The sequence below is a fragment of the Triturus cristatus genome, chromosome 9, assembly GCF_964204655.1.
Source record: "Triturus cristatus chromosome 9, aTriCri1.1, whole genome shotgun sequence".
NCBI lineage: Eukaryota > Metazoa > Chordata > Amphibia > Caudata > Salamandridae > Triturus > Triturus cristatus.
In genome coordinates, this window is record NC_140592.1 from 762,708,769 (window position 1) to 762,997,126 (window position 288,358).

The following is a 288,358-nucleotide window of genomic DNA, read 5'->3' on the forward strand; positions in this document are numbered from 1 at the left end:
ACACTGGTACAGGGGCTGACAGGGTGATCCACTTCCAATTGGTTATGCACCTAGGGTGCATAGTTTTAATTTAGTAGAGAGAACAGCAGGCTGGGGGTCTGATTGGCAGGCCCACAGCCTCAATATGTCAAAAACCAGTGAAGCAAAAAGCAAAAATTTGGGGTGACCATAGGATAGCAGACCCTACTCTCCTACACAACCCCCCCCCCCCCAAACGCTGGGACATTAAACTAGCCTTGACCAGTCTCGTCTTCATGTCCTAAGTGGAAGTACCTGGAGAGACCATCTGCATTCCCATGGTCAGTACCTGGCCGGTGCTCCACTGTAAAGTCCATCCCCTGTAGGGAAATGGACCACCTAAGCAGTTTGGGGTTTTCACCCTTCATCTGATTTAGCCACAAGAGGGGCTTATGGTCGGTCTGAATCTTGAAGTGAGTGCCAAACAAGTATGGCCTCAGCTTCTTCAGGGCCCACACCACAGCAAAGGCCTCCCTCTCAATAGCTGACCAATTCTTCTCTCTGGGGGTCAACCTTCTGCTAATAAAAGCAATGGGTTGGTCTTGACCATCTACATTAAGTTGTGACAGCACAGCTCCCACACCCAACTCAGAAGCATCTGTTTGGACAATAAACTCTTTGGAGTAGTCAGGACTTTTCAGGATAGGTGCAGAGCACATGGCCTCCTTCAGGTCATCAAATGCCTTTTGACAGCTTACTGTCCACTGAACCTTTTTGGGCATCTTCTTGGATGTCAGATCATTAAGAGGAGTCACAATGGACCCATAGTTCTTAACAAACTTCCTGTAGTACCCAGTCAAGCCCAAGAAAGCTCGAACTTGAGTCTGGGTGGTTGGAGGGGACCAGTCCTTGATGGATTGTATCTTACTCTCCAGTGGTTGAACTTGGCCTCCACCCACAAGGTGGCCCAAATATACAACCTTACTCTGCCCTATCTGGCACTTAGTAGCCTTGATAGTGAGGCCTGCCCTTTGCAGAGCCTCAAGAGCCTTCTTCAGGTGGATCAGGTGATCCTCCCAGGTGGAGCTAAAGACAGCAATGTCATCCAGATATGCTGCGCAAAAGTCATCCAACCCAGTAAGGACTTGGTTCACCAGCCTTTGGAAGGTGGCAGGTGCATTCTTCAGACCAAAGGGCATCACCACAAACTGGTAGTGCCCACCTGGGGTTGAGAATGCTGTTTTGGCCTTAGACTCCTCAGCTAATCTGATTTGCCAATAGCCAGCTGTTAAGTCAAATGTGCTCAAAAACTTTGCAGAAGCTAGTTTGTCTATGAGCTCATCTGCCCTTGGAATAGGGTGTGCATCTGTCCTGGTGACAGCATTGAGACCCCCGTAGTCCACACAGAACCTCATCTCTCTCTTGCCATCTTTGGTGTGAGGTTTGGGGACCAGAACCACTGGGCTAGCCCAGGGGCTCTCTGAGGGTTCAATGACACCTAATTCCAGCATTTTATGTACCTCAGCCTTTATACAGTCCCTGACGTGGTCAGGTTGTCTGTAAAGCTTGTTCTTTACAGGCAGACTGTCACCAGTGTCCACCACATGGGTACACCAGTCAGTTTGACTAGGTATCAAGGAAAACATATGTGAAAATGATTGTAGAACCTGTCTACATTCAGTCTGCTGATGGGCAGTGAGGTTGCCTCCAAGGGTCACTCCTTCAACTGAGCCATCTTCAGGGTTCTGAGACAACAGGTCTGGGAGAGGGTCACTCTCTTCCTCCTGTCCCTCATCTGTAGCCATGAGCAAGCCCATGTCTGCCCTGTCAACATATGCTTTAAGCCTGTTAACATGGAGTACCCTGTGGGGACTCCTGGGAGTTCCTAGGTCTACCAAGTAGGTGACCTCTCCCTTCTTTTCCAGGATTGTATGGGGTCCAGGCCATTTGTCTTGGAGTGCTGCTGGGGCCACTGGCTCCAACACCCATACCTTCTGTCCTGGCTGAAACTCAACCAAGACAGCCTTTTGGTCATGCCAAGCTTTCTGTAAGGCCTGGCTTGCCTCAAGGTTTTTGGATGCCTTCTCCATATACTCAGCCATCCTGGAGCGGAGACCAAGTACATAGTCCACTATGTCTAGCTTAGGCTTTTTGAGAGGTAACTCCCATCCTTCCTTCACCAAACACAGTGGGCCTCTCACAGGGTGCCCAAACAACAATTCAAAGGGGCTGTAGCCAACTCCTTTTTGTGGGACCTCTCTGTAAGCAAACAGAAGGCAGGGTAGAAGGATGTCCCATCTTCGCCTGAGCTTTTCAGGTAATCCTTTGATCATACCTTTTAGGGTCTTGTTGAATCTCTCAACAAGCCCATTGCATTGTGGGTGATAAGGGGTGGTGAACTTGTAGTTGACACCACATTCCTTCCACATAGCTGTCAAGTATCCTGACATAAAGTTGGTACCTCTGTCAGATACTACCTCCTTAGGAAACCCCACTCTGGAGAATACTCCCAGCAGGGCCCTGGCCACAACAGGAGCTGTAGTGGTCCTAAGGGGAATTGCCTCTGGATACCTGGTGGCATGATCCACTACCACCAGTATAAATCTGTGCCCAGATGCAGTGGGAGGATCCATGGGACCCACTATGTCTATTCCCACTCTTTCAAAGGGGACCCCCACCACAGGTAGTGGTATTAGGGGGGCCTTTGTTGTGCCACCTGATTTGCCACTGGCTTGGCAGGTCACACAGGAGCGACAAAACTCCTTTGTATCTTCATTCATATGAGGCCAGTGAAAGTGAGGGACAAGCCTGTCCCAAGTCTTGTTCTGGCCTAAGTGTCCTGCTAAAGGAATATCATGGGCCAAGGTAAGAAGGAAGCCCCTAAATTGCAGAGGTATGACCAACCTCCTGGTGGCACCAGGCTTGGGGTCTCTAGCCTCTGAATAAAGGAGCCCTTCATCCCAATACACTTTATGGGTACCTTGAGCATTCCCAGCAGCCTCAGCAGCAGCCAGCTGTCTGAGGGGTTCAAGAGAGGGACAGGATAACTGAGCCTGCCTCAAGTCAGCCCTTGAAGGTCCCCCTGTCCCCAGAAACTCAACCTGATCAGGTTCAAGCTCTTCAGGGACAGTTCCTTCAGGGTCCTCTAGATCAGCTTCCTGGGAAGGCTGATCATCACTCTGAGGCAGGGGGGAAGGCACAGCCTTGACCCTCCTGTTCTTCTTCTTGGTAGGTGCTTGGTCCATTGTTCCAGGATCCAAGACCTGAGGTTCAGTGAGGCACTTTTTGGCCTGTGACCTGGTCACAGCAAGGACATGTGATGATATACCTAACATCTCTGCATGAGTCCTGTACTCCACTTCTGACCATAGAGAACTCTCTAGGTCATTGCCCAACAAACATTCTACTGGGAGGTCTGCACTAACCACAACCCTTTTGAGGCCAGTTACCCCTCCCCATGAGAAGTTAACAACTGCCACACTATGTGAGGTAGTGGCATTGCTGGCATTGGTCACCAGGTAGTTCTCACCTGGTATGTACTGTCCAGGGTCCACAAAGCCTGGTGTCACCATAGTGACACTGGCACATGTGTCCCTGTAGGCTTGAGCCACTTTGTCATTAATTAAAGGAGTCTGTCTGTACTTGCCCAGGTTACTGGGGCTCACAGTCAGGGACAAATCAATGTCCCCATCACAGATCAAGACTGCCTGTGTCAGGGTTCTGTCTAAGTCAGAATCTCCTTCAGTTCCCATAGTGATTCCCACTACACCCTTTGTCTGGGGACCAACACTGCTAACAGTAGTATTGGGAGCAGGTGCCTTAGGGGCAACAGTGTTGGGGGCTCCACCCTTTTTGCAATCACTAGTCCAGTGAGTTGTATTTTTGCAATGATTGCACCAGGGTTTCTTTTGACCTTCTTTCTTCTTTTTGGACTGTTGTTGGGACCCACCCTCCTTAGCAGTAGTTTGGGGCCCTGTTGAAGACTTCTGGTCTTTAGATTTCTGATCTCCACCCTTTTGGTCTGTTTTCTTCTGATCACCCCCTTGGCCCTGGTTCTGGTTCTTTTGCTTAACCCTGGTTCTGACCCATTTGTCTGCCTTCTTTCCCAATTCTTGGGGAGAGGTCAGATCAGAGTCAACCAAGTGTTGATGCAGTTGCTGGTTTTGACAGTTATTTAAAATCTGTTCTCTCATCATCAAATTATACAATCCTGTAAAATCAGATACCTTACTTCCCAGCAACCAACCCTCCAAAGCCTTAGTGGCACATTCAACATATTCAGACCAGTCCTGAGTCTGGGTCTTTTGGGTGTCTCTGAACATTAACCTGTACTGTTCAGTGGTTAAGCCTAACCCATCTACCAGAACACTCTTTAGGACTCTGTAGTTTCTGACATCCTCTTCTCTAACAGTGAGGAGTCTGTCTCTGCCTCTTCCTTCAAAGGAGAGCCAGAGGATTGCTGCCCACTGGTCTTCAGGAACCTGCTGTACTTTGTAGGCTCTCTCAAGAGCAGTTATCCACTTGTGGATGTCATCCCCACTTTTGTAGGGGGGCACAACCTTAGACAGGTTCCTATTATCAAAGACCCTATCTTTGTCCTTAGGGACAATGCTGCCACCAGTGGGTATAGACCCACTCTCTCTAGGTTGCCTAGCCTTGTTCAGTTTTTCTTCCATCAGGGCTACTTCTAGCTCCTGCTTCCTGATCCTCAGCTGGGCTTCCTGCATTCTGGCCTCATGTTCCCTCCTCTGAGGGGTGGTCAGTCTCCTTCTGGAGTGACCTTGAGAGCCTCTAGAGCCATGGGAAGCATTGGAGTCACCTGAGCGATTCCTTTGCCTTCCAAGCCCTGTGTTAAGTCCACTGGGGAGATCCAATGGGGTGTACCCACTGTCAGTCCCCAATAGCCTTAGTTTAGCTGGGCCAAGTATAACACTTGGCACTGGGCTAGTTCTCCCTTCATCCCCACTCACATCTGTATCCCCATCACTTTCTTCCTCTGTGGTAGGCATCCCATCTAAGGGGTGACTATTGGAAGGGGGTACCTCTGTGGCATCTTCAGAAGGGGGGCCTCCTGTTCCTGTCCCTAAGGGGGCTAACTGGGAAGCTTTCTCGAGTTCTCTCTGATTTTCATCATTCTGTAAGAGTTCTCTGAGCTCAGCAGAGGTAGGGTTCTTGGGCTGTTTAAGGCCTCTAAGAGTTGCCAAATGCCTGAGCTCATTCTGATTTAGGGTAGCAAAGATGGATGGTGCCCTCTGGGGGTCACTCTCAACAGAGATGGGTACCTTGGACCCCTCTGCCCCAGCCATTGCTCTTAAGTGTGGGTGGATGTGTTGCAATCTACCTACACTTGGGTTTTCCTACTAAACCTATCTAGTAGTTGTAGTCAGGGTGTGCTACTCCCTTTGCTCTACAACAACTAAGTTCAGTAGAACTTATGTATATCTAATCTTGTTTTATATGTACCTACAGGTACCTATGTGATCTTTCAATTGGTAACCAAGAGATTACAATGGTAAAACACAGCAAGCTCAAATCCAACCGCTGCTCACCAATGTGAGAAGTTGGCCTGGTATATGATGCTCACTAGTTAAAGTGATCACCTTGTACCATGCCAAGCAACCCTTATGGTGTGGTTGTAAGTCAACCTTTTCGGACTAGCTGCCCTAGTGGTAGCGTAGGCTAAGCAGTCTTTGAGGCTAAACTCTTGAAACGTGTTAAGCCAGCTGTTTTACCAAATGCAACCCCCTTTTATACCAATGAAAGGACACCACACAGATATATATTCAAAATATATATGTATTTATTTCTCAAACTAACCCCTAGTCTCTTTATGAGCACAGGAGCACAAATCGTCAAACAAGATTACAGTAGAATACACAGAAGTTGCACTTTATATGGATAGGCCCTGGTGGCCACTCGAACCATATACTAAAATAGTGGTATAAGTACCACGAACAGAAAAGGGAAAAGGCCTAGGGCCTCTAGAATCGCTGGGCCTACAAGGAGCTAACTTCAGTTAGTGACCAGGAGGTCCACGGGTTGCGTGTGCAGAGCAAATAGTCACACGCGTGCTCCCATAGGTTTCAATGGGTGCGTAAAAAGTACAAAGTTACTGCAAAAGGAATCTTCCGGATGACCTAGGAACTTAAGATTGGAAACACAGACACTAGAGATGATTCTCTACACTTGGGCACCGGAGTGCCAGCTTTACCTCACCCACAGGAAGCGGGTGCATAGGCCTCGAAGTGCGTCGGGTTTCTTCTATCTGTGCCGTGGAGCCTGTGGATAAAGATGCTGCAGGCGGTCGGTCTGGAAGAGATGCGGTGGATCCAAGAGTGGATCGGAGATGTTGAAGACCTGTAAGCAGAGGGGACAGTGTTCACAGTCACTAGCCAGTGACCGGCGTGGCACCAGGTGGGTACCAGGCGATGTCGGGTGCAAACAGGAAGAAAGGTGTAGCTTGTCTCTGCAGCCACGTGGTCCCTGAAGGTCGACGACGTCCAGGAGTCGGTTCACGAGCTGTCCCACGCAGGCTCTCGCTGTCGGCGGTGTCGGCGACTTGATCGAAGCAAACAAGCCTTGGCAAAAGCAATTGTTGTAGGAAAGGAAATAAGCTGATGGTTCTGACCAGCAAGGTCAGAGGGACTGCTCCTTTGGAGGGGAGCAAGGGCCAGTCTGGAGCAACCAGACCAGCGGTGTATTTCGTGAAGTTCGTCGCCAAGATGGCCACTAGCCAGCGGGCCAGCAACCGGTTAGGCGCGTCGAGTGGCAAAATGCAGAAGGGCCCCACGCAGATCGTGGAGATGCTGGAGGGCTCACCTTTGGTGCAAATGCTGCTCGGGTGTTGGGCTTCTCAGATCCCAAAGCACAACTTGGAGGGAGCCTCGGTTGTTGCACTTGTCAGCTTGTCGTAGTCGTTCCAAGATGGCTGGCTCCACGTGTCTCGGTGCCTCCACGGGTCTCCTCTTTTCAGGGACTGTGGATCGGGCGGCGAGAGGTCTGGAGGTCCAGGTCTTGTCAGTCTCTGGGCTCGGGCTCCGGCGGGAGGCGGCGGCAAAGCAGACGTTGATTCGCTGGATGGTGCTTGCGTTAGCAAGGTGGTCACTCCCTGACCACAGGGGAGATTTGCTTTAGTCCTCTGTGCAGCAGAGCGTCGAAGTTCCCGTCTTCTTCTTAGTGTTAAGTTGATTCCAGGATGTCTGAAGTCTTAGGACACAGCTCCTACCTTTAAGCGGATTCTAGGGGCCGGACTACCTGCTAGGTCCCTCCCTATGGGTGGGACCAGGAAGGGGGGTGGTTACACCCCCAATCCTTTGTCCAGCTCGCCCCAGGCCCGGGACTGGTGTGCCCCAGGACCGGTTTGAACTGGCATATGCACCGAGGCTCCTTGTGAGCCACAGGCATGTCTGGTTTCTTTCAAGCCCTACCTGACCAATACACAAAACCCTGTCTGGGGTGGTGCACGCACCTCCCCTGGCAGGAAACCCTTTGTCCACACCTCCCAAGCTGGAAGGACTCCCAGCAGCAGGAGGGCAGACTTGTGTCTGTGGTGGCAGCATCCATTTTGTGGAGCTGAGGCTATGTCTGATTTTACCCGGGTTTCAGGTACTGTACATGTCGTGTCCCTCTGGAAGGGTGGAATGCTAACCCCGTCGCCAGAATTGGCGAGGGGTTAGTATTCCAATTCGTATGACACCTTACTCGACATGTTTTGATAAAGCCAAACCAAAGATAGCATTTAACCGCGAGGTTCATAATGCACTTAAGAGTATATGGTATGACGATATCTGGAAACAGTAGAAGGAAGTTGTTCCGACCACTGCAGACAGGCTCAGCTCATGCCAGAGCACCATCTCACATGGAACCAAGCACTCTGCCTTCAGGATTGTTAAGGCCTGCCATAGGAGTGACTTATAGGTTACCATGTGTCCCATTTAAGGTTAGGTATAGGTATACTACACCTAAGTAAGAGGTGATTACACCAACTTACCCCAGCTGAGTGATCAGCCAGTTGTGTCAGATTGTTAGGCCAAGCCTGGGGTGGCATAATACATGCTTCAGCCCCTGGCAGGCCTTGGGTACACCAATGCCCTGGGTACCTAGTGTACACTGGTACAGGGGCTGACAGGGTGATCCACTTCCAATTGGTTATGCACCTAGGGTGCATAGTTTTAATTTAGTAGAGAGAACAGCAGGCTGGGGGTCTGATTGGCAGGCCCACAGCCTCAATATGTCAAAAACCAGTGAAGCAAAAAGCAAAAATTTGGGGTGACCATAGGATAGCAGACCCTACTCTCCTACACAACCCCCCCCCAAACGCTGGGACATTAAACTAGCCTTGACCAGTCTCGTCTTCATGTCCTAAGTGGAAGTACCTGGAGAGACCATCTGCATTCCCATGGTCAGTACCTGGCCGGTGCTCCACTGTAAAGTCCATCCCCTGTAGGGAAATGGACCACCTAAGCAGTTTGGGGTTTTCACCCTTCATCTGATTTAGCCACAAGAGGGGCTTATGGTCGGTCTGAATCTTGAAGTGAGTGCCAAACAAGTATGGCCTCAGCTTCTTCAGGGCCCACACCACAGCAAAGGCCTCCCTCTCAATAGCTGACCAATTCTTCTCTCTGGGGGTCAACCTTCTGCTAATAAAAGCAATGGGTTGGTCTTGACCATCTACATTAAGTTGTGACAGCACAGCTCCCACACCCAACTCAGAAGCATCTGTTTGGACAATAAACTCTTTGGAGTAGTCAGGACTTTTCAGGATAGGTGCAGAGCACATGGCCTCCTTCAGGTCATCAAATGCCTTTTGACAGCTTACTGTCCACTGAACCTTTTTGGGCATCTTCTTGGATGTCAGATCATTAAGAGGAGTCACAATGGACCCATAGTTCTTAACAAACTTCCTGTAGTACCCAGTCAAGCCCAAGAAAGCTCGAACTTGAGTCTGGGTGGTTGGAGGGGACCAGTCCTTGATGGATTGTATCTTACTCTCCAGTGGTTGAACTTGGCCTCCACCCACAAGGTGGCCCAAATATACAACCTTACTCTGCCCTATCTGGCACTTAGTAGCCTTGATAGTGAGGCCTGCCCTTTGCAGAGCCTCAAGAGCCTTCTTCAGGTGGATCAGGTGATCCTCCCAGGTGGAGCTAAAGACAGCAATGTCATCCAGATATGCTGCGCAAAAGTCATCCAACCCAGTAAGGACTTGGTTCACCAGCCTTTGGAAGGTGGCAGGTGCATTCTTCAGACCAAAGGGCATCACCACAAACTGGTAGTGCCCACCTGGGGTTGAGAATGCTGTTTTGGCCTTAGACTCCTCAGCTAATCTGATTTGCCAATAGCCAGCTGTTAAGTCAAATGTGCTCAAAAACTTTGCAGAAGCTAGTTTGTCTATGAGCTCATCTGCCCTTGGAATAGGGTGTGCATCTGTCCTGGTGACAGCATTGAGACCCCCGTAGTCCACACAGAACCTCATCTCTCTCTTGCCATCTTTGGTGTGAGGTTTGGGGACCAGAACCACTGGGCTAGCCCAGGGGCTCTCTGAGGGTTCAATGACACCTAATTCCAGCATTTTATGTACCTCAGCCTTTATACAGTCCCTGACGTGGTCAGGTTGTCTGTAAAGCTTGTTCTTTACAGGCAGACTGTCACCAGTGTCCACCACATGGGTACACCAGTCAGTTTGACTAGGTATCAAGGAAAACATATGTGAAAATGATTGTAGAACCTGTCTACATTCAGTCTGCTGATGGGCAGTGAGGTTGCCTCCAAGGGTCACTCCTTCAACTGAGCCATCTTCAGGGTTCTGAGACAACAGGTCTGGGAGAGGGTCACTCTCTTCCTCCTGTCCCTCATCTGTAGCCATGAGCAAGCCCATGTCTGCCCTGTCAACATATGCTTTAAGCCTGTTAACATGGAGTACCCTGTGGGGACTCCTGGGAGTTCCTAGGTCTACCAAGTAGGTGACCTCTCCCTTCTTTTCCAGGATTGTATGGGGTCCAGACCATTTGTCTTGGAGTGCTGCTGGGGCCACTGGCTCCAACACCCATACCTTCTGTCCTGGCTGAAACTCAACCAAGACAGCCTTTTGGTCATGCCCAGCTTTCTGTAAGGCCTGGCTTGCCTCAAGGTTTTTGGATGCCTTCTCCATATACTCAGCCATCCTGGAGCGGAGACCAAGTACATAGTCCACTATGTCTAGCTTAGGCTTTTTGAGAGGTAACTCCCATCCTTCCTTCACCAAACACAGTGGGCCTCTCACAGGGTGCCCAAACAACAATTCAAAGGGGCTGTAGCCAACTCCTTTTTGTGGGACCTCTCTGTAAGCAAACAGAAGGCAGGGTAGAAGGATGTCCCATCTTCGCCTGAGCTTTTCAGGTAATCCTTTGATCATACCCTTTAGGGTCTTGTTGAATCTCTCAACAAGCCCATTGCATTGTGGGTGATAAGGGGTGGTGAACTTGTAGTTGACACCACATTCCTTCCACATAGCTGTCAAGTATCCTGACATAAAGTTGGTACCTCTGTCAGATACTACCTCCTTAGGAAACCCCACTCTGGAGAATACTCCCAGCAGGGCCCTGGCCACAACAGGAGCTGTAGTGGTCCTAAGGGGAATTGCCTCTGGATACCTGGTGGCATGATCCACTACCACCAGTATAAATCTGTGCCCAGATGCAGTGGGAGGATCCATGGGACCCACTATGTCTATTCCCACTCTTTCAAAGGGGACCCCCACCACAGGTAGTAGTATTAGGGGGGCCTTTGTTGTGCCACCTGATTTGCCACTGGCTTGGCAGGTCACACAGGAGCGACAAAACTCCTTTGTATCTTCATTCATATGAGGCCAGTGAAAGTGAGGGACAAGCCTGTCCCAAGTCTTGTTCTGGCCTAAGTGTCCTGCTAAAGGAATATCATGGGCCAAGGTAAGAAGGAAGCCCCTAAATTGCAGAGGTATGACCAACCTCCTGGTGGCACCAGGCTTGGGGTCTCTAGCCTCTGAATAAAGGAGCCCTTCATCCCAATACACTTTATGGGTACCTTGAGCATTCCCAGCAGCCTCAGCAGCAGCCAGCTGTCTGAGGGGTTCAAGAGAGGGACAGGATAACTGAGCCTGCCTCAAGTCAGCCCTTGAAGGTCCCCCTGTCCCCAGAAACTCAACCTGATCAGGTTCAAGCTCTTCAGGGACAGTTCCTTCAGGGTCCTCTAGATCAGCTTCCTGGGAAGGCTGATCATCACTCTGAGGCAGGGGGGAAGGCACAGCCTTGACCCTCCTGTTCTTCTTCTTGGTAGGTGCTTGGTCCATTGTTCCAGGATCCAAGACCTGAGGTTCAGTGAGGCACTTTTTGGCCTGTGACCTGGTCACAGCAAGGACATGTGATGATATACCTAACATCTCTGCATGAGTCCTGTACTCCACTTCTGACCATAGAGAACTCTCTAGGTCATTGCCCAACAAACATTCTACTGGGAGGTCTGCACTAACCACAACCCTTTTGAGGCCAGTTACCCCTCCCCATGAGAAGTTAACAACTGCCACACTATGTGAGGTAGTGGCATTGCTGGCATTGGTCACCAGGTAGTTCTCACCTGGTATGTACTGTCCAGGGTCCACAAAGCCTGGTGTCACCATAGTGACACTGGCACATGTGTCCCTGTAGGCTTGAGCCACTTTGTCATTAATTAAAGGAGTCTGTCTGTACTTGCCCAGGTTACTGGGGCTCACAGTCAGGGACAAATCAATGTCCCCATCACAGATCAAGACTGCCTGTGTCAGGGTTCTGTCTAAGTCAGAATCTCCTTCAGTTCCCATAGTGATTCCCACTACACCCTTTGTCTGGGGACCAACACTGCTAACAGTAGTATTGGGAGCAGGTGCCTTAGGGGCAACAGTGTTGGGGGCTCCACCCTTTTTGCAATCACTAGTCCAGTGAGTTGTATTTTTGCAATGATTGCACCAGGGTTTCTTTTGACCTTCTTTCTTCTTTTTGGACTGTTGTTGGGACCCACCCTCCTTAGCAGTAGTTTGGGGCCCTGTTGAAGACTTCTGGTCTTTAGATTTCTGATCTCCACCCTTTTGGTCTGTTTTCTTCTGATCACCCCCTTGGCCCTGGTTCTGGTTCTTTTGCTTAACCCTGGTTCTGACCCATTTGTCTGCCTTCTTTCCCAATTCTTGGGGAGAGGTCAGATCAGAGTCAACCAAGTGTTGATGCAGTTGCTGGTTTTGACAGTTATTTAAAATCTGTTCTCTCATCATCAAATTATACAATCCTGTAAAATCAGATACCTTACTTCCCAGCAACCAACCCTCCAAAGCCTTAGTGGCACATTCAACATATTCAGACCAGTCCTGAGTCTGGGTCTTTTGGGTGTCTCTGAACATTAACCTGTACTGTTCAGTGGTTAAGCCTAACCCATCTACCAGAACACTCTTCAGGACTCTGTAGTTTCTGACATCCTCTTCTCTAACAGTGAGGAGTCTGTCTCTGCCTCTTCCTTCAAAGGAGAGCCAGAGGATTGCTGCCCACTGGTCTTCAGGAACCTGCTGTACTTTGTAGGCTCTCTCAAGAGCAGTTATCCACTTGTGGATGTCATCCCCACTTTTGTAGGGGGGCACAACCTTAGACAGGTTCCTATTATCAAAGACCCTATCTTTGTCCTTAGGGACAATGCTGCCACCAGTGGGTATAGACCCACTCTCTCTAGGTTGCCTAGCCTTGTTCAGTTTTTCTTCCATCAGGGCTACTTCTAGCTCCTGCTTCCTGATCCTCAGCTGGGCTTCCTGCATTCTGGCCTCATGTTCCCTCCTCTGAGGGGTGGTCAGTCTCCTTCTGGAGTGACCTTGAGAGCCTCTAGAGCCATGGGAAGCATTGGAGTCACCTGAGCGATTCCTTTGCCTTCCAAGCCCTGTGTTAAGTCCACTGGGGAGATCCAATGGGGTGTACCCACTGTCAGTCCCCAATAGCCTTAGTTTAGCTGGGCCAAGTATAACACTTGGCACTGGGCTAGTTCTCCCTTCATCCCCACTCACATCTGTATCCCCATCACTTTCTTCCTCTGTGGTAGGCATCCCATCTAAGGGGTGACTATTGGAAGGGGGTACCTCTGTGGCATCTTCAGAAGGGGGGCCTCCTGTTCCTGTCCCTAAGGGGGCTAACTGGGAAGCTTTCTCGAGTTCTCTCTGATTTTCATCATTCTGTAAGAGTTCTCTGAGCTCAGCAGAGGTAGGGTTCTTGGGCTGTTTAAGGCCTCTAAGAGTTGCCAAATGCCTGAGCTCATTCTGATTTAGGGTAGCAAAGATGGATGGTGCCCTCTGGGGGTCACTCTCAACAGAGATGGGTACCTTGGACCCCTCTGCCCCAGCCATTGCTCTTAAGTGTGGGTGGATGTGTTGCAATCTACCTACACTTGGGTTTTCCTACTAAACCTATCTAGTAGTTGTAGTCAGGGTGTGCTACTCCCTTTGCTCTACAACAACTAAGTTCAGTAGAACTTATGTATATCTAATCTTGTTTTATATGTACCTACAGGTACCTATGTGATCTTTCAATTGGTAACCAAGAGATTACAATGGTAAAACACAGCAAGCTCAAATCCAACCGCTGCTCACCAATGTGAGAAGTTGGCCTGGTATATGATGCTCACTAGTTAAAGTGATCACCTTGTACCATGCCAAGCAACCCTTATGGTGTGGTTGTAAGTCAACCTTTTCGGACTAGCTGCCCTAGTGGTAGCGTAGGCTAAGCAGTCTTTGAGGCTAAACTCTTGAAACGTGTTAAGCCAGCTGTTTTACCAAATGCAACCCCCTTTTATACCAATGAAAGGACACCACACAGATATATATTCAAAATATATATGTATTTATTTCTCAAACTAACCCCTAGTCTCTTTATGAGCACAGGAGCACAAATCGTCAAACAAGATTACAGTAGAATACACAGAAGTTGCACTTTATATGGATAGGCCCTGGTGGCCACTCGAACCATATACTAAAATAGTGGTATAAGTACCACGAACAGAAAAGGGAAAAGGCCTAGGGCCTCTAGAATCGCTGGGCCTACAAGGAGCTAACTTCAGTTAGTGACCAGGAGGTCCACGGGTTGCGTGTGCAGAGCAAATAGTCACACGCGGGCTCCCATAGGTTTCAATGGGTGCGTAAAAAGTACAAAGTTACTGCAAAAGGAATCTTCCGGATGACCTAGGAACTTAAGATTGGAAACACAGACACTAGAGATGATTCTCTACACTTGGGCACCGGAGTGCCAGCTTTACCTCACCCACAGGAAGCGGGTGCATAGGCCTCGAAGTGCGTCGGGTTTCTTCTATCTGTGCCGTGGAGCCTGTGGATAAAGATGCTGCAGGCGGTCGGTCTGGAAGAGATGCGGTGGATCCAAGAGTGGATCGGAGATGTTGAAGACCTGTAAGCAGAGGGGACAGTGTTCACAGTCACTAGCCAGTGACCGGCGTGGCACCAGGTGGGTACCAGGCGATGTCGGGTGCAAACAGGAAGAAAGGTGTAGCTTGTCTCTGCAGCCACGTGGTCCCTGAAGGTCGACGACGTCCAGGAGTCGGTTCACGAGCTGTCCCACGCAGGCTCTCGCTGTCGGCGGTGTCAGCGACTTGATCGAAGCAAACAAGCCTTGGCAAAAGCAATTGTTGTAGGAAAGGAAATAAGCTGATGGTTCTGACCAGCAAGGTCAGAGGGACTGCTCCTTTGGAGGGGAGCAAGGGCCAGTCTGGAGCAACCAGACCAGCGGTGTATTTCGTGAAGTTCGTCGCCAAGATGGCCACTAGCCAGCGGGCCAGCAACCGGTTAGGCGCGTCGAGTGGCAAAATGCAGAAGGGCCCCACACAGATCGTGGAGATGCTGGAGGGCTCACCTTTGGTGCAAATGCTGCTCGGGTGTTGGGCTTCTCAGATCCCAAAGCACAACTTGGAGGGAGCCTCGGTTGTTGCACTTGTCAGCTTGTCGTAGTCGTTCCAAGATGGCTGGCTCCACGTGTCTCGGTGCCTCCACGGGTCTCCTCTTTTCAGGGACTGTGGATCGGGCGGCGAGAGGTCTGGAGGTCCAGGTCTGGTCAGTCTCTGGGCTCGGGCTCCGGCGGGAGGCGGCGGCAAAGCAGACGTTGATTCGCTGGATGGTGCTTGCGTTAGCAAGGTGGTCACTCCCTGACCACAGGGGAGATTTGCTTCAGTCCTCTGTGCAGCAGAGCGTCGAAGTTCCCGTCTTCTTCTTAGTGTTAAGTTGATTCCAGGATGTCTGAAGTCTTAGGACACAGCTCCTACCTTTAAGCGGATTCTAGGGGCCGGACTACCTGCTAGGTCCCTCCCTATGGGTGGGACCAGGAAGGGGGGTGGTTACACCCCCAATCCTTTGTCCAGCTCGCCCCAGGCCCGGGACTGGTGTGCCCCAGGACCGGTTTGAACTGGCATATGCACCGAGGCTCCTTGTGAGCCACAGGCATGTCTGGTTTCTTTCAAGCCCTACCTGACCAATACACAAAACCCTGTCTGGGGTGGTGCACGCACCTCCCCTGGCAGGAAACCCTTTGTCCACACCTCCCAAGCTGGAAGGACTCCCAGCAGCAGGAGGGCAGACTTGTGTCTGTGGTGGCAGCATCCATTTTGTGGAGCTGAGGCTATGTCTGATTTTACCCGGGTTTCAGGTACTGTACATGTCGTGTCCCTCTGGAAGGGTGGAATGCTAACCCCGTCGCCAGAATTGGCGAGGGGTTAGTATTCCAATTCGTATGACACCTTACTCGACATGTTTTGATAAAGCCAAACCAAAGATAGCATTTAACCGCGAGGTTCATAATGCACTTAAGAGTATATGGTATGACGATATCTGGAAACAGTAGAAGGAAGTTGTTCCGACCACTGCAGACAGGCTCAGCTCATGCCAGAGCACCATCTCACATGGAACCAAGCACTCTGCCTTCAGGATTGTTAAGGCCTGCCATAGGAGTGACTTATAGGTTACCATGTGTCCCATTTAAGGTTAGGTATAGGTATACTACACCTAAGTAAGAGGTGATTACACCAACTTACCCCAGCTGAGTGATCAGCCAGTTGTGTCAGATTGTTAGGCCAAGCCTGGGGTGGCATAATACATGCTTCAGCCCCTGGCAGGCCTTGGGTACACCAATGCCCTGGGTACCTAGTGTACACTGGTACAGGGGCTGACAGGGTGATCCACTTCCAATTGGTTATGCACCTAGGGTGCATAGTTTTAATTTAGTAGAGAGAACAGCAGGCTGGGGGTCTGATTGGCAGGCCCACAGCCTCAATATGTCAAAAACCAGTGAAGCAAAAAGCAAAAATTTGGGGTGACCATAGGATAGCAGACCCTACTCTCCTACAGTTATGATACAAGTTGTTTTCTGTGATGTACTGTAACTCATCATACAAGGTCTTGACAATGGTTCCTCAAACACACATGTTTCTTGGGTGGCGGGTCCAATATCTATCACTATCTATGCTGACATATTTCGCTATCCATCTTTTTCATATTGTTCTTCCTTTGATCAACTTTCAGTGACTCTTCAATGGTATATCTATAACCTTTCCATTATCCACTGCCTATTTGCTTGGCAATTCATTATTCCCATCATACACATGGTTTCGTTTTTTGCACTTCTCATTGTATTCACACACCCTTATATTTTTTATATTTTTTGTGTCTGCCACAGGGTCTTCTGCATTATTTGGAGACTCTGATCCATTTAACGTTTCAGCTTCCACTTCCATTCCCTTTTTTTATCACACATTTTGTGGTTCAATGATTATCTATTCATGCATTTATCAATATGGACTTCTTTCTATTATATGGCACACTAGTCCAACATGTCTGACTCTCTACGTCTCGTTCGAGTCCTCTTTCTATATCCATTTACGCCATGCTTTATCTGTACCGCCCCGTAACTCTGGTTGCAGTAATGGCGTAGCGTTTGGTCTCTTTTCCAGCATTTTTCAGGTAAGCGGCTCTATTGCATGTCGCCGCAGTACATTTTTTATACATTTTATACCTTCATTCTTCGAACGCGGTGTTTATCTTGGCTCCACAATTAGCGGTGATTCTTTATGTCTTACTTTTCAGAATATTTCATACCCGGTAGCAGTTGCTTTCCATCGGTGAGAACAAATCGTGTTGACATGTGAGAGTTCAATAATGTTTCTGGATATTTTTATAATCGCTCACTATTATTTCCACAGCCTCCATCTCACGAAGGTTGCTCATATTTTTATTCTTATGATCGGTGAGCGTTTGATTCCGTGTTTTTTCCCCCCTCAACCCAATAGTGGTACCATTCCACGTTAACTTTATTGAACCCGGCCAAACACACATTTTTCAGCTCATTCTTCGTGTTTACTATCCCTTTAACACTATTTGTTCCCATCACTGTTTCACCATCACCGTGAACACCAGTAAACTGGGCACCGTCTTTCATTTCGGTCTCACCATTTTTTGTTCACACTCACAATGGTTTTTCCCTTTGGCATTACACATGCTGCATCGTTGAAGATTGAATATTCATGCTATTCTAACTCATGAACCACTATTACAGTGCACTTTTGACTTCTTTACACACCATGGTGATCTCTTGGTGTCTGTTACCCACCTACACATACCATTTTATTAATGTAAGTTTTTTACTTTATAGGTTTCCCCTGAAGAAGGGACGTGCTAGTCCTGAAATGCATCGGGCATGATCCTAAAAATTTCACTTGTAAAATGCAAAATTGTGTTTTGACGCTACAATTATGTTGTTATCCCATGTTATGATTCCATTACTGACATTTGTATAAATTTCATGTACATTTTCTTGTGATTGTTTCATATGCAAGAATATGATTACAGCACTAAACAGATATGTTTGAACTATAATTGCGTGCTTTAATCCTTCAAAAAAGATTTTGACTGTCTATGTATATTTTAAAAGGGTAGTCACCTTTCAGGAACAGTGCGCAGTGTTCATGACCCCGTTGGTTGTGTAACTTCTTGTCTTATTGTTTACGCTTGATTGGACAGCAAGCGCTACACTGCAGCACCCTTGTTTCTCATAAGCACAGTCTGCTAATAGGTTTACTTAGGTGTGCGCTTCCTCATATACTCATCTTGCAGGTGAGAGGCACGTTGGTGGGCAGCATCCAAAAGGATCGAGGGGTCAGTGTTCGCTCATGCTAATGGGAGCAAGGTCACAGCGTTCCAGCTGCCAGCCATGCTGAGGAAAGCACTGAAGGAACTAGGAATCGATGGTGCTGATTTTAGGACACACTCATTCAGAATCGGTGCGGCATCTGAGGTGAACAACAGGGGGTGGGGGCAGAGGGACATCATGCGGCTGGGAAGGTGGTCATCAGATTTTTACAAGCGTTATCTGTGCAGCAATGTCGGGGGTATTAGCTTGGTTGCTCACAATGCATGAGTTCATGCAGTTTTTCTCATTTCAGGTTCGGTGTCCAGCCCCCTTCCATGAAAATGACAATTTGGGTAGTGGGGCATTCCTTCACGAAGTGGGCTCAGATCCAAGCCCGCAAGAGTTATTTCGGAGAGAACTTGGGATTTAATTAAAGGCTTTTCAAAGTGTAGTGGAAGGGTAAAGGGGGCATGCTATGGAAAGATTTGATTCCTTGCCTGAATGGAGTGTTGGTAGCAGACAGCTGTCCGGGCATTTTAGGTTTTCACCTAGGTGAAAATGAGAAGGGTATAGTTCTGAGGAGGAGTATGAAGAGGGACTTGGCCCTGATCGAAAAGCAATGGTCAGGCTGCTTAGTTGTTTGGACGGAGTTTGTTCCCCGTAGGGTCTGGCGTGGGGCAATCAATCCAAGGGCGGTAGACAGGACCCGGAGGAAGCTCAACATGGAGATGGTTCGTTTTTGTAGAAAGCTAGATTTTGGCAGGATTGCTCACAGTGAAATCTGTTTTGACACGGTTGAGTTTTTCAGAGGGAATGGCGTTCACCTTTCATGGATGGGCATGGATCTTTAACTCTTGGAAATAAGGGAGGTGTTGGCTAGGACACTCCATGTTCAAAGCCACTCAGGAAGGTAGAGCCTAAGAAGAAGGGGGTCAGAAAAAGGGTAGGCGGAGTAGCCGGCCAACCTTTTTTCCTGGGTGGCAGGGTTTTAAAAAGTTGGTCTCGGTTTGGCTTGCCCCCCTCCCTCCCAAGGGGGGTTGGGGGGCAGCCAAACACAGTGAGGTCTGCCCCCGGGCAGATTGGGAGGGGCTGGGCTGGCCGAATAACAGCCATTTTGTCAATCTGGGCAGGTTGCAGCCCAAGTAGAGCCCAATTTACATAAGGGCTTTCGCGGGGTGCTCCCAGGCACCATTTTAGGTTTGGTGACCTGGTGGCTGGGAGCAGGGTAGTGTAGTTAGTAAATCCTTTCTGCCCACATCCCTCTTTTTAAGAATTTGGCCATCAGGTGGGTCATTGGGGTCTTTATGGTTCCTTAGGCTAGGTTTGTTGAGGACAGGTGTTTTTTGTATATTGTCGCTTGGAACAGGTGCTGGCGGGGTTTTAAAAAGTTGGCCAGGGTTGGAAGAAGTTTTAGGATAAGTGTTGGAAGTTTGTGAGCAGGGGCAGGGAAAGGGTAGGCAGGTAGGCTAAGTTTCAGGGTAGACATTTGTTAGTTGCAGTTGCAGAAAGGCAGTTAGGGAATTTCGGTTTTATTGGAGGGCATACGTTTTAACTGCAATACTGTGTAATGTTGTTATGTTAAAGGCAGGGTGGGGAAACGCCTGAGGGGATCGTAGGGGCGGGGGGGGGGGGTCAGTTATTCGATGTATAGTGAGGTTTTAGTTTTGTAAGGCAGTTGCCACTGTTATTAACTGTAATATGCACATGTTTCAATAAAGCGGCCTTTTGCTCACACAAATTGGTCTTGGTTTGGCTTGCCCCCCCTCCTCCCAACCTGTATTTATGTATAAACCATGCCCTTATTGTGCCCAATAAAAACACACTTTTTTAAATCCCAGTAATTTGTACTAGAAGAATCGCTCTGCAACACCAGCTCAGTCCCTCTTCAGTAGGAAATCTCTGCACCATCATGGTGTCAAATATAAAGCTCCAATTGAGTGTTTTGTTCTACTCTTCTCTCAGCAATTGACAATGGCTTGTTTTTATTATCGCGCGAATTGCTGCAGTTTGCTTTTTCTTAGTGTTAAGAAGTAAATTGGTTTTCTTCTCCCCAATTTAACAGTTTCCAGTTTGTTGGCATTGGAAAGGCGTGAAAAGCGGAAAAAGCATTATTTGCCTTGCCCACCTCTAAACCTTTGTGCACCAGGGACATTGTTGACAAGACAGGAGACTTGAACGTTTTTACATAAATGTTTAAAAACAATCACTTCTAGTAAATGCCTCACACCACAGTGATATATTCAGATTCCAAAGGTGGCAGTCTTCCACATGGCAGAGAAATGTAGTTGTTTGAATTCTGAAGAGATTTCATAATATTTTTACATTAAGTTTGTTGCATGATTTGAATGGCAAATATTTTCAGGGTTTGGCTCGTTCACGATCTCTTTGAGCCCAGATATAACCTTGGATCGACTCGTCGTGTTAGGAATATGCTACTTACCAGTATGCATCTGTTCTTGGCATGTAGAGCTGCAGAGCCACACACTTAGGATAGTAGATCGCCATCTGGTGTTGGGCTCGGATGCTTGCAGGTTGTTGTTGTCTTCGGAAGAAGTCTTTGGTCACGAGATAGGTGACTCCTCCCTTGGACTACAGTGCGCATGGGCATCCACTCCATCCTCAGATTGTTTTTCGCCATGATGGGAAATGATGGAGTTTGTAAAAAGAGAGAGAGATGTTCATGTGTAATGTCTAAGTAAGACTATGCTGGAACAGATACAGGTCCCGGGGAGGTGGGTGGGCGTGTGTGGCTCTGCAGCTCTACATGCCAAGAACAGATTTATACTGGTAAGCAGCATATTCCGTTCGAGGCATATGAGCTGCAGATCATACACTTAGGATAGACTATATAGCAGTGTCTCCCCTAGCGGTGGTCACCTGTATCAGTTGCAGCAGTTTGGAATAAAGTTTTAAGGACAGCCTGACCTACAGAAGCTTGTTGTTTTGCCTGCACGTCAACACAGTAATGTTTAGAGAAGGTGTGTGTTGTAGACCATGTGGCTGCCTTACAAATATCTTCTAAGGGACTGTTTCCTAAGAATGCCATGGAAGCCCCTATTTTGCGTGTGGAATGCGCTCTAGGGGGAACTGTTAGTGTGCGTTTAGCCTTGTGGTAGCATATTTGGATACATTTAACTATCCACCTGGCTATCCCGTATTTGGAAATGGGGTTGCCTTTATGTGGTGGAGAGAAAGCAACAAACAATTGCTTGGTTTTGCGGAATGCTTTGGTTCTGTCAATGTAGTAAAGTAGGGCTCTTTTAACGTCTAAGGTATGAAGAGCTCTTTCAGCTACCGAGTCCGGATTTGGGAAGAACACTGGTAGCTCTACTGATTGGTTAAGATGGAACGGAGATATGACTTTTGGCAGGAATTTCGGATTTGTTCTAAGAACCACTTTGTTGCGGTGTAATTGTAGGAATGGTTCTTGTATGGTTAAAGCCTGGATCTCACTTACCCGTCTAAGGGATGTGATAGCAATAAGAAAAGCCACTTTCCATGTGAGGAACTGTAGTTCGCATTTATGCAGAGGTTCAAAAGGGGGTCCCATGAGCCTTGTAAGAACAATGTTTAGATTCCACACTGGAGAGGGTGGTAATCTGGGAGGAATAATCCTCTTAAGGCCTTCCATGAAGGCTTTGATCGCAGGTACTCTAAATAGTGACAAGTGTTGACGATTTTGCAAGTAGGCTGCTAATGCTGCTAGGTGGAGACGTATGGATGAGTACACTGAATTACATCTTTGTAAGTGTAGTAAGTAGCAAATGATGTTCTGTATGGGTGCATCCAGTGGGCGTATATCATTGTTATTGCAGTAAATGGCAAGTCTTTTCCATTTTGCAGCGTAGCAGGCTCTAGTGGTAGGTCGTCTGGCCTCTTTTATAATATTCATACAGTCTGGTGGTAGGTTGAAGTAACCGAAATCTAGGACTTCAGGAGCCAGATCGCTAGATTCAGTTGACCTGGATCTGGGTGTCTTATTTCTCCATGTTTCTGGGTTAGTAAGGACGGGGAGAGATGCAGTTTTTGGTGTGGAAGTAGAGAGAGTTCCAGCAGTGTTCTGAACCAGGGCTGGCGTGCCCATGTGGGGGCTACTAGGATCAGTTTGAGAGACTGTTGCCTGAGCTTGCGTACCACGAATGGAATGAGTGGGAGAGGCGGAAAAGCGTACGAAAATCTGCCTGACCAGTTTATCCATATCGCATTGCCCTTGGACTGTGGGTGGGGAAACCTGGCGGCGAAGGTTGGGCATTTTGCGTTTTCGTGTGTGGCGAACAGATCTATGTCTGGTTGGCCCCATTTTTGGAAAAAGGGGAGTAGGACTTGTGGATGTAATTCCCCTTTCGTGGATCTGTTGAGTCTGTCGACTTAACAGGTCGGCAATCTGATTGTGAACCCCTGGAAGGTGTTCTGCAAGCAGGTATATGTTCTGGGGAATGGCCCATCTCCAAATGTTCTGTGCTAGCTGGGACAGCTGGAGAGAATGTGTGCCTCCTTGTTTTTTTATATAATACATGGCTGTCATGTTGTCCGTCCGGATGAGGACAGTTTTGTTTTGGAGATGTATTTGGAATGATTTCAGTGCTAGGAATACTGCCAGTAGTTCCAGGTAATTGATATGGAGCACTTTTTGTTGAGTGGTCCATTTGCCCTGAGTGGTGTGTCCTAGGAGATGGGCTCCCCACCCCGTGAGTGATGCGTCCGTTGTTAACAATATTTGTGGAAGAGGCTCGAGGAACGGCCGCCCTTTGGACAGGTTTATTGTGTTCCACCATTTCAGAGAGCGATGTGTGCGGCTGTCCACCAACGCCAGATCTGTTAGTTGTCCGTGAGCCTGATTCCACTGACATGCTAGACACTCTTGCAAGGGCACAATGAAGATGCATGACGCCATCATGCCTATCAGTTGCATGAACACTCTTGCTGGAAGAGAGTGATGGGTTTGAAATTTTACGATGAGAGCTTGTATATTGGCTATCCTGGCTGGGCTGGGATATGCTAGGGCTTTGGAGGTATTTATGGTGGCTTCCAGATATTGATGTATGTGGGAGGGTTGGAGATGAGATTTGGGGTAGTTTATTGTGAACCCCAAGTTGTGTAAGATTTGAATAGTTCGGCGAGTGTGTAGAACGCATTTGTTGAATGAGTTGGCTTTTATTAGCCAGTCGTCTAGATACGGGAAGACATGAATTTGTTGTCTTCTGAGATGCGCTGCTACTACTGCTAGACATTTGGTGAATACTCTGGGCGCAGTTGTTACCCCGAATGGAAGGACTGTAAACTGATAGTGTTGTTCGTCCACCACACACCTTAGGTACTTCCTGTGAGCAGGATGTATGGGAATGTGGAAATAAGCATCCTTGAGATCTAGTGTGGCAAGGAAATCGCCTTGTTGTAGTAGTGGGAGCACTTGTTGAAGAGTGATCATATGGAAATGATCGGAGTATATGTACAGATTTAAGAGTCTGAGGTCGAGTATTGGTCTTAAAGTCTTGTCCTTTTTGGGGATTAGGAAGTACAATGAGTATACCCCTGTACCCTGATGTTGTAAGGGATCTGGTTCTCTTGCCTGTTTTTGAAGCAATGAGAGAACTTCTTGTTTGAGGAGCGTAAGATGGTCTGGTGACATGGAACGCTGCTTGGGTAGTATGTGTGGAGGGGTAGTGGTGAGTTCCAGGCAGTAACCATACTGGATAATTTGTCTTACCCACTTGTCTGTTGTGATGGAGTTCCAGACAGGTAGGAACTGATTGATTCTTCCCCTAACTGGAGTGGAATGGTCTGGGGGGAGTGGAGGAAAGTCACTGTTTTGTGGTGGGGGAGGTACGAGTGTTGGTATTGCCTCGACCTTGTCCCTTGCTGTTGTTTCCTCTATATCCTCCTCTAAAATATCCTCTACTAGGAGATGTTTGTGTAGAGGTTTTGAACGTAGAGGAGGTGTCTGCTCTGATATTCTTAGAGGCTCCTCTGTAGAAGGAGCGTCGAAAGGAGCCGCGTGGTTGTGGAGACTGCAATGCTCCCATGGACTTAGCAGTCTCTGTGTCTTTTTTCATTTTTTCGAGTGCAGTGTCAACTGCTGGCCCAAACAGCTGTTCTTGGTTAAAAGGTTGGCTAAGTATGGTACTTTGTGCTTCTGGCTTAAAGCCTGAAATTCGTAGCCAGGCGTGGCGTCTAAGGAGTACACTTGTGTTTAGTGCTCGAGAGGCGGTGTCTGCGGCGTCAAGTGCACATTTAATTGACGCATTTGAGATAAGTTTTCCCTCTTGTATAAGGTCATTTGCCTGGGTCTTGTATTGGTCTGGCAGGTGTTGTAGCAGATTCTCCAACTGATCGTAGTGAGCCCTATCGTAGCGTGCTAATAGGGTTTGGGTGTTGGCAATACGCCAATGATTAGCAACTTGTGCTGCTACCCGTTTGCCCGAGGCTTCTAATAGTTTGGATTCTTTGTCCGGGGGTGGTGTATCTCCCGTGGTTTGGGAGTTGGCACGTTTCCTTGCGTTGGAAACAACCAAAGAATCCAGAGGGAGCTGCCCTTTGATGTAACAAGGATCCTCTGGGGCTGGTCTATATTTTTTCTCAATTCTTGGGTTAAGCACCCTGGCACAGACGGGGTCTTTAAATACTTCTGTGGTGTGTTTTATCACCCCTTTAAGCATAGATAAAATTTGTACCAACTTCTGAGACTGTTCAAAAGTGTCTAAGAGGAAGTCTTCCTCGGGTGCATCAGAGTGCATGGTGACGCCATGGTAAAGTGCTGCTCTGTTTACTAGTTGTCCAAACCCCAGGTGGTCATCTGGAGGTGATGTTTTGGAGGGATATGGTGTAGGGTCAGGTATATCTGGTAGAGGGTATGCCCAATCATCCAATGGTACGGTATCTGGATCAGTGAACGGATCATTAGTATTAGAAGGATCACCCCCTCCCCCTAGGTCATCGTCATCATCCTGTGGAGGTGGTGTATGTAATGGAAATGGTAGAGGTAAGGGTGGTGTAGGCAGAGGGGGTGGGGTAGAAGGTTGTATGGGAGAGGAAGGAGGAATAGGTGATATTGCCGAGTCCTTCTTTTTTATAGGAACTGGGGCAGGTGTTGTGTCCAGTTTCCGTTTCTTACATGGCACTGCAGTGACATGTCCAGTCTTTGGATTAATATAGATCCTTTTTTGTGTTGGATGTGGATGGAAAAGTTCTTGTTCTTCCGGAACAGATTTTGGCGCCGATTTTTTCGGTTCCGATCAAGGTTTTGGTTGATCGGTAGAGTCTTTGGCTTTAGGAGGTGTATTATAGTCCTTAGCCTGTGGTTTCGGTGCCGATGAAGGTTTCGGTGCCGAAGTTGAGTCTTTCGGTGCCGGTTTATCTATGGGCCTCAATGTTTTCGGTGCCGAGGGGTCTTTTGTCTTCGGTGCCGGGGGTACAATGACATGCGGCTTACTCGGGCCCAAGCCACCAGAAGGCTTATGTTTCTTCGGAGCCGAGCCCGGAGGAGGGGCTTCTGAAGCATGTTTTCGGTCTCGACTGAGGCCAGCTGGCGAAGTCTTGACCAATGCCTTAGGTTTTGGGGCAGGGGATGTGGTACTCACGCGTTGCCCCGGAGTAATGGGGTAGTCTGAGTCGTCTGCTTCTGCGATGATTTGAAGTTCCTCGGAATTGTGCTCCACAGTGGGGGCATTTTTTAAACGGCGTCCTTTCCATGAGCCGTAGGCCTCACGGCGTGGATAGGCCCAGCAGCCTGCGTCGACGTCTGGGATCCAGCCGATGCATTCGATGTCGAGTGAAGGTGCTTTGATGCAGTTGTAGAAGTTTTTTCGCTTCGAAAAGCTTGTTTTTGAGATTTTCAACCGGAGTTGGAAAAGTTACATCCGAACCCAAAGGCGGAAAAAAACAATCTGAGGATGGAGTGGATGCCCATGCGCACTGTAGTCCAAGGGAGGAGTCACCTATCTTGTGACCTAAGACTTATTCCGAAGACAACAACAACCTGCAAGCATCCGAGCCCAACACCAGATGGCGATCTACTATCCTAAGTGTGTGATCTGCAGCTCATATGCCTCGAACATTTCTTTTCACTCTTCCACCTCTTAGAAGTATGTTCTTCTCAAACTGTACACATGGATATGCCTACGAACATTAAAATAGGAACAATTACAGCATGAATGGCAGTGGTGAGAAAGCACCGGTCAGCATCTCCGTACTGTTTACCAAAAATCCAAGTGTAACAATCTGTAAATGGGCGTGCTCCATGTACAGCACTGTGCAACTCACCCAGTGTTTTCGTGTATGGAAAACCTTTTCCCATACACGTAACAACAATTAATTAATTACAGAGCACAGCCACTATCAAGTTTCACTACTGACCTTGTTGTCAGTTGTTTTAATAATAAACATAGCACCATTCTGTGTATCTAGTCAAGGACTTCTCCGGTTGAAGCAAGACGCGCTTCAATATGCCCTGCTTTGTATAGCAGGAACTTGATGCTGTACCACTATATTTACTAATGAAGTTTTGTGGCTCGTTGCACTGTTATACAAGCGTTTCCGTCGTTCAGACCTTCTACACACTATAAGTCCTACTCTGCAACTGAAAAATCAAAGTATCTGGCTCATCGCTATTCCTGTGGCATATCCCATACTATTGAGGGTTCCCGAGGATTTGTGTTACGATGATCTCTCTACTGTTTTTCGAGCCTTAAAGAAGTCGTTTATACGGCGAAACACAGGTCGGCTGTCTGCATCAACAACATTCACTACGTGTCAACATAATCAAGATTATCTTTGTCGTCCTGCTCTTTTTTGTACTTGGATGACTACTGTTTTGACTAGATACACAGACTGGTGCTATGTTTATTATTAAAACAACTGACAACAAGGTAGTGAAACTTGATAGTGGCTGCGCTCTGTAATAATTAATTATTAAAATAAGAACTTCGATTTGCGAAGTGTTGAAAAGGGGTGGCCTCACAGGTATATGTGGAAGTGCTTGGGCCTGGTTGGCATAAGTGATGATTCTGCCTTTCCTTGCTAGATCTTTTTTGAGCAGGGAGGGTTCCAGTCGTTTGGGCTCTTGTCTGATAAGTCAATGAGGTGACAGAGGTTGAGGTATGCCATTATAATGTTGTCTAGCTGTACATTCTTGGTGGTCTGCACTCTGGTTGGCTTCTTCATGTTGGCTGTCCATACTACTGTGTTTCTTAACAACATCTCAGAGAGGCTCAGACATCATGACAGAGTAGCAGATGAGTTGCCCATAACATTTGGCAATGCATTGGAATCTACTTGAGGGGGGGAATACTGGTTTGATGCCTTGCCACTTTTGTGGGTCTGCATTTATCCCAGTGGCTGAAATACGCATATCCTAAGCATTCTAGTTTATTTTTTCAAGAAATCTACATTCCTTTATGTATGGTAAGTCATTAGTTATTTAGGTGTTAAAGGGTTACAAAGAGATGCTGACGATGTTCCTGTTAGGTACTGGGATGATGAGGATGCCATCAGTGACATTGATCAACCCTGGTTGACCAGCCGTTCTTTTTGATGGTGTGATGTGATAGATGCATGTCCACACATATTCTCAGGTTTTCAGATTACTAGGCCTTTCATGTCACTACAGTGGGTGAGATCAGGGAGTGTGGAGCCATTCTAAGTGACTCCTATCTTCTTTTGGTTTATTCTGCTCGTTGTTCTTTTGCCATCACATGTACAAAGTAATTCTATGGTGTGGTTTGGCAATTGGCTATAGCATAGAGTCAGGTACTAGATGATGTTTTGTTTTCAGACGATTCCCTGGCTCAGTGAACAGCAACGTAAATTTCTCCAGTATACTGACTAATTCACATTGGCTAACAGTGAGTGTGAACTGTATCATTGTCAGTTCCAGAGGATTCCTGTTCTTGTAGTAGTAATGAGCATATGGACATGTGCTATATAATGGACCATTTGGTGCTTTCAAAGCAGTCTTTCAACGGGATGTCTGCATCATCTCTATGCACAAAAAACATGCCTTTTAGCAGTCTTGGACATAGTCAATAGTGTTTTTCATATTATATTTTCTAACCGCAGCTAGCAGAGCTTAGCCAAAGGCCACACAGACCTTACCTCCCTGACATTAGAGATCAATCACTAAGGTTCAAGCGATCTTACTGGTTCAGGTCACAGTCATTCCACAAGTTGTAGTACATACACGTTTGAGTTTAAAGCAACATAGCTATCTTTTGGGTTTCAGAAATATTTCAAGATAAGGCTGCAGATAACAGAGTTGTTCTTCCGGTAAGAAATTGCACAGCCTGTGTACAGCAGATCAATCCACCTGGCTTTAGAGATCTCACATGTTTAGTGAGTCCCACTATGTCTAGTTAGAAAATATATAAACTATATATATATATATATATATAAAAGTAGATTGACAGAACACATCACAGGCAGTATTAGAAAAACAGATTACGGACAGTTTTATAATAAGGATGTGCTCACGGAATATAAATGGGATATGTAAAAAACTAAAAGATGCCCAAATAGACGCATTATCAAATTCCAGTCATATTATACTATTGCAGGAAACATGGGCAATGGACCCATTTATGCTACAACGATATAAAGGATACTTTGAACCTGCAATCAAAAACCACAAATTTGGTCGTCCATGTGGGAGGCTAGCAATATTCATATTGATTGATCTGAAAGTTAATCACGACCAGCTAGTCACGAATAATTTGAATCTCCTTGCAGTAAAGTTGCGATACATATCTGGCAAAGGTAAGATTCCAAAAACCTTAATTTTAATTAACATATATATTCCCCCAAACCAGACCTGTAGGAAAGATATGTGTGCTGCTCTTAATAGTTTTTTACTGGAGCAAATTTTGGAAGAGTCTTTGGCAGATTATATTGTAACAGGTGATTTTAATATGAACTTGTTAATATCCTTCTTACGGGACAACTATATTTAGTCCCAAAACCATCAATGGACAATCCCTGAACAAACAACATAACCTAGAATAAATATCAAACAAAATAGAACGGGGAGAAACTTTTTGATGCATATGGAAGCATTGGGACTAAGAATATTGAATGGTAGATTTCCAATGGACATACCACCGGCTTGGACATTCCACTCACAAAATTGTAATTCACGAATCGATTATACAATGGTGTCATTATATACCTTCAACAAAGTAATTTCCGATCATCTGAACAAAGTGCCTGATAGTGACCACAGCCAATAAATAATGAATATAAAACTGGCCTGTCCAAAACCACAAAAGTATTTGACAACACAAGGTCAGACATGTACCATCAATTATAGGAAACTTATATGGAAATCAAATAATGCGGATGATATAAAGGAAAAAGCACAAAACTTAAGTTATAGAGTGTTTTAAAGATATAACCAGGAGGACTGTAATCGAGCAATGGGAAAACTTTACACAAAAATAGTGAAGTCTCATGAAATTACTTCATGTGTACATAAAAAACAAACGACCCAGACTGAAACAACATCAACCAACATCAACCTCCCGTATACGGTGAGAAAAATTAGACAAACCCGTAACAGACTTAGGAAACAGCTAACAAAGTCTCCTTATAATGAAGATATATTGGTAAAACTAAAAAATACTAACTATAATCTGAGGAAATTAATTTGGAATGAAAAAAACAAAGCTAGTCAAGATTTGTGGACAAAAATCTTTCACGCGAGCACTCAAACGAACTCAAGGGAGTTTTGGAGATTGATTAATGGTCTAGCTAGACCTAATAAATCTGCGGTAGGATCTGCCCTAACTGAAGACGAATGGATTACATTTCTTATAAAACATCTAAATCCAGAGACTACAGTTAATATTCAAGATAACACACAGAAAAAGATGGTTAAATCAGATCTAGAATGTGATTATGAAATCTATATAACTAAATCACAAGTTACCAAGTTGATAAAGAAACAAAAAGATGGGGCACCAGGTCCCAACGGTATCTCGATTGCATTCTACAAAGAAGAACCAGATTTTTGGTCCGCATACCTAACTGATGTTTTTAATGACGTGGTTCAGAGTGGATTAATTCCGAAATCTTGGAGAGGTTCATTAATATCTCCTATTTTTAAGAAAGGAAAGTGGCAATCGCCGGAGAATTACAGTTTAATTACCCTTCAAGATACTGATGCAAAACTGTTTGCTGGGATTCTTTTAGTAATTCTAACAGATTGGGTAAAGGAAAAGCAAGTGTTGCCCCCGAATCAAACAGGCTTTATCAAAGGTCTTGGAACCTCTACAAATATATTAATATTATCTGTACTAATGGATAAGGCAATTTTAGCTAAACAAAAATTATATTTGTGTTTTGTGGATTTCAAATTGGCGTTCGAATGTGTTGATAGACAACTTTTGAGGACAAAACTTAAAAAACAAGGGATTCCTGACACATTGCTAAACATGATTAAGCTTTTGCACTCTGATACTTGGATCAGGGTGAGGATTGGTGACGGACGAACACTAACAAAAGAAATCCCCACGTCTAGTGGAGTAAAACAAGGGTGCGTCTTGGCCCCCCTGCTTTTTAATTTATTTTTAGCTGATCTATGGTTTTGAATGAAGCTAATGCACATCCTCCAAAGTTAGCAGATAAACAAATATCCAACTTGTTGTATGCAGACAATGCTATACTCTTAAGTCAAACCAAAGTTGGATTGCAACGACTAATCGATTGTATCTCAAAGTATGCAAAGGAAAATGGTATGGTAATAAATTAAGCAAAGACCAAAGTAATGGTTATTACAAAAAACATGCGACTTAAATACAAATACAAATGGTATTTGGAAGAGAATGAATTAGAACAAGTTGTTTCCTATAAATATCTTGGTGTTATTTTTAAAATGACAATGGAAATTTCCTACCACAAAAAAAACGATATCACAAGGAAAGCAAATATCCTGGTTGCGGCATTTAGGACACTACAGATATCCATATGTGACTTGTCTTATCGCCCCTTTTTAAAAGTGATCGCTGCAAAACTATTACCAACTCACGGTAGTGAGGCACTAAATGGGAAGGATGCGGAGATCATTAATAGTGTGGTTGCAAAAACTTATAAAATGTTATTCTCCCTGCCTAAGAATGCATCACAAGCGCAGGTGAGGCTGGAATTTGGGTTAAAAAACCAGCTATATGCAAGGAAAGGGCAAGCGCTTAAAGTGTGGAATAGAATAAAAAATGATCAAGATAACGAAATGTATCGGCTGCTGTGGCAAGAAGTAAAAGACAATAGGAAATCACATGTTTGGTCCTATCTAAATACAGCGATAGAAGAATTCGGTGTAACACCGATTTGGAACAATGCACATGAAAGCTTCAAAAAAACAATTAATAAACTTACTAACCATCTTTCCTTGATGAAGGATAACGATATACTTGTAAAAAGAAAGCATGTATGGCCAATTATAAATGGATTCAAGGGAAAAAAGGTTCAAGAATATCTTGAAACATCGTGGTCAAAGAAGAACAAACATATCTTTATCAATGCTCGATTTGGTTGTTTGCCAGGATTATGTCACTTACCCCCATGGAAGAAAACAGAAGAGGATAATCCATGCCGGTTATATAAATCAGGACAAGAGTATATTACACACTTATTGTGACTTTGCCCGGAACTAGAATGCGAAAGAAAAACCATTCTTAAGAGATTATTCAATAACCGTGGAGTAAGGACATGTAGGCAAGCCTTGATAGCATGTTTAAACTCTGAAGATTTATTAATGAACTCTGCATTTGTAAAATGTTTATGTGCTGTTGGAAAAAAGCTGGAGGCTTTTATCTGAATTTACTAATGGCTGGTGTTAAAATATATTATATACACTTAATATCTGGATATAAAACTTTATATGATTAATTGTTTTATACTTTTTAATCTTGGTGATATTTTAGCTACTTTTGTAAGATTTTAATTAATCAAACAAAAAAATAAATTAACTTGAAACTAGTTAGAAAATATGGCAATGGAGATGTCCTTCACAGTGTCTCCGCAGTGCTCAGATTGCTGACTGCTCATAACTAGGTTAGGTCAAGGACTTGTAGTTGAACATAGGCTATTCAGGGAGGTGCTTTCTTTTCTAACAAAATTGTTATCTTCCTTTTCTCCCATTCGACTAATCGTTTCCTGTTGGAAATGTCCAGACACCGGAAGTTAACATTGAGAGCCACTCCTTTTCAATTCAGGCACCTTCTGTTCTATTGTTTCACTGAATCTGAGATGTGAAGCCAAGCACCCCTGTTTTTGTAAGGGCATAAAAGTATAGCTTTGTGATCAAGCCTGCTAAATGATATCTGTCCTAGACCTGTCCAGATTCTTGGTCTTCATTTTAAAAGACATAATTTGATCTCCCAAAACCAGGTGATAATGTGCTATCTCAAATTATAAAATAGAAAAAGAGGAATGCTCTGCACTGCAGTTTGACCTGAAAATCACTGCAGAAAATGCATATCCACCCTTCATTTATACAAGAGAGAAAAATACCCTGCGGGTTCCAGACTTGAAGTGCAGTCAAAATAGTGTAAGAGTTCTACTCCATCCTGCAGCTACTTTGAGGAACTGTCTTCCTGAGGAAAAGTGGAATATTTTGTCTTCTCGGACCTCCGTAAATAAGCCAAAAATATGGCTAGTCTCGTCCACTCTGCACATCGGCCAAGTGAGGCACAGGTGTCCCTAGACTCTTGTGGTTCTATAAAGACAGCAGGAGAATGGGATTCAAAATGGCCTTTTTTTGCACGCCATGACTACGTTCTGAATTCAACTTCAGTAGAAAGGTCAGTGCTTATATTGCAACCCTACGGCGAGGATATAATGTGGTGTGTAAGCAGTGCTTAATTTGAGCTGGTGGTTTCCGGTGCTCAGCACCGGCACTTAGTTCTCAACACTGGCTCTTATGACAGTCTGCCACATGGTGGCGCTGTTTGTCTGATTTTGGGATGAACACAACAACAGATGTTTAATCATTTAATGTACATTAAAATGAATAAAACCAGCCACCCACACCATTCTTATACCTCTGGTTGGCCTTGAATAGTCTGAATCGTCGCACTTGTTGGTGTGTGGTGGTTAATACTCTCATTGGCAGCGCTTGTAGCGGCAATGGGTGGAACAAGTTGCAGTGGTCTCCTGAGAAGGACTGTGGCACTTACCTTTTTCGAAATTAAGCCAAGTGCAAGACTTACCCTAGGGAAATTGCAGAAGAAAAAATACAGTGTAACTAGCACACAAATATAAAGACACTGGGAGAAATACTTACTAAAGAGGTCTATTAAAACCAATGATATCCTATGGCAAATGATGAAAACGTAAGAGCCATGTATAATAGTTGCTATGGATCTTCCTACTGAATGGGCAAAAACGAGGCAGACTCCTGGGTGCATGTGGTTGAGCAGATTTTGCATTTCTCACAGAGAACAAAGTTACCTTTAAACGTAAATGTTCTTATGGACCTCACTCCTCCCTACTGGTGCTCCAGCACAACCAAAGTGTAACAAATCAATTTTGGGGATGTGTCATGTAGTTTATGTTTTGTATCTACTCACTGATCATCTCTCAATAATCAGTATCTATGTACAACTGCTTTAAACAATTTCTCCGGTTTATGTTCTTTGCCATAACTGCAGTTTACATTATGTACCGCTCATGCCTACATGTACGGCATTTATGGTTGAAATCTCAACATGCAAAATAAATAAACCTGTTATTTCGTCCACACATGGGAGCTTATGGTAGAGAACTGCAGAAATTAAAAGCTTACCCTGGGTTGGAGCATCTCAAAGGCCACTGATGTTGCGTCTTTTCTGCAGTCGCTGGAGCTTTGTTCTAGTCCTCCAATGGATCTCTCAATTTTCTTGAGCGACAACACTTCACTGCTGACTATGTCTGGCAGACTACATCCCATTCATAGTAGTCCTGAAGGGGACTTTCAATCCAGCAAATCTTGAAGGGCTTTCCTGAGTATATGTCAAGATGATTAACATTCAGATTTCCTTTTCATAATTATTGTTAGCCAAGAGGATATGGGTTGACCCGGCTGGTTTAGTTCCTTGAGGTAACACATTTTAGCCTTCGATAAAAGCATAATGTAGCAACTAAACCAATTTTAGATTACGTTGTTTCATACAAAATGAAAAATATTTGCATTGTTTTATTTCGCCCTTGCCACTAGGTAATATAGCAATATACATGTAGCAGAATTCAGAGGTTACCAGACACACTGGCCTGGAAAGAGAAGAGAAAAAAAACAAGTGTAATAGAGAGAAGGGGGAAGGGGGATAGGTAGGTAGGTGTGCATGTATCCATATACTTAACAGGGTTAGCAAAATAGCACAAGGGGTAACGTGGGAAAAAATAAACACGTCTGGACAAGCTACTTTAAAAGTAGACCCAAGATTGGAACTGCTCTAGAACATTGCCAAGGGTGAGATTAAAAAAAATATATACATCCTTTGGTACAGAAAACGGGACTTGGCTAATGTCGGGCCATTATTCTTATTACCAGTGTTGTTATTGTACTGGGGTGAAACATTTTGTCAATTTAAACGGATGCACATCAGATCTGAGGCAAAAAATACAAGCCACAGTCATCATGGCTGACAAGATGGTAGATGCAGCCGGACTGCAGTGAGCTCCACCAGTAAATACAGAATCCTGTACTAATACTGCATTCCACAGCACCATCAACATATATCCTGTGCCGTGAGATGATGCAGCATTCTTTCCCGTCCTTAGTGGCACTATCTTTGCCATGAAAACCACATCCTGAGAAGCCAGAGTAATGGCTGCCATGGTGACATCTTGCCTAGCCTGAGATGTAGACACCGGTGGCATTCTAGGCCCTGCGTTACTGATGCTAAATCACAGGGGAGTCTTGTGGGCTCTCTTGTACGGAGTCCGAGACGCCAGGAGTGGAGCTTTTGCAGAGGCTGTGGAGAGAGAGGTTCTCATTTGGCCACTGTTGGACTGAAGCTCCTGCCTTGAGGCTGTTCGAGAACTAATGGAGTGCCTCGCTGGGGTGCCGAACACAAAAGCTGGACACACCTAGAAGAGCCCTCTAGAGTGGGGGCACACAGGTTTCCCACACCACCACTGCCACCAGAGACTGCGCCAAGACTTACAATGGATACAAACCAGGGAAGAAAGGCCACGCTGTTGTCAAGAACAGTAAGGTGATGATATTTCCAGGCTATGCAATGGTTGTGCAAAATCTGCACCCACACTTTTTGGCGGTGAAACATAGACTGGAAATGGAATGCTTTCTATGCTGCTCTTTCTGGCAAGACTAAAGGCGTGCAGGCGGGTTGGAAAGCACTCCTTTTCACTGGCCCCAAAAGTAGTCTAGGTCTCAATGAAGCAGCAAAGAGATGGCTCGAGCAGCATGGAGATGGCCAATCTGGCCCACAAAAGGAGCAGTCCCAAGAGTCACCGTTATGGAAATGAATATCTTTCCATAGCATAATAAATCAGCCAGTGACCATCACATCGTAGTTAAACATTTTGGATAGTGTCCTAGCAATGTGAAACCAAAAAGTGAACAAGCATGGGCAATTAATAAACATGTCAATTGTCCACTGGTTCTACTGTACAACTTGGGCATCTGCTGTGTGCTAAAATTTTACATTGAATAATTTATCCGCAGTATAATGCAATAAATCACTTTCAACTGTCGCAATCTTAAATTAACACATTTAAATGTTATATGTCCATGCTGAATGTCTTTAACATATCCTGTTCACTTATTGAATTACCGAAGTTCTCTGACCATTTTCAGGCAATCTTATTTAGCCCATCAAATAATTGACTGTACGTACAATAAAATCTCCTTGTACCCATCACCTTATTGTGCTCCTGTAATAATTCCAATAAAGGTATTGCCTATATTAGAAATTCCAGTTTTATTAAATGAGTCCCTTATTTGCATTTACATATAGAAATTGTGCTTAGTTAGTGAATACCCCTCCGATAAATCAAGAAACTGGCAGAATATCCCTTCTTTTATAAGTTGTACTGTACTAATTACACCACACACTGCCGAGATACAGCAATCAGAATCATCAAAAGTGTCAGGGAACGAAGAGTGTAGGAGTTTAGACTTTGATTCTGGAAATTTGAAAGGTATGGCATAACGCTTTCCAGAACGCTTATGCAAATCTAACTAGTTTGAATTGTAACCTTTTTGTAATAGCTAGCATCAAAATATTTGAGAAACGTTCTACCTACAGAAAGTCCTAAACCCATCTGGTACATTTTCAAGTAGATCAAATTTGAATGGTCAAATATTAAATAGTACTTTTTTTGTAACATTGATGCCCAGAAGTAGGACTTGAAAGCTGGCAATGCCCACCCCCCTTTTAACACATGGAATTTAAGAAATCTAATCACCTTTTATGGTCTTTAATGAATCCATAAAAACTGGCCAATTGCGGATTCAAATAAAAAAAAATTGGTACAAGCAGTGGGGTTGATTAAAATAGAGATTTCAGTAGTATAACTTAATTATGTTACACCTACTGACCAGTGTTATAGAGTAATTTATGTCCATTTCAAGATTTAAGAATATATTCCTTCAAGAGAGATTCATAATTGAGATGTATAATTTGATCAAATTGACTAGTAACCTTAACATCCAAATAACTAGCTACTTTACTTAAATGATGATCGGGCTTGAAATGAACACAATTTATAATAATTTGTGTTTAATCTGAGTTGAGTTTATACCCTGAAACACTACCAAATTGTTCAACTGTCATCTTAATTATGTACATGGTCTAAATATTTTGGGAAAATAAACTGCCACATCATTTGCAGAGGAGGGAACCTTGATCTTTACACCATTTATGTCATCTGGCCCTATACTTGGATTCGGAGCAGGTGTCTAAAATATGGCTCTAAAACAATTGTAAAGTAGGTATAGGACATCTTTTTGAGTACCCCAGTGATATTCAACTAATCTGAAATCTGGCCCAGACTACTATTCTAGCTCTAGAAGTTGTATAAATTACCTGTATTTGCTCATAATTGTTTTTTGATTCATAATAACCCATTCAAATCTCCTTGAACCTCGATCAAATGCCTTTTCTGCCTCAAGTAAAATTATACCGGCCTGGAATCCCATAGTATTGGTGGCATCAAACATAGCAGTGGCGTTAATTTCTTCAGAGATATTGCAGACTGCATCAAACCCTGTTGGTCAGAGCCAATCAGTCTGCTTATCACTCAGGATAATCTACCAGCCAACACTTTGGAGTATATTTTGGCATCTGCTTTAATCAAAGATATGGGTCGATATGAACTGCACTTATTCGCTGTTTTTTTAAAGAACAGTGTGATAGTGATCGAATTCCATGAAGCTGGAACCCCTGCCCATAGTCCACACCTTCAATAGATTAATATGGGGGCTAAGATAGATGAGAAAGTATTGCCAGTAGAATTTCCTCTTTTGCTACCCCTACTTCTAGTTTAGTCTTCATAGCATCATCTACATCACGTAAGTTACTATTTTGTACATATACGTTGACCGCATTTTTTATTACTAACACTTTCTTCTGTGTAAAATTTCCTTTATCACTTCTTCAATTGTGCCAGTATATGTTCTGCAACTCTGATCAAACTATCTGATTCATCCCTAATTTCTGTTATCTCTAATTCAATATTATTAATTTATTATAATAACAAAAACATACATCTAGTCACTGTTTGATCTTATTTTTTTTTTAATCGTAACTATTCACTTGTGAATCATGAGTCTTGTCTAACCTCTCTAACTTACCGGATTGTGACATCTCTATAGTCAAATCCGAATCCTTTTCTAATTCTAATTTCCACTCTTTCTCCACTACTATGATGTCCTGAACAGTTCAATACAGCACCTCTTTGCAGTTCCCTTATTTTAGAGTTAATCCTGCTAGCATCAATCTACAAAATATTAAACACACCCTTTCATCATGTTCACGCACCTTTCACCGAAACATCAGGAGATCATCTTGATAACAATGAACAGCTGTGATTCCATTCAATAATTTGTTAATCACTCTATGTAAAGAGGCTGCCGGTATTAGCCTAATTAGCATCCTCTTGAACTTAAACACTCAATGGTAGTGATGAAAGTGGTCAACTTGTGTAAGCTAACATCCAAATCTATCTGATGTAAGGCTGAAATTAAATGAAGCATTGTAAAATACTTGGTCCCAACAGGTGTGCTGACTATTTTGTAAATGTTGTGAGGAAGGTATGTATCTACAATCAACTCTCGATTCAAAGCTCTGCGATCTACACGGAGACAAATTTCATCATTTGAGACCTTGGTGACGACTATCGGCACCAACCAAGCAGTGCCCTCTATGGGTTCTATTATCCACACAGTAGTCAGCCGCAGGAAATCACTGCTTACAATCTCTTGCATGCTCACTGGAGCACGCCTCACTTTCGCAAACAGGCACAACATATTTTTACTTTATCTTGTGTTTGTAAACAGTAAGTCACCCAAACTCTGTTCCAAAAATCAGTATTATGGTACTCAACTTCTTGAACCTGCACTTGAGGATTGGCATCTGGATTTAAATAGTTTCTGATGAAGCCATCCTATCAAATCATCACCTTAGTATGGCACATGCACTTTACCAATCACATATCTATCGCCAAGATCGAAACAGGCATTAAAATATCCCAACATTTTTTATGGAATTCCGCCATACATACCTGGTTAAACATCTGTCTAACATAACGTAACAGGAATAAAACCTCATGAGAACTTCAACAACTTCAGCCCTCACAGTATCACATGGGTGGTCTCTAGCCACTCCATCAATCTGAAAAACTATTTCATGTAAAACTTCTTTCACATTGTAGTGTTGTTCCCTCTTGGATTTGTTTCTACGATATTTGTAAAAAGAGGCATTTTTCCTGCACAAATTACAATATACTCGCAAAGCAGGACAATCTTTTGCATTGGCTTTATGGCCCTGCCTCCACAACGAGAACGCTCTCCTGTGAAATTACTTTTGTTTTCTCTAGCATAAGACTTCTTTTTCATCTCACATACTGCTTATTCTACTTTGTTGGATAGAGGATTTGCTTACTAGTATCACTATTTAACTCATTCTCACACTTAACCATTTATTCTACTTTTTTGGTTACTGCAATGACTTACTTTAGAGGTGGTTGATCTTTCATCCTTTGTTCCTCCCTTTTCTTGTCACTAACAGACTTGAGGCACAAATTGGTCCCTTATCCCTTTCTCAGTAGAGCCTCTGAATTTCCTTTAGCTAGTTATATATTCCTCAACAGATTTGTCCATTCCTAAAGTGATAACTTTTTTTTATATTTCTAACTTGTGGAAGATAATATTTATCCAGTTTGACTATGGAAGTCCCATAGTCATTTCAGGTTCCCTTTTCTTCTGGATTTCAAAAAAGTAATGTTTCTAAGACTCTTGACCCGTTTAGACAATGCAGTAGTATTTACGTTCCGCACTTAGGTTGGTTCCATAAACCCTAGTGTAATTGATAAATATTTTTTCCATTTGCTCCATCTTATTATGGGTTTACCAGGGCTGGTTAAAAAATGGTGGAGATGTCAAATTCTGCATTCTGAATTTGTGTGAGAAAAGTGGATTATTAGTTGGGGTGGTTGTGAGACCTCACAATGTAATAATGTTGCTAATCAGTATCAGATCCAGTTAGATTTCGTTAATTCAAACCTTAACTCAGCGTTGGGTAGCTGTAGCACAGAGAAGCCAGGCTTCACTCAAAGGACTAATGGTACAGCATTTATCAGTACCAAAACAGTCAAAAGGTAAGAAACACAACACAATAAAAACCCCACTCCTATTTATGAAAATAGAATAGATTTTTATCTTTAAATAGACAGAAAAACCATAACAATCAGATGAACGGAACCAAAGTTATGATTTTGTAGGCTTTTCATAAATCACTGCTTTTCACTCCGAAAAGTTTGGAAAAGTTTTAAAAAGATGGCAAATCACATCTTTTCACTCTTAGCAGTAGTCTATGAGTCTCGAATGCAAGCATCTGGGGCAAAGTCAACGTTTCAGACCAACTGCATTTATGGTTGGATGCGGGCGCCAGGTTGTTCTCGATCAAGATTATATCTTCCAATTTTTCTGGTACTTTCTGTTGCCTGCCTGTGCTAGCGGGATTCCTGCAGCTGGAGTCCTGCCTTAGGTTCCACATCAATGGATCGGCGAACTCAAGGGGTCCAGTGAAAGCCTGGTTTCAAGATGGCGTGTGAGGCTACCCAAACACCAGCATGTAGCATTAAACTCAGAGTCTCACACTGTGTGTTCAAAAAACGTTATCTTTGGCTTTGGCTTACAAGTTGCAGTCCTGTGGTGAGTACACACTAGCACTAGCCGAGGGACCAGGACCTGAGAGGGATCTCTTCAGGGCTAGTACTCGATTTCTTAGCTATACCAGTGGAGTAGGACAAAATGGTGACCTGGGAACTGTGCAGGTGCAGGGCTTCTTTACCTTTTGTGTCCCTGAAGCTTAACAGTAGACTAGCTAACTAGCCCTTGGAGTCCACTCACTGGTCTATGACATGAGTGGGAGCAGGTCCATCCCTTGCGGTCTCTCTTCATGGGTTCAACAACAGGAGCAGCCTTTCTCTTTCTGAAGACCTGTCTTGCTTCAGTAGGTGCAGTCTTCTTTGGTTCCGCCTTTCTTTCTGGGGTCTAAAGTCTCAACAGGTGCAATTCTTCTATTCTTCGCAAATGAAACAGTGCTCTGAGGCTGGAGGCCAGGGGTGCCACTTTTTTGCCAATTTCGAGTTTGGGGGGGGGGGGGGGGGGGAAGGGAGGAGGACTCACTAGCCAATAGGGCTACAATTTGCACCGGGAAACTCTACCTAATTTTTCATCATTTTGTATCGGGTTAGCAATAAACAATCCCACAGTGCATCTCTCTAGCCCAAACCCAAGATAGTGTGACCTTTATTCGCTGGGACAGAGTCATGAGCACACCTCTGAGATTTGTCCAGTACAATGAGCCACCCTCCTGGTTTTCCCCCTTCTGCAGGAGATACCAGCTCGACTACCTAAACAAATGAACAGGCAGGCTAACGTGTGACTGACATTTGCCTGTCAAGAGGCTTTAACCCCTTTGAAACTGGGCCATCAATGGCAACTGGCCTTGGGTGATACTGGCAAAAGGAGGTCATACCTCCTCCCTCGAGCAGATCTTTTATTCCCCTTCCTGGGAGTACTTTACACCTCTTAATAGGAGGGCAGCAGGCTGACTCGGATGACAGCTAGTCCAGTTAATCAGACATAGCTGCAAGAAGTTTGGGGCAAGAAATTGGCGACTTTCTAAAGTCACCTTTGTATTAAAAATTACATTAAATCTGAACTCAGCACTAAGTTGGCTGTAATGTAACGACTAATTTGATACCTTAGAGTACTAGGTTTGGTGGTCCAAAAGTCAGCATAGTGCGTGGGCTAGTGAAACTCTATATTAGCCAATCGGGCCACAGCTGTCATTGTCAGGACATACAAAGTTTAATATTTAGTAACCTGCCTCGTGGGATACTAAGGCCTTCCCTAGAGGTGGCTGATAAATATTAAAAAAGACGGTTTTACATTGGCCAAAGAGTTGATTTTGCCTTGCTGGGTTGGTGGTTTGAAAGCTGCCCGACTAGGTTGGAGTGGCAGATCTAGAACCGCTTTTTCACTTTGTCACTGCAGTGGTGACACAATTAGGTGATACATTCCACTAGTGACTTTTAACTTACTATCCACAGGTACACTTTGTACCATATACCAAGGACTTACAGGTAAGTTAAATATGGTTGTCTAGTATTAGCCAATTGCCTGTATGCTTTGAGGGATCAGAGCAGACGCATTGGGGCCTGGCCAGCGGGGCCCACTGCATGTCAGAGTTGAAAAACCAGAAGTATCAGCATAAACATTTGGGGGTGATCAGAGGGCTTAAGTAAAAAAAAGAAAATGTAGTTCCCTAAAAGTAAGCTGTGGAAGGATTGATGCCAGCCAGTCACAAGGATGGTAAAGTACCTATGCTTCAGGGGAGGGACAAACACAAGATAGACAAGCTGAGACACGGAAGGCATTGAATAAGAAGCAAGAAAATGAGTGAGAATACCGCAGAGCAATTGCAAATTGTAAGGAGTTTACAGAACTGTACTTAGATATCAGATTGCCACACTTTCAAAATGTGTTTAAAGATACTGTAGTCGTATTATTAAGAAGCTGGAAAAGCAGTTATTACTGCCATAGCATTTGTTCTCATCATGAACAGGAATTAACAACATGCAGCAATGTGGCCGTTCTGTGACCAGAGAAAAAGGAGTCAACAGATGAAGGCAGGTTTCATTTGCATTGAAAAAAAGAGGAAAGGAGTAGATTTACAGAAACTGGCTGAACCTATTCAACATGACCTCAGAACAAATTCTGGCTGTCTATCAACTGGAGGAGCAATGTGTCCTTTTTTTAAAAAAAACAGATTTTATTATGAGCAATGTGTCCTTAACATGCTTGTTTGGACATGATGAAATTGGAACACTTAAGTCATCCTCACCTAGATAAATGACTATCTGCAACATGTGTGTGCTACAGATTCCTTCCAAGGGGTTCCCGCAAAGGTACGTCCCAACCAAAGACTGCCTTAATTTGCAGGAAGTGACTGGAAGCCCACACATTTTCTAATAATTAACAGAGAACTGAGTATGGTAAAAACAGCGTTTTATGGAGTGGCATCTTCCCTAAAATTCCTTGGGGGCTAGAATAGCATTTATGTACACATTGTTCCCCCCACAAGCCCATGACCATATCTTCCACAACTAGAATATGGCTAAATTCTTAAAAATTCAGATGATCTGCAATGGTGATTGCGCGCTGTTAAGCCTGCTACCCTGAGTCTGCTACATTAAGCAGAACAGCAATATCCCTCGCATCAAGGCAACACGAAATAAGCTAGATTTTAGGTTATACTAAGTTAACTGTCACTTATTTGCTATGTACTAAAGTGCACAGATAAAGCTATTAAGGTCACCAACGTTACGTCGGCTGACGGTGCTTGCCAAGTGAAACTGTGGTTGTTCAACCTGCATCCCTAGATTGGGTAGACACAAGATTCAGCAATGGGAACGTAGAGACAAAAAGAAAATCGAGAGGGAATTCAGACTGCAGAATAGCAGAATTTTCGCCTATAGATATTAGGACCCATGATGTACAAGTCAGGAAAAGCTTGTCATGCTATGGTCATGTATTATATGGAATAAAGACCTTCTGTCTGTTAGAGAGTTCTCAGAGAAGTAAAAAGAGAAAATATTTCTTTTTTATGAAACCCCTCACTCACCAACCTGGTTGGTGACATGCTTCATCATCGGGGTCCACCCGAGCAGTCGAATACCACTCGGGTGTGCTTCCACGCCTGATTACAGCGGAGCAGGTTTGTTATTATATCAGTACGTGTAAGTGACGTGTGTGAGTGAGTGAAATAAAGTTAAAAGTAATCCTACTGTACTCCCTAACAAATTTAATATGGAGCAGCAGGGTCACGATTAAAAAAGTGGTGAAGTGTAATACTAATGTAGGTTTAATTTGACCTAAAGTATTATCCAAATATTGACGGTCTACATGTTTCAACCTTAGAGTATAATCACAGGTTTTCGTCAGGACCTATCGACACACCGGGCGGTCTACACGCACTAAGGTGCATCCAACCCTGGAGCGTCTGTGTGCCACCTACATATACTTGCGAAGGTGGTAAAAAGGGTTCAAGGAGTCCTCTGTGTACAGATGAACCTGAAAAAAGCACATACAGTTCTGGGCAATCAGAAAATGATCCATTTAAAATTAGAATGAACAGTGCCCATTTCCGTGTGAACTCTCATTTGTGCGCATATAATCACCTCATTCTGAGTTATGCGCCCCATGTAATTACCATTGGTTGTTGGAACCGAGCATTCGTTCCATATTATGCGAGATTAGCATCAACCCACTAAATCATTGTGGAAATCGTGGGTGTTTTACGGCTACACAGCAATTGTGAGTATACATGATGTGTGATTCTATAGAGCGGACAAAGACGCACGTGAAAAAAACTCTATTTGTGACATGCGTGCGCTAAGGAAATTATTTAAAAACAGAACACGGTGGAAAAAGGAAACGACTCAAGACTCACTCGCGATTCTTACTCGAATCGTGTCATGGGCTCATAAGGGAGACAGACGGTGCTGCATTACTGTTGGACAAGAAACACAAAACACGGGCGGCAATGGTCAGAACACTTAACTCTAAGTGCCTCACGTGTGCGTGGCCACCAGCTCTTCCCTACATACTCTTACCTCAGCTCACCGACTGCCTGCCACAAACCTGCTGTGCTTCCCCCAGGCGCCCGGATGTTACTGAATGGGCAGCAAGGCTTCAACTAAATACTCCTCACTTCCTGGTCACATGACTAGTGGGCGTGGCCTGGAGTGAGGAGACAATTTTTAAAGCGACAGGTCGATTTCTGCCGGTGAATGGCTAGTCATAGGTGAGAAAATAAAGGGAGTCAAGAGTGATTATTAAACATATATTTACATGGAATAGGACCTTCCACACGTAGGAGGAATGCTACAGAGAGGAAAACAGTAATTCAGTTAAAATTACAAGGCACAATGAGGTTATTTGTTCAGCACAGAGTTCCAAGGTATGCAATCGTTCATACCATGTTTGTGGGTGGACAATCTGTGTATCCAGCGTTGTTCTTTTTCATACAGAAATTTCTGTGTGTTAGTACCAGTCACAGTTTCAATTATCGTCCAACGCATATCGTTGGGTGTGTGATTGTGTTGAAGAAAGTGTTCTGTTAGACGCGTGGTTTGTTTTTTGCATCTAATAGTGCTCCTGTGCTCACAGATCCTCTGCTTCACTTTCCTTGTTGTCATCCCTATGTAACGAAGTTCACACGGGCAGGTAATTAAATATACTGCATTAGTGGTGTTACAGTTTGTATGTTTTCTTTGTGACCATTCTCTGCCAGGTTCTAGGGATAGTGTTTTTGTGGCTGTGGTGAGATGGCACACGCTACAGTCACCGCATGGAAAATGACCTGTAATGTTAGGTAGTCCCCATTTATTAAGGACAGTACATCTTGTTGGTGTTTCTGGTTGTTTTGGTCTGGTGTGTACCAATGCATCTTTAATACTCCTTGCTCTCTTGAAAGAGAACAAGGGTTTTTCCCATTTTAGATTGCCTGTATTCAGGATGTTCCAGTGTTTGTTGATTGTCCTTGTGACCTGGTTCGAGATAGTACTGTATGTGGTGACGCACGTAAGAGGCGTGTCCGTCACTTGTTTCAGATTGGGTTCCAACAGTGCCTCACGGTTCTGATTAGCAGCCCGTTTTTTGCAAGTTGCCAATATCTTTTCGGGATATCCTCTGTCTGACAATTTGAGTGACAGGTCATTAGCTTGGGAGCGGAAGTCAGAGCTCTTGCTACAGTTTCTCCTAATTCTGAGGTATTGTCCGAAAGGGAGGTTTTCCCTGAGGGGCCTAGGGTGGAAGCTATCAAACCTAAGTAAATTGTTTTTCGCAGTCGGTTTGTAGTGTGTGCGGGTTTCAAGGGCCCCGTTCTCTATAGTGATCACAACGTCCAGAAAGACTAAGGACTGGGTGTCACTACAGTGAGTAAATCTGAGATGGTCATCGCAGGTATTTATCCATAAGAAAAATTCATTGAGAACATTCTGGGGTCCATTCCATACTAGGAGTACATCGTCGATGTACCTGCGCCATAGTGTTATGTTTCTAGAGAAGGGGTTGGATGTGGTCAGGATGAACTTCTTCTCAAAGTCGTAGACATAGAGTCCTGCCACACTAGGAGCGAAGGTACTACCCATAGAAGTACCGCCTGTTTGTAAATACAGGGTACCCTCGAACTCAAAAAAATTCAGTTTCAGGGCTAGAGTGGCGCAGTCGATGATAAACCCCTTGGGGGTTCTATGGGACCATTCTGAGTTCTCGAGTGACTGCTCAAGCACGTTTAGGGTCGCATCCTGAGGGATGCTGGTGTAGAGACTTTCAATATCCAGGCTGACGAGGATGGTGTGTTCGTCAACCTGGATTGTTTTAAGTAATGACAGAAGACTTTTGGTATCCTGGAGATATGTTTCCGATTGTTGGACCATAGTCTTGAAAAAGAAGTCACAAAATCGTGATAGTGGCTCCAGGAGTGAACCAATCCCAGAGACAATGGGCCTCCCTGGTGGTGGGAACTTATCTTTGTGCATTTTGGGGAGGATGTAAAAGTAAGGAATTTTGCCTTCCCTGGTTGTCAAGTAATCTGCCTCCATTTTGGAGATCTCATTGTTACAGGCTGCTGAGTTAACCAATGAACTGATGTCACATTTTAGGTCATTAGATGGATCAGAGGGGAGTGGGAGGTAATTTCTCCTGTCAGATAACAGTCTCAAACATTCTGCTTGATACATTGCTTTATCCAGTATGACCACCCCTCCACCCTTGTCAGCTTGTTTTATTACGATGTCCTCACAGTTCTTAAGACCCTCTAAAGCAATCTTGCAATCTTTGTTGAGATTGAAAAACGGCTTCTTGTCTGGTAATCTCTCGATTTCGTTGAAGACCGCTTGTTCAAAGGTGCTTATTTCACCAGGGACCATGTGTGGTGGTGGTGTAAAACTAGATTTGAGTCGTAGGCCCGTCTCATTAGTGTCAACAATTGGTATGTCGTTACTTTTAGTAGCAAAGAACGCTTTTAGTCTTAGTTTACGGAAGAAAGTGGCAAGTTCACAGTGTAGATTGAACTTATCTAGTTTGGGTGTCGGGACAAAGCCCAGTCCCTTTTCCAAAACTTGTTTTTCTGCCGATGTGAGCTCTTTTTTCGACAGGTTTGTGACTAGGCTCTGTTGCTGCTCGTCCCTGCCTGGGGTTCCTTGGTCCTGCTCCTCGTGTTGTGTCCCACTGCCCCCTCGTCTTCTTCCCAATGAACCTGTTGATTTTGCGGCTTCCTTCGTCCTCTTCCCCTCCTGCCTCTCCCTAAAAAAGGCGGCCTAAACATATTTTGTGGGAAAGAGGGTTGCATGAAAGGTGGTTGCCAACCGTACATGGGATATTGCTGATGTGGATTGAAAAGGACGGGTGGTCCCCCCATCATTGGTGGATTTACGGTGGGCCAACCACTGAATGGTCTTGATCTGCCCTTGTTTCTGTACCTACCACTGTTCGTGCTGGAGGTACTACTATCGGATGAGTCATTACTCGACTGATCTGAATTCCTGTCAGTCCTAGGGGGGGGAATGAAGTCTGGGTCTGAGTACGGATAAGTTTTTACAAATGAAAACTGTTTAAGATCTTTTTGGAATTTCTGGATCTTTTGTTATGTCAGGTTTTCTTTGTATTCGTTGAGTTCTTTGTTAATTTCTTCTAGTTTTTTCTTATAACCCATGATGGTGGTTTTAATGTGTGTCTCAGTGAGCTGTATTTCGATAAGCATAGCGTCTGATAGTCTTTTGGCGGTTTTAACTATCAGCACTATCCAGTCTCGTGTACAGTGCCACGCTATCTGGGCCCAATCCCTTCTAAAAACTGGGTCATCTAGAAAAATTCGTGGGGCATTAGTAACTAGGAGACCTTTGGGTGCCATATTCGTCCTTAGATATTCTGTCAGAATTGTGCCATGTAAAATAGTTCTGATTCTGTTCCTCTTGTTTTCTGAGAGTGAATCCCAGTCAGTGGTCTGGGAGATTGTCTGCGAGATGTTGGTATCAGCGAACAAAGAAGATTCTGCCAGAATGGCATCAACATCCTCTGTGGAGTAAGTGAGTCCTGGGTTTTCCCCCATCCTGAGCCGTGTCTGAATAAATAATGGGTAATCTCTCACAGCTGTGCGCTGCCTGAATACAATATAACAAAAGAGAGAGAAAGGGATTTCACAACTAAGTTGTAAGGGGTACTCCCAGTCCCCTGAGGTACACAAAATAAACAAAGAAGGGGGTATCCTTAAATGAGAGAAGGTAAAGACCTTCTGTCTGTTAGAGAGTTCTCAGAGAAGTAAAAAGAGAAAATATTTCTTTTTTATGAAACCCCTCACTCACCAACCTGGTTGGTGACATGCTTCATCATCGGGGTCCACCCGAGCAGTCGAATACCACTCGGGTGTGCTTCCACGCCTGATTACAGCGGAGCAGGTTTGTTATTATATCAGTACGTGTAAGTGACGTGTGTGAGTGAGTGAAATAAAGTTAAAAGTAATCCTACTGTACTCCCTAACAAATTTAATATGGAGCAGCAGGGTCACGATTAAAAAAGTGGTGAAGTGTAATACTAATGTAGGTTTAATTTGACCTAAAGTATTATCCAAATATTGACGGTCTACATGTTTCAACCTTAGAGTATAATCACAGGTTTTCGTCAGGACCTATCGACACACCGGGCGGTCTACACGCACTAAGGTGCATCCAACCCTGGAGCGTCTGTGTGCCACCTACATATACTTGCGAAGGTGGTAAAAAGGGTTCAAGGAGTCCTCTGTGTACAGATGAACCTGAAAAAAGCACATACAGTTTTATGACTAGCCATTCACCGGCAGAAATCGACCTGTCGCTTTAAAAATTGTCTCCTCACTCCAGGCCACGCCCACTAGTCATGTGACCAGGAAGTGAGGAGTATTTAGTTGAAGCCTTGCTGCCCATTCAGTAACATCCGGGCGCCTGGGGGAAGCACAGCAGGTTTGTGGCAGGCAGTCGGTGAGCTGAGGTAAGAGTATGTAGGGAAGAGCTGGTGGCCACGCACACGTGAGGCACTTAGAGTTAAGTGTTCTGACCATTGCCGCCCGTGTTTTGTGTTTCTTGTCCAACAGTAATGCAGCACCGTCTGTCTCCCTTATGAGCCCATGACACGATTCGAGTAAGAATCGCGAGTGAGTCTTGAGTCGTTTCCTTTTTCCACCGTGTTCTGTTTTTAAATAATTTCCTTAGCGCACGCATGTCACAAATAGAGTTTTTTTCACGTGCGTCTTTGTCCGCTCTATAGAATCACACATCATGTATACTCACAATTGCTGTGTAGCCGTAAAACACCCACGATTTCCACAATGATTTAGTGGGTTGATGCTAATCTCGCATAATATGGAACGAATGCTCGGTTCCAACAACCAATGGTAATTACATGGGGCGCATAACTCAGAATGAGGTGATTATATGCGCACAAATGAGAGTTCACACGGAAATGGGCACTGTTCATTCTAATTTTAAATGGATCATTTTCTGATTGCCCAGAACTGTATGTGCTTTTTTCAGGTTCATCTGTACACAGAACCCTTTTTACCACCTTCGCAAGTATATGTAGGTGGCACACAGACGCTCCAGGGTTGGATGCACCTTAGTGCGTGTAGACCGCCCGGTGTGTCGATAGGTCCTGACGAAAACCTGTGATTATACTCTAAGGTTGAAACATGTAGACCGTCAATATTTGGATAATACTTTAGGTCAAATTAAACCTACATTAGTATTACACTTCACCACTTTTTTAATCGTGACCCTGCTGCTCCATATTAAATTTGTTAGGGAGTACAGTAGGATTACTTTTAACTTTATTTCACTCACTCACACACGTCACTTACACGTACTGATATAATAACAAACCTGCTCCGCTGTAATCAGGCGTGGAAGCACACCCGAGTGGTATTCGACTGCTCGGGTGGACCCCGATGATGAAGCATGTCACCAACCAGGTTGGTGAGTGAGGGGTTTCATAAAAAAGAAATATTTTCTCTTTTTACTTCTCTGAGAACTCTCTAACAGACAGAAGGTCTTTACCTTCTCTCATTTAAGGATACCCCCTTCTTTGTTTATTTTGTGTACCTCAGGGGACTGGGAGTACCCCTTACAACTTAGTTGTGAAATCCCTTTCTCTCTCTTTTGTTATATTGCATGTATTATATGGTCCATAACATGGCTATGATGTACAAACCAGGAAACGTTTGCAGCATCCTGGTCATGCATTGCATGTTCCGTAATGTGGCTATCCTATGACATATATCAATACCTAGAGTTACTGTACAAAATATAGGGATTGATGGTGACAATTACAACACAGGAAGTACAAAAAGATGTTTTGCTCATTAACAAAAGAAGAGAAATCCATTGTGATTTTGTGGAACAATTTGTTTATCTACATGTTGTAATGAATACAAATGTTCTTTATGTTTCTTACCACTGCTACATCACTGTTTGAAGGGTAGAAAACAATAAGACATCATTTTGTTGGCAAAGCAAGGTTTCATAGATATACATATGTTACCTTTCTGCTTTTAAATGTGTGCATGCAATACATTATTTAAAAAAAATACAAATTAAGAAGGCTTGTCAAGTGACAACATCCTGCCAACCAACTTAGGAATTACTAGGATATTTTTTTCTGTTTTCACTGAAAGCCTCATTGAGTTGTGGTTGTTGGCTATGGCCTTGGCGTGGCTGAGAAATGGAGAATGGAGGCACATTCAATGCAACTCCGCTAGAAGAAGGCACATAGTCAGCAACCTCTTCTAGTCCATACTGATTTTTGGCCTTTATTATTTCAATGATCCCACCAATAGCTTGGGCATTACTTCTGCAGGCCTCAAGTAAAGTATTATGCAGGGCATCTGTTTTCACAGAGTGTTTTTCCACTGCAGCTGCCATGGCCCCTACAGCATTTGAAAGACGACGGACTTCAAGACATAATGCAGCGTTACTTCTCCGCGTCATGACACTATGTCTACTGATTCTGTGATTTAAAGACTCCATCAAATCACACTGTCTTTGAGTCATTGTGAGCAACTGTACCTCGGTGTCCAAGGGAGGGTAAAGTTCATGTCTTGGTGCAGTAGGGCACGCTAAAGGAACTTCATCAAAGACATTTGTGTCCGTCTCTGCCACGTTTGGCACTGTGCTTTGTTCCTCGGTCTCTTCATCTTCCAAAAAATCACCATCCGATTGTTGTTCATCTGAAAAATGAAGAAGTGCATGTATGTCAAAAAACATGTATCCATGCATGTCCATCATAGGCAACACTACTGAATGGAAAGACACATGTACATAACTCACCTCTAGTTTCAGCTGTGGTGTCTAATCCATCAGTGCCTTCATTAGCACCTACTTCCATTGTGGCTAAGACCTTTTCTTGGATAGCACTGAATTCCAGTCCTTGGGGTGAAATACCACATGCGCCTCTGCTATGGTCTGTGGCCTGTGTAATTTTGTCCTTTATTCTTCTTTTTAAATCATACCATTTCTTCTTACAGTCTTCTTTATTCCTTCTCACTGCTGCAACCGAATTTACTTGTGCTAGTATTCTGCTCCATATTTTATTTTTCACAGATATTGGTGTTCGGTGCGACTGGATACCAAAGAGCTGGGACTCATTTGGGATGATGGCATCTACCAGCACTTCCAGCTCTCGTCCAGTGAACTTAGCCTTCCTTTTCCGATCTGCCATGTTGACCCCTGAATGGGAGATAATAAAATACAGCATTTTGAATACATTTGGGATTTATAGATTCACATACCCCAAAATATGTTGCTTACGCATAAACACAATTGTCATACAGATATCATTAGCAATACTCTAGATACAATTATGTAAAAGGGCTTCCCCAATCGCTTTATTAACATTAATCTTAATTACCTATCATATATTTAAATGGCATATCATCTGACTCTGGAACCAGTGGTGCTGGCACAGTTTTTAGAGTGGGGGTTCTCAACAATAATGCCACCTCACCGAAGGCTTGGGGATACTCGACAGAGCGTCTTTGAAGATACATCAAATTCAAACATTTGAAGGTCCCTTTATTGTGCATTGTTTTTCTACACTCTTTGAAGTTTTCTGGGGGTGCAGAGGCATTTCCCATACACCTACTTTCAGCACCACTGGCTGCACAAGATTCCAGTGGGTAACATTGGATCTAAATTATCACGCACTTAAAAGAAGTACACTGTGCAAAGAGTCCAGTGAGTCCACAATTGGCTTACAGAGGCAAAAGTAGATAATACTAACGCTCTATTTGTGGTAGTGTAGGCGAGCACTTAGGCTACTCAGAGGGTAGTGCTAAGCTTTTGTTAAACTCATAGAGGCAATAATGAGACACACACTCAAAGAATAAATCCAAGACCAAGTTAGAAAAATAATTTGTTTTATATAAATTTTCGAACCAGGAGATACATTCAGAGGTATTCTTATGAATTCTCAAAGTTAAGCAAAAAGTTAAACATTGTACGCAATTATGCATCATACAGTTCTATGGGAAGAAAAAGCAGGTAGGTAAAGCGCACAGCAAAGACAGTTGTAGGGATTCACCTTCTGGGTTAAGGGTTGCAGGAAGCCAAGGTTCAATGTTCAATGTCCTACCAACAGGTCGACGGGGTGGTCCCAAATTCTGCCGGGAGCAGATAGCAGGTGGAGTTGGTAGCTGGTGCGCTGCGGGGAAGGCGGGCCCTCTAAAAACAGGCTCCACAAGGGGACTTGCAAACAAGTCTGAGAGCTCCCAAACAGGGGCTATGGTCACGTGGGACTTAGGGACAAGGGAGCGCAGCCGGTTTGTTGTTACTCAGGCTAGGCTGGCAGGGTGCAGAGCAGTTAGGTTGTCCAGCCCCGGTGTGTAAAGGTGCTCCTCGCGGTCAGTGGCCACCAGCTGGCAGGGGCAAATTCAGGACTGCTGGGCTACTCTTGAAGTGGGTCTCAGGGGTTCTGATGACTCTCTGCGGCTGCTGGGCTCTGGTACAATTGGAGTCCTGACTGGACTCCTCGTTGTCAGTCTTGGTTGCAGAGTGTCCGGTACCCCAGGGCTTGGTACTGCACGGCTCCGGTCGGTCCTGGTGCCTCCACACTCGAGGGGGAGACAGATCTGACCTTCCAGAACAGGAGTACTTCTTCCTGGTAGGTTGCTACGCCGGTCGGTCCAAGGAGCGGCAAGTCTGTGGACTGGACTTGGCTCTTTGGGTGCCTGCAGTCTGCAGGCGAGTAGCTCTTCTACTCTGTGGGAGATCCTGGGCAGTTTGCAAAGGCTGGCAGTCCTTACAGGCCAAACAGTAGCAGGTCGAGACAGTTCACCTTGATTGTCAAGCCTTGAAGTGGCAGGAAGGGGTTTGCACCAACACTTTCCAGCAGGCACTCAGTTCTCAGGTTCAGCAGCCCTTCTTTGTCCTCTTCTTCTTTAATTCAGTCAAATCTGAAGTTCTGGATCAGGGGGTGCCACCTAAATACTCAATTTAGGGGCGTTAAGGGGAATACCAGGTAGTTGCCAATGGGCTACAAACCTTACTGTGAATACATACTCTATATGACCATAACTCCGATTCTAATAAGCTAATTCTCTCCAATACAAGATGGAGAATTCTAAAAAGTGGGGTCCACATCAACTGCCCTACCTTAGGGGTGGTGCTGGCTAGGTGTAGGCACACCTTCTAATCTAACGAATTTTCCCACCTGTCCTTCCGCCAAAAAGTGGGGTTAGGACAGGGGGATTGGCATCTTCCACTAGTTGGAGAGGCCCTGGGTTGAATTTCAAATGCGGCCTGGCCTTTGAAGCTTCCTGCCTTAGAAAGCAGTTCCTGCTTGGACGAGGTGTGAATACCTCCACCCACAGCAGGCTTTTTTCCCAGACTCTGTGAGTGAAGGCACTCAACCAAGGAGGCCAGAAACATGTCTAGTGGTGACAGGCTGGCTCAGACCAGTCAGTAACCACACTAGGAGTTGGCAGGGTTTCAGGGGGGCACCTCCAAGGTGCTCTCTGGGTGCATTTATTAATAAATCCAACACTGGCATCAGTGCGGGTTTATTAGGACGAGATGTTTGGTACCAAACATCTTGGGGTACAGTGAAGGCATCATGGAACTGGGAAACTCATAATGACGAGTGTCCAGTCCATGCACTCGTTATAGCTTCCCTGTTTACTTGTCTAAGAATGGACGTAGACGGATCAATGACATTATATCAACTACACAAATATCGTGGTACATAAATATTGGGACATAAATATTGTTGTCAAAAATATCGACATCCTATCTTTATAATGGTAAGTACTAAAATATCATTTTTTTTAAATGTATAAAAAAATAATGTAAAATAAATTAAATACACATAATAAAAAAACATTTACAATTATTAGAAAATGGTAAAAATTATAAGTAATAGATATAGGTGCCGATTCCGATCCGTTAAAACAGATCCCGTACAAACGGCGAAGTACGATTCGTACGTGAAAAATACATACCAATCGCCTCGGGAAAAGTCTACGAGACGTCCCCGGATAGTTTTACATACAAATCGTAAAACTGAAGTCCGAGCGCGGAAGTACGATCCGTACCGCCCGTCCGAAAACACAAGCGCATGGAAAAGGCCCCGTACGGAGCAAACTTTGTAAGACCCCTACCCCGAGTACACTTGTGCCCGGGGTACGAGTAGTACGGCCCCCCCAGCCTCCCATCCCTCCCGCGTAAATCTGCACCGTACCCCCCACCCCCGTACATCCACACCGTACCCCCCACCCCCGTATGTACGGACCATACCCCCCCACCCCCCTGTACGTCCGCACCGTACCCCAACCCTCGCGTATGTACGGACAGTGGGGGGGTACGCCTGGGGTACGGTGCGGACATACACGGGTGGGGGGGTACGGTCCGTACATATGCAATGTTGGGGTATGCACCATACATGATGACACGTACGATGTGGGTGATGGCGTGTACGTCGCGTAGCGGGCCCCCTTTTCGTCATGCATCGCAGCGTACTTAGCTTTTCCGGCACTTTTTGGCTCCCGTAAAAATATAGCCGTGCGGAGTGCTGTAGGTACGAATCGTACTTGCTGGTCCGTAAAACGCTGCCTGACTCCGTGCGGAGCGTTACAACAAACAAATGATGGACGGAATGCTGACAATGCAGACATTCTCCCCCAGTCAAGAGATCTGGGTTAAATCCATCGTTCTTTTGCCCACTACGCCACCCCAGTTCAGACATGGCCATATGCAAATCAGTCTTGACCCTGTGCCTCATGGGAACAGTCCAGCCCGAACTGCCAAGCCATGTCTTCCCTGGACCGGAATCAAGCATCCTAGGACCGGTTTCTGGCTATCAGCCGTCATCAGCCAGGATAGCTTGACTCCAGTGGCGTAGTGAGCACGAGTTCCACGTCTGGGAATACCCATCCCACTCAGGGCGAAAAGCGTTACAACAAACAAATGATGGACGGAATGCTGACAATGCAGACATTCTCCCCCAGTCAAGAGATCTGGGTTAAATCCATCGTTCTTTTGCCCACTACGCCACCCCAGTACGCGCTGTCCAGGATCAGAATTGTATGTATTTTTTAGCCGTACGTGTTTTTTTACGATTCGTACGGAAATGGTATTTCTGTACGAATCGTACTTGCTGGTTTGTAAGGTGGAATTCCTGGGTACGAGTCGTACGGAGAAAACGCTCCGTACGACCATTCGTGCCCGGGTTTTACAGGATCAGAATCGGCACCATAATGTAAAAAAAAACATACATATAAAATATATATATATATATATATATATATATATATATATATATATATATATATATATATATATATATATATATATATATATATTCACCAAAAAATGACCTTGTTTCCTGGAATCCGTGTCCCATGGGCAGGTGGCGAGTAAAAACCGAGCAGGTCTCCCGGTAGTTTAATGAACACACAGCGTCTTCTTCACAGAAGGACTCGCACTCGGGAAGGAGAATAGACTGTTTATTTAGTCACTCGTTACGCGTTTCGTCAGTGAAACCAACTTAACATCTTATATAAAAGACACGGGGGATTTTTTAAGAATCCTAAGTGATCTTGGCTGGCACAAAGGATACTATCTCGTAACAATCGACGTAGTATCATTGTATACTTCCATCAAACATAGCGTTGGATTACAAGCTGTTGAGTATTTTTTGAAACAACGTAGCATACGACAATTCAAACATACAACAATGCTCATGGAAATGATCGAGCTTTGTCTCTACAACAATATCTTCATTTTTGATGGCCAAATATACTCCCAGCAGTGTGGCACTGCTATGGGAGTTTCATTTTCTCCTAGCTACGCCAATCTCACAATGGGGTGGTGGGAGAAGCTGATAGCCTGGGATGAGAGAAATGAAACATATACTTCCAAAACAGAACTATGGTTACGTTACATCGACGACCTTTTCCTCATTTGGAGTGGCAGTCTGAGTGAATTTGAAGAATACATGAACATTCTGAACACAAATGAAATTGGTCTACAATTCACCCATAACATCAGCGATCAAGAAATTCAGTTCTTAGATGTAACGGTTTACATAGAAAATGAAGAAATAAAGACGAGACTATACAGAAAACCAACAGCAACCAACAGCATTCTACACGGTGAAAGTTTTCATCCTCCACAACTAAAGAAGAGTATTCCGTACGGAGAATTCTTGCGTATGAGACGCAACTGCTCAGATGACTTGGTAATGGAAAGAACTTTCGAAGAAACAGCAATGAGATTCCAACAAAGAGGATACAACGAGAAAGACATAAGACTGGGTCAAGCAAGAGCAAGAGCAATTCCCAGAGCACAGACTTTGAAAAATACAAAAGAACTACAAGAAGAGAATGCCGCGATTAGAGTAATCCTTACATACAGCAAAGAAAACTACCAAATAATAGACATCCTAAAAAGACACTGGGATGTCCTGAGGAAGGATCCAGACATTGGTCAAAAAATTGGGAACTATCCAAATGTCTCATATCGGAAAGCACCCTCCTTAAAAGACAAACTAGTCAAGAGCCATATGATGACTACCAGCAAATCCAAAAACTGGCTGGAGACCAAACAAACAGGCTTTGTACGTTGTAATACGTGCAAAGCATGCAAACACGGCATAAATATGAAGGAAACAGTGGATTTCATGGGTAATAAATTTAACATCTCTGAAAGGATCACCTGTGAATCCACATACGTAGTGTATGTCATTGTCTGTGGATGCGGACTATGGTACATAGGCAGTACTATCTGCCCTCTGAAGAAAAGAATCTTGGAACATCTGAGGGCAGTACAAAATGATGATACAAACTATGCTATTGTGAAACATCTCAAGATTCACAAAGAGAACATGAAACAGACCATAAAATATTTCGGATTAACAACAGTTCCGAAAAACGAACGTGGAGGAAACAGAACACTGAAACTAAGAAGATTGGAAAGCAAGATGATCATACGCTTTAAGACGAAGGCCCCTTTTGGCCTCAACGGCGATGAAGAATTACACAGCCATCTATAGCCTACTGCACGACATGATCTGACATTGGACTAATGATGAAGGGGCAATAACTTGAACCACCCACATCTGCAAGTATCTAAACATAACATGGCCACATGGGCACTAAGCCTAAACTCGGCGGATAAAAAGGCACTTAGCGATCATTTTGGCATCAAATATTTGAACCAAGGAATAAAATAAACGACATGCCAATGTAACATAAAACATTATATGTGGACTCACCATTTACATGGACACAATGTAAATATTCAGATGATGCAGATGTAATCAAATCCCCAAAATGAGATATTGGCATAACATCAACATATCGCAAACATGTTAAAGGATATATGTGAATAGAAACTACAACTCCCATAATTCCTCCTAATGGCTAATATGGGTATCACTATAAATAAAGAACATTGAAAAAGGACTCACATACCGTGAGCAAGACCGATTGTGGTTGAAACGCGTTGGTGGTGGAGTTGGTGATAACTTGCACAAAAGAATAAAATCCGAAAGCATATAACTTCCTTGGTGTGCAGTGTTTCCTTCTTTGAGGAAATTGGTGAAAAATTGAATCGAGGACTGGCCCGTCCTCGACACTGGCACCCGCTATGCGATAGCGCGCTCTCCCTTGGGGCCGTTTGACGAATATATATATATATATATATATATATATATATATATATATATATATATATATATATATATATATATATATATATATATATATATATATATATATATATATATATATATATATATATATATATCTTTCCAAACGACCAAGTTTCCAAAGTCTGTGGCCCGTAGACAGGTGGCGAGTCAAACCGGGCAGGTCTCCCTCGCACTCGCACTCAGGGAAAACCAAGATTTATTCACCACGGTAACGCGTTTCGACAGACAAGCTGTCTTGCTCACACAAAGTCGTGTACATTTCAAAGGAATCTTTATAGGTACAAACATGAAAGAAGGACTACTGTTTGTCAAATGGTCTCGACCTACAAATGTGGCGGCCATGTCTGAATGTCCAAAAACGAATAATACGTTATGTGTTATACTCAATAGATCAGTTGGAATAGACAAAACAGGCATACATTGAATGTAAAATATGTACAATGGTATTTCGTTATTGTAGACCCATAATCCTCTAACTGTAATCATATTCTGTCAAAAAGTGAGTCTGATCGAATCAGTATAATTACTTAAGACGGCCAATAGTGCTCGACAAAATTAAGATAAACACACAGATCACATATAGTCAGGTGATCAAACTTATATCTAGAGCGGGGATAAATCAGACTTAATACCTTTGTTTTTGCATCAATATACTGGCGGCTGGAGTAGATGAAATTGATCGCACCCAGACATTAAATCCCCAGACACAAATTAGCACTGACAAAAATGACAACATCCAAGAAACAGGTAGAGTAATTCTTACCTACAACACTAACTCCAACCAAATACACAAAATACTGGTTGACAAATGGGATATTTTGACCAGCGACTCAATCATAGGGAAAACAATGGAGCGTAGACCTAGAATTACCTACAGAAAAGTCCGTAACATCAGAGATATCTTAATACACAACGACATTACATCTAGGAAACCCTCAAGTGAACATAATCTTAAAGGTTTTTTCCCTTGCGGGCACTGCAAAGCCTGTCGTAACAGTAGCATGAAGAAAACTATACAAATTCCAGGTCACAGGTCCCCCAAGAGTATCAAACAATTTCTAACGTGTAGCTCTACATACTGTGTTTATGTCTTGGTCTGTCCATGTCAAAAGTGGTATGTGGGAAGCACTACATTGATGGCTAAAAAACGTGTGCTAGAACACATGCGGGCTATAAACAAAAAAGATACCCACTATCCCATTGCCAGACACTTTGAATTGTTCCACCTATCTAATAGCTCATTACTCAGCTACTTTGTGATCGACCAAGTACATACTGGTCCCAGGGGAGGCAACAGAACATTATTGTTACGGAAAAGAGAATCTAGATGGATCATTGAACTGGAAACTAAGTATCCTAAGGGGCATAATCTTGATGAAGAATTAAACACCCACTTACGGGATAATTAGACCTATATTACACTTTAGCTGTCTGTGTATAAAGCTGCTAGCATTCATTCTGTTGTTGCTTTTATATTGAAGTACTTACTATGATGTAATAGTATGTGCCGATATATTTTAATATGTGATTTTACATATTTTTCTTTCATGTTTGATATTTTTACACAGGAAGAAAGGAAGGGTTATTCCAGTTGTGGATTGTTTCTTCCGTTCCTGCTACCCTACCCTTTTCTTCCGCAATCCATGGGTCTTTCCCAGATAAGATTACTATATATATTACTTTTTCCTTATCCTGAATCGTTGTGTTGTGCACTATATCAATTGTTTCTTCCTTGCATTTCTTGAATCTTTAAAACGGTTAGAACTGTGTACTACTCATGTTTGCTGACAACCATAGTCAAGTTGTCAATATTGATCAGTCCTCTGTAATATATTATGAAGTCAGGCACAATTCTATTTAGTGGGTAATCAGCCTAATACATTAGGGGCACTAAGCCGCCAGTATATTGATGCAAAAACAAAGGTATTAAGTCTGATTTATCCCCGCTCTAGATATAAGTTTGATCACCTGACTATATGTGATCTGTGTGTTTATCTTAATTTTGTCGAGCACTATTGGCCGTCTTAAGTAATTATACTGATTCGATCAGACTCACTTTTTGACAGAATATGATTACAGTTAGAGGATTATGGGTCTACAATAACGAAATACCATTGTACATATTTTACATTCAATGTATGCCTGTTTTGTCTATTCCAACTGATCTATTGAGTATAACACATAACGTATTATTCGTTTTTGGACATTCAGACATGGCCGCCACATTTGTAGGTCGAGACCATTTGACAAACAGTAGTCCTTCTTTCATGTTTGTACCTATAAAGATTCCTTTGAAATGTACACGACTTTGTGTGAGCAAGACAGCTTGTCTGTCGAAACGCGTTACCGTGGTGAATAAATCTTGGTTTTCCCTGAGTGCGAGTCCTTCTTTGAAGAAGTTTGCAGCGTGTGATATATATATATATATATATATATCTTTACATAAAATTAATAAATAATTATTTTAATACATTATAAAATGTTAAAAACATATTAAAAATTATAAATAAACACACATATAATATGTATAATTACACCTGTAACATAATATATATAATAAATTAAAATAACAAAATATTCATTTTCATTTAAAACAACATTTTGCAATACATTAACTGCAATAGTAGGGATAATGTTGGATAGCGGAGGGGATAAAATTACTTTCCCACCCCAGGGAATGCAAGGGGGAAAGTGTTGGATAGCAGAGGGGATTAATTTACTATTCACTCTACAACGTGTGCAACAGTAAGGAAAGTGTTGGATAGGGAAGGGGAATAAATTACTATTCACACTCCAGCAAGTACAACAGTAGGGAAAGTGTTGGGTAGCAGAGGGGAAAAATTTACTATTCCCACTCCAGGGAGTGCAACAGTAGGGAAAGTGTTGGATAGCGTAGGGGTACAAATAACTATTCCCACTCCAGAGATAGCAACAGTAGGGAAAGTGTTGGATAGCGTAGGGGTAATAATTACTATTCCCAATCAGCAAGAGCAACAGTAGGGAAAGTGTTGGATAGTGGAAGAGAATAATTTACTATTCCCACTCCAATGAATGCAACAGTAGGGAAAGTGTTGGATAGCGGAAGGGAATAATTTACTATTCTCACTCCTATGAATGCAACAGTAGGGAAAGTGTTGGATAGCGGAGGGGAATAATTTACTATTCCCACTCCAGGGAGTGTAACAGTAGGGAAAGTGTTGGATAGCGTAGGGGTACAAATCACTATTCCCACTCCAGAGATAGCAACAGTAGGGAAAGTGTTGGATAGCGTAGGGGTAATAATTACTATTCCCACTCCAGCAAGAGCAACAGTAGGGAAAGTGTTGGATAGTGGAAGAGAATAATTTACTATTCCCACTCCAATGAATGCAACAGTAGGGAAAGTGTTGGATAGCGGAAGGGAATAATTTACTATTCTCACTCCTATGAATGCAACAGTAGGGAAAGTGTTGGATAGCGGAGGGGAATAATTTACTATTCCCACTCCAGGGAGTGTAACAGTAGGGAAAGTGTTGGAGAAGGGAATAATTTACTATTCCCACTCCAGCAAGTGCAACAGTAGTGAAAGTGTTGGATAGCAGAGGGGAATAATTTACTATTCCCACTCCAGGGAGTGCAAAAGTAGGGAAAGTGTTGGATAGCGTAGGGGTAAAAATTACTATTCCAACTACAGGGAGTGCAACAGTAGGGAAAGTGTTGGATAGCGGAGGGGAATAATTTACTATTCCCACTCCAGCAAGTGCAACAGTAGGGAAAGTGTTGGATAGGGGAGGGGAATAATTTACTATTCCCACTCCAGCAAGTGCAACATTAGGGAAAATGTTGGATAGCAGAGGGGATAAAATTTACTATTCCCACTCCAAAGAGTCCAACAGTAGGGAAAGTGTTGGATAGCGGAGGAGATAAAATTACTATTCCCACTCAAGCTAGTGCAACAGTAGAGAAAGTGTTGGATAGCAGAGGGGAATAATTTACTATTCCCAATCCAATGAGTGCAACAGTAGGGAAAGTGTTGGATAGGGGAGGGGAATAATTTACTATTCCCACTCCAGCAAGTGCAACAGTAAGGAAAGTGTTGGATAGAAGAGGGGAATAATTTACTATTCCCACTCCAGGGAGTGCAAAAGTAGGGAAAGTGTTGGATAGCGTAGGGGTAAAAATTACTATTCCCACTCCAGGGATAGCAACACTAAGGAAAGTGTTGGATAGCGTAGGGGTCAAAATTACTTTTGCCACTCCAGCAAATTAATTAACATTAAATAACAAATAATTAATTAAGATAATGTACCTCCCATCATATTCCACTATAAATGACACCACCTATGTCGTAAAACATGACACAATTAACATAAATAATGAACAATTAATTAATTACTAAATAACAATTAACAAGCAAATTAAAAACAATTAATACATTATTTCACACAATTTACACTATAAAATAACTTTAAATAAATATTATACAAAACATATATTCAAATTAAATTACTTTCCACCCTACTCCCCATCAATCCACAACCCGCTACTAAGAAAATGACACAATTAACATAATTAACAATTAATTAATAATTATTAATCACCAATTAATAAATAAATAATAAATTAATTTCCACAATTAATATAAAATATTACATACACAATTATTTAATAAAAATATGAATTCATTAAAATTAAATTACTTCCCACCCTACTCCCCTATAAACCCACAACCCGCTCCTAAAAAAGATGACAATTAACATAATCAATTAATTAATTTTAATAACCAATCAATAAATAATAATATAAAATATTAAATACATAAATCATTAATAAAAAATATAAATCAATTAAAATTTAAATTACTTCCCCCTCTACTCCCCCTATAAACCCACAACCCGCTCCTAAAACAATTACACAATTAACATAATTTCCAAATAATTATTAATAATTAACCAATTAACAACCTAAAATATTAAATACATAAATTGTAATTAATAAAAAATATGAATTAATTAATTATAATTAAATTACTTCCCACCCTATTCCCCTATAAACCCACAACCCGCTACAGAACTAAGACGCAAAAAGTAATTAATGTACTTTGAAAACATTTCGTAACTTCTAAAAATTTAACACATATATAAAAAAACTTATGCAAGACTTAGACAAAAAAATAGAACACATACATTCAAAATACATACTAAAATACATAACACTAACTAAAACAACGAAATTTTTAACAACAATATTTTTGCAAATGATATTAATGACTTCGATATTTAAAAAAATGATATTACTTACCTTAAACTCGATATTCTTGACCACGATATTCTGACAGTCGATATTTTTGTATCACAATATTTTGGACTCGATATTAATGCAAGTCGACATTAACAACTCAATATTATGTCTGTTTACTGACATAGACATAGCTGGGTCATATCTGCTCATACAGATAGGTCTACACATGGGATATAGTGCACACAGCCTTCGGGCTGTCAGGCCTGCTGTAGGGGTGGCTTACCTTTATCTCATGCAATGTCTGTTGGCATGGCACATGCTGCAGCCCTAGTGGACCCTCTTTAGTCCCAATGAACTAGGTACCAGGGGTACCATTTACTAGGGACTTACAGGGGGGTAATGTTGTGCCAACTGTGGAACAATGGTACAAGTTTAGGGAAAACACTGGTGCTGGGGTGCTAGTTAGCAGGAACCCTGCACACCTTCAGTCAAAGTTGCACCAGATTCCAGGTAAAACGTTGGTGGGGTACTGCAACAAAAACTCAGCTTTCTACAACTCAGATCTTGGTTACTCTGCATCAGACATCAATTTGACATCAGTTTGTAAGCAATACATGCATCTTATGTGGCACACAAGAACATCATTCACTTAGTTCACAGATTGTTCCCCTCTCGTGTACGTGCAGACTGTTCGAGCACTTACAAGAAGAGACTTGTCCCAGCATGTCCCAACAAAGTTTCAAAAAGTTCAGACAGTTAAAAAAACACACAATACAAATTTAAAGTCTTTATTCCCCCAAAAATAAAAATTGCCAAAGATGCTCCTTCAACAGCTTTGGCCCTAACCCTCAATTAATTAAACACATACTATTTTAGCAGTTTGTATTCCAGCTGGAGGTACTAGAGTGGTGGAGGCTCCTCCTCCAACGACCAAAAAGAGGTCAGTCCACCCTAGACTTTGTTGTGTCAGGGGAGATTTGCTACTGAAAGTGTTTCAGCTGACTTAGGTGAAAATGCACAATTTCGACCAGCCCGTCCTATGGTAACATGGCAGGCTGTCCCTCGCCCACTGCCATGCTGGTGGTTCCTCGCAGTTACACAAAACTAGCAGAAGCACCAACCTAAATAGGGCGGGTAATCTAGTCTCACCGTCCAAGTAGTACTGTGGTGGCTGGACTGCTGCAAATCTGAAGAGATCGCTGAGCCTCCTCCTAATTGAATGGTTAAAACCAAAAGTAGGTAACTGGTTGGGATAATGTAATGAAAGAGCCACTCTTGTGGTTTGGCACCCTATGATGACCTTCAACTACCACCATTTTAACTGACTTTAGTGTGTTATTTTACCCTAGCCTGGATATATGAGACGGTCCCGCATATGCCTGCTTCTCTTCTTTCTTGTAATCTTGCTCTCTTTCAGTGGGAGCTGTCACGGAGTAGAATGGTCTTGCCAAGAATAGAAGGTGTGGGATCTGCATTTGAAAGCGTGAGAGGGAGAGAGGTGTGGAATGTACTCTTTGATTTCGAAGTGCAATGTTGTGAGCAACGGTGCACACATGTGCTCGGTGTTGCTTAATGATGAGTTCTTACTATTGGCCTTGACATGGCCTCATGTCATTTTGTTTTCTGACTTTGACTATTGGCTTTGACATGGCCTCATGTCTGACTGTGCCTTATTTCTCTGCGTGCACAGCAGTGCTTGCAAGTTGTTTGGGTTATTCACATTCAAGGTCTTTCTGTTTGTCTAGCGATTGTTTTGTTTAATGTACTCTATAAGGCCTTGTGGGAGCTTCGTTAAGATAGAGGCTGGAAGATGTGAGAATGGAGGAAGGGACGTGAGAGCTCCTTACTACCATGGGGATGCTTGCTTGGAACTTGGCCAGTTCTGGTAAAATTCCTCTGGTGCTGTGAGGAGGTATTTCGTGAATCTTCTAGTGTGTTTAAAGCTGAGGGTTGCAGACTGAGAAACTGGGAGTTTGGAATTCGAGCGAGGGCGGACGCGTCTATCTCGAAGTGTAGACCCTGGTTGCTGAGCTATGAGCCCCGGCTGTGCATTTAGATTATAGTTTGCTACATATATTTAAATCTTGTGCATTTGGCATCTGAGACAGCCTTTGTTTAGAGAGCATTGTGTAATAAACCCCAAGCCTTATTCTAAAAGAGAGAGAGTCCCTGCATTTTATTTTACTTGTTCAATTAAAAGTGTTTGATACCTGAGAATCTGCATTTGCTGATATATTTGGCCTGCTGTTCATTAATAAACTTGTGTGTGTTATTTCAAAGCGCCTGCATTTGTCTTTTGCCTCCAGAGTGGGAGTGCTGTGCAAACGTGTATTATTTTAAAGGTGCAGTGGTAAATTAGCTTGCCAGAGTGGGAGTGCAGGGTTTGGGTGTGTCCTTTTTGTGAAAAGCAGATTTATTACAGATGGGTAGGGCATGGGGAATATGCTGATCTATGTCAATTGCCCCAGTACTCCACAACACTAAGCAAGGGGCATACACAAAGTATCTCAGAAGAAACAAATTATGGCTTAGTCAAACATTACACTTAACTAAACCTAACTGAGAGCCTCAGATCCATAACCCGAACTTAAGGATAATGAAATATTCAAATGTCTTCACAACTGAATATTTTCTGACATCAAATTCACACCCAGTATTAAAGCATGCCTCTAAAGCACTTTCTGGTCCTGTTTTACGCAAACTGGTCTAAGAAGGCATCTGTATGTCTACTCATGCCTATATAGCTACTTTTTACCTAAAAAAGTCTAAATGTCCTAGATTCATTAAGTGCCTTGGAATTCCTAACTCTACTACCTTCATTCTAATGGCCAGCCTGCCTTTTTCTGTTGTGTTTCATAGCCGAAGTTGAGGAAAACAAGTGTGTGTTCACTCCCCATATATTCTGCCTTTTAAGGCTTGTTCTCAATCATTTGGATTTCTCAGTGTCGCTGTGACTGTGCATCCATTTTGTTTACTCTCTCAGGACCTCACTTTGGTTTCTTAAGAAAATCTTGATGTCTGCTGAAACAGAGCAGAGAGGAGAGGGAAGGGAACCTATCCATCAGCAAACAAGCAAATATTGTCTTCAAGGTGGACATCAGGTCTCCCTATCTAGGAGTAGTCATACCACAGACTACATACATTTTCAAGATTCTCCACTGTGGATTCTTGGGTTTACAGCACATTCCAAAATTAGTTTGGATTGTTTCCTAGCTCTTCCTCTCTATCCAAATGAGATTTTCCACAGCAGTTTCCAAAGTGGCCTCATTCATTGTAAACAGTCGGTGGTACACCTTCAACCTACTCTACTGGTGTGATTTTGACCTAAATCATATCTTCCTTCGTCTGGTGAATTTTATCAATTGTGTCAGAGACATTTCCACATTGGTGAGTTTAATGGAGCCAATTTAGCTTTCCTTTTGGCATCCTACCGTTGTGTGCACTGCAAAGTTGAATTCTGGTTGAAAATATGTAAAGATCTCCATTTTGTGAGTGACGTTTCTGAGACATTATGTCGCATGAATTTTCAATTTTCTATGCACCGTGGCTCACTCACAATAGTTCCCCGCTCCTCCATGTTGACCAGTCACATACATTTTCAGCTAGTCTCTGATTGAAGAGTGTAGGTAATGGCTGCAAAGATTCCTGCCTCATTGCTGGGCTGTGAGATCGCCATTTCTTACTTATCACAGTAGAAGCAGAGAAGCCAAGAGACCTACCTAGGTGCTTAGAGCTCCTTACTTCCTGGCCCATAATTTAAATCAGTCCTGGCAGTGATGAGCTCGATCACATTGTTTCCAGCCTCTTCCCCTAATAGATAGTTTGTAAACCCACCATTGTATTCCAATTGTGCTACTTTAGCGCAGAAGGGGAAGTGAAGAGAGGAAGTGAGCAGTTCTAGGGCTCGCAGCTCCCTACCCCCCAGTGCCTAGTTAATTGGTGCTGGCATTGCTGCTGGACTGTTTAACTGTCAGCAATGGGCACTGCCAGATTCACACACATCTCCTTAGGCAAGAGTGTCTCTATCAAGCGGATCTAAGAAAACAGCTACAGCAACTGCAGACATAACATTGCTGATTAGATCGGGCAGAGCCCATAAAACACTGACTGCCCCACCTTGGAAAATTGTCAATACTTAATTTTAATTCCTACAAAACCAGTTTCTGTTACTATTAATACCGATAGAGCTCAGTCACCTGCATTGCGGAGGAGTCCGAATGCACCACATAAACGGGGTTACTGATGAAGGCCAAGGAAAAGAATGATTTTAGGACTTCTCGATTTTATGAAGCATACCCTTATTTGTCAAAGGATTTAACATTATTCTCTAAATTATTTTCCAGTGGCATGCACCGAAGGCCTTAATGGAGCTCGTAGACCGGTTTGTCTTCCTCCTAAATTGACTTTGGCTCTGAAAGTAAAATCTTTGACTGCTGCTGGGTCTAGCACTACATCACCGACTGGTAGAGGCTATAGCTGAACCTTTAAGAGAGTACTGCTGGTATTATTTTTAACTGGGAATGACTCCATGCAAGAATTGCAACCAAATGAACTACAGAACGATGCTAATAAATCTCAGGATGAAGCTACTATTATTCCCTATGCCTCATTGACGCACAATGTCCACAAGGTTACTCTCTGGCACGTCCCAATTTTTTAAAGTGAAAAATAAAGGACCTCATAACGATGTAATGTTGTAGCAAGATGCAGGCATGACATCTCATAAGATCCGTGCACAGTTTTTATGTAATAAGCTGGAGTCTCCAGATGCTCCGACTCATTTTATAATTGCCATTGCACAATACAAGATATTGAGCTCCTGGCTGCAATTCCAATTATTTCCACCTAAGAATGTTGATTCTACAGTCATGCCAACCAAGGTGCAGTGTGAAGTTAAACAACAAATCCCTCTGCTAATGTATCACATAGTAAACAAAGAAGTGTGCAGGAAAATCTGATCTTTTCTCTCACAACACATTTCAAAACTAGATGAGCAGAAAACTAGGAACCTAGAACAGGAACTAAAATGATAAAAAAAACAAATATAAATATTTGTTTCTAGATGGATTTTAATATTGGATACTTTGAAGTTAAACAATCTGAAGAACTTCTGGCTTTTGAAAGGTGTGATACACACAAATTCAGATTTAGATTTTTTGGCACTTAATCAGTATCTATGAGTGGTAAATTTCGAACGATTGCTTACCGAGGCCTTAAGGTTTGACGTTTCGGTGGGAGGAATACGGTCTCATTACACATGGCTAATAACGAAGAATTTAGAAGAATTGACACATTTTATGAAAATATCTCATGTCAGGACTGGATGGCTAAACTAAAGCTTATGCAAAGTGTTGGCTGGCAGGTTTGGAAACTATCTGCAAGGTTGCCCTATTGAAAAGACCCTTGCAGCTGAAGGTCATTCTTAAAGTTCAGCCCTGCAGCAAAATATTTTTTAAGATCTCTATCACACCTGTCAAATTGATTTTCTGAACAAAATGTGTTACCAGTACCACACACATGCTTTAGAAAGCTTCATTCCACATCACATGATGTCAACCAGAGCAGCTATGGGGAAGAACTCACTACTCTTCATGAATTAGACACCAGTTTTGAAGAGGGTTGACAGGCAGATATTGTGAAACAAACTGAAGAACTTCAATCTGATATATAAGCTCACATCCAAACAATGTCCAAGAAACATTGAGTGGCTGTCAGACTAAAAGAAAATGTCCTCTATAATAGTTAGTACTACTGGCTGTACTGGCACCATTGTTGTTTAACCTGCGCCTGGAATACATTGATGCCCAGTTATGCAAGGTAAATAGATATTTGCTTTGTATTGGAGCCTACTCTTTACCATACTTGTATTGTGCTCATTACATAGTTTAATTCTCACATATCCAGGTTGGCATCAAGCACAGTTTAGATTTGCCTTCCAGTCATTGTATTTCCAAAAGAATGATAACAAATATTGCTTGGACAAAGTGTATTACATTTGCCCCGCCCCCCTCAAGGCTCCTCCCCTTCCCCACCGGGAAATATTCAGCTTTCAAAAGATTTAAGTCTTATGTTGGCCTTAAATGGAAGATCCATTACAATGCCAGGAAAGCAATTTAGTTTCAAAAGACCATAGAGTGCAGTGGCATACAGTAGTGGAGTAGAGTTTACTGGCATAGAGTGGAGTGGCCTAGACTGGAATGGTGTAGAGTGTAGTGGCGAAGAGTACAGTGGTGAATAAATTAAAACGCTTTGGCATATAACAGAGTGGTGCAGAGTACAGAAGCGTTAAGTGCAGTGACAGACTGCAGTGGCGCACAGTAGATTAGAGTGGCATAGAGTGGGGTGGTGAAGAGTGCAGAGGTGCATAGTAGATCAGTGAGGTAGAGTGCATTGGTGTAGTGATGCAGAGTAGAGAGGCATAGAGTGATGTGGCGTAGAGTTAATGTTGCAGAGTAGAATGCGCAAGATGGCCACCGTGTCGGACCCTCCCGAGGACCTCCCGGTTTTGGGATTACCAATTTGGTAGTTTATCCCTGAAAAACCACCACACCGGCCCTCCCTCACCTGCGCCAGGACAGGACTACGCACCACTACTGAAAATTACTGCTGCAGTGGTTCCTAGCATCTATCTTACTGCTGGATCGACCACCGCGGCTGCTCCCGTCCTACACTGCCCACACTTCGACACCGCTCGGCTGATCGCCTGCTCTGTGGCCAATCTGCTGCTGGATGGCAGATATCCACTGCGACAAGCCGTGTGATCCAAGACTGTGGGATCCTCCGATCCGTTGCCTGCCAACCTCCTGATGTTCGAAAATTGTGGTCTCCTGGCGCCAGTGGGGACCCCGTATGGAGGCGCCATTTGTATGGTCTCTCCCGCTGGCCAGAGGAGTTCGGCGATGAGACCCTGCCCGCTATTATCGATCCGCATCCCGGAGGACCCGACCGTAGCCCCGGCGACCTGCTCCTGAAGGGTGGGTCTTGTCCTCCTCCCCCGGAGGATCATCGTCTCGTCCGACTTCAGCAAGGGGGCAATTTTTACCAGGCCCATTTGCTCCCTGGCGCTATTTTGCTGCCCCTGGCACGGATGCCTGCTGCTGTCGTTCCTCATCCCGGAGGACCCGACCGGAGCCCAGGCAGCCAGCACCTGAACGGTGGGTCTTTCCCCTCCACCCCTCGAGAACCGACGTCTCACCCGTTCTCAACAGGGGGGCAATACTCTACGGCACCACTTGTTCTCCGGTGTCATTCTGCAGTCTCTGGCACTGCATCCGGAGCCCGGCTGTCCGGCAGTGGTAGTCAGCGCCATTGGAGTTCCGGCGCCACACAGTGCAGCCCTTCTCGCAGCCTCTCTCGCTGCTACTCCTAGACCCGGCCCGTTAGCTGGCAACCCGACGTGGGCTTGTTAGGCATTTCTTCGCCTTATTTCCCGGAGGATCAACGTCTCGTCCGATCTCAGCAAGGGGGCAATTCCCTGCTGCCGTCGTTCCACATCCTGGAGGACCCGACCGGAGCCCTGGCGGCCAGCACCGGAACGGTGGACCTTTGAGGATACCTCAGTGACTGTTGAAGCGTGACTAAGCCGGAGACCGCCATGCCGCTGAGTCGGGGTACGTGGGATCTACCCATGTCAGGCGCCGTCCATTGTCCACGATCCCCCATACACTACAGTAGCACTCGACATCCCCTATGAGGGCCCTGACTCTGTCTCCATCCACTGCAAGCTCCAACAGCCACCACATCTGATCCAAGGTGGGCACGAGCTGGGCTTCGCTAGGCCCCACACAGGGTTCCACAGAGGCATGGACATGATGTGCCTGACTTTAATATGGCAGCCGCCTCTGCCTTCGTTCCCTCGGCAGCCTAAAGGCAGCCCCAGCTCCTTCTCTGGATTACTCCCCCTCCCTTGTTCCTTTTTACCTCTGCCCCCTAGTGGGGACATGTTCTTCCGCTACCTGACTATACAACTGTAGCCCATGATTCGATTCTAAACTGCTTTTTCTGAACACTGAGACCTGAGCAACATGGCTGATGCCCAGTGGAGCTGCTAGACAGCTATAGAGGAGTTTGGCTCGGGTTTCCCCCTCGACCATCAGCTACCCAGCTGGACATTGGGCACAGTTTCCTCTTCGTCTCCCTGCTGTGGCTCCTTCCTCCCCTTTCCATTGTCTCTCCACCCTATCTCCCTCCTACCCTTCTTCCTTATCCTCCTTATCCTCCTTACCCTTCTACTCTCCACTTCTCTGGTCTTCTATGCTCTTTAAATGTTTCTAACAACTGATATAACTTGTAACTGATGTAACTTTGTAACAATGTGGAACCTCATGTAAAGTTCTCTGATACCTCCGGGTCTAGCCAGCGCTATATAAATGTAAAATGTTAATAAATGTAGAATGCAGTGACGCAGTGTGGAGGCATGTAGTGTTTAGTGGAGCAGAGTAGTGTGCAGTGGTGGAGTGTGGACTAGTGCTGAGTACAGTGCAGTGGGGTAAAGTGGAGTGAGCATGGTGTGGTAGCACCCTGCCATTCCAGACAACACGTCTTCAATTGAAATGGGCATTACATTTGCACAACAAACACAAGGAGACAATGACGGAGCGCTGAAACTTTTCAGACACTCACCCCAGTCACTATTAGATCTGGGTTGACTCCATCATCATTGTTTAGAATACTTCGCCGTCCCAGTTTAGACCCAGCCACATGCAAATCAGTCTTGACCCTGTTCCTCATGGGAATCGTCCAGTCCGAACTGCCAAGCCAGCAGAAAAAAGCGATGCCAAAGGAGAGTTGACTGACCTCCTGTTCACAGCACAGGACCACAACAGCTGAAGAAGCCTGCTGGGGCAAGTTGGTAGCCCAGAATCTTTACACTGCCACCAACCTCTACTGTGCAGAGACCAGGACCCAACGCTCAAAGCTGCACCTGCGTCCGCTGGACCAGGGAGAGTCGTCAAAGTGCAGCTTTGTTGCCCAGAAGACGAGTTATCACCATAGAACGCTTTGGCTGTGACCGCAATACCGAGAGACTGGTAGCCCAGTGGTGACTGGACTTCGAGGGAAGTCGATCCCATGGGGAGGACTGCCTCACTACCTCCATTGACCGAGGGGTAGCTGCAGGAAGACGCCATTGACTGCATCGCATCTACAGCATCCTTAAGGATCTTCAGCATCCTGTATCACTTGCATCAGGACCATTTCCACAGGAACCCATAGCAAAGGAATAAAAGTGCCTGGAACTTACTGAAGACTGCTTCTTAGACCAAGGTAATTGTTTCTGAGGACCTGGCTGGTCCCCCTGCCAGAGTTGGCTGACAAATTAACTCTAACCGACTGCAATACAAATAGTCAAAGTTTTTGCTCAAAACGTTTGTGTCAAATTTGTTACATTTGCCAATGCTTCTTGGCAGTTGCGTAAAGTGTGCATATTTACTCTACTTTGTAAAATCTATATCTCTGGAAGCCCTTGGTGGATCTTTTACGTTGTGGTGTAAAAAATACACAAAAATACAGTCTATTTTTATAAATTGTTGTTGGATTTCTTTAGTATTTCAGTCATTTTATCTTCAATTTTTTTGGTGCCATTTAATGATTTACACGTGTTCCTTTGTGTAAGCTTTGCTGCTCAGTCACCTCTACCCAGGGTTGAGTACAGGAGTTAGCAAAAAAACCCTACTGGTCCTAAAGTGGTTTGTAAGTGTATTACACAGTGCGGTTGCACAACCACACCAAATAATACACCCCATTTCCTCATTTCCCCCCCAAAAAAATTATTAATAAAAAGTAATGTGATGTGTCACAATTCTGTGTGTGTACAATACTGAAATGAATGATTCAGTGGGAGTGAGTGGGAAAAAAAATCAAACACTAGGGGTTAGAAATAGGTATAGTGATATGCCAGTCACTGGAATAAAAGGCCAAACCACATTTTATATCGCTGCAGAATGAACCACAGGACAATATAATACAGGAGATTCTGCATTCCTGTATAAAACCCTCTCTATATTTTCTTTATATTAGGCCACTTGTGACTCACACAGTCGCCTATTTAAAGAAATGATGTAGCCGTTCAGCTGTAATAACTTATTACAGTTGAGTTCTGATGCCACCAGATGAGGGGAAAGGCAGGTCACTTCAATAATTAAAGCAGCTGTTTAAAGAAGGAAAATGAAACATTGCTTTCTTTCTTTTGTTTTTTCTAGCTTTTAAGCTGTACAGTGACAAGCAGAAAGCACTTTAAGGGTAATTATCAAAAGGTTATAATCTTTTTGCATGTTTCTCTACATCCTGTGCTTCGGCACCTTTAAAACATTTTTATTTGTATTAAACTGATTCTGATATCTTTTTGCAACCAATATATGCTTAATTTAGCACTGAAGATTCGATTTTTATTCTTCAAGTTTGGAAACATGCTCTCACATTCAAATGAAAGAGCTATGCACCAAGGAGTTAAGTGCTTTGTGGGAAAGGTGCTAGTGCGATCATATTTTATAAGCAACAATGTACCCGGCCATACATGATAAGGATATTGCAAGTCACCACAGAGTTCTATAAGCTTATAAAGCAACACAGCCTCATTCCTAAACATGGTCATGAAACTCCACAGAGACTTGCAATATCCTTAAAATATCAATTTGGGGTACTTTAACCCATATATTCTGTTAATTCACAGCTAAGTAACTTATTAACAAAAATGAGAAGTTCTATACCAAGAGCAGAACATTCCTTGCCACTCTTCAAGAACTTCACAACAACCAGGTTTCTAAACCAGATGGTACTCACAGATCAGTACTTGTTTGCATTTACCTCATTAGTCATACCAGAACACATGCAGTCCAAAATGTGCAGAGCACTGATCACATGACAAATCTAGTCCACGCAAAATATGAACCACATACAATCTTGAAATGCCTAATTGTTTTTTATGGTCTAAATCTTTTCATTGATTTTCAAAGATGTATTCATGAACATTAGCCTCCACCAACATCCAACGGCCGGTGGGGTGCAATAAGAATTGAACAATTCAGAAAAGGAGGGGAAAAGACCGAGATGAGAGTATAGATACGGAACAATAGAGATTATTGGGCTCAAAGAGAGTCTTTTGTTTCGTGCGGCTAGCCCGTGGACACATGGGGGGGGGGGGGGGGGAGTTATTTCCGTACTTTGGGGTGGACTTCTGTGAGGGATTGTGTGGTGGGGAGTCGGAGTACTCGGAGATATATGAGGCAGGTGAGTTCCCTAAATTCTGAGGAGAGGAACTCGACAGTGGTGGCCCATGTTTTATCAAATCTGGGTATGGCGAGAGACAGGGCCCGCTGTGATTTTCTCCATGCCCTGTATCTCCCAGACCTTGTACAGTCAATCTAGTTTGGTTGGGACCTCGTCCATTCCCCAGTGGGACAGCAGCGCTTGTTCAGTGGCGTCTAACATGGGTGACTACCCGCCCCCTACATGATTTAAGAGGATAGGAAGAGAGTTCGGAAGTCCTAACAGGATAAAGCTGGGAAGTCTGGGTATTTCTGTGTGGTGGATGGAGTAGATGTCTTGCATGATTGCGTCCCAGTATGATTGTATTTTCGGACACTCCCAAAGAATATGAGTAAGTGCGTCCGGTTGCCCACAGTTGCGCCAACACAATTCGCTTCCACCAGGTTTCCATCTCGCAGTTCTGATTTGGGTATAGTACCAGTAATGAGCTATCTTTAAGAACATTTCATTACCCGCTGTACTGCAGGAGGAGGCTCTGGCCCTGTGGATTACATCCTGCCACTCCATAGGGGAAAATTCATAGTTTATCTCCAATTCCCACCTATGCTGCGCTGGGGTCTTAGCTGTGTACTTCGGCTTATTCAGGAAAGAGTAAATGTCTGACAGCAGGCGCTTGTTGGAAGTGCATGTTATGTACCAAAGCTCAAATTTAGTAAGGGGGCAGCTAGCGTGGGGTTGCACCTGAGGTTGTGTCACCCAGTGGCGGATCGCCAAGTACTGCCAATATGCATCTGTAGGGGTTCCAAAGCCTGACACCAGCCCGGTGAAGTCCATAATCCCTGTCTCATCAAATAAGTCACCAATTCTTTTACAATTAGCTTCTTGCCACTTCAAGTACCTGGTCCCTTCCATCGCTGGGGGGAAATCTGGGTTGCCAATAAAAGGGGTCAGTGGAGATACGGGGGTCGAGAGACAACAGGCCTCCTGGACTCTATCCCATACTCCAATGGTCGCTCAGAGTATTGGCGAGATATACACTCCAGCAAGTCTGTGCTGTCTAGGAAGCCAGGTAACCTTCCATATGTGCATCCCTGAGATTGCACGGTCGATGAAGCACCAATGTTTCTAATTTCCACCACTCAATCATGTATCTTAATTGTGCTCCTTGAAAATATCTCTCCAGGTTTGGGACCGGCAGACCCCCATCAGCCTGTTTCAGGTATGTTTGGTGCTGCACCATACGGGCTCTCTTTCCTTCCTAAATAAAGTTCCCAATAAGGTGTTGCAACTGCGCTAAAATTCGACATGGGGGTATAGTGGGAGAGTCTGCATCACATATAAGATGCGAGGCAGAAGGGTCATTTTGATGGCCGCTAGCCTGCCGAGCCATGACATTGCATGTTTCTTCCAGGTGAGGAGCTCACGACGAGTATCATCTAGTAAGGTTGCATAGTTCACCTTGGCTGTCTTTTCCATCGTTTGATATAGCTCCAGTCCCAAATAAGAAATGCCCCCCTGATCCCAAGCGAATGGGAATTTCTGCCTCAGTTGTTCTTGCTCTACCCCAGGGAAGGTCAGACTAAGAGCCAGTGTCTTCTACGGGTTGATTTTAAATCCCAAGATCTCGCTGAATGTTGTGACTTCTTTAAAAAATGGGGGCAGGTAAAGCAATGGTTGCATAAGGAAGAGCACCACGTCGTCCGCGTACAGAGATGTTTTGTGTTCCCTGTCTCACATCCGGATCCCAGAGATCGTCTGGAGGTTTCTGACTCTTTCGGCAAGCTGCTCCATATAGAGCGCAAAGAGCAAGGGTGCAAGCGGGCAACCCTAGGGTGTGGCCCTCCCTATCACAACAGGGCGAGAAACTACACCGTTTACTCTAATGCGCGCTTCCAGGGCCTTGTATATACAGTTTACCCAATTCGGGTATCGCTCTCCAATCCCAAATCTACGCAGGGCGTGTCTCAGATATGGCCAGTGTACCCCGTCAAATGCCTTCTCGGCATCGACCGATAGAAGTAGCGTAGGCTGCTGAGTGCGCTGAGTTTTATCTATTAGGTGACAGAGCCGCCTCGTCCCGTCACTGCAATTGCGTTCGGGAATAAAGCCGGATTGGTCCGGGTCCACTAGACCCTGCAAATGTGGAGCGAGGCAGGCCACCAGGATGCTAGTAAAAAAAATGAAACCAACATTCAGTAAGGATATCAGGCGGTAAGAGGCGCATTCCAGCGGGTCTTTACCGGGTTTCAGAAGAACTACCACCTCCCTATAGACATTGTGGGGGTTAAGGTTCCTGTTTCGCCGAACGCATTAAAAAGTCGCACAAGAAGCGGAGTAAGCTCAGGTTCAAAAGCTATGTAGAAATCTACTGGGGAAACCGTCTCCCACTGGCACTTTCCCTGCTGTGAGTCTCTGGATAGCACGCAGAACCTATTCTGGGCGAATGTCCGCATCCATAGCTTCCGCATCAGTGGGGGGAAGGGATGTCACTGGTGCCTGGCGTACATGGTCCTCACTCACTGCCAAGTCCAGTTGTTCTGCCGTGTATAGAGTAGTGTAGAAAGCTTCAAATTCTGCTGCAAATAGCGGCATAGCTCTGGAGGATTTCTCCTCTGGGTGTTCTTATACTCGCAGTGCAGCGCAAATTCATCTGGGCCCTCAATAGATGTGCTAAAAGTTTCCCGGCTTTGTTTCCCCCCTCATAGTGGCGCTGCTTAGTGCGCAGGAGGGCATACTCCGCACGGTCACCGTCCAGCTCCCTAAACTGCTTCCAAACAGTATTAAGTTGTCTTCTAGTCTGAACTGCGCCCGTGTGTCGGTGTGCCCCCTCCACTTCCCTGACCTGGTTCCCAAGCAACCTCCTTTTGTCCTTCCTTTCTTTGTTCAATTCCACCACAATGGACAAGAACTGACCCCTAATGACTGCCTTCAAAGCGGGATCGAGCCATTATCATTGATTGTCAAGTAATCTTGTGTAGCTGCCCGTATGTCAGGAATATTGGAATCGTAAGTGAGCAGTTTGAGGTTGAGTCTCCACGCCCTCTGGCGAGGAGGCCCTCTGGGTAAGTGTAACACCAGCGTTATCGGAGAGTGGCCTGACAATTCAGCCGTTCCTATTGTGGCCTCTTTGGTATATCCCGTGACCCAGTATATTCTTGGGCGGTAGGGTAACGGTTTCTCCAAACATCAATCAGCCCCACTTCCCCCAGCCTCTGGAGCATAGGATCAGAAAGAGATCCCAAGTGGCTAATTCATACCACAGACCTATCTAGCTGAGAATCTGGCACTATGTTAAAGTCTCCCCAATATTAAATCCTTGTCCTGGGAGTCTAAAATGGCGTTCAGTGCGTCTCGGAGGAAGTCCTCATGGTGTTCATTAGGACTGTAAATGGGAGCTATGGTGTATGTGTGGGGGCCAGTAAAATGCACAGCACCAGCGTTCTGCCTGGTGTTTCGGCATGTACCCCCAATATTGTTCCTGGTAATTGCATAGATATGAGAATAGCCACCCCAGCTCTTTTCCCCATGGTTGAGGAGAAGTATTGTCTGTCGTACCACTTGGACCAGAGACGTTTCCAATCGGCACGTAGCAAGTATTCTCTTGCAATAAGCATATGTCGCAGTGGGTCTCTGTAAGCATGGCAATAAGCACGTGTCGCTTGACGGGCGTATTAAGTCCTCGAACGTTAAGGCTTATTACCTTGACCTTAGGAGTCGACATGTGGGCAGCCATGAGGATGCGCACTGCTTCTTGTCTCGGGTTGTGTAGGCTACAGAGCCAGTCCCCTCCACTCACAACTAAGCCAGTACCCATATGGCAGCAGGCCAACGAGCCTGGGGTGCCCTTTTCTCCCCATCCCCAGGGAAGCCCAGCTCATTGATTGTTGTCACTTTTGTCCCCGCCCCATTCGGTGAATGAAAGGACATGCAAAGTATGGTATCATGACCCATGAATGTGGACATCGAACTTCTCCAAGTAGGGATGCCTCCCCCTCCCCTGGGTCCAATCGCCCTTCGTTCTTATTTCAGCTCCCTCCCTATTTCCATGTAACCCCAACCATCTGAGTGTTGTGGCCCCCGTTTGCTGTAACCACCACCATAAGCACTAAATATAGAGAAGGAGGAAGAAGGAGAGAGAAAATAGAGGGAAGACAGATAACTTAGCAAACATATGGAGAGCACCATCACCTTGCTGTAGAGAGCACTGTTGTGCATGGGTCCATGTGTTCTATCGTTGGTCAGCTCGACGATAGGAATGAGCCCTCTCCACCAAGACCGATTCCTTTTTTCCTAGATGCCTCTTGTTGGGTTCTGTGGTCCGAGGGCAGAAGCAACTGCTGCATATGTGCTCATTCAGTCAAAGTTTCTACAGCTTCGTATTGGTTTTGTAACTGGCGGAGAAGCGCCTCTCTTTCTTTCTTCCTCTCTGTCGCAAAGTGTTTAGAAGGTTTTCCTCGTATGGTCCCCCGTCTTCTTCCTGCCTGAAGCGGTCCACTTGCGGAGGCATCCTCCGTTGACAGCTCGGCAGGGTCATTCCCATCCATGTCAAGGCCTAGCACCACCTGTGCTTCTTTTAGTGACCTGACTGACTGAAGCTCTTTGTTCCAGATGAAGGAGACCCGGAAAGGATGTCCTCAGCGGTAGCGATTTCCCTTATCGCGAAGGAAGGTTGTGGCTGGCCTCAGAGCTTTACGTCTTTGGAGAGTGAGTGGCAACAGGTCCTGGTAGATTCCAACTTGGAGTCCCTCGAAGGCAATGGTCGCTTTGTCCCTAGTTGCAGCCATAAAGATCTCCTTCTGCTGAAATGAGTAGAGATATGTGAGGATATCTTGTTGTTGGCCTAGGTCTTTGACTGGTTGTCCAGCGCAGTGCGTTCGATCCAGGATGATGTCTTTGTCCCCTAACTCCGGTGTGACATGTCGAAAGAAGAAAGTCACCCAGTCCTCCAGCTTCCCCTTTCCACACAAAGAGGAACAAACGCCTTTGATGCGGATGTTAGATCTCCTTAAACGGTTTTCAAGGTCCTCGAGGCGGAGGAAGAGCTCCTCGTTTCGCTCTCTGAGCTCCAACTACTCCCGGGTCTGTTCAGTGATCTCTTCCTCCCTGCGGTCTCCATTTTTTTCCAGAGTCAACTCGTTCCCCAATTTCCTGGGTCTCTACCCGGAGCTGCTTGATATCGGAGTAGATCTCCTGCCTCAAACCTGCGAAGTGTTCTCTGAGAGTCCCAACAAGTTGCTCCAGGAATCAGCGGGTAATTTGTTCCTCTGAATGTTCCTTAGTTGGTTCCATATCTTTCTCCTGGGACTGGGTTCTTTGCTGCTCAGGCCCGCATCCCTCCGTCTTTTTGGCACCCGGATTCTGGAGGAGATCCTTGATCGTCTGATCCTTTCTTGCCTGGGGTGTAGTCATCTCTACCCAACGACTTCGGTAGGTAGCCAGCCAGCTGGTCCATTGGACCGGCCTGATCAAGACTCTCACATCACCGGGTGGATCCGCAGACAACTTCTTTATTTGTCGTCGCTTCTGGTGGCTAATTCACCTTCAGGCCCGAAGGGAGTCTAGTGAGTGTCGCAGTGTCCCTTTAGCACTAGGTGGTAGCCTTTCTATACCGGTTATCTGAAGATCGCTTGCCGAATAGTGGAAGGAATCATGCCCCAGTCCCAGGATTTGACCTCTCGCCATCAGCCCCGGGCTGCAGTGTCTGGTAAGCCCGTTCCTGGTCTCAGTGCAGAGCTGGAGCTCCGCAAATGTATCCAGAGCATCTCCGCACCAGGGGTGGCTGGGCTAGTCTCTCTCCCCCAGCTTAGCGCTCATTCAACCACAAAAGCTGACAATCAATGGGGGGCTTACACTTCCCCTAATCCCAGTCCGGGTTGCTTCTTAGCCCCTTTGTTTATTCTGCCACTAAGAAAGGGCTTGGGCCTACCGCTGCGCCGAATTGACCGGTTCCGGTCCGTCTTATTCCCAGGGGAGCACCTCAGGGTGACCCCTGTGTCGGCTCGCTTTCCCCGCTCTACTCGGAATGCGGCCACCTCCAACGCCCCGGGCCTGGCTGGCGCTCGTATCGGTTCGCACCCAGTCCAGAGGTTCTCACCTGTAGAAGCAGCTCCCGAGCCCTCCTTCAGACAGTGACGGGGCGAGCCAGTCAGCCATCTCTCCATGTCGCTGCTCCCCAGCTGGAACAGGTGGCGTCCCGGGCCCTCACCTAGGCCGCACGCCGAGTCAGTGTGTCCGGGCAGAGCCCGTCACGGTAGGCTGCTCCCTCAGACACTCGGTCCGGACGCCTCAGAGGCTTCTTGCCAGCAGACGCCCCCGATTCTGTACTCTGTGGGGCGCTGTAGCTCACTTTCTGTCTTCACCTGCTCCGTGTCTGAGAGAGGCCCGCCGACCAGCCCCCTTCCTCACTTTAGCTCCTTCACCAGGTCGGTGATATAGGGCGTCGCCGTCACGGACCTGACTCCGCCGCTGCCCACAACTCACTCTGACCCCTCAGTATGTTCCCTCTAGGGCACGAAAAACTTTCTGCTGTGTTTGGGGTCCAGGGATGGCTAATGGATGGTAATTTTCGGCCTTGGCGAGCGGAGCTCCAAAGAAACGTAGCTACTCCGCTGTCATCTTGGCCACGACCCCTTAATTTTTTTTTAGCTAACGTGTAGCTCCATAATCTCAAAATTTTATGGCATGGTTATTTGAGGGCTCACAATTGGTGTTCACTCGCTTAGAAATAGTTGATGTATGTTTAAATCCGGAACTATGGTGGTCTTACAAGATGATTCATCATATGTCGATGATCTATATAGCACACAAATGGAGACATACAGAAACATCTTTGAACGGTAGATTAAATAATCAAAACTTAAGCTAAGAAAGACACAACTTTCAAAAACTGAAAATAGCACACCTAAATGTCATCTTTTTGGGCTACAAATTATCCAGAAAGGGGAAATGGTTGGTGCCTGACCTGCTAGAAAAACGTGCAATGGTAAAACCTTCAAACACACTTCACAAACTTCAAGTCCTAATGGGATTTTTGAGTTTTGGGTGCATGTCCATGAAATATTAAGTGCACAGAACCTGCTAACGCCCACCTTCTCAGATAGGGCATGAACAGAGGAATGCACAACATTTTTAAAGGAATTTCAGGTTGGCATGCTAGAAGCAAAATATTTGCAAACTGAGAATAACTAACTCACTGTGGTTAAACGGGTATTTACCTGTATATTTAGTCTCACACACATCCTTTACAGTGAGGAACAGCAGCCACTGTCTGCGATTCACTATTCTTCTCAACCCCTTGAGTGCCCCGCCCTTTCGCCCTGTGCCGGGCGTTTCATTAGCGGGCGGGGCTCATGACGAGATAGTCTCGTCATGGGCACAGCGCAACCGCGGCCCATGACGAGACCATCTCGTCATGGGCACTCAAGAGGTTAAAAGACCTGCTGTGTACTGTACTAATATTTAGAGTGGGCTTTGGGTCAGCTCATTGCTTATCACTGGTTGGCTTCCTTTGTCAATCTCATTTGCTTGCTTATTCGATGGCTTTCTCTCTCTCTTGTGCTTGCCCCTCCCCCAGAGCACAGCTACTTATGATCCTTTTAACTGGATGAGTTGTATCCTTCCATGGCTGTTAACAGGTAACTGCTTTTTTTTCCTTTATCTCTATGTGCCCAGTATGCTTCTTCACCACTCACATCCCCTTCTCCGCTTTCCATGTTGATTCCCTCAGCTTGTCTGTCGCTTTCCAAGCCCCTGCCCCATCCTGCACAGTTTCTTTTGTTCTGCCCCAAGCTAGTCAATTTCTCCCCTCCTTCCCCCAACCCGCTAACCATGCATTGCATTTCTCTTTTTTTTTGGAGGGCCCGGCAGCTGCAATTCACAACTGGACCACACCTTTCTATACCATGTGATTTAATGCACTTTTTATATATATTTTTTATTTACTGCTCCAAGATGGGAGTCCCCCATACTGGAACTGAAAATTAAAAGTTAATAAGAATAATAAAATGGCTGCTGCAGTGTGATGACGCATACACAGTGATGCTTGCATGCATATACATCATCACGCTGGGAACGTCTACTTTGTCTTTTTTTATGTTTTCGGTTGCTCTTCTGCATCAGCAACAAGCAGCGGCAAAGCTAAAGGCCAGCTAAAACTTTGTCAATGATGGTTTATTTTTATTTTTGGTTTTCTTACCTTGCATGCGATTGGCATTTAACTTGTGGGTCTTTTGGCCTTATGCCAAAGGCAATTGGTACAGAAAACTGATAGGATATCAGGGCCTCATACTAAAGATGAGACACCAACAATCTCATTGTGGTCAAATAAAGCACCATGATCAATAAGCATGTCCATCTGCAAGCCACGTGTCACTAAATTACAAACACTGGCATCTGTCTAGGTGATGCAAAGATGGAAGAACAAACAAGAAATTCAGAAAATGATAAGATGTAAAAGATTTGCTTAGGCCGCTTCCCCCATTCTTCATTCACTGGTGTACTGTTCTTTACAGGAGACTGTAAATAACCTAGAGGCTGTTACAAGCTGAGCACAACCCAATGGATTAGCTTAAATACATTTAAACTTTATCTTAGGACAATGGCAATTACTAACCTGTGTGTCTCTTCTTGCGCCAAGGCTCAGCCAGGAAATTGGTATATTCTTCATGCCTACCATTTAGCGAAAACATAGATCTGATAACAGGATCACCTGATATAAAACAATAATGAGAAGCCATAAACTGATGAAAATACACTACTAAAGAAATAAAAAGATAAATGAATGTTCAAGTGACATATGTTAGCTCAATTGACAAGATATTTCCAATTGTATTTAACTTTTGTCTGACCTAGTTGTTTGTTCATTATTATTGTTCATTATATATTTAAAGAAAGACCGTGTGCAACCGCTCCATCAATAACTTGAATTAACATGTAAAATGATGACTGGCCCAGTGAAGACATATCTGGTTTTTGCGTATTTAAAATGTTTAGTTATGCATCTACTTAGAGGGTTACATGGTTCTGGTAAGTTAGAAGTTTGGACAGAGTCAGGGTTCGAAATGCATCAAAGGGGAAAACATATCCATGATACAGATGACTATACAGAAAGTAATTATATAAATACTTTCAAAACGTAGGCATCTGCAAATTTGCCCTTAAATTATCTGCAACCTCTCATGCTTATTCACAGTGAGGTTTCCCATACCACGTTTGAAACATGTCTTTGAACTTCAGGCACTTCACGTATCACTTTCCATATAAATCAAACTACAACACCCTGTCAAGCATGCACTCAGATTCATGTCCAGGAATCTGATGCAAAAAGAAGTGCTTTGTGACCTCGTCAGTGGTATGGAGCACTAGACATACTCAACAAATTACAACAGATGATAATCTAGATACAATCTGCATCAGATTCTGATTAGCACTCACTATACCTCCAGAGCTACAATGGGAGGGACTTGAAATGTATTACAAAATGTTATAAATCCTGCAGAAAGTAAGTGGCAATACGTTAAAATGTACTAGGGCCTAGGGGTATGAAGAACTGTTGATACCTGTAGGATATTCACCAGTCCAGATCCAGACATTTTGGACTTGCATTATACGTATCAATTATCAGCTGGAACTCTGGTCTCTATGAATGAATAGATAATTATCGCCTATGTCATAAAACTTTGATATAAGGCGCAAAACATGGACAAGCACAGTTCAACACACCTGATTAACTGATCTCTGCCTGTAAGTGGTATGAGCTTGCAACTGCACTTTGAAATTGTTTGGAGTGGGGGATGACCTACTCAAGAACACTGCCATTCTTATTGGACATACCGTAAGTCAATGTCGGTCATTAAATTTTGAATACTTTTTTGGGGACAGTGCCTGGGATTATGGGCATCATGTAATTGTTTTTCTCAGCCTGGTTTGTTTGCTGCCCTTCTCAGCACTATTATAATGTTTTGGAAAAAAAGGAATGGAGATTGTAGAAAACCCAAAACTGGGTAGTAGAGAATCCCTATTGGAGGATGACACAGTGTTAGTTTTTAGCACGAAAGACTTTTGCGGAGCCTTACCAGGGATGGCACACTGCAGGACTCCTTTAATGAGGACACTGGGTTCACTTGCCTACAACTGGATAGTTCCATGTGAAGCTCGAGGCAGTGTCATGTCACAAAGATTTGGGCTAGGTGAACAAGATTTTATTGGAGGTTAACACCACTGTCTGGTTGTGGCACACACTGAACGCCCTTACTGGGGACAACACATTGAAACCAGATGCTTGGTTTACTTGCTTACCTCTGGGCATGCAGATGAATACAAATACAGTAATGCTAGCATACTACAATGCAAATGCATGACATTTGATTAATTTTGGATGAGAGAAGAGCTGTTTCTGTGATTACCACAGCTGTCCCTGGACACAGGTACAAAGTCAATTCCAAATTCCATCATCACCCCCTCCCTCCAAAACATAGCCTTCAGGGACTAAAAAGCATGGTCTTTGAGCTCATTAATCTCAATTGCTCTGTTAGAAGAAAGGTGTTTGAGAGGCAAGACTGCTACTTTTTTCTGGTCTGGTCTTTATGTCTAAGCACCTGACCTAATCTGTCCAATCAACCGCACATCCGCCTGGAGTATCACTGGAAAATGCAAATTCTTACTTGGCAATTGGTAACCTTTTAAGGCCAGGGCACTATCCATTGCATTCTATCCAGCATCCATGCAAAAGCCTTAGGAGAAGATAGACATTTCACTATCACTGGAGCAATGTGAAAGGTGTGAAGGTGACCTTGTCCCGAAACCACTTCCTAATGACCTTTTCACAAGCTGATATTTAGCAACTCAGAACCTACCACTAAGAGGATTGCTTATGCAGATACAATGAGGGAGAAGAGCGGATGTGTTCCGAAGAACTGTCTGGGCTCGTTAGGACAGGCAAACTGTCTGAGAAAGCCGTTGATGGCCACGTTGAGCCATCTTTAGCCTGGGAGAGCAACGCATGTCACATATGTCACTGTGCGAGCAAAGTAGCGGTAGTCCAGAGCAGAAGGAATTGAAGATGGCTGAGAAGTGGAATTTGCAAGATAGTGGGACTGCCCCTTCCATAAATACTGTACCATACAGAGAACCAGTTCTAGTGATGATGAACGGAAGTTGGAAGGCCACATGTAGCAGATCAGAGAGATGGATGGCTTCTGTTTAAAAGATGGAGAGAAGCCCTTATTCAACATTATAAAACTGTATAAAAAAGCCCCAGAGTGCATCTGCATTTTGCATTGCGAGAAGGTTAAGGTACTGGCAGGTTTGCAGAAAAGGAGGAGGAAACAAGAGCGCATATTTAGAATTTGGATTACTATGTTTGTTCAAAAAAAGGAGGAAATCTTTGAGAAGTACAGATTAAGTAGTGCCCTTATCTAATATTTAATTGCTGAAATGAATCCTCGGCTAGAGAGAAACACTTGCTCAACAATTTCTATCCCAACCCTTGTGCAGGTATTATGTTCCCTGCACCTCATGCACCTCATGAAGCTACCAGGCTGTAGCTGGGTGGGTTTCCCAAAGTGCACTTTCATGTTTTTTTCAAGCATTTCTGGATGCATTGCTCATTATGATTAATGATAACATTACATTTCCCAATACGGCACAGAAATGTCAGCTTACAAAATTAACTCTTTATCAGATAGCTCAATTCCCATGTCATGGGCTGTATTTATGGACACGTTCCAAAAAGTCCTTCATTAGAGAAGGGGTGCATCTTTACAAATCATAAGCATACTCATTCATTAAACATCCAAGTGGTGTGCAGTGTCTCTAATTTGATTACGGATATTGTGGCCAGATTCCCAGAAAGCACATGCAATTCTTTCACTGTTCACAATATTGGACTTTACGCATGCCTGCTTAGAGTAGAATTTGGTGAAGGATATTTACTTGGCAAATATTTATCTATTTGTCTTAGTATAAAGTGGAGATGTAGTTCTAATTTGTCACTACACTTATTGTAACATTTTAATTGTAGGTGACAGAACTTATGCTTTGCGATCCTTTATTTTAACACCTTATATGAATTCTACTTCTGCAAGTGAGAGCCACTACGATGCTGCATTTAAATTAACAAGAAATGTGACAGAGAGCACTTTTGGACTACTGAAAATTTGCTTTAGATATCTTCACAAGGATGGTGAAGTACTCCAATACAGACCAGACATCTGCTGCAAAATTGTAGCAACATGGCTATACGCCGCAGCATTGCCACATCTAGGGGAATACTCCTTATTCCTTCTGATCCGGGTTGGATGAAAAGGAGCAACCAATCCAACCTCATCACCCTAGAGATGACTCAAGGGCAGAAGATGGCAGAGAACAACGTTAAGAGACTACACAAATAATTTTTAAAGTTAGTAAATAATGACAGTTAGGCTTGTAAATTATAATTATCTTCTATACTACAGGTAAATTGTGTTAAATTGTCAACAAACATGCAGTGCCAAAGCGACATTGTCATCTTTGACATTACAAATGTATTATAGCACTAGTGGCTTGTACTAAACCACATGCTACTGCAATGTGCCATCTCAGCCTGTATGGTGACTGTGCGGCAAGATAAGGTTTCTATAGCACTTGTCAGCCAAGGCACAGATCTTGTGAAATCATCCAATCTGCCTATGGGTTGATGATGGTCGTTGGTGTGTTGGTTTATCATGTTGCATTACTGTATTTACCAGCATTTGTAATTTCCTTATAGTTTTCAGCAGCAGCTTTTTGCCCCTAAACACTAGTGTTTAGCTTCTTTTGCCATCCTTAATTTCTGAAATGTTTTTATTCATCAACACTGTATTTACTGACTTAAACTTTTACATCACAGGCACTCCACCAATAAAAACGGACACTTTCAAACAAAGCAGTATTTTCTACTTCCTTAGAAGCCCTTATAACACCAACGTTATGCCTTCTGATGGCATTATGTCAGCTTGGAAGAAAGGACGGATGCCTTTGTTTAGATCTTGTGGCATAATGAGTTGTAGGCATGTCTGTTGTTACGCACTCATTTTCGTCCTCTAAATCAGGGAGTGGAGACGCTGTTGCTCTGCGTCTGGGTGGTGCAGGTGGTGTGGGTGTGGGAGTTGGGATGTTATCATCCTGCATACCTGGCTGATAGTCCTGAATTTCTTCCTGTTCACTTTCATCAGTAATTGTAGGTAAATCTGTGAGATATATGATAATTATTTTAGTTCACTTAATTTTTTTTCATACATATACTTCAAGTATTTATTAACTGAAATTTTACATCTATTATCAAGTACTTTGATGTCATTTTGTATCTCCTTTAGATAAGATTACAAAATGTTTCATTTTAATACTCTGGCTATATTGTTAGACCTACAACTATAACTCCCATAATGCATCAGTAAGGTAATATTAATTTGTGAACTGGCATGGTTTTAAGTTTCGAAGTAAATATACATTTCTAAGAGTACAAAATACCTAAAACATGATTATATATTAAAAATTAAAAGTCTTACCTTTGGAGGTACTGGGTGTGGCAGAGGTATCAATGTCGGAGACCCAAACAACACTTTCTGGCTGAAACGTAGCCTCAATCATGTCTTCGAGAGGGGTAGATGGTGGCTGTGTGGATTTTTCTCCGTCTGTTCCCCGTGGCTCGGCAAGTCTGCTAGCCACCTTTTCTTTGGTACGTGAGCGCAGATCGTACCAGCGCTTGCGAATTTCTTCGAAAGTGCGCTGTGTCACACCAACGGCACTGATCTTGGCCTGGATGTCCGTCCAAATTTTTCTCTTCTCATTTTCTGGAACTTGCAGTGAGCTCTTTCCAAAAAGCTCACTATGGTGTGCAACACACTCTTCAATGAGCACCTCAAGTTCTTTATCACTGAATTTCAGCTTCCTCTTGCGCCCTTCTGCATCCTTAGCATTGCCATCTGTGGACATGTTGACCAGATTGTACAAAAACAGCCTCCAAACAAGGTCACAGTTGCTCTGTTGAGACAGCCTGCCTTCCTATGTGAACCTGGGTTCTGAAAACAGCAAATGAAGACTCACTTCCTCATTGTAAGGTCATCATGCTGCTCCAGAAAGCGGCATTTGCTGATCTGTGATTAATTATTTAGAGAGTTGCTCTTTAGTAATCACAAATTTGCAAATGTGAATTCTAAGGAATTTCAACATCAAATGCTAACTCTGATATATTAGGGACTGTAATTTTCAAAGTGCTATTCGATACAAATAGCAATGTTTTGGAAATAGCAATTACTAATCTTGATCGATATGACCCTAAATTCCCCAAATACGCATCTTAAAATATGATGGGTACTTTTGCTGGATTCATGGATCATGATATGACATACTGAGCTTATGGCCCACAGATTGCATCAAACCCAGTCCTCTGCAACTTCTAAACAAGAGGAATAAAGGATGTGATTTATCAAGACCCAGCTTTTCAGATAGAAGAAATAATAAAAAATATAGAGTCCAGGTATGTGATACTAATAAACAAACTAAAAGGCAGAGAGTTAACCTAATGTTCTCAATTGATTCGAATTCTAGTCAAGAGAGTCCTATTCTCTCTTATAAAGATTATAAGATGGAAAGTAATGGGGAAGCAGCGTGGATGGGGGATTTTAACACTGCACAACCATTCATTCTCATAAGTTCCCAACAGCTAAGTATCTATGAGAAGGACTGTCACATTCACTAGGCTAAGCATTCTCCTGAATGGGGCTAAGCATTCTCCCGGATGAGTCTTCTTAATTTTGGAGAAATAGTCACCATAATGACAAAGAATATATTTTCTTTTCAAGCGTCTATAAATCATACTCTAGATAAGATATTATTTGGAGCTCGAATGCTCTACTGAAGGTGTCAGATAGGGTAGATGCAGAGATCATTGTGATTGCAAACCACGCTTCAGTTATATGACTTATTACTTAAGGAAAGGTGAGAGAGAGTCCTTTTTAACAATGCCTCCACAAAAAGGAGAACTCTTAGATATTAGATTGAGGCTACCCAAGGAGAGAACACAGATACCAAATATGGCATACTCGAAGGGTTCACTAATTATTTCAAGGAAAGAAGTGGGAGTTCAATGCTTTTCCAGAAGTTATACTAAGGGAGTAAACAACCACAATAATGTATCATCCTTTCTAGAAGATTTAGAACTATAAGTTCTGGTACAATAAGAATGAGAAAGCCTTGAGCAGGCTATTATGGAAGAGGAAGTGGTGGATGTTATTATAAAACGTATCCACCCAATAAGGCCTCAGGCTTGCATGTGTCGAATGACAATTTATTAAAGATGCATAACTCATTTAAGGAGATGGGATCAATGACACACTTTGGGTTTGACACAGACATATTATGCTTATCTTGAGATGTTCCTCTTGTTTGCTAACACTCTCCTCCTGTAAACAACAGTACTCCAAAGAGTAAAGGACTGAGGGTAGGCTATCTTTACATATAACAAGTTTCTAAATTCCTAGTTTGTTTCCCCACAAAACACATCTGTTTGTGGATGATATTTTGACGCTAGGGAATCCGGAAAAATCTATTTCAAAATTACTAGAGATTCTGAGTATATTACTCTTTGGTGATTCAAATATTTTCTTGAGAACTCTGAGATGGTGAGTATCTGGCTCAGATTGGTTCAGCCAAGATCATGAATATCCCCCCTTAAATGGGCAAGAGAGAAAATATCTGGGGGGAGATATATATATATATATATAATGGCTACATCACAGGGGTGATATAAAGCAAGTTCTCTATCACTACTAGCTGACAGCAAAGGCGACTTAAGATGTGCTGTCCGTTACTAAGCTGTTGATTTGGCAGACGGCAGCAGTAAAATTAACATCCTTCCCAGATAATATATTATTTCAAGCCCACTATTCCAAAGCACATTTATAAAAGGGATTTATTTATATGAGGTGATAAGAAACACAAAATCTCAAGAAACGTGTTGTAAAAGAGGAGAGGAAGGACTCAGTCTACCCAGTACAGAAAACTATTGTAGACCAGTCAAACTACATTCTGCATTTGAATGTTTAATAACCGACTCATAGAAACATTGGTGCCATATGAAACAGACACCACTTAGCCACAGGATCAGGGACCTCTTAAATCTACCAAAGAAGCAGTGGCTTATGCATCAGATTTTCTAGTGGCCATTTGGTAAGGACTATCAAAACACCAGGGGATCACCTCCTTCCCGTCTCCTTTTACACCTATGCATATTAACAGGTTAAGTACTGATTTGCGGGAAAAGACCTTAAATAGACTACCTCTAGAATGTGAGAGCAATACAAAAACAATAAAGGTCTGTTCTCCTAATAGAAAGCAGCAAAATAAAGGGAATCCGAAATGTTTCACCAGAATTGCGATAAAAGTGCTGGGTTATACACATTCAAATCAACCCTACTTACCAATGTGGCTACTGATCCTTCTTCTTTTCTCCAAGTGTTGTTGGTCTGCAAAATTTGTTTTCTTTTCTTTTATACTGTATGCAATACCTGTGGAGGGGCTGATGTTTTGAAAGTCCTCAGAGCCTTGATCGGTCTTGAAACAGGGTTCTTCCTCTTTTTTAATGCTGAGTGTAGTATCTGTGGGCCAACTGTTGTCTTTTTTCACCATATCCAGATTGGCCATTAAATATTCCTCTTCTTCTTTTATTATAATTTGAATGTCTGTCATGAAATCCAGGTTTTCTGTTGTTGGAAAAATACAAAATATATACACATAAAATAAATGTTTATATCGCTCATACAGATCATTTTCTTTAATGCACTAATGCTCGCTTTTGGCAACATTAGGCATGTGAACTTAGACCCTCCTGCACTAAATTTGTAACTTAGGGCCTCATTACCACAGAAAATGTAATTGCCATTCCATAGATTTAAAAGGTAGATAAACCACAAATGTAACTGCCTAAGCTCTATACAAAGAAAAGTGTTCTTCAAAAATAACTTAACATGCCAATTCAAAAGATTAAGTATAGACCTAAGTGGTCTATAGGATGACAAATATTGTAAAACAGTAAGGTATTTATGAACAAAACCTTTGACAGACACAGATAAGAAAATCCCATACCTTCATCATTGTAGGATCAAATTCTTATTCTGTGAAATCCTTTTAGATGTTACCAAAGTAAAGGAAAAAGGAGGCCCTTTTATGTGTAGTTCTCTTACTGTTTCCTAAAAATAAATGATACTTTGAACTGAGGTACCTGACCTAAAGTGGATGGAGAAAATACCATGAGTCTAGATTGCCCAATGTGGTTGCCTAAGAAACACTATTATTTCAGATCTTTCTGGTAATGCAATTTTCAGCACGCTTTTTTAAGCAGTTTTAAGATCTTCAGTTCCCCCAAAACTAAGCTTTATATTGTATCACCTGTCTGACGCATTGTAATGAGTGGTTCCTGGATAGCATGTATCAACTTTAGCAATTGCACTGGAATATATGCATGCAGGAAGGGATTCTTGTTTGTATTCTGTTTATTCAGAAACCGGTCCATTAAAACAATAAAGAATACGAAGTGAATAAGAAACTGCAATATAAAAAAATTCTAATTAGCCAAAGTATCATACATACAAACCAAGGCACTTCATAAGTACACCAAATGTTATTAGAAAATCATTCTCAAGAATCTCTGCCTCCCTTCCATTATTCACCAAGTTTTAACAATCTACTCCTATGACTCTATGTCTTCCAAATGTAATTCACCGCACAATATTGAACGAATATAATGCTAGTCTCCAGATACGTAAAGTTCCTGAGAACAGTTATTTAGGCTAACACCTCCTAAAACGAGATACTCAGCAATTGATGAAACTTATAATCCTAAAGTTTCTTAATCCTGCTATACATCTTTTGCCCTTGTTCATTTTTAGCACGTACAACACAAACAAAAACCTACACCTAGACTGGATAATCAGGTCTGATGTTCCTATTTCATGATTAACACGGCATTAAAATATTTATCATGGCAATATTCTTGGTAAAACTCATGTATGGGTGTGTTTTTGTAACTGTGCACCAAATAAAATCTACTAAATGTGAGATACTAGCATTATTTGAACATTTCTCCTTTGATGGTTGAGAGGAACCTCTTTTTTTTTTTACCTCATCACACACTCTTCTTCCCTCAGAATGTACCATTCAGAAGTTGATGGTTGAGCGCCCTGTACATTCCATGTTAACACTAATTATCCATTTGACAAACCTGCATTGTAACAATGTACGTGCATTGCTGACTTACCCGAAGAGGGACCAATGCTAACTTCTCCGTTTGAAGGACGATGATCCATTACATTTAAACTTGTGAAATGTCACAAATGCATATCCTACAGAAAAAAACATCAAGTTCCAATAGAGATGTTAGAATTTGTATTCTTGGACTTTGAGAAATCAAACTTAAGCTTATCCATGTTGTTGGAAATATTTGCAAAAGAGCTATTTTTTCACATTCTAATTATCAATATTGAAAGGTACGAGTGCTGTGTCCGAGAGCATTTCTGTCTCCACAACCACCTATGATTGTAAGCTGCTTTTACATTTATGGATACTATGAAAGCAAGAATTAGCAAAGCCATTAAGTCTGGGTTTGATTTGCTTAAGCATGCAGCATCAACACTTGAGAGAGAGAGGCAGTGTTGATCTATCAGAAAGGATAGAGAGGGTTATAGTTGTGAACTAGCCCCCCATGCAGTTCAATGCAAGCACTCTACTTGAGACTGAAGTATACTTTCAAATATCCACTAGCATTAGGTAAGAGATGAATACTGTGAGTCAAGACATGATTGACCAATGCTCAAGCCAAGTGCTGAATAATGTTGGTTGAAGAAAGGCAATAGATTAAAGGGGCTGAATCACAGCACACTCTATTGTTAGCAATAAGTCTCTTTGACAGCTATGCTGCAAAAATTAAGACCTAACCTAAAAATGTAGATGATACCAAAACATACAAGTGTATAGTATAGGTATAGTGAAAAGTAATATCAATCTTGGAAAAAGTTTGAAAAAGGATTTTTAAGTTAAAAATTAATGTAAATTAATTTTATATATGTATTTTAAATGTAGAACGAAAGAAAAATGCTATAGCAAGACTAACTTAATGTTTAAATAAATCTTTAATTAATGTAAATATAGTAAATACAAATTGTATTTCTCAAGGTTAAATTAAAAAATAAAATTCCACTCAAAGTAAAATAAATACTATGCATTAATTATTGAAAGTGATTTCATTTGTAGAATTAATTCAAAGCAATTTGTTACATTTAATAAAATGTATTGTTATATTACTGTTAAATTAAAAAAAGGTTATTAAAATGGTTTACAATTAAATTATAAACATGCACTATTTTAAATCTTTTTGAACAATAACTTATACTTATTTATATTTTTTTACAATTTTAAATAAATGTAATTGAATGAAAACTATTTTCTATGGGGTTTTATTTTAAATGCTTACCTTAATAAATTTCCATGGGGCTAGGGGTGGGGGGTGTTGCAGTGGTTGGCTATGCATGGTGCTGGACTTACTACTGTTTTTTTTCAGTACTCACACTTGTAAGTTTGGCTCCACCCTTTTTTCCAGGGGTGAAAACATGACATTTTACACTCATGAATAACTTAACAGTAAAGTTATTCAACAAAAAGGTCCATGGCTTGCCCCTCCGCTCGGTCGGGAACCACCAAAATGCGAACAATATTTCGTCGGGCACACCCCTCGTAGTTCGCCAGCCTAGCCTTGCGTTCCAGAGTTTGCACCTGAAGCCGATTGATTGTTTTTTCAAGCACTTTCGTGGAATTTTGGAGCGTCGAGACTTAAACCTCCGGTTGCTTTGACCCGGTCTCCCAGGTAACGTAGTTCAGTGTGCATAAGGGGGACCTCGGCCGTCACTGTGTCAATTTTGTGCTCCAATGCTGATCGGAACCCCCATATGGCTTTCGTGACATCCATCAGGGTTGGGGCCTCATCATCCACTTGCTGCTTGGTTTCAGGCACAGCATTTTTGTCCTCAGTGGAATCAGCCTTAAAGTGAGTGAATTTCGCCAGTGTCAGCAGGTGGGTGTGCTTGGACCCTTTCGCAGTGGCCATGGCGGCAGTGGCGTGGTTTGAAGGTCACACCCGCGGCCTGTTGGGACCAAAGTCTGCAATCAAGGGTGTCAGGGGAGGCCGAAGGGCAGAAGGAGGTATTGATGCCCACAGACAAGCTTCGCTACACAAAGGATGCGTTTGTTCCCAGAGCACCCCAGGAGACAATGGCAGAGTTTTGTTTTTTGGGCCCCCACTTCACTCCAGACTGAGTTAGCACTGCGCCACAAGGACTTCCATGCCGCCAGCCCGAGGCCGCTTGTAGTGACTGTTTTGCCCAAAATAGTCCCTAGCAGCCATGGTCGCTTCGTCTAAACGACTCTCACAGTAACCCCAGTGGTATTAGAAAGGCCCTCGTGTTGCTGACCACTCTTGACAAATCTGTGGAGTCTCCTACGCCAATCGGGCTGTTAGTGATGGTATGGTGCCAATTGTGAGAGAGGGGAAGCCAATGACGTTTCAATTACAGGCACCAGGGTGTAGATGTAGGCTGTGGGCACCAGCAGCTAGACGCGGCGTTCAAAAGAGGCAGAAGGGGGGGGGGGGGGGGGGGACGTTGCTCACCCCCTGCCGTGAAGTCTGGTGAAGACGATGCTGCGTAGAAGGCCCCCTGCAACCCACAGCATGAGCAAATTGCACCCGGTGGCGCAGGTTTACCCGCAGACCTCAGCGTCGCCCCCGGGGCTGGCACAGGAGAATCACAGTGGCCGTGGAAGGGGCAGCGGTTATAAGGGCGGCGGAAGCAGGGGAGCCACACCTCTAGGATACACACCGGCGCCAGCAGGCTCCTCGCCCAGCGTTCAATGCAGCGCGATGTGGTGCCCAGCACCAGCTCTGCCAGGGGCCTCCCTGGGAGAATCTTCGTGCCTGCGCTGGAGGAACAATGGCCGTAGGCACGTCGAAGGTAAGCGGGGCCACACCCCTCTGGGACACACTCCGGTGCCAGCAGGTCACTCTATCAGCGGTAGGGGTGATACGAGGTAGCGCCCAGTTCCAGCGTCATCGGGCCCTCCTCTTCTCTCTGTGCGGTGCAGTGCCAGCTGCGAGAACACCGTTCGTGGTTGACGAAAGTCATCAGTTTCAGGGTAAGCGGTGCAGTAGGTGTTCCGGAGCACGGGGCCAACTAAATTACAGGGCAGGAACGGATATTTGTGGGGGAAACTAATAAGCTGGTGAGCGGAGCTCTACTCTTCTGTGGCCATTTTGAGTGCTGGTTGGCCACGCCCCCCCTGTAAAGTTATTCAAAAGTGTAAAAGTTAAACATGTAAAGTACTCACAAGTGTAAGTTAGCATTATGTGTAGCCTGGTTAGTATTTATCAGGTAGAGTTCTTTTGTCTCCAAGACAAAACAGAAGGAGGCCTGGATCCTATGAGTGATTGCGGTTTAGCTCATATTCGACTTTTGTAATTGAACATAACCCATCAGGTGTGGGAAAATGTATGTAGCGTGTTGTGCACTGCTTAATAGCTATAATGTTATATGATGTTATAAAGTTCCATCTTTTCCAAATCTGCCTACAGAATTTTGCTGTTAGATTGGCTTTTCCAAAGGCCCAAAAGTTGTCGTCGGGTTACACAATTATGTCTTCAACACTAGCAACTCTATCAGAGTGTCTAGCAAAGTGCCCATATTTATATGATTTTGCATGTGTGGACTTTCATTACCATCTCCAATCCCTGGGGCTGTCAATTGCCAGTGCAACTTACAGAAGAATGGGTGAGCAATATGCTACTTAACGTTTTCCAGTGAATAAAGTACATGCTGAAACCTTAGGCAGAAAAGCACAGAAGACAACACTGTAGACCATTCTCAAAAATATACCATGAGTGCATGATTTAAGTGTACGCTGCCTTGTCAAGGGATTACATCTACACCATGGATCAGCCAGACAATTATCAGCAAGAACACCTTCATCATTTCCACATATCTGAAGTCGGCCAAGATTGGTGAGCCTTGCAGTTAAAATGGGTCAAGAATCAGGTTGCACTTTTCTCCTGGACGGGCAAGGAAGTTGCCTACTTGCAGTAGACACCAATTTTCTTGTAACCTCAAAGCATCTGTAGAGTTAAAAGTTCTGTGAGCAGAGCACAGGACTAGTTTCTTGACACCAGTGTGCGGGCTGATCATACTCATGCTCCCCTTTTGGTGTTACTAACTTTTGCAGGTCCTAAAAATAAGGTGGCTTATCAATTAAACTAGCAAAGCTTGATTTTTTCCTATAACTTTAACTGCTGTGGTCAATTTTGCTCAACCAATGAATTCTTTTTATATATTGTAAGTTTCTTCGGCAATCATACTTGTTTGTTCAAGAGGAACCATGTGAGGCTGACTTAAAATAACGTTCATGCTTTGGGTTTTATCAATTGGTTCATGCCACAAACACTCATAAACCTAGTTCTACAGACAAAAATGTTTATTTCATATATGTATGTGTAGCTGTGAGGTTCTAGTATTTCATGTTTTTGTAATGAGATATTATGGCAATGCTAACTATTATTTGACGAATGTGTATTCTGCAGGGATATCAATATAGTGTGCCTCTTTACCTCTGCATGTTCCTTCTAAAACTGTGGCTAAAACAAAACACAAAAGGAAGAGAAAGCCAGCTGTACTGGGTCCACTCGCAAGTTCATTGTGCTTGCAGAGATCTCAATTGCAAGGCTCACTAATGGAGACTGACAGATGTTTTACATGGTCCTGGGATATGAATGTCTTTTCCTGATCACTTTCCCCAGCCCTGGTCTCTAAACTATATGTATTTGCTAAGGTAGCAGAAGAAATTTGGACAGCTAGGTAGGGTAAATGGTATGTATATATTTTGTAAGAATGACTGTGCTATGATGAAGGTTTCCGTAGCTTGCAGTATGTTTGGTAAACTTGGAAAAGTAACTGCTAGTCTTTTGAGGCTAGGCATTGACAGTGGCAAATGAACTCTCCTTCCAATGGTGCGTACTCCGAGGACAAACACTATGGCTAGAAAACTTCACCAGGGACCTAGAAAGGAGTCTTGTAATTCTCTGTTTCCCTCCAGATCTTCTTGCAATGGGGCCTCTGTTCGGAAATTGCATTAGCTTCTGCTAGTTAACTCTTCTCCTTCTTTTTGCGACATTATTTTAGTTATTTTCATGATGGATACTGCATGGAAACTTGGTGGTTTTAGGCTTAGATTTGTAATTAATTTGCTAACAACAGTACACTTAACCGTTGAACGTCTGTCCACTCTTCCAAGTCACTTTCAAATGACTGTAGCTGCATACTTTGTACTACTCCTTATTGTTTATTGCTAGTTGAGAGTGTGAAGGTACTCCCTTCACCCAAGTGTTATATGTGTAATGTGCATGATGGAGACAAATAAGGAATATTAATAGTATAGGGGATTTATCTTTTTATTTAACAGGATCCTATTAGCCCAAAGGGATTCAATGATCACTGCACGATGGTTACTATGAGATGCCTTTCAACAGTCCTAAATAGAGAACATACTTGGGATTTACGTCTCTGTTCGAGTTTTTATTTGATGCCTTTGAATGTCGACACATCACAGCCATTTGCCCCACTTTTGCATACCTTGTTCCCACTGATCGAGAACATTGCAGGTGGGGTTCTTTTCCTCATTGCACCACTCAAGCAGTTAATTGCCTGCTGGTTGCTCTTTTACAACTGTCCAGTCCCTGCGCCCTAAAAATCACGTCTTGAATTAACCTGTCCACTCTAGTCCCACCAACAGGCTGTCACACACTGGAAGTGTCCCATTCGTAACCAGTAGCTTGCCTCCAATTTGAGGCATCAGGTAGGCTATAGTCGAATGCTCTAAATGAAAGAGGGGTGCAGATGGAAAAGGTAACCTCATCTCTCCACTCCTTGCAACCACACTGTATCAAAAAGTCTCATTGTTTATGATCCCCTATCGATACCCCATCCATAGTCACCCCGATAATCAAACTGTTTGTCAAATTCAATTTTCACATTGTTGTGAAGAAGTGTAAGGTGACAGAGTTTAGGAGTCAATGGGTTGTGAATGAAACTGCGGTTGCAAACTATTAAACAGAAACTCCATCGAAACGTGTCAGTGTTTAATGGTACAGAGAATTGTGATGTAGATGGTAAAACACAAACATAACAACCAGATGTCATATAGAAAAGATTAAACAATATTAAAGGTATGTTTGAACACCCTTGTTTGTAATTGTTTTTTAATGGGGTTAAATTATAATCAGGCAAGGGAATTACAGATTTTGTCTGGGGCCACAGAAATAGTTCTTTGATACCAAGTGGACGTTCTAACATTGGGGATCTCGTCTCGGAAGGTGCGGTGAGAGCGTAAGAAACATGTGGGGGGAGTAGAAATGGAATTTATCAGCAAATATGAAGAGGGAACCTGGTTGCGTACAGGCCTGTATGTAATAGCAGGAAGAAAAAAAAATCACATTTAGGGATTTGGTAGGAATTTCTAGAGGGGACAGATCTGAGTTACGACCACTCACTTCCTCTGCATCTGCCCTTTGTCAATATGTCCTTATGTTGCTGGTTAATGAGTTAAGTTTTATAATGGTGTGTAATGGAATACCATCTTTGAGGCTAATGATTTAGACAAGCTTAGAGAAGACAGTATTATAATTTGTTGCACATGTGAAAAAGATATCACTATTGATAAGTGTATCAGAATTTAATGCAGAGCAGCAGAAGGTTAGTGCAAGGCTTGCAGAACCAGTGTATGGCTAAGATGTACATATATAACAACAGACAGATTTTACGTTTGCTGGTAAGGAGTGGTATTTATACACAATAAAACGGTAATTTACTTAGAATTAGGCTTTTAAATTCATATTAAACTTTCTGGTCAAAAGCAGATTGCACATGTATTCGGGGCTTGTTTATTTTCACTTTTGTTATGTATAACTTGATTGAAGCTAGACAACATCAATTGCCCTGTCACCAAAACATAACTAAAAGTTGTGCAAGATTTGCTATGAATAGGCAAACGTAAACAAAAGAGCTCTGGAAAACTAAAATAGAACACTAGTCTTTATAGCTTGCTTAATAGTTCGTGACTTATGGGTTTTTTCAGTGTAGGTTAGAAAATTGATGCCTTTTTTATGATAAGAATTCCTGTATAAATTGAGTTTCTCACAGCATGCAGTTTTGTTTTAAATACACATGAACATGAATTAAAGAATACTTCCTCAGGAGTTGCAAGAAGAGTACCAGATGTAACAAAGATTGAATCAGAGGTAGCAGCTTGTGCTTTTGGCAACCACTAAATTACCTCCATGTCTAAGAAGTGTGCCCGTTACTATACAGGCCAGTACCAACCAGACCCACACACAGAGAAGTGTTATTTGACGGGATATTGTAGAGAACCAGAGGAAAAATCGGGGCTACATCTGCAAAGAATGTCTTGCGGAAAGAACAGAACTTGGAGTATTGACGTTTACTGGTAAGTGATGCAAGCACATGCACTTTCTCCTCTGAAATTTGTGGAGAACTGGAACTTGTGTGTAACTGGGCTAATACTCATAGATATATCTAAGTCAGTGAAATTTGGGGGAGTGGTCCTGAAATATTCTGACCATGACAGCAGCGTATTCAATTAAAATATAGGGTCTGTCAAGAGGACATGGGTGAGGTTGACTGGCAGAGTAGAGGCTTTGGTTTGTCACTGGTGAAAAATACGTAAATTCTTGAAGTCCTTCATATGAATGCTATGATTGTATGTTGTATGGTAAGAGCTTAATAGCTGGTAAAAGTTGGCTAAGTTGAGAACATGCTATGCAAATTTATCTATAGGAAATTATGTGTCCTAGAGGCAAGAGGTTCCAAACTCAGTGTGATATATCAGAAGTTTGAGTGGTTGTTGCAGTGATCTATGTGTAACAACTTTCAGGTCACAGGTTCCTATTCCAGTAATATAACTGGGTGCCATGGTCCGACGCCAATTGGAACATTCCAACCCAAACTGCCAAGCCTGGTTCCCTCTAGATGAGAACACAAGCAACCCCAGATACGATTTGGCCTTATTGGTCCTTTTCTATCTAAGCGAATCTCATTTTGTGTTACCGGTAAGCCAAGACATGGGTCCTGTACTCACAGTGCCACAAGGATAAAATGTGCATCTCTTGATGAGGCTCAACAAAATCGAAACCGGTAGAAAGGACCTGGCATGGCATAGAAGTTCAGGCTAGACTGTTTCTATTGGTGAAGTATCAAGGTCAACTTGCATATGATTGGGTCCTTTTCATTTCCTGCATCTTATGTATATCGTTTTCATTTATTGTCAATAGCTTTGCAATTTTTTTTTGCATGCATATACTGAGCAGAAACAGATTGTATTGCGTGTCTCACCGTCTTTGTGAAGAACATTGATTTATACCTGCTTTGTACAGATGACAACTGTAGCATGGCAAAAGGTGTTCCAAAAAGTATCTCTGTGTAACACTGAGGACCATTTGTACAATAGCATTTTTGCTGTAGGTAACAGCCCGATTTGCAGAATCGGGCCGTTTCAATCTGCAAAAATGCTTTTTCATATGTACAAAACACAAATTGTGATTCGGAAACTTTTTACCTAATCTCAATTTGTGTTTTGTGATTCGGTATTTGGAATGGGCGTGTTTAGGTGCCTCTTCCAAATACTGAATAACAGTGCCCTGTATGAATGTTTTGTGACCGAATTATGGTCGCAAATCATTCATTTTTTACTGACACCTCAAGGGTGGTGGTAACCATTTGCGAATGGGAAAGGATCCCCACGGGATCCCTCCCCCTTTATGAATGTTGAAACAAATATTTTTTAAGAGCAGGCAGTGGTCCTACTCCTAACAAAATTAAACTTCATAGTTTCATTTTATTTTTTGAAACGCATCCCATTGTCCTTTAACAAAATCGGCCTGCATTAAGATAATATATACATATTACTTTATTAAACAGCAATCACAGCCAAGATGGCCTGTTGACCCCTGCAGGACACCATCCCTGTGATGCCTGCAATTCCTATTGGTTTGCAAACTGCTACCTACCTCATTAATATTCATGACGTAGTTCTATTTGCGACCTCATTAGGATTAGCTAAATGAAACGCAACGTGTTTCATACATTAAGAATAGAAATTTCCTTATTGCGATTCGCAGAAAATCACAATAAGGTAATCGCTATTCCTAAAATGAGTACATATGGCTCTAAGACACAGAAAATATCACCTGCCCTTCTTTCTCAAATACTTCACTGTACACCCTTGTGAAAGGGTTGTCTTTGCTGCTGCATGTTGGCCTTCCAATGTAACTGAGGAGCCATTACCCCATATAACTGTCATTGTTTCAGGTAACTGAAAAACACAGCAGTGTTCTTCATCCAAACAGGGTTTAAGGGAGCAAAACAGCACAGGTGGGAATTTGCCTCGGAGTTATAGTGTAAGAACATCATATGACATGTCGGGCTTTCAGGAAAAAGTAACATTTGTCACACACTGAAATTTGGGGCATTGCAAAAGGAGGCAAGCATCGGCAGACACGATGACAATAAGAGTAACGTATCTGAAGCCCGCTACATCATTATTTCCTTAGGCATATTACAACTACATTTAGAGAACTATGACGTGGTCTTCCAAATTGAATTAAAGTTTGCAGTGGCTTTGGTATGCACAGGAGAGGGAAACAGAAAGAGAGACAATGAGGTGGAAAGAAAGTCGGTTTGGCTTCAAGAGATGCGCACACAAATACACAGGAGCAACGCCAAAGCGGCAGGGCAGAAATCATGGGCTGTGAGGGACGTGAAGATTACGTCAGGGGGCTGGAGAAGACCACGAGAGGTTAAAGATAACGCAAGGGAAATACTGTTGTGTAGTGTAGGAGAGAGAAGGAGAATACAATAAATGATGAGTTATCTCATGGGATGAAGAAAAGATTGTCTACCCGTGAAGGGATGGAGAAGAAGGTATAGTAGGAAAGAAAGAGGAGGGAGATAGAGTGGATACACGATCGGCATGAAGAAAGAAAGGTAACTAACAGGGATGGAAGAGAGATAACACAGGATTTCTGTGAGAATATGTGGTCTGGAATGCAAGCGGTGCATTGTTAAACATTGCGAAAACAGCAAGCATCACGTCAAAACATTTTACCAAAACCCTAAAGAACAAAGCGTGTCACTCATCTCACAAAAAATGTCACACATACAGCAAAGAAATGTCACACATTGAGGTACTACAAACAAATGAATGCTGCAAATGCCCCTCACCTTCCAATTATTACAAGATCAGACAAACATCTGCCCCAGCCATTGGTAAGGGGGACGGAGAAAGAGGGTCTTAAGGAGTGCGTAAAATGCTCATTTGTTCACTTATCCCTTCAGCCCCCCTCCCGCCCCCACACTTTACTCTATCTATCTCACTCAGTCCGCCACTAACAAGAAAGAAAGTAAAACCTCTTCCTCCCAGGCGAGGACTTCCTCCAATTTTGCACAAGTCAAAGAAAGGAAACAAGTACATCACTAGAGGCGTGCAAAATGAGCAGGAGACCACTTTTCAATGAAATGCACATACTTCAGCAAAACAATGAAATAATTAAAAATACATTGCACTCACAGCCATCAATGTGCCTTCAAGTACCTAGCGTTACTTCATGCATACATAAGAAAGAGCGTATATTCTGTTAGACGAACTTCAAATTAGGATTAAGTTCTTTACAAATTCACCAAACGTTTTAGACATTAACTGTGGCGAGCAAGGACTATTGTGTAAACTGGTATCTTAGATTTCTTTTTTTTTTAAAAAATCTTAAAAATACCACAGGTACCTTTTGGTGCAAAGCTTGAATGATTGTTCTTTCGTTGCGCGCGAGTCGCCGATTACCGGTGCATGCTCAAGGAGCGAACCTTAGCCAAGTCATAGCCATGCTTAGAATAGCGACACTGGTCTCGTGCAGTAAAACGGGGTCTTTCACTGAATCCCAGCTCCCCGGAAGTAAAAGACAAATCATATTATATTGCGCCGGTGACTTTGACTGTCCCAGAGCAGGTGCTGCTTTCCGCCGGATCTTACGTTTTAAAGTGTCTCTACTGCTAAGCATGTCCCGATCAATGAGATACATGTCCTTTTTGCGTTGTCTCTATAGCGGGACTCTCGTACAGTGTGACTGGTGAGTAGTGTCTCTGACGTTGCGCCTGCGCAGACAGACAGGCTAATGATAACTTGAACAGCCTTTACATTACTCTGGTCCCTAGACCTGTAGGCCAGTAGTCACAACATCTAAGATACCTCCTCTGTGTACAGTCACTTCAGTGTCTAATCTTTGACCTGGAAACGATAGTCAGCGCAGCATGTTTCAGCAGGAGCCTGATACGGTGAGTACTTGGTTCTTAACTTTTTATAGCGCTTGCAGGGTGTTTTTTTCATAGAGAAACTCGGAAATTGTGCCACTGCCTTTCATGGTGGTCAAAGTGCCGCTATAAATAAATGCGAAACTATGGAGCACGTAATACCACGATGTAGTGGTTTTCCATTAAAGTTTTCATGTGTGATATAACAAAAGAGATCATACCGCAAGTTGTCTTTGACTCACAGGGACCCCAACGGTGGAACGTTATTAGTGAATGGTGAAGAAAACATATGTACTTTATTTTTGGGAGTATATAACCATCTTTCCTGGCTCCAAAAACTGCTCCCAGGTCCTTGCATCTCGGGTGTGAGTAACTCAGCCTTTACAATCTGTTATTTTGGACTTTCATTTACAATGGGGAGCTCAAACATGCACGTACGGTACAAGTGTAGAGAAGAAACCAAGATTGAATATGCTCACGCCTGGACCTCGATGTTTCACCCGACTCCTGTTCCCTTTACATTCCGTATCTATGGTATTTATCAAGCACACCTCTGCTTGTCTTTTGCATTATGCTTTATATAAAACATGTATTGCTTTGTTAAGAGTAGAGGAGAAGCTAGGTTTGTGGCATTTGTTGTGCAATATAAATTAATTAAAAACAAATTCAAATACCCCTGAACTTTCTCAATAGAGCATTCCTCTTTTAATCAGATGGGAGGTTTTTATAAAGTAGAGTGGAGTTTTTAGACTGCTTCGTTTGTGTAAAGGGTGGTTGTTTACATTAGTTCTATTATAGGCGCAAGACCCCACCCACACCACAGCAGAATAGGTATGCATGAATAAATACATAACACAACTTTTTGTTTGGAAAAAATATTGCTGCAGGTTTATTCCATACAAAAGTATGCAAATACGTGGGTTATCTTACGGACGATCCAAGGGCAGGCAGCTGTACCAACCTATGCTGCCCTGCCCACCTGATGAGCAAAGCACTGTGGAAAAGCCAATCAGCGCTACCCTTATAGGGGTGATCCCTTTACTGGATCATGTGACACATTGGTCCCTTATTACTCACGCCCCTTTCAGGGCGGAGCATAGCAAGGTAAGCCCCTGGTTGTTCAGGCCCACAACCGCCCGAAGGACTACCAGGGCGCCAATGTCATTGTTCCAGGACCCTCCCATGAGGCTCCTGAGATTTGGCTCTGACACCCCTATTGTGCTCTTGCAGAGGTATCCTTCTGTACCCAAACTGCTTCCAGATTGCCCTGTAACTCCGCCACAGCTCTGGAGGCGGCCCCCATCGCCTAAAGAGCCCCCCACCAACACAGCTGTATTCTCACTTGCCACCTGCAATTTCCTGGGCCTCATTCGTGTCCAGTAAGAACGGATTCAAGCCCAACTGAGCCAGGTGCACCCCAACTTACAAAATAACCTTTGGTGTTCGCCCGGCATAGCCCATGCCTGCTGAAGCCAAAGCCCCTGCTCTGCGAACTTGCGCATGGAGCGGGTTATCCTTCTCTGGGAATGTACCAGTGCCTCACACGACCTGCAAGGAGGTGATGGCTTCCCAGGAGGGAGCTCTCTTAAGCATCGCTATATTACCCTGCAAGCTGATGTGACTCCCCCTCCTGCAACCTGTAGTTGCAGCCCTACTATCATTTTGTGCTCCCTAACGCCTGTTTCCCCAATTTATGGAACAGCAGCACGCAAGCTAAGAAGACCGCTTCCACAACCAGCCTATATACTCTGGCTATGCGGACGGGGCATTTTATGCATCACTGAGCAACCCGTAACCTGCCCTGGGAGCAGAGTGCACCTACCTTGTTGAAGTTGACCAGACATGTGCAAAGACCTTTACGATTAATAAACCATGGCAAACAAGACTGCTTGCATAGCGCACACTATTGCAGTCACAGCCACCATATGGAGTGACAAATTACACCAACTACCAGGCTTGCTTAACTAAAGCTCGATCACAGATACCCACATACCTGCCAACCAGCTGTGACCCTTGATGCTCTATAGGTCTTGCCCCCACTCGATTTATGCAGATTCCTGCAATGTACCATTCTGCCCCTGTATGGGCGGGAAAATACCTGTAATATAGCACATCCCACTGCACTCACATTCTCTGGCAGTCCAGTGGGGAAGAGGGGTCCTTAGCATTGGTTCTGCTACATTGCCTGGCCTCCTAGCCCACAAGCACCCTCGTCTGACAGCAGGCTATCTGCTGTGTTGCCCGTGCAATGACCACACCCTGGTGCAAGACGCCCCATTAACGGTTGTATGTTGTGCATCTGACCCTAAGAGCTTTTAGTTTGCTTTGGCAGGGATCAAATTGTTGCACCTGTCACACTCAAATTAGTGCAACGTGCAGTTCTTTTGCATTCTATACTTCAGAGTGGGACTACATACCCAACGAGACCACGGAGTCGTGTGTATATTACCAATGATACTATTAGAATCAAAGGTTCCCAGTGTCAATTGGTGACTATCCCGCCATGGAATATGTGACATTAAGCAATAGAGTCTTCGTGTACTTGCCATTATCCCTCCTGTCATACAGTAATTTTGCCTTTACAGTTTACTCTGTGGTATTCGCCCCCAGACTTCCCAGGCTGCGTACTGCTGGCCATGTGCACAACTGCTGGCGTAATAAGGGAATCTCCCGTTGCAACTTGCAATAAAACAACGCCCGCTTGTATGTGCTACATTGTAAGCGATTAAGTGCCTAATGTATCGCTTCCCCTTGAAAAGATACCACAAACCGCACTGGTCATCAGAACCTTAAGTAGCACACAATTTTCACCTGGGCATACCCCTAACTGAGAATGGATCTACACCGCCGTAAGGCCAGAAACACCCATATCTAAAACAATTTTCTGGGTTTGCCACTTGGCACCCTTCTGGTTGGTGATACAGAACCTCCTACCCAGCATGAGCTGACATCCTCCTGTGCAATAGTCATACAGCTAAATGGGCAATTAATTCAACATCCCTTCTTTCCTGCCAAGCTGTTGCCTGTTCAGTTTAATCTTTGGTGACTGCACCCAGACCCCCCCAGGCCGCTTTGTTGCTGACAATGTGACCATTTGCTGAAATTGAGGGAATCTCACGCTTACCACTTGCAACTAAAGCGATTATTTCAATTAATAAGATATGGTGTATCTGCGAGAACTATGCACAGATAACTGACACTCCCCCACGAGCAGTTGCGTGGCTTCTCCAGACGCAAGCTCATCTCTGGTGAGGCTATTGCTTAGATTACAGCGACGCCCCCGCAAACACAAAGCATTCATTCTCCCGCACGATGCTGACCGCAGCCTCCACCCCAGGACACTGCGTCCATGACACAAATGGGGACCCGTGCACCGACAGGGCTGTGGAACACCCAATACACCGCTCTGTTCCGTCTGCCAAAACGACTCCATTGCTCAACTGCACAGGAGATCGGGACAGCAGGCTGGGACTCACACGCCTGCCCCTGTAGCTATGGCAGAGAACCTTGACCCAAGGGCACCACAAAAGCCGTGCAAAACAGGGCCGCTGGCCTGCGGCCCATGCCGCTCCCCCTCATGTAACCCAAGGCATCGGGGACGACGGGAGGAGCCTGATAATGCCCCTTCACTCACCACACAACCAACACCAGACCAGGGACATGACGGCTTAAAACCGCAGCAGCTCCTCGGCACGACCACCTACGCCTGTAAGACGACGAGGACGATGACCTACGACCCCTCGAGACGGCGTGACAGGCAACAAAGAGGATCTAAAATGGATGGGGGAGGCCTAATTACCCTCCCCATCCCCCGGTGCGCCGGACATGACGTGTCTGGTGTAACCTGTAAGGGGACTCCTCCTGGAGTCCCGTAGTAGAGAGTGGGGGTGGAGAAACACCCAAATGGAACTAAGGGGGGCCACCCTCTGAGGTGGCCCCCTGCGGGGGCCGTGGGTAGCCGCAGTCCTGTTTTTCTTGATTCACATATATCCAGGGATTTAAGTGGGGTGAAAAAATTGGGGGGTCTCTCAAAGGGGCGTAGCCATTGTAATTGAGGGCGTGGCTTAAAAACACGTTAGCTAAAAATCTGTTCTTAGCTTAGTGTGCCGCCCGACTTGTATTTTGCTGTTTGTCATTGCATCCAGATATATGTTACAACAAGTAACATCATACCTACAACAAGTCCCGACTATTGGCTTTGTCATTAGTGGTTGTTAGTTGCATAAGATAAATAGGTAGCAACTATGGCTTGTATATAATATTGAAAAAGCTTCGACTTAAAGCCCTTGTGCACCACAACAATGTTGCTGCTCCTAAGTTTAAAAAAAGAGAAGGTAAATCCAGAGAGAAAATGACTCTTTAAAGGATTTCCTTTCCCCTTCAAGGCTCTCCTGGCATGACGTCATGCCGTAACTTCTCCACGAGTGTAAAGTGAGCAGTGTAAGCATGCGCACATCCATGTGCCTGCAGTTACTGCAGTTTGGAAAAAAACGGACCGCCTGTGCCAGGGCACAAAGCAGAGCCCGATAGAGACCCGTTTCGAGGCCCCCTTTAACAAACTGCCGGTGCTCAGCACCGGTGAGACCCGGCCCACTTAAAGCTCTGCATATATCTATTTGTGGGTATAAGCGCTCATACAAGAAACCTGAGCGACATCCTAACATGGGTAGTACCTCAGGATTCAACAAAACTGTACTAATTAAGATTACTACTTTCCTCATGCAGGCAGTTTGGAAAAATATTGAGGCAAGGAGAATACCAAGAAAACTATAGAGAAATCCTAAGACGAGTACTGCTACTGGAAAACTCCTGAAAAGAACAACTAAGAAAAAAGAAAATAAACTGGTGTGTCTGGCAACATTCTGACCACTAATTTATGAGTTAAGAAGATAATTCCAAAGAATTGGCATAAGCAGAGTACAGTAGAATACCTCCTCAAAAAAACACTCTTTGCATTGAAAAAAAAAAATCTTAAAGAAGAAACAGTGAGAGCACATCCACCAAAAACAATACTATTGCCTTACTAACCTCTTCCACACATTTGGAAACTTGCACCCTTAAAAGGACCTCAGCAATTGTACATTTTGAGATCAAACACTGGCAGAAAAATAATTTGTGTTCCATGGCCAAAACTAATCATGCACAGAAACCTAAATAGTTGTAGCATAAAACATAGCTAATGCAATTGTTTGCCATTGCATCCTAGTCTATAAAGGAAAGGCCTCTCAAGAAACTAGAGAGGGAATAACGAAACATAAATAAAAAATGTGATGTGACATGGTAAATGCGCTGTTGACGAAGCATATCCAAGACCATCAACATAATGAAAGACTCAGGTGGATAATTCTATAAACAATAAAAGTCCTGGCTTGGCAGTTCGGGCTGGACTGTTCCCATGAGGCACAGGGTCAAGACTGATTTGGATATGGCTGGGTCTGAACTGGGGTAACAAAGTGATGATGGATTAAACCCAGATCTGTGACCTTGGGGTGAGTGTCTGAAAAGTTTCAGCGCTCCGTCCATCATCTCCTTGTGTTTGCTATAAACAATGAAATAACATCGGAAGAGTTAGCAAAGACAAAAAACGAATGAAAAACGGATGCTTATCGACACTGCAATTTAAAGCATCTGAGACAGCGGGGAAACAACCTTTACAATGCAGTCATTACATCACAACATCCTTTACAACGCATGTCACTACAACGCAGCCATTACATTGCATGTCACTACAACGCATGACACTACAACGCATGTCACTACAACGCAGGCATTACATAGCATGTCATTACAACGCATACCATTACAATGCATAGTACCCCTACACTATCCAACTGTCGCAGCCTTGGATCCTCAGGGTCGTATGTTGCTCTTTATGGTCCACCTCTTGATAACACCACGGTCTGGTTTAGTATTACAGACTCAATGGAGTGATCAAGCGGGGGAAGGGAAGGATGGGAACAGCGGGGAGGGAGACCTGCAAAGAATAACAACCAGGTAAGGCACAGTGAATACACACAACCAGGAACCTACGATAAGACTACAGATACATATTACTCTGTTTATGTACCTGTAAAGAAAAATTCCTCCGTATTCTAGTCAGCATATAGTAGTTATCAAGGCTCCATACACATCAATGAATGAAACAACACGTTCACACCAAGTGCGCACTGACTCACCAACCTCTCTCTTTTCTCATTTGCCAACACCTACTCAAGGATATGCAGTGCGTGGCTTAACAGGGGTGCAGTGCTGACTTGAGTGAATTCAGGTTCCCCTGTAGTGAAATAACACAAAGAAGGCCCAATGCATAGGCACATAGACATATGGTGAAAAAATACGAAGATACTTCAAATCAGGAATGGGTAATAACAAAACTCCTCAGTAGTCAAGTTTTAGGTAGGGGAATATGTACCCAAAGTGTCTGATACGTCTCAGAACATAAATATAAAGAACAGATTGTTTGTCATCAATTTCTATAAATGGGATAGTTTTAGTTCACGACAGTAGGATGTAATAACGCACTCTCAATGTCCTCCTTGCATGGGAATTCAAAGGAAGATACACAATAGTGCGCTCATCAATGATTGACCAGGGAAAAACAAGCCTTTCAGAAACGCGGCTTGTGCCTTTACATCCACGCGTTCTCGCTGCAAAAGTATTAGACTCGCCAAACAGTAGAGAACGCCTCAAGAGTTAAGGAAGGCAGCCGCCTCCCTACTCTATCACAAGAATAAGTTCAGGAAACCCAACACCCAGCTTATTTACTATAATGAAGCAAGCGGGGCTCGTTCTGCTCTCCCGCAAGAACCCGGTACTAGGTTCAGCCAACGGGGCAGCAGAAGATTACCATCGGATCGTCAAGAGTTGCCGCATCCGCTGAGCAACAAGGAATTAGAACAAGGAAATGCGGTGCAAGTTGCACCCTTACCAGACCTCTACGGACTTCGGCGTCTCCGCGGCAAGAGTAACCAGCACCCGCTGATTCCGCGGAGGAGATGAAATAACTTCCTTCCGGGTACGCGATGATGTCATCAACGCGGTCCCCGCATAGGATCATGGGTATTGTAGTCCGAATCACTTCCGAGGCCTTTTTGCAGTACTTTATGCCTCTTCAGTGTTTTCTCTGGTGAAACCTGACAACAACACTTAACCTACTGTTGCACCCCCTGGAGTTAGAATAGTAATTTTTACCCCTACACTATCCAACACTTACCGTACTGTTGCACCTCCTGGAGTTAGGATAGTATTTTTTACCCCTACACTATCCAACACTTACCCTACTGTTGCACCAACTGGAGTTAGAATAGTAATTTTTACCCCTACACTATCCAACACTTACCTTAAATGCAATGTAATGGTATGAGTTGTAATGGTTTGCGTTGTAAAGGTATAATGCGATGTAATGGAATGCGTTAAAAATGCAGTTTAAAAACATTTGTTGTAATGACATGCAATGTAAATGTATGCGTTGTAAAGGATGTTGCGATGTAAAAACTGCGTTGTAAAGGCATGCGTTGTAAATGTATGCGTTGTAATGTCATACATTCGAGACAGCGTTATATGAACCACATGGTTGCAGAATATTCAACTTACTGTGCGTTCTTTTTATAAACTACTCCTGTCTGTCTTTCCCTCTATATCTCTGTTTTTGTTGCTTTGTCTGCTACACCTTTGGGAATAGAATATATGCACAAACAGCCACAACGTTAAGAGGGGCATTTTAAAGACAATTGCATTCAATGACCATTCCATGTTAAACATTTTGTTCTGTTGATCTAAGCTCTTGAGTATGTAATGTGTAACTTTGTATTCCAGGTTCCATTTACATTACATGACGTCTCCACCTATTTCTCTATGGAGGAGTGGAAGCTTTTACACGTATGGCAGAAAGAACTTTACAAGAGTGTTATGAGCGAAATTCACCAAGCCTTGATCTCACTTGGTAAGTTTACAATGTTTTTGTGGGTTTTAAATGTGTCAAACGCATTTCTGACATCAGTTCAAAGTTGAACTGTTTGTATATTATTCATCTATTTTTGCACTTCTTTCTATTTTTCATTACCATTTTCTGGTGTGCATACAATGTGACTGTAGGTGAGTTTTCGCATACGAATATTAAAACACATTGATTGGATCAGTCACCAGGCTGTGACTTCTGGTTTTATATGGCTACTGTATCTTTTATGATACTGAAAGTGTTACAGATTATGCAACATGCTAAGAATAGATACTTTTAAATAGGTTTAAGAGTCAGTCACTTATTTGTAGTGGGACAGATACATTTTTTTATACACCAGGGCCATATCATGATTATGCAAGCAAGTGTATATACTCAAGCATTTGTTCAAAGAGGACCCATTCTTGGATACATATTTTGTTATTTAGTAGGTAATAGGGCTTTTCCCAAAACTCAGTAAATGTAAACAACAGACCACTAGCCCTTCTTTAGCCAGTGATGGTTTTAAGTCAATACAAATAAATAATTTCATAAGTTTTGGCAGAGGTAGACATCTCATCTCATTATATCAATCAGTGTGAAGTACTCACTTGTGATCACCCCTTGCAAAGGTGAAGAAAGATTGATGTAGTGTGTATGTACAACAACAAATGACCGTGAATCTTCAGTGAGTAGTCAGCAACAAAACTTTTCTATATTACTATCACTTAGAGTTGATCTAATTTTTGGCTGTCTCAGGTCTGTTCCTTAGGGTTTCAAAGTTGTTGCAACCTTAAGCCTTAAATTATTAAGTCATCATCAGGACTAATAATGTAAACACATTCCAATTTGTGGAAAAGATAATACCGTTTTGGAAGAATTATAGGACCAGGAAGTGTTTGCTATAGAATTCTCTTGTCTCTTCACACTATGTGAGAAGGTGGGCACTAACACAAAAGAGAAATGTGCACCAGCTTCTATAAGAAATCAAATGCCCTGATTATGAATGGGCCGGTAAATTCTGACCTGTGCCTAACCTCTGTTCACGCACAAGTCGGAATTACGAGTTTGCCTGTATTTAACGCATCCAATAATTATTGGATGCATTATATACTTCAGCTGCCATTACATTTCGGCAGGTAAAACCTGACAAAATTTAACAGGGGAAATTGTACGGTATTTATGGTACCAAGCGGATTTTGGTGAATTAAACAACGCATGTTATTCCCTACTAACTTGTGATAGGTGTTATTTATTGTACACGATAAATAATGTACCCCGTGGTATTGTTATTTATCTTATTCGATAAATAACACCTCACTCGTAATCTGGGTCTTGGTGTATGCAGCACTAAATTTATAAGTAATCCCATGCTTTGCATGTAGTGTGGTTTGGAAACAGAATAGTGGTGCTTTTTTGATTCTGAGTTGCGCTTTCTGCACTGCTAACATTTAGAATTTGTTGCACACATGGCTGCACAGCTTCCTACAGCATGTATGCACGCTACACTGCAGTCTTTGTACCGGCTGTTGTACACACCCTTTCAATAATATAGCTAAGTTCAGAATTTATTGCACAGCTAATAAATACCACTGTAGTAAGTAAACTAATTATACATACTAAAACCATACAGTTAAAATCCATAAGTATTGTATACATCGAATGATAAAGGTAAACATAGCCTGAACACAGAAGCAAAAATGTAATTCGTTAATTAATTGAGTCTTAAGGTCTATAACTGAATAACTGACAGAATTAAAAAGCAGTTAACATGTATCGAAATATGCAACAATTCTGCTTAGAAATTCTTAAAAATAAAACAAACCCCTTCCAATTTCCTAATGAGTAACATTAAAATTGTACTATACCTTCTTTATACAGTAGCAGGTTTCAACATTCTTACATGTCCCAAACCAGAGTTTAATGTTAATACTTCTGTAGGAAAGTAGGATCTGCTTCTCATGGTTTCCCCCACTTTTTGCTTGATGTTACACCGTTTTTGACTAGTCTGACTGGGACCCTGCTAATCAGGACCCCAGTCTTTCTGCTTTCTCCCTAAAATATATTGACATGTTCTTAGGTACACTCCAGATTGGATACTGGGGTACCCATATAAGTCCCTAGTATATGGTACACATGTACCCAGGGCATAGGTACCTCAGAGGCCTCCCATGGGCTGAAGCATGTATTATGACACCCATGAGAGGCCATTCAAAATGGAACTACAGGTCAGCCATTGCAGCCTGTGTAAGCTGGTGCGTGCACCACTTACGATAGATATAGATTTACTATATCTATAGGTCACTACACTTAAAACCTATAAGTCACTCCTATAGCAGACCTAAACAATCCTAAAGGCAGGGTGCTGGGTTTTATGTGAGAGGGTGCCCTGCACGAGCAGAGCCCCTCTGCAGCCTTCGGAGACCATTCTCCCAGGTTGTCTGTGATTCAGCCAGACATATAGGTAGAGGTGCATTATAACCTTGCGGTAAATGCTATCTCGAAAACGGCTGAAACAAAACATGTCGTGTTTGGTATCAAACACCTTGGAATCCTACCTCCACAGCGGTAGGTGTGAAAGGTATGATTCCACCCCTCAGAAGCAAGCTTCGTGGGTCCCTGGTCTTCCCAGTACCAGACTTCTCAACCTGGACAGCACAAAATGGATGCGGCCGACTAGAGACACATTTCTGCGCTCCTGCTGCTGAGCCAAGCTCGAGCAGGGGAAGGCAGCACAATAGGCATCCTGTCACAGAGAGGTGTGACCACTTCCCAGACAGTATTTAGTGTATTGGAACTGGGTGGGTGCAATTCCAAAGTGCCTGAAAGTCTGCACGAGGGGCAAATATGGTGTCCCTGTGCATAGTCCAGTTCAAACCAGTTCTGGGAGCCGTTGACTCCTGCTCTAGTGCAAAACTGGACAAAGGATATGGGTGTAACCACCCCCCTGTCCTGACCCTCTCCTAGGAGTGTCCCCTGAATCTGTCCAACCCTCTCCCATGGGTACATAAGGGCTCTCCTGGCTGTAGGACCTTAGATTTGACATGGACAAGATTCTGAACAAGAAACCACTGAACTTTGACCGTCTGGACACTCTGGACCTCGCTGGACTTCGACTGGGCCTGACTTCTTCTCCCTCTCCGCCCAAAGCTTTGTCTGTGCCCGTGCACCATACAGGCTCCGTGCAGGACCTGTGGAGCATCATGGACATCTGAAGAATCTCCCTTGGGGTGAAAGAGTCACTCCCCTGCATTTGCAGGCACCGTAACGCAACTGACCGGTCTGCTGATCCTGGGCTCCTGCGCACTCCGAAGTCTTCAGCAACACAGGAAGTGGGGTCCAACGTTCCTTGAGGTTGAGCTGCCCTCTCACCGAGTTTGAGGCCAGTACTTTTGCAAGTGCATATGCTTGTTGGTGATTCCCAAGCTTGTGCATTGGACTCCGTTTAGTCCTGACCCTGAGCAGTATTTCCACCAAAGAACTCTGGCCTCCTCGCACTGAGTGCTCCGTGGGCTGGTACTCTGTGATCTTGCTCGAGGTCCCCTCGCAACTCCTGGTCATTCGGCCTGTGGGTCCTCCTGAGGGTCATCTTGAATTCTGTTGGACTTCCCTAGTTGCTCGAGATGTGCCTTGACTCCCCATTGCTTGGTGAGTCCCCTGGACCTTGTTGGTCAACACCGTAACCTGCTTGACCTTCCTGCGTGGGTTGCTGTTGCCAAGGCTTGTTGATGCTGCAGCCGGACACCGACCCCTCAGCACTTGACATCCTTCGTGGGACAGCTCGCATCCGGCTCCTGGTTGTCCTCGACGTCTCCAGATCCTTATGGCTGCAGAGTCAAGCATCTGATCTTTGCACCTAAAGCACCCGGCATCGGTGGGCATTCGTCTACTGAGCCCCTGGTCACCCAGAAGTGACCCAGTCTCTGTCCCCTCTGCTTTCAAGTTCCTTCCATCACGAATCCACCCTTGGATTCCAACGGACACTTTCTTCCTTCCTGGCAGCAGCTCTTCTTTGAATTCCTCCATTGAAAACTACGGCGGTTTCCGACACAATTTCAGACCTATGCACCCACCTCTCCTGGGATAGGTAACTCGGGTACTCCGGTATCCACGGGTGGGGTGGCTCTCCAACCTCCTAAGTTCCAAAGGGTTTCCTCGAAGTCCACCGAGAAGGGTCCTTAAACCTTAAAACTTTAACCGCGACATTTATTGCTAAATCAGACACATATTCAACTACTTTGAGCAAAATAGACTTTTTTCATTGACCACATTCTAGACCAATCTGTGGCAGACAAAACAAATATCTAAAACATTTGATTGGGTATCTAACTAATGACATAATTTGCTTAAGAAAGTGTTATTACCATAAATAAGGGCCAACATAATTAACTAAACATTATTCACTAGTCACAAGCCTTAGAGTTAGCCCCATTTTAAGAGTGGCATATCAGCATTGTTTTTTCTTTTTTAATTTTCTAGTGACTGAATAAGAATTGGCTCAATTGTGTTGTGATCCCTGAAACTATTGGGATTACTACTGGTATATTTTAAAAGCCCCCCAAAAAACTAAAAAGGAAAACTGGTAGGTTGTACACACACATGTACACACACACACACTTTATTATGTGATATGCTCCTACAAATGATATGTGTAGCATTCAGGATCAAAATTAGTAGTAAGTCAGTAAACAAAATGGATCATGGGTGAACATTAGACACCCTTCAGTTATATTTCACGCACCTTTAATCACTTAGGGCCTGATTTAGATCTTGGCGTAACTGGTTCTGCCGTCGCTTTCTTGGCGGTCTTCCCGCCATCCGATGTGGCGGTCCACCTGCCTGACTGAGATGTTGGCTGGTCATTGGAGGGAAGACCGCCGCTGTCCCACCCACTCCGCCAGGATCTGTCTCCCACATCAACCGCATCAGAGGCTGAAGTGGCTGTTGGAGGGAGTCCCGCCGAGATTCCCGCTGTCAAGATTATGAAGTGCCTTTCCGTCAAGGCAATTGTGGTGGTGAAACCTCCAAGTCCGGGTTGGCAGTAATAAAGAAAAAGAGGTGAAAGATTACCTTTATTCGGGGTCGCTCTACCAATTCCGTCTTCAACGCCATTTTCCAGGTCCTCACTATGCTGCTGCTCCTTGACCACAATGCTCAGCCACCCTGTTGTCGCCGGATTCTAAGGTAGACTTTTGTGATGAGGGTGCGTGTGCAGTCAATGATGTGTGTATGTTGTTGATGTGCAATGCTATATGTAAAAACAATGGCCAGTACACATTACTTACATGTGTGTATTGAGATGTAAATGAGTGGTACTGTCTCCGTGCCACCATTGCCCCACTACGTCACGACTCTGCCGCCAGGACACCGCCAGTACAACAGGAACATCAAAATGTTCTCGGCGCACTCCCGAGGTCCTGATGGAGTTCAACTAGCCAGCAGAAAAGACCAACACCATGGCAGTCACCTGTCTATTGCCGCTGCATCTAATACGGCGAGCGGGCCACCGTCAATTTGACGGAGTACTTGGGACCGCCGCGGTGGCAGGCCAAGACCTCCAAGATCTAAATCACGCACTTAGACTAAACTCTATCTAAATTATAATTAGCTACTTTATAGTTTATTTACATCAGAATATTGTATGCTGAGTCTTGTACAGCTCCCCACAAACTTTTGTGGTATTAGATCTGAAGTTGGAGACCCCTCGTACAGCATTTCTGTAGCAACCGGTCTGTGCTTTGCTCCGCCTCAGTCACTTTTATCTTTTATACCGTTTTCATACATGGGTGTCGATGGAGCGAGGAATTTGGTAATGCTTCATTGATTACACAGGACACCAAACATTGCTTCCGTGCAGATTTTAGGAAGCACACAGAAGCTGGTGCTGTATTATTTTTCCAGTAGCTCTGATACTGAACCATGCAAGGTTCTTTGCACTTTTAAAACAGCTCACCAGCTACCCTGAAAATACAAAACATCGTAAAAATCCCTTCTTCAGTTTGTTAATCTGAGCGTAAGACAAATATATGAAAGGTGTGTGACAAAGGTAAGCCTGCATAAAGACAACCACATTAGTATTGAATAAACCTGTCTTCGAGAATTCCTGCACCCAATACATTCAATGCACACCGATTATGTTTGCATAAAAGCAAGGCCTGTGTTGCATGTAACATTATCGAAACACAAAATGAAAGGCATATCGTGCCTGCTTAACATGGAAATTCAGGTTCTCTTATTTTATTTTTAAATCATCTGTTTAATCACAGTTGGGCACCGACCAATTGGTAACTGCATGAGACCTAGTACTGAGGCTGGATGTATAGTTTTGGGGCTGGATCAAAACTTACATATGGTTGTTCTTCTTCTGTTGTATTCCATTCTAAAATACAATTGAAGAGAATTTTACCAGGAGCATTTCCCAGTGGCTAAGGAGTCTTGGCACAAAGGTTGAATCTATCATGTTTTTGAACCATCACAAGTAGGCAAGGGCCACCTTTATTCAAATCCCTAACCACTAGTTGGACATCCTATTCCATGACAGAGGATGCTAGAGCTTCCCTTTGGGGGTGGAATTACTTTGGGAAACTAAATTCTTTGAAGTAATGCAGCCTGTGTTTCGAATATTCGCATCCATCTAATAGAAGTCCCCAAAGAGTTTCCCCCTTTCCACACAACATTCTATATATAACAGCTCTACTCCTAGAGCCATTATAGTTCAGACATAGCCCCTGTTGATAGTGGTCTCCTTGCTAACAGGCTTTACAAAGAACCTCTGGTTTGACAAAAGTAGTGTATTTTGTGATTTGTTGTTCAAGAGCATCTTCAGTTGTCCCTCAGCCCTCATAATGTATCTACTAGCTGTTACTAGAGCCAGATACCTTAAAGCTGTTTCTACTTTCGCAAGATCCCTTTGTAGTAGGAACCTTTCTCTTTTGGCGTTAGCTGCACAGAAATCACCTCAGCACAGATTTCATGACACTCCATTATATTGCCTTCAAGATATCCTCAGGTACGTTGTGCTCCAGATGTTTCCCAACAGTCTGTCTTATTTATGCCTTTTTAGCAATATGTTGTAGCAAATACCATCCCATTCTCCAGTTATGATCTCTAGAGACCCCCTTTAAAGCCTTGAGTGAAATGCTGCCCTAGGTATGAATTGATTAATTTATAGATCATATAAAGATTTCAGCCCTTTTCCCTACTTGGCAAGTCAAAAAGAGAGTATGGGTAAATCTTGAGAATGAACTGGCCATCTGCTACTTATCCACCATTTCCAAGTTCACTCTTCTTTGGATTCAGCACTTATCACTCTTGTTCGCCTCCTGAACCAATTTGGATCAAGTTTAAATCTTGGTTGCAATCCTCCGTTACAACTATCTTGCCTTCCACAGACCCTGCAACCATAGCCAAAACCCACAGTAGTAACTTCTTGGGGGCCTATAGTTGTACTAAAGTCAGCATTGATATCACATTCATGCCCTTGAGCAGATTGTATCCACCCTTTTTGTCAAACAATGTTTCTGTTGCTACTTCACTAGTCTGCTACTCCACTAGTCTTAGTTCTGGTAGTAAAATGGACATGTTCTGATGTATATTTTCCCTCCTCATTTGTCATCGTGTGTGTTTCTTCGGATGCTACCATCTCTGCTCCCTCCTTTAAAATGTGTGTACCATAGATCTTTTGGTTGGAACAATATGCACCTTTACATTAAACATCAAGACCTCGACATAACACTGTACACTATTTTGCCCATCCATAAACAAATCTCCTATGATGCTTCTCTTGAAGCCAAGTTCCCACCCACAAACGTGTCGCCAACCAAACTGTAAACCACAAACTGAGAAATAACCACAAATTGAAAAATGCTGCTATAAGACCATCAACATACCCCTCCGGGTATTTTCTCCACAGTTCCCTCCTGCTGAATTTTCCCAACTCCTAGAAACCGCTCTTCCCCTGGAAAAGAAACAAATTCACAGTAATTGTAGCTTGCATCTCACCAGACCACCAACCCTTGCTCCTGACCAATCTTGTGTCCTTGCACACAACTGGCACATAGGTTCAGGTGGTATGTAGGCCCCTGCCATCTTTCTCAACTAAAGTCTGGCAGTACACTAAGAACAACTCAGGGTGACTCTCGACTTGCAGTCCGCACCCTTCTCCTACTATGCCTCCCGATCCTCAGACAGTGTTGAACCTGGCCCTTTTCACAGGATCACCCCCAGATTTTTACCTTCTGTTGCTGAACCTGTTTTTGTTGACATTAAGACTCTGCACTTTTCCACTGCTAACCAGTGGTAAAATGCTCGTGCTCTAATCCTAAAACATGGTACCTATTGTCATATACCTGATTGGTACATCTAATTTACCTTTAAGTCCCTAGTAAATGGTAATACCTGTACACAGGGCCTGCAAATAAAATGCTACCCATAGGCAGCAGCACTCAGTGTGCCACCCAGTAAAGTAGCCTTTTAAAACATGGCTCAGGCTTGCCACTGAAGCCTGTAGTGCAGTTTTAAACTACCATTTCGACCTGGCAAAATAAACCTTTTACCAGGCCTAAACCTTCCTTTTTAATACTTAAAAGTCCCCCCTAAGGCTGGGCCTAAAGGCTCTTCGAGCATGCATTGTATTTAAAACTTAAGACGTGTGTGAGTTGTACATGCCCTGGCAGTGAAAACCCCCTAAAGTCTTGTTACATTTAATAAGTGCTAACTTTAGATTGGGAGCAGATGCAGATAGAGATATGCTGTTTACACTCAACTGAATTATAATTTAACATCCTCTTTAATGGTGAGGTTGGACTTTAAGTTATAAAAGTATAATTTTTTTGTCCTAAGCATCTGTGCCTTCTCCCTCTGTTCTGTGTCCCATGATTGTGAATGGCTCTGCTGTTGGGGTTTGTGTATTGCTTCCCCCAGTGAGACAGAGAAGTCTAAGTGTAAACAGGAGAGTTCATCCTGACGGAATGAGTGGGGAGGAGCTGTACCCAGCCTCACTTGCACTTCAAAGGGCCTGCCTATAGCACTCACAATGGAACCAGACACCAGGCCTGCCTTGCCTTTTGTCACTCCATACAGTTTGAAGCCTTGAGCAGGGGAAGAACTTTCCAGACATAGCTGTAGGGGTAGGACAGGAAGTCCTCGACGCTAAGGATGGCACCGGCTATAAATAATGTACATCCAGAGCCACTTGGGCCTAGGGAATATTCAGAAGAAGGACTTCTCAGCTGCCAGTAAGACTGCCCTGCTGCTTGAAGACCCAGTTCGCCTTGCTTCCAGGCTACCCATAGTGCCTCCAAGGGTCCGTTGGCTGACCTCCTGTTTGAGCTACAGGGACACAGCAAGCTTCCAGGGGCCTCCTTGCAACTGCCCAGCGCACCTGCTGCAACTGGACATGCCTAAGCCCTGCCACTGGCCTTTGCCTCTGCTGCTGCCGGAGTGAGTACTGATCCATAAGAGGTGTCCCTGAGTTCCTGCACCCTTGGCTGGAGTCAGGCTTTACTCCTCCCAGCTCAGCTGAAGATTAAATCAGAACCGAAGCATCATGACGAAGGACTTTGCATCGCAGCTTCTGATTGGCAGCTACATCAAGACCAATGTAGTGCAACACAGCCTGACCCAAGTGCTTGCGGTGCAAAGACAGAATACCAAGTCATAAATATCGAGTTGCCGAAATATCGAGGCATAAATATTGTGGGTCAGAAATACCGATAGCAAGAATATTGAGGTCAAGAATATCGATTTAAGGTAAGTAATATCAATTTTAAAAATATCGAAGTGTTTCATATCGTTTGCAAAAATATAGGGCCCGATTCACAAAAGTAATCCGACACAAAATCCTAAACTTGCTACTTTTGGTATTCACAGAATGCATTTAGTAGTACTAAAGTTAGGATTCCTAACTTTACTACTGCTAAACTGAGACAAAATCCTAACTTTACGACTTTCGGTATCCGCAAAAGACTTTCATTAGTAGTAAAGTTAGGAATCGTAACTTTACTACTACGAAAGTCATAAAGTTAGGATTTTGTCTCAGTTTAGTAATAGTAAAGTTAGCAATCCTAACTTTACTACTACTAAATGCCTTCTGTGAATACCAAAAGTAGTAACTTTAGGACTTAGGATTTTGTCTCAGATTAGTTCTGTGAATCAACCCCATAGTTGGTAAAAATATCGTTTTAATTATTGTTATGTATTTTAGTATATATTTTATATGTATGTGATGTGTTTTTTTGTATAAGAATTGTTTGTATTTTTAATATATGTGTTACATTTTTAGTAGTTATTTTAATTTTATTCTGCGCTTTCAGTTCCGTAGCAGTTTGTGCGTTTATAGGAGAGTAGGGTGGGAAGTAATTTAATTATATTACATTTATTAATTTATTTTTATTTGAATTTTGCGTTTTTAGTTCCGTAGCGGGTTGTGGGTTTATAGGGGAATAGGGTGGGAAGTAATTTAATTATATTAAATGTATTGATTGCTTTTTATTTATTAATATTTATTAATTGACTTTATTAATATTTGTTTAAGTGAGATGTTATAGTGTTAAACGTGTAACATACATTATTTGTAATTAATTAATAATTGGTTGTTAATTTTAACTAATTAATTTGTAATTCATTTTGTTAATTGTGTAATTAAATTTAGGTGTGTGTTGTGGTGTTTATAGGAGTAGAGGATGGGAAGTAATTTGTGTTTAATTAATTTATAGTTGTTAATGTTAATTATTTGATATTTATTTGGGTAATTGTTTATTTTTGTGTGTGTTGTTTCTATTTTTAAAGGGGTAAAGGGTGGGTAATAAATACATGTTAATTATGTAATTATTTGTTCTTAATAGTAATAGTTTTTAATTTTAAAATAAGTTTTAATTGTGTTTTATTATTTTATAGTTTAATTTAGGTGTGTGTTGGGGATATTATAGTGTTGAAGTTTGTGTAGTCAATTAATATTTTTTAATTGATTATTAATGATGTTAATTATGTAAATACATGTAATTAAAAGTGTTTTGTTATTGGTGTGGTGTTACAGGGTAGGAAATAAAATAAATACATTTATGTTTTAATTAATTTTTGTTGTAAATATTTTCTAGTTTAAAATTATTTGCTTGAAAATGTATTTATTATTTTATTTTATGCAATATTTGTAGGTTTTTGTTATATGCAATTAATATTATGTGTTCTTTTTATATGTTTAATATTTTTTATTTAAATTTTTTAAATATTGTTTGTTTTTTAAAAATAAATAAATAATTAATTAATTAATAATATTTTTTTAAGTGTTTGAGTGTGAATAGTACTTTTTTCTCCGGTATTCAACACTTTCCCTACTGTTGCATTCACTGGAGTGAGAATACTAATTTTTACCCCTCCGCTATCCAGCACTTTCCCTACTGTTGCACTCACTGGAGTGAGAATAGTAATTTTTATCTCTCCGCTATCCTGCACTTTCCCTACTGTTGCACTCACTGGAGTTGGAATAGTATTTTTCACCTCTCCGCTATCCAACACTTTCTCTACTGTTGGAATAGTAATTTTTACCCCTCCGCTATCCAGCACTTTCCCTACTGTTGCACTCTCTGGAGTGGTAATAGTAAATTTTACCGATCCGCTATCCAACACTTTCCCTACTGTTGCACTCTCTGGAGTGGGAATAGTAATTGTTTCCCCTCCGCTGTCCAACACTTTCCCTACTGTTGCTCTCACTGAAGTGGGAATAGTAATTTTTACCCCTTTGCTATCCAACACTTTCCCTACTGTTGCACTCTTTGGAGCGGGAATAGTAATTTTTACCCCTCCGCTATCAAACATTTTCCCTACTGTTGCACTCACTGGAGTTGGAATAGTAAATTTAATTATTTTGCTATCCAACACTTTCCCTACTGTTGCATTGATTGTATTGGGCATTTTAAGTTTAATTATTTTTTCATTGTGTAATGTTTTAATTTATTCTAGAATGTTTTTTTTATATTTTAAATGATGTATATATATTTTTTTATTTTATATAATTTTAAAGTTTTAAAATAAATTAAAGATAATAGTTTATTAATTATTGTATGTATAATTTATTATGTTTGTGTTTATTTTTTTCAAATTAAGTTTATATGTTATATTTTGTAGAAATGTATATTAAACTTAATTTATTTTGTTAAAATTAATTTTTAATATATATTATTTTATTTTATATATATATATTTAAATCGGTATTTTTTACATCTTTATTTTTTAAATCTATATTTTTGATTCAAGATTTTTGTACTTACCTGTTTAGGTATTGGAGCCAATATTGTTGTAGACTATGGTGCAGATGCATCAAGCTAATTACCAGTCGTAAACGGGCCGATTCGCAGAATTAGCCCCTTTGCGACCGGTAATTAGCCTTTGGGATGCATCAAGCCCAAAGCCATACGCAAAATTGGTAATCGCAAAATTTGCGATTACCTATTTTGCGAATGCAGTTAGGGAATAGCAATTTGTGGTTCACTGAATGCATTGCAAGAAGCATTTTCAGAAGGCGACTTTGCATTAAGGAATCATAAATTACCATCAATTTCAAGTTGATGGTAATTTGCAATTCCTTAGAAAAATGCACAAAATTGCATTTTTCAGCTATCCTGGCTGATGAGGGGTGAAACACCGAAATCGGTCCTAGGATGCTTGTTTCCAGTCCAGGGAGGACCTGGCCTGGCAGTTCGGGCTGGACTGTTCCCATTTGGCACGGGGTCAAGACTGATTTGCATATGGCTAGGTTCAATCTGGAATGGCTTAGGGAGCAAAAGAACGATGGATTTAGGCCAAATCGCTGACATTGTTCTGCATTCTGTCCATCAATTGTTCTTTTTGCATTTGTCACCCCGAGTGGGACGGGTGTGCCCAGACGTGGGTCCCGTGCTCTCCATGACACTGGAGTCAAGCTATCCGGGTGAAACCCCGAAACCGTTCCTAGGATGGCTTGTTTCCAGTCCAGGGAGGGCCTTGCAGTTCGGGCTGGACTGTTCCTATTGGGCATAGGGTCAAGACTGATTTGCGTATGGCTAGGTTCAAACTGGAATGGCATGGGGAGCAAAAAAACGTTGATTTAGGCCCAGATCTCCATACTGGGGTGAATGTATGACATTGTTCTGCATTCTGTCCATCAGTTGTTCTTTTTGCACTTGGGTGACAGCCAGCCTTCATTGCTTTCGCCCCTTTGTGATGAATCTATTTTATCTTCTGTTTTTGGAATGTCTAGATCTTCTGGCTCTCCAACTTCACATGGTAGGACTTCTGATTCTGTTGAAATTCAAAACAATATGCGACAGTGCATCTATAACTTCGATCTCCTTTGTTTGTAGGGCGTCCATTGTTGGCTTCATGGTATTTCTTATCAAGAAAATGTACCCTGCACCAGATCTTGCCAGAAATTCACTCTGTCCTCCTGAAAGACAACAGGAGCTAGCCTCCTCACCTTCTTTATAATCTACTTGTACGATTATGAGTTGAAAGGAGGACAGTTTGGCCTAGATGTCTCTCAGCCTCCTGTCATATGAGCCCTTTCCATATTTACCCTACATCTCGCTTTCTAAGGTAAAAACTGTGCAAATATGGGCTTTGAAAACCCCCCACAGTTGTTTTTTCTCTTCTGCATCCTTCACATTCCCCACCATCATATTGGCATCCCTTTTTGCATGGTGGTACATTTCAGCCAAAGCATGTCATTGTTACATTGGCAGATGTGTCCCTTCTTTAAGTCGAGTTTCCTGCTGCCAGGTCCAGAATTCCACATTCATTTTTCACTGACTTACTGACTTGTTCCATTTTGGGCCTAAGTGGCTGATTACGATGGCGATTGCCACAGCGATCCGCCCGCCATCGCAATTTGATCTACCCACCGCCAGATTACAATGGCGGCGGGTAACGCGGCGGATGGAAAGTCCATCCACCGCTTTTCTGCCGGTCGGCAATCGTTCCGAATGCCGGCTGGGCGGACTTGCGCCACTAATATGGTGGCGGTGCCTAGCAGGCACCGCCATCCATATTAGGATGTCTGCGGTGTGAGGCCTTTCCATAGTGGCGATGCCGCCATGGAAAGGCTGGTGGGTATATGCTTTGGGGGCCTGTTGCAGGCCCCCGGGGGGTGGGGTGTGCACTTGGGGGGTACCCATGGTACCCCCCACCATTTCCATGCACAAGGTGGCAGGCACCGTGCGGTGCCTGCCATGTTGTGCCTGGAAATGCACAACATGGCTATTTGGCATTGGGGGGGGTGCTGCTTACAGCAGCACCCGCCACAATGTCAAACTGCGAAATGCGACGGTCGCATCCTAATTCGCGGTGCGGGACGGCCACATGTCTGGCGGCCGGTCTCAACACCACGGGGATGGCAGGCAGACTTAAGTCCGCCCGCCATCCTAATCACCTCCTATGTGTATAACTTACATGATCAAAGACTTGGAATCATAAAGTCTTGAAAGCAGGCTTTACAATCTTCCATTGTATGGAGTGGATTGTCGTTATTAGTTGCCATGATGTAGTGGTAAACCATTGTTGGTCCTTGTAGACAAGGGCAGCCCCTGAAAACTATACATGCCCCATAATATACTATTAAAACATGTGTGGTCTGTTGCATCACTGCATGCTGTGTCTGGGATCACCTTACTGCATTCCTTGGGATTAGCACTTCCGAATTGGTGCACCCCACCTTTCCTCATGAGGGACTCTCCAACACTGCCTACTTTGAGGGGATTGTCTTAGTTGGTACAGGTCTACCCTGATCAATGTCCTGTGGGGAGGGGGTCCCTAATTTGTGTCCCCATAAACACTCCAAGTAGCTGTGCCTCTCCAGGATCTACTCCTGTCCCTGTTTCATGATGCCAGTTACTTCCCTCTCTGAAGCCCTCCAAGTTAACTTCTAACCTTATATGGACCCAGCACTAAGTTGGTTGTGGTGTGCAAGCTGTGTTCTCCAATGGCATCTGTTCAACTTCTGCTTCACCCACATCCTCCTCAATTTGTTGGTCTCCATTCAATGATTAATGCCAAGTTTTCAGAAGTGACCCACTTCAGAATCAGCAGGTTTCTTCAGGCCTCTGCCCTCCCTTTTCGTGTATCATCATATCAATGTCCTCCCCAGTCCTACATTTCACAATTCAGTTTTCCTCTGGTGCACGTGTTACAAGAATAGTTGATTAATGATAGTTTATGCCTTTTTCAACCCACATGTTCTAGAATGGGTTATGTGTGGCATAGCCTTCTTTCTGGTCATTGTTTGACCAAATGGATGTTTTCTTTGGACTCTTATTAGAAAATACCATGTCCTTACTTTTTGAATATCTTCTTAGTAGACATGGCCAGGATGAAGTTCACTTGGATTTAGTAGTTGTTGGTAGTGGAAAGTGCTACCTAAGGTAGAGGTTCTGTAAGAAGGGCTTCAAGTTTAACTCATGACAGGGTTAGGTAGTTATTTGGTGGAGTTTACCACCAAAGATGGTCTTCAGACAATCTCATTTTATCCTTGTACAGAAGAAGTGCCTAACTTATGTCAAGAAAGTATGGATCCATGCTGGAGTTTCAACATAACCACTAACTATGTAAATTGCTTCCAATTAGATTAATTGCATGCACATTTATGTATGTAGAAACCCTGTAACTCTGACTTGAATCCAGTTTCTCTAGTACCTCGATTGGATACCTTGTTTATACGCAAATTAGGAAAGCTCACACTTCTTCCAGGTTTGAATAGTTTGAGTTTTTTCTTTACTATTTTGAGGTGACATTCAATAATAAAAAGCACTGAGAATTTGATTAAGTTAATAAAGGACTGGAACTACTTTAGAGGGTACATATAGATTAGGCTTACGATCAGAAATGTTTTATCATTTATCCAGCGTAAGTGGTATAAATATTTCCAGTTTAACTTCCAATTCACTACTTAGTAATCTATCCCTTTAACTGCACTGGGCCACCTACAGTTAGATGTATTACAACATTTCCCTCACCACAGAGGCAAATGGTCGCCTGATGGATCTTTCTCCGCCGATAGGAGGGGTGGGAATTAGGATGCGAATACACAAACGTCAGCCACCTAGTAAGGACCAATAATTGGTGACTAACTCACAAGTTTGAAATTAGATTCAAATACACTACTCTCACAACCATACTGTAAAAATAAAGTGTCGAAATGGGGAGACCCAGTCTTCTAAAGAAGTTAAGTAGAACCAGTATGATACAAACTATAAGCTCTGCTACTACGGCACATACTAGAAGAAGCAGAACTTGATATCCTGAAAAGATTTGCTAATTTTCGCTACAATGCATTTCGATTAAGAGAGTAATTCAATGCAGTTTCAAATAAAGAACATCAGGGCACAATAAAACACTCAGGCAATTTAGATAGTTATTGTATTAATGTTTCAAAATTGATACAAATAAGGCATTTCTTAAGCATCTCAGCCAAAAATATTAAAGACCAAACATTTAGTCAGAAGTTCAAATCCAAATATGATGGCTTTAAACAAACATCAGATACGAGATTATAGGCTTCTACCACCATAGATGTAAATGAATTGTTCAGTTCTATCTAAGATTCAATGCAAAGGGCTTAAAGAATCAATTTTTAAGTCCTCTAAGGGCGAGTCCATGAGCATTGGCAAAAAGAAGCAAAAATCAATTTGTTTGGCAAAGAAGGATTCCAGGTCGACTACATGAATGCAGCAGCATTAGCAAAAAGATAGTCCAAGATAGAATTTAAAGGATTATTATAAAATCATAGGAAAAGAGTTCAGTTCTCTCTCAAAGAAAGGAAAATTTAAAAAATGCTTTGTCCCAAAGAAAAATGAATAGCAATGCCTTGTCAGAAGGGGAAAAGGTATGGCATCGCATTGCACCAGAGGAAAAGAAAATAGGACATTGCCCCTCCTTTGAGGTTTCTTTATATTCCTTATGACACCTTAATGATCAAATTATAGGCCCCTGTCATTGCTGGCAACAGAATATAAAATTCTGAGCAAAGCTCTGGCTAACCGGATCCAACCATTCATTCATAAGCTCATTCATTACGATCAATGCGGCTTCTTACCGAATCGAAGCACCTCCCTGAACATCTGGAGACTGTACTATGTCATGACTGCCACTCCCGCTGACTGTCCCTTGGCCGGTTGTATAGCGCTAGACCTTCGGCAGGCTTTTGATTCACTTTCCTGGGACTTCCTGTTTGCAGTACTAAAACGATTTGGGTTCCCAGACTCCTTCCTCAAATGGGTGAGGCTACTTTATACGCTGCCCACTGCCAGGGCGCGATCTGGTCAACATATTTCGGAGGAATACGCTATCCATAGGGGCACGAGAAAGGGGTGTCCCCTCTCCCCCCTCTTGTTCGTGCTGGCTCTAGAGCCACTGACATTGGCGCTGAGAGGCTCGGCGGACAAACTGGACATTCCTTTGGAGGGCACGGACCATTTGTTGTCTGTATATGCAGACGACATTTTACTGTTCCAACGGAACCTCTCGGCTGATAACGCCCCGCTCCCTGAGATATTTGATACATTTGCACGCTTATCTGGTTTAACCATCAACCCTGGGAAGTCAACAGCCTATTTCTTTCACGACACCCCGGACACTTCCCAACTGAGGTTCGGAGAATACACGCTGCCGGTGGCCCCTGTCACCTTTAAATATCTGGGTGTATACATATACAGGACACAAGCGTATCAGATTGAAGGCAACATCATGCGCACCATTACATCACTGAGAGCTAGTATTACAGTTTGGACCTCCTTACCACTCTCGATCATGGGAAGGATTGCCATCTCTAAGATGGTAATGTTACCCCGCTTGCTTTATTATTTTGTGAATTTACCAGTGGTCCTCCCACAGCACATTTTCAACACACTTAACACCCTTCTCATATACCTTATTTGGGGAACGGGTCACCGACGGGTTGGCCTACAGAAGTTACAGTTGGGGACCCAGAGTGGGGGGTTGGGAGTGCCCGATTTCCGGGGATATTACTTGGCGAGCCAGCTCCAATCGCTATCCTACTGGGTTGCGGGTCGGAACCTACAAGAAATAGGGTTTACACCGCACAGAGTGGACAGGGGCGGCCTACACACGCTGCTACTACCTAAAGCCAAAATCCCTAGGGACTGCCCCCCTCTGTTAAAGGTCGCCCTCCATTGCTGGAAGAGAGCACTAACGTACACCTCCATAATAGCGCCTTATTCTCCTAATATTCCTCTATTGGGTATCTCAACACCACAGGGTCTCCTTACTAAGGCCAGAACGAGAGAGTGGGCAGACTGTGGAGTGCAGGAGATTGGGACATTCTTTGAGGAAGGGGCCCTGCTAAACTACGCCTCGTTTCTACAAGCCACCGAGACTCCACCCCAACTGTATTTCCTACATGCCACGGTGACACACTTTATAAAAAATACCTGGGCGCCGCATCGCGTAGAGCCGCCGAAACACAGCCTAGTGCACCTTCAATACTACTTGGGCTCTGGGGGAAACTTAGTACGGTGGCTTTACACCGGTATCCGCACACATGCGGCGACCTCCCTCACAACACTTAGAACACGCTGGTCGGTGGACGCCCATCCTGACCTGAATGATAAAGCATGGGACTGTATGCTTGAACATCCAAAACGAGTGTCACGGAATGCAAAGCTAAAATTTATTCAATCCATGATCCTCCATAGAGCATACCTTACCCCCAAGAGGCTCCATTGCATGTTCCCGCATTCCCCGCACTGCTGCCCACGCTGCAAAGTGGATGAAGCTGACTTTCTGCACATGATGTGGTCATGTCCCCGTCTGACAAATTACTGGGGGGAGGTTTGCCAAACTTTACATAAAATCACCCATCTCCCTGTTCCCACTGATGTACTACACTGCCTAGTTGGATTACGCAAAAGGTCAGGTACACAAAAGGCACAGTTGAAATTCCTAGATCTGGCTTTTATACTGGCGGCTAGGGCCTTGACCGCTAGATGGAAATCCCCCAGGTGCCCATCAATGTCTATATGGCAAGCGGAGCTGCTTCAGTGGGGACGGGCGGAGGGGATTGCTCTGCGCCGAGAGGAAGATAGGGGACATCGAAAGAAACCCATCTCGATAGAATGGGAAACCATGATACAACAACTGGCCTCCATGGACTTTACGATAACGCGGGAGACCCAAACCCAGTGAAACAACAGGGTTGGCTCAGATCCGAGTCCTCCCCCCTCCCCCCCCCCTTTTTTTGACATGCGCCACTGGAAGTATCTCCAGAACAACTTGACAAGTGTGTATATATTTTCCTTGGCCATACGACTAATGATAACCTGCTTGACTTACCCATTATCAGTATAGACACGACCAGAATGGGAGGGTTAGGGAGGGGGGGATAGTTTTGGGGAGCGGATAGACATTGATGTTCTTTGTCATATGCATTAAGGTACTATATGCTCAAATCCGATAATGTAACGATAATTACGTAAATACTATCTGTATTCTGTTACATGCGGTAATAGGTTATGCCTGTTCCGGGAAAGTAAATGTCACAATATCTGTTCACTGCTCCGATCTATCTGCTTATAGTTAAAAAATGACTTGGCTTAAAGATTTATGTTATGCACCATTCAATGAGGTCATCAATAAAGTGTGTTAAAATTTTTTTTTTTTTAAAATGACACCTTAATGACGTGGTGTCACTCCATCGTTCGAATAATTTACATATGTTGTCATTAAATACATTTAGTTACTCTTGCATTATTTCCCAAGCACTTCATGTGAGTGACATGGCGTTCCAGTCCTCACAGGTTAGTCAACGGTAAAATATATACAATTAACAGACAATGGCATCGGGTGAGGGTTGATTTTCCCACTGAGCCATTCCACCATGAACTTCGAAAAAATATCCTTTGTATGTATACTGAAACATGCACAGAACAAATAAAGCAACATTTGCAATATGTCAATGAAATATTATGCTTCCTATGGGAAAATTGCAGCTCAAGAAAGAACACGTTTAAAGCTTAAAATGCATACATCAGCTCAAAATGAGTTGAACTTAATTGGAATCAAGTATAATGCATCAAATTATTATTTCATGATGAAAGAATAATAATAAATGTTTCACCAATATATTATTACAAAACATTGATTAGCATTAGCTATGGTCTACTGCCACAATCTTTCAACATCCATACATGTAAATTATTCTTAAAATCAATTTTTACCAAAATCGTTTCTACATTCTTAAAATCATTAAGGTCACCTCTGTAAATGTCAACTTCCTAGCTAATTTTATCGCACAATTGCACCACAATCGAATTATAATGCCTTTGAAATTAAATGCAATAGAACTGTTAGGCCTCATCTTTAGAGTTATTAGTTTTCATCAGTACATGAATAATAAAACATAATTTCATGTGTAAACTTGTTATGAAAATCTATTAATAAGCGTTATAACTATTTAGCAACATATTTTCTCACTCTCTAAAGAACGCTTTTACAGTGCTGTTACTTCACTTGTCTCTAATATTGTATTACTTAGGGGCCGATTCCGATCCGGGTCGGAAAGCTCTCCGTCCGAGCCGGATCCGGAGTGTTTTCCGACGAGCCGGAGTCCTGCAGTCCGACCGAGCGAGTACGATAAGGCCGTATGCTGCTTGACTCGGTTCGGTCGGACTCCCATAGAAGTCAATGGTAGGCGGTCGTACGACGCGTACATGGGCTCCCATTGACTGAATGGGTACGTCGCGCACAAGAGCGCCCCCTACAGTGGGTATGCCTCGGTGCCATCCGCACCAGACATGCCTTTGTTGGGAAGACCCTTGGGTCTCCCCCTGTGTCCGAGTCGTAGGGCTGCGGGTGACAGGGGGTCCGACGCTGACCCCCAAAAGCAACTTCCCGGACGTTTTGCGAGCCGGACACTCCGGTTCGCACCGGCTGTCCGACACGTGCATCGTACTGGCATCCATTGCACGCCACGGTTACCTTACGGCCGAGACGTACGGAGCGGTTCGGACCCAGGAACGACTCGGTCGGTAAATTTCACGGAGCTCGCATCGTACTTGCTCGCTCGTACAGCTGTATGAGTCGGGCCGAAAACACGCGTTCGGTGCCCTTCCGACCCGGATCGGAATCGGCCCCCTAGTGTATTTTGTGCAATGTTCACATTCAGAATGTTGTGCCTTAATTGGTAAAGAGTCATGTAATGTGATTTTGAAATTTTTGCTCTATCATTTTGGTAGTGTACCGTTTGCCCCATCAGGACAAGTTTAAGGGTAACCAAGTCATTGGTCTTTCACACCTCATCATTTATTTGCTTTGGTTCAAGTTGGTACTAATGTCAGTGAGTCTTGAAAAGAGGATACCAAAGTAGATCATGTGTTAGGAGTTCCATTTGAATTCCCAATCCGGAAAGGGATTTAAGGCAAAGGCTATCCCAATGAAAGAATTTCCAAATTCTCTTAGTTTAGTCTATACTCCAAAATAGAGGAAAAATATCAGTCTCTTTCACTATAATAGTGTCCAAATGCCGGGAATTATTTAGAAACATCATGATGTCATCAGCATATTCTGAGAGTTTATATTCATTGTGTTCGATTTTGAAATGTGCTGTTGTGATGTTTCTCATCTTTCAAAGAAAAAGCTTTAGAGATTTATAAAGGAGCAAAGCAGGAAGTCTGAATTTCTGTGTTAATTTTCCATAGTGAGGATTTGGGTGTATTATATGCAGGGCCATTGGAATTACGTGATTTAGCGGCTGCGGTGATTTTTGCATAATTATTGATTTGCCACATAATCCATAATCTGCAGATTTTAACAAACAAAAGGTTTTAGCTAAAAAGTTTCAAAAGTTACAAAAAATGCAGCAACACGTGTTGCCGCTTAGTGGAAGGCCCTTTGCAAAACTTCCCTGGTTACCTTTCTGTCTCTTATTGCTACATCTTGGTGTTAAACTGGTACTAATGAGATGCAACCAATGCCCAGATAGTGTTAATCAGTGTAGAAATGACAAAATAATGAAATAATACTGTTACAAAATGTGCCACATTATGCTGCATAATTTGGCGTTTCTGGCAGCAGAATTAACTCAAACCTGCCACATAATTTGGGCCTCTCCTGCCGCATAATTCCAGTTGCCCTGTTTATATGGTATGGCTGTGTGGTCTTACTGTGCTACAGATTGATCCCCACCGAAATACAGATAGATCCCCACCGAAACCAGAAGGACGGTCACCCAAGCACTCATCAGCAGCAGGCTGGACTATGGCAAGGCCCTCTACGCAGGAACCACGGCCACACTCCAGAAGAGACTCCAACGCATACGAAACGCCTCCGCATGCCTCATCCTCGGACTCCCTCGCCACAGCCACATCACCACCCACCTGAGAGACCTGCATTGGCTCCCGGTCAACAAGAGGATCACCTTCAAGCTCCTCACCCACGCTCACAAAGCACTCCACAACTCCGGACCACCATACCTCAACAAACGACTGTCCTTCTACACCCCGAACTGCCAGCTTTGCTCCGCCAACCTCGCCCTCGGCACCGTCCCACGCATACGCCGACCGACCACCGGTGGCAGATCATTTTCCCACCTTGACGCCAAGACATGGAACACCCTCCCCGCCCACCTGCGTCAGACCCAGGACCTGCTTACCTTCAGGAGACTTCTCAAGACCTGGCTGTTCGACCAGTAGCTGCTTCCCCCACCCCCTTAGCGCCTTGAGACCCTCACGGGTGAGTAGCGCGCTCTACAAATGTTTGATTGATTGATTGACTGTGCAATACACTCGCAAAATCGTTTTTTGGGTCCAGTCAGGCTCATTTGTAAAACCTTAAGCTCAGCCCTGGGTATCTATGGCTTAAAGCAGCAACACTTAAACAAAGGAACTAGTGTAAAGCATTAACCGGTATAAAACAACAGAATAAGAAAGCCAAAAAACAAATCTAACACCAATTTTAAAAAATAGACTATATTTTTATGAATTTTTAGAGACTAAAATGAGCAAAATCCACCGGAGAATTCAAGAGCAAACAGATTTTTAAAGAAATCGTTAATCTTAGTTCGACCACAAACAAGCAATGGTAACCATAAAGTTTGTAAACTTTTTAAAAGGTCGTAAGAGTTGAGTTTGACTACTCTGGTCTGGCTTGGGCAGCCAAATCCGACAGGTAGAAGGTCTGGGGGGCTAATAAGAAATATTTGAACAGTTGGGGGGGGTGGGTCTAGCTCGCGACCAAGATGGCCGCTTGAGCCGAGAGCTCCGATAACCCGTCGAAAAATCTGCTAATAATCCTGCACCTCGGATCCCCTGACTCTGCGAGCTGTGCGGCGTTGGCGGGCAGTGGCACTGCATCTCTACTGGCCCCCGGCGTGGAGAGCGAGCCTACGGTCCTGGACCTGGGAGCTGACACCGCGAGGAGCGGAGCCGTGCGAGATCCCGCGGCGCAGATGCAGGCACGGAGAGGGCGGTGTCTGGGCCCTGCGACTCGGCTGTTTCCAAGAGCCGGACAGCGGGAGGTCTGCCTGGTGCGACAGCGCCTTCGGCCATCTGCATCCCTACTGGCTGGGGCACTGAGCTGCTGTAGCCTGTGGAGAGCGAGGCCCGTGGGGGCAGGGCTCGTTCAATCGGTGGGCCCTCGGGCCTCGGAGGTGGCAGTGTATAGTGCCACGTGGACTTGGACGACTCTCGGGAGAGCCCGGTGAGTGAGGGGGCGCCTGGAATTTCTGAGCTTGGGGAGTTTGACGCTGCGCTCCCGCGGAGCATTCCCCCGACCCCCCCCCCCCCACGTGTGCCGCCCCTGAGGGCCGGACATTTCCCAAGAGCGGAGGATTGGGCACGACCGTTGGGCGGACAGAGCCACACTACTCTTCTGGCACGTCATCACCCTGCAACCGGCTTGTCTCTTTTTGAACTGCTCCCGGTTGCGCACCACGCGCCCCCCCCCCCCGCGGCGACCGTCCCGCTGAGCCTTGGGCCGATCGGAGGGAGGACACCATCTCGCATCGGGGAAAGTGCAGCCTGCTCGTGGCTCCCCATTGCCTCGGAGGGCGACAGAGCTGACTGGCGCTGTGTCCCCCTCTGCGCTCCACCCGGTGGTTGTGCTGCAGAGTACCAGCGCAATTTATGGATTTTGTTGAGCCGATGGTGCACGCTGCCTAGTCCCCTTTAACCCTGGTGTTCCCGCTGCGGGGGCTTGCCTGGCTGGATGACTGCGGTGCTGCGCCCCTCCCGGGGGGTGAAGAGTCCCCTAGCAGAAGGAGGGAGAGGAGACCCACCCTCGCAAGACTAATACTACCTGGCCGCCCAGCGGGGGGAGTGTAGCTGGTGCCCGGGTGGACGGAACGAGGCGCTATCTACCAGAGAAGAGAGCAGCGACGCCAGGGCGAGGTCTGTCCCCACATACGAACTCGGAGACTTGCATGAGAGGGTCCCCTGGGAGAGCAGGATGGGGCGAGTAGACAAAGCGCAACCGAAGATATCGTTTGAACAGAAGTGGTCCAAGTCCAGCGATGCCTCCATCGCGGAGGGGTCCAGAGAGCGGGACCAGCCCACCGTGGACCCCCGAAAGGACATTCGCAGTCTCCTATTAACCATGGAAAAGAATTTACAAGGGGGCATCACATCTCTGGGTACCAAAATGGATGCGCTGACCTACCGGATGGACTGCATGGCTAAGAGACTGGACAAGCACGCTGAAAGGCTTGACATGTCAGAACTTAGGCTGACGGAGGCTGAGGAAGCATAGACTGCCTTGGATACTTAACACAAACAACTGGGCAGAGTTCTGCAGGTCCTGCAGGACAAAACAGAGGACTTGGAAGCGCGTTCTCGGAGATCCAATCTCCGCATCACGGGCCTACCGGAGACTAACCAGACGGGAAATATGGAGCTCTTCACAGAGAAGCTTCTGAAGACACTATCGGGAGAGACATCGTTCTCCAATATGTTTGTGGTGGAGAGGGCCCACCGCTCTCTGGGTCCGAGGCCGTCACCAGGGGCTGCCCCCAGGCCTATCATTGCGAAGCTGCTCAACTACAGAGACCGGGACATCGCGCTGAAGCTCGCTTGTGAGAAACAGCCGCTGAGGTTTGAGGGATCGAGTATATCTTTGTTCCCGGACTAAACGATCCGGGTCCAGGAAGCCCGCCGCTTGTTCGCTCCCATGAAGAGACAGCTCCGCGAACTGGGGGCGGACTATGCCATGCTCTACCCAGCGAAACTTCGAGTGAACAGACAGGGCCGCTCTCATATCTTTACGAATCCGAAGGCACTGCAGAAGGCGCTGAAGGACTGGACGAAAGAGAGGGACCTCAGCCCGGAGCAACACTTGCTGGATGAAGCGACAGGCAGCCTGATGGAGGAACAGGACTGATCTTTCTTTAATGCTATGAACTGATAAGTATGAACGATCCACTCCTGGTTGTGAGGGAGTGCGTCTGTGGGGGCACTGGGTGGGGAGGCCGCTGATTTTTGCCCTTTTCTATGAAAGATTTTCCCAGCCTCATGGGTGACCCCGCATCCCAGCGTAGTTTATTTATTTATTTATTTATTTATTTATTTATGACATTTATAAAGCGCTCTATAACCCTACGGGCATCCTGGCGCTTTGTACATAGCTAAGAACTCTGTTCATCAGGGAAAAGCAGGAGGGATATCTTGTGAGTCTGGATAGTTAGGTTCTGGGAAAGAGCCAGGTTTTCACCTTTTTTCGGAAGGCCATCAGTTCGTCTGTTTTCCTGATATCAATGGGTAGACTGTTCCACAGATGTGCTGCCGCTATGCTAAAGGCTCTCCCACCACAGGTGGCTTTCCTGACCCTTGGGGTGTCGATGAGTCTGGAAGAGGAGGAACGAAGGGACCGAGTGGGTTCATACCACTTAAATTTATTTTGAAGTGGACGGGGGCCCATCCCATGTACTGCTTTAAAGACAGTGCATAGGGATTTAAACAGGATCCTCTGACGTACAGGTAGCCAATGAAGATCTGCCAAGGCAAGGGTAGTGGAGGCTCTTCGCCCTCGAGAGAGAGTCAGTTTTGCCGCAGCTGCCTGAATGGTCTGAAGTCTAGAGATCAAGTAGGCAGGGGACTCCAGTAGTAGGGAGTTACAATAATCAAGGCGGCTAAGTATAGTGCTTCTTACTACAGTGGCTCTAACCTGTGTTGGTAGAAGAGGCAACAGCTTACGCAGTCCTCTTAATAGAGCGAAGCAGCTGCCTACTTGCTTGTTGACGTTGGTCTCAAGACTCAGATTTTCATTAAAGCTCACTCCGAGGTTCCTTACTGACTTTACCGGGGTTAACGACTCCCTAGGCTCCAGAGGCCAGAAGTCTAAAGGTAGGCTTCTGGTAATTCTGCCTACTTTGCAATGCATTATTTCAGTTTTATCACTGTTGAATTGCAAGGAGTTCTGTTTGAGCCAAGATGCCATTTCCCGCATACAGGTGTGAAAAGTTTCGAGTGAGTCTGCCTGAGTGCCATCGAGGGAGATCATCAGCTGCGTGTCATCCGCATAGTTGATCACGCTGATGCCGTGAGTCTTGATGATGCCCATCAGGGGTTGCATGTAAATATTAAAAAGTATTGGACTAATTGCGGACCCCTGTGGGACTCCGAACGGAACAGGAGCAAACTCTGACTGGTACGGAGGAATTGCTACTGCCTGCTGTCTGTCTGACAGATAGGAGTGAAACCAGCCAAGCGCAGCTCCCCCGACTCCGATGTTCTGCAGTCTAGTCAGTAGGATGTCATGGTTCACCGTATCGAAAAGCGGCGGACAGGTCGAGCAGGATAAGAGTTGCTGATTCTCCCCTGTCCGCCCTCATTCGTAGATCGTCCAATACCGTCAGCAAAGCTGACTCGGTCCCATGTGCTGGTCTGAAGCCGAATTGCTCTTCCTCCAAGATGTTATTAGTTTCCAGGAAGAGGGCCAGTTGCTCGGTGTCCTTACTTTTCCGAGGGAGGGGGTTGACTCGAAGGGGAACATGGACAAGCCACAGATGGGACCCCTCTATCTACGCAGACGTGGCCTGCTCAGCATTTATACGACTTTTTGTTCTGGACTGAACCTACAATGGGATCGGTCATAGGGCTGGGTTGCCCCTAACTGTATCGGTCTTGGGGTTACCTCCCCCCTGTGCTCTGACGATCCTTAATGATGCACAGCTGCAAACAATTTAGATGACGGGGTTCGGAGTGCGGCCTACTAAGGGCCATACTCTTTTCTTTGTTTAGCGAGCTACATCCACCCCTGCGTGATTCACACTGGGGACGATTTTCTCTGTTGGGGAAAGGTTGGGGCAGTTTTGTTGGTGAGTGGGATGGTATCGCAGCCAAGTTGGGGTGGGGCAAGCCTGGGTGGAGGGAGGGGGGGTTTGTGTTCCAAATTGATTTTTGTGTAACTGTGAAGCTCAATCCTATATGCTGCTGGGTGTATAGAGGGGAGTTGTTTTGCACAGACTTGGTTGGGTTGGGCCTGATGTGGGTGGGGGATGGGATCAAGTTCAGATTGTTCTTGGACGTATATCCGGATGTGACGCTTTTGGACGGACGACACTATGACCGTACTGGTATAACGAGACTGACGTTATGGACGCGAGACTGGCAACCCTCCTATGATGGATAGAGCCGATGTTAGTGATAACACCTCTCCGGACTCTGTGGTGGTGCTCACATGGAATGTGCGCGGCCTCAATGATTTCAGGAAAGTTCGGAAAGTTCTGAGCTACCTCTACAGACACAGGATTGACATTCCCCTCCTTCAGGAGACACACCTTCGCCTAGATATTCCAATCTTACGCACTAAGGGTCTACTGGGCAACGTGCATGTAGCTGGCTTCACTACTAATGCTAGGGGGGTCCTGACATGGGTTAACCCAAAGACGGAGTTTCGTCTGTCGCCTGTTGAGACAGATAGGGAGGGATGGTTTGTTCTCACCAAATGCTGTGGTAAGGGAATGGAGTTGCTCTTCCTCAACGTATATGGCCCAAATTACGATCATCCTGACTTCTATGCTAAGCTCACTGTACTGACTCAGCCCCACGCTATGGGATGGGTCCTGTGGGGTGGAGACTTTAACTTGGTGAGGGACCCTGAGTTGGATAGGTCGGAAGGCCCGCCTAGGCGCCCCTCGGCATCGGCCAGAGTAGTGGAGTTGTCCTTGACCAGTCTTGATATGTGCGATGCTTGGTGAAGCAGGCACCCGGGTCAGGGTATACGCATTACTCCGCGTACTATAACGTTTATACCAGAATTGATTACTGGTTCACCTCTAGGCACCTGCTCCCCAATATTCAAGCTTGCTCGATCCTCCAGCGCACGTATTCTGATCATTCGCCTCTGCTCTTGGTGCTCGCTTCCCCCAAAAAGCGTATCCCCCCCCATTCCTATGGCGATTCCCGCCCTACTCTCTCCTGGACGCAGCTTTTAAGGATGATATGGCCACGGCCATCGAGACGTACTTTGAGGCCAATGTGGGTTCAGTAGACTCCTTCCGAACTATATGGGAGGCCTTTACGGTGTATATTAGGGGAGTAGCCATCTCTAAACATACGGGGTTACTTAAATCGATTCGTAACAGACTGGCCGATTTGGAACGTAAGATCAAGAATCTAGAGACCTCCCTACTGGCGGGCCAGAGTGAGGCGCTCACTCTGGAACTGACGCAGACTCTCCAGGAATACCATGCAGAGGCGGACGCCGAAATAAAACATCTTGGGAAATACGCCACAGCCCGTACATATGGCGAGGGAGATCGACTGGGGGCGGTCCTCGCGCAGCTTCTTAAGCAGCGGCGAGACGCTATGGCGATCCCGGAAATCCGACCACAGCCTGGAGACCCCCCACTGGAGGAGGCCCAGGTAGCGGAGAGATTCCGACATTATTATGCCGACCTCTACGCGTCCCGAGGCTGCAGCCCTGACGAGCAAATATTAGATTATCTGACCCATATCAAACTCCCGTGGCTGTCCAATTGGCATTGTGAGTTTCTGATGAGACCGATTGAGCGAGTTGAAATAATCCTAGCACTTTCGGGTATTGAGAGCAAATCAATGTCAAATTCAAATTTTATTGTTTGATTACTAAAAATCATAACACAATATTAAAACCATATAACTTATGTATACATGTACAAGTTTAAAAAGGAGCAAAAAAAGGACTTTAGTTAGTGCAACAGCAGTGCAGTAGTCTAACGATAAAAATGGATAAATGTAAAAATTGTCCGAATATGCATTTAGGTCTTTTACAAATCCGGCTCGTTAAGTAACATAACAGTCACGGAGTGGTTTTAAGAAAGTCTAAGAAGGGGGACAAGTAAGTATGACAGCTGGTTTTTAAAAATGCTGAACACGGTGTCCATATGGGCCTAGCTGAAGGGTGCTGGCGGCCGCTAGAGTTTTTGTTGCAGGGAGATAGCTGGGCCAACCGGCGAAAGAATTGGTGCCTTTTCTTTCCCCAGCATTTTTGCAGCTCTGGCAATGAATTTGATGAACCGGATGTTCAGTTTTATATTTTCTTGATTCATGGCTGCCATTATTGCCTGGTGACATGTGCGAGCGCCTAGTTTGATCCACTCCGCTCTCAGTAAGATCCTTCTGTCATGTAGCAGAGCTGGGCATGCGCAGGCTATGTGCTCCAAACTTTCGGAGTGGTAGCCGCATTCCCTGCATTCGATTTTGTGACTGAGGTGCCGCCATTGTGATAATTAATTTAAAAAGGGCCATTCGCCTAGCCATAGGGCCATAAATTTGACCTTCCAGAAGAGTGAATAAGTAATTGATAGGTAGGATGACTCATCCCCCGGCTTGTAATCTGAGACGACGGCCCAAGCGTGCTTCCTTCTGGATAATTTTGCTCTGTCGGAGTGGAAAGACCAGAGTCGAACGCTTCGCTTGATTACGCTCTTCAATGCTTGTGCAATGTGCAATATTATCTTTTCCTGGACGGCCTTGTTCAAACCATGCACAACAACAACAAAGCTTTTCGTAAGCATCCCTGTGCTTTGTATTACTGATCTTTTGTTTAAATTAAAGAATATGTCTTCAAAGGTTGGCCCTTTAAAGCAGTCTGTGAACTATGCTCTTTGTGCAACAGCATGGTCACCCATAAAATATCAGAAAGCACAGTACTGTTCATCCCACAATACTCTTTCCCCATTATAAAATACAGGATGTGTAAGTGTAGCCCCAGAGTACACCTGTGCTTCATAAAGTTTGCCCTACAGTTGTGTTATGGGCTGTGTGACTCGCTCTCAAAGTCCATGAGGTAGACGGTCTTATCCTCCAGTAACAACAAGCACTGGCAAAGTCATCAGGTATTGCCATTGCAAGATCTATTGGGTTTGTTAATGTTTTTTTGTTTTTTTAGCCATGTTGTACAGCAGCACAGCTGCTGTGCGGCATGGTTGAAAGTGGAAAAAAAAGTGCTATGATGGGGTTAACACTGGTCACGTCATAGCATATTTTCTTGAACTTTCAACCATTCTGCCCCGCAGCTGCGGTTCTGTACAACATGGCAAACAAAAAACATTGACAACGCCAAACACCTAAACCTATGAGAGAGGTATTTGGCTTTGTCAAATTGTTTTTGGTGGAGGGATGGGAGTGATAGACGACCCCGGATGGGCGGGATGGTTAGTGGGGGCAAGCAACAACGCAACAGGGTGCCGCAGGTCAAATAAAATTAAAACAAAGAGAGTAAACTGAGGGAAAAAAGCACTATGACGCAGCCAGCACAGGCCGTGGCATAGCATTTTCTTTTTGTTATGACAGGTTTTTTGGGCCAACACAAGTCACAGTGGGAGGAAGGCGGGGGAGGCTAAGAACGCATTGGACAGCAGGGAAGGAGACACCAAGACAAGATAGCAGGAGCTAGGCGGAAGGGTCAAGCAACACGAGAGACAGTGGAAGGAGGACAGGAGGGGGCCAGCAACCCCACAGCCTGTGGGAGGGGGCAAGTAACATCATGGAGAGCAGGAGGGATGGGAGAAGCATCACAACATGGGAGGGTGTGGAAGGGACAATAGAGGCAACACAACCCTTGAAGGGTTAAAGCAACACAACACAGGAGGTGGGTGGTAGGGATGGGGCAACAGCAACAATGCAGGAGGAGTGCGAGGCAAGCAACAATGGCAGACAAGCAATGACAGTGGGTCAAGCAAGGACGACAGACAAGCAACTAAAAGTAAAGAAAGTACCTCCAAAATTTTGAGCAGTAGAAGGACTTGCAGTGGAACAAGGCAACAGTACTCAGGCCAAGCTCCAGAGGAAGGACAAATACATGAAGAAGAAGTGATGCCAGCACGTGTTGATCAAGGGGAAGCAAGAAAATGAAAGTGACAATAAAGCCAATCAGTGCCAAGCAATCGGCTGGCTCTTAAGCCCCATGTAAGCTAACAAAATGTATTGCAAGTGGCAGAGCGTGTGCTGTCTCAGCCAAGACCTAAAGAGACACATTTGATGAATTGTACTGCTCCGTGAACTTCAACTCCTGAGCAACCCTTTTCTTTATGTGATCGCTGTGCAATTTCTAAAATTTGGGAGACTGTTCTGATTTTTTTAGGTTTACTTGGCTTTCATGCAGTAAGACAGATTCATATAAGCAAGTGAACAAAATATGTTTTATTATTTTAAAATATTAGAGATCATTAGTTCGAAGTCCAAATATGATGACTGCCAGATGTTACAAAATATAGGGAATTTTATGAAGTTGCACAAAGAATTCTGAGGCACAAGATTTGTAATAATGATGTGGATAGAGTACAAATTAAGAAATTATACTGTACATTGTCTGTCTCTGTACACTGCATGATGTTTAACCTCTATTAATAGTTCTCTTCTGTTGTGCATATCTTTGACCCTTGGTTGCCATTATGGTATTACTTCATGGAGTACCTTTCCTATGTTTATTGTGGTACCGCTGTGTACACTGCTTTCTTGCCGGCATTACTCTACAAGGATCCCAAGTTGTAGATCAGTTGATTTGCTGTATGGCCATTTACTTTAATGCCCCTGTTGATTTTCATTTTTGTAATACAACTTGTTCCTCTGTCTCACATGGTGCTGCATTGTAACACTGCAGCTGTCATAGGTTATTTCTCAAGGCACTGAAAATCTGTTATTTTAATCTATTTGCTCTGATAACAGGTCCTCTTATTGTTACCACTGTGTTTTCATTAAGAGCCAAAGAAAAGGAATACGTGTGCCCTGTGACAGACTCCAAGACATCAGACATTAGTAATCATTCTTCAGGTGAGTGAGAAATCTAAAAGTGTGCAATGGACATGTGACTATGAAGGTTGTATCAAATGTCTCTCCATACTGCTGAAGCCTGTCTCTTTCTCTAGTGTTGTACCTTCTATGCACTCTAGTAATTTTAGAACACAGCACTCAAAAGTCCTTCGGCATGGCATGTCTACGTGACAGGAGTGTGCATACTTTATATCACACTACACAGTAGGGTGGCCAAATTTCCTTTATCACTTCACAGGAGACCTTGTGTGTGCGGGGATACATTGCATGCTCTGACACATCCGAAGATTTTTGGGGTGATCTGGTAGAGGATTTGGAGTCACGTTTGTGGGGTTTAAATCTTTAACCCTCTCCTCTTAAGCTTATCAAGTCTGATTGCTGTGTTATACCGTATTTAAGTTTCAGCCCCCATAGTACCTCTTGGAGTAAGCCTTGCCTACTCACTGTAAGGAAACAGGCCATTAGTTGTGGGGCCTGTACAAGTAATGGGTCCACAATCTCCCTCACTGAGAACACCCCTTGGTAGCGCTTATCTCTCACAGGGTAGCAAAGCAGAGCAGTCCAAGGCCTGCTCAGGGGAGTTTGTGTGGGCTAGTCATCACCATCCGCTGACACAGATAATAACACTAAATAAATGACTGTCCAGTCTATGCTTTTCTGTAGAAAAGGAAAAGTACATTTATTGCACACCCACTACTTAATTCTACATTAATTATACAAAATATACTCAAGGCTGGAGGAAATAACTTTGACAACATTACATTTTACCCCAAACATCACATTACTTTCCCCACTCCCTTCATGTACAATATAGCACATAACCATACAGGTGGGTGTCACTTTACATCAAGTCAATGTTACTATACTCAGCCTTAGACCACATGAACTGCAGCCACAGAACCAGGCACCAGAAGCTGCTTCACTCCCAGGTGTTGTAAAGAAAAAGCTTCAACCCTGAGAGTGCCTAAAAATACACGTAAAGCCTACGGTGGTCCTAATTCTTCTGACCCTGCATAAGTAGGGTCAGTTCTTCAATGCAAACTTTGTTGGGGGGGCTGCTGCACTCCTGCAGCCCCCACACTTTGTTTTTATCATTGGTGGGGCTTCTGCCATCCTGGGGCCACAACAGTGACTTACAACATGGGCCTGGTCGAACCCTGCAAGGCATTATGAGACGCTCCCTCTTGGGAGAGTGAATAGCTAATGAGCAGCTACGGCCTCATTCCATTGCTGTTACAGCATGGGCTTGCGTCTTTCCTGAACCATTTATTCTTTTATTCCGGCAGGGTGCCTGGTCCCACCTGGGCACCTTGTGTGGATTACTATTTTGGAGGTAGCTGGGGAGCCCACCCCCAGCTGCCCCGGCTGGCTTCCCATCCAAGCTGCATCTCATTAGCTGCTGCAGGAACTGGCAGCTCTTCTCTCCTATGACCGCTTCATGGGGGCAGGGTGTTTTGCTTGTGGTGGCCGCCGGTTCTCCCTGGATCCTTGGGGGCCCAGAGATGGGGACCCGTGTTCTCCTTCTCTTCTCGGGGGAATGTCACGGTGCTCCCCCTCCTCATCTCCATTGGGGGGGCCGGAGTTGGAGTCCTGGACTCCTTTCCTTGCTTCTTGGGGTGGGGCATAATGGCACTCCCCCAGCTTCTTTAGGTGGTGAGGGCCCAGAGTAGGGGTCCAAGGTGCGCCAGGTGCGAAAACTGGCCTGGGGGTTGGGATCCCTGTGCCTCCTCAGCTCTGGGGAGGGGGGCCCATGCATGCTCCGTCCCACAGTTATCAATTCAAAACGGCTCCTTGTGTCAAGTCCCGGTTCCTGGTCCATCCAAGGGGTTTAGAAACCTCCACTCCTTGCTGATATAACTGCCAGGTCCTTTCCTACCATAACTTCAAAGAGGAGGCCCCTCCTGTGTTGGCTTTGGAGGTCTGGCTCTGCCCTTTGTTCAGTGGCCCTGGCTGTCCCATCCCTGGTTCAGTGTGACAGCTAATTTATGGATGCATCTTTTCTTCTCCACCGCTTCCTCCTCCGGTGCTGAGTGAAGCACTGTTAATTGCTCCCTTTGTGTGGAGAGGCCTTTCTTCCTGCTGCTGGAGAGCAATGTAATTAACTTGACCTAGCAGGGTAACAAAAGGCTGGGCTCTTACCCTGAGCTGAGCCAGAGAATTATGACAATTCTAGATGACCCATATGATGTACAGATACATTCTTGGACCTTGCAGATTTGATCTTGGTGCATATCTTTTCCCCTAGTTCGATACCTCACTGGACTATGTAGGCCAAAGGGGAGCGAAACTGCACTATAAGTCAGATTTCCCCCCTATTTATATGATAAAGTGGCACTGCAGACAAGACAGTTAACCACACTTTCCCTGTGAGTGCCCACTAGTATTATAATGCCTACCTAGGCTAATATTTAACCGTGCAGTCACTTCTGTGCCAGGCTATCTGTGCGCTGTTACCAGGCTGCGCGTGATGGTAGTCTCCCAAGCGCAGCTCTCACACATGTGCAAAGGTGGGCACTGGCGGAAGACTCGCGCAGTCTGTTTACTTTTTGTTTACCATGGGTGAGTCACTAATTGTGAGGCTCACCTACTGTTAAAAGTCCAAAGCGCGAAAAATCCTGGCGGATTAAAGGGGCAGAACCTATTTCATTACACTCGCTATTGGCACCTATGGAGAGCCTACTTCTTCCTTTTTCTGATTATATAACAAGAATGGAGTGGACTGCTATTGACCCCAGAGCGGGTAGGTCCAACGGCCGTCCACGATCTTCCGATCAAAGGATTTCAAGTGTAGACGATACACAGAGAATGGGAAACGCGATCAAGAAACAATACTGTCGAGGGTAGTGGATTGCGCGTTGGGGGTAACCTGAAAATGGTGCTGAATCGAAGCGCAACAATTCACATCCGAACCCGATGGTGGAAAAAACAATCTAACTATGGAGTTGTTGCCCATGCACACTATCACCGAAAGGAGGAGTCAACTACCTTGTGACTGGAAAGACTTCTTTTAAGAAAAACAAAGTGCAAACATCCGGACCCAACACTAGGCGATCTATGCACATCATGTGACTCTACAGTTCTACATGCCAAGAACAGATGCATACTGGGTTAAGTAGCATTTTCCTTATTAAAGTTGTGATGAGACAAAAAAAAACCTGAACTGTATATTACCTTGATGGAAGGTGGATAGAGAGTGCTTCTTTCATTGGCCAATCAACAGAGTGTAATATGGTAAAATAATAGACTTCAGGACATAAGTCCCCTGATCTGATAATATTTTTGCGGTTCAATGGCTGCATTGTGCTAGACCCATCCTTTGCGGCAGCTTTTTCCCCCAGATATGCATCTCTTTCACAGTACCTAAATGGCGGAAACAGTGTTTTGTGGACATCTAACCAGGTGGCTTTAGTTGTCTAGTCAGGCAGCTAGCTGTGAGCAGCAAAAAGTAGCACATTTTGCGCTTCCCTATACGTTAGTGCAGGCAACAGGACAGGCCACCCAAATACAGGACAAACCTGCAAAAACCAGGATGGTTGGCCACCCTGTAAACACAGCAGAGGGGTATTCTTTTACTTACATGGGCTGTACAACAATTAAAGGTTGAATTTGATGTAATGATACCATACAGCCTTTTCTTAATTGATGTCTAGAAGTCTTGGTGCTTCCACCTAGCTGCGTTAATGGGAGATGCTCAGAAGGGCCCAGAAGCCAAGTCAGACAACGCCCTTCTTGTTTTAATGGTCACTCCAAAGGAGTGCACTGGCATGTTTCACATGAAGTAAATGGCCACATCACAATTCCAGTTACACAGCACTCTCCCTTTCTATTTCTCTGCAGGAACAATAAGGATTGACTAAGCCATGTCATCACTGACACCTTCAATAAGGAGGGTTGGAAACACTCCCACGACACCCTGGGAAACCCCTAGTCTTACTTGGCAAACAGTTACTCCTGCCGTCAGAGCACTTACACGAGACTCTCTGCAACTTCACAGGGCTTACAATGCTCCTTGCAGGACTTAAAAACACACTCCGAGCTTACTCGGCACAACTTTTTTCCTTCCTTGCTCATGATAGTACTTACCTTCTTCCTTGAATCCTCTGAAACTACACTGAGCCCCATTCACAGAGCATTGTACTAGTCCATTTCAAGCAAGTCAAACCCCAGTTCATCAGGTGAGATGGCCACTGTGTTACTTTCTTCCTGACAGGCCGTGGACTGGACTTTCTCTAGTGGTGGAGTCAACTTTGCAAGGATTTTCACACCCTCTTCTTTCACAAAATGTTTGGGGAGGGACAAAATTGTCAACTGTTCTTTGTGTACCACTATTGTTTTCTTAAGCTTAAAGTGGAATTCAGTGATGTTATTAATAAGCTACATGCATTCTGTCAGTGGCCAGAATCCAAACTCATTTATAAAGAACAACATGCCAAGATAATGTTCTCTGTAACGTATCAGAAGCTATGAGTCTTTTAACTGTCCTACATCCAGTTCACATATACAAGCTTCATGGCTTTTGTGTCTTTTTACTTCAGTCTGTGCCCTCTGTCATGGGACCATTGTTCACAATGAGGTTACACTGAAACAGGTAGGTATGCTTATCTCGTCAAGTATGGCTGTGTTTTTGTGTTACAGAAACCTAGCTATAAACAAATAGTTCATTGTATAAATTGAGGTAAACAGTCAAATAGGGACCTATTATTTATTAGAGTTGGGTGTTTTTTATGTAGTGAACCTTTTGCTAAGCTAAATCAAACTAAAATATTGTTTTCCACTATATGGATCAGGTCATCCAGCCTATGCATGTGCAGCCAGGGGGAAGGAGTGCAGTAGAGGTGTATTTGTAATTTACTTGCAGAAGGCAGGGTTTTGCTTGTTTGATTCTTGGGTGTAGTAGATGTATTTCCATACATATAAGAATGTATGTTTTAATGTTGAAGTTTTGGGATTTTCTTTGTCTAGTCATAAGTTTTCATCAAACATTACTAATACATTCAGCCCTTGACAAGGCAAGACATGGCAAGATGATTGGAATTGATAATATGCCAGGAACAGATATACAATACACAAGGATCACAAATAAGGTGACACAGAATAGTACAAGTCCAGCAGAGGTCTTTAGAATACACTAATATCACAATATACCATAGGACAACTATATAATATCACAAAGTTTCAAACAGGATAAGCAATCCAATATACCTTGTAGTAGACGGTAAAGCAACAAGAGTTGTGGGTGCCAAAGGCCTTGTGGTCTAGCAGCTGGTAGTAATGTTGCAGTATATATACCTGGAAGTTTTGGGATTTATGCCGTTACCTCAACCAATAGTCCTTGTTTTGTTTGTTGGGCACTTTTCATACGGATTGGCATGTTTCCAAGCCCTTTTGCGTCGCTCTTGCACCACACAACGTGGAGCAATAGTGACCCATCTTCAAAATGAGATTTATGAAGCCACGCAAGGCCACCATGCGTGGTCCTGAGTGGCTTCAAGAACCTCAAGTGATGCAATGCTCCGCAAATCCCTACATTGGATTACTGTGTACTCGGGTAGCGTTTCCATGGGCGTTGCGTAGGTGTTCCCATGCAACTCGTGTGGTTTTTGATGCAGTTCCAGATTTACCAGAAGTGGTATACCTGGGTATGCACCAAAATGGTGCGCCTCCCCAGGTGAAGCGTAACGAGGACTGATATCTTTGTTTCTCCTCATTCTTTTCTCTTTCTATGTGTACTGCAGAATGCAGCACACTCAGAAAGAGGCAAAAGTCTCAGGGGATTGTTTTTGCACAGGAAGGTGCTCCTTCTTGCACAAAAACAATACCCCTTACAATGCGGGTGCCTGCGTTGGCGTTAGGCAGTCAAAAGGGCGCCAGCGTAGAGAAAAAGGTAGTAATGCATCATATTGATTTAAAGATGGTGCATTCTTACCCATTCCCTGTCTCACAGTGCATCGCAGAAAGGTGACTTGCTGCACTGCATGACTTGGCCATAAATATGGCAATGAGTGTAGTGTGACTGTGTTCTTGCCTTATTGAGATTTGTTATAGCTCCTATACAATGAGTATCACAATGAAAGTGTACTCTCTACTCAAACCTGTGAATCAATGCAATTATTATCTTCATGCAAGTATCAATTTGGGCAGTAGGCATCTTGAAACTATTCCTGTTGTAAAGCTTTTCGTGTACATTCTTCACTCTATATTGTAGGTCACTTTAATTTATAGAATGGCTGACATTTCTTTTATTTCAGTTTACGTTTTCCTTGTTTGTCTTTAATTTAAAGCAGTGGTTCCTAATCTTTGACTTCTGAGGACCCCCCCACATAGTTCATTACAAGAATCCAGGTACCCCCTCTGAATCATTATTGGAATCCAGGGTCCCCTCCTGAGTCATTAGTAGAAACTGGGTACCTTGGCCTAAGCATTTTTGATGATTTGACCCACAAAACAATACACCAAAAATACAGAAACAAGAAATCCTCAAAATTACACAAATGCTGAAATATTTAATTTAATTCAGAAACACAAATAAAAAAAATAAAAAAATGTTATTCTTAATAGTAAAGTTGGAGCGTTTCTAGATTCAATTGAGGTCACTAATCGTCCATACTATATTCTGTTTGATTCACTTACACTGCTACAACTAATCAATTTGAATATACTAGCTTACTTTTTTGCCTCCAATTTCCAATTCCTTCACATTTACAAAACACTGTAAAATTGTGAAGTGCACGCTTTGATTATTTATATACACTTTATTAATCTGTTAATATTATTATTTTTTTAGGTTGAAATTTGTTTTATTGGACCCAAGGGTCAGGTATTACAGACACATTAAATCACATCATTATGCATTTATATCAGACCACTCGATCAACTTTTATATGTAACTCCCCTCCCACTTGCCCTCCCCCTTCTGGGTACCTAAACAACAATCTGTTGACCAAATAAGAAAAAAAAGAAGGTCTGGGGTAGTATTATATCTCACTGACCGCCCCCCTCCACCCCCTCCCATAGCGGGCACTCCATCTGCGCTGTAAGGCGAAGCAGCCACAAATACCTAGGACAGGGGAGTTCAGTGAATTTCTTTGAGAGGAGTCGGAGGAACGGCTTCCATAGTTCCTGATATGTGTCACTGCGTTGCTCTTTCCATCCCCAAAATATGCCAAAACCTATGCAAGCAATTTAATCTAGCCGGACCTCTTTCCGTCCCTAATACAGCCAACATGGACTGATGTGCCGCACCCAGTGCCAGGGCTCTGTGCCTGCCTTTTCGAGATCACAGCAGTAACGTAAGTGGGTTAGGGGGACCTAGCACTATATAAGAGGGAAACCTAGGTAGTTGGTTATAAAAATGTGTGTCAATATCAAGCAGTACCTCCTCTCAAATTTGATTAATCTTGGGGCACTCCCAGAGTATGTGTAGCAACGTTCTCCAGGAATCACATCCCCTCCAGCACTTATCGCTCTTTTCAGAGTTCATCCGGTGTAGTCTTTCAGGAGTCAGGTACCAGTATGAAAAGATGTTTGTCGCTGCCTCTATACTGTCTCTATACTGCCAGTGTTTGATGCAGTGTGTCTTGCTCTGTAAAAGATATCTAGTCACTTTTTTGTGGATAACTGTCTACCGCAGCTGTGAGGGTGACTTCAGGTTAGCTTCCCTTTCCTGTAATACTCCATATTATTCTGTGATTAAGCCCTTGTCTGTGTCCTTGCGTAGCAGCCATCTCTCGAAATGGGTTAGAGGTCATTTTGCCGCCTCTCGGACCACGAGTTGTATCAGCCAGTGCCTAATCTGAGTGTACCAATATCTCTCCCCTCCAAGAATTGCTAATTCTATCCGCATGTAATCAAAGGGTAGGGGGATGTTCTCATTTTAGAAGTGACCCACTGAACGAAACTCTGGCCCCTGCCAGACCTCTAACGAACCAGCGTCTAGGCCTGGGGTAAAGTCCCCATTTCCCACCACTGGAGTGAGGGGGAAAGGAAAATATGTCACCCCTTTTCGACTCACCACCGCGTCCCAAGCCTGCAAAGTGGGCGAAGCTACCAATGATAGATAAAGATTTGTTGGGCGACAGGAGCGCATCAAGAAGGGAACGTTCCATAGGTCTATTCCTACTATGGCACTGTCCATAAATAACCTCAGTTTTTCGGACTCCAGTCGCGACCACTACACCAAGTACCAAAGCTGTGCAGCCTGATAATAATGGAGCACATACAAGACCTCCAGGCCACCCCTCAAAGGCGAACACCAGCTACGGTTTCAGCTCATCCTGGGGCAATTACCAGCCCAAACGAATTGCAGCACCTCCCCCTGCACCAATGAAGCATCTCCTTTGGGAGCTGCAGTGGGAGGGTCTGAAACAGATACAAGATTTGGGTAAAATCGTTATTTTTAAGGCCGCTATCCATTCCTGCGAGGACAGCGCGTACAACCTCCAGCGCGCTAAATCCGCTTTTGTCCTTTGCAACAGGTCATGATAGTTCAACGTCGACACCTCTGCAATTGTCGGGGCAATCTGCAGGGCCAAGTATGAAATGGATTGCGAAGTCCACTTAATTGATTATTAAATCTTTTAAGCAGTCGTGGACCCCCTGAGTAGGCTTTGTTGACCTCCAGGATTCCCCAGACCACAGGTTAATAACTACTGACGTAAGAATTAAATGATTTGTTGCCTGCTGTTTCATGTATATGGTTAATTTTTGTCTGCCTTGGTATGCTTGGCTTCACTAAATCATTTTGCACTGCCTATTAGGTTGCTAATCCTCCTCGTGCACTGGTCAGTTTGGCATGTTCGTTTTATTCTAATATCATTGTTCTTACCAAGCCTTTTAGTCTTACTTTCTCACTTTGTTTTGATAAGGATACAACAATATTACATCTTGGGAAAATTAAAGAATGAAGGTTTAATGTTAGTAAGAATGGTCAGTAGTTAGTAGTTGCATTTTGAAAAGCAGTATCAAGAGGAAATTCTCAGTTTATTACAAATGTTAAGTAGATGGAATCAAGCATCCACAAAACAAAACTGAAAAACAGGAGTGAATTAGCTGACACATTGTTCTTGGTAAGAAGAGAAAAATAGCAAGAAAGATGACTTCATTCTGTTGATGTAGACAATACTTTATTTCCAATGATACTGATGTTGTCATGCTGGTAGTACATTCCTCAACTTTGGGGGTTTCCTTTAACTTGCAGAGTCATAGAATCTCCATCTGTTCAGCAAGTAATGATCTAACAGTTTGTGTCACCTGCCATGCCTCTTTGATTCTACTAGAGTTATTGAAAATGAAGGAAGAGGTGTCTACATTTCAAAGAAATTTCAGAAACCAAGTAAAGCCTTTACACTGTCTCAATCCAAAATTTTTGGATTGTATTACAAGCCATGAAGATATATTCTCTTGTGCCCTTCCAGAACAAGGTTTTATAGCTTTACATCTTTCAGCAGTTAGCTGTATTAAGAATTATTTGTTTTATGTGTCCCTATATCAGAACGTTGAGTTTAAGCTAAAGTTGTTGAACATTATATAAAAATGTTGATGTTATGTTGCTAAGTGTATTATTGTTCATGTTTGGGGCAAATCATATTGCCCTCTCCACAAGTTTGCATTTTGATTATTGCATCTCCTAAGCAGGCACTGAGGTTTATGTACTAAGATCTCTACTTTGCTCATAGATTATAAACCCTTTCAAAAATGGTGAAAGTCACCATTTGATTGGAGTTCTATGTTTAAGTGATGGACAGTGTATTAAAAACATGTATTTCTTCCAGTTAGGAGTTAATTGTTTACTTTGATATCTGATTCACACCAATTATGTTGCATGCTAACCAGTATCTAGCATGTAAACATCAGAAATCTCACTTGAGGATGCAATATTGGTGAGTTTAGTCCCTTTTTAGGTCTCGGCTAGCGAAGGCTGCGCTTGCGCAGTCTCGCTCGCGAGATTTAATGATTTGGAGAAGAGGGGCTTGAACCCGCCTTTCTTCTCTCCTCTTCTCCATTGGCTGGCCTCTTAAATGCTGGTCAGCCATTGGAGAAGAGGTTTGTCTCTCCAAACAAGCCCCGTCCTTTTCGGATTCGGGGGTGTGTTTTTTTCGATTCTTTCTCTCCTCTGGAATGTAAACATTCCAGCCAATGGCAAGAGGAGAGAAAGAAAAACACGCCCCCGATTCCGAAAACGCCGCGCTGTTTTTCCGAGGCATTTCTGCGAGCTACCTTTGCACCACGGGTCACCCACTCTTGCAATCGCCCTCACTCACCGTCAGGGATTTCCTCGATGAACAGCGGGAAGTTCTCCTCGCTGTCCCTGTAGACTGCGACCAGGCACGCCATCTCTCCTGCTTATTGCTGCTGCTCCCTGCTGACAGACTTGCCTGCCCAGGCGCTGCCACCAGCACAGGCTCAGTATTGTAGCAGTTTACCACTCTGCTGCGACATTGTATCTTACAGCTGCAGTGCTGCATTGAAATTCACGCCGGCGGCGGATCTGAGTCACTCAGAGGGGATCATGTGACCACAGGTCCTAGAAAGGGGGTGAGGTCGGGGATTCAGGAAGCGGGGAGTGGAAGCGTGCTGCGCATCGGCGCGCAGTCACTGAGACTGGTCAGTGGTAGCTGCCTTCCGCGTCCTGGTGTCCGCATTAATTACCAGACAGTGCACAGCTGACTGTGCACAATTTAAATTACCGTCGCCGCGGCACTAGCATCAGCATCATATCACCCGAGTCGAGGCCTCAGCCGGGCTGTGGAGTGCGCCGACGTTGGCTGGGGCTCACCGACCCGGACTTAAGAATACCCCGCGTTAGACTGCTGCAGCGGCCTACGGGAGAATCAGAGTTAGTTGTACTGATTGCCACCGGTTTGAGTTGCCGTGCTTGCCTGCCACCCCTGCAGCAAAGTGTAAGTGGGGTGCGGTATCTTCGCTTTCGTTTTACAATGGAATAAACATTTGCTTTATAATAAACAGCGATCCGAGCGCTGATAAGCCAGGCCAGACTCTGCCGCATGCAGTGTCACGAGCCCTGCACACCGCCCCAACACAATCAGCCCCCATTTGCTTGCGGCCACCAGACATCGGTAGCGGGTCCCCGTCTGCTGGCCGTTATTTTAATTAACTTTCATATAGCGTGAGTCACTCGAAGGGCATCTCGGCGCTGCAAATATTAACAATCATAACCCAGGACCCCCATTCCTGCTGAGCCAAGCCCTGTGAAAAGCAGCCCTCACCAATGCGGCCCCAGAGTGCTCGACACATGCACACATGAAAGCTTCAGCTTCCTGCCTAGACCATATCTCCCAAATGAGAACATGTCAGACCGGACCAAGGCCTTCTAGGGACATAAACAGAGAGAGCAGCTCAGCGCGGTGGCAGTAAGGGGTCACTGCACCAACCCAACCAGGCAGGCCAACCCTCTTAACAGCACAGACAGCCACCTTCAGTCAGTCTACAGCACTACTGCCAGACTCTGCGGCATGCAGTGTCACGAGCCCTGCACACCGCCCCAACACCATCAGCCCCCATCTGCTTGCGGCCACCAGACATCGGTAGCGCGTCCCCGCATGCTGGCCGTTATTTTAATTAACTTTCATATAGCGTGAGTCACTCGAAGGTCATCTCGGCGCTGCAAGTATTAACAATCATAACCCATGACCCCCATTCCTGCTGAGCCAAGCCCTGTGAAAAGCAGCCCTCACCAATGCGGCCCCAGAGAGCTCGACACATACACACATGATAGCTCCAGCTTCCTGCCTAGACCATAGCTCCCAAATGGGAACATGTCAGACCGGACCAAGGCCTTCAGGGGACATAAACAGAGAAAGCAGCTCAGCGCGGTGGCAGTAAGGGGTCACTGCACCAACCAGGCAGGCCAACCCTCTTAACAGCACAGACAGCCACCTTCAGTCAGTCTACAGCACTACTGCCCGCAGCTCGCGTGACCCTCTTCACTGCAACCTGGTAAAAGATGCTCTGGCTCACCGTGGCACTGCAGGAGGACACGTCATGGTGGCACAGGTGAGAGAGCACTTAAGCAGTGCAATGGGATGTCTGTGCGAGTGTCAGATTGGGGTGAATTATGGATTAATGGGCAACATATTCTGTATTGTTTAGGTGCACATATCGGGGATTTTTAGGTCTTGGAAGCACGCTGGAAACCGGGTCCATGGGAGTGGGTGGAGCTGGCAGAGTGTCTGTCACTGCAGGAGGCCCTGAGCCTGCCCTGGAATGGATCTGATTCGATTTCAACGAGCTGAACTGTCATGTCAAATTAAGATTTAGTTGTAACACGAGGTTGGGAAAACACACAGGAAGGAGATTGCTGGTACACTGGCAAAGTTATTGTTTCGAACCACGTAGTTTGGATGTTTCTGGATTAAATAAAACATCATAGTTTTATGTCTTGTTTGGTCTCATTTTTAGGTCTCGGCTAGCGAAGGCTGTGCTTGCGCAGTCTCGCTCGCGAAGGCACAAATTAATTCATCTATTTATGCAGCATTGATACGAGTTCTGGTGGCTCAGAGGATCTTTACATCTGATCCCTCCAAGACCATAGTAGTCACTATCGGTAGATATTTATTATTAATTTGTGGCCTAGTCTATACGCTCCAGGCTTTTTCTTACTGACACTCTGAATTCCTCTTACAACTCTATTATTCACCAGACCCTTCTACTCCTCATTCACATGCCTAGTGATAGAAATATTCCAGAAATACGTGTTCTAGCTCTATGTTCTTTATTTCAACTTCAAAGGGTTGATGAGTGGCGATTCTCCTCACATTTCACCAATTATTTTTTATTTCTGGCTCTGTTGGCACATCAGTTCCTAGATGTCTTAACTATATTGTTCAGCTTAGGTTAGCGAGTTTGATTTCCTGTTGCCTACAAGAGGATAGCCTGGCAACAGGATCATGACTCTTCCTCAAGAGTAGCTCCGATATTCGGATTCAACTGCCAAATTTGTAGGAGCACATAGCAGACCCTTAATTGAGGTTTTTATTTACCTGCGTTCTCTATCTGTGAACATTACTTGAATATGTAAGCCATCCAACTTCACTGTTTAGGATCTAGGTGTTATTAATCGAAATAGTGCTTTCATACTGCTTCATCTTTTTATGTAATCAATTGTATTTTTATTCTAAGTGTGCATTTCGCTGCATTATGACCGTATGCCATTGAGTACTTTATTGTCACACAATGTTATGTCGCGATGCATTTTATCTGAATGTTATTTGTTTCCATTCTTAACATATCCTCATATCCCCAACTCGTGGGCCTCAGATATTGTGATACTGTTTGATATTACTTGCTGCTAAGTTTGTGTATCTTGTATCTTGTTTACTCAGCCTGCCTGTCTCTGTAGTCCTTCTTTCCTGTTTCTGGCTCTGAGGGCGGAGGGACGGGTGACAGCAGCAGAGGGCAGGGTGCGGTGGCAGGCCCTCGGCCGCCGCTCCTCAGTCCTCACCCAGCTGAAGTCACTCTGTGTGGCTCTGTGTGTGTGTGGGAGGCTCTATGTGTGTGTGTGTGTGTGTGTGTGTATGTGTATGTGTATGCTTCTATGTGTCTGGCTCTGTGTGGGTGGCTTTTTTGTAGGTGGCTCTATGCGTGGGTTGCTCTGTCTGTGTGTGGGTAACTGTGTGTGTAGGTGGCTCTATTTGTGTGCGGGTTGCTCTATGTGAATAGCTCTGTGTAGGTGGCTATGTGTGGGTGGCTCTGTGTGTGTGTGGCTCTGTGTTTGGGTGCAAATGCAATAGGTCTCGCATTTGAGAGAGTTTAAGCTATTGGCATTGAAAAAAAACAAAAACATAAACAAAAATAATGTCGTGAGCAATGCCAATAGCTCTAACTTTAACAATGCCGAGACCATTGCATTGTAAATGCTTGTTTTAAATAAATATTTGGATTTTGTTTTTTAACGAAAAACAAAACAGCAAACAAAGCATGAGCACACCATGCATGAGGAATATCAATCCACCACATTCTTGTAAGGCAGTTATAAGAGCACATTGTCTTTTGCAGGTTAGTCTGTATCTGGGCTTGAATGACCTGGGCACAGATAATCAAAGGTTCACAGTGACGGTGCGCCTGGCAAATAAGAGCAGGAACAAACAGTACATCGTTCAAGGTTTTTCTCCCGACCTTTCTAAGATTAATCCTCATCCTTCTTCCTCTCCCCCCACGTCCAACCCATAGTAGTCTAGCCACGGGGCCCAAATCTTTCGAAATTTCCGAGGCCAACCCCTAGCCCTGTATGTCACCTCTTCTGCTACCATGTACAGGTCCAGGCCTGCCCTCCACTCCTGAAGTGTAGGTAGTTGTGGGGCCCCCCAGTACTTAGCAATATTTCGTTTGGCTACCTCCAACCCCAAGTTGGCTAATATGAGTTTGTGTCTCGGGATGTCCACCTCCATAGGGATTCTCAGGAGGAGAAACTTTGGCTCCAATTCCATTTGGATTCCCAATACGTTATTCAGCTCCCTCACAATCCGTCCCCAATAAGTTAGGATGGCATTACATTCCCGAGTTTAGTCCCTTTTAGACATCCCTGATAAAATACAACATCTTGAGAGGGGATGTTTTGATGTGGTTATTATTTGTCAATAATCTTTAATATGAGTGTAGCAATTCATCTTTCACTTGCTGTCAAAAGAAAAACAATTTGGAACTACTGACTCAAAACGGCAGACATCTGCACTCTCTGGATTGGCCCGTAATGAGTTTATTATATGTTAAATTGAAGCTGTTTCAGTATTCCCAAATCCTCTCTTAGTGGCCTATACTTTTATAGGCAAGCATATGTACAGTTCGCAATTTTTTGCTTGGTTCTTTTATTAACCTGATGGTTAGATTAATTTGTTACCCTACGAGCTTTTTTGACCTTTGTCTAGGCACATCATTTGACTGGATGATCGAAGGGGGTGGGAATCCTATTTTTACGCCTCTTCTGAATAGTGCTTTCACTTTATTTTTCATGTCCATGTGATATGTTCTGTATTTTCAACATATTCATAGTTTCTTCCACTGAGATTGGGCCAAAGTTTCTTGAAATAATTTGACGTGATGGTCCTTTTACAGGAAATCACATTGCTAACTTAGAAAAAAAAGAATCGAGGAACGATATCAGGATAGGAGTCTTTTAGTTTACATATACTAGAAAGTACTACTGAAAGTAATCTTTTTTGCTGTTTTACTAATAGGTTGCCTCAGATCCGTGCCTAGCATCCTTCTGCTAGATGCTAAATTGTATTTGTCCATGTCATACATTGATTTTGCTTAGTCTTTTTTTACAGAGAGAATTTTTGTTTTGTTATTATGAATGGCTACCATTTTAAGTTTCCTTTATTTACTGGTGTGATATAGCTCCTCATTCAATTTGGATAAATAGCTGTCTATGTGTATTTCATTTGTTTGATATAAAGTAGTTTGCTACTGAGCTGAAAAACCTGTGTGCTGGGGTCAGTAAGCCTTGCCTTTTTTGATTGACAAAGTGCTTCCTGTACATGCTAGTCTAACAATTGAAAGAGTACTTCTTGTACATGCAGATATACCTTCTGTAGAGATGATGTAGCAAAGTGGCATTCACACATATAGGGCTCACTTTCTGGCCAAAATGGCTTACCCATACTCTCCAGGTGGTCAATGTCTGAAAAATTGATTTTACCTCTGTTAACGAAAAAGCGCCACATTAGAAGTGTAAAAATGTTAACTCATACTGTAAAACATTGTCATACCATGCCATTATATTTTGAAAGTTTGCCTGAATCTCTCTGTAAACATTACCTTGAGATTTTTCCCTACGATGTCAAGATCTTCTTGTTGTCAGTTTTTAATTTCTTGCACTTCTGGCTTGCTACAACTGGAATGTACCCGCTTGTCGCTATGAAATTACACGTCTGCTGATAAGCTACAGTGGCTAAGTACCTCCATGGTGTCTAGTCTGCTCTGAGCACTGTCTCCCTGCCTGTTAATGGCTTGACTGATGCCCAGGCATAATACAATGGATTATGCCCTAAGGTGGGGTCAGGGCATGGATGAGAAAATAGGGGTTCAGCTACTCTGAGCAGTAAAAGCCAAATATTCTTTCTGTCAGATGCAGTAGGATTTCCACTTTAATGTTTTGTGGCTTGTGCCTTAACCACTAAATCCATAGAATTGTTGAAGGATCCACATGCATACCAAAGAATTCACTTGCAGTATGTCTACACCTTCCCCCCTTTTCCTCCAAGTTTGTATTTTATTATGTTATTTCTGGTCACTCTAGCAAATAGTAAAACATATATGTGGAATTGTGTTTCAACATCTTACCATGTGTCTAAAATAGAAATAGAGTAACAATTATGCAAAAAGATTGACACTTTCAATGGGATTGGAAAAAATAAGTCAAACAAGATATTTCCTATGAGAGTACTAAACATTCTTTCTGCCATTAACTTACAGGTGCTGTGATTGCAAACTCTTCTATGACATTCAGGAAACATGGTGAGGAAACCCAATGTATGACAATTCCCCAAGACTCAGGCAGAAAAGAGAGCAAGAATAACCACAACACAGGTCAGCAGGAAGCATTGGCATTATTTTAAAAAACAGAATGCTGTGAGATATTGGGTTTTTGTTTGAGGGGGTGTAAGCCCTTCTCAATCAACACCCACAAACTTTGTCAGGATGAATGACAAAAAGTCACTAAATTAACCAGTGCTTAACCCTCTGGTAGCTTGCCACAAAAGCAGCCAAGGTTAACTTAGAGGCAATGTGTTAAGTATATAAACAGCACACGAAGTGTAGTAAAGTCAAAACACAGCACAAGAAAAATCCCATACCAATTTAGAAATATAGAGTAAAGTTTTATACAATTTTTGACAAAGGAATGATAAAAATCCAGAGACATGCAATTTTAAAGATTTAAGGGAAGTATAGCACCTAAAAGCACAAAGTGCCACTTGCGGTTATGTGGTAGTGCGAGACCGGGTGAAAGTCACAAGTTTAGGCCGACCGTGTCTTTGAAGTGCAAATGTGACAGGTGACTGTTCTAGTCCCTCATCAAGTCAGAATGACCCCTCCTGCCAACACCCAGAATGTTCATTATGTGGCTGTCTGGGAGGAATACACAAAGACCAACTGCGAACTGCACCTAGCCATGTGACCCAGGAACATGCTGCAGAAACTAAATGGTTAGGGAAAGAAAAAGTTAACTTTCTAAAAGTGGCATTTTCAGAATTGTGGCTTAAAATCTGAGTGTACCATTAAGGAGAGTTTTGAATTGCAATTCCTCAGACATCATACATGAGTTTACTTCTTGCTCACAAACAAAAGTTATCATTTATTAAGTGTAATAAGGTAACCCAATGCTAGACTATGGGAGAGATAGACCTTGCAATAGTGAAATACAAATGTAAGTGTTTTTTCACTACCAGGGCATGTAAAACTTAAAAATGTACATGTCAAACTTTTTAAATACAGCTCATCCTGCCCTACGGGCTGTTTAGGGCCTACCCTAGGGATGACATATATGTATCAAGAAGGAAGGTTTAGACCTGGCAAAAAGGTTTAGTTTGTCATGTTGAAGTGGCAATTTAAACTGTCGTATAGCTCCTAGGAATCCCTAGGACCTGCACGTTTTGGATGACCTAAACTGAGGGCTTGGCGTCCAAACCGCTTCTGAACACCCCCACAGGATATGTCAGCCATTAGACCAGCTAGCTCTACAGTGCCACTACCACCCCCTGTATCCTACAGTGGTGTAGGTAGTTTCTGGCAACCACTGAACATGACATCCCTGATTCCTCAGGGATCGTGGAAAACAGAAAAGTACTTTTCTCTCAGTCACTCGTGCTTGCTTATTCTCAGAACGTACACAAGAGGATAATCAGGACATTTCAATAAGTATTTATTGGTTCAGGGTTAGTCTTGTGTAAAACATATTTGCTGCGACAATTAGGAGACAGAAGCATACGAAAGAAATTGCAAGTACTAATATGTTAAATAGTATATACATTTCTACTATACTGCTAAAAAGATGAACATATACAGTTCAGATAAAATAGTAGCATTTGCATAATCCTATAATGCGCCCCATAAGTAATTTGCCCATGTGTACCTAACCTAGATATGTAGGTGTAGCATGTATATGTGTATAGATATATATATGTATGTGTCTAGCCAAGAACCCCCTAGCGAAGAACCAGCCCCCTCATCTGATGGTTGAGCATGAAGGACCCTGTCTCTGCTTCAAGGATGACACCCCGCAAGGAATTTCAGACTGCTGAGTGTCGAAGATTTAGCATGCAGGACTCTGTGTCAGCGTGGAAGGAATCCTCCTCTAATTTGCAGGGGGGAATAAGGGTCTTATATACTAGAGTGGTCACTCGAGGGTTTCTTCTAGAATCGATATGTTTTGAAAACAGTCATAAATGTTTTTCCAAACAAATGCGATCATGCTCAGCTGGCTTTGGCAAAGGATGAAAAAAAGTTGTGACCCTTATACAGAATTATGCAGTGCCTGAGAGCTTGTTTATGTACATCAGTTACAGGGATTATGATAGAATACTAAAAGCCTGGCGTTGAAGGGACAGGAGCAAGCTACTTGGTAAAAGGCCACTTGTTTCAGAACTGTTATTGTCGTGCGGATGGGACAATGTATATTACAAGCATTTGCAATGTAATCGGTCTCGCCTTTGGGACCTTGTATGTATTTAGCTATGCAGCACGTTAGCCTGGGTGCTGAAACATCTACTGTTCTTTAACATGGAGGGAAAGTAAGCACCAAACTGCGTGACACACCAGGTATGGGAAGACATGTAGAGAAATATTGCCTTTCAGCGGGAAATGGTATTGTCCAAAGCTCTGTTTTTAATATAAAACCAGGGCCTTTGGTGGTCATATCACTGAAAATACAAGATTTGAAAAACGTATTATTGGCTACAGGTGCTCGTGGTAGACAATTTCTATGGACTGGAATCTAGAGAATGCTAAAGTGATTCTGGAATTTTACTGGTCTCTGCTGGTCGTTTTCTATCAAGAAAGTTCAATAGAGGCAGTTGCCCGAAAAATAAAAAAGAAAGTCCCACAGCAAAAAGCAATTCTGGTATTTTACTGACCTCTATTGGTCGTTTTCTATCAAGACAGTTAAATAGAGGCAGTTGAACAAGCAGAAAGCAATTCTGGTATTTTACTGACCTCTACTGGTCGTTTTTATCAAAACAGTTAAATAGAGGCAGTTGAACAGAAAAAAAGTCCCTAAGCGGAAGCAGACAAGTCCGAGGCCTGATCTCCAGAGCCCACAAAGTACATACACATATAAGTATATACTAAAGTATATACAAAAGGTCTCGAATGCTCGACATAAAAAGGGGTATACATGACAGTACTAGCCTAAAGCACATGACAAAACCTACACAGGGCCTGCAGTGGCAAACCTGAGAAATGCTTTACAAGGCTACTTAAGTGGCTGCAGGCCCACTAGTAGCATTTAATTTACAGGCCCTGGTTACATTTAGTACCACTATATTAGTGGCTTACAAGTAAATCAAATGTGCTGATTGGGTGTAAGACAAATCTTACCATGTTTAACCCTTTCGGTGCTCATGACCGAACCATTCCGTCATGAGGACAGGGGCACGAAATCCCTCTGCTGTCAACAGCAGAGGGACTTCCATTTTTTTTGGGCCTCGGGAGGTGGGGAAGAGCTTCCCCAACCTCCTGAGGCCCTTCCCTGGTTTTTAATCCAATGACGATCGCGCGCATGGCGCGCTGTCGTCATTAGATTGAAAACGAAACTGAAACTTAGTTTCAGTTTTAGTATGTCAGTGCTCATGGGGCTATCTCAGCCCCCCGAGCACCGTAACACTTGTGAGAGGTATCGTTGGAAAGGGGAGAATCTCCCCTTTCCAATGGTACCATTCCCTAGTCGATCCCTGCTTAGGGATCACCCCAGGAGGGTGATCCCCAAGCAGGGATCCACCCACTAGCACCAGGGAGGGGGGAGCGACCCTTGGGCAAGGGCCTTTGCTCCCCCCATATGTTTTTGGGCACAACAGTCTTTCTGGCCCCCCTGGAGGGCAGTAGCCCCCAATCTGCCCCAACCCACTAGAAACCAGGGATTTATTTTGTATATTGACGTTGGTGTGGGGGCTGCCCAAAAGGGCATGGCAATGCCCCCACTCCCCAGAGAAATGTCAGTCTCTCTGCCCCCCAGGGGGCTGACAGGGGCAGTAGCCCCCAATCTGCCGCCCCGGGGGGGCAGAACGCCTACTAGAAACCAGAGATTTTTTTTATTGATGTTGGTGTGGGGGCTGCCCAAAATGGGCATGAAAATGCCCCCCTTCCAGTGAAATTCCAGTCTTTCTGCCCATATGGGGACAGGAACCCCAAATCTGCCCCCCGGGGGGGGAAGGCAAAAAGCCCACTAGAAAGCAGGGATTTTTTTTATTGATGTTGGGGTGGGGGCTGCCCAAAAAGGGTATGGAAATGCCCCCAACCCCCAGAGAAATGTCAGTCTTTCTGCCCCCCAGGGAGCAGATGGGGGCTGCAGCCCCCATCTGCCGTCCGGGGGGCAGAAATCCCACTAGAAACCAGGGATTTTCTTTGTTAGGTCTCGCACCTAGCGTTGCACTGCGCTTGGTGCGCGTAATAGACACCAATAGGCCGTCATGTGGTTTCAATTATCGTGCCCAGACACGGGCGAGATAATTGAAAGCACAATGCTCGCAGTGGCGCGCGCGCGCGCACCACTCGCGGGCTTCAAGCCATGAGATGAATGCGTGAGCATGGTATCTTTGCTCCTCCACTGCATGTCATGATCCTCTATATTTTCACCCATAAGCGTGCATGCAGTACACTTGCAGCGTCTGGTTTTTTATGGAATGTCCTGCGTTTGTTAACAATGCCTCGTTGTGAGAAGGCCGTGATAGCAGCTAAGAATGTGGCCCAGGCAGTTGCTGTAGTTACAGAGAGGCTGTGGTTAGGGGAAAGGTAAGGCGAGCGGAGTGAACCGACAGGAATGAGCGCGTCACCTGTCCGCTGTTTGGGCGTTTAATCGCAACGCGGGATCGCTGTTCTCAGCGGAGAGCAGACATCAATGCCCGTTACACGCCTTCCGCCTCGGAAGGACGGGTTCTTAGAGTCAACAGCTACCTGTGTGTTTTTAAACTCTGCTACAAACGGCCCGGAAGCCAGGCTTGTCTGTTTTTTAGATTTGATGAGTAATGGCGCTTGTTTGCGCTGCTCCGTCCAGCTCCTTGCTGATGATCTGAAACAAGGTGCAGCAGCACTAGTGAACCAAAACAGAGGCACACGTGCAAACGTACAGCAGCACCTCACAGGCTGACCACAAAGGAGCACTTGAGGGACAACACATCACCGCCAGGAGTAAGATATATATCTCTTCTTGTTTCCAGTTGTTTTTTTGCTCATTGTGCCCGGCAGGATTATTAAGAGCACCGGTTTACCTTAACTCTTGTTACCAGGGCTTTCGTGGTGAAAAGCGGAGCAGCACCTTTGTTACTTTCACCGTACTGTTGCCATGGCATTTCTACACTCTGAAAGGACAGGCGCTCTGTGAGAGGGCAGCAGCACGCCAAGAACAGCCTTATTCCCAACCTGCAGTAGCGATGGTGTGTAGGGCCAGGAGTTGTATAACAGAACCCCTGTTCACACGCCATTTTGACATCGCTTTTAGTACATTTATCCTCCATGAATCTGTGGGACAACACTGCACAGCAGCACCCGTGTGGTGCCCTCTCCCTACGGAGCGTCTGTTCGTGCTTTGCGGACATAATTTGCAGGGCAGTGCTGCAGACCCTGTGAAATATTTTCAAGGAGGTGTTCCCTGGTGCGTCATCCTCCCAAAGTCCACTCTCTGGCAGCAGACAGTGACAGGGCAGCTCCTCTTGACAGCTCTAACCGGGAGGAGGGCAGTTTAGTCCTCGAAGGGCAGGGTAGATCCCTGGCAGAGAGCCATCCTTCCTACCTGTGCGAGTTTCAGTCTTGCAGGAAGAGGGCAGGGTGTTCCCTGCTCTCCTCCCCCGTGGGCCAGCCCAACACGTTCCACCTGTGCCCGTCAGTATAGAGCCGCGCGCCCCCAGTACCGCAGCATGCCCTGCTAGAGGAGCAGACCCGGAGCACCCCAGGTCCGGCCCACAGCACCTGACGCCATGAAGAAGACCCAAATCCGGGACCCTGACCAGGCTGTTTGGAAAGAAGCAGGCCAACGACAACCTCTTTGCTCCAAATCCACCCTGGATCCTGCCACAGACTTCCAGCAAAGGAGGCAAGAATACCTACGGTCAGTATAGATTATAGCACTTATCATAAATCCCTCCGTTCTTACTTTTTCTATAACATGTTCCTGTTTGCTTTTCAACCCTTGTGGGATTTTCAGTGGTATCATTCGGCGTGTTTTAGTCTTTAATTATTTTCTTTTGCCCAATTGTGTTTGTTGGCCTCGGTCGTCTCCCTACTCTCAATGTTTCTAGGTCTATGCGCAAGCTGGTCGCTAATCCAGGCAAGCTGTTTTCTTTTTTTCTGGTACTTGTAAACCCGCTTTTATAATTAGAAAAACAGAACAGGTCAAAGAATGCATAGAAAAACTCTAGATTTGGTGAGCTATTCCTGGATAGATCGGAGATCTGGGAAGTCGACATTCTTAAAGGTATCTTTGCCCAAACTGTACTGTCAACAACGGGGGTTCCCGAATGGCTCCTCTTTTCATGATCTCTGGGCCCAGTGTGGCCATCAGGAGGCCGCCCCCAGATAAATGAGTTTGCATCTCATCTGTCCATCAATACCATACTAATTACATATTTAGAGGCATACGAGTGCCAATTATTAACACATCACTGCACGTTGATCCACCGCACACCGTTGTACAGCCGGTCAACTGAAGCCAGCAACAAGTAGCCGGTGGAAGCCTATGTTGGAGGACTAACACTGCACGCTCCGGGGTTGGGGACAGCAGCCTGGAGCTGCTCGAAGTAGGGGACCCAGTGAGATCTCTCCATTGCTTTGGGACTTTCTGAGTGAAGCAGTAGCCCAGTGCGATTGCGGGCTGCTGTACTCTATACACTGGGGACGAGCGAGGTCTCACCATTGATTCCTAGCTTGTGGGGGAGCGCTGTGCTAGTGTGGCCATAGTGGGGTGAGCCCATGATGAGGCCCCCGCTTGGGAATAGCTCGCACTCAAGAAACCAAGTAAAGTTACCATATTGACTGTGGTAGGCACCCAAGTGTTCCTGGTTCCTACCGGTGTTCGCATTACCGCATCATGCATAATTGAGCGCAAGGGTGCTGCGGCCTGTAATTTCGTGGTGAAAGGCATTATGATTCACGTGCACATGCCATAACCAAATTGCTGCATTAGGTCTGATGCTAGTCTACCTATGTGTTGTTTTGTGCCTGGCGTTGCCAGTGTCACGAGTACTGCTCCTGATATATGGATGTATGTAGTTTTGATCCTTGTAAAGACAGGATAGCAAGTATCATTTTCAGGATCTGCCTGTTATTTACAGTGGTGTTGTTTTCTAAAATACGGGTAAGTATTTACTTTAGTGCACTAACTGTGATGATTATGACAATTGCCTAGTTGGCAATGTGGTTTACGATTTATGTGATTGTGGTCTATGTGTTTATATACAATATATGAGATATTTTTTATATACTACTGTGTAGACTCTCTTTGGTGGTGTATTTATTGTGTCACTGGTGTGTGTTGTGCAAATGCTTTACACATTGGCTTTGGGATAAGCCTTACTGCTTGTGCCAAGCTACCAAGGGGGTGAGCAAGAGTTATCTTGGGTGGGTTCTGCATGGTTTAGGTGCATACCCTAGCCATCCTGAAACCCCATTTCTAACAGTGTGTGTTTGTAAACTTTATGCACTCTTTTCGCAGACTATTTTACTGCCATCCATACTGAAATTTTACCTCCACTTCAAGAGGAGAATCAACTTCATTGCAGAGATTGGGCTACTTCCAAAGACCCAGAAATCAGTAAACATCCTACCAAAGGTATGTGAGATAGTATACAGAACAGTGGCATCCCTTCTGATCAAGCATCATTACGAAGTAACAATGCTCACGGGTGTCAAGGCTCAAACACGTGCTGGTAGGTGAGGTCACACCATGAATGAATGCATTAGGTAAGGATTCAAAATTGGTGGAAAAATATTTCACCTTGTTATTGGTACCTTAATCCTCTCAAAAACACATCCTGTTAGAAGAAGACTACACCAATCGTGTCCAAGATGCTGTCATTTCAGTAAATCGCCTTGAAACAAAGCCCAGTTGATTTTCAGATCTGCCAGCCAAAAAGGTTACTAATAAATTATGACTTCAGGGTTTTCAAGATTGGAGTCATCATCTCCAAAACTTGACAGAATCAATATATGCAAACAATTATCTCAGCTGTCGGTGTAGGCCCATGTTGCTAGGCAGAGCTAGGTTTCAGTCCTACCTCCTTTATTAGTTTGTAGCCTGAAAGTGCTTCACTAGAAACTGAAGAGCCTCCTCAATGTTGGAACACCACTTATCAGTCACACTGAGTCCTTCAATCAAAGCAATTCTGCTTTCCTACCCATTCCGACTTACTAAATGCTGTTGGGCACTGCCACATTGCCTAATGCATGTTCGCTCTATCTCTCTTTCTCTCTCTCTCTCTCTTCCTCTCTCAAATTGACAGCAGCATGCATTGACCAGCCACCATTTCTTTGGATCCAGTGACCCCTCACACTTCTCTGAAACAGATATAGTGAATGCCTGTCATAGCCAATAATGGCCAAACAATATGCTCTTTCTGCATACTGGTGTAAAACCATTAATTATCTCCCCCGCATGTGCCCCCATGAAGACCTAGGGGAAGGAGTCTGTGTTTGTGTTTTCTGCTTTCACCAAGCTAGGTCTGTGACAGGATCTGATTCTATCCTTTCCATCCATAATCTCACCAGAAAGAACTGCCATTGAAGTAAGTTATTGGATGCCAGACATCATGCTCCCAGGAAAACCTTAATTAGCCATATAAATGTTGAATATGCCTCAAACTTTGGGGAACATAAGTTTGTGCCTTTGACTGAAAGTATCATTCGATCAATGGGTAAAGCATTCACCCAACTCATGGTCGTTTAATGTGTGAGTCATTCTGTATTGCTTGGATAAAGTCTCTGCTGCTGGCGGCCGATGTTTCATGAAGCATTCACTGAAAACACTTATTGCTGCGAAAAGCGTGGAGTGTGCATCCACTGATGAACAACACAGATCCTTAGGTTTGCATTTCTTATCGTTGGCATGCAGTTCATGTTACCTGTGTCTAAGGAATGCACTACTAATCGTGCATGATGCCTTTTCTTGCCGAGGTAATACAAATATTCTCCACATGCTTGTTGCAGTATGTTACACTCTTTGTCTTCATATAGGTTGAATCAGCAAAACCACATTTCTTGTATAATTAATTGCCTGTTTTTGGCTAAATTAATGAAACAACCAGAATGAGCACAATCCTCCATATTTGTTTAACTCAGTCCTTAACATAGCAGACAGGGAAAGGCAGAAACTGTTATAATTATAATGTGTTATTTGAGATATTCTATTAGGTACAGGTACACACCTAACACTGTTCGGATTACTCTTTATGTACAGTGGACTGAGGCGTTCCATGCTAAGTGCATCAGTAAGTGTGCAGGTTTACGTTTACTAGTTCTCACTGAGAAACCAATGTGCGCTGCTGAGAGAGGTGATACCGGCATAGCGGGCAATCCATTGCTCTTTAGGAAACAAGAATTGGCAGAATTGTGGCTACTTCTCTATCAAATAGTTTTTTCTCCAGAGAGTTCAGGTCTGCCCCAGTCTCTTGATCCCTCCAACAGAGAGATGAGATACAGTCACCTCTGTGCTTATTATTGAGGAATAAGTAGGGTAGGGTAGCCTTCTAGGCAGAGGGACAGCACAGTAATAACACTCACCTCTACTTGCTTATGGACCTCAAACCTTCAGAACCCATTAGGGACGCAATCTAGACCAACGTTCATACGAGATTCAGATGTATGCTTAACACACTTTTAAAATCTGCCTCAGACCCAGTAACATTTTTAAAGAAAAAGTATCCAGACAATTAATTAAGTGGCTGTCCTTTTTAGGCCTGGCTCACTAGGTATAGGACCTAGGTGTCTAGCAACGGCGTCCAGTTGAGTAGAAGCATTATTCAGCCAGATTGTTGGAAGGAAAGTACCCTCTTACCTAAAAAAGGAAATTCTCCAGTATTGGGGTGTCTTTCATAGATTCACATGCTTGAATATTCCCCGTCGTCGAAGTGGGAGTCCCACGGTACATAACATAGCAATGTAGTAATAACATAAGCCTATTAGGCCTAAAAGAAAGTAAAACCATAGAGTTTTCATGGATAGACAACTTGTCACCTCTATAACATATTACTGTCGTTATGTTTTAGTCCAAATCCAGCCAATCAGGTGTCCGCACCCTCTAGAACCCCCTCCCCAGAGGCTGAGGCTCTCAGATTTTCTACCACACGTCGTGTGAAGGGAGTCTCTCTGAGCTTGCTCAGTTTTTCTTCTCCTATCTCCTCAGAAGATTACCTCTATGATGTCTACATCCAAGAAATCCCTCTTCAGACCTTGTGGAAGTTGTGCTAAACTGAGGCTTCATTCTGAAGATCCTCACAAGAAATGTATTTATTGCTTATATCCTGAACATCAGGTAAAAGACTGTAAAATTTGTAGAACCTTCTTACAAAAAACTTTAAAGGATAGAGAAGGGCGTCTCCTTCTGTGGCTACAGAAGTTGAAGACTTCAGAGAATCCTCTTTCAGATGTGGAGAGTGTGTCTTCAATCCAAACTGCTCCCTCTTTGAAGAGATCAAGTGACTCTCAAAAGGTTTCTCCTAGACCTAAAGTGGTGAAAAAACATCATGGAGATAAGACCACTACTCAACCTTCTACTTCAAAAGGGGTGATTTCCCCCCCCCCCCCAGGCACTGTTCCCACTAACCTGCGCGCGCGGGCGCGCGCGCACGACGGTCACCCGCAGCGCGCAGTGTCCTGCATTTGGCGCGCACACTGCGAGACATCCCTACAAGACCCTTCGCGCCGCCGTATTTTTAAACGCGAGCGGCGCGAAATCCCGGCGTGAGGCAGGGGGAGAGACATGGTGCTTGCAGGCGTGCAAAGCCCATTGTGCTTAAAGGGCTTCTGCTTCAGCCCCCCACACCCCAGTCGTGTGTCAGCCCGGCTGAGCCAGCTTCCCGCACCGAGTACTTCACGGGTCTTTAAAAGACCATTTGCATGTCAATGAGCTTTGTCGTATTGGACTCCCCTTCCCAATGGTTCCCGGACTACCAAAGGCACTCCGGCCCTCATTTGCACTCTGAGAAAAGTCACTTCTACTTCCTTTTCAAAAGCCCACAGTCTTCCCCGCACCGCGCTTTTCTAACGAAAGAGTAGAGCAAGTTTAAAAACACGCTGTGTTTTTAAACTTGCTCTACTCTTTTGTTGATGTACCGGAAGTAATTTAACCACACCCCGCTTGCTGTGTATAAGAGGCCAATCACTTGCCGAACGACTTAAGAGTGCAGTCATGCCGTCGCCTGTATCACTGTATATTCAGCAATTTTATTAGTGTATGCTGTTTGTTCCATGACACAAACATCACACATTCTGCATAGAACTGACGAGTAAGTACCTCCTGTTTTTATTTTTTTAACGCGCTTGGCTGTATTGTTGCTGTTGTGCCGAAGTTCCAAAGGGCAGACTTCCAACAATATGGTTTCAAGCACCTTTTCATATTTTAATATCCGAAAGTGATCAATATTGTGCTCCCAAAAAATGTTACGTCAGGGTTTTTCTGAAAGCCATATAAGCAATGCTCTTTATTTACTAGATATTTGACTTATTGCAAATACGTTATTGACAGTACATCTCTTCAGTTACTCCTAAAAGTGATTGAAAAATTAGGAATACGGGCACCTGAATGCTGCACAGGATGTGCCATCAGCAACAGGACTGCAGAATTCTCTTATCTAGCGCTTAGGGTCTGTCCGTATGGAATTCTTTTCTGCTAGAACACTGCTCCTCTGCCATGCCACATGGAAGCGTTTCTCATAATTTAGCCATCGCCGTATTAAACACATATTTCCACATTAGCAGCCTCTGTTTGTGTATGGGTGAGGGAGAGAGGCAGCTGTGTATGCCTGAGGTAGTGTGTGTGTTTGAGGGAAAGAGAGAAAGACATCAGTGTATGTGAGAGAGACATCAGTGTATGTGAGAGACAGCAGTGTAAGAGAGACAGCAGTGTGTGTGTGTGTGTGTCCTAGAGAGAGACAGCAGTGTGAGAGAGACAGCAGTGTGAGAGACAGCAGTGTGTGTGTGTCCTAGGGAGAGCATGGTGTGTGAGAGAGACAGCAGTGTGAGAGAGGCAGCAGTGTGAGAGACAGCAGTGTGTGGGTGTGTCCTAGGGAGAGCATAGTGTGTGAGAGAGACAGCAGTGTGAGAGAGGCAGCAGTGTGTGTGTGTCCTAGGGAGAGCATGGTGTGTGAGAGAGACAGCAGTGTGAGAGACAGCAGTGTGTGTGTGTGTGTCCTAGGGAGAGCATGGTGTGTGAGAGAGACAGCAGTGCCAATAGCTTAAACTCTCGCTAATGCTATTGGCATTTTAAATGACAATGCGTTTTATTTATGTTTTTAAAAACAAAAGCAAAAAGAAAAGGCATTGTCATTTACGATGCCAATAGCTCAAAATTTCGCATTTGCGCGAATTATTGCATTGCAAATGCTGGTGTTTTTACTGTTACTTATTAGCTGAAACAACGTCCCTCGCTTTACCTTCCAGTGGCTCCCCTTACCCCCCACAACACTGCTCGCAGGCCCCTTGCTTTCCTTGAATCTCCCTGTGCATCCCCTCCCACCTCACCACCCCTCCGAGGCCAAGTGTCCACTGTTCATATGGCGTTTATGTTGTGAAGGGCCGGGACCTCTGCTCTGACCTTAAATATCTTTTTATGCTGTCTTTGAGGGACTCTCAGCTCCCCTTGACCTCCATCTGGGAGACGCAATTACTGCTTTTGCAATAACTTAATGGAAGGTACTTTCTAATTATAATAGGCAACATCTGTTTGATTTTTTTTTATGTTTGAAAGCTTTATTAAAAAAAAAATTGATGACAAGAAAGAGACATCAGCACAGATTGCAATACAAAAACCATTGAGAAGCTTAACACTGCTAATATCAGTATTAGAAACCACAAAGCATTTTAGGAGGATTTTAAACGTTGAGGGGGATAAAGGGAGGGGAGGAAGGGAGGGGGGGAGGGGGAGAGGGAAAGGGGGGATATAAAGATAATAAAATAACCATACAATATCTAAAAAATACGACACATATCCAAATTGTAAAAGTCGTAAAAAGTCAGCGATGCACAATTACCATCATAAAACAAGTAAGAATATTAAACAAAACATATAGTGAATAGGAAAGGAGAGAGTTCGAGACGTTCAAGGAGGTTTAAAATTTTCTGCATTGAGACATATAGGTTTCTTTAGGGCCAAGCAGTCCAAATATGTGGTGAGAGGCAACCAGAAAAAATCAACATTGCGAGCAGGTTTACAAGAGGAGGCAAAGGAAACGTCCAATCTATGAAAGTGGCATAATGAATTCCACCAACCTTGCAAGGAGATGGAAGCTAAAGATTTCCAGTTGGAGGAGATATGTTGGAAGGCAAGCGCAAGCGTGAGGTCAAAGAGACCGTGTAGATGATCAGGGAGATTCAAGGAATCAGAGAGGCTACCCAAGAAGAGAAATGAGTGTGTAAAAGAGGAAGGGAGAGGGAAGATACGGGAGAGGCATGACCACACTTTCCCCCAAAAGGTAGAGACAACAGGGCAAAGAAAAAGCATGTGGAAAAGGTCAGCATCAGAAGAGGAACAAGTCCAACATTTAGAGTCGGAGGAGGGAGAAAAACGGGATAAAGAAAGAGGAGAAAGGTAAAGCCTGTGATACAAATAAAATAAGGATTGAGTAAGAGAAGCAGAGCGGGAGATTTTTAGAGATCTGGACCACAGCTTATCCCAAAGAGTAGTTGACCAATTACAAGAAAAATCAGTTTCCCAAGCGAGCTCCACTTTAGATTTGACACGATTGGGACTAGAAGATACAAGAGATTTATAGATGAGAGATGCTTTAGGGAGCGTAGCAAGAATATTAAGAAGAGGAGAAGGAGACGACGAGGATGATGATGAGGAGGGAAGAGAGTAGAAACAATCAAGAATAATTGCCATGAGGGTTGTGAATTTCCGCAAAAAGGAGCGAGGGCATCGAAATAAACGTTGAAATTGGGGAAAAGAGCAAGGGGATACACCGTCAAAAAGTTGGTTGACCCATATTATGCCCTTTACCCTCCATGCTTTCCAGAAAATAGGTCTATTTCTTAAAAGGATAAGAGAATTATACCAAATAGTGGAATTTAAGAAGGATGTACGTGTGACCTCGGAGGGAAGAACCAGAGGGTTTAAAAGAGAAGAGGTATGTTTGAATAGGGGGCAAAGAGAAAAAGGATTCCTGGAAGAGAATCGCATCACCTCGGCAAAAGAGAAGGGTAGTAGTAAAGACTGCTCAATGAGGAGCCAGAGGGGGGTGAAAGGAGAGAGAGTAGATGAGATCCATCTCGAGGCCTGACGTAAAGAGAAGGATCTATGATAAAGACGGAAATCAGGGAAGTTAACCCCACCATTGGATTTAGGTTTACGAAGGGAGGCAATGGAAATTCTGGATTTCTTACCTTTCCAGAGAAAGCGAGAAAGAAGAGAATCAATTTTTTTAAAGTAAGATGCGGGGATGTGAACCGGTAGCATAGAGAGGGTGTAAATTAAAATAGGGGCGATCATCATTTTGATTGAGTCCAAGCGACCCCACCAGGATAAAAATAAGGGATTCCAGGCTGAGAGTGACTGATCAATCCTGGAAATAACTGCCGAGAGATTCAATTTAACCGAGGATGAGATGGAGTTAGAAAACAGAATACCAAGGTATTTAATCTTGGAGCTACTCCATGCAAAACCAGTAGCAGAGAAAAGATGGGGAAGACAGGATGAGGTGAGAGGGAGTATTTCGGTTTTGTCCGAGTTGATCTTATAACCGGAAACCAAAGAAAAGGAGTGAAACTCGGATAATAAGGGGGGGACGGAAGATTCAGGGTCAGAAATAAATAGCAAGATGTCATCCGCATAGGCAGAAAGTTTCAATTGATGAGAGCCATACGGGAAACCAGAAATGGAAGTGTTATTGCGAATGGAGGATAAAAAGGGCTCGAGAGATAAAACAAAAAGAAGCGGGGAAAGAGGGCAACCTTGGCGAACACCTCTCTGAAGAGTAAAAGAGGGAGAAAGTTGTCCATTCACAAGCACCGAGGCCTTGGGGGCAGAGTATAGGAGAGAGACAAGGGATATAAATTTGGGACCAAAACCATGCCAACGCAATGAAGCGAACAAAAAAGACCAGTCAACCCTGTCAAAGGCCTTCTCTGCGTCGACAGAGATAGCAGCAAGAGGGGTTGGAAGTGAGGGGGCTTTATTTAGAACGTTAAGAAGAAGGCGAGAGTTGTCCGAAGTAAGCCTGCCCTTAACGAATCCACATTGCTCTTTGCCAATGAGATGAGGCATAAGGGGGTCTAAGCGCATTGCAAGTAATTTGGCAAAGATTTTGTAGTCTACATTGACTAACGAAATCGGTCGGTAATTTTTACAAAACTGGTGGTCGCGGCCTTCTTTGGGGATCAAACAGATGGAGGCATCTTGAAAGGTGCCTTCAGCCTTGCCAGAAGAGGAAAATGATTGAAAGAGGGCTAAAAGTTTAGGTAGTAGGATGTCTGAGAAATGCAAATAAAATTCCACAGGAAAGCCATCAGGGCCAGGGGTCTTCCCTTTAGTAAGGGCCGACAAGGCAGTGGAGAGTTCCTGAAGAGAGAGATCGAGATCAAGATCCGGAAAATTCAGGTGAGAGTTAGATGGTACAGGGAGCCTCTCAAAATAACTCTGAATAAGGGAAGGAGTGGGAGGACACTCTGGGGTGTAGAGATTCTGATAGAACAATTGAAATTGCTCAAGGATTTCTTTGTCTTTGTGGAGAAGAGTGCCAGCAGGGGAATATATTGAGTCTATAAGAGTGCGTTCCTTACGGGATTTGAGATAATTGGCCAAGAGCTTACCAGATTTATTGCGACCTCCGTAATACCGTGCACTACTGCGAAGGAGAATCGAAGAAGCATTATCTGTAGTTAATTTGTTGAACTCTAGTTTAGCTCGCAGGAGATCCGGTGACATAATTTTATCAGAAGAGGTGTAAAACTGGTGTTCTAGAGTTTTAATATGAGCCAGGGAGGATTTCCGCTTTTGAATAAACTGTTTCTTCTTCCGAGAGACGAAGTCAATAATGAAACCCCTCGCGGAGGCTTTAAAAGAGTCCCACAGAGTGTGAAGAGAAGTACTAGGGTCTGAATTGAGAGAGAAAAATTCCTCAACGAAAGAGCGAAAAGAAGAAGAAAAATTGGGATCAGTGAGGAGTGCACTGTTAAAGCGCCAACGGGAAGGTTTAGGCTGTGGTGGGAGAAGATCAAAAACTGTCACGATGGGAGCGTGGTCCGAGATGACAATAGGTTCAATAGAAGAAGACAGAACGTTCTGAGATAAAGAATTAGAGAGGAAAATATAGTCAAGACGAGAGAAAGATGAATGAGGAGGAGAGAAAAAGGAATAGTCCAACGTGTCCGGGTGTGAAAGACGCCAAGAGTCAATAAGATGTGATTGTGAGATAGTTTTAAGAAATTGTTTGTGGGGTTTGTGTGGTGTAAAACGGACTGTGGATTTGCGGTCAAGGAACGGGTCAACAATCTGGTTGCAATCACCTCCAAAAACAAATGAAACATCTTTATATTGAATACATTTCTCTGTAATCAAAGGCCAAAAAGAACAGTCTGCTCGTACAGGCCCATAAACATTAAACACAGTCAAAGGAATCGAGTTTATCAATAATTTAGCCAGCACCCAACGACCTTCAGAGTCCGTCTCCTGGGACAGAACCGTACATTTAAGCCTCTTGTGACAGAGGATAGCAACTCCATTCTTTTTGTTGTCAGAGGGTGAAAATAAGACTGTACCTACCCAACTTCTTTTTAACTTCAGGGATTCAACATCATTAAGGTGGGTTTCTTGCAAGAGAGCAATATCTGGGTTGTAGGAGGCCAAATGGGACAGAACTCTCTGCCGCTTGATAGGGTTAATAAAACCTTTTACATTCCATGTAATAACTTTGAATTAACAAATAACGTAGAATCAAGTAGGACAGAAGAAATAAAGAAGAAGAGGCATACGCAAAAGACAAGTCGAAAAAGAGAAAACTTTAAGAAATACCGATGAAATAGGTTAAGAAGAGAGGAAAAGAGGTAAATGGAAACAAAGGGACATCGGAATTGATCAACCAGTACAGGGAAGAGAAAAGGATAAAGGAGAAGGGAAAGGAAAATAAGTACAAGGAGAGACAGCACATATCCCAAAGGGACGACTGAGGAGAACATACCTGAGGGGAGTACGAAATAGGACAACGGGGAAGTGGCGACACTCAACGAGACAGATCCCCCGAACGGGAGACCAGGCCGGATCGCACCGGAACAAAAGGAACATAACCGAAGAGCCAGGATGAGGGGGAGACGGTCCATCTAGATAAATGAATAAAGAAAGAGTAACATTTGAGAACATGAAGACATACTATGACGAACCAAGGATGAGAATGCAAGTGTTGAGGAACAAAACTGGACACAAAACTTAGAAAAGATATGAGGGAGTCTAAGGTTAAAAACATGTGAGTAAGAAAAACATATTATAACCTAATACGAAGAATTAATAAACGGAGACAGAGGCAGGAACAGAAATGGATGACCTGTAAGGGAAGCAAAAGTTAGACATATCAAGTAATCAAAAGATGCAAAACAGTTAAACAATCAGCCACAAGAAGAGGAGGAGGTCTCCATGGCAGAATTAGAACGGGTATGAATGACATTTTTGAGTTCAGCAGGATCCTGAAAGGTCCAAGTCTGATTCTGTAACGTAACTTTGAAAGGGCATGGGTGAAATAAACCAAATCTAGCACCAAGGGACCTCAGCGGAGCACGCAGGGACAAAAATTCCTTCCGACGGGAGGCGGTGGCATTTGAAACATCTTGGGAAAGGTATACTCTCTGACCCAACCAGGAGATCTGACGCTTGGCTCTGGACGCTGAAAGGACAGAGAGAAGATCTGTGAATTTGAGAAAGAGGATAATGACACCCCTTGGCCTGGTTGAGGTGGATGAACGAGGACCAAGTCTATGCGCTCTCTGAATATTAAGGGAGGTGGTGGATGGCATGTCCAAAAGCTTCGGGAGAAAGGAGGAGAAAAAGAGCACAGGGTCGTCCCCTTCTAAAGCTTCCGGCAAACCATAAATACGGAGGTTGTTCCTCCTATTCCTATTCTCCAACTCCTCCGTGTGCTGCTGAAGCGCCAGAACAGATTTTTCTAAGGAGGAGACTCTCTGAGATGTAGAGTGAAGGTCTGAAATCTGTTGCTCCACAACTGTAACTCTGTTGTCGATAGATGACCATTTCTCCTCAAGAAACTGCATTTTACTATTAGTCTCCTCAACAAAAGGCCGAAGGGCACGAATTTCCTCAAAAAGCATCTCCATGGAAATAGGGGATGATGGCTTCTCTGATGAAGAGGCATCCTGCTTAAGGCGTTTAGAAGATGAAGCAGAAGGAGGTGAAGATTTGTTTGAAGGAGGCTGTGTTGAGGAGGAGCGAGGGAGGGTTACTCCCGCCATTGGTGCTACCTTGGTAGGAGAGTCCGTCGGTAAATGAGGTGAAGAGGTTACCACAGGAGAGTTCCCCGAAGGGGTAAAGACAAACTTTGGATTACGTAGTTTGCCCATAGAAGCCAGTCAGGAGTTGACAAGCAGTAAACAAGCAGTAAACAAGAGGGCGACTGTGAGGAAAGATGAAGGGATTCAGTCGCATAGAGGTGGAGTAATAATCCAAGGAGAGCTTGTGGAGTGAGTAAGGAAATGTTCCAGAGCGAGCAGAGACAAGCCAGTGCCCAACTAGGCAAAAATGAAGAGTGCAGGGTCAGAAACCAACCAGGTCAAAGACGTCCTCCGTCAGTGGCAGTGAGTGCAATCAAAAAAGGAAGACAGGAACATCACAAAGAAAAAGTCATTTATCAGGAACTACCTCATTCCATCCATGTGGAGCAGCACAGGCTAGAAGATATCCATGTGGCATGGCAGCGCCCAGAATGGATGATACCGCAGTCAGGAGGCGTGAAACTCCAAAAAGGGCAATGTAGAGCAAATGCAGTCAAGCCGGCAGAAAAACGGACATCACGCCACAGACAAAATGGCGGCCGCTCTCTGAGGAGAGAACGACTGCGGCGAAAAAAGGGGCACCCCGGCCCTAAAAATGCGTCAAAAAGCGCTCACCAGAAGCGCGCTGCATTCCGACGTGTAAATCTTGTGTCTGCGGTGAGAAAGGGCTCTCCGGAGGAAAAATGGGATGATTGAGAAGCTCCGTTGCGTCGGAGGTCCCGCGTCAGGCGGCCATCTTGGTCGGCGTCGTGGCCACGCCCCTAACATCTGTTTGATTTTAAAGAAAAATAATTACAAATCGTATCATTTACTGTGCTCACACCGGATCAGCTGTTTAAAAGGATGGCTTAATTGGGTTTTGTGACAGTAGTGGGGTGTTTTATATAAAAATCTAGGCTTGTCAGTTTTTTGGGCACAAGTTTGAAATATCCGCAATATCACATGCAAATGGTAGAATCTTTTCACAAGTGTACGTTGTTTTTTGCGTAACATCTCTGACGGAATTCATTTACATTTAACTTGCATTTGCAGACAGTTGTCCTCATATATGCCAACAACAGTAATTTTGATAATTTTCGACAAAGTGTGGATTTTGTATAATTTGGATGTTTCAGGATATGAATCTGGTGTGTTCGTATTAGCATGTGCATTCGATGGGTCCCGGTTTCCATCCTGTGTGTGCAACCAGCATGTCTTTGTATTGGACTCCTATATGTTTTTTTTTATGACGATTATAGCAGACGAGTCCAGTGAGCACGTCTGGAAATTTCAAATGAGACCACGTCCACTTGCAAAGCGAACAAGCATTTGCAATGCAATAGGTCTCGCAGTTGTGAGAGTTTGAGCTATTGACATTGAAAAAGTCAATGGCTTTTATTTACCTGTTGGTTTTTAAAACATAAATGAAAGGCATTGTCATTTACAATGCCAATAGCTTAAACTCTCGTTCTAATGTGCGCCCGAGGGTTTCTTGGCACAGTATGGCAGATGTTTATTACACCACCATCACTAATTGCTAGTGTGTGCCTACATTGGCTAAATAATACAATCATGCCATGATCCATCTCCCAAACCACCATTAGAGTGCCTGAAAGAGTCCAGTTTGAAAACAAACTTGGTGTTGTTTTAGCACTTCCAAATCCCCTGTGCAGCTGCAGGAATTTACCGAAGTCTTGATTTTGCCTCATGGTTCTTCCATCCACCATCCGAAACTCCCTGTCCCTTTATTTCGCTCTTATACGGCCTTTTTCCTCCCTGTTTTCTGACTTAGTCATTGATTTTCCAAATTTCTCTTCCTCCTTCTTTATCCCTTTTGTGTTTTCTTTGCTCTTGCTCAAGGTCGAAGTTGGATGAGCAAAAACAAGTGCCGGTCCAGAAACAACAAGCATTGAAACTGCAATAGGTCTCGGTTTTGATTAAGTTAAAGCCATTTGCTTTGCTAATGGTACTGTATAGCAAAGCAAATGGCTTTAACTTAAAAAAAGGCGAGACCTATTGCATTTTTAATGCTTGTTAGAGGAATGGGACACATTTTTCATTTTTCAGACAGAGTACGAGATAAAGACGGAAAAAGAAGAAGGGATAGGAAAACTGTAAAAAAAGGAGAAAGCATAAACGAAAATGCACCTTTGAGAGGGAGATAATGAGACAAGCAGTGTTGGGGGGGTGGGGTGAAAAAACAGACATTAGTTATCCACAAGTCTAGCCACTCCAGCATTCGGCTGCTCCTGCAGCGGGCCCCTGAGAAAATCTTTGGGCCCCTGTGCTTGTTATTTTTTTAATTAGGCACAGTCTCTCTCACTAACTCTCATTTCCACGAGTTGACAGTCTATGCTTCCCAGGAGCGAGAACGGAAACAGTGAGGAAAGAGAGAGGGGTAGGGAAATAAAAGGAAAGGAGTGATAGGGATGGACAGGGCCTCTAGGAGAGGTGAAAGGGAGGTAAAGGCTAATGGACAGGAGAGTTAGAAGGGCAAAATGAGGGAGAGATAAATGGAATAAGGGGAAAGGGATGAGACAAGGCGATGATTGAAACAAAGATCACCTGTGTGATTGAAGGATCAGGGAAAACTAGAGAAAAGGAAGGAAAAGTAGGAAAAGAGAAAAAACAAGTAAGGCGACGAGAGGTGAGGACAGAAGAAGAGAAAAGCAAAAATAAGAGGACGAGGGGAGCAATGGGAGGAGACAGAGACAAAAGGAGAAGCAAGACACATGAAAGAGAAAAGGAGAGAAAAAAAGGTTGGGTTAGAAGGAGGCATAGAGTCTTTGGGGGGTCCACTGCCATTGATGTAGTATCTTAAAATAACTATCTTTCAGACGGGCCTCCCTTAACCATCAATCATGTTTTTCTAATGGCTCCTCCGAATCCCCCTCAAAGAATTGTGTCTGTAATTGCACTTCTCTCCAATTATGAAGTGAATTTGAGGTGGCTTGCAAGAAGAGCTTAGCAATTAGAGTTGCATATAAGCCAGAATCTGTCCCACCATATTCCTTCCAGGTGAGTAGATATTGAAGAATTGGGGACTGTGGTATGTAGATAGGTCATGGGCCCAGTTTTCCACGTATTGGGTGCACCAGTAGAGCATATCTCCACTGTAGGGTATGTGGGATATTATGAGATTGCACTAAGTCCTGGAAGGTTCTAACTAAAGTATGTCAGTTATCCCTGTCAGCTTGCAGGCTCTCCCCATGGCCCATCTAATTTCTTCTCCCCTAATTTCATTCTGACCATTCCGTTATAATGGCATTTTCAGCTGGAGAACTGCATGTACTTCAGGCAGTCTATGGACCCTCAGCCGTTGGAGTCTTGTGCTTTTCTAAACCTAAAGTGTACTTGCCTGTGTAACCAATTCATGTCATGTCGTTGCAAATCTGCCTTAAGCCCCTTAACGTGGGTTGTATGTGTGGAAATGCACCGTCTTTCCAGTTTTTTAAAGCAAACGTGTGGAGTGATATTTGGCTCTGCGCACAAGCGCGGTCTGGTTCCTGGCGCACACAGCTATGGCTGCAGCGCACAGAGACACATCACTGCCGCACACAGAGGAAAAAAATTAGAGGGAACATTGCCCCCAGGAGTCTATCTGTATCCGTGACGCCCCCGAGATCTGATTCTCAGGCGTCTAAGACTCCATCTGCGCAGTTTTTACCTCAGAAACTGCCTCTCTCGTCGACGAGCTCTTCAAAACTTCCTCCGTCGACGAGAGCTGCCGTCGTCACATCTACATTGACGACGTCAACATCTTTGTCTATGAAGCCAGCTATGATCCTATCGTCGGCGTCTTCACCGTCAACGTTGGTTTCAGTTAAGATGAGACCCATTTCATCTACGCTACCTTTAACTTCGTCGTCGATGGCAATCAAGCATAGAAAGAAGCAGACGTCGTCGACGGTTGCTTCGTCGACGGTGGCCTCGTCGTCGACGGTGGCTTAGTTGTCGACGGTGGCTTCGTCATCGACGGTGGCTTTGTCGTCGACGGTGGCTTTGTCGTCGACGGTGGCTTTGTCGTCGACAGTGGCTTCGTCGTCGACGGTGGCTTCGTCGTCGACGGTGTCTCAACGGCGAATTTCACCATCACCAACAACGGCTACGGCTCCATCTCAAGAATTGCTACCACTAGGGGCATACCCTGATGCCAATTACCACTCCTACGCAGCCTCCAGAAGTGCTTTTTTCATCTGATAATGAGGAATACGAAGATGATAGATTTCGGGCAGCTCGCAGTCCTTCAGAGCTTCTAATAAAATGTCAGGAATCAGATGATGAAGATGATTACTCAACTTATGACACACAGCCAGTTCAACAACTTCCTATGGCACAATTGCCGATAAGTCTTATTTCCAGTAGTCACACCTCCATCAGGGACAAGAGATCAACATCTTGTGGTTCCTCAAATCATACAAGATATTGTCGAGGAACAGGATGATGACGCTGACAAAGAAGAAGGCGAGCTGGATGATGGTTCCTTTCTTTCTGATTGGGACAACTATCAAATACAAACGCCATCTCCTGCTGATCCAGCTCCTTTGGATTCTCCACCAGTCGACATTGGTGGTTTTCATTTGCTCATGGAAAGAGCAGCTAAGAGATTTCACCTCCCTATGACAACTAGGGAGGAAGATTGTTTCTTATATGATTTTAAGGATCAACCTCAAAAGCAGGTCCGTTGTATTCCAAGTATAGATTTTATCTGGCAAGAGGGCCTTAAGTTGATGCAAACTCCTAACTCCATTCCAGCTATCCTTCCTAGGATAGATAAAAAATGCAAGGGCCCTCCCAATTCTCCTGCTTGTTTAACTTCGCAAACAAAGCCTGATTCCATTATTACTCAGGCAGCCCAACGTCGATCCAGAAACCCATCGTCTCCTTTGTCGGCACCACCAGATCGAGAAGGTCGACGGCTGGATGGTATAGGGAAAAACTTTTCCACCATGGCGGCGGCTACAGTACGGGCAGCAAATTCTTTAGCGATCCTGGGCCGCTACGATCGCCAAATGTGGTCGGACATTTCATCTCTAATTGACCTTATTCCTGAAACATCTAGACCAGAGGCATTAAAGATTCTCCAAGAAGGAGAAAGAATTTCTTCGGAAATTATAGATTGCGCTATTGATGTGTCCTCTTCTGGCTTCCGTCTTTTGGCTGGTGCAGCGGTCCTCCGGCGTCAGGGCTGGTTGCGGGCCACGTCTTTTCGTCAGGAGGTAAAAACAAAGATACTGGACATGCCTTACGACGGTGAATCACTTTTTGGCCAGCATATAGATGATGCCCTTCAGGCAATTAAGAAGGACACTGACACGGCTTGTGCCCTTGGGTCCTTGCGATTCAAAAAGCAACCTTTTCGAGGCGCAAGAGGTCGTGGTTCCTCTTCTTCCTTTCGAGGAAATTCGAATCAATACAGACAAGGACAGACCCGCTATTGCTCTCAAAATCAACAATCTTATAGGCAACAACATTCTTCCACCTACAGACAATACAGAGGAAAATCTTCTTATAGAGGAAAGGATTCCTCCAAGAAACAATGACTCACTCTACACACAGTTGCGAGTTCCTCCTGTTTTTTCAAAACTTGGAGGTCGAATCTCCCACTTCTACACAAATTTCTACCGATCAATGGGTTCTAGATATTGTACGCAGGGGACACGCACAGGATTTTGTAAAGATTCCTCCCAATACTCCACCAAGAGGTCCCCCTCCTGCCCACTTACAAGAGCTTCTGAATCAGCTAAAAGTTTTATTGAGAAAGGGCGCGATCGAAGTGGTGCCAAAGCTACAGAAGGGCAGGGGGTTCTATTCAAGGTTCTTCCTCATACAGAAAAAGTCGGGAGAATGGTGTCCCATTTTGGATCTACGTGCTTTAAACAAGTATATAAAGACACAAACTTTTCGTATGTTGTCCCTTCAAGAAGTACTCCCATTTCTATCCCAAGGAGAATTTATGACAACTCTAGATCTCCAGGACGCTTATTTTCATCTCCCCATATTGCCGAGACACAGAAAATTCCTCAGATTCAGGGTGGCCGGAAAGGATTTTCAATTCAAAGTTCTGCCTTTCGGCCTTCGTTCTGCTCCCCGAGTGTTCACAAAAGTCCTGGCACCGTTGGCAGCTTACCTTCGTCTACAAGGAGTACAAATCTTCCCATACTTAGACGACTGCCTACTGAAGGCAAAGTCTTTCGAACTAGCGTCCAAACAAACTCTGTTATGCAGATCCCTCTTCCAATCTCTGGGCCTCACACTAAACATAGGAAAATCTCAGTTGCTCCCGGCTCAAAAAAGACTGTTCTTGGGAGCCATTCTGGATACCAGTCTAGGAAAAGCTTTTGTGTCGCACGAACGACGTCAACGTCTTCGCGAGCTAGTGACTTCTATCCATCTAAAAGAGTTCGTTTCTGTCCGACAGTTGAAATCTTTCCTCGGGATGTTGTCCTCTTGCATTCCTCTAGTCCCTCACTGCCGCCTGAAGATGAGACCCGTCGAGGAAGAATTGGACAAGCTGTGGGCTCAGATCTCATGAACTTTCAACTAGTATGAGTCACTCATCGCCTAAAAAGAGCTCTTTTATGGTGGACTCATGAAAGAAATGTCTCCTCGGGCGTCCTTTTCTGGCGGACTCTCCACAATTCACCCTTACCACCGACGCATCTCTCGAGGGTTGGGGCGCCCACTTACAAGGCTTAACTGTGAAAGGCAAGTGGTCTGTCCAGCAAAAGACAAAACACATCAACCTTTTAGAATTACTGGCCATTTTTCTGGCTCTGAAAGCTTTCCGAACCATCATTCACGGAAGCACGGTGTTGATCCGTACGTTGATCACAACGTGCATGCACTACATCAACAAACAAGGAGGCACGAGGTCCATTTTGTTGTCCCTTCAGGCTCAAAAAATTTGGGATTGGGCGATTCAACATCGCATCGTTCTCACAGCAGTCCATGTTCCGGGAGCGTCGAACAATCTTGCAGATTCCCTAAGCAGATCGTCCACAACCAATCATGAATGGGAATTACACCAACCCACTCTGCATCACATCTTTCAGCTATGGGGTCCCCCAAATCTGGATCTTTTCGCAACATATCTGAACCGAAAATGCCAGTTCTACGCAAGTTGGCTTCTCCAACCAAAGTCATGCGGGAATGCCTTTTTGATGAACTGGTCCAAAATATATGCTTACGCCTTTTCCACCAATACCCCTAGTCCCCAAGGTTCTACGGAAAATGAGGAAAGAACCCTGTCACATCATCCTTATAGCCCCCCGATGGCCTCGACAGATCTGGTTCACGGAACTGCAACTCCTGTCTCAGTGCGAACCGATCATGCATTCCTCTTCCAAATCTTTTGACCATGGAACACGGTCAAATTTGTCATCCCGATCCTGCATCTCTACACTTAGCGGCTTGGAACCTGAGCACTTTGAATTTGTGAATTTAGACATCCCTTTGGATTGCAGAGAAGTCTTGGCAAAAGCTAGAGCACCTTCAACAGTAAAAACATATAAACTAAAATGGAAAAGATTTTGTTTATGGTGCAATGATGCAAAAATACATCCTATACATTCCAAGCCAGAACAACTTTTGCCTTTCATTTTGCACCTAGCGAAATCAGGCCTCTCATACTCTACCCTTAAAGTTTTCCTAGCGGCAATCTAACGATTCCGACAAGATGGCTCTAACTTACTTTACTCGTCAAGAGTAATTCAGCAATTTTTCAAAGGGCTTTTTCGGATGTTTCCTCCGATACGTCGGCCTCCTCCACCTTGGCATCTAAACATTGTATTGGCGCAGCTAATGAAATCGCCATTTGAGCCAATCCATAAGGTCAGTCTCAAATATGTCACTTGGAAGACTTCTTTCCTCCTGGCTCTTACATCCTCGCGCCGGGTCAGTGACTTGCAAGCATTTACCATTAAACCACCTTTTCTTCAATTTACTAAAGACTCTGTCCTGCTTCGCACCAATCCGGCCTTTATCCCTAAGGTGCCATCTGATTTCCACCTTAATGAGCCGGTTGTTTTAAAAACATTTTTTCCAAATCCTCAAACTACTGCGGAAAAAACTCTGCATTCTTTGGATGTCAAAAGATGTCTCAAATTTTATCTTCAGAAAACAGCTACTATTCGTAAGAGTGACCAACTCTTTGTAGCCTACGGACGGATGCGACAAGGTCATCCGGTCACCAATCTATAGCACGCTGGATATCTTCTACTATTGCCTTTTGCCATCAACAAGCAGGAAAACCGCTTGCTTCAAACGTTAAAGCGCATTCCACCAGGAAGGTTTCTTCTTCTACGGCGCTATTTGCTGGAGTACCTCTTCAATCCATCTGTAGAGCGGCAACATGGTCCAGCAGACACACCTTTACGAGACACTACTGTCTGGATGCTGCAGACAACACGGACAAAGCCGTGGGACAAGCAGTCCTTCGTAATCTTTTTAAATAAGGTGAGCCTCTGATGCTTCCCTCCTCCTGTATACAAGGTACTTTTATTTATTTATTGATTTATGTATATATATATATATATATATATATTACCTACTGGCGGTCGCCAGTAGGTAGTTATAGTTAGGACCACGTTTCCATAGGAAATCCGCAACATTCTATTTTGAATAACTTTGGCGCCGGTCGACGAATCCTCGCGAATTTTTCAAAATAGGTGGGGCGCTACGCTCCGCTCCTACCCTGAAAGTCCCGGGGGGATTCGTCAAGCGGGGGCTGAGATAAAAGGGGGGTCCCAAAACGCGTTTTTCCCATGCATTTTTCCATAGGACCTTTAGACAGGGCTACAGCCCGAACGGCTGAACAGAATTACTTGAAATTATAGATATATATATATATATATATATATATATATATATATATATATATATGCATATAGTCTTTTGCACTGTATATGCTATTGCTTTCATTCTTATGTACCTTGTATTATTCTGATATCACTGCTCACTACTCTTATTCAAGCATGTGAATCTATGAAAGACACCCCAATACTGGAGAAGAACAAAAGTTACTTACCTGTAAACTGTGGTTCTCCAGTATTGGTGTCTTTCATAGATTCACATACGACCCACCCACCTCCCCTCAGAGGCTCTAATTATGTATTTGACTATTATGTCATTCTTGTGCTACGAAAATCTGAGAGCCTCAGCCTCTGGGGAGGGGGTTCTAGAGGGTGCGGACACCTGATTGGCTGGATTTGGACTAAAACATAACGACAGTAATATGTTATAGAGGTGACAAGTTGTCTATCCATGAAAACTCTATGGTTTTACTTTCTTTTAGGCCTAATAGGCTTATGTTATTACTACATTGCTATGTTATGTACCGTGGGACTCCCACTTCGACGATGGGGAATATTCAAGCATGTGAATCTATGAAAGACACCAATACTGGAGAACCACAGTTTAATACTGGAGAACCACAGTTTACAGGTAAGTAACTTTTGTTCTTTCAGTTCAATATGCATAAAGTCTAGTGACAGAATAGAATCGAAGTGGATGGGGCTGACCCAAAACAGAACTGCCCCAATGGGGCCTCATTTAAAGTGAGTTCCTAAACTCCTATTACTACTTAAAATGCAGCAATTACACCATTGTGGTAGATGTGTGCGAAATAGTCTGGAATTAACATTTTCTGTTCCTGATTTGTGAATAACTAGCCATGATATTTACTGGCAGTTTACGGAAAGTGAACCCCAGCTTTAAGATTGTTCTACCATGAACTGTGTGCATTATTGCATTTGAGTATTGTAGTCACATCTAGTTTATTTAAATTAGAAGAACATAAATATGTGGTAGTCCAGTGAGCACATATTTATCACAGTTTCTTGCCATTCCGAAGCAGACTCTTAATATATGGATGAAGGAAACCAACAGAGAGACATGGCTTTGCAATTTTATCTTAAATATATCTAAATTAGGATCACAGATTGTTGCTTGTACCCTCAGGTAAGTAATTTTTCATGCCAAAACATCCAAATGCAGCTATGAAGCTTCGCATTTGCATTGTGGTAACATTATACTCTCTCCTTTAAAATGTTTATCTCTGTTTCTTGATAACCTGGAATCAAAATGCGTTAAATAGCTGTCTTTCCGTAATCTGTAATCTTGACCACTTAAAGTCAAAGTGAAAAAATATTTTAGAAAGCTTTCAAAAATCGATTACAAAAGAAAAATGAAATAGCTCAGTTGGATAAACTCATTAATTCATCAGGTGTATTCAGTCCCTTTCAAAATCTCCCACCACCTGTGGAAAATTATAGTGATCCACTTGATTTCAGGGTAAATTCAATATCTTCTGTAGATCTTTTCTGCCGAGTATTGCTTTTTCAAAGCAAATACTCAACCTTTTAGGCAAAGTCAGTAACAAAGTTTTGAAATGGCACATATAAAAGCACCAGAGCATGGAAGGTTTATTGCACCACCAAAACCCTGATTAGATCAGGTCGGCATTCAAATCTGAATCACTAAGCAAGAAGGAGACAAATCAGAGAGGTTAACAGAAAGCCAGTGTTACAGTTTAGTCTTCAATTGTGCCCTCAGGGCAGCAGAGGGTTTTGTGGATGATGGGAATGCAAACCTATTATTTTAAATCCAGTCATAGAATATTTGGGGAAAGTGCAACTTTTCCTGAAATACTCAAGGAGGTGTATATACTACTGCAACCATCCTACTGTGGAGCATGGTCATGGCTGCATCAAGTTACTGGCATGTTTCTTGTCTGGGGAGGATTGGGGCACATGTCAGGATTGAATTGACTATGAAAGGAGAAGGTTAGGTCTTTTATTTTTAGATACTAACGAAAATACAGAAAAGTAATTGAGGAGACGCTGTTGCCATCTGCTAGAAGGATGAAACTGTGGTTGAAGTTCATCTTTCAACACCACGTACCCAAAGTACATTGTCAAAGCTACACTCTAGTAGGTAAGGAAAAAAGCTTAGGGGCTGATTTAGATTTTGGCAGAGAGGATGCTCTATTGCAATAGCAAAACAGTATCCTCTCCGCCTAGCTGAAGGTCAACCCGCTTGATTTACAGATGGTCTGACTGCTTCGACGGCCCGATGGAGTAAGGACCATTGGAGGTTTGGCCGTTGGACCGCCTGCCCGATTTAGAGTGGGCAGTCGAATGGACAGTTTTCACTGTCCATCACTACCGGGTAAAACCTGGTGTTAAGGAGCAGTGAAAACTGCCAATTTACCTCCATACCCTGTGAGACAACTCCCATGATGTGGGGGTCATTACTTTTTGTATTTTCAAAAACAAAATCTTGCTTTGGGATTTTGTATTTGGAAATACAAAAATATGTTAAAAGTTTGATGGGCACGTACCGTCATGTCGACAGAACCGTTTTCCTAACCTTTTATACATTAAGAGGGACCAACATGATAGTGGTCGCTGCCAATGTTACGAGATGCCCACCGGGCTGGCGGACTTCTCTAAATTTTGTGGGTGAGGACCCTCAGTATGGAGGTAAAAGTACTCCACCATATCAACGGTTTAATCTCCGTCTGCCAAATTCTAAATTAGACCCTAAATGTTCTTGAGTAGCCTAGTCAGAAGCCCGACCTAAATCCAATGGAGAATCTTCTGCATAATTGAAGGTTACTGTCTGTCAATGCTTGCAAGGAAGTGGACAGAGCTTGAGCAATTTTGTAACTAAGAAGGGCCAAATATTGCCCAATCTAGTTGTCCAAATTTAGGGTCTGATTACGAGTTTGGTGGTCCTCCTTTGGCACCGTCACCATTGCATCCGCAGGAGGACCGCCAAATTTGTGGTGCATCTGCTTGCCGTATTTAGAGTTGAATCCAGGTCGAGCAGGTGGTGCTCTGGTGGTCTTACGGTGGCGGCTGTGTTAGGCTCGCAGAAGAGCCTTAACAGCAGACCCTGCCGTTACAGCACCTACAGCACATTCCTGTACGATGTGGCATGCACCTTGTTGTGCATGCCCCACTGTGCAGGAACGGGGCTGCATTTCCAGGGGAGCACTACATGTGTGTCCCACCTCATGCACCCCCAAGCCCAGGAGCGGCAGGGGGCCCTGTTAGGGCCCCCATTATTGCCTCTCCATGCATGGCTGGTTCACCGCCAGGAAAAGGGCTGTGGAAATGCAACTCGTAATATGCTCAGCAGTGCTGCATCGGCACCACCAGCATATTGCTGCCCCTGTCCGCTGTGCCACCACCATGGGATCCTGGATCCCGACGAAGATGGAGGTCTTGTGGTGGTCAGATGGTCACACTGAAGATACTGCAGGTGGACCTGCAGTGGTGGCGGTGGTCAGACTGCAACTACAAGTACGGCAGTCCTGAGGACCACCATACTCATAATAATGCCCTTAGTATAAATCTAGCCCAACTCATTAGTTATGATTGCTCCCAATGGTGCACTACCAACTATTAACTCAAGGGACTAAAAATGGATCCAAGTAGAATAGATCATTTTATATATATTTCTAGTTATGATTATAGGTAGAAAACATTAACATATGTTATATTTTAGTAAACTAGGAATAAGGGGAACCACCTTGAAATGGTTCTGTTCCTTTCTGGAAGGACGAGCCCAGAAAGTGTTCCTTCATCCGTATGTGTCCTCTTCCAGCCCCTTGATATCTGGAGTACCTCGAGGCTCGGCCCTGAGTCCATCCCTTTTCAATGTGTATTTGGCCCCGTTGGCCCCGTTAATCGAACAATTAGGGGTAAAAGTCATCTCCTATGCTGATGATACTCAGCTTATGTTTTCCTTTAGAGAACACTCGGAGGCGGCATTTACTAACTTCAGAAGATGTTTACTGAAAGTGGCCTCCTGGATGACTGACAATTCGATGCCAATCTGTCAGGCAAATCCCAGATAAGCCAGGTCTCTACCGCCTGTTTCTGGAAGCTAAAAGCCCTGAGAAGATTCCTGAAGCTAATGCCTATCAACTGTAGAAAGTCAGTAGTCCATGCATTGGTCATCTCTCAGCTGGATTACGCAAACAGTCTGTATCTTGGAATGCCAGAATATCTGATCAGAAAGCTGCAGGTTATACAAAACGCGGCAGCAAGACTCATTAGGAATGTTCCGTTTCGCCATCACATATCTCCAGATCTCCGGAGCCTCCACTGGCTGCCTGTAAAAAGACGCATTGAGTTTAAGGCATTAACCTTGGCCTTTAGAGCATCTCGAGGCTCAGGCCCATTATATCTGAAGAAAAGACTTCAGAAATACCACCAAACTAGGGCACTTCGTTCAAACCATCAGGAGCTATTGGTAATCCCCCATTTTAAGAAAGCTAGGATTGGTGGCAGGTCCTTCTCGGTTAGAACAACCATACTATGGAACTCTCAACCAGAACATCTGCGGAAGTCTTCATCAGAACAAATCTTCAGGAAAAACCTGAAAACATGGCTGTTCGACCGGATTTAGTGTTTGCACGCCCTATGACTGCTCTTTCTGCTAGCGCCGGGACACCTCCGTTGGAGGTAGCTGTGCGCTCTATAAATAACAGTAATAATAATAATAATAATAATAATAATAATAAAATGTGCCATACATACTAAACCTAGGGATTCCGCCCTCATTAAGACTTGACGTAAAATATATAAGGTGGAAACTGTGAGTCGTAGGAATACATTAAGAGATATAGCACTGGACAATTTACCTGAAGCAAGCAAGTTTAGATGTAGCGCCAAATTTGGGAGCATTATTAAAATCCCCTATTTGCTCCAGATGATATAGCAGCACTCACCTCACACATCATAGAATATAGTTGGGATTCCAATTTCGAGGGAATATATAGCAGTGTTCTCCACTCTAATGATGATAATGGAGGATTCCTGGTGGAAGGTACTCCCAAGTTGTTGTTTACACTAGATGAGGTCAAGAAGAATATACAATGTTTATCAAAGAACAAGTCCCCAGGGCCAGACGGTATACCACCAGACCTATACAATAATAATATAGAGGTTTGGGCTCCAATCTTGATGCAAACTTTGAATGCTGCAGTTCTGAAGTACCTCCATAGTCATGGGGTACTTCTATAATCGTTCCTGATTTTGAAAAGGGTGGACCGTCACAACCCCCAATGCTACAGGCCCATATCCTTGATAGACTCAGTAGTTAAGGTGGTGGGGCGTGCCCTTCTGGACAGGTTAGTATTGTGAGCTGAGGAATATAATATCCTCTCCAGTGTGCAGTATGGTTTGGTCTTAAGCAAACACACAGTTGCTTGTTCAGGTTCCATCCATTTATCAGTCACCAAGTGGATGAAGAGCTCCTGTCTCAAATTAAATGGAGACAAAACTGAGCACATGTTCCTGGGCAATATCCTAATTCTTCTATGATTTTAGGCTGTCCGAGTTATCTTGGTTCCCCCCCCCTGCTCCAAATCAACCATAAAGAGCCTAGGAATGTGGATGGGTGAGTCCCTCAAGTTCGACACCCAAGCCATGAAAATTGCTGCTACATGTAACGGCATGTTGAGGATGCTACAGCAAATTCTACCCCTTCTCCCGGCTCACCTAAAAAAAGATGGCAGTCCCGGCCCTCACACTCTCTAGCCTGGATTACGGCTACCCACTTTACTTGGGAGCACACAAAGCCACAATAAAGAATTTGCAGGCAGCACATAACTCGGTTACTGTACAATATCCTTAGGCAGCCATTTGCTCTACAGCCTTCACTAGCTCCCTGTGACCGAAAGGATCAAATTCAAATCACTCTGTATCTCCCACAGGGCACTGCGTGACAAAGCACCTTCGATCATTCAGCCACTGGTGTTTCCCTACATTCCCGAGAGATTGCTGCGCTTCTCGAACGCACATTTGGTTAAGACCATTACTGTAAAGAAAGCAAAATAAGGAGAGCAATCCATCCCATAAAGTGCTGCTAAGTTGTGGAACAGTCTCCCTTTCTCTCTCCATTCAATTGGGAAAGAACTTGCCTTTCAAAAATCATTGAAAACCTGACTCTTCTTCAACGGATCGCAGCAAACTCCCCTTTTGCCTCTGTGCTGCACTAACAGCGCTGGTATGCCTATTGGTAGCTATGCGCTATACAAGTGCTCATAGAAGAGGAATAGAATTTAGCCTTTATGTCTCTCCCCTCAGGATTTGACAGGGTTAATAGAGACAAGTTGCGCAGTTAATGTTATCCATAGGGGTGGATCGAGATATAGTATATTTTCTAAGAGATCTCCGTGCTAGCACTTTGGCCTCGGTGCACTATTCTAATAACGTGGAACACACCTGTTGTTTTAATTCTGATGGATACATCTGCCAGTGGATTCCTCACCTTGTGAATATCCCCTGCGCCAGCATTCCACGGAACTTTTCTTCCCCAGCACTCCACGTCGACGTGGGCGACGTCATAATGCATCGGCTCCGCTCGCGACTCCGTATGACGTCACCGGAGCCATAAGAGGCCCACAACGACGCACAACGGTTTTTTCCAGTACTCTCCTGATACTTAGTAGTTGTAAGGTGTTACTGTTGTGAAATCTGTAATGTCTTCGACGAGGAAGTCGGGCTTTAAGCCCTGTAGGGAATGTGGCGGCCACATGTCGATGACGGACCCGCATGAAGACTGCTTGTGGTGCCTTTCGTCGGACCACGATGTTGAAGATTGTGCATGCTGCAGGAGGATGAATCCTAAGGCGAAGCTGTTTATGGCAAAGATCGGTAAGGAGAAGAGAGGGAGAAAGAAGGAGAAGTCGAGGCCGGAGTCGTCGACTTCGAGGTCGTCGAAGTCAAGGAAACATCACAAGAAAAGAAAACATTCTTCACGACGCCGGTCTTCAAAGAGCAGGAAGTCGAGGTCGGCTTCGCCCCAGCGACGTCGAAGTAAGGACTTGTCACCTTCTCCTTCTCCTTCTAAGTCTCCGGGAGGATCTCCTTCGCCGAAGCGGGCTCCAGCGCAGTCCCCGGCGCCGTCACCGGCGTCGTCTCCGGTTCCAGTGGAGTCGCCTGTTTCGGATGGTGAACAGGAACAAGGGGAAGAGCCTACTCCGGTGCCTGAAGATTCTACGGCTCCAGTAGAGGACACTACGGCGCCGCCGCCAAGTACTCCGCAGAGGGATACAGGTTCTGTACCTTATCCTCAGTTTTCTGCTCCAGGTACTGACTCTACTCAATTCTTAAATGCTATGTATGGTATTTTTAATAGGGCGGCCTTCCCATCCGGAGCACCAACTGGTCCAATGGGTCCCATGGCGTAGTCGTTAGGGGTGCCGCAGCATTACGCTCAGGCCCCCTTTATGCCCTTTCTGCCGATGGCGCCTTTGTGGCAGTTTCCGGCGCCGTCTGGGGATCCGTCACGGCTTCGGCTGGATCGTCCTGCTTCAGAGCCTTCCTCGACGTCGTTGCCGACTCCATCGGCGCCGCGTCTGGTGCCGCCGACTCCGTCTATGGCGCCGCCGACTCCTATACCTCTGGCTCCACCGACGCCGCGTACGACGTCGACGACGCCGGCTCCCCGGATTCGATCAAGAAGGGAGGCCCAAAGGGTATTGGAGGAAGGAAGGTATAGGGCAGAGGTAGAGGAAGGTGAGGTAGACACATCCTCTGATGAATTTGAGGGAATACAAGAGGCTAGTGGCCTGGATACGACCCCGGAGTGGGAGCACACCTCATCAAGATCCTCTCCTCCACAAGAGCTGGCACCCTACCATACTGTTATTAAAAAGGCAGCAGAACTGTTAGATTTACAGTTACCCTCAGTAGAGTATAAGTCGAACTTGCTGACGGAGGTGCTACACTCTCCAACTTCCACGTCAGAGCCTTTACTGCCTTTTAATGAGGCCATCTTGGAGCCTGTTTTGGAGGTATGGCGAAAACCACTTTCTTCTCCGGCGGTTTCCAGACAGGTGGCGAGAAGATACAGGGTGGCACCTGGGGATCCGGATTTTCTATCTACACACCCGTCTCCAGAGAGCCTAGTTGTGCAGGCTTCCTGCTCAAAGCACGCTTCGGGGGCTTTCCCTCAGTCTCCCGCAGATAGGGAGTCCAAAAAGGTGGACCAGGCGGCTAAAAAGACTTTCTCTTCAGGAAGTATGGCACTAAAGTCTTCCAATGCCACGTGCTTGCTGGGTCGTTACGTGCATGCCTTAATGGACTCAATGAAGTCTTTAGCCCCTAAGCTGTCTGAGGGCGATAAGACGTCCTTCTTGGAGGTAGTTGCAGACACTCAGGCCGCTGCCAGATAGGTAATCCAATCAGGGCTGGATACAGCAGATTCGGTGGCGAGGATAATGGGCTCATCCATAGCCACAAGAAGGCAGGCATGGCTTCGTTCGTCGGGATTCTCTGCGGATGTTCAGGCCACTTTAGTGGATTTGCCGTTTGATGGGCAGAAGTTGTTTGGAGAGAAGGCAGACTCTGCCCTACAAAGATTTAAAGACAGCAGGTTAACGGCTAAGTCTTTGGGTCTTCAAGCTCCTGCTAAGGGTTCTGGTTTTAAGAAGTTTAGAGGATTTGGAAGATCATCCTTTCGCTTCTTCCAACAGCCTCAGCAGCAACAGCAGCAGCAGCAACAGCAGAATCCCCTCTATAGATCCTATAGAGGGAGACAATGGGGTCGGAGAGGTTCTGGACGCAACCCCTCTTCTTCTTCCTCTGCTCCCAATGAGGCTTCAGGGAAGCAGCCCTAGATTCCCCATCCTGGATCATGTAAGACCTGTGGGGGGTCGGGTGTCCTACTTTCTGCGGGGTTGGAAATCTGTTACGACAGACCTTTGGGTTTTGAACCTCGTAGAGACTGGATACGCCCTTCCCTTTCGGGAGTTTCCTCCCCCTTACCCTCCTTGCCAAGGTTACTGCTCGGAGGACCATCTGCTTCTCCTGCAGAAAGAGGTTCTAGCTTTGCTTCAAAAGGGTGCAATAGAGGTGGTTCCGGAGCAAAAAAGGGGTCAGGGATGCTACTCCCGGTATTTCCTGATTCCCAAAAAGGACGGCAGATTGCGTCCGATACTGGATCTCAGAATCTTGAACTTTTACCTGAAACAGGAGAAATTCAAGATGCTGACCCTTGCGCAGGTTCTTCAAGCGTTGCAGCAAGGAGGCTGGATGGTGTCGCTCGACTTGCAGGACGCATACTTTCATGTCCCGATCCTGAAGTCGCACAGGGAGTACCTCCGTTTTACGGTTGGGGCGCAACACTACCAGTTTGCGGTCCTCCCGTTTGGTCTTACTACCGCACCTCGAGTCTTCACAAAGGTGATGGCAGTGGTGGCTGCTCATCTCAGGAGGTCGGGGATTCCAGTTTTCCCCTACCTGGACGACTGGCTTCTGAAGGCAGAGTCCCCGGAGATGGTGCAGCGTCATTTGCAGGTAACATCTCAGCTGTTATTCGACTTGGGTTTTTCGATCAATGTGCCCAAATCTCACCTGGTGCCCTCTCAACGCAACCTGTTCATAGGGGCGGTACCGAACACTACTGTGTGTCGAGCATTTCCTCCTCCACAAAGAATTCTCGACATTCAGGAGATGGTCCCTTTATTCCACAATGGAGCGATTGTTCCAGTTCTGAAGGTCCTTCGCCTGCTCGGTCTGTTCGCTTCCTGCATTCTGTTGGTCAACCATGCACGCTGGCACATGAGGGCGCTCCAATGGTGCCTCCGCAAGCAGTGGTATCAGCACAACGGAGATCTCAGGGAGTCGATCAAGGTCTCCAGAGAAGCTGTAGCGGATCTATCTTGGTGGAGCGTGGAGGGCAATCTGTCTCAAGGAAAGCCCTTCCATCTGACTCCATCGGTGGCCACGGTGATAACGGATGCCTCCACCTTAGGGTGGGGTGCTCATCTGGGGGATCTGGAGATCAAGGGTCTTTGGTCTCCAGAGGAAAGGTTGCTTTACATCAACCTTCTGGAATTGCGGGCGATACTTTTGGCGCTCAAAGCCTTCCTCCCTTCCCTTCGCGGTCAGTCGATTCAAGTCCTGACAGACAACACTACCGCGATGTGGTATGTCAACAAGCAGGGAGGAGTGGGGTCTCTTTGTCTATGCAGAGAGGCCTTACGTCTATGGTCCTGGGCTCAGGACCATCAGATTTGTCTGATGGCAAATCCTCTGGCCGGGGTGTTGAACGTACGTGCAGACAGTCTCAGTCAGCAGTTCTCCGCCGATCACGATTGGAGGCTCCATCCGGAGGTGGTTCGTCACGTCTTTCGGACGTGGGGGACACCTCGGGTGGACCTGTTTGCCACTTTCGAGAACGCTCACTGCCCGTCATTCTGCAGTCTCCAGTATCCGATGCAGGGAGCGTTGGGGGACGCGTTTCAGTTGAGTTGGGGCCCGCAACTCCTTTACGCGTTTCCTTCCATACCCTTGATTCCTCGGGTTCTGAGGAAGATTCGCCAAGACCGGGCCCAAGTCATATTGATCGCCCCGGATTGGCCAAGAAGGGTGTGGTACACAGATCTTCTCCACCTCTCCTTGTGCCCTCCGCTCCGTCTCCCTCTGAGGGCAGACCTCCTCTCGCAGTCGGCGGGGCAGGTTCTACACCCCCACCTCCAGAGCTTACACCTTCATGCCTGGAGATTGAACGGGGCAACCTGAGTTCCTTCTCTCTCCCGCCTGATGTGGTGGATGTTATTTTATCGGCCAGGCGACACTCCACCAAGTCCATTTACTCCTAAATTTGTAAAATGGTGTGGAGAGAGGTCCATTGACCCTTTAAAAGCCCATTTTTCTAATGTGCTCCAGTTTGCTCTTTCCTTGGCTCAGCAGGGTTGTGCTGTAGCCACGGTTAAGGGCTATTTATCTGCCTTATCGGCTTTTCTATGCCTTCCTGATCAACCGTCACTATTTAAATCTCCGGTTGTTCTGAGGTTTATCAAGGGCCTTACAAACATGTTCCCTCCCACTCCTTTTGTAATGCCACAGTGGGACCTTAATCTTGTTTTAACCTTTCTGATGGGGTCCCCATTTGAGCCTCTACATAGCTGTTCTTGAGGCTGTTGTTCTTTAAGGTAGTCTTTCTTGTCGCCATAACCTAGGCAAGGAGGGTGAGTTCTAAACCCCCTTTTCTTACATTACATGCTGAAAGGATGGTTCTCAGGACCAGGGCTGGTTTCCTGCCAAAAGTTGTTACTCCGTTTCATTTGGGGCAGTCTATTACTCTCTGTCATGATCGCGTGGGCAGGACGGTGCGGAACCGAATCGCGGGAGAATCCCGCCGGCACTACAACTCCCACAAGGCATAGCAACCGAACTCCCCCCCCCCCATGTGACCGGGAGCGCGGTTGTTTAAAAGACGGAACTACACAGGGAGGCGGCGCCAATGATTCGCCTTCGTAATCGTCAGTTGACCAACGGCCCGCATCCACGAACTCAGCCGAGTTCCTCGAACCACAGCCTAACCCGGATTCCGCAACTGAAGAGTTCGCCTCCAGAAGCACCGGACACCATCGTCCTGCGCCCTCCGTCTCCGGAACTCTTCACCAGTTGCCAAGACCCCTCGCAGGAAGCACTCCTTCAGAGACCGCTACCTCGGCGCTCCTCGGCCCCAAGGATTCCTGGGCCTTGAGTGGAAGCCCCATCAGCGGTGGGAGAGTGCTCCTGACCCCCGTGTTTTCCTTACCTGCACTCTTCGCCCCGGCTCTCCTCGACCCCACGGATTCCCGGGTCTCGAGTGGTAGCGCCGTTGAGAGGCTCCAAAGACGTATTTGGGTCCTTTTCAGCCAGAGCGCCCTCACCAGAGCGGTGCTGTCCCTGTCCATCCGAACCAGAGCTCCGATCATAGCTTCAACCAACCTGGGGAGAGAGGCCGAGGCAGGTAACACAGGGGACACCAGGGGGGACTACGATCGCCTCCCGGAGAGAAGGAGGAACATCTAAATCCTCTCTCTTTGTCTCATTACAGGCACAGGGCACATTGTGTCACCTGTCTCCTGAGCCCGAGGGTCATTTACACGAATCCGGGCTGGGGACGGATGAGAGGGGGAACCCTACATAAGCATCAGCGTCATTCTGAGGAGAGGATCGAGTGAGCGCCGCGACAGAATCATTGGCCCACGAATTATCCTCCTCCCGATAACGCTGAGGTAGGGATGGCCTCGTTAGACGACGTGGTTGCCGCTCTGGCCTTAGTCCAGGCGGAGTTAGCTACGTCTCGGACGGAAACAGTGGCATTGAATGCCCGCTTTGACCGCCTTCAAAGAAACCCCTTTGATGCAGGACACACGTTCCCTACCACCACACCCCAAGTGGTAGTAGAGATGCCCGCACACGTGCCTCTGGCTCCCCCTGAACGATATCATGGGGAGATACAGAAGGTGCAGGTGTTCTTGACCCAGATTCTTCTGCACTTCCAATGCAAACCGAAACTCTTTCTAACCAACCAAGCCCGGGTGGCATTCCTCATCTCCGCGAATACCTGGACGAGTTCCTGAAACTGGGCTTCATTCGTCCCTCGAGATCTCCGGCGGCGTCTCCCCTCTTCTTTATCCCGAAAGCCAACGGCGAACTCCGATGCTGTTTAGACTATCGCGCTCTCAATGCGCTGACCATAAAAAATCAGTACCCACTGCCACTGATTCCGGTACTCCTGGAACAAGTAAGGGGAGCCAACATTTACACCAAATTGGATCTCCGGGGAGCATACCACCTAGTTCGCATACGAAGAGGGGACGAGTGGAAAACAGCCTTCAAGACCAGGTTCGGCTTGTATGAATACCTGGTCATGCCCTTCGGGCTCTGTAACGCCCCGGCTGCCTTCCAGTTCTTCCTAAACGAAGTGCTGAGGGACTTCTTGGACAAGTACGTCGTGGTGTATATAGACGACATCCTCGTGTTTTCCTCCAATCTACACGACCATATACACCACGTAACATCGGTACTGCAGGCCCTGAGGGACCATCGATTGTTCTGTAAACTCACGAAATGTGAATTCCACGTAACATCGGTAGAATTCCTCGGAGTGATGTTGACCCCTGCCGGGCAGGTGATGACCCATCGCAAAGTGCAAGCCGTAGCAGAGTGGCCACAGCCAGGGTCGGTGAAGGAGGTCCAAAGCTTTCTTGGCTTCTCGAATTTCTACCGGAGATTCATACACCACTTCTCCCACTTGGTGACCCCCCTCACTCGATTAATGCGAAAAGGGGTTCCATTCGTCTGGTCTCCTGAGGCTCAAACAGCATTCGAGCAGCTCAAAAAGGCGTTTACCTCCGCTCCCGTCTTACGCCATGCACAACCCGACCTTCCCTTCATCGTGGAAGCAGACGCCTCCAACGTAGCGGTCGGCGCTATCCTATCCCAGCGGCAGCCCGATACCGGACAGCTCCATCCGGTAGCTTTCATGTCGCGAAAACTCCGCCCGGCCGAACTGAACTACACCATCTCGGAAAAGGAACTACTCGCCATACGAGAAGCGTTCCTTGAATGGCGACATTGGTTGCTGGGCGCGCAACATCAGGTGACGGTCTTCACCGATCACCGCAATCTCCAGTTCCTCCGTTCTGCACGTCATCTCACGCCCCGCCAGAAAAGGTGGATGCTCTTTTTTGAGGAGTACCACTTCCTCGTTACCTTTCGGCCGGGCGCTCAAAACAGGAAGGCGGACGCCTTGTCGCGTCAAGAATTTCCCAGCCTCATGGCGGAGACCCCGGATCAACCGATTCTGTCACCAGAACAAGTGGTGGGTAGTCTGAAGACCGAGTCGTTCCTGCAGAACGTTAGGAAAGGAATACAGACGTTTGCCTGGTCGGCCTGGTTGAAGCGGCACAAAGAATGGCGACTCCACGATGGCCTTCCCATGTGTGGCGCCCGAGTGTTACTCCCTACTCTTCGACTCCGCAAACTCATCTTCGACTGGTGCCACAATGTGCCCTGTGCCGGTCACACGGGAGGGACCAAAACTCTGGAGTTGGTGTTAAGACAATGCTGGTGGCCGTCTGTTCGCCCAGATGTCCTGACCTGGGTACGTAATTGCTCTGTCTGCGCACAAATGAAGACTGATCATCGTAAAGCGCAAGGCCTCCTGATGCCTCTTCCGACCCCGAAGCTTCCTTGGGAGAAGATCTCCATAGACTTCATCGTAGGTCTGCCTAAGGACCAAGGTTGCACGGCAATAGTCGTCGTCGTCGACTACCTCACAAAAATGGGGCATTTTATCGCGTGCAAACAAGTACCCTCGGCAGGAGCTCTGGCTAAGCTGCTGTTGCTCCACGTGGTCCGGCTACATGGCCTTCCCCGAGGGATAATATCGGACCGGGGATCGCAATTCACCGCCCGTTTTTGGAGGGTCTGGTGTAAGGAACTGGGCATACACTCCGCGCTATCCACCAGCTTCCATCCTCAAACGGACGGCCAAACGGAGAAACTGAACCAAACCCTGAAGCAGTACCTGCGCTGTTACGTCAATCAGGCCGAAGAGTCATAGGTGGACTGGCTCTGGGTAGCGGAGATCGCCTACAACAACTCTCAACACTCCTCCACGTACCACACACCGTTCTTTCTTACTTCAGGTCATCACCCCCGGTTTCTCCCTTTTCTTCTCCCAAGGACCCGAAGCGCTCTTCCAGAGGTGCAGGACAGAATCAAAACCATTCATGCAACCCTCAAACAAGCCAGAGACAATCTGCACTTAGCCAAGACTCGTTATAAAGCCCAGGCAGACAAACATCGCCGAGACCCTCCGGAATATCGCAAAGGCGACAGGGTGTGGTTGTCCACCAGACATATCCGGTTCAAGAAACCTAGTGTATTCACACCAAAATACATAGGGCCGTATCCGGTGGTGCGACATGTGAACCCCGTGGCTGTACAGCTACGGTTGCCCAATCACCTGCGCATACACCCCGTGTTTCACGTTTCCCTGCTGAAACCCTCTTTCTGTCCGGTCCGAAAAGTTCCGGACCCTGTCTGGGTGCACCACGATCAAGAATACGTGGTGCGACAAGTGCTTGACTCTAAGCTAGTCAGGGGCAAGCTGTGGTACCTCCTGGCGTGGAAAGGGTATGGGCCGGAGGAGAACTCCTGGGAACCTGCGTCTGCTGTACATGCGACGCACCTGGTTGCGTCCTTCCACCGCCGCGGTCCGAACAAACCTGGTTCCTCTCTCTCCGCTGGAAGCGGTGGGAAGGGGGATGTGCTGTCATGATCGCGTGGGCAGGACGGTGCGGAACCGAATCGCGGGAGAATCCCGCCGGCACTACAACTCCCACAAGGCGTAGCAACCGAACTCCCCCCATGTGACCGGGAGCGCGGTTGTTTAAAAGACGGAACTACGCAGGGAGGCGGCGCCAATGATTCGCCTTCGTAATCGTCAGCTGACCAACGGCCCGCATCCACGAACTCAGCCGAGTTCCTCGAACCACAGCCTAACCCGGATTCCGCAACTGAAGAGTTCGCCTCCAGAAGCACCGGACACCATCGTCCTGCGCCCTCCGTCTCCGGAACTCTTCACCAGTTGCCAAGACCCCTCGCAGGAAGCACTCCTTCAGAGACCGCTACCTCGGCGCTCCTCGGCCCCAAGGATTCCTGGGCCTTGAGTGGAAGCGCCATCAGCGGTGGGAGAGTGCTCCTGACCCCCGTGTTTTCCTTACCTGCACTCTTCGCCCCGGCGCTCCTCGACCCCACGGATTCACGGGTCTCGAGTGGTAGCGCCGTTGAGAGGCTCCAAAGACGTATTTGGGTCCTTTTCAGCCAGAGCGCCCTCACCAGAGCGGTGCTGTCCCTGTCCATCCGAACCAGAGCTCCGATCATAGCTTCAACCAACCTGGGGAGAGAGGCCGAGGCAGGTAACACAGGGGACACCAGGGGGGACTACGATCGCCTCCCGGAGAGAAGGAGGAACATCTAAATCCTCTCTCTTTGTCTCATTACAGGTGTCTATCCCATCTGACTCTCTCCTTTCCCTCACTCACCTGTCTCCTGAGCCCGAGGGTCATTTACACGAATCCGGGCTGGGGACGGATGAGAGGGGGAACCCTACATAAGCATCAGCGTCATTCTGAGGAGAGGATCGAGTGAGCGCCGCGACACTCTCCCTGTTTTTTATCCACCTCCTCATCCCTCCAAGGAGGAGGAAAGACTCCATCGCCTGGATCCAAAGAGGGCTGTGAGTTTTTATCTGGACAGGACTAAAGACTTTCGTCTAGATGATCAACTCTTCATTGGCTATGTTGGTCATTCAAAAGGAAGAGCAGTGCACAAGCGCTCTTTGTCGAGATGGATTATCCTTGCCATCAAGATCTGCTACGCCCTGGCTGGTAAGACCCCTCCTGAGGGTATTAGAGCTCATTCGACTAGAGCGAAATCGTCTACATCTGCTTTGGCCCGGGGTGTTCCTGTGGCAGATATTTGTAAAGCCGCGACTTGGGCCTCCCTCCATACTTACGCAAAGCATTATTGCTTGGACTCGGAGATGAGGAGGGAGGGCCACTTCGCGCGCTCTGTGTTGCAAGACTTTCTGGTGTAGGAAGGTGGACACCCTCCTCCGGGAGTGGGGACTGCTGTGGGAATCTATTCACAAGGTGAGGAATCCCCTGGCAGATGTATCCATCAGAAGAATAAGTTACTTACCTTCGGTAACGCTTTTTCTGGTGGATACAGTATCTGCCTGTGGATTCCTCACTGGCCCACCCGCCTCCCCGTTGTCCACCTTTGTATACCATGAAATAGTTCTTGGTGATATGTTCTTTACACTTTCTTCTACATTTGTAGGAAATGTTTGTTTATTTAGCATTCCTTTCCTTTGTATACTATGCATATGTGTTTTTATATTGTATACTGTGTATGCTTTGAGTCTGTCGTTGGTCCACCTGTTCGCCTCGAAGGCACGGAAAAAATGGGTTGAACTGACGTCATCACGCCAACGTGGGCCTCTTATGGCTCCGGTGATGTCATACGGAGTCGCGAGCGGAGCCGATGCATTAAGACGTCGCCCACGTCGACGTGGAGTGCTGGGAAAGAAAAGTTCCGTGGAATGCTGGCGCAGGGGATATTCACAAGGTGAGGAATCCACAGGCAGATACTGTATCCACCAGAAAAAGCGTTACCGAAGGTAAGTAATTTGTTCTTTTGGTAGAGGAATGAGACAGGGATGCATCTTGGTCCTTTTTTTATTCACCCTATATGTAAACAAGCTGGAGCAGGCCCTGATAGATACCCATGCTGATTGTCCACGAGTTGGGTCTCGACCCTTGCCCTTATTACTCTATGCAGATGATGCAGTTTTAATGGCCAACATGGCAAGGGGTTTGCAGGCCCTGCTGGATTCTTTTGCAGCTTTCATTGATAACTTGGATTTGTCGGTTAACATCAGCAAATCCTATGTAATGATTATGGGTCCTCGTACAACTAAAACAAAATCATTTCCTCTTGGGACACACACATTACCCATGGCTAGGGCTCTCTCATGAATATGACTCGTTACTTTCGCATACCATTACTTCGCAGATTTTTACTACGAAGTTTTTACTTAGCAAATACCATTACTAAGCAAGGTTTTAGTTTGCATACCTTTACATTGCAAGTGTTATTGTATGCAAACTAAAAACTTGCCTAGTAACAAAAACAGACATTTACCCCAACACTACACTAAATACTAAATACAAATACACTACCCTACAGTTAACAGACTCTAAAACACTATCCAAACCCCCAAACATGACACTACACTACACTACTCAAAGACCACTACACTATACTAAACCCTAAATCACTACCCCCTGGACCACCCTCCCCCTTCCCCCAGCCCGCTCCCTACACTCAAACACTACCCTGCACGACACTCCAACACTACCCTAAACCCTAAAACACTACCCTACACTACACAACACCACAGCACTACCCTAAACCCTAAAACACTACCCCCTGCACAACACTCCCCTGACCCCCAGTCCTGTCCCTACACCCAAACACTACCCTGCATGACACCCCGACACGACCCTAAGCCCTAAAACACTAACCTACACTACACTAACACCACAACACTACCCTAAACCCTAAAACATTCCCCCCAGCACGACCCTGCCCCTACCCCTACCCCCAGTCCATTCCCTACACTGAAACACTACCTTGCACAACCTCCGACACTACCCTAAACCCTAAAACACTACCCTACACTACAGAAAAACCACATCACTACCCTAAAACCTAAAACACAACCCCCAGCACGACCCTGCCCCTACCCCTCAGGGGTTAGAGGCGGCAGACCCGGAAGCTGAGATCGGTCCTGGACCAGGGTTCAATTCCCTGCCTCGGCGGGTCTTGGGCTAAAAATTCCATGGACTCGATAATTCTCGCCCCGGTGCCTCCTCGACTCATGGGTTCACACTCTGCGACTCTGGGCAATAGCTTGCTTAATCTCCACAACGGCCCCTCGCGGCGGGATGCCTGACTTTCACCTTGTGGATACCCTGCTATCTCACAGGGGAATACCAGGACGGGTTCCCTAAGCAAGCGCCGGGAAACCCACAGCGGGTAGCTGTGCGCTATATAAGCTCAACTACATTTACATTTACATTTACCCTTCACGATCCCCAACACTATCCTAAACCCAAATACACTACTCTACACTACATAAACACAACTATTCTACCCTAAAACCTAAAAAAAACTACCCCCTGCACGACCCTTCCCCTAGGACAATGCCCCCAGCTTACCTCTCCTGATGTCCTCCTCGTAGGTGAGGAACCCTATGCGGGACTCCTTGGCGCCCATGGCCCCCTCACTCCATGACGACGGGTGCCGACCTCCCTATTCCTGAGCCAGCGCTCCCTGTCACCTCCCCCTGCCTGGGACGCTGCTCTCTCCGCTTCCTTCTCACCCTGCCGACGCCTCCATAATGAGGCAGTTGTCATTGCGCACCTTCCTAGGTGCGCTCATCCGGGTCAGCCTAGCAGCGTCGCTTCCTGGGAGGAGTTCTGCCTGAAGTGGCATTCTTCTTGCCCCTCTGAAAGAACCCTGCAACCAGCGGTGACTGACTGTTAGCCATTACAACGCATGCGTTGTTACAACGCATGTGATGTAACAACTTGCGCAGTAAAGGCTATGCGTTGTTACATCGCATGCATTGTAACGCATGCGAAGTAATGGTATGCGGAGTAAAGCCTCCGTAGTAATGGGTGATTACCCCTTCTCTTACCTGGGAATACTATTTGACCCGTCCTTAAGCTAGAGCCCATGGTAAATGAGAAAAAGCCATTTTATAAGGGCAAACACAGTAGTATGGTTAGAATACCCATTAGGACACTGTTGCAGATTTATCAGGCCAAATGCATCTCAAAGATCGTACATTGGAGTGAGATCTGGGTATACACCAAATTGAACCAGTTGCAGATAGTCTAAAATACTTTCTTAAGACGTCTACGGTGTCCCCCCTAAAGTGTCTCAAATTTTGCAACACATGAGTTATTGGTAGTTGGTTTTGTAACAGACATAATGATGCTTCGTCCTTCTTCTCCGGATAAATATTTGGTCTAGGGAGGAAATCAAGCTGAATATGGAAATATTGAAAGATTGCCTTGCCCTTGATCATTCCCTTCCAGATCCCTTGGCTCAAGTATGTTAAGGAGGCCTTGCAAAGCCTAGGCAGGGTTTTATTTTGTTAAAAACATTATTTTCGGCACATATTAAAATATACAGAGATGATGGTTCACGGTCATATACAATATCATGAACAAGTAATAGCAACAGCAGATTGAAGCACTGTATGTTCCATAAGGCAATAGGCATCTGAAAACCAGACATTGCAAAACATTATCATCACATTCTCGATATTTGACCCCGATTATCCTGTACTCGCCATTTTACAACTGCATCAAGCTTATATCTCCGAGCCCACCCCACAGAATCATCCAACCATCGCATACATGATACATGTAAATGTGAAGCCCCATATTCTGGTATCATATTGTCCACAGGGGGAGCCCCGTCAACCCACACCCTCTGGCACTATGCCTCTCTCCAGTTGGGAGTTTGTGGTCCCCCGTAGGGTCTCTACATATGATTGGTAGGGGCCCCATATATCTTTAGGGCGGGACGAGCAGGGCAAAGTGCTTGCATAAACCTCGCAGTTAGTGTTACAGTAGGCGAGGCTGCGTAACCAACTCTGTAGAGTGGGAACCGACTTACGGCCTCACAGTATAGTGACTTCTCGCTTGTCAAGCAGCAGTCCGAGGGCTGCAAATCGTCTGACCTTTCTGGGGCAGTTGACTGTGAAGCCTAGTTAAACCACCTCCGGTGTAGGAATAAGGGTTAGGTTTATCATGGTTCCTAATGTACTGTGCACCAGTTCCCAATAAGCCTGCAGTTTAGGACATGTCCACGGGAGGTGAGCAAAATCTGCATGTGGGGCAGAGCATTTCTGGCAATTGTGTGGTCTGGACGGATCCAGTCTGTGTGCTATGGAGGGAGTAAAATAAATATGGCGTAAGAATTTGAAGTGGATACATTTGTGCCTACTGTTAAGGGAGACTTCCTTCGGTACTTCGTAGCACTTTGTCCACTGCTCGTCAGTGATGGGGCATCCCAGGTCATGCTCCCATGCTCTGCGGACTCCGATGTCGTCCACTGGTCTCATGCTCGCACATGCTTTATATAATTTAGACATTAAATGATCACCCGTCTCGCTTTCTATAATCAATGTAAGTGGCATGAATGGGTCAGGTTCAATGGGATAAGTAGGCAGTGTGGCACGCAGAGCCTATCGAATTCGGCCCAGGACGAAGCTGTCCATGAAAGAGATCTCTTGGAAACGGGTTTCGTCTGATACCGAGAAGACATGCCCTTCTGCGTAAAAGTCTCCCATTTTGGCGATGTCGAATTTAGCTAGGATGTGCTGCACTAGTTTTTCTCCTGTTATGGGCAGCCAGGGGGGGTTGGGGAGGGGGAGTGCAGGAGAATATAATGTGGTGGTGCCGGTGAGTCGCTTTAGCCTGTTCCAGGCCGAACAGGTAGTGGAGACTGGCTATATATCCTTAGAGTCTCTGGGAACGCCCTTGGGCAGGACAGTGGACAGCCGTTCTGGTAGGACAAAATCCGCCTCCGGGCGGAGAAATGGGATTCGGGCGTCCGGCACGAACAAAGCATAGGCGTTGCATCACTGGGCCACCAAATAGTACAATTGGAGATCGGGGACGCCATATCCCACCTCTCGTATGGGAGTGTAAGCCCCTGCCAGCAGACGCGAGCGCGTTTACCTCCCCAAACCAATCGTATTAGGTGTGTGCGCAATGTTAAAAATAAACTGTTTGTGAGGGGTATGGGAATATTATTAAAAAGATATCAAAATTTAGGAAGCACCACCATTTTAAGTATCGCGACTCTGCCGGCAATTGACAGTGGCAAGTGCAACCACCTTTCCACTTGTGAATCTAAGGCGCAGACTGCTTGTCCGTAATTGAAGCGGAGGATCTGTGCAGTGTCCAGGTCGATATGAATGCCCAAATATTTAACCGAATCTTTGCACCAGTCATCAGGGAATTCGCATTCCCACGGGACTGTACTTGTGGTCAAAGGGAAGATCACCGACTTGTGCCAATTTATGCCGAGGCCCGAAAAATGGCAGAATCTGAGTATTTCTCTAATGCGCTGCTCTAAATTAACCTGTGGATCTCTGACATACAAGATAGTGTCATCTGCATAGAACGAAACTAGAAGGGGGCTAGTGTTAAATTGTAAGCCTCTATGCATATGTTTTTCCTGGAAATGGCAAATTAAAGGATCCATAGCAGGATAAACAAGAGGGGGGACAGAGGGCAGCCTTTTTGCGTGCCCCGGGAGAGTGAAAAAGGTCGGGATAGTGTGCCGTTTAAACGGAGTCTCGCTGTGGGTCGGCTGTATAGCAATGCAGTGGTGGCTATAAAACCCGCTTTGCATGCCCATGCGGCGCATAACCGAAATGAAAAAGGGCCATTCTAAGGAATCAAAAGCTTTTCCGCGTCTAAAAAGATCGCGGCAGCAGGGACCTCTGGGTTAATTCTGTCGAGAACAGAGAAGAGTGTTCTGAGATTTAGTGAAGTGGAGCGGTGAGGAACGAAGCCAGATTGGCCAGGTGCAATAATGAACTCCATCAGCTGGGATAGGCGGTTGGCTATGATCTTGGCATACATTTTATAATCTAAATTTAATAGGGATAGAGGTCTGTAAGATCCGCATAGGGAAGGGTCCTTGCCTGGCTTGGGAAGGAGGATGATAACAGCTTCTCGGAGCGTGGGGGCAATATCTGTTTCTTGAGGGCCTCAGCATAGACCTCAATCAGCTGCGGTGCCAGTAGGCCCTGATATGTTTTGTAGAAGTCACCTGTGAAGCCATCAAGTCTAGGGGCTGAGGAGCAGTGTAGGGTGTTAATTGCACCGACGATGTCGGCTACAGAGATAGGTTCTGCTAAAAAGTCTTCCATGGGTTTTTCGAGATATACCAGGGCAATCTCTGACAAATAGTCCTCCTGGGCCAAGGTGTCGCTCTCTGCCCTGGTGGAGTAAAGGGTTGCGAAATATTCCAAGAATGCGGTGCGAATTTCTGAGGTGGAGGTGAGTGTCTGGTTAGTGGAAAAGCACAGTTCAGTGATGTATGCTCTACTGTATGGGGGCCGGAGCATCTGAGCAAGCACCCTGCCAGGTCGCTCGCCCTCTCCGTATCGTCTAGCGGTCTGATACTTGCCCAAATATAGTAGTTCACGGTCCGCAGTTTCCCAAAACTACCAAAAGAGCCAAGCGACGGCCTGCTGCATCCGGGTCTGGGGAGCGAAGTCTAAGTCCGTGAGTTTGCGTTCGATACGTGGGAGTGTGTTACGTAGATCCTTAAGTACCTCAGCATGTTTTGCGATGCAGACGCCTCTGATACAAGCTTTAAATACCTCCCACAAGACCGCCCATGTGTCCACTGACCCAGTATTAGTGGAGAAGTAGTCTTCAATGGCTTCGCGCACCTCTACATTAAAAAGATCATAGTGTAGGGCCTGGCTCAGGAATCGCCACTGCCGCTCAAATCCCTCAGGACGGGGGACCTTCAGGCTAAGCAGCACCGGAGAGAGTGGTCTGAGTACGTCCTCGGCAGTGTCACCGGTGACTGGGCCCAACCGGCAACGCCAGGTGAGATCAGCCAGAAGTCTATTCTAGTCCAGGTGTGGTGTTGGCCAGAATAATGTGTGTAACTCGTGTGAGCAGGATTGCGCTGGCGCCAAACATCTAGCAGCGATAGCTGTTCACAAAGATCTACAAGAGCGCGACGTGCTCAAGGCTTGGTGTCAGGTGAGGTGGAGGTGCTGTCTAAACTGGGGTTGAGGAGTGAGTTGAAATCCCCCCTACCAACAAGGAACAAGCTGTAACCGCACCAACTGGGCATGTAAGGAATGGAAAACGTCAGAGGAATCAGTATTTTGGCCATACACACACACCAGTGCCGTGCTGTGGCCCATGAGCGAGCCAGTGACAATTATGTATCTGCCCTCATTGTCCCCCACCACCATTCTGAAGCTAAAAGGAACCCTTTTGTGGATAAAGATGGCCGTGCCCCCGGCGTAACTGCAGTAATTAGCAAAGTACCTGTGCGCTTCCCAGCTAACTGCAAAGCGGGCAGAGTCCGATTTGGGTAGGTGAGTTTCTTGTAAATAAGCAATGTCCACGTTATGTCTGAGTAAGTAGGTAACAACCTGCCTTCTCTTGCAATTGTCATTAAGTCCCCTGACATTCCAGAACCTCAAGGATAAGCCAGAGGGACAATCAACGTTACCCAATCGAGCCATCAGTTGTATATGTCAAGCCTAACATATTCAAGCAGCTGCAAATAAAGGCAAACTGTGACAGTGACCATATCTGCAAACATAGTTAGGTGTTAAAACAGTGAGAGATAACCCACCCTCCCCCCCACCCAACCTCACTACTAACAAAGCGAGGCAGAACCATACCCAGCAGTAGAACTGAAAGTACCAATCGACTTTACATTGAAATGAGAAAACCCAATAACGGTACATTCGTAATAACAAGAACAAATGCAAAGGCATACACCGTGGGGGTGGCAACACCACGTCGGTCGACCAGCTGTATGCAACAACACAGAAGGATGAAGAACATTATCCCCGTATATAATAACGGAGATGGGGCCCAGCCACAGAGTCAGCCAGCGCTGGAGCCAGAGAAGAGTTCAACACTTGCGTCTGATCCGCTATGTGGGGGGGAGGAACTCCAACCTCCCTCCCCCGTCCGGGTGTTGTTTTGTTTGTACGTATAGCAGAACTCCTGCACCTCAGTAGAAGTGTCAAAGATGCGAGCCCGGCCCCCCACATCCACCCTCAGCCTGGCGGGATACAGCATGCCATATTTTAAGCCTAGATTTCTGAGGGTGGCCTTGACCCCATTGTATTTACGTTGTGCGTCCTGCACCATGACTGTGAAATCCGGGTAAAGGGAGAGTATAGAGCCTTGCCAAATGGTGTCCCCACGCTCTCTAGCGAGGCGCAGCGCTGTGTCTCGTAAGTTCATAATGCGTGCAACAATGGGTCTGGGGGGGCAACCTGCATTAGGCTGTGGCCCCAAAGAACGATGAGCACGTTCTACCACAAACCCGGGGGTGAAGGACTCTTTTCCAAACAGGTCGGACAGCAGATTCTCAACAAACATATCCATGCAGCCAGTGGAGGTGGTTTCCGGTACCCCCAAAATGCGAATGTTATTGCACCTGCTGCGCGCTTCAAGGTCCTCATTCTTGATCGCCACCTCCTTGAGTATGTGTTTGACGCGCTCTAGATGTTTTAGGGACTGCGCAGTACTATCTTCAACATCCGAGATGCAGGCCTCCTCCACATCCAAGCATCTGTCGTGTACTTGGATTTTGGTCCCCATATCCGCCAGATTCTTTTCCAGAGCGTCAAACCGCCCGTCCAGGGATTTAAAGGCAGCTCTCATCTCCTGAAGGATGGATGTGGACAGAGTGGGGAGTTCATTCAATTGGTCCACACCCTGAGCGCTTTCCGCCATATTGGAGCCTTCCTCGGTAGCCCTGTCTGTGAGCTTTTCAAATGGTAGGGTGTTCTGTTTGGGGTCTTTACGGCCCATGCCGTGGAGACGCTTCGCAGGCGTAGCTGAAATGTAGCAAAGCACGGATAATGACTATTGCAGTGGCCCTGTGGTGTGGGGCGAAAGGCAGGGGCTCGGGCGCAAGAGGAGTGATCCCGTGCTGGCCCTAGGAAACAAGGATTGACGTGTTGTGGACACCAGGCAAGAGGCCATGAAGAGGCATATGTCCAGAGTGACGCAACAGGCAGGTCACAGCCTTCCCCCAGGCCTCCCCGTCTCCTGCCCGGGGGGTGTTGACATGTAGTGTGGCCAGGGGCTTAGGCAACCGCCTCCTCTCTGGCTGATAGTTGGGCCAGAGGTTTGTATGGATGGCAGAAAACAAGGACAGGCAGGAGGTTAGCAGCAGCAGTCGGGCCCAGCGGTGAATTCCAGGCCAGAATCCAGAGGCCTGATGAGGTAGGGGCCCTCCCAGGATGTGGGCCAGGGGCCCGCCGTTTTTTCAATGCCCAGGTAAGAGGGAGCAGGCGCCATGTCACAGGGTGGCCGGTCGCGGGATGGGCTGACAGCAGCCCCCCCGCTCTCCGCGCCCACCTGAGTATGGATGGGCGTCTCTCTAGCGCACCGAGGACCCTGTCCCGCTGCGGCCTTAGGGAAAATGTCAGGCCCGTCTAGTGAGGGTCTGGCGCTGCCTGACTAGGCCGCACCCAAGTCGCACCAGTTGCCGATGGGAAGGGTCTTACCACTGCCGCCGTGCGCTCGGCCCACAAATCCCAGCAACGGGCCCCCGCTCACCTCAAACTTGCTCCTCACGTTCTCGCCCTCCGTCTCGCGCACAGGAGAAAGGCCCAAGGCGACGTCGGCAGCAGCTCCGCCGACCCCTCTGCTGGGTGATGTAACTTAGTGACAGAGTCACCACTGTGCCTCGGAGTCAGTCCGCTGTATGCAGGATGTGTTCAGTGCTCCAGAGCCAGCCATCTCGGGCAGTTTTTCGGAGCGAATATCGAGGGAAATGTCAATTAAGCTGGGGCGTCCGACGGAGCTTCAGCGGCAAGCGGCCATCTTAGTCGCTTGCGTGGCCATGGCCCCTAGGCAGGGCTGATCTACACCGCTGAGATCACAGAGAAATCTGACCGTAATTGGACAAAATATAATTATATCATGCTTGGGATTGCTATCAGAAAAAAAGCTGCCCTTCAGTCGCCCCAGGTGCGTAGATATATTTTGCTGAAATCTGTTCATACAATAGAGCCCTATCCTTCAGATGTAAAGAGTATTTATGATCGCTTTTTAGATTCATGCCAGATCTTTTAAACTATTTGATGGCTTTCCCACGGGGCAGATATGATGCACATACTCTTGATGCCTGTGGCTACGAACAGTGTGTCTCCTTGGGACGCCTTGTACTTTATCATGTTTTGTAATTTTTATGCTGTATCAATTAAGGTTTATTTAATTCCTTTGCTGAAAAGGGCTCAGTTCACCCAAGTGTATCCAGCCCTCCTTTTTAAAAACAATAATTGTTGACTATTGATATCATTTTTAATGTAGTTTATTTTTTTAAATCTGCTATGAAAGTTAGAAATAGTAGTGACTCATGAACCCCTATGCCTGAATCTTAGTGTATCTTTTTAATGTATGTTTATTTCAAGCGGCTATGTATTTTTATTGTGGTTTTTATGTATTATTTATATTGTACTGCTTTTATGTACTTCGTTGTTCAAAAACCGAATAAAGCTTGATTGATTGATTGGCTTCTAAGTCAAAACACCACAGTTATCCATCAGAGGAAACTACATATGTGAACTGTATGTTATTTTTGTACTGGTGCAGTTTCTTCAAGAGTTCTTGTTTTTTTTTTATCTGCCAGCAGCACTTACAATATTCTCATTTTTGTGGCATCTGCAGTTTGTATAGGTTTACAATTTGTAAAGGGTCAGTATATGATAGGTGTGGTCCCAACACGTGATACACATTTCTGAAAGGATAATATCCATAATAAATTGCTGGAAACATTTGTTTGAAATAATCATTAGATGTCTAGATACACTATTTGTGTAATGAATAATTACAGTGAAGTGGGTAATATGTATATTTGTCTGCCAGGCTATATACGAAGTACTGACACGTGTTTGAAGAAAGAGCGTGAGTCAAAGGCTTTTTTGATGGAGCATCCTTATGATGAAGGTGAATATACCATCAAGCCCAGCGCAGGTAAGAGCCGAGGGCCTCTAACCTTACATTCTCATGAAAGTAGATAAATAATGTTTTCCCTTTTTCATATGTTGCTTTATAAGTAACTACTCTCATTCCTCTGTGTTAAGTGTTCATTCCATTTTTCCTCTCACATTTACCGAGTTTGGTAGATGGCTCTAATTCAGTTGTAGAGGACTAGTAGGAATATTTCTAACATTTGGTTTATCTTTCTAACAACAGGACATGATGTTATTTCATTCATAATTAAAGAAGAGGAGGAGACGTGTTTCTTGGAGAATCAAGAGATTAAAAACATAGGAAACATCAGTACTCCCAGAGGTGAGTAAACTCTACTGCATTTAATGGCATTTGACCATCTGTGCAGTCATATCCTTAAAGCTTGCTCCCAGCCTCTGTTACTGTATGGCAGACTGGTCACCCATTTCAATTTTCTTGCAGTGTGTTTCATTTGTTTGTTGTTTACTTCTGTATAGAACTGCATGCAGCCTTGCGGCTGCTTATGTGTGCTTGTCATGTGATTCTGACAGGAGTGACTAATAAAGGGTTGGCTTTTACATACCAAAGATGTGGTGGTATTTTGGGGTTGCATATTGCTCTTGGCTTCTGAAAAATATCATCTGCTGCAATGGATTCCACTCCTTTATAATTCAAGTCAACTAAACAACGGAACTTTCTGGTTGCAAAAAACCTGCTGTCTGCTTACAAAGAACTTACACTGGGCTTTAAGCCTGCCCATCTGCCATTGGTTACCGTTGATTGGGTTAATTGTCACTTATTGTAATTTATTTGCTTTTAATTCGATGGCATTGTCCATCTTGTCTCAGTCTCCTACCATGGATCCTATCCTCTTTACTTGTGTCCTTGAACTGCTCACCTTTCGGGAACTACTTTATTCATTTAGCTTTAGTGCTCCATGACAGTACATGTATGTTGCTAGATGAAAGTGTTATGTGGTATGATAGGGGTGCCTTACCATGTAATACTAGCACAATACACAAAGATTGACCCCGACTACTATGTAGTACACCTTCTCTAGATCCTGGTAGAGGGGTTGTGAGCAGACAGGCTAATTCAACAACGTGTTTAGCATTTCACATCACCAACATGGATGATAAGTAATTGACACAACTCGAGAGAAATCTGACACCAATTTATAAAAACAGCTTTGATTTTTATATATTTTTAGATATCAAAACTAAATCAATATATACATGATAACTGGAGTTATCGATTTCCAAGCATTAAATAAATGAATCTTAAGCAGTGTAAAAACATTACTGTTGCAGTCAATGGGAAAAAAACATATATGCAATCGGTTACTGAGGGAGCGAGTTTAACCGAAGCCACTCAAGCTCAAGGTCTTGTGAGTCTCTGGACCAGTTCACAACAGCTAGCACGATTTTACCTGGCTCAGGAGAACAGGGTGCAGAGGTGCACTTTAGCTGTCAAACAAAGCTGTCAATCAAGCTTGCAGTCTTTAATGGCTGCCTTAGCAAAAAGGCACTTGCGGGTCGTGTTAAGCAAAAACCTTTGGAACTCAAGCAAGAAGCTGGCCCTGGATCAGGAGTCTCCAGTCAAATCGACTCCACCTGGCTTGGGGGACTCGGGTGCAGTGGGGCTCTTGGCTATCCATGATGCTGACATGTATGCCTTGAGAGAGGGAAGACAAATGCAGGCTATTCACGGTGGAGCCACTGAGGTGGTTAGTCATTCGTGCAGTTGGATCTCTCCCCTTGGAGCGTCGAATAAAGCAGGTAGTAGTCAGACTGACCACCAGCAAGCCTTGGTACCCAGAACCACTGCGGTTGAGAAAACCTTCTTCCAGTGGACCAAGGGGATAGTGTAGAAAGCTGAGCCTCGCTGAGGGTTGGGACTGCAGTTCCCAGAAGCTACCTGCCCAGTGACTTTGAGCGGCCATGCGGGACGGCTCTGCAGACAGTACTTCAAGGTTGTGGATTTAGCAGTTTGTGCCTGCCGATTGCAGGGGACTAGTTCCTTTTGCTCATGTGAGTTCTTGTGAAGTCTGGAGGTTGTAGAGGGGTCCACCTTCCTTGTGGAACCAGTCTCTTACCTTGTTCAAGTCACAATCCAGCTGGTGCAATGTGGCTGCTACAGATACAGAGCTTAGCATCTTTCTTTGTGGAGTCCTGGTATAGGAATAGTAGCCAATGGACATCTAGTCCTGTAGCAATTCCACCACAGTAGAGAGCATATACTGTGTGGGGGTAAGTTACTAAAATTAGCCAGACACTGATTTTTAGTCTAAATTCAAGATGGCCTAAACCATCCTCAGTAGTGCTCCTCAGCTGCAACACCCTAGACGGGTGGTAAGCCTTGTAGAGGTGTACGCCTCCTGCCCACGAAAAACAGTGCTCTGGGGCAGGGGGAGGCTTTGTCCTTGAGTGGTTAACAACTTCCTTTGTCCCATCGCACTGGTGAATTTTTTGAGGCTCACTGCCGTGATAGTTCGTTCACTAGCTGTCCCGTGTGGGCGGGGTGTCACCTCCTGCACATTCAGGGCTTTGTCTCTGGCCTCTGGGAGCGCCACACACTCCCCAGTATGAGGTCAGATCTCTGTCTTGGCAGCAGACACTCAAAAAAGCCCGCCAAGGCATAAAAACACTGGTTGAACTAGGTGGGCACTGTCTAAAGTGTCACCTGGGTACTTGCTGTCTTAACCTTGACACCACCATCATGTCAGGGATTAAAAAGCACTGTGTTTGATACCAAACATGAAGAAAATCTACCATTTTATAATGGATCTGGACATCTGGGGTTGTCCAGTTTCCAGCCCATGTTATCCTTTGGGGGGTGGGTCACTTGCGGCAGAATTACGTTAAGAAGGCTACCACAGGGCAATATATGCTTGCACATATATTTCCACACATGTAATATAATGCACACTGCCTCCAGGGCTATAAGATGCCTACCTAGGGATGACTGACATATATTAGATGCAATGAGGTGACGCTGTCACACATGGTGTGTGCAGGGGCAAACTCGAGCAGGCAATCTGCTCGTTTAGGGCTGACATGGCAGACCTGCAGACTTTGGTTTTACTTGAGTCATCTCAGGGTGGCACAATCCGTGCTGCAACCCTAATGCCCCTTTTAAATTCCTGCCCCGGGCACCACTGGTACCATATACTAGGGCCTTACTGGGGTGTAAAAGTACTTGTCAATTGGGTGTACCAATTCACATTTACAGTTTAAGGGAAAGAGCACTGGTGCTGGTCCTGGTTAGCTGGAACCAGCACACTTTCAGGGGGAACATCCGGAACAACGAGGCAAGAGCCACGAGTTCCGGAAGCCTGCAAGCCGAACAACGGCTTGCCTGAACAACGACTTTGCATTTACCACGCATGTGCGAGGTAAAGGCAAAGTCGGTCTAATCTTCAGGATGGGCGTGAAAAACAAAAGAAAGAAAGAGAAGAGGATAGAATGGGTAAGAGGGGTTTGGAGTAGTTTTAAGGGGTTGTGGTAGGGGTTCGGGGTAGTTTTTAGGGGGTGGGGAGGATCGGGGTATTTTTTAGGGGGCGGGGAGGGTCAGGGTAGTTTGTAGGGGGTAGGAGGATTTGGAGTCGATTTTAGGGGGTGGGGGAGTTCGGGGTAGTTTTTAGGGTTGGAAGAATTTGGGGTAGTTCTTAGAGGGTGAAGGATTCGGGTAGTTTTTAGGGGGTGGGAGGGTGTTTGGGATAGTTTTTAGGGGTGGGAGGAGGGTTCGGGTAGTTTTTAGGGGGTGAAGGGATTCGGGGTAGTTTTTAGGGGATGAGGGATTCGGGGTAGTTTTTCAAGGTCATTTTTTGGGGGTGGGAGGGGGTTCGTGTAGTTTTTAGGGAGTGGGAAGGGTTCAGATACATTTTTAGGGGTCAGGGGTTAGGAGTAGTTTTTGGGGGTAAGGGAGTTTGGGGTAGTATTTAGGGGTGGGGGTTCAGGGTAGTTTTAAGGAGGTTGGGGGGTGTATTTAGGGCTCAGGGTGGAGGGAGGGGGGTGGTAAACTTATCCACGGATAGCATTTTACCATGCATGCCTTTACCACGAAAATTCGTGTTAAAGGAATGAGTGGTAAAGCACTTCATGTTTAAGACGCGGTCGCTGTAGAGACCGTGTTGTTAAGATAGGAATTGTAAAGGAACTCATTGTTCCGACATACAATCCACTTTCAGATCAATTACCACAGCATCTTGCAGCAAAACGTTTGGTGTGATCATCCAAAAAAGGCACTTTACACCAATGTGTTTTATAGCTGCCTCCCTTGTGTGCTTTTCTCAACTACCCTCTGCTCCATGTTAATCTCTCTCTTGTATGTGCTGTCCTCCCCTGCTCTCTGTGTTGCTCCCTCTTGCCTGTGTGCTTCTCCTCCTGCACTCCTTTTTGCTGTTGCCCATGTTCTTCTCCCTTGGACCTCATGGTGTTCTCTCCTTGTATGCATCTCCCCCGCCCTATTCGTTGCTCACTCATGTGCTTCTTTTCCCTTACACGACACCTATTACCCGACCCTCTTATCCATTGCCCCCTCCCTTGTCCTAATATTTATTTATTTTGCTGTCTGCCCTTCCACTTTAGGCATAAAAGATATTTTTCTCTTTTTAAAATGTTCCTGCTTTTTTATTTACCAACTCATTTCAGTAAAAAGAAATATGGCCCCTGGGTCACACGTGTGTACATGCAGAAAGATGTGGCTGCCACCGCCAATGTTATATAGCATGAACAAAAGGCATTGGTAGAGTCAATAGGTCTCAAAGACAAGATCTATTGTCTTTGCCAATGCTTTTTAACAAATGGAGATATTGATTGAATTCAGTGAAAGCCCATGGTGCAGTGGCCAGGTGACATCCTCCTTCTCATTTCATTTTGACTGACCAGGTAAATGTTCCTGTGCACAAAATGTGTAGCATCATTCCTCTGGCAGGTGTTATGATCTTTTTCTCACCAACACAGAACCTGTCTCTGATAGGTGAAAAAGGTACACCCATTGTAATACCTCTATTATTGTGAGTGATTATCATCCCCAAGACCGTGACATGATATGACTACAGGTTTGTGGCATCTGAATGATAGTTTTGGGGTATGAATGAAAAAAACATTTATAAAGCGCGTAGCTACCCTAAGGCATCCCAGTGCTGAACATGCCTTTTAATCTGCATTCCACTAGCGAGAATGGCTACCGGCTCTACCATGTAGATCTGTGTAGCCCATCTTGAATGGCTCCCCTGATGCCTGAGAATAAAAGTTAATGCAGGAATTGTACTTGGGTGCATGAGAGGTAGGATGCCCATATATATATGTGTGCCCTAATGTTTTAAGGTGTTCAAACAGGTTTGTTTGTAGCCTGTGTCTGCCTTGTATGCCTGTCCCTCTGCGCTGGTCTTACCTGTCTCCCCCTTCCCTACAGAAATCATTTAAAAGACAAGTGTATGTCTTGTCATTAAAAGTTAATGGAGCACAATCAATCCTATGTGTCCATGTTCTCTGGGCCAAACCAGTTCAAGCAGATTGGACTGTGAACTGAGAAGTAACCCCGAACAAAAGGCTGTGACCAATGGCACACCTACCATAAAGGTGTGGGCTGCTTGCCCGTCCCCTTCATGCAGCAGCAGACCCTAATTGGACAAACAGCGCCTGGCTTCAACCTACAAATTAAGAAGATCAGTTCATGTTAGAGCTGAAACATAAATGACAAAAATGCACTCTTAACTGATTATTTACGCCAGATGTTTGAAGCCTGCTTTGAATCCATTTGGCTGGACCCCAACCACTACTGATTCTGGATTTAAAGTAGCCCTTCTGGTTTTTTAGGGTTTACTTTTTTCTTAATTCTTTCACATATGATAGTGCTTTTATCCAAAGAGCTTATCAAATTTACATAATAGTAGAAGAAAAGGCATAAGCAATGATTATAGATCAATCCTGATTGCACAGAGTTAGCAAATGTTCCCTTAGAGGTTTCTGCAACCTGATTTTGGTTGGAGCTGATAGCACGGAAAATAGATTTGTTCTCTAATTTAGGAGCTAACAATACAAAAGAATGGAAACAGACACCTCACAAAGAGAATGAGGGACAATAAGAAGATGCAAATAAGTGCTCTGTAGAACTGGCCAGAGGAAGGCTGAAACAAGAGCCAGAAACATCTGTCTGTCTCACTTGGAGGGTTAGGGAATATATCCCAACACTGAGGTAAGACAGTGCTCCTCCGTTAGAGCCTGAGTTCAGCTAGCTGCCATGAGAAGTTTGAGGGGATGAAGAGATTCTTGAGATTACTCCTCAGCCTGACAAAGAACTGTAGCTGCTAGCAATTCTGGTTTGAAAGGAAGGGCCTGTGTGACTTACATTCCTGCTGTGGAATATAAGGTCCAGTGTGCCTCCAACCTTTGCTGCTGCCCATTTCTTCCCCAGACTGCCAATACTGGCGCGTCATTGGTCCATCAGTCAGACTCATTGATTGGAGCATGAGGGCCCATGTGCCCTCCTGCTCCTCGGGGCCGGACTGGGAACCAAAACCGGCCCAGGCAAAGTGCAGAGTGCCGTCGAGCTCTTTGCCAGGGCCGGTTTTCGGTCGATTTTGTTACAGAGCCGATTTTGCAGCTATGCTGCAAAAACGGCCCCAGGGGCACAAAATCGGCCCCCAGTGGCCCAAAACCGCCCCCCACCCGTGCGGCGCACCGGGGGATTGCCTGGTGCCGCTACGGCCAGTCCGGCCCTGCTGCTCCTGTCTGAGCTGACAGTCTACGGCATTTGACTAGGCACCCTGCACCGTTCTCCTACATAACCCAGAAGGAGCCAAGATCTTTGACCTCAGTTCACTCCATCCACTCACCAAAAAGAGCAACATTTCCTTCCCAAATCAACGGAGATAAGAGATAGGCCACTGCCTGCCCTTGCAGTGTCTTCTGAAGAGCCGTGTGCACTTCACATGCTATGAGTAAGATAACAAATTATGAGACAGCACACTGGCAAACCAGACAGTGCCCTTTGGCTACAGAACGCTGAATATGTACAGGAAAATTGCTCTCATCTCTGCTGCTACAGGTTCCTGAAATAAATGAGTCACCAAAAACATTTCTGTTCGAGGCATGTGAGCTGTAGATCATGTTACTTGTTTTAAATTATACTTTGATTACATCCCTTTCCACATAATCATTCATAATGTATAAAGAGAGATATTTTTCTAGACAATACATATAGGGCCAGATGTGCGACCGTTTTTTGTGGTCGCAAATGGGAACTCGGCCTGTTTGCGACCCCAAAATTGGTCTGCCCCATGTAGAAACCCTATTTTGCGAGTCAGTAACCTAGTACTGACTCGCAAAATAGGGTTTGCGACTCGCTATTAGGAAGGGCCGTGCCAAGGGCGTCCCTTCCTAATAGTGACTCGTACTTCAATGTAGAATTGTTTTGCGACCGCAATTGTGGTCGTAAAGCACTCGCAGTTTACCACCTACTTCAGGCAGGTGGTAAGCCACTCGCAAACAGGTGGGACCCCTTCCCCTTTGTGAATGGATGCAAAAATATTTTTTTAGAGCAGGCAGTGGTCCCAAACAGAAATGTTTCATTTTCGTTTTTTAAATGCATCCCGTTTTCCTTTAAAGAAAAAGGGCTGCATTAAAAAAAACTGCTTTATCTAAAGAGCAGTCACAGACATGGTGGTCTGCTGACCCCAGCAAGTCACCATCCCAGGGAGTGCTAGCCATTCCCAATGGGGTCGCATATTGCACCTGCCTCATGAATATCAATGAGGCATGCAGTTTGCGACCTCATCAAGAATCGCAAAAAGTATCTGAGACACTGTTGTAAATTACAGTTTGCGACTCGGAAACTACGAGTCACAAAATGACGCAATTTGCGACTCGCAAATTGTAAGGGTCGTACATCTGGCCCATAGATTGTAAAACATGTTATAAAATTTCCTTATAGTTAACACTCAGTACAAATGCAACTGCTGACAATACAGTGGAATGTCTTATTTAGGTTCCTTTTGTAATATTAGATTAAAGAAATTAATGCAGTGTCTAAAGTTTTGGGGAAATTCTGGTAGAATAGTCTTTATGGTTCCTTATTTCGCTTCTTCAAACGCTTTCTTGAATAATTCTTTTTGTTTACATGATGTCTCCAGCATTCTATGGGCGTGGAATACTTTTTCTTATCCTTTTAACAGTACAGTTGTCTCTTAGGTGGAATTTACAACTTATATTGTCTGTCCCAGAAAATTAACTCCTTATCTCTTCAGATTGGACCTTCAGTGTAGAACTATTTGCAGCATTTGGAGCTGCTTTGTGGTTATTTTGGTATGCATTACAGTGCATTCCGAAACATTTTCTTATATGTAAATACAAATATATATTAGAAACCAGGGGTCTTCTATCTTCAGCAACTTCCCCTGGTATCTTGTTATGTAGTGTTTTAATCTCTGCTTATATATAGCAGTGCTTTAAACAGTTCCGTAAAGAATCATGAACATAGAGGTTTGCTTTTACAACCTCCTAAATTTAATGAAAGGCTTTGTAAACATAAGCTCAATATTCTTCTTGAATGAAACCCTGCAAAGCCACTCTTGAGTTTTCTATGTTAAAACTCCAATGCAGAGAACATCTGCTCAGCTATATCCAAACCATGTTTCATTCTGTGATAAATGTTTTTTCTTTTTTATTTATTCATTTTAGGTTACTCCAAACATTTTGCGGCTTGTGATTTCGATTCTGTATTGACAAGCACTTTAACAATTTACACCCTAGATTGTCACATAAATGCATTTATTTCTTCTGTGCGTTTCAGCCCGCTATTTCCACAAATGCTCACTTTAGTGAGAAAAGAGGGCACATTTCAATTGGCTATTCTGCAGATTTTTAATCGTTTTTTTTTTTTTTTTTTTTTAAGTCTCATCCACCACAGAGCTCCTTCCTGGAAAGTTTTGGGGTTATCCGTTAAGCGGGGCCCTAGAAAAAGGGAGGGGGGGGGGGCACCATGCACATTTTCCCCATTAATTTTTCCATAGGACAATAGAACAGCAATACGACAAAAACTGCTAAACGTAAATACACCAAATTTGGCAAAAAGATTGGTCTTGGTCCAGAAAGAGAGCTTTTTTGTGATTTGCTGTAAATCCGTTCAATAGTTTTGGAGACATTAAGGCTCAAAAACTTTGCATGTTTCACACTGAGGAGGATCCGTGGATCTGACATATCTGAAGACAAGATCTGATTGACTGACACAACATCAACAAAGATGTGTTGGTGGGCATTTTAGGACTCAAGGACTGAGTTGCCTCTCCTGGAAATAAGTTAAACAAGCATTTACAATGCAATAGGTCTCGCAATTGCGAGTTTTGGAGCGATTGGCATTGTAAATGGCAATGCCTTTTATAAAAAATTTAAATGCATTGTCATTTACAATACCAAAAGCAACACCTATTGCATTGCAGAGCGCGGTGTCCATGAAGCGGGAGTCGCGCTCATTAAAGCAAAAAAAAAAAAGAAGAAAGAGAGCAGTGTCCCTGAATTGGACGCCTCGCTCTGTATTGCATTTCAAAAAATAATTTTACAAAATGAGCGCGGTGTCCCAAAGCGGGCGTCGCACGCGGTATTAAATGAAAAAAAATAATAATAATAAACGGAGCACGGTGTCCCTGAAGCAGGCACCGCGCTCCGTAATAAAGTTTGACATTACATTTTTTTTTTAAAACAGAAAACAAAATGCCCATTAGGTTAGGAAGGGGCCGCCATTACGGAAGCTGGCACCCTGTGTGTGCTATGTCCCTTAATGAAGTAAATAGTTCTCGGAACTGGTAATGAAAGCTCCTGAGTTAGGACCCAATAAAAGATTGAGTCCTCATGGGCAGTAACAAATGGAGACAAGGCAGTAACAAGGAGGGACTAACAAGCCTCGTAATGAATCCGAAGCCAGAATTTACCAAGGACAGTGACACCAGCCAATAAAAAGTATGCGCGGAGAGTGGGCGATGCTTACACAGCATACTTTACTACTGCATGCCTCGTAGAGCGAGCAGTGCATGTGCGCTGCCGCTAGGCTCGAGCTAAAAACATGTAGGGGTAGGGATACATTGGCCCCCTACGCTTGGTGGCAGTGCATATTTAGGGTAGGGGCATGCAGACCTCCCCTCCCCTTGCCTTGGCGAGCACCCGGGGACACCATCTGCGAGGCTGATATTTTATGTTAAGTACAGATAGTGCTTTCATATATCTCTACAGGACCTTTGCCACTTTGTCTAAAAAAACACTGCATTCTCACTACTCAAATTGACCAATGCATGTGGTGTATTTTTTATGGTTGACACCTATGCATCACGTAAAAAAAATCTATAATCTCTTCACCACTTTTACCCTTTAAGGTTGTGACTTTTGGATTTCTGTAACTTTTTCTTTTGATGTGAATTAAAATAATTTGAATTTTGTTGCATTGTTTGAGTATTTTGGACCTGATTATGATGGTGGTAAGACCGCCACTGACAGCCTGTCGGTGGTGGTCTCATCGCCATCATAAGCAGGTTTCACGCCCGCCATATTACAATGGCGGGCGTTTTGTTGGCAGTCAGAAAGACCGACCGCCACGGTTCCGACGAGCTCAAGGATCCGTCGGACCCTTGGAGGGGAATCATATCTCTACAACGGTGGCAGGCACCACCAAAGGGATTATGATGTTCCTTTCTGTCTGCCTGTTTAGGTCTCGCCTGAGCCAGTGCATGCGCTGACTCAAGCGAGACATTTAGTAAGCTGGTTTTGAAAGTGCTTCCCAGAGGCTTTTGCCGGCCACCAGCTTGCTGTTACGCGCACAAGCACGCGCGCCGTGCACAGCTGTCATCTGGCTTTCGTCAGCTTTTTAGGTCTTGCCTGAGCCAACGCATGCGCTGTCTCAAGCGAGAATTTTTTTTCCTTTCACTTTTGCGCCGCGCGGCTGTGTCACTTTCACGGCCGTGCGGCCATTGCTTGTTCATGATATTTACAATTCAGTTTCTCTTGTTCTGATCATTACATTGTTTTTACTTTATTTTATTTATTCTTATTCATTATTTTGTATTTTTCACTTTGGTGTCACTTATCGATTTGAGTTTGTTTTCGCTACATTTAAATGATATAACACCCGCTCTTTCATATCTTCTTTATTTCTTGCTTACGTTGTTTTTTAAATACGACTGCATACAGATTAGCTCTGTATTACAGTTCGTTTCACACTCGTCCAACATGGCACCTTAATTTCTTTTTGTTACCGGGGCTTTCTGCTCTAACCTCTTTCTATTTGCACGCATCGCTCTCTTTACCTCTGGCCGCGTAGAACTCGCCGTTTCACATGCCCCTTACTTTCCTGATGGAAGCACTCTCACTGATAACCTTCAAGGAGGTATGTGTATACGGGCTCTTTTGATTTTTTACTAACCTATAATCTTTCACTCATTTTGGGTTATTTCAGTGCATGATTCTATTACATTCACGGTGATTGTCACCCCAACATGGAGGTTACTTCTAAATTGCTATTCCATCTTTCCGTATGAGATTGACCAGTAGGACATGGGACGCTTTACTTTCTAGCTTACATTATCTACGGTCCGTTAACCGACTTCGTACAGTCATCTACCCATACTTTTGATGTTTGTGCACCAAACCACCATCACTCTTTTTTATAATAACTTATTATAGTTTTTTCATTCTATGTTTCCACTTCTATACGTTGGATTTAATTTCCACATCATTTAACTAGCTTAGGATGGCTGGTACTGCTTGAACGCACTGAGAATATTTTCCGATCACTTTCTCATCACTTTTTTCTTCACCACCCATCTCCCTCCTTCCTTACCTCCCTTTTCTCCTCCTCTTTCTCTGGTTTCTCCTTCTCTGCGCCTTGTCTTCTTCGGACTCTCTCCTCCAGCCTCCGCTGTCTCCTTTCTCACTTTCTCATCGCCCCTCCTCCCTTTTTTCTCTGTATTCTTTTGTTTCTCTCCTCCTCGTCCCTTTGTCTTTCCTTCTTTGCTCCTTCTAACTCCTCACCCTCATACATCTCTCTCTCGCCCCTTATTCAAAGTCAACATAAAAGTCCTGTGTCCGGTCGTGCCCCGTGGGCTGGTGAAGCGGCGTCTTATGTTTATTAGACTCTTTCCAACGAGCTCCAAAAGCCACCGTGTCTTGTTGTAGATCGAGCTGATGACTTCTCGCTATAAAGAATGTCATTGATTGCAACACTGATAACTTTTAAACAAACATTACCAGATTGGGTCGAAGCTCTTCAAATGCTCATTACTAAGAGTGTTTACTCTGTGCCAAGCCAAACAATTACAGTCAGACCCCCCCCCCACCCACCTTTTTTGAAGACAGGGTCGCTGTCATTTCTGAGCGTTGAAATACCTAAAGAGCCCGGCAGTGCTTAATTTGAGCCGGTGGGGGTCACCCGCACTCATTTTGTGGACTGGCACAATTTTTGCACATCCGACTTTGACCCAGATCAAGGGATAGAACAAGCATTGGCATAGCCAATAGGTCTCGCCTTTGGGACCTTATAAGTGTTTAGCCATGCAACAGTTGATGTTGTTGCACCAAGGATATTGTGCTGCATAACTAAATACTTACAAGGTCCCAAAAAGCAAGACCTATTGGCGATGCCAATGCTTGTTCATGTCAGGTAACCTGCCATGTAAAGGTAGGCAAAAACAGAGTTTTGTAACCCGTGGCGGGCCCCCCTTCCCTCTGGCCCTTTGATATGGGCACTGGGGGCACCTATGGTGCTCCCTACATATCCCTGCACCATGTGGCAGGCACTGCATGGGGCCTGTCAAGTAGTGCAGGGATATGTCAGGTGTCCCTATTTTGCATTGCGGCAGGTGCTGCAGCTAGCAGCATCCGTCGCAATGCAAAACACAGGCATTGTGACCACCGTGGTGACAATCGCATTGTAATGCCTCTTACGGGACCACTGACAGCATGTCGGCCGGTCCCGTTTCTGATACGGGGGCCATCCTAATCAGCCCTTTTGTTTGGTTTACACAAAGCATCTTGGAATCACTCTAAATAGTCATCCAATTTAGATATTTACAGCCAAAAACAAAAATAACACGGTGTAAATTCTGTAAGGTTACCAGCCCATTTCCCATTGAAGGGCACATCTCATCTTTCTAACATGGGTCCTGTTAAAATTACTAACAGTAGCATGACTTACCCTAAAAGGCAAAATGCACATTTTATATACAATTGCTACAAAATATCATACACAACTCCTAAACAAAAATGTAGACCCTGCACTTTTTTAAAATTATAAATGAATCGTGGATTGTGTTTCAGAACCAAGTCCTCAAGGCATCTTTCACTACTAATCAGTGTCCACTGTTTTTTCTATCCTTCCTGCTTCAGATAATGCCTGACAGGATAATACTTATTTCACACTGTGTTCACCATTTTGATTCCTAGATTTTTATTTCTGGGTAAATGGCACTGACTACTGAGGGAAAGAGTATGCCAGAGCTGTCATGACCTTGGAAGATAGTGTACATGTGCATAGGAGAGTTCATGTTGTGATGGAAAATTGTTGGACCAGTCAGTGCACAGCGCATAGTTATTTGTCATAAATCTCTGTTTCATTAAATGACAAATGCTCAAAAAATCAGAAATTTACTCCTGCTTATGTTTGGCACAAGTTTCTATTTTTAGAATAGATAGGGGATTCCATGAGTACTCTGTCAGCCCCACTTTGCCAGGATTGGTTCTAGAATTCCTTTGTGACTTCTATGCTTCTTGCTTGCAAAAGTATGTTTGCAACAGTAAAGGTAACAAGCCTATATTTGTTCATACTTTGTAAATGTGAATTTGCACTTTAAAAATATATTCTCTTTGTTTTCTTTGCAGGGAAAATATTTTTCCCTTGACAAAGCCCCCACAAATTTGGGGGTGTTTCCTCCTCTTGATCTCTAACAAAGGTAGGATAGTACTTGGCGAAGGTTTGTCAGTACTCCCGATCTCGCATATTTTTGGTGTTTACCTGTTTTTCAACGCACCCTTGCCTTGGAATACCCATGCACTGACGGTCTAAATGGACTGTTTTAATTTGACATGTGAGAATCACTTTGTTAGTATAATGTTATAGTTCTAATTCAGTCCATTTCTGTGCTTAAAGTAAACATGGTGTGCATGGCTTTAAAATAGAACCCAAAAGTATCCTTAGCCCACCACCTCCCAACTGTGTCATGGATCCCCTAACATCATTTTTAGGGCATGTTGGTTTGTTCTATCTTTAGTGGGGTCAAGAACATGGGGTTTCCGAATTGTTAATCTTAATTGGAAATCACATTTTGGGGCAATATATCAAGGATTGACTATAGTGCACTATAGAGCCTGAGTTTGTTACTATGTGCTGCTGACACTTGGGTAAGCCTGAAAAGATTTTCACAGATGCTTACTTTATTGTGAAAAAAGGCAGATTTCCATGGGTATTTCTGCAGATTTCAAATTGTCGGACACACATTGTGCTGTTAGAACTGTTCATACTTATCAAAAGAATTTCAGTCCTCAAAATGACCAATGCATATGGTCTAGTGATTAAGGTTGTCATCTACCCCTAATGTAAAAAAAGCTGTATTATTTGTACAATTTTAACCATTTAAGCTAGTGACATTTAACTTTCTGTAATATTTACCTTTGTTGCTAATTCAAATCATTACAATTTTGTTGCGATTTGAGATTATTTTTTGGTTTACATCTAGGACCTTAGAACCACTTGAAGCAGTTATCTGGAGCTGGAACTAAAGCTACATAGTGTAAAACCTAAAAGGTTACCAGACCAAATTGCCAGCGGAGGACACGTTCTTCTATCTTAGGTCCAGTTAGACCTACTAACACAGACCTCACTTAACCAGAGTACATTTTATTTTTGTCAGGAAATGTTACAAAATATAATCCGCAGCTCTTAATAATAATTTTGAATGAGCTATACAAATACTGAAAGAAATTAGATTGTTAGCAGAAATCTGCAATTAAATTCATTGCCTATAGCTACCAAGATGACATATTTGTGCTCCACAACAATTATCTAAAATAACATGTTTGTACTTAACAATCGCCATTCTTTATTTGTGATGTTACGCTATGTGATGTTATGTTATGCATATTTGTAAAACTGTATTATCACTTTGGAGTGTATCATGGCACTGAGCAGGTGTGACACTAGCTCAAGCTGGGTCATGGAAGATTACTTGAAGAGCTAGGTCTTCAGCTTCTTTCGGAATTCGATGAGTGAGGAGGAGGCTTACATATGTGGTGGCAGATCATTCCACACTTTAGGAGCAATCTTGAAGAAAGCAGACCTCTGTATCTGAGTCTCTGTATGTGTGGGATGTGTGAGAGTATGAGTCTAGCCAAGCAGAGTTGTCTGGAGGTTTGTTAAAGTACATGCAATTGTCGATGGTATGCTGGGATGGAGTTATGTAGTATGTTGAAGGTGTGAGTGAGGATTATGAATTGTGCTCTTTTGTGTACTGGTAACCATTGTAGCTCCTTGAGGCGAGGTGAGATGTGTTTGTGATGTGGGAGGCTGCTTGTGAGCATGGCTGCCAAGTTCTGAATTGTCAATATAAAGAAATAAGGACCCCATGGTAAAGGATCATGGTTCCAAGGGCAGGGAACAATTCAACAATGCAATAAAGAACCCCTTGGCAACCAATTGATATTCATGTAGTTACACAATGTAGGCCATGTATGAACAGAGTAATTGCGATGTTTATTTATTTAATATTTCATTTGACAGGTATATCAATTTCAGTTTTTATCCCATAAAGGGTATCAGTCATATAAATGTTATTACCAAAAAAAGGGGGAAAAATCCACGACACATCTGATATAACAAATACGTTCATGCAATGAACCAAAGAAATAAACACTACAATGTTTAAGACAACAACAGAAAACATAATTATGAATACATAGATACTAATAAGGTGCAGAGACATAACATCTCATATCACACATATAAAATTCATAAAGTATATACAAGTTAACATCTAAATATAGAATAACTAGATTGATCTATAGTGATTGCAGTTCATCTATGTAATAATATTTTTTGATTGATTTACCTGTCAAACGAAATAATAATAAATAAAAAAATAAACCACAATTACTCTGTTCATACATGGCCTATATTATTTAACTACATGAAAATCGATTGGTTGCCAAGGGGTTCTTTATTGCATCGTTGAGTTCTGTGTGGTCTGCAGCCTCCTGATGAGTCACTTGTTGATGTCGACATAAAGGATTTTCCCATAGCCCAGCTTGCTTGCAACTAGACATGGGTGACAGTTTTCCAGGTGCCAATTGAAAACCACTTGAAGATCTTCCTTAGTGTCTTTATTATATGAAGCACAAGGCGATGATGATGAAGAGTTTGGACTTGATGATGATCCAGAGGTTCTTGGTGTGGGTGGTGGGTGTAGGTCCTTGTTCTTTCGGCCACCTGGTAGAGACCCATGAAGACATGCTCGTGCTCAAGGTTATGACTTTGGTCTTGTCTGAGTTAAGCTTCTGTTGCTCCTCATCCAGTCATCGATTTCAACTATGCATGCCATGAAGTTGTTTCGGATGTTGTGTGTCTTGTCCGTGAGGCAAAGGAGAGGACATTGATGTTGTGCATGATGGTGATACTGGCCAGGGGGCTCATGTAGGTGTTGAAGAGGGTAGGGCTCAGGAAGGATCCTTGTGGAACTCCGCAGATGAGGTCTTCAGCGCTCTTCGGTGAAAGGTGCCAGATTGACAGATTGGGTACTGCCAGTCTGAAGGAAACAAAGCAATTGGAGAGTGGGTCCTTGGATTAAAATGTTGCATGTTTGTTGAAGGAAGATGGGGTGGGAGACCATGTTAAATGCTACGGAGATGTCCAGGAGGATGAGGGCCGCTGTGTCTCCTCTGTCTAAGATCATGGAGATGTCGTCTGTGGCAGTGATGAGATCAGTTTCCGTGCTATATATAGGAGGAGATGAATGTCAGCATGAATACATTTGAGCACTTTGATTGGAAAGACGTAGCACAAGAAAATCTTATCTGCGGTACTCTGATGAAAAAGCTAATTAAATAGTTTATTCACAATCTCAACTTCTAATCCTACGTGAGAATGCAATGTTCTCATTGTACACAAAGCTGCTCAGATAATTTGTTTGGAAGAAATATCCTCTCTAGGGAACATGTTCAATAAGAAAATGTTAACAAATCTCTCTCATTCCAATACAGCAGGTGATTTGTGCATGAAGCGGAAAAAAAGAGTGGGAGAGCTCATAAAATGTAACAAAGAAAAAGCCACCTGTAAAGCTACAGCACAGAAGACCGAAGCAAATGTACTACACAGCTCTAAAAAGTCAACAAACTCCGGAAACCAGATGTGGCCAGAAAGTTACCAGGAGCAAGGTGGAGGAAAAACCACTCACACTGATAATAGCGCCAGCTATGCACAACATTTTATTTTGCATCATGGAAGGACCAATGAAGAAATATCTTCTGAATTCGAAAGCGATCACGGTAATTCACAGTTTCACAGTGGTGTCCAAAACAAGCAGCAAAATCAGACAACATACTCATGTACAGAATGCGATAAAAGCTTCAGTATCAAGGACGAGCTTGTTAGACATATTGAGTCACATTCAAGAACAAGGCCATATACATGCAGAGACTGTGGGAAAAGCTTTCTTCAAAAAGGAAATCTTATCAAGCATTATAGAACACATACCGGTGAAAAGCCTTATCAGTGTATTTTCTGTCACAAAAGTTTCAGTCGGAAAGATTACCTCAATGGACATATGAGAATTCATACAGGAGAGAGACCATACAAATGTCCTGAATGTGAAAAATGCTTCACCCAAAAAGGCGAGTTTAACCAACACCGAAGAAAACACATTTGAGAAGAACTTCACATATACTAAACAAATAATAATATGGTAAACATGGTATAAAAGTTTAGAAGCTATTAAGCAGTCTTTCAGTACGTAAGTCAGAAGTACTAGATTTGGATAAATACTAGTATAACTAATAGTGAAGTGATTAACAATCATAGATTTAAGACACTAGGGGCCATATGTTGAAAGCAAATTTGCGATCGCAAACGCTGAAATTCGCCGAATTTCGGCGTTTGCGATCGCAAATTTGCTAAGTGGAATGTAGGAAGGCAAATCTGCATGCAAAATAAGGAATCGCTAAATTTGCGATTCCTTATTTTGCAATTGCATTTAAGGAATCGCAAATTTTGCGATTCCTTAAATGCAATGTAGGAACCTCCAAAAAAGTGCTATTTGGCCTTAAGGAATCGCAAATTACCACCAACTACAGGTTGGTGGTAATTTGCGAATTCTTGTAATAATGCAGTTTTTTGCATTTTTCAAAGTGGAATGTGGTGCACACACATGCCCTTAGGGCATGTATGTGCACCACATGTGCACCCATGCTAATTTCAGGGGTGCAACAGGGTGTCCTATTGACACCCTTGCAACCTTGAAATTGCATTCTCAATTTGCGATTCTCTAATTGAGAATCGCAAATTGAGAATGTCTTCCTATTCATTCCTATGGGCCTTTTAGCCCATAGGAATGCATGGCAAGGTATTCCTTATTTGCGATTCTCAATTAGAGAATCGCAAATAAGGAATGGGTGGGATTCGCAAAAAAAATTGCTAATCCTACCTACATTGCATTTTGCTATTCTCTAATTGCGATTCCTTAAAAATTGCAATTAGAGAATCGCAAAACACAGTCTACCTACATATGGCCCTAGATTACAAAAATAGGAGAAAATAACCAGAAAATACATATTTGAAAGGCAAGTAATTTCCATATTTACAGCTCCTGGCAAATTACAATGAAAAACAATGCTTGGTCTACTACCTTAGCAAGCAACAAAACCCTCATTTGAAAAGGAATCTAATTACATCAGTCCTACCACGATGAACGGAAGACAGATAAACAGACACATAAGAATGGAACACTTCAATTTCTGAGAGATGACTACACATAGGACATGGGCTCCAACAGAGCTATAAGAAAAATGTCCACAAGAATCCTTTGCTAATAAATAGAGGATCAAAAATACTAAACTTTCCATTTGTTAATTGCACTGAATACCATGCAAGTTCAGTCCAGATGACTTCCCCCCCATATAACTACCTCCTATGCAGTACTGTGCAGACCTCATATGCCTAGTTTCTCATAACGCTATACAGGGGCTGCCATCAAATTCATGAAGAGGTGAGCATTTATAGCCTTAAGGCAGGAAGGTTTTCTATAAACTATAAAGGTTTATGGGGCGAAAACAAGAATTGGAGAAAGTTCTACATAAATGGAGAAACAGCAGCAGATTGGAAATTAATGAAATTGTTTTTATGGGTATTCTGCCAGATGGGGTGAAAGCTTAATGCATGTCAATCCAGAAAACTTGTTCTATTCAAGTAATACTCAGACAGTCTGTAAGTTTCCATTGTTTGAACCACAGAATGCTCATTCCAGCCAGGCTTCAAAGGATTTCCTTATCAAAGTGTCCACCACCTATGATTCTTGTCTGATGCCATGTTGTAATTGCCAGGATGTCTGCAGTCCAGTATATGCTCTTTACTTGCATTTAACTTGCACACCATTCCCTTATAATTGCATTCCATGCCTGGGATTGCCCTTTGCTGTCACTTAGGGATTTTTCCTGTCCCTTATGCATTTTTAAACTCCTTGTATTCCGTCTTCTTTAAGCTGCCTGTGCAGATATGCCCTGCTCTTGTTGTTCCAGTTTGGAACAAGTTGACTTTATTCAATGTCTATTTTGATCATTTATTTGATGTCCCTGTGTAGACAATATTATCCTTCATTCCCTCCTGATTCTTCTGTACAGCGCTATGTCATCACTTGAGAACTTGTCCATACTTGAAGAACCTCATAAATAAATAATAAATAAGTTTTTAAAGTATTTGTACCATTGATCACCCATTTCTTTAAGAATAGGTGTAAGCCGCACAGAGCTGACGAGTTTCTAACAGCAAGAAAAAATATATTTGCCATATTAAGAAAAGGGAACTACAAATGAGTTTTAAAATGGTTGGGTTTGCAAACATAGTCATAGAAAGCATTTACAATATAGTAGTAAAGATGTTCAATTTGTTATAATTGCTATTAAATATGTTGCATCACTACTGCTAGTGCAGTTCCTCCAAAGGTGTTTTCCAGATGGAACAGAGGGGGTCTAAAATCTGAGAACACTACTGTGCTATACTAGTATGAGGTGCAGTGGAACTGGTGCTTAATTTCATGTTCAATGCACAGAATGATTCCAATAATAATTATGCCTGGAAATGTAAATAGTGCATGTAAAGGGACAGTTAGCATCATCAGGAAGGCAGAGGTCTGTTAAGGAAAAGGTCTCCTTTGGAGAAAGATTTTAAGGCTCTTCGCAGAGATCGCAAATTTGTTGATAGGAAAGTAAGCAGAGATTTCTTCCATGCTCTGAATGAACCGCAATTACCACCTTACATGTGTTTAGGGAGGGATGGATGTTAAGATCCTGTGGTTTCAGCAGCTAAAAGACTTGCAGGGTATTTACCCATTTATTTAAATCTCTGGTTACAAAGTAGTCTGTGTACAGTCCTTATGTATTTCTTTACGGAAAGTAAACAATAATGGTATGAAATTGGTATAGAAATCTCATGTTCAGTGCTGCCAAATTTATAGTATATTTGCTTGATTAATGGTGAAGAGCACAGTCAGCAAAACCCAATACTGCCAGCATTGTTATATTGAGGCACATATCAACTGAGAGGCATACCTGTCTTTTATTAGGGAATCCACGTAAGATATTTTGACTGAATTACTAGGCATATATGAATGTATAAAATCATAATTGGTCATTTCTGAATGCACTGAGGCGTGCATATCTACAACACACGTTTCTGAGCTCGGTGAAATATAGTTTATAATAGATCTAATATTACAGGCTTAACATATGAAGAACTGGCTTCATTAGAATGAGAGCCTATTGTTAGAATATATTAAAAATAGCTGGTGGTTGAGCGGAATAGTGTGACCCAAATCTTACATTGAGATCTATATAATAATACTCTTCCTAGCCAGTGAGGTTAGTCAGCAATTATGAGTAAAACTCATTGAGATAGGATTCCCCCATGAGGTCACTTCATTGGCATGCAGTTTTGGTTACTTAAGGTGAAACAGTTTGTGTCAGGACAAAGGCATAATCTTGAAACTGAATGCCGACTTTAAGCTGATTTTTAATGAGGTCTGTGGGCTAACTAGTGGATTTCAAATAGGTCCTTTTATCTTCAAAGATTTGTTTTATTTCTGAGAGGGTTATTGTATGCTAGAAAGATGCTGTTCTGAATAAAGCGGAAAGAAGAGAGAGCCTCTTTTTTATGTATAACCCTCACCCACTCTAATAGTGGCATGCTTCATTATCGGCTTTACCCTGATTCCTAAAGGTCAAGGTGGGCTCGACCGTATTCCAGGGAGCACTTAGAAAACAGGTTGTCAAACTCTTCCTAGGGGTATTTTTTAGCATTAAGTATCCCTTTATTGGTGGGGTGAACAGGGATAACAAAAACAGAAAAGGAGTGGTCCTGTGACCCTAAGCCCCAAATGCTAACTTGTTTCTGCCCTACTCTATTGGCCCGTGTGGGTCCGTGGCATTCGTCAGGGCGTTACTCGAGAAGCTATCCCCCAGTAGCGTCACTTTGTGATATTTCCAAACATGAACATGCAAAGCCGCAGTGTTAGCTCCGGTGTGATACATACCTGGAACTTTATCTAGCTAAACCTTCAACCCCAGATGACACAACTTCGTACCATTGGTGCGTCAGCGTGCAGCCACGTTCCACAAGGTGGAAATGTACAAACAGCCTGAGGAGGAAGACTTCCTCATGGAGACCCTCTCCTCCACTCATAGGTCAGTGCAATAGTTTCCTATGTTGAAGGGCATGCTACAACCAGCACATTACATCTTCAAAGAGCCAGTTGAGGTGTGTGCTGTGACTCCCAGTGTGGATACAAAATATAAAGCCTCCCCCTCTGACCCCTCAGATATCAGGGGCAGCTTTCACTGGACACTCTGGTGGTATACCAGAGAGTCAGTGCAAGCATGCTAATTCACAGGGTATACGTGATGCCCCTCTCCAGACCAGGAGAGCAAGACATTTGATGCGGCTGGGAAGCGTGGCATCGCCCAGTCAGCCACACATTGGCGGGATACCAGTTGAGTGGGCCTGCTCTCTTGGTACAGCCAGTCCCACTGGGACAAAATGGAAGATCTGGTTCAGCATCCTCCTGAGCAATATAGAAAACGTAGACCGTAGTTGTTTGCAAAATTGTTTTTAAAGCCAACATCTGATGTGCTTTAGATGCAGCAGACACAGCTGCCTGTGCAGTCAATACTAGTGTCCTTCTCCGCAGACAAATGTGGTTGCATGTGTCGGGATTTAAACAGGAGGTTCAACAACATCTCCTCAACTTGCCTATTGATAGAGCACACCTTTTTGGATGGCAGGTTGATGAGGTGTTGAAGAAAATCAAAAAGAACACACAGACAGCCATATTCATGGGTGTTTTGCAGACACCAACTACCCTCTGCTCCTTTCAGACACACCATATTGTGGCAGAGCCAACGCCACCACCCCTGAGGCCTCTATGTCCTACCCAAAGCAGCAATAACAGCAGCCACCAAACCAATGTTACTATAGGGGAAGATATAGAGGCAACAATAGTAGAGGCAGAGGAAAAGGCGCAGCCCCAAAGCAACTGTACGTGAAAAACAGTGACTCCCTCACCCTTCCCACTGACCATCCAACACCTTTCGGGTGAAGAGTACAAGGCTTTCTGCACTGTTGGGCAGAGATCACCCCGTATCAATGGGTTCTTGATATTACAGCAGAGGGGTATTGCCTAGAACTCACACAAACACCACCAAACATTCCTCCCCACACATAGACTCTTTCTCGCCGCAGAAAATTAGCGCCTCAATCAGGAGGAGATGCATGCATCACTCAGCAAAGGCTCTATAGAACTTGCACCACCCCAACACAGAGACAAATGTGTGTACTCTTTGTACTTCCTCATTTCCAGAAAAAAGTGGTCCTTAGTGCCCTGTGTCAACCTCAGGTCACTCAACAAGTACATACTATCGGAACATTTTAATAAGATGACACTCCAAGATGTCATCCCACTGCTACAGCAAGGCAACTTCATGACCGCTCATTACCTGAAGGATGCCTATTTCCACATAGCTATCGACCCTGCACATCGAAGGTTCCTCTGGTTTGTGGTAAGTGGTCAGCATTATCAGTTCAAAATGGCTGCTCTTCGGAACCACAGCTTCCAGGATGTTTACAAAGTGTCTTGCAGTGGTAGTCGCTCACCTCAGAAGGAGCGGCATCCACATCTTCCCTTATCTGGATGACTGGCTGATCAAGAGCACCACACAACAGCAATGCTTAGCGTATGGTACGGAATCAAGGTGGCGACCGCTTAGTGCTACTGCTTGTGACTTTCTCCTGGCTTTTCGGGATCATCGTTCCTAGAAAGAAAGGCAGGGCTCTCTCTGGCCATAGCATAACATGACATGTGTATTTGTAAAGCGCATGTTCACCCAGAAGGGCCTCTTGGCACTGAATAACAGATGTTTATTGTTACCCAAATTAATGGTACTCATTTTATCGACCTCAGTAGGATGAAAGACTGAGTGGACCGGCCGGGAATTGAACCTGTGATCATGAGATCAAACACAGGCCCCCACAGTGGGTGCATTACTCCGTCAAGGTATCACATTTGACATGTGTGGTATATGGGATTGTTCCTGCACTGTTCTCGGGGTGAGATGCCGGAGTTAGCTGGTCGAGGTCCGGGCACTACTGTTGGTGGTCTCGGAAGTGTCCCGTTCTTCACTATTGCCAGCTGGAGCGTCGAAATGGGAGCTTTGCTGGAGATGGCTCCTTAAGGCCGGACCAAGTGTTTGCCGTGCTCCGTTGTCAGTAATGGTGCCAAAGAATGCTGTTCCTGGATTTTAAATAAATAGACGAAGAGACCCGTCTAAAACAGGACCCACATCAGCAATGGAGCTGCAGGCAAGTAAGTAGAGTCCATACTCCGTAAAATCATGGAAGGGCTGCCTGGCGTAGTGAGGAAAAAGCACACTGGCCAGGCTATTCACGCATGTGGGCCACGAGGAGCAGGATTGCAGCCGCAACCCTCAATTTTTTCTATGGCCTCAGCATGATAGTAACTTGATCTCTGCAGCCTCAGTGGAGATAGCATGTGACGCCTTGAAGGAGGCCGACGTCATTCAGAAGGATATGCTTGCGGCCAGTCACCACAGATTAAACCCCGCCGGAAGTCCTGTTGGAGATCCCGCCTTGCATCTACTGGCTGTAAAATCATCTGGCCCTCAGAGTGCTCCACTGACTGCAGGCCACTACAGCCAGGAGGTGACTACTATGGTGCAGGTCAGTGATAAACAAGGTATGATCAACACGTTTCCTTGACCAAGAACCCACGATTGAGCAAAGTTTGTCAGGAACCTCTAATGTGCTAGGGGGTCAAAGCAATGGTCTTATCGGGGCTCAGTTGCAAGTGATCACAATGGCTTCTGCCATTTGCCTCTGTGAGGCTGGAGGGGCTAAACCTAAAAAGTCTGAAGAAATGAAATGTGGCATTGGCAATTTAAAAGCGTCTGTTTCTAGTGTCAATAACATCGCTAATGTCAAGCCTGTGGAATATATAGGATTGGATAAATGCCCTGACAATTCCCATGATGGGGGTCGATATGTTTTTTTCACTCACTGATGGTTCAGAATCTCTGTCCCCGTCCAAGCCTCAGTGATTCTGACGATGACTCTTGCTTATCTGTCTCAGGGGCCAGTGCAAGCAGTCTCTGAAAAACCAAGCTCTGCGGTCAGGTGAGTAAATAGGCATTGGAAATCAAAAGAAAGAATGCAAAGTTGTCTAACTGAAGAAGAAAGTAGGTCACAGATGGCACCTATGAAGTGGGATTAGTCTGCTACACAACAGGTATATCCTGAACTTTTTGGTCTGGAGGGGGCTTTGTCCCCCTTGGAAAAGAGGCAATTGACTCTTGCAGAGTCTTATGTACAGCTCTATAAAGCAACATCAAGTGGAGATACGTAATGATAGTTGGAGAGCTCGGCTTGCAACCAAGAAGTTGCAGGGTCCAATAAAGAAAGTCAGTATGACTTGTGTCGAAATTGGTGAAAGATTATCCTCAGTTAAAGAGCAGATGGCATTGTGGCATTGGTGGAAACTGATCTTGGAGGGCTCAAGGGCCAGGTGGAATCTCATGAATCTCAAATTTCTGACATAATGTGGAAAATCAAGGACTTTAAGAACCGCCAATGGCAGAATAATCGGAGATTTCTTGGGCTGGCGGATGGGATGAAGGGCAGTGACATTAGGGCCTTCATGTTAGGCCTTCTCAAGGCTGCCTTTCCTGAGTTGAACACATGGTATTGAGATTTGAAGGTACAAAGGGTACACTGCTTTCCTTTGACGCTCAATAAACAGAGCCATTCATCAGAAGATAGTGCCATTCTCCCTAGAGCTGTTCTTGTGTACTTCAGGAACATTTTATTAAGGGAAGCAATTTATGAGACAGCCTGTCCCGATGACAGGTGCAGTTTTAATGGACAGTCAGTCAGTCAAAATACTTTATTTCGAATTTAGAATATAAATTCATAAAAAGTCACAAACAGCACAGAGTTAAGTATACATCCAAGATAAAAAAATAAAAAAAATCAGTCCCATCAGAATGTTTAACAATCCATATCCATTCTAGATTTCAAAGTGGATTTTAAAAAACGGACAATAAAATATGTACAGTCCATATTCAGTAATTGTAAAAACATTAAATCTGGTTTAACTTGAGTAAAATTCATTTTCTTTAGAATTGGGATCAGGAAGGTTTTTCTTGGGACCGAATAAAAAGTACAAAAAAACATAAAGTGTTCTATATTTTGCGGCGATTGCCCGTTACAGTCACATGCTGGTAACAACTGACCTCTAGTGCCCCCTTTTGGTCTTGCCAATAAAAAGTGAAATGTGTTGCATCTGAACCTGGTTAGCAAAAATGTTTCGTGTGAGGTGAGAGTGGACAATAGGTAGGGCTCAGCAGTGGGGGTCGTAATTAGTGGCATAAAAGCCCAGACACTTGGTTTCATGAGCTCGGTCCCCTCCCTTTCCTGCCTCCTATGATTTAGGAAATGGACAGTCTCTTTTTGTACACCCAGATTTTTGCCATGGCACGGTGGAGCGGAGATGGAGGTTAAGACAGCTCATTAAACAGTTTCAAGCTATTGGTGCAGAAGCATTTTTTGATTTACCTTGCCCGTCTGAAGATTAACTTTAAGGGCAACACAGGAACTTTCATGTCTGAAATCAAGGCATAAGAATTTCAGTAAGAACTATCTTCTGGGTGTTAAGGGGGTTTATCACCTGGCTTGGTGGTAGAATTTGCCAAATATTGGTACTGTAGGTGGAGTGGCTATGGCTCTCCCCTGTTAGTCAGACTGTGGTCCTAAACAACAGGTTTCTGCATTTATGGGGAATTCTCCTTGTTTTTCTTTCTATTTTTGTCGTTTACTTTTTTTGGGTGGTCTCTCTTCCCCCCCGTTTCTTTTTTGTCTCTTTGATCTCTCCTTTTTTCAAGTCAAAAGTTGCTAGAATGGTTGGTGTGGACAGGGGTGGGGGCGGGAAATATAGGTGTTGGGGGATAGAAGGGAAGGGCATAGGAACAGAGGGTCCTTGGGATGGGAGTGGGCTGGTACGGAAGGTCACTCAAGGGTGTTAGGGGGGATGCACAACACAAGTGGAGAACCAATTTTCTAGGAAAGGTCTGGTATTTTTTTGCCCTTTAGGGGAAAGGCTGGCTGATTTATTAGGATGAGCGAAATGCCTAAGTTGTACATTGCCGCAGTCAATATTTGTGTCTTGAACAATCTCTCTAAAAGACGGGAGGTGGCAGTGTCACGTTATTTATTTATTTAAGAAGTTTTATATAGCGCTTGCCTGACCCCAGGGTATCGGAGCGCTTTACAACAGTTATAATGCAGAGAATCACAAAATACAGTAATAGTGTAGGTCGAATAGCGGCGAGTTTGGTTATGAGGCTTGCATACATAGAGTCGAAGCTGTGAGAGGTGACTGTTTCCACACTCTAGCTGCTCCTATTGGTTCCCTAGGGAGCGGTCGAGGAACAGGACTTTGAGCTGGCTTTTGAATTTTGCAAAAGAGGTCATAGTTCTGATGTGGGGGGTAATAGAGTTCCAGATTTTGGGCGCACTCCTGGCGAAGGATCGAGCCGCAGTTTTTTGTTTTCGAGTTTTCAGCGGAATGAGTAGAAGAGAGTTTGAGCTTCTGAGGTTCCTAGTCTGATCGGCTTTTTTGAGTTTGGCCGCCAAATATTCAGGTTTGCCGGTGTGCAAGGCTTTGTGTGTGAGGCAAGCTGTTCTGAAGCTAGCCCGCATTTCAACTGGGATCCATTTAAGTTCTCTGAGTGCCGGAGAAATGTGATCAAATTTCTTGATTCCGGCGACCATTCTGGCTGCCCCGTTGAGCGTTGTTTTGAGGGGAGCAAGATGTGATTTTGCTATTCCTGAGAGGACTGCATTCCCATAGTCTAGTCTTGACAACACCAGTGCTTGGGTGGCCTGTTTGAGATCATTGGGCGGGATGAAAGGTTTTATTTTGTTCAGTAGTTTTAGGTTGAGGAAGGCGTTCTTAGCTGAGTTCTTGATGTGTGCGGTCATGTCCAGTTTCGGGTCTAGCCTGATACCTAGTGATTTGACAGAGTCGGCCAGGGTGAGGTTCCCATTGAGCGCATCGATAGCTTTTAGCCATTCAGCAATTTGGGGGTTCTCCTGTTTGTTCGAGATGAGAAGAACTTCGGTTTTATCCGGATTTAGTTTAAGGTGGTTGCTAGACAGCCAGTTTTGTACGTCTCTCAGTATGTTATTGAGTCTTTGGATGTCCTTGATGGAGGAGGATTCCAGGTAGATCTGCGTATCGTCTGCATAAAGATGGAAGCAGATTTTGGCTTTTTTGAGTAGTTTGGTGAGGGGTTCCATGTAGATATTGAAAAGTTGTGGGGAGAGCAATTCTGACTTTTATGTTGTGCAACAAAGCTCAGTTTTACAGATGGGGCGCAAGCTGAATGATATGGCGCAGCCAACATTTTAACTTGGGCTCTTATTCAATGGATCGCTTGAGTAGTGCCCTTTTATATACCCAAAGACCCCTACTATTAACAGGAGATGTCCTTGGTGATAGGAAAAATCCTCCTCAGTTGAGTAGATTAACTCTATATATTATCTCTACCCATCGTTGCGTAAGTTTCTTTGATTATTTTAGGCAATTTGTGCTCCTGGTGTCCTGGAGCCAAATCCCGTAGTAGTTGGCATATAGCCAATGCTGCTGCTTCCCACTTAATATTACTCAACATAATGGCGGATACTGAGGCAAAATTTCCCATTAGTTTCATCCCCAAATCCAGGGCAGGGGCTGCCCCATACTCATTTGAAAGCTCATGTTTCTTAAATTGCCTTCTCTTTATACACAATGACCTTTGACATACATTGCATGCCTAACAATGCTGGATAACATTATTTGAATTGCCATTGCTTAACTTTCTACTTCATAGGCACACTTGCACAACACCTTGAACAAGGGATAAAGTTCATTGTGCAAAGATCTACATTATTGCACTAGAATAAACAATTGCAGCCGAACAGGAGTTGCAACATGACCACATGGGTGCTGCTTATTATAAAACAGAATCACTTCTTTGTTTAGGGAGAGGAGAACTCAGCTGACACTGTGTGGTCACTACAAGCTGTAATTCCAGCTCAGCTGTTTCCTGCATACTAACATGAGGGATGTCCAGCTCTACACAAAGACAGGCAGCCTGATGATACTTACCCGCAGGTAATGGGGAGTAAGACCACCCGGGCAGGAATTTGGAAGATCACCCACGCTAGGCAAGACTAGGTTAGGGACCATTAGGTAAGACTACACTACACACAGTACTTATATGCCCACATATATTCACTGTCTTAGCACAATGGTGGAAACGTTCATCTTTTTCACTATTCTTGTAATGCATATTATGCTAATTTGTTTCATTCTACTGATTATCGCAGCGCACATATTTTACTCAAGAATCACCATGCTTCGGTAGATATTGAAACGCCTTGCTTAGTATTTCTTGTGTATTTCTTTGGGTATTCATGAGAGTCCAAATGAAAGGGTTCTAGATCTGTTACCATGATTTCCTTGGGGAATATGGATTGTTATTTTCTGAGGTTACACACACATTTGTAACCCTGTAAGTTCAGTGGTCCAGATGGTGCACTGTGGGCGAGCAGGAAAACAGGACAACATATCCTCAGGGTGTGCATGGAATCAGTCTGGCACACAATTCTGACTTTTATGTTGTGAAACAAAGCCTAGTTTTACACATGGGGCGCAAGCTGTACGACATGGCGCAGCCAACATTTTAACTTGGGCTCTTATTTAATGGATCGCTTGAGTAGTTTCCTTTTATATACCCAAAGAACCCTACTATTAACAGGAGATGTCCTTGGTGATAGGAAAAATCCTCCTCAGTTGAGTAGGTTAACTATATGTATTAGCTGTAGTTTGTTCAAGCTTGAACATTTCAAAGGATTACCCCATAGTGGTTACCCTCTCTGAATTCCATATACTCATATGACACGTAACATACCTAAAAACTGCAGACATGCAGTTACTCAAAAACTGCTACAACATGATCTCGCACTTGCTGGTGGGAACGTTACCTTCGTGGTTGAGGGTCACAAAGCATTTAGGACAGATGTATTCTATTCATGGGTTACATTCTCAGAAGCAGACGACCAGACAAAACTGTTATACAATTACACTGCAGTTGAGGTTCCAAATCACTTTACAGCTTACAAAGCACTAGAGATACCAGTGACATACCAAGAACACAGACATTGGATTGTAGGCGCCCTACCACATACTACAGAAGTCAGACTAAGGCACCTTAGTAATGAGGGAGTTGCATGGGAAGTGTTAGCCGGTTATGTACCACATCCAAATGTAGTCAATGTAACAGCACAGGTCTTGTTGAAATATATAGATGTCTGACCCAGTTCGTCATGCGATTAATGACAGTCATTCCTATGAGGACTGCTCAAGCTGCACAACCTCAATTGGCTACACCAGGCATTAGTCCACAGTCTAATAAATGCTCTTATGGGTAAAGTTCCCTCCTGACAGGAGGAAATTCCGTTCTGCATTGCTCAAAAGCAAGCCAGCTTGAAGCAGTGTTAACCATATGGGACCCCAGGAAAGACGCAGAATTCCTACAATATGCTTGCCAATGGGAATGGCTCCCCCAATAGAAGACTATACCATATGGGAAACAGGCGTTGCTGCAGTATTTACCAGGACTCATAGTACCCCCTCATTGGCTGTTTTGCCAGAGATGCTTTAACAGATTCAAAATGAGTATGAGGCAGCCCCTGCCCTGGATTTGGGGATGAAACTAATGGGCAATTTTGCCTCAGTATCCACCATTATGTTGAGTAATATTAAATGGGAAGAAGCAGCATTGGCTATATGCCAGCTACTACGGGATTTGGCTCCGGGACAGCAGGAGCGCAAATTACCTAAAATAATCAAAGAAACGTACGCAACGGTGGGTAGAGATAATTTGGGGGCCAGACCTAGCAAAAAGGCTACCTCTAAGCAAATGACTGAAACAAGAAGTGGGATAATAAGAAAAACAAAGAAAAGACTTAGGGGTCCATTAGTATGTAGGGCTGTGGGACCACCGCGGCGCTGGGGGTGCGGAAAATTGCCTTTTTCCTCCCGCCAGCAGCGGACATCACGCCCGCCATATTAGTATGGTCAAACATAGGCCAATGCGACGTGCACCGCAATCAAAGTGCGCCCGCCTCCGCGGCGGTGGGAGCCAATGGAGACCCTCCGCCGTGCAGAATGACGTCCGCCCCGCTCCACAAATTAGGATGACTCAAGCAAGCAGACGCACCGCAGCGGAGACACCGCCCAACCAGAAACGGCAGATGTTCGACAGCGGAGCGTGAAATCAGAGTCCCGGTCACGACCGCTATGGACCCAGCTCTACATGTCTTTCTGGTGCTGTACCTGCTACATCACCAGGAACTCAAGGACCGCCGCGGATGCCGCCGCAGGTACGCAACAACACAATACAGGGCCTGACACAGGGTCCAAATACACATCAGACACCCTAGGGGGGACAGGGACACATCCACAAGGGCACCCACACATCACCCACCTGCCACAAAGTCACCCCGCTGGAGCCTGGACACACAGCTACCGCAACCATGCAGCAATGTACCGGTCACATCACCGCAGCAGCGAACACAAGCAAATACATGCGCACAATGCAGAGGGCAGGGCCAGTAAGGTATAAATCCCTAGGCAAATATGATTGGACTGTCTGTAGTCTGTTGGTAAAAATATGCCCAATTAGTGCATTTAATTTCTTTGAGATATTGGAGTGCAATTCGTATAAAGTCAACTAACACTTACTATATTTAAAAACATTCATTTAATGACATATTAAAAAGCAATTCACCATACAGAATAAAATAAAATTGTTAAAATTTCTGAAATATTACACTTTTTATCTCATCACATAATAATTACAGTTACAGAAATACATATTATTTAGTGGCTGACGAGTAGATTCTTTCTCGACGCGCGTTTCGACGCAAGCTGCGTCTTCATCAGGAGGAGCCACACGTTAACGTTGTTTGTATTCTAGATACGTTTCTCACACTCTAGCAGCTATGCTTCCTTTACTTCATTAGTGGTTGATTCTAGGTAAGTGGTTTGTTCTCTAGGGATGGTAATCTCTTCTTTTTTTATGTTGTATGGTAACAGATAAAATTCAAGATATACTAATCAAGTGTATTTCGTCGTGGAATGATGACAACGACGGTCTTTTTTGTAATTCAGAATACATCACAACAGACCGAGTAGGACGCAGAGACGCCGCCGGTTCCTAGACCGATAAAACCATTTTAAGCTCTACCTGTATGACGACATTTGCTTCTTTACAAAAAAGACCGTCGTTGTCATCATTCCACGACGAAATACACTTGATTAGTATATCTTGAATTTTATCTGTTACCATACAACATAAAAAAAGAAGAGATTACCATCCCTAGAGAACAAACCACTTACCTAGAATCAACCACTAATGAAGTAAAGGAAGCATAGCTGCTAGAGTGTGAGAAACGTATCTAGAATACAAACAACGTTAACGTGTGGCTCCTCCTGATGAAGACGCAGCTTGCGTCGAAACGCGCGTCGAGAAAGAATCTACTCGTCAGCCACTAAATAATATGTATTTCTGTAACTGTAATTATTATGTGATGAGATAAAAAGTGTAATATTTCAGAAATTTTAACAATTTTATTTTATTCTGTATGGTGAATTGCTTTTTAATATGTCATTAAATGAATGTTTTTAAATATAGTAAGTGTTAGTTGACTTTATACGAATTGCACTCCAATATCTCAAAGAAATTAAATGCACTAATTGGGCATATTTTTACCAACAGACTACAGACAGTCCAATCATATTTGCCTAGGGATTTATACCTTACTTGATAGTACCCTGCCCTAGGAATTACATAACTATTGTACAGGGGGCCCTTGTTTACTTTTCTGAAGGCAGGGCCAGTGCCAGGCATGGGCAGGGCACAAAGACCACAGGGGCACACCCACTCCCACCACACACTAGCACACCCCATGAAGGCACATGCCATGTGCCCCTCCTGTGCACCCCATGCACAACAACAAGCCAGGGCAATACACACTCTGCACCACACAACAAACAATCATGGAGACACACAATGCAGGAGTGGCTGCACAGGAACACAGCACAGGGCCAGGGAAACGCACACAACACCACACTCAGGGAAATATCAATGAGGACAAGCAACAAATGAACACACACAAGGAATCAACATCCAAATGGACACACAGCCTGCACAGTCACACATACATATCACAGACTGGGACACACACACACACATACACACCCCACATGCCAACAGCAATGGAGCACAACACATAGGGAAACAAAAGTGGGCTGCCCACAAATGGTCAGCCATGGAGACACACAACAAGCATGTGTACATCACATCAACACAAGGAACAGAGCACAACACCCTCACACCATCAAAGCATACATGGCTGGCACAGTCAGTGAACTCAAACCATAGACAGCTCAGTGCAACAACACAGGGAGACAGCAAGGAAAACAATGTATAGGCACAAGGATGAAAGGATGAAAGGAAGGCCCTGAAGTCAAACTGGGAATAGCCACTCATCCATACAACTACTTCACAGCAGTACACCAGCAGCACTACACACCGGGCCCATCTCACACCTCAGGACTGACAAACACCAGTAAGAATCTACACACATACCCCCCTCACACCAGCAGCACACAACACCAGGGTAAAGGCAATGGGAGCACAGAAACAACAGGAGTGCACAACCTCATCACTCAGGAACAATGCACAGACAACATACCACCACACACACAAGAAGTGCACCACCACAGAACAACACAGCCACAGCAAACAAACAGCAGATGCACAGGCAGAACAATAACATAGCAAACACAGCTGGACATCAGGGGAGGCACACCAGGCAATCACAAGGAAACATACACACACAGCACTGCATGCACAACAAGCTGTGTGTGCACACCAAGCATACCAGACACACACAGACATCAGTGACAGAACAGCAACCCACACAATACCATACAGCACAGCACAAACACAACAGCACACCCGGGAAGTGAAGCAATAACACAAACAACACACATACATCCAACACAACAGCCAATAGATGCACAAGTCTGGGACACAAAGGTGGAAACAACTTGACCACAGGACTGGGCAGCACACACAGTTGAACTGCATAGGAGCAACCATGACTGACAAACATCACCAGAACATCACACATGACCCATTGGGGAAATGTCCTGAGTGACATTGACCCTGGGCAAAGAACTGCACCACAAAGCACAGTGGCACAAAAGAAGTCATGGGGAGGCACACACACCTACAAACTAAGGTGACAGCTCACACCAAAATGAAGTGTTCGAGGCATGTGGGCTGCTGAATTCATATCTGTGCATAGATCGCCGCCTAGTGTTGGGTCCGGATGATTGCACATTGTTGTCCTGGAAGAGTCTTCGAAGTATCACGAGATAGGTGGCTCCTTCCCTGGACTACAGTGCGCATGGGCATCCTCTCCATCCTTAGATTATTTTTTTCCGCCATTGGGTTCGGATGTGACTATCTTAGCTCAACTTAGGAATACTTAGTTTTAGGCCAAAAGGCCTTTAGTTTTCATCGGTATAGTTACCGTTCGGTGTCGACTACTAGCTTAGTGCTCCGCACCCTCTTCCAACTTTCAGACCAGTTTGGTCCGAACTTCGAAGTTCGATCGACGATGGAATCGAGGACTCCATTCAAGAGGTGTCCATTATGCCACGCGAAGTACCCTCATATCGACGTCCACCCCGTCTGTAATAAATGTCTCTCGCCGGATCACGACGAATCGAAATGCATGGCCTGTGCACGGTTCCGATCTAAGAAGACTCTGCGGAATCGACGGGCAGCGAGGCTGGAGGCGCAGCAAGCAGCGCCTGCTCCCACCAACATATTCAGCACCGAGGACGAGGACGCCGAGAGCGTGGAAGAAGTAGTCTCTAGCCCCGCTTCGGAACACGTTTCCCGATCGGACGACGACGACGAAGTGATCTTTCGACGTGAAGAAACCGTCGATGAGGTAGGAGACTTCGACGAGGCCTACGGGGCCGAAGAAGACAGCTCTCCTGAAGAGCTAGGCCAATCCGTCGAAACAGAGGCCGAAACTGTACGTCGTCATCAGGCTCCGGTCGAGGGATCGCCTTCGGGCCTTACCCAAGATCAAACACATGGTTCCTCGGCCCCACCTTCCGGTCCGGCCTCGAACACTCTGCAAGAGCCACTATTACCGAAGACGACCGGGTTGTTAAACCCAAAACCATCCATCGCTCCAGTCCCTTCAAAAACGAAAGTGACACTGGTGGTGGTCGGATCGAAGGCGTCGATACCATTCACTGCTCCGACGCCGAAAAGAGTCGTCGGCTCCGACCGCGCACAAAGAGACTTCGGCGCCGAGCTCACCGCAGCGGATACGGTTGACACCCAGAAAAAGCACGCCCTCGGGCACCGCAAGGCACCGAGACCTTCGGCGCCGACATCGACGGCCATAACCTCCACAGTCAAGATGGCCGCCCCGGCTACGTCAACGCCAAGCGCACCGGCGCCGACTAAGTCCTCGACTACGTCGACTGTCGATACATCCCTTCAGACCAGTGACCCCCTTCCTACAAAAAAGTCGGGGCTGCCCTCGACGTCTACTACTAAGGGGCCCATCAAACCACCATCTGCGTTCACTGTGCAGCAGGTCTCCGCATCTTTACGATGCATCCGTGACCGGGCAACCCTCCACTCTATCTCGGGTCCCGACACACCCAAACCCTGTAAAGTGCACTCGGAGCCCACCAACATTACGTTTGGGCTGCCACCGGCATCGGCACTGAAACTATTTCAAATTCGGACACGTGTCCTCCACACACAGTCCACCACCTCTGGCCTTACAGAACAAGAGTCTTCGGGGCCACAATTTATCGACGCCGACACTGGCAGGTTAATGCTCCACAAGCGCAAAATAACGCCAGTTAGGGAAGAGGAGCCCTACAAAATTCCTCTTAAACGCAAACTGCCAGCGCAGCAGGAACCAGTGCTCCAAGAACACTTCCAACACTTCCATCCAGATCCCCAGTCCTTTTCTCCTACTCCCTCCGAATCGGACGCAATACAGGACTATGGCGGGGAGGATTCCATCTACCCTGGGGACGTAGATCCTGATGAGCACCTACAAGACCCGGATCAGGCATGGGATGACCCCACAGACCAAGTGTCGCGCCACATACTCAAGATGCGCAACTCTATAACATAAAAACATCTCCTACCGAGGACACAGCTGCATTTAATGCCCTCATCGAATGGGCTGCTGCTCATCATGGGGTGGAACTCCATTCTGATGCCATTAAGGAAGACTTCCTGCTTGACACTTTCGCATCTTCAGAAAGAACTGTCAAAACCCTGCTCATGTTAAAAGGGGTTCTCAAACCTGCTAAAGACATTTTCAAGGACACCACACGAGCCCGGGTGTTAAATCCCAGGATTGAAAAAAAATACAAGCTTGCACCCGGTGACCCTAAATACATTAGGGGTCAATTGCCATTAGACTCCATGGTGGTTGCCAATGCTCGCAAGAGAGCCCACTCACAAACGACTGGTGATGCTCCTCCCCCAGATAGGGAGTCAAAAGTACTAGAAACATCGGGCAAACGCATTGCAGCACAAGCAGCGAACATCGTGCGCATTGCCAATACACAGGCACTCCTGGCACGTTATGACAGGTCACATTACGACACGATGGAGTCACTGCTCCAACATCTACCAGAGGAGTATAAAGAGTCAGCGGAGCTACTCATTAGAGAAGGACAACTCCTCACTAATGCATCCATAAAATGCGCCCTTGACGCAGCTGACACAGAGGCTAAGGCAATAAACACAAGCGTCATGCTACGACGCCATGCCTGGTTACGAATCTCAGGCTTCAAACCCGAGATCCAAAACAATATTCTGAACTTACCAGTTAACACAGAATTCTTATTTGGCCCAGACGTTGACACTACCCTAGAAAAAATAAAGAAAGACACTGACACTGCGAAATCAATGGGGGCTCTGCAAACGCAGCAATTTCGTAGTGGCTCCTTTCGTCGCACTGGACATAGAGGAACAACCCGGGGTCAGGGGTCACAACAGCAGTATGCTAAAAGTGGCACACAAAGCACCTATGACAAAAACAACAGGGGTGGATATCGTGGATCCAGCACCAAAGGCAGAGAACGTGGCTATGGCAACACCAGGTCCTCTCCAAAAAACAAACAGTGACGCCCTCTCCTTACCCCCCGACCACATAACACCTGTCGGGGGACGACTCCAGCTGTTCCTGTCCGCGTGGAAGAACATCAACACGGACAGGTGGGTCAGGGACATCATCCAACACGGGTACTGTCTAGAACTAACCTCCACTCCACCCAACATACCACCAAAGCACCGTCCTATGTCAGCCGAACACTTACATTTACTCCAGCAGGAAGTGCTTGCTATGCTCGCAAAAGGGGCAATAGAAGTAGTGCCCATCGACCAGCAGGGCACAGGGGTGTACTCTCTGTACTTCTTAATCCCAAAAAAGGACGGCTCGCTCAGACCTATTCTAGACCTGCGACCCCTAAACCTATATATTCTGTCAGAGCATTTCCATATGCTCACCCTCCAGCAGGTTCTCCCACTACTCAGTCAGGGGGATTTCCTAGCTACGCTAGACCTGAAGGATGCATACTTCCACATACCCATACACCCTTCACACAGGAAATACCTCAGATTCACTATTCAAGGGAATCACTATCAGTTCAAAGTTCTCCCCTTCGGAGTAACAACCGCACCCAGGGTCTTTACCAAGTGCCTGGCAACAGTGGCCGCGCATCTGCGAAGACAAAACATTCACGTCTTCCCTTATCTGGACGACTGGCTAGTTCAGGCCAAGTCAGCACAACAATGTGCCACCCACATGTCCCACACCATTCACCTTCTTCACGGTCTGGGATTCTCACTAAATTACCCAAAATCAAGTCTCCAACCTGCGCACGTACAACAGTACTTAGGCGCAACGATCAACACTCTGGCTGCCACAGCTCAGCCAACTTTAGTGAGAATCAACAGCATGCAACAACTGATCTCCAAATTCCAACCTCAGCACTCCCTTCCTGCGCGAGTATTCATGCAGTTGATAGGCATGATGGCCTCCTGCATTTTCATAGTCCCACACGCGAGACTACATATGCGCCCGCTTCAGGAGTGCTTAGCACGTCAATGGAATCAGGCTCACGGTCAACTAAAAGACCTAGTGTTGGTGAGCGGTCGGGCATACAACTCTCTGCATTGGTGGAGTCCACAAAACCTTTGCAAGGGCCGACCGTTCCAAGAGCCTGTTCCACAAATCATACTAACAGCGGACGCGTCTCTCCAGGGATGGGGAGCTCATGTACTCAATTACACAGTGCAGGGACTATGGACACCACAACAAAAGAAGATGCACATCAACCTTCTAGAACTGATGGCAATCTTCCTAGCCATGAAGGCGTTCAAAGTACACTTGTGCAACAAAGTCGTGTTGATCCGGACGGACAACATGACTGCCATGTACTACATACAGAAGCAGGGAGGAACACACTCTCCACAGTTGTCTCATCTGGCTCAGAGCATGTGGAAGTGGGCCATTCAGAGGAACATATTCCTCATGGCAGAACACCTCCCGGGCAAAGACAACCAGATGGCGGATCTGCTCAGCAGACACAGCCACCAGATGCACGAGTGGGAGCTACACCCATCAGTTCTCCAACCGTACTTCCGGCAGTGGGGTCATCCAGAGATAGACCTATTCGCCACAAAAGAAAACGCAAAATGCCAAAGCTTTGCCGCCAGGTTCCCACACCCACAGTCGCCGGGCAATGCGATATGGATGAACTGGTCCGGCAGATTTGCGTACGCTTTTCCCCCAGCACCATTAATACCGCTGGTGGCGCGCAAACTAAGGCAACACTCACTGACCCTTATCCTAGTTGCTCCAACGTGGGCACGCCAGCCATGGTACACCACCTTTCTGGAACTTTCCGTGGTGCCTCATCAACGACTGCGGATAAAACCAGCCCTTTTAACGCAGAACCATGGCGAAATTCAACACCCAGATCCCCAGCAACTGAACCTGGCGATCTGGCTCCTGAGGTCTTAGAATTTGGCTACCTAAACTTACCACCTGACTGTATGACTATCATCAAAGAAGCCAGGAGACCCACTACTAGAGCCTGCTATGCGGCCAAATGAAAAAGGTTTGTCATTTACTGCAACAACAATAACATTAACCCACTATACGCATCTATTCAAAACATCATATGCTACCTCTTACACCTATACCGCTGTAATCTGGCATACAACTCAGTACGCATCCATTTGACCGCGATAGCAGCCTACCTCCAAAACAGGCAGCACCTCTCCTTATTCAAGGTACCTGCCATCAAAGCTTTCTTGGAGGGACTCAAACGAGTAATTCCCCCAAGACACCCACCAGCACCAGTGTGGAACCTCAACTTGGTCCTCACCAGACTGATGGGTCCGCCCTTTGAACCTCTCCATTCATGTGAAATTCAATTCCTCACCTGGAAAGTGGCTTTCCTGGTGGCCATCACTTCCTTACGGAGAGTTAGTGAACTCCAGGCACTAACCATTCAGGAGCCATTCATTCAGGTCCACGCAAACAGGGTTGTCCTACGCACCAACCCCAAATTCATGCCCAGAGTCATATCACAGTTCCACATTAATCAAACTATCGAACTGCCCATTTTCTTCCAAAATCCGCAAAATGTCGCGGAAAGAATGCTCCATACACTAGATGTAAAGCGGGCTCTCATGTACTATATTGACAGGACAAGGGATTTTAGAAAAACTGAACAACTCTTCGTTGCCTTCTCTCCACAACACAAAGGCAACGCCATTTCCAAAGCAGGAATAGCCAGATGGATCGTTAAATGCATTCAGATTTGCTATCACAAAGCTAAACGCACATTAACGGTTCCCCCACGAGCCCACTCAACACGAAAGTTAGGGGCATCCATGGCTTTCCTAGGAAACATCCCTTTACACGAAATTTGTAGAGCAGCCACATGGTCCACTATACATACATTTACCAAACACTACTGCGTAGATGTACACTCAAGACAGCAAGCAGCTGTAGGACAGGCTGTTCTCAAAACTCTTTTCCAGACTGCTGCAGCTGGCACAGGTAGCCGCCGCTAGGGAGGGTACTGCTATATATTCTATGCACAGATATGAATTCAGCAGCCCACATGCCTCGAACTGATTATGCTACTTACCAGTATGCATCTGTTCTTGGCATGTAGGGCTGCTGACATTCATATCGCCCACCCTACTCCCCGGCGCCTGTCGCGGCTGCAGCACTCAGTATTTTCTGTATAGCATGGTCATCACTTACTATATCTACTCCATCACTGCCACAATGGCAAAAAGCAATCTAAGGATGGAGAGGATGCCCATGCGCACTGTAGTCCAGGGGAGGAGCCACCTATCTCGTGATACTTCGAAGACTCTTCCAGGACAACAATGTGCAATCATCCGGACCCAACACTAGGCGGCGATCTATGCACAGATATGAATGTCAGCAGCCCTACATGCCAAGAGCAGATGCATACTGGTAAGTAGCATAATCAATACTGCATGTCAGTAGGGGACATGGCAGGAGTGTACCATACACAAAGAGAGGGAGTGCAGACCCACAATGGGTAGGCACATGATGACCCTGGACAGCCTGCCTGCAATACTGTTTGCAGAGGCCCACTCTGTGCTGGCAGTGCCCCCCAACCTGACATGTGTACAATATAGCCAACATGAACTAATCAAGTAAATGACTACTGCTACCCATTCGAAATTGACACCATTGCCACCACAAGTATCTGGGTCAAGAAGAACTGAAGACCCTGTCACCCCTGAAAAAAAGAGAGCAAGTGAGCCCAAACATTGACTATGTTGAAGTGCCACACAGACCATGTAAAACACACAAGATGATGGACGGAATGTTGCACATTGGCAAAACATTCACCCCCAGTCACAGATCCAGGTTTAATCCATTGTGATTTTTCTCACCACGCCAACCCAGTTCAGACATGGCCATATGCAAATCAGTCTTGACCCTGTGCCTCATGTAAACAGTCCAGCCCGAACTGCCAAGCCATGTCTTCCCTGGACCGGAATCAAGCATTCTAGGACCGGTTTCGGGGTTTCACCCCCTTCAGCCAGGATAGCTTGACTCCAGTGGCGTAGTGAGCACAGGACCCACGTCTGGGCATACCCTTCCCACATAGGGCGAACAGCAAAACACACAAGATGATGGACGGAATGTTGCACATTGGCAAAACATTCACCACCAGTCAAAGATCTGGGTTTAATCCATCGTTATTTTGCTCACCACGCCACCCCAGTTCAGACATGGCCATATGCAAATCAGTCTTGACCCTGTGCCTCATGGGAACAGTCCAGCCCGAACTGCCAAGCCATGTCTTCCCTGGACCGGAATCAAGCATCCTAGGACCGGTTTCGGGGTTTCACCCCTCTTCAACCAGTATAGCTTGACTCCAGTGGCGTTGTGAGCACGGGACCCACGTCTGGGCATACCCTTCCCACATAGGGCGAACAGCAAAACACACAAGAAGATGGACGGAATGTTGCATATTGGCAAAACATTCACCCCCAGTCACAGATCTGGGTTTCATCCATCGTTATTTTGCTCACCACGCCACCCCAGTTCAGACATGGCCATATGCAAATCAGTTGACCCTGTGCCTCATGGGAACAGTCCAGCCCGAACAGCCAAGCCATGTCTTCTCTGGACAGGAATCAAGCGTCCTAGGACCGGTTTCGGGGTTTCACCCCTCTTCAGCCAGGATAGCTTGACTCCAGTGGCATAGTGAGCACGGGACCCACGTCTGTGCATACCCTTCCCACATAGGGCGAACAGCAAAACACACAAGATGATGGACGGAATGTTGCACATTGGCAAAACATTCACCCCCAGTCACAGATCTGGGTTTAATCCATCGTTATTTTGCTCACCACGCCACCCCAGTTCAGACATGGCCATATGCAAATCAGTCTTGACCCTGTGCCTCATGGGAACAGTTAAGCCCGAACTGCCAAGCCATGTCTTCCGTGGACCGGAATCAAGCATCCTAGGACCGGTTTCGGGGTTTCACCCCTCTTCAGCCAGGATAGTTTGACTCCAGTGGCGTAGTGAGCACGGGACCCACGTCTGGGCATACCCTTCCCACATAGGGCGCACAGCAAAACACACAAGATGATGGACGGAATGTTGCACATGGCTGGGTTCAAACTGGAATGGCATGGTGAGCAAAAAAACGATGGATTTAGGCCCAGATCTCTGTACTGGGGTGAATGTATGACATTGTTCTGCATTCTGTCCATCAACTGCTGTTTTTGCATTTGTCACACAGACCATGTGGCACAGTAAACCATCTACACACATCAAAAGAACTTTATTCAGTAAGGACACTGACAAAATAGACAACTGGTGCAACTGTCTTTATTCACATATTGCACATATAAGCACCATGATAAGAGAAGAGTAAGGCACAAAATGCAGAGCATGTCCATGAGAAGCTGCACAGGCAAGGGCAAACCAGCAGTGAATAACAAGGCCAGGGCAGAGTGCAGAGTATGTCCATGAGAAGCTGCACAGGCAAGGGCAAAACAGCAGTGAACAACAAGGCCAGTGGCCAGGGCAGAGTGCAGAGTATGTCCATGAGAAGCTGCACAAGCAGGGGCAAAACAGCAGTGAACAACAAGGCCAGGGGCCAGGGCAGAGTGCAGAGCAGGTCCATGAGAAGCTGCACAGGCAAGGGCAAAACAGCAAGGCCAGTGGTCAGGGCAGAGTGCAGAGTATGTCCATGAGAAGCTGCACAGACAAGGGCAAAACAGCAGTGATCAACAAGGCCAGGGCAGAGTGCAGAGTATGTCCATGAGAAGCTGCACTGGCAAGGGCAAAACAGCAGTGAACAACAAGGCCAGTGGCCAGGGCAGAGTGCAGAGCATGTCCATGAGAAGCTGCACAGGCAAGGGCAAAATAGCAGTGAACAACAAGGCCAGTGGCCTGAGCAGAGTGCAGAGCATGTTCACGAGAAGCTGCACAGGCAAGGGCAAAACAGCAAGGCCAGTGGCCAGGGCAGAGTGCAGAGCATGTCCATGAGAAGCTGCACAGGCAAGGCCAAAACAGCAAGGCCAGTGGCCAGGGCAGAGTATGTCCATGAGAAGCTGCACAGGCAAGGGCAGAACAGCAGTGAACAACTAGGCCAGTGGCCAGGGCAGAGTGCAGAGCATGTCCATGAGAAGCTGCACAGGCAAGGGCAAAACAGCAGTGAATAACAAGGCCAGTGGCCAGGGCAGAGTGCAGAGCATGTCCATGAGAAGCTGCACAGGCAAGGACAAAACAGCAGTGAACAACAAGGCCAGTGCAGAGTATGTCCATGAGAAGCTGCACAGGCAAGGGCAAAACAGCAAGGCCAGTGGCCAGGGCAGAGTGCAGAGTATGTCCATGAGAAGCTGCACAGGCAAGGGCAAAACAGCAGTGAACGACAAGGCCAATGGGCAGGACAAAGTGCAGAGTGAGTTAATGAGAAGCTGCACAGGGAATGTGTGTGACTGTACCTTTCCATGGTCAGCAACACAGTCAGGGGGCAACAATGTGCACTACAGGCCCACCTGCGTGAGACACAGGTGTGTGAGGGTGACTACCACTCAGACTTGGCTGTCAGGCGGACTGGGAGCTGGCTGTGTCTCGGGGACTGTCGGGCACTTGACAGGGTAAGAGAGCGGAACAGCTGAGGTATAGCTATCAGTGGCTTGGCAAGCTGGAGGCCTGCTTGGACCAGGTGGTGTAGTGGCACGTGGAGGTGGAGTCATGCAGACGGGAGTCACGGTGTGGCTGGGAGATGGTAGAGGGGTGCCCTTCCACTTCTTGGGGATCCTAAATGACTTGACTGACTGTGAACCAATGGGAAGTGGTGTGGGCACAACAGGCACACTCACCACCACTGCTGCAGCAGGTGCAGGCGCTGGCAGCCCCTCTGGTGATGTGCTGGACCCAGCGGAACACTTTGCCTTGCTTCGCCTCTGCACCCCCTTCCCCTGTGCATTAGGTTTTACCCCTACAGTGGCCTCCGGCCCCTGCTTCACTGGGCTTGGAATGGGAGTTGAGGTCGTTGGTGATATTGCCTTGGAGCCCTTCCTAGGTGTACCCTTGTCATGCACCACCTCCATGGTGGGCACAGACACTGTACGATTATCTTTGTGCGATGCTTTAGGGGCAGGAGAGTCCTTGGATGGGGATGCCACTGAGGCATGTGTGCCTGAGGTCTGCTGCTTTGCTAATTGTCCACTGGTGTCGCCTGACGGGCTTTTCTCCCTGCGCTCTGGGGTGCCTTTGGTCTTCTGTGGGGATGGTGTCTGCGCCCGGGACTGCTTGGGTTGCTGCTGCTTTGTGCTCTGTGTGCTGTATCGTGACTTTGATGTATGTGGACCGTGGTCGCTATCGTCAGATGTGGCCACTGCCCGGGGGGTGGACAAAGGGACTGGAGCTGGACTGTGAGTATGTGCCTGTTGCAGGGCAGACGTCACTATTGATGACAAAGCCTGGACTGTCCGGTGCAGCCCACCCACGTCGGAATGTATGCCCTCCATGAAAGCAACCACCTGGGCCAATATCTTGTCGTGGTCAATGAAGGCATTGAGGAGAGCTGTCTGGCCTACACACAGTTTGTGCAAAAGCTCCACAGACTCAGCACTGATGGCAGCAGGGGGGACAGGGGCCGGGGCAGCGGTGCCAGGGGTGAAGGACACTCTTCCCCTCTTACTGAGGCGGACATGAGCAGCACCAGAGGAAGTGACTGGGAGGGTGGGCAATGGCCGCTGTGTGGTGGAAGTCGATGCAGAGTCCCCGTTCCCTGTGCCCTCCAACATGGATGCATCCCCGCTGGCATCGGATGATGTGGTGCTTTGCGTCAAAGGCTGGGACTCCTCCAGCAGACTCCTGTCCCCCTCTGAGGCGCTGGTGACATCTGTGTCACTGGGCTCCTGGGCAGCTGTGGTGCTAGTTTCACCCCCACTGGTGTTCGTCTCCTTTTCCTCCGTAACCACCGTTGATGCTGCATGGGAGAGAGAGATGTAGGGTCAGGTTAGTGGCAGCAACAGAACAAACATATGCAAGCAATGCATGACAGAAGTTGACCAAATCTACATGTTGCACACCACCCTGTGCAATCACATCGTGCCAACTCACTACATAGACTCAAGCAGTGCGTGGAAACAGGATACTCAGGCATGAGTGAGCCATGTGATGACCACACAGCACAACACCCTGCTTGTGGCTCTGCTCAAACAGACACAGAACTAGTTCTGAGTACACCTAGGGATATGATGATGGCACACTACTTGTTGCCAATGACAGAACTAGATGGAACAGGAGGGGACAACACAGACCCAGACTACAACATGACATTCCACAATGAGCATTAGCCAATGCCACCCACCATGTCGTACCCACGGAACAATATAATGCTGCTCATTGCTGTAAGATGTGTAGGCCTCCCCAATATGGGTGCACGTAATGGAAGCATTTGATGTACGCATAGTCAGATTGGGCACACTGCCGTTCCCTCCCATTGGATTCCCAAGACTACACCACTGCAGAAGAAACCAGAAGAGCACAACTCAGAATGTGAAGGCACAGCATCCGAAGCACCTTTGTAAGTACAGGTAGGGCAAATGCATGCCACAGCCACCCAGGCCAGCAGCCACTTACATGCCACAGTATCACACTACCAACATCACAGAGGCCAGCGCTGGCACAGCCTCTGTACACAGGCAGCCACTCCCAGCCAAAGTCAGACTCCCCAAATGCTCACCCCTGGCTTGAGGCTGATGCTCCTTCAAGCGTGCATCCAGCTCAGGCTGTGTCACCGCCAGTATGCGCCCCATTAGTGGTGTCATACTGCGTCGGGCCAGATGCCCAGTGTGAGGAAGCAGCCCCAAGGTCATCTCCACCACATTCTTTGCCAGTCGTCCCATCTCTTGTGGCAGTGGGTGCGCCGTCGGTTTGAGACCCCCAGGGCTCGCACCTTCGCTGCAATGGACCTCCACACGGCCTTACGCTGGTGTACCTTGAGATGCAGGCATGGGAGACAAGAGGGAGAAAGGATCAGTGACACAGTGTCATGTACCGACATCTATCAGTATAGCAGCAAGATACAAAATAATCACATATCCAACGATAGGTCAATACCCCTGCATGGGAAAAGCTGATGTTAAAGCATGCAGGTGTGAGGGGGAACACAGTCCCTGCACATCTCACACACATGCAGGATGCCAGCACTGAAACACCCTTATAGCCTGCCCACATCTCCAGTCCATTGTTGGCTTGAGCAACACATACATCACATATCAACCTGTGTTTGGGGGTGGACTCACTGTGTCCAAGACTGCGCAGTGTCCCTGTCCTGTGAATATTTGAATGTGTCATGATGGTCACATAGAGGGACATGATATCACAAATACAAAATGCCATTCACAAGGGCAGTTGTGTGCAAACCACAGTGCTGAGATGGACCATAGCTGGAGTGCTATGTGAAAAGACTGATGTCATACTCTGTAAGTTAAGTGAGTTGTCCTTTTCTTTGTAGGCGGGGACTGTGCAGGCCAGCTGGGCTCACACTGATATGGAGTACAGGGGCACGCACAGCCATCCAGCCAAGCAATCACTGTCCTGACTACAGTATGAACAAACTTTTGTGTCACTGTATGGCTGACAACACAACACGGGTCACTCATACATACATGTGCAGGGAGGGAAAGCTGTGGCATTGGGTACACACACCCTCCCACTGGAGACCGCATGTCAGGCAGTGCATGACACTACCCCACACTCCCAGGCACATACTGCATCAGTCCAACTACATGTGGGGCCCCCCTGCCCTACCCCACCACTATTGAAGACTTACCACGACATTTGGGGCACCATATAGCCTTGGGTACTGTGTCAGCACCTTGTCCAACAGGACCTCAAGCTCCTCGCTCGTGAAGGGACTGGCACGGATCTTCTCTGTCCTTGCCATCACTGTGGATGTGAGACAACAGCAGGGGATTTTGGTGGTGAGGGGTCTCAGGCAGCAGTCCCTGGAGGCAGCAGCAGGTGAGGGGTCTCAGACAGCAGTCCCTGGAGGCAGCAGCAGGTGAGGGGTGGCAGCAGGCTCTGTGAGCAGTGGCAATGTGAGGCGCACTCCCACATATATAGTCCCCTGGGGTTGTTTCAAAGGTGCCAAGCTGCAGCAATTGGTGGTCCAGGTCTGCCTCTTTCAAATGCATCCAATGACCGCCTCCGCAGTGGCAGAGCACGCCTATCGCGATCTTCAAAATTGCATCATGCCACCGCTATCGAGCTTCGCATTGGCCGGGTGCCCAAATGCGGTTTAAGTAGGTATTTTGCGCCGCAGCTGGAGCTCGTTGCGGTGAGGCGTGGCTCTGCTGAGAGTAGCATCTGTGAAGAGGAGCGAAAACAGACAGACACAGAAGACAGACTCGCACTAAGTGTGGCACCTTTTTAAGATGCTATGTTAAAAACAAGGATTGAAGTTTATAAAAGTATGCTGTATTTCTGGCAGGGTTATTTGCAAGAGTAACTGCTCGGGAAGAATAATAAGTTAAGATCACAGGTTCCGTGATGTTTCACAGCGTCATGCATGACGTGATGCAGGGTCCGCGTCTGTGGTGGAAACAGACAAGGGACTTTGCGTGATGGCCGCATTTCAGAATCTAGGTCCTGTGTGACAGTGTCTAGATGCCAAGCGCCTATGGTATATGTCTAAAATGAAATAAAGCATTTCAGGCACATTTGTCCAGACATGCGCCTGTTCAGGCTCAATTCAGTCCACTGATGGCTACACATGCCATGTTTGTGTGTGTGTAACTTAGATTTGCCTGTACCCACTCACATGTCACTTATGTATTTGATGTTGGTGTAGGCAGGACAGTGTGGTTATGGACTGTACAATATGTACACATGTCAATGTGTTGAGGTCCAGTGGCAATCACAGCAATGCTCGTCTCAATGAATGGTGATCTATTTAGCATTGCTTCTCATGTCTGCTCATGAACACATTCGTCATTCCAGTGCCGACTGTGGTGGATGTGTGCCAGGTTGCAATAACATATCAAGGTGTGACAGGTACAGCAGCTAGCTATGAGACAGTGGTTTTGATTAGTTACACATATGCTGGATGCTATACTCCCAGGCGTGCCCATGTGAACTGTGGCCATATCCCTATGAGCATTCACATTGACCAAGGTGGTGTTTAAGGTACTTGTCTTGTGTAAGTTGATATGTGTGCCCTTTGTGTAGCTGAAGGTGTCACTCCATGTCAGCTGGTCTGTTAGTCACTGTAGATGTCAGTCATTGTTGTGGTTGTGTCATCCAGAACGTGATATGCTATGCACATCTCATGAAGTATTGCATTGACATGTGTCCACTATCATCTCAAATAGGAGGAGGCCAAATTTGACTCGTCACTTGATGCTGCTGGAAGACATGGAGGATGTTGCGATCATACGGAAATGCCGCCTGGACCAGAGCCACCATGAAAACCCTTTGTGATCTGTTGGAGCCCCACCTGCAGCCCCACAGGGCATATCCAACAGCTTTCACCCCTACTTATAAGGTGATGGCAGCCCTGCATTTTTTTGCCACTGGATCATTCCAGGAGACTGTGGCCAGCACTGGTGAGATGTCACAACTGATGTTCAGCATGATGCTGCGTGATGTACTGTCCGCCATGATGCTATACAAGGACAGATACATCCATTTCCCCAGGGGTGCTGAATTGCCAGCTGTGAAGGGAGACTTCTATCCCCTTGGACACATCCCCAATGTTGTTGGGGCCATTGATTACACCCATGTCGGTCTTGTGCCACCACAGGCAAGTGAGCACATATACCGCAATCGCAAGCATTACCACTCCATCAATGTGCAGGTGTTGTGCCTGGCAGATATGACCATCTCGCAGGTGTGTGCCAAATTCCCAGGCTCGGCCCATGACGCCTACATCCTGCGGAACAGCGTAGTGCCCCAGCTGATGGCTAATCTTCTTCCAGTGCATGCATGGATTGTGGGTGAGTATGCCTAGTCGTGTGGCGTGCTGTGTGTGTGATCTGCTGCCCTCTGTCAGGAACTTGAATCCAGCAACCGCGCTCGCTGCTATGCCTAGAGACAACGCGACGCGGGAGAGACCGGAACCACAACCCCCATCAGGCAACGCGCGACACGTAGCGCGTGAGGCAGCGGCGGGTCCGGAAGCAGGAAATAAAGACCCTGCAATCCGGACCGCGCTGCCGATTATTTGACCTTCGCCCTAGAGGAAGCAGGACGCTTCTTTCCTCCTTTCCAGTTGCGGTAAGAGTGTCTAAGGACACAACTTTCGACCGCTGTTTGAGGACATCACGGGAAATTAATCCCGGTCTCCAGTGACTCCCCTGTTGGTGGTGATCGCGTCACCGTGCAGGGGAGCGTACGCGCACTTAGTGGCGCTTTGGCAGCTTCTGACCCCGTTGGCGAAACCGTGTTTCATGCGGGGTGAATACGCGCCCGCGAATTACATGGTGAGCAAACGCTGTATGGATGTATGAGTGCGGCCATAACTCAGTAGGCATCACGAGACTGTGTACATACATTATGTAATAATATTGAGACCTAGAAAACGACGAATTGGGCATTTAGTTCGTGTGACATTTCCTTAACTTGTATTATGTGATTACGTCAGAGGTTCTGGATTACAGGGGACCACAAGGCATCATGGGATATGAGGTGCAAAACCTAGAGAAGGAACGTGATACCTAACGATTCTCTTCTTTGTTCCAATAAGAGACATGATCATACCTGATACATAACTCTGCTATAGTGTTGGATTTCAGTGTCTTCCCCGCATTCCTTTTTTGTTGTATGTGTTGTGTTTCTCTTTTGGTACCCACACAGGAGTGAGAGTAAAGAGAACGGAATCAGGAAGGTTAGCCACAAAAGGCCAGGGTATCAGAACCGCGCTTAGTAGGCGTCTTCCTCTCCTCTCCTCTGAAATGTGATGGAACATCGTTCTTTTTCTTTGCAGGTAGGAAGGGGGGGGATTGAGAGGGTCAGGGAATTGAGCGTGAGAGTAAAGGGTTACAGCAGATTCTCATTGTGTTTCCTTGTTTCCCACACAGGTCTCCCTCCCCGCAGTCCCCACCCTTTCCTTCCCCCGCTCAATTGCCCCAAAAGTCTGCGTATGTTTACATGGCCAGACTTGGGTCGATTCAGAGGTGGGCCCCCATAGAGCATCGACACAGCCCCGAGGACACGGAATCGGCCCACAAATCAGTCTCCTCTTGGTTGTGTTGAGTTAGGTATGGCCACCTTAGAGGACGTAGTCGCGGCCTTAACGCTGGTTCAAGCGGAACTGGCCGCGTCACGTCAGGAGACAGCAACCCTTCATACCCGAGTGGATAGGCTTAAAAAAAAAACCTTTCACGTTGGGGTTCCTCCACACCCACTGTCAGTAGTGGTAGAGATGCCAGCACAAATCCAGTTAGCACCTCCGGAGAGGTTTTACGGAGACATCAAGAAGGTGCAAGTGTTCCTTACCCAGGTCCTCCTTCACTTCAATTGCAAGCCAAAGATGTTCGGTACAAATCAAGCACGAGTGGTGTTTTTGATTTCATACCTGGGAGGAGAGGCCGCACAATGGGCAGTCCCCATAGTGCGGAGAGATGACCCGAAGCTGTACGATTGGGACGAGTTCCGGGAAAGCTTCAAAAAGACATTCAACAGAAGGGCAGACACGTTCTCAGCAGATAGGGACCTGTTGGAACTTTGCCAAGGGTCCTCTGAGTTCGTTAGTTATTTGAATAGCTTTCGGAGACTCGTCGCAGAAACGGACTGGCCGGAATCAAAACAATCGGCTATATTCTATCAGGGGCTCTCAGAGGAGCTAAAGGACGTATTAGCCCAAATCGACCCTCAGCCTCGCACGTGTACCGCCCTTATCGACCTTACATTCCGGTTGGACCACCGACTTAAAGAACGCCGAGGAGAAAACAAAAAGAAAGAGAAAGGCGCCGCGTACGGTGATCGTGGCTCCGTTTTGGAAAAGACGATTACCCAACCTGAACCGATGGAAATCGGAACTGTAAGAGCATCATTGACACTCAGTGAAAGAGACCATCGCCGCAAGCAAGGATTGTGTCTCTACTGTGGGAAGAAGGGGCATTTCCTCTGGGAATGTCCGGTAAAACCCAAGTATGGTAGGGGGAGAGTAGGGCAAACCGCTGCCCTAACCACTGAAAAAGAGGAGGGAAACGGCAGGGCTTGAGGAAGAAGGAAGGGAAGTCCTCAAGCGAATGCGCCATCCCTTCCGTGGATGCTTATGAGTTCGAAACAACAAAACACTTTTTTATAACGCTGGTGATCAAGATAAACAACGAAAACCAGCACATACAGGCAATGGTAGACTCAGGAGCCACCAGTTGCTTCATGGACAAAGAAGAGGCGCATCGCCTGAAAGTATAAATGGTTCCCAGATCCATTCCGGAGAAGGTGTACGCAGTGGATTGTCAAGAGTTGGAAACCGGTCCCATCACACACCACACTCCGGAATACGAACTCCTCTACGATGACTGTCATAGTGAGAAATTATCGTTCTGCATAATACACGCTCCCCAATACGGAGTTATTCTAGGCCTGCCTTGGGTCCAGAAGCACGACCCAACGATAAGGTGGACTCAAAAGACGTTGAGTTTCAATTCAGAGTATTGCAGACAACATTGCACCCCAACGTTATCCCGGCCCTCGAGACTCTTAGCCACTAGTCAACGTATAGCCACCGCAGCCGAGAAAGACGTGGCGCTGCCGTTGTGTTATGAGCCCTACGACGATGTGTTTTGCGATATCCAGGCAGAAAAGTTACCACCCCACAGAGACTACGATTGTCGCATAGACCTGGTCCGAGGAGCGGTAGTACCCTGTGGGAGGATATACGCCCTTACTGTACCAGAAACAACATATCTACGTGAGTATTTGGATAAATACCTAGAGCTGGGTTTTATAAGACCCTCGAGATCACCAGCGGCCTCTCCCCTTTTCTTTATACCCAAGGCCAACGGGGACTTAAGATGTTGCATTGACTACAGGGCATTGAACGAAATTACCATCAAGAATCGCTATCCACTCTCCCTGATTCCGGTGCTTTTGGAACAAGTGCGAGCAGCAGGCATCTACACTAAATTGGACCAGAGGGGTGCCTATCACTTGGTCCGAATAAAAGAAGGGGACGAATGGAAGACCGCGTTCAAGACAAGATACGGGCTCTACGAATGCCTGGTAATGCCCTTTGGGTTATGTAACGCCCCAGCGGCGTTTCAGTTTTTTCTCAATGGGGTCCTGAGACAATATGTGGACCTCTTCGTCGTGGTCTATATAGACGACATACTTATTTACTCAGCCACAGAAGAAGAACACGTTGGTCACGTAAGCCTGGTCTTACAAGCCTTAAGGAAACATCGGTTGTTATGCAAGATAACGAAGTGCGAATTCCACGTCACAACCGTGGAATTCCTTGGGGTGATGCTTACCCCTTCTGGTCAAGTCATGGCGGAAAGGAAGGTGAAGGCCATCCTCGAATGGCCTTGTCCACACAATGTCAAGGAAATCCAGAGCCTACTGGGTTTCGCAAATTTCTATTGCCGGTTCATCCGGCACTTCTCAGAAATAGTTACTCCGTTAACTAAGTTAACCAGAAAAAAGACCCCGTTTTTATGGACCCAGGACACCCAAAAGGCCTTCAACCTTCTAAAGAACGCTTTTGTAACAGCCCCCGTTCTAACACACGCCAATCCAGCTCTACCATTCATAGTAGAAGCCGATGCCTCCGAGTCAGCGATAGGAGTGGTGCTCTTGCAACGGCATGAATCTACGGGCTATCTACATCCCATAGCCTTTATGTCTCGGAAACTCAACGCTGCGGAACAGAACTATACAATAGCAGAGAAGGAGCTATTAGCTATCAGAGACGCCTTTCTGGAATGGAGACACTGGCTAATGGGAGCAGTCCATCAAATCACGGTGTATTCCGACCATCGTAACCTCCAGTTTATGAAGGCGGCACGTCATCTCACTCCACGTCAGCTCCGGTGGATGCTCTTCTTCGCCGAATACCATTTTGTGGTTACCTACCGGCCGGGAGCCCAGAACAAAAAGGCAGATGCACTGACAAGACAAGAAGTCGTTCCCCCTGAGGTTAATTCAACCAAGGACTCCATCATTGAACCTGCCAAAGTAGTTTGTGCCATACAAACCAAAGGGTTTTTACGAGAGGCCAAACTTGGAATACAGACATTCACATGGAGACGATGGCTCAAATCACATCCAGAATGGCGAGTCAGACAAGGACTCCCCATTAAGGGACAACAGTTGCTGCTCCCTAACCTCAAACTACGCCGAGCTGTGTTTTCATGGTGTCACAATCTACCATGTGCTGGACATCCAGGGGGCGCTAAAACATTGGAGAAGGTGTTGCGTCAGTTCTGGTAGCCAACAGTCCGTCTTGATGTGTTGATGTAGGGGTACGGTAGTGTAACAAGTGTGCTCAATCAAAAACGGATCACCAACAGACACAAGGACTACTGCAAATCATGCCCACACCTACAGTTCCCTGGGAACGAATTTTGGTGGACTTCATAGTGGGTTTACCGAGGGATCAAGGAAACACCGCTATAGTCGTGGTAGTAGACTATTTGACCAAAATGGGCCACTTTATAGCGTGTAGACAAGCACCCACAGCCAGCCAACTGGCAAAACTGTTTTTAGTCCACATAGTTCGACTCCATGGCCTTGCCAAAGATATCGTCTCGGACCGAGGGCCCAGTTTACAGCAGGATTCTGGAGAACGTGGTGCTTGGAGTTGCAAATGGCAACCTCTCTTTTCACTAGCTTCCACCCACAAACAGACGGCCAAACCGAAAGGCTCAACAAGACTCTGAAACAGTTCCTTCGGTGCTATGTCAAAACCAATACTGACGAGTGGGTGGATTGGTTGTGGGCGGCCGAAGTTGCATACAACAGCGCCAGACATTCCTCCACGCTATACACTCCGTTCTATAGCACCTATGGGTTCCACCCTAGATTCTCACCATTGATCCTTCCTAGCTCCTCTACTCGCATCCCTGAGGTACATACATGGCTTCAGCGGATGCGCAAAACGCTTCTGGCAATACACGGCAACCTGATTAAGGCCAAAGAAAGATACAAGACACAGGCTGACAAAAGGCGTAGACCCAGTCCTACGTATGTAAGGGGTGATTGGGTCTGGTTATCCACAAAACACATTAGATTAAAAAAGAACAGCGTGTTTAACCCGAAATACATAGGCCCATACCAGGTGGTGAAACATATAAACCCTGTGGCGGTTAGGCTGAAGCTACCTTCCCATCTGCGCGTACATCCCGTGTTTCATGTGTCTCTTTTGAAACCGGTTCAGGGTAAGACACAGAAACGCCCGGCGCCTGTGTCAGTACAGGGGGATCTCGAATATGTGGTACAGAGCATATTGGATGCCAAGAGAGTAGGTAGGAAGTTGTGGTATTTGGTGGCTTGGAAGGGGTACGGCCCTGAAGAGAACTCATGGGAACCGAGAGAGGCAGTGCATTCTCCCAGGTTGGTAGCCAGGTTTCATCGCTTGCACCCTGAAAAACCTGATTGCAGCTTGCGCTCCCGGTAAGGGGGATGTTCTGTCAGGAACTTGAATCTGGCAATCGCGCTCGCTGCTATGCCTAGAGACAACGCGACGCGGGAGAGACCGGAACCACAACCCCCATCAGGCAACGTGCGGCACGTAGCGCGTGAGGCAGCGGCGGGTCCGGAAGCAGGAAATAAAGACCCTGCAATCCGGCCCGCGCTGCTGATTATTTGACCTTCGCCCTAGAGGAAGCAGGATGCTTCTTTCCTCCGTTCCAGTTGCGGTAAGAGTGTCTAAGGACACAACTTTCGACCGCTGTTTGAGGACATCACAGGAAATTAATCCCGGTCTCCAGTGACTCCCCTGTTGGTGGTGATCGCGTCACCGTGCAGGGGAGCGTACGCGCACTTAGTGGCGCTTGGGCAGCTTCTTACCCCGTTGGCGAAACCGTGCACGGTTTCATGCGGGGTTGTTCTGCTCGATTTTCCCGGCCTTCTTGTGAGGAACAATGATGGAATGTGACTTCAGTCTCTTATCATTCAAGTCTAAGGGTTAGAGTAGTGAATGGAGCCTATTTACTAGGCACTTCGACATGATTCTGTGCTCTTCCCCATAGATCAGGGCTTGCACACATAGCCTAGGGGATAGATTCGTTAGTATTAGGGATAACCTGTCCTGTAGTGAGGGTATTTCATGGAGCTGTGCTGAATTCAGGCCTGGTAGGCCTCAAACGGGAGAGACTCCATCTTTCTTTCTGCTCCGGCAGCTTGGGATGCTTCTAGGTCAAATGTAATGTTTTAGTTATGAGGTGTTATTCGCTTGGAGAGAACCGGTTCAGGCCGGCCCTTATCGAAGGATTGTATTTTTCTTCATGCCGAAGACACTACATCAGGCCGGCCGGCTGGGAACGTGTCCTTGGTACGGGGAGGTACAAGAATTTGGTGGGCGGCAGGTTACGGGCCGGAATTTTCCATGAGGAAACGCACCTCTATATTAGTGAAAGTCTGAGGCAGTTACATGTTCAGTCCGTAGGCGGCATCTAGCCGTTAGCAGAAAAGCTACTACTTATTCCAGGGAAGACAGACGCCATCTTGAAGGCGGAGAAGAACCGAGAGACAGATGCTCTCCTAGCAGAATAGCCAGAGAGGAGAGAGTAGCCGATAAGGAAGAGGTCCCAGTGACTCGGAGAAGGGTGATTCCAGGCGAGCCGAGGCACAGACGAGAAGGGAACCTAGATGACCACTGAGTGCAGGCTACATACTACTAAGGTGATGTCGACCCTTTCTTATTAGAGTGTACAACTTAATCTTTCACTTTTCTTTGCAGGTTATGTGTTATATCGTAATGTTATGTGATTGTGTATGTAATGAGTAATAAAGTACCCAGTTTGTAGTGAACCAACATGTGCTGCGTGTTCTTGTATGAGAGGGTAGCCTATTCTTCTAGTCAGCTGCGGCTACATGAACAGATGTTAACCCTGATCAGGTAAGTGGTAACTGAATAAGGGAAAGAGGAGCCCCTCGAACCTGAGAACAGGCTATGCTTGAACTGGCAATCCTTGTGTGATCTGATGAATAGTGAGACTGATTCCCTTTTTTGTATGTTATGGTGATCATAGGATGAACTGTCGTATGAGACTGCCGTCTAGGTAGAGAGGTCTGGATTCGTATAGGATCGCGAGGCCGCCACTTGTGATACTGTCGTATGGGCAGAGAGGTCTGGATTCGTAGGGGATCGCGAGGCCGCCGATTGTGCTGAGACTGCCGTCTGGGTAGAGAGGTCTGGATTCGTATAGGATCGCGAGGCCGCCACTTGTGATACTGTCGTATGGGCAGAGAGGTCTGGATTCGTAGGGGATCGCGAGGCCGCCGATTGTGCTGAGACTGCCGTCTGGGTAGAGAGGTCTGGATTCGTATGGAATCGCGAGGCCGCCACTTGTGCTGAGACTGCCGTCTGGGTAGAGAGGGCTGGATTCGTATGGGATCGCGAGGCCGCCGATTGTGCTGAGACTGCCGTCTGGGTAGAGAGGTCTGGATTCGTATGGAATCGCGAGGCCGCCACTTGTGCTGAGACTGCCGTCTGGGTAGAGAGGTCTGGATTCGTGTGGGATCGCGAGGCCGCCACTTGTGATACTGTCGTATGGGCAGAGAGGTCTGGATTCGTAGGGGATCGCGAGGCCGCCACTTGTGCTGAGACTGCCGCCTGGGTAGAGAGGTCTGGATTCGTGTGGGATCGCGAGGCCGCCACTTGTGATACTGTCGTATGGGCAGAGAGGTCTGGATTCGTAGGGGATCGCGAGGCCGCCGATTGTGCTGAGACTGCCGTCTGGGTAGAGAGGTCTGGATTCGTATGGAATCGCGAGGCCGCCACTTGTGATGCTGTCGTCTGGGCAGAGAGGTCTGGATTCGTATGGGATCACGAGGCCGCCGATTGTGCTGAGACTGCCGTCTGGGTAAAGAGGTCTGGATTCGTGTGGGATCGTGAGGCCGCCACTTATGAGACTGCCGTCTGGGTAGAGAGGTCTGGATTTGTGTGGAATCGCGAGGCCGCCACTTGTGATACTGTCGTATGGGCAGAGAGGTCTGGATCCGTATGGGATCGCGAGGCCGCCGATTATAAGAGGTCTTGGTATGTATAGTAGGAATTCCCTGTCCTTAGGTGGTAGATATATGTGGTTGCACTATTGTAAATAGGTTCTAGGGAGGGGGTAACGTTCTGGCTGGGTTAGTGAGGCTCTGATGAGCGGGTTCTATCTGATCCGAAAACCCAAGCAGAACAGGGGTGAATACGCGCCCGCGAATTACATGGTGAGCAAACGCTGTATGGATGTATGAGTGCGGCCATAACTTAGCAGGCATCGCGAGACTGTGTACATACGTTATGTAATAATATTGAGACCTAGAAAACGACGAATTGGGCATTTAGTTCGTGTGACATTTCCTTAACTTGTATTATGTGATTACATCAGAGGTTCTGGATTACAGGGGACCACAAGGCATCATGGGATATGAGGTGCAAAACCTAGAGAAGGAACGTGATACCTAACGATTCTCTTCTTTGTTCCAACAACAGACATGATCATATCTGATACATAACTCTGCTATAGTGTTGGATTTCAGTGTCTTCCCCGCATTCCTTTTTTGTTGTATGTGTTGTGTTTCTCTTTTGTTACCCACACAGGAGTGAGAGTAAAGAGAACGGAATCAGGAAGGTTAGCCACAAAAGGCCAGGGTATCAGAACCGCGCTTAGTAGGCGTCTTCCTCTCCTCTCCTCTGAAAAGTGAGGGAACATTGTTCTTTTTCTTTGCAGGTAGGAAGGGGGGGATTGAGAGGGTCAGGGAATTGAGCGAGAGAGTAAAGGGTTATAGCAGATTCTCATTGTGTTTCCTTGCTTCCCACACAGGTCTCCCTCCCCGCAGTCCCCACCCTTTCCTTCCCCCGCTCAATTGCCCCAAAAGTCAGCGTATGTTTACATGGCCATACTTGGGGCGATTCAGAGGTGGGCCCCCATAGAGCATCGACACAGCCCCGAGGACACGGAAGCGGAGAGCCTGACACCCTCAGCCTCATCGAGGTTGCAATGTCTATTTGTGTTTGTCATACCTAGGTGACTCTGCATATCCCAACCGTCCCTGGTTGCTGAGCCCACAGCGGAATCCCAGGTCCCCGGCTGAAGTCCGCTACAATGAGGCCCATGGGAGGACACGTCGTGTGGTGAAGCGTACTTTTGGTCTGCTCAAGTCACGTTTCCATTGCCTGGACAAGACCCGAGGTGCACTGGCATACTTGCCCGGGAAGGTGTTTCAGATTGTTGTGGCATGCTGCATGCTCCACAACCTAGCCATTCGCAAGGAGATTCCCCTGCTCCTGGATGATGGTGAGGACTCAAGGCCCCAGCCTGCAAACCAAGCCGTGTCCAGTGATGAGGACAGTGGAGAGGAGGAAGGTGTTGACCTGCGTGAACAGCTCATCACCCGCTACTTCACTTGACGGTGGGTGTCAATGTGCAACATACCCATTGTCCGATTAGATTTATTGATTTATTTATTTATTGAATTTGTATGGCGCACAGCTACCCGGATGTTGTCATGAAGGGGCATGTGAGAATTGTAGCATCAGCCAGTTGTAGACTCAGTGGTGGTTGGAAATGTTTCTGGGACATGTCATTCGGGGACATCTACAGGACGTGTATGTTGACACTTGTTGGCCATTGTGACATGTGCATGTTGGGTTATCCTGATGGTAGGTGTTGTGTGATGTCTGTGATGCCACACCCAGACCAGTGACAGTTCTGTTGTGTTTCCCTAGGTGCCTTCGACTTATCCTTGCCTACATACAGCCCATGCTCCTGGTACATTGTGATCATGTTGAAGACTGTACATCCTGCAATAAAGACGGAGCGGTCACGCCAACATGTGTGTGAGGATATTTTATTTACAATGGTGAGGTGCGAGGGGGGGTGTACATTTCCATTGGGGGGTGGGGTGGATCAGTGAGTTGACAGTTGTGGTAGATGAGATAGTCGAGTAGTCACCACATTGCTGTGGTGACCCAGTCCAACAGACAGATGCCATTCACAAGGCAGTGAGGGGAAGGACAGTATAAAAAGTCAATGCAGTGGTGGCGTCTGGCAGGTGCTTGGCCTCCAGATACTCCCAGGGTCTTCTTAGGAGGGCCCCTTCATCGTTTGGCAGGGGGGGGGCTGCTGCAGGGCCAGTGGGGTCTGAGGACTCACCTCTCTCTGTGGGCGCAGGGGAGGATGGTGAACTGTCATCGTGCAGCCCACCAGAGGGAGGTGGAGGTGTTGTCTGTGGTGCATGCCTGTCCCTCAGTACCGCCACTTGCTGGCCCAAGAGGTCCACGGTTTGTCCCATGCGGGTGTCGATGGACCTCATCAGCAGGATGAGCTTGTGCAACAGTTGGTCTGACCGGCCTGTTTGTCCCTGGGCCTGTTCATATGCACCCAGGACTCTGGTGATGTGCTCCAGTGAGTGGGTCCCAGCCTCCTGGTGTCCCTGGGTGACCCTGCCCCTCCCTCCCACCTGCCCTGCTGCCACGGACCTGTTGCCTCACCACTGTGGGCACCCGCATCCTCTCCCTGCCCTCCTCCGTTGGTGGTGTGTGCTGGTCCTCCTCTGAGACAGGGAGGATGTTGCAGGCAGCACTGGTGGTGGTGGTGGTGGTGGAGGTGGTGGCGGTGGCCGCACAGGCCTTGACAGCAGGGGTCTGCTGTGGAGTTGTTGTTGCTGCAGATGTGGTGGGGGGGACGATGGGGTCCTGGGACCTGTTGCTCACTGGCACACCAGATGGGCCGGCCTCGAGCTCATTGTCCATGGAATCCTGGGAGTCAACATTCGAGAGTCCTTGTACCGGGGGTGGAGACTGCCTCTGCAGGTTGCTGGTGTTGTACTCTGCAGTGCGTTCTTGGTCACCTGTGGGTCAGATGTGAAATCGTCATTGCAGTGCACCCGGCAAGCTTTGTGTTAGATGTGTGTCATTCACTTTTTGTACACTGCACAATTGACATATCATCACATTGTTGACTATGTGCAGTACTGGGCTTCCTGACATGATGCAGTGGTACAGTCATTACTTGTCCATGGTGTGAAGCGTCAAGGCATACCATGCGACCCGTACACAATTGAGGTTTACAGGGACTTGTTGCCATCTAGGGCCTGGCACAACATGTGTTTAATTGAGAACTCATTGTTTATTTGTCTGACCTGGTAGACGTCACATCTGGCCATGGACTGGCCGTTGTCATCTCCTGTATCCCTTTGTCCTGTCACGTGCATATCTTGATTCCTACCACCACACATGCAGCCTTATTTTTCGAATGATCGTTGTTGCTCTGGCCCCATGGCGATGCACCTGTCAATAGGTGCTGTGCATGATTGTGCCCTGACTTTCTTCTAGTTGTGCATTGGTGTGTCACACTTTGGTAGCTGTGACAGTTTCCTTAGCTTACCTGTATGCACACTGTGCTTGGCAATGGGGTAGGTATGCCTCTTTGTGCAATGAGAGGGCTGGTTTTGTCATATGGCACCATTAGATTATTTTAAAACTGGATGGGTGCACGTACTGGCTTCCTACCTGTAAGTTTGGTTGGTGTACTGCAATGGCTTCCAACTGCTCCTGGGTGGGGTGGGAGAGGGCTTCATCCAGCTCAGGTGTGGGACAGAGGGAATGTTGGAAGTAGTAGTGCAGGCCTCCCATCCACAAACACCCTCACTGTGAAGATGGCTACCTACCTGTAAGTTTGATGAGGGTGATGTAATGGCTGACACATGCTTCTGGGTGGGGTGGTGGGAGGGATCCATCTTGTTAGGCTGTGAGACAGGGGGCATGGTGGGAGTAGTGGTGCAGGCCCCCCACCCCCAGACACCCTCCCAGGGAAGATGGCTACCTACCTGTGAGTTTGATGTGGGTTCTGTAATGGCTGACACATGCTCCTGGGTGGGGGAGGGCTCCATCCTGCTCAGGTGTGGGGGAGGGGATTTGGTGGGAGTAGTGGTACAGGCCTCCCACCCCCAAACACCCTCCCAGGGAAGATGGCTACCTACCTGTAAGTTTGTTTGGTGTACTGCAATGGCTTCCAACTGCTCCTGGGTGGGGTGGGGGAGGGCTCCATCCTGCTCAGGTGTGGGACAGAGGGAATGTTGGGAGTGGTAGTGCAGGCCTCCCACCCACAAACACCCTCTCTGTGAAGATGGCTACCTACCTGTAAGTTTGATGAGGGTGATGTAATGGCTGACACATGCTTCTGGGTGGGGTGGTGGGAGGGATCCATCTTGCTAGGCTGTGAGACAGGGGGCATGGTAGGAGTAGTGGTGCAGGCCCCCTATCCCCAGATACCCTCCCAGGGAAGATGGCTACCTACCTGTGAGTTTGATATGGGTTGTGTAATGGCTGACACATGCTCCTGGGTGGGGTGGGGGAGGGCTCTATCCTGCTCAGGTGTGGGAGAGGGGGCATGGTGGGAGTAGTGGTACAGGCCTCCCACCCCCAAACACCCTCCCAGGGAAGATGGCTACCTACCTGTAAGTTTGTTTGGTGTACTGCAATGGCTTCCAACTGCTCCTGGGTGGGGTGGGGGAGGGCTCCATTCTGCTCAGGTGTGAGACAGAGGGAATGTTGGTAATAGTAGTGCAGGCCTCCAACCCCCAGACACCCTCCCCGGGAAGATGGCTACCTACCTGTGAGTTTGATGTGGGTTGTGTAATGGCTGACACATGCTTCTGGGTGGGGTGGGGTGAGGGATCCCTCTTGCTGATGCTGAGTGCCAGGGGGCCTGGTGGGAATTGTAGTGCTGTCTGCCTGTACACATGCCCCCATGGTTATGTTGGTAGCTATGTTTGGGGTGAATGGGAGTGGGTGAATGTTGGATCTGTGAGCCATGTTTTTGTGAGTGTGTGGTGCAGATGGATGGTATGTGTCCTCGGTGGTGTAGCTTTGTAGTTGTGCAAGCAAGTGCATGGCAGAGTGGCGGTAGTCATTTGTTTGTACTTACCAGCCTCCACTCCCCCGGCTACTCCTCTGAGACTCTCTGGATGCAGTATGGCAAGCACCTTCTCCTCCCATTGTGTGAACGGTTTTTGTGGAATGGGAGGGCCACCGCCAATCCTCCGAGCCAGCTCACGGTTCTTGCTCCTCCTCTCCTTGACCACCCTCTTCAGATCATGCCAACGCTTCATGATCTCCATTTTTGATCTTGGGGTGGTCCCTACTGCATTGACCCTTTGGACTATCCTTGTACACATTTGTGTCCTTGTGGCTAATGATGTCTGTTGGACCAGGCTACCAAAAAGCTGTGGTTCCACTCTGACTATATCTTCTACCATTACCTTCAACTCACTCTCAGTGAATTTGGGCATTTTCTGTGTGGCCAGTGGTGTGTGTTGTGCAAAGTGACTGTGGGTGCAGGAGTGTGAGTGGTGGTTGTGGTTGTGCTGTGTATGGTGTGTGTTGTGCAGGGGGGTTGGTTGTGCTAGTGCGGAGGTGGTGGTGGTGCTGTGTGTGGTGTGGCTAGTGATGTTGTGTCCTTTGCCTCTCCTGTCAGCTGGGGTATGTGTTCCTTCTCTCCTGGAGGTTTGCAAGGGATTGGGGTCAGGGAAGGGGCTTGTTTTATACTCAGCTATGTGGGTGTGTCCCATTGGGGCGTTGCTGACAGGTTTGTTGTCCTGGGATTTGTATTTTTCATGTTGCCATGTGCTTGTGTCATTGGGGTGTGTTTTGTGTATTTGGGGGACATAGCTAGTTTTCTGTGTGCACTTTTTGGCCTTCTTGTAGGGTTATGGCTTTGTCCGCCATATTTTTGACGGTTCGTCCGCCGCGGTGGCTGTGCTTCAGCTCTTCCGCTGGCTCTTCCATTCATCCCATTGTGCGACAGCGGCGGTCGGAGACAGCGGTACGTACCACAGGACTGTCGGGGATATCCTAACTTCCAGGGCGGTGTCTCCGCTATACTTGAGGCGGGTTGGTGTTTTTCCGCCACGATTCCGACTGCCGCGGATGGATTTTGGCCATCTCCGCCCGCTACGGGCGGTTTTTCTTGGCCTCGTTCCGCCGCGGTCGGATGTTTTGGGCAGTTAATCCTAATTTGGCCGCCGGTTTTCCCACAGTGCCGGCGGGCGGTTGTTTCCCGCTTCCATGGCGGTCGGGGTGTTTTTCCGCCCGCCATCCTTATGGACCTCTTAGTCACTGGGCAGTTCTCCTTAACAGGAGTGCTATAATTTGACTAACCGTGATAATATTAGAACTCCTGACAGGTATCAGGATACTGATACACGTTCATCTTATTCCTTTTAGGAGTCATCCGAAAAATGATCAGAGAGGGGTGGAAAGTCAGAACGTAGATCAGAGTACTACGTGAAACCAAAGAAGGACACACAACACTCATCTGGCTACATAATGAAAAGGAAGATGAACCTGAACAGTCAAAACCTCAATTAAAAAGATGGTATCTGGACTCAAAGTCCAGCATGCCACGCGTATTGAGGACCCTGTTTCTGAGCGGGGAGTTGGCTCTGACCATGCTGGACAGCGCCGCAGAAGTCACAATAGTTCACTGGAATCTTTTGGATTGTCTGTTGGCAGTAGCTTTGAGAGACTATATACAGGTGGAAACACCAGATACGAGGGTGAGCATCCCACATCGTTTTACAAGATGCAACTCCAATTAGATGGGGATGTAAAAAGATACATTAATGTTCTCTTTTGGGAGAATTTGTCATTTGGCTATGATATTCTCTTAGCTGCAAAGGATTGGCCACCGGAATTTCTGATGGAGAAACAGTAATTTTACCTGCTTTTTCCAACCTCATCCCAGAGACAGTGAAACATTCATATGCCAAGGAGTGAGCTTTAGCGCTAGCTCTTGTGTTATACCGTGACCATTTGGGGTGGGATCTCCCATATCATGTATTACCCGTGAGGTCGACCCCACAACCTTTAAGACAATATCCTATTTAAAATGAGGCTAAGAAACAAGTTAGAGAGAGTCTAACACAACTTAAATACCAAGGTGTAATAGAAAGTTGCACCTCTCCTACGAATAATCCTTTGTTTCCAGTAATGAAACCAGACCAGTCATACAACTAGTATTAAATTAGACACCTGGACACAGCTGCACATACATTCGCTGTACAAAGCATGCATAGTGCGCTACTAATGCATAACTTAGTGCTTAAAAAATACAAAGCCACACTAGATATCGCAAATAGATTTTTCTGCTAAACATGGTGCCTGAAAGGAGGTAGTTGACCGCATTTGCATGCTGAGTCCTTAAAAACAGCTGTTGTTTGCTCCAGGGGCATTAGAACAACCCTGCGTTGTTTTCACCCCAGGCAAAAGTTTGACGACCAGGCATTGTCCTATGTCGACATATATTTGACTGATGATCACCTTTCTACACACCTGACAAGAGTGGATCACATAGTTCTGGGATTTGCTCACATGGGCTACAAATTTAAGTAAAAAAAACAAAAATAGCCCATCTCAATGTCCTATTTTTGAGACATGAGCTATCAAGTGTAGGCAAAACCTTGGTGACACACTTCTTTGAGGAGTATGCACTTTTATAACCACCACACACATTGAAGAAACTTCAATCCGTATTGGGATTTCTACATTTTGGTAGAATTTACATTGCAGATTACGCAGAATGGGTTAAAACTCTTCTATTGCTTGATATGTCCAGACTTTTTAAGCACACATTGGACAACCGAACATACACAAATTTTATGTTCAGTACAAGCTGACATGCTAGCTTCAAAACATTTACACACGTGAACCAAACAAACCTGGTGTTCCTTTTTCATGTCCTTTATGCCTGGGCGACCATCCTAATCCAAATGATGAGGTCAAAAGTCTGGGAGTACTTTTTAGTAAGAACCTCAACATGCCAGCACAGGCCAAGAATCTGGCGGGATCATATGTTGGTCTCTTAAGAGCCCTCAGAAAGACAGTGAAATGGCTTTCCACTGATCTCCATAGAACAGTGATTCATGGACGTATCCTGTCATGCTTAGATTGCGGTAATACTCTATCTTGGGAGCCCCATGTATGTCACCAGAAAGCTACAGGTCATACAAATGCAGCAGCCAGAGTCTTGCTGAATACTCCCAAATCACATTCGGCACGACCGGCGCTGGGAAGCCTTCATTGGCTGCCTGTAAGGAAGAGAATTGAGTTTAAGTCTCTCTGCATAGTTCACAAAGTAAAGCATGCTCAATGACCACATATTTTGGAGCAATTCATTATTCCTCACTAAAATGCACGGGACTTACGAAAAACCTATCAATCTCTCCTGGCAATACCAAGATTAAAAAAGCGGTGGGTGCTCTTTTGCCTACCTGGCACCCAGGCTCCGGAACTCACTTCCGCTAAGCCTAAGTTATAATAAAAACTTGCTCAGCTTTAGGATACAACTGAAAATGTATTTGTTTTCTTGATTTAGTTTGTCATCCCTAAGGTCTCCCGTTAGCCCTAGGAAGCCTGTGTGTGGGAAGCCGCGTGATCAACAGACCCCGAAATGAAATGATCCGAATAATTGCAGGGGCATCAGGGTATACCTATATTACATTCAGTGAAGATGACACCGGTCTGCACGCCGTCATGGTGATGGCCATGTCTAGAAAGAAGCCAAGAGGCAGGCAATCTTTATACCCCCTTGGACACCGCGGCGGAACAGGGCGCAAGTGATGCAACACTCCTGTGACACGGCGCACTTCCTGCCACCCCATCCCACCTCTCGCGAGGTGAGGCGACAGGAAACTGCCCCTGGCCGTAACCGCCCTTGGCCAGCATGTCGCCGGATCAGAAGAGGCGGTCTGGGCCACGGAGGCCCCATGTCCTAAGTGCCTCACCCCCGTCTAGGGGGGCGCTCTGTCCAATTGCATATAAATCACATTTATACACCAATGGTGAGATGCGTTTTGCACCGACAGAAAAGAATCTGGCTCAGGGGAAATGAATAATTGTTATGACTCCAGTGCTGGCCTTAGAGGCTGCCACAAAAGCCAGCGTTCCAAATGCAAAAGCATTACATTCACAATGGATACATTGAGCCAACTCTCTCACAGCAACATATGTGGACTACAGATTTGACTCTACCACTACAAACACAAGCATATCTGCAGTACGAAAATGAGTAACGTCTGCCTAATTAAGTTATGCCTCTTGATCAGTATGATTACATCATCTATGTGGATGGTTCTGCCCAACCTGCTGTAGGGACAAAGCACCACTACTCATCAGCGTGTGCCGCCGTAAAGGTTCACATGGAGGATGGAGAGTTCAACTCTGAGAAAACCTACACTGAGTCACTTGGAGACTGCATAGCGCAGCTGGCTGAACTTTGAGCTCTAATTCTGGCACTTGAGAATACGGATCCCAGATTCTCCACACTCATAGTGTGTGATTCGTAGTATTATGTCCAGTCTTCCAAAGGGTACTTACATTATTGGAGTCAGAATGCATTCAAGGATTCCAAAGGGTACATTATCAAGCACTTTAGGGACAAGTGGCTAAGCTGAAAGAGTGCTTGCAACGGACTCATGTGATTCACACCTTAAGTCTTCAATGAGTAGAAATACATGTTGTTGGGACTCCCATGGCTGACGATGCAGCAAAAGCAACAGTGCAAACTGCTGCTGTTGCTGCGATTATAAATTCCAGTACAGGGGATAGATAGAGAAATCATGTAGGCCGTCAGTGCTGCTCGCTACTACACCCACCTACTAAAAGGCTTTCCAGCAAAGTACTCGTACCAGTTAAGTGCGTAAAACATACCGTTAGCTCTTATTCCTGGAGTCAGAGCTAGAGTAATACCAACCTCTAACCGCAGGTTAGGTTTCATCCTAGCAGCACAAGAGGATCTAGCATCGGCACATGCAGGTTCCACCATGGCGCGTCCACCACGGACACATCTATTAATATCAAACAAGCCTCTTGCGTGTGTTTACTTGGACCACTGCAGATCCTTAACATCAGATGGGGCTTACAAGTTCATCTTGGTTGCAGTGAATTCCTGCTCTCAATTCCTATGGGTCTGGCCATAGCAGTCGCTGACGCCCAAACTGTTATAAACGATCTGAAATTCTTCATTAGGTAATGCAAAATTGGCACAATCCATTTGGACCAGGGTCCGGTGTTCGCCTCCAAGGTTAACAAAGACACCATGGGAAGATTGGGTGTGACCGTGCAGTACTTCTCCCCCTACCATCCTGAAGGAAATTTGGCAGTGCAGAGGAAAATTCTGGACTTAAAGCAGTCTTTAATGGCAAGGGTATAAGGCTCAGATCGCAGTTAGGTGTATCACCTATATGGATCCAAAGAGCCCTCAAGAATCTGCCTCGAAAATCCCTGTATAGTTGAACTCCCTAGGAGTTCCTGTTTTGGGTTACGATGTAAGTACTTGACCTCAACAGTTACAGCCCAGTGGTGGCTGAAACACCCTTTGACATCAATGACCATTTGGTTGTTTTACAGGAACTGAACGGCTTCCGGGGAGCACAAAGCAGTGTTCAAGTAAAATGCACAGTCACTGGTGAAGTGAAGGCAGCATCTGCAACTCCTGGTTGGATGCCAAAGATCTGTGAACTGATCTGTGAGAAAAATGTGGACAAGAACGAATTTTGGCCATCTTACAGAGTGCCTGTACCTGTTTGGTTGTTGAAGGCACCAGAACTGTACTTTTACTGCCTCTTGCTGATTGCAAAAACATGAGATTTTTGTCAATAGATCTCATCAAACCCCATTATGTGGCCGATTCTACACAGTAGCCCACATGGGATCCTGAGTAGTTACCTATCTCCTCACACTACTCTACTGGAAGTGCCAATGGAAGCTTTGATCAGCGATGAAGCTTCTACCCCCCCGGCTGGGGACAACTGGCAATGAAGTATCTCTTCTACCTGCTATATCAACAACTACTACACAAACAACTTGTACAGAAACAAAGATTTCCATTAGGAAATCCGACACAGATGGTGTTTAAATCAATGTACCGCAATTCAAATCAACTCTAAGTTCTACACAACCTGCAGAGCTGCCAGAAATAGATCAAACAGCCTCTGGCTACTTTGTTGACTTTGATGACTTCTCATCAGATCCATCTGAGCTACCTCTACCTCAATCTCTCTGAGGTAGATTATGTGTTTGCTACTTTCGACTGAAGAAGACATACTTTATTCTTCCATGACTATACTTGTGGATTACAATTTCATTACTTTTCTTCGTTCTTTGGATTGGTTTTGTGACAGTCTTTTTTCTTCTTCTGAATGCACCTTATCTCCCAGAACGCCCTACTGTACACTTGGTGAACTTGGTTTAACACCTCATTGTTCATCACACATAAAGTGTGAAAAGAACTTTTGCTGGTGAACATTACTGCTGTTCCAGTTCCTGATGGAATTGTTTGCAATAGGGTTTTGTATGATATATTTGGTCCAGCGAAACGTCTGCAAATACTATATATACTTTGCATTTCTTTAAATGAGATTATCACCTCTAGTAATGTCTCCGATGATTGTGACATAGATACAGTGCATGAGATGCTAGAAGATCTAGAGAATTCCACTGTTTTTAACTCTGAGGAAATGTATGATGGTACAACTAATTATGATGAGATGTTCTGTTTTCAACATGGTCACCACTTTTTGCATAAAGCTAGTACATGCAATGGGAACACTGCCCTACACCACCACGGGGTCGTTCTCACATGTTTGCACAAATGTTTACATATTTTTATGGTCACAATCTAGCTGACCCAGTGTCTTATTATTATAGGCTCATACCATCACCAGCAAAGAAGAATATGCTCATTGAAATCAAGCTGATATATTCTGAATCTTTTCTTTTTCAGTTGTCCACACAAGGGGTTGACTTTTAGAGGGATAAGGTTGATTTAAAATGAATTTAGGGTACTAAAGATCGTCAGGTCAGGGGACGAGGCATTATTTAGAGCAGATACCATATCAACTGATTTTCCTGAACAAAACTGTGCAGCAAATGTCATTTCTTGGCCTGGCTGAGACAAAAGATTTATATACACCTAACATTTTCCCATTTGGTCGTTTTGCGAACTGGCAATGCTTCACAAATTACACGGAGGAAATATTAGACTCCATGCTTTGCAATGGTTCATACAGTTCTTCAGGGACCAATGAGGGGGTATGCTTAGTGTGACCTTTAGACATTAGCGGATGTCATGCACAATTCCTGGGTGACACAGAAAGGTTTAAGATCAATATGCCTGATCCACGTCAGTCAGGAGTGGTAACAACTTACAGTATTGGGAAGTTGTGCCTTAATTGGCTAAAAATCTTAACATTGTCCCAGCTGAAACAACACTTGCCCGTTCTTTCTGATGACGTTGGATTACAGGGCTTTTTACTAGGTCCTCGGAAACCACGTCGAAAGCTCTTGTATGCAATATACAATGAAGTGTTGAAAGTTTCCCAGCAGGAGGCTGCTGAAAGACTTTGCAAAATTGACAGGGCTAATTTAGAAAATGCTCTAGCATTACTCTCTAGGTAACATTGTGTCGTCTGCAATGGATATCTTACAGAGAGACATGTCTTCTTTACAACATGGGCAGTCACAGCTTAGATCGATAATGTTGCTAAGCTGGACTCTTCAGACACTCCGTGCCGGTCGCTTAGCATGGCGACACTATAATGCAACTAGCTTGTTTTTTGCATACAATCTCACAAAACAGCAAACCATCATGGAAAGAAAAGATGTGACATACATTATGTAACACACAGAAAAATTGGAGATACTACCATTTGCTTTTGCAGAAATACCTTCAGTAGACTGGATAATCCATGGATTTATCTCACTGCCAATTTTGACATTCCACTTCCAGTACTGTTTACAACACCATCAAGGCAGATATGAAGCGCTAGGGGAAGGATATTTGCATGAGTCATGGAGTTTACCTTTTAGATATCGCTGAAGAAATGACAAGACTGAAGTCTTTCTTAGCGGGGCTGACTACGAGAATTTTTTATTGCATTCCTTGGTGTGTAGGGAGTTTCGCTTCATGATGCATGTAATGCATCCATGGTAATTTTTTCCTGCTATGTGAAGGGTTGCCTAGCTGAAGTGATCCGCCTGGCATTCAGATTGCTCTCAAATGGGATTTATTAGATGTTGAACGGTCAGAGCTGCTACGGCATGAAACCTGGCATCGCCTATCTGCTGATGGTTTCTGCTGTTGTAACCTGGTGCACACAAGTACTGTTTCCACCTGCCAGCACAGTTAGGGAGGCAATGCTTTCGCCATCGATAAAGCTTTCAATTGTGCGCTTTGATGCTCTGAACAGACTGATAGCCTTAATGTTCCAGAAGGATGTAGCCTTAACATCTACAAAACAGATGTTTGACCTTAAAGTTGCAAGGTCTTTTTCTGAGGTCTTCTTCTGAGATACAGTCGCTACTTCACACTAATTTTCCATTACATTTTGAGGAACTTGTGCACCACATTTTTAATATGTCTAGTACCACGGGAGTGCGGGAGTGGTGCAGTTTATGAAGAAAATGGTTGGTTAGTACCTTCCAGACAGTCTTCAGAGTTATCCCATCATTCATACACCCCATGCTGTGAAGCATTTTTGGAGATCTTCCGCTGGTCCTGTTTATGATTGTCGGGACTTATCTTTTATTTATTCTAATTTGTAATGGAAGTCCCATCAAGAGGCCAAATGGAACCGACACTTCCATATGTGCTCATGTGCTGTGAATGCATGATACAGTGTTTAGGCGTACCCTTGCTTCAGGAAATGAATAAACACTGGTTCTTGTCCTTTTGGTCTGTGTGGTTACACTGCGTGCAGGCCATATTTCTCTGTCTTCTGTGTACTTTTGAGTGTGCCCTGGACATATGCCTAGGAATGCAACTGGTTTGGTATCTGGACATTAACCTACTGGTGAGCCTGTTAACAGCTCACTTGTACTGTTGTCCTTTGTGCCTGCCGTTACTTCTGAATGCATTTTACGAGCCCTCCTTGAAGGCTTCTGCTCCTAGTGATCTGGTTCTTGGCTTGGCTTCTGTGGCTCGCACACTGGCTGCTCCTTCTTTGGCGCCTGCTGAGGTAATTGGGTGGGAACATGTTTGCTCCATGGATTTGACCCAATGGGTGCCTGTGGGAACATCATCTGTGGTTGATGGAAACATCAATGTTTTGTCTACCTCTCGAAACACATAAACTTTCTGGAAGTTTTGAGTCGTGGGTTTATTTTAAATTCAGTTTTCTTTTTATACTAAATTGATTCAAAAAATTTTTTAAAAAGCTTTTTCTGTCTTTTATTGATTATTGAGTGGTGTTCACCTTGCTCTTTGCTGTTAAAGAGGTGTGATGCTTTTTTAGATTTTTATACTTATTGACCCATGCATTTTAGCATTTGTATAGGGATAGCTTTTATCGACTCATGTCCAAGGAGTGGGTGTCACGTGGTCAGGATAGGCCCGATGAGGAACACAACTGTTTACATGCTCATGTTTCTTAAGTTGCCTTCTCTTTACACACAGTGACTTTTGACATACATTTGCGTGTGTGACAATGCTGGATAACACTCTTCGTGTTGGCATTGCTTACATTTCTACTTCGTAGGCACACTATCACGACACCTTGAACATTTAGTACAAGGGATAAAGTTCACTGAGCAAATGACATTATTGACTGATAGGTGACAATGCTTTACAACTAGAATAAACATTTGCGGCCGAACAGGGATTGCGACATGGCCATATGGGTGTTGCTTATTATACAAACAGAAGCACTTCCTTGTTTAGAGATAGGATCACTCAGCTGACACTGCGAGGTCACTACATGTTGGAATTCCAGCTCAGCTAATTCCTGCGTACCAACATGAGGAATGTCCAGCTCTAAACCAAGATGGGCAGCCTGACAACACTTACCTGTAGTGTAAGAAGTTGGCTCTTAATGTGATATACCAAAAATCTGATATATCGTGTAAAGAGTCCAGGGGTTCCCTCATAAGTGGATAGGGGCTTGCTATGCAAACCCAAAGTGATCTATTAGTGGGTAGTGTGGTCGAGCAGCCTTAGGTTTAACACAGAAGAGTTCAAGACATCTGCAAATACACACAATGATCAATAAATGACACGACTCACAAAGGAGATCCACACCAATTTATAAAATCCGCAAGTATCTTTAAATATGTTTAGGCATCAGAGAAAAATCATTCAGGTAAGTACATTTTAAAATATACATTTTTTTCAGTTAAAAAAGTGGACACTTAGTTCAGTTTGTGAGTTCTTCAATGTTATCCTATGAAAGGAAGAAAGAGTTCTGCAAACAGGCACAGTACAGCGACTTACAGGACCAATCTCTAGTAGTTAAGGTGAGTGGTGAGCAAGGTCCAAGGCAGCACCAACAGTATACCATCAGCGGCATGAGTGCGGCCGGCTGCAGGGTGCCAAACACTATTGGGAGCCCAATAGGTTTCTATAGAGATAGGTCACTGTGAAAAAAGGGTGCAGGCTCCAGCTGGAAGGCCAGTTGGGTTGAACCAATGGGGGGGTTCAAGTTTTGCAATGCTTTGTGACGTAGGGACACTTGGGATCCTCTTCTCCATGGCCTGGGGGCAACAAATGCAGAAGTGATTTTAGGCGTAGTGTTTTCTTACATGGAGCAGTTGCGTTAGAGGGGGCCTGCGGGCAGTGGCTGCAGGCGATGTTGTAGGGTCCATGATGAGTGAAATCACGATGGACTCGGGCTTTGGAGGGCTGGGAAACCCTGTTGGCACTGGTAGCTCTCTTCAACTCAGGCCGGAAGCGATAGGTGCTGTTGTTGTGTCAGGTGTCAGGCTTGGCAGCTCTGGAGGCCTCCTAGTCTTTGTTTTTGGACTTTCTGCAGGGTGCTTGGTACCTGAGTGAAGTGCTGGTAGGTGTCCCAGGCCTTTGGGATATAGACGCTGCAGTACAAGTCAACATTTTATGCAATGGGCGAAGGCAGCAAGCGGGCCGGTGTGGTAGGCGTCAAGTCAGTTGCTGGAGCTTTTGTTCTTGCAGAGATGTGACTCTTCTCGTCTGTCTTCGTCTTCAGGTCAGCAGGATCTGTTTCTCTGGTTTCAGAGACTGCCCATGATAAGAATTTAGGGGTGTTTAGGGTAGTGACCAATGGGCTACTGACCCTTGGAGTCACTACCCCCCCTTTTTGACCATTTCCTGTTTGAAGTGGGCATTAC

The 288,358-nt window shown here is 45.2% G+C and overlaps 3 protein-coding genes across 9 annotated transcripts; 1 reads left to right on the forward strand and 2 right to left on the reverse strand.

Annotated features, from left to right (window-relative positions):
- Positions 1-23,899: 23,899 nt before the first annotated feature.
- On the reverse strand, positions 23,900-24,754 carry LOC146798802 (uncharacterized). The gene has a single exon (XM_085627779.1). The coding sequence runs from the start codon at positions 24,752-24,754 to the stop codon at positions 23,900-23,902; it is 855 nt and encodes a 284-aa protein (XP_085483905.1).
- Positions 24,755-50,234: 25,480 nt separating this feature from the next.
- LOC146798803 (uncharacterized) lies at positions 50,235-103,568 on the reverse strand. 4 transcript variants are annotated; one of them, XM_085626106.1, is made up of 8 exons: positions 103,373-103,568; positions 92,747-92,831; positions 90,912-91,193; positions 87,999-88,415; positions 87,624-87,680; positions 83,087-83,182; positions 51,174-51,572; positions 50,235-51,073 (listed from the first exon to the last, which is right to left on the reverse strand). In XM_085626106.1, the coding sequence occupies exons 2-8, from the start codon at positions 92,793-92,795 to the stop codon at positions 50,481-50,483; spliced, it is 1,893 nt and encodes a 630-aa protein (XP_085482232.1). In that variant the 5' UTR covers positions 92,796-92,831; positions 103,373-103,568; the 3' UTR covers positions 50,235-50,480. The 4 variants fall into 4 exon arrangements, with proteins under 4 accessions (XP_085482232.1, XP_085482233.1, XP_085482234.1 ...); XM_085626107.1 differs by lacking the exon at positions 103,373-103,568 and adding an exon at positions 102,816-102,966; XM_085626108.1 differs by lacking the exon at positions 87,624-87,680.
- A 175-nt stretch (positions 103,569-103,743) lies between these two features.
- On the forward strand, positions 103,744-234,980 carry LOC146798804 (uncharacterized). Of its 4 annotated transcripts, XM_085626111.1 has the most exons (9): positions 103,744-103,919; positions 111,711-111,837; positions 143,952-144,056; positions 160,488-160,601; positions 167,932-168,048; positions 214,954-215,061; positions 215,284-215,382; positions 232,275-232,975; positions 233,364-234,980. In XM_085626111.1, the coding sequence occupies exons 1-8, from the start codon at positions 103,896-103,898 to the stop codon at positions 232,937-232,939; spliced, it is 1,359 nt and encodes a 452-aa protein (XP_085482237.1). In that variant the 5' UTR covers positions 103,744-103,895; the 3' UTR covers positions 232,940-232,975; positions 233,364-234,980. The 4 variants fall into 4 exon arrangements, with proteins under 4 accessions (XP_085482237.1, XP_085482236.1, XP_085482238.1 ...); XM_085626110.1 differs by having other exon boundaries at positions 232,275-234,980; XM_085626112.1 differs by having other exon boundaries at positions 103,746-103,919; positions 160,488-160,529; positions 232,275-234,980.
- Positions 234,981-288,358: the final 53,378 nt, after the last annotated feature.

Excerpts from the sequence above, each read along its gene's own strand:
- LOC146798803 (XM_085626106.1), bottom strand. The coding sequence starts at position 92,795 with ATGGATCATCGTCCTTCAAACGGAGAAGTTAGCATTGGTCCCTCTTCG. Across the intron at positions 91,194-92,746 it reads TAGCATTGGTCCCTCTTCGG|AAAACCTGGATTTCATGACA; the intron begins GTAAGTCAGCAA and ends TTCCAACAACAG. Across the intron at positions 83,183-87,623 it reads AATTCAGGACTATCAGCCAG|GTGATCCTGTTATCAGATCT; the intron begins GTATGCAGGATG and ends GTTTTATATCAG.
- LOC146798802 (XM_085627779.1), bottom strand. The coding sequence starts at position 24,754 with ATGCTTAAAGGGGTGATAAAACACACCACAGAAGTATTTAAAGACCCC.
- LOC146798804 (XM_085626110.1), top strand. The coding sequence starts at position 103,896 with ATGTTTCAGCAGGAGCCTGATACG. Across the intron at positions 144,057-160,487 it reads CATTAGTAATCATTCTTCAG|GTGCTGTGATTGCAAACTCT; the intron begins GTGAGTGAGAAA and ends ATTAACTTACAG. Across the intron at positions 160,602-167,931 it reads CAAGAATAACCACAACACAG|ACTATTTTACTGCCATCCAT; the intron begins GTCAGCAGGAAG and ends CTCTTTTCGCAG.